The 282,185-nt window shown below is 45.6% G+C and overlaps 9 protein-coding genes and 1 long non-coding RNA gene across 15 annotated transcripts in view; 7 read left to right on the top strand and 3 right to left on the bottom strand.

Annotated features, from left to right (window-relative positions):
- The window catches only part of MFAP5 (microfibril associated protein 5), a 14,434-nt gene extending 12,237 nt beyond the window's left edge, over positions 1 to 2,197 (bottom strand). For all 5 annotated transcript variants that reach the window (XR_012633375.1, XM_074901878.1, XM_074901879.1 and 2 more), the window contains exons 1-2: positions 1,809 to 2,197; positions 1,350 to 1,412 (exon numbers count right to left, since the gene is read on the bottom strand). Coding sequence is in view for 4 of the 5 variants with exons in the window: in XM_074901878.1 (XP_074757979.1) it covers positions 1,350 to 1,410 (61 nt within the window). In the remaining variant the exon portion in view is untranslated. The remainder of the gene's footprint in view (positions 1 to 1,349; positions 1,413 to 1,808) is intronic.
- A 13,525-nt stretch (positions 2,198 to 15,722) lies between these two features.
- RIMKLB (ribosomal modification protein rimK like family member B) lies at positions 15,723 to 62,032 on the top strand. Its single transcript, XM_074901877.1, has 7 exons — positions 15,723 to 15,842; positions 16,813 to 17,325; positions 23,571 to 23,791; positions 54,751 to 54,981; positions 56,877 to 56,963; positions 59,911 to 60,114; positions 61,541 to 62,032. Exons 3-7 carry the CDS (start codon positions 23,617 to 23,619, stop codon positions 62,002 to 62,004), a joined length of 1,161 nt encoding a protein of 386 aa, XP_074757978.1. The 5' UTR covers positions 15,723 to 15,842; positions 16,813 to 17,325; positions 23,571 to 23,616; the 3' UTR covers positions 62,005 to 62,032.
- A 5,138-nt stretch (positions 62,033 to 67,170) lies between these two features.
- Positions 67,171 to 74,652, top strand: LOC141958888 (uncharacterized). The gene is made up of 4 exons (XR_012633374.1): positions 67,171 to 68,607; positions 73,382 to 73,572; positions 74,161 to 74,229; positions 74,485 to 74,652. It is a non-coding gene; the product is annotated as an uncharacterized LOC141958888 (long non-coding RNA).
- Positions 74,653 to 111,815: 37,163 nt separating this feature from the next.
- LOC141958883 (alpha-2-macroglobulin-like protein 1) lies at positions 111,816 to 136,762 on the top strand. The gene is made up of 36 exons (XM_074901873.1): positions 111,816 to 111,874; positions 112,447 to 112,630; positions 113,630 to 113,792; positions 114,141 to 114,193; positions 115,085 to 115,102; positions 115,609 to 115,768; positions 116,362 to 116,446; positions 117,248 to 117,362; positions 117,698 to 117,812; positions 118,220 to 118,329; positions 118,820 to 118,987; positions 119,305 to 119,535; positions 119,940 to 120,003; positions 120,793 to 120,938; positions 121,905 to 122,051; positions 122,477 to 122,593; positions 123,155 to 123,302; positions 123,752 to 123,869; positions 125,481 to 125,706; positions 125,827 to 125,953; positions 126,241 to 126,362; positions 126,848 to 126,902; positions 127,995 to 128,078; positions 128,468 to 128,644; positions 128,814 to 128,895; positions 129,270 to 129,426; positions 129,623 to 129,697; positions 132,506 to 132,668; positions 133,316 to 133,533; positions 133,715 to 133,930; positions 134,428 to 134,552; positions 134,936 to 135,026; positions 135,469 to 135,537; positions 135,756 to 135,858; positions 135,930 to 135,992; positions 136,608 to 136,762. Exons 1-35 carry the CDS (start codon positions 111,816 to 111,818, stop codon positions 135,989 to 135,991), a joined length of 4,353 nt encoding a protein of 1,450 aa, XP_074757974.1. The 3' UTR covers position 135,992; positions 136,608 to 136,762.
- A 4,168-nt stretch (positions 136,763 to 140,930) lies between these two features.
- On the top strand, positions 140,931 to 164,945 carry LOC141958885 (alpha-2-macroglobulin-like protein 1). Its single transcript, XM_074901875.1, has 35 exons — positions 140,931 to 140,989; positions 141,764 to 141,947; positions 143,068 to 143,230; positions 143,743 to 143,795; positions 145,812 to 145,832; positions 146,325 to 146,484; positions 146,892 to 146,976; positions 148,802 to 148,913; positions 149,929 to 150,043; positions 150,440 to 150,549; positions 151,020 to 151,187; positions 151,412 to 151,642; positions 152,128 to 152,191; positions 152,572 to 152,717; positions 152,992 to 153,141; positions 153,383 to 153,535; positions 154,497 to 154,581; positions 155,380 to 155,494; positions 156,157 to 156,382; positions 156,511 to 156,637; positions 157,228 to 157,349; positions 157,854 to 157,908; positions 158,529 to 158,612; positions 159,679 to 159,855; positions 159,995 to 160,076; positions 160,886 to 161,042; positions 161,280 to 161,354; positions 161,747 to 161,909; positions 162,321 to 162,535; positions 162,674 to 162,889; positions 163,002 to 163,126; positions 163,448 to 163,538; positions 164,290 to 164,358; positions 164,669 to 164,771; positions 164,905 to 164,945. Exons 1-35 carry the CDS (start codon positions 140,931 to 140,933, stop codon positions 164,943 to 164,945), a joined length of 4,302 nt encoding a protein of 1,433 aa, XP_074757976.1.
- Positions 164,946 to 166,700: 1,755 nt separating this feature from the next.
- LOC141958884 (alpha-2-macroglobulin-like protein 1) lies at positions 166,701 to 193,615 on the bottom strand. The gene is made up of 36 exons (XM_074901874.1): positions 193,545 to 193,615; positions 191,204 to 191,390; positions 190,715 to 190,877; positions 189,920 to 189,972; positions 189,588 to 189,608; positions 188,054 to 188,207; positions 187,575 to 187,659; positions 186,903 to 187,023; positions 185,968 to 186,085; positions 184,814 to 184,923; positions 184,291 to 184,461; positions 182,954 to 183,178; positions 182,760 to 182,823; positions 182,105 to 182,250; positions 181,800 to 181,949; positions 180,770 to 180,967; positions 180,046 to 180,133; positions 179,266 to 179,419; positions 177,306 to 177,534; positions 176,826 to 176,949; positions 176,524 to 176,645; positions 176,063 to 176,114; positions 175,594 to 175,677; positions 175,038 to 175,214; positions 174,645 to 174,726; positions 173,867 to 174,023; positions 172,831 to 172,905; positions 172,452 to 172,623; positions 171,798 to 172,012; positions 171,283 to 171,498; positions 170,757 to 170,872; positions 169,987 to 170,077; positions 169,632 to 169,700; positions 168,324 to 168,426; positions 167,591 to 167,632; positions 166,701 to 166,780 (listed from the first exon to the last, which is right to left on the bottom strand). Exons 1-35 carry the CDS (start codon positions 193,613 to 193,615, stop codon positions 167,592 to 167,594), a joined length of 4,404 nt encoding a protein of 1,467 aa, XP_074757975.1. The 3' UTR covers positions 166,701 to 166,780; position 167,591.
- A 1,871-nt stretch (positions 193,616 to 195,486) lies between these two features.
- LOC141958886 (alpha-2-macroglobulin-like protein 1) lies at positions 195,487 to 225,172 on the top strand. Its single transcript, XM_074901876.1, has 36 exons — positions 195,487 to 195,554; positions 196,145 to 196,328; positions 197,581 to 197,625; positions 197,962 to 198,106; positions 198,795 to 198,847; positions 199,171 to 199,191; positions 199,741 to 199,900; positions 200,515 to 200,599; positions 200,975 to 201,089; positions 202,389 to 202,497; positions 203,318 to 203,427; positions 204,230 to 204,394; positions 205,617 to 205,850; positions 206,719 to 206,782; positions 207,294 to 207,439; positions 207,975 to 208,121; positions 209,288 to 209,461; positions 210,997 to 211,117; positions 211,632 to 211,743; positions 211,838 to 212,063; positions 212,270 to 212,396; positions 212,544 to 212,665; positions 212,837 to 212,888; positions 213,194 to 213,277; positions 213,863 to 214,039; positions 215,260 to 215,341; positions 215,439 to 215,595; positions 216,737 to 216,811; positions 217,578 to 217,731; positions 219,993 to 220,171; positions 220,584 to 220,799; positions 222,031 to 222,152; positions 222,926 to 223,016; positions 223,532 to 223,600; positions 223,850 to 223,952; positions 225,126 to 225,172. The coding sequence occupies exons 1-36, from the start codon at positions 195,487 to 195,489 to the stop codon at positions 225,170 to 225,172; spliced, it is 4,341 nt and encodes a 1,446-aa protein (XP_074757977.1).
- Positions 225,173 to 237,637: 12,465 nt separating this feature from the next.
- On the top strand, positions 237,638 to 256,772 carry PHC1 (polyhomeotic homolog 1). Its single transcript, XM_074901870.1, has 15 exons — positions 237,638 to 237,812; positions 241,708 to 241,864; positions 242,478 to 242,588; positions 243,966 to 244,043; positions 244,813 to 244,962; positions 245,914 to 246,069; positions 247,095 to 247,593; positions 247,909 to 248,669; positions 250,759 to 250,906; positions 251,016 to 251,224; positions 251,825 to 251,939; positions 252,522 to 252,630; positions 253,259 to 253,409; positions 253,964 to 254,195; positions 254,501 to 256,772. Exons 2-15 carry the CDS (start codon positions 241,751 to 241,753, stop codon positions 254,653 to 254,655), a joined length of 2,988 nt encoding a protein of 995 aa, XP_074757971.1. The 5' UTR covers positions 237,638 to 237,812; positions 241,708 to 241,750; the 3' UTR covers positions 254,656 to 256,772.
- Positions 256,773 to 257,049: 277 nt separating this feature from the next.
- On the bottom strand, positions 257,050 to 262,565 carry M6PR (mannose-6-phosphate receptor, cation dependent). The gene is made up of 7 exons (XM_074901871.1): positions 262,439 to 262,565; positions 260,952 to 261,125; positions 260,573 to 260,745; positions 260,373 to 260,482; positions 260,054 to 260,184; positions 259,386 to 259,512; positions 257,050 to 258,774 (listed from the first exon to the last, which is right to left on the bottom strand). Exons 2-7 carry the CDS (start codon positions 261,122 to 261,124, stop codon positions 258,652 to 258,654), a joined length of 837 nt encoding a protein of 278 aa, XP_074757972.1. The 5' UTR covers position 261,125; positions 262,439 to 262,565; the 3' UTR covers positions 257,050 to 258,651.
- A 498-nt stretch (positions 262,566 to 263,063) lies between these two features.
- On the top strand, positions 263,064 to 277,024 carry LOC141958450 (killer cell lectin-like receptor subfamily G member 1). 2 transcript variants are annotated; one of them, XM_074901233.1, is made up of 5 exons: positions 266,379 to 266,494; positions 272,093 to 272,187; positions 272,954 to 273,105; positions 274,997 to 275,100; positions 275,922 to 277,024. In XM_074901233.1, the coding sequence occupies exons 1-5, from the start codon at positions 266,379 to 266,381 to the stop codon at positions 276,031 to 276,033; spliced, it is 579 nt and encodes a 192-aa protein (XP_074757334.1). In that variant the 3' UTR covers positions 276,034 to 277,024. The 2 variants fall into 2 exon arrangements, 1 of the variants encoding a protein (XP_074757334.1); XR_012633280.1 differs by lacking the exons at positions 266,379 to 266,494; positions 272,093 to 272,187; positions 274,997 to 275,100; positions 275,922 to 277,024 and adding an exon at positions 263,064 to 263,408 and having other exon boundaries at positions 272,954 to 273,048.
- Positions 277,025 to 282,185: the final 5,161 nt, after the last annotated feature.

Here is a 282,185-nt window from a genome sequence, read left to right as displayed (position 1 = left end):
GTCCAATTCTAAAGCAACAGGACACAAGTGAAGTGAAACCTCGGTCTATGAGGAGACAAAAGAGGTGACTTTCTTATCAGAATTTCAATCACTTCAATTTATATTTGCTATGGTACCCAATTCATATGCTTTATCAATAGACTTTATTGTCCAAGTCGCAATAAATTCATCCTTGAGGTCTGAGAAAACTGCAACCCTAATTCACCGAATCTGTAGCTCACCCAAAACCAGAGACAATGAGAGACCAGCTAGCAATTGCTGTTGTTTTCCATGTTAAAACAACAAAATAAATCAGAAATGCTAAAACAAAATACTCAAAAATAAGAAATCATCTTTTCAGGCCTCTTCCATGCATGATAAAAACTACTGCCTTTTTTTTCCTCCTCTAACTTTATAGGCCACCTACAAGCTCATCTCTTGGCTGCCTCACCTTGCTGCTTTACAGTCACATACATGACAACCACTACTGTGCACCTTTACAGGAAAAAGTGCTATTGGGAGCAGAATCAGGTTTCAGCATGAGGGGAGGACCGAGGAGAGTAGATTGGAATAACCTGACTTGAATGTGATAGGTGCAGTTGTTTGTCTACTACATACAGTCCTTCCTGGGTGAAGCTTTTTCCATTCACTGGAATTAATCTTCTTTTGCTGTCCGTCCTGAGTCTTCTGACTATAATGTCTGATGCCGCCCTTGTTTTGGGCTTTTTGTGGGTTTTTTTTAACAAATTTCATCCCACCTGAATTTTTGCCAAAGTAACTCCAAGCAAACAAAGACGTGATGCCACAAAACAGAATGACAGGAACAAAAGCAGACAGTGGTTTCAACTACGGAGGTTAGGTTTCTCAGAAGAGCTATACAAAAATCTACAAAACCTCCCAGCAGCTGAGTGGCCTGGAATGGGGCCATTCCAGCAGGAACTGCTAGTGACAGCAAATGTTTCACAACTGTAACAGACAAGTTTTGTGGAGCACTGGGAAATGCTCTGCAGATCATGCAAACACAGGTGGTACAGCAGTCTACAGCAAGCACAAAGCACTGCTAACCCTCCTTCTCAACGCGACCTGGCTGTTTTCCTTATCCACACATCCCTCCAGTGGAGACTGTGGACCTGTGTCTTTTGTGACTTACAGTACTTAACGGAGAGTGGATACATATGGGAACCAGTCCCCAGTTCCTAAATCCTTCCTTACAACCCCACATCCACCTTGCCTTTCCTGTTCGGTCCTCCCCCCTTCACTGCTCATCTCCATCTCTGTCTTTCTCCGTAAGTCATGGCACTCTAGCCTGTGCAGGAAACTCCACGGGGCCAGGGTGGAGAAGAAATCCTCCCCCTGGCATAAGCACTCACCAGCTGGGGACAAGGAGAGGGCTAAGAAACACAACAGTATACAGGCTCCAGAGGTCTTCATCCCTGTGGAGTGGAGGACAGAGGAGTCAGAAGCAAGCTATGGCAGGAACAGGGATACTCTCCCCTACAGCACAGAAAATCTTCACTTGCTGCCTCTGTTTCCCTCTCAAGACCATTTGGTCTTCCTAGAGTCCCTCCCACCTGTCTCCTAATCTGGCCAGTTTTCCAGGTGTTTCCGAAACATTTTGGACTGAACATACAACTCCATCTGCTTTCTTTCTCTTTCTACCTCCTTTCTCCGGTCTCCATCTCTTTTCTCATCCAGGTGGCCAAGCACTCCTACACACACACCCCCAGCATGCAAAGAAAAGTTTCTCCTTGTTATCTCCCTCCACTCTCTTCTACTTCTAAATTGTCTTGAGGAGCACTGAGAGAATAGATAGGGTCCCCATCACTTACTGCAGCCCTTGGTCTCCGCTCCCTTCAGCAGCAGACGCTTTGTCTTTCCCCTTCAGCGGTCCCCCCCACTTTGGCTATTGGGTAAATTACATGCAGCCACACCCAGAACACGTTCTACTTTTGGTTGTCTTCAAAATACGATTTTTTGGGAAAAAAAAAAAAAAAGAAAAAAAGAAAAAAAGGGAGAAGCCAGCGAGATGGCAGGACGTGGTGTCATCATGCATCTGGAATGAGGGGGGGAGAGAGGCGCAAGGAGCCCACACCCTCATTCCAGAGTTTATTATCCTCCGAAGGGAGCCCGCTCCTCCCATTCCCTCAGGACGGCCCAGCACCAGGGACGGCCCAGCACCAGGGAAGGATTCTTGCCGTCTCCATTACACATCCTCTCGTTCAGGCAGTCCCTCTCCTCCCGAGGCCGCTACATCTTGCCGTGTTTCTCCACCCAGCTGCTGCCTCTTCCCCCCCCCCGCCCCACACCCAGTCTCTTGCTCATCTTTCTTTACTGTTTCCCTGTCTCGCACACGGACACCGCAGGGCCCCCGCACCCCTATTTTTGGCCTAAACGACGTGTTCAGCTTTTGCCACAGTGCTGCGAGGGGCTCCCCCCCCGGTGCCCTCCCCGGGGCTGCCACGCTCCGGCAAGTGATGCCCCTCCGGCCGCACCGCGGGGACGGGCAGCGGCTGGGGGGGGCGGATGGCGGGCTGGCAGGCAGCCAATCGGCTGGCAGAAACTGTGATGACATCACTCTGGGGCGGGGGGGGAGGATGGGGAGGGGGGGTCACCCCAGGACCAGGCTTGTGTGCGGGGGGGGGGGTGTGGGGGGACGGGGAACCGGCACCGGGGCACGGGGGTCAGTTCTGCAACGCCGTTGTGGCCAGTCTGAGAAAGGTGGGGAACAGGGAAAACGTGTACAAAAAAAAGAAAGGGCGTTTTGTAAAAAAAAAAAAAAAAAAAAAAGTAAAAAAAAAAGGGTTAAAAAAGTTAAAAAAATATTAAAAGTAAAAAAGACAATAAAAAAGTAGGAAATTAAGCTGAGAAAGGAAGAGGAAGGATGAGATCTGACCCTGACTGCCATCCTTCAGGCTCTCTTGTGCCTCCAAACACTCTGCGTTTTATGAGGGAGGGAGGGACAAGCCCATAAGCCCCCTGGAAAGCCGCTCTCCCCTAATCACCCCCCCCCCCCAGCCCCGGGATCCCCCATCTCCAGTTGCTTTCTCTGAGACTTCTTTTCCCGTTGCTGCTTCTGGAGTTATTCCGCGGGGTTTGAAGAGGCACAATGTATGAGCTCTAAGGCACCATCTCAGTCCTGAAGCCAAGGAGAAAGCTGGGAATTGACCTGAGCTCCCTCCATTCTACAGAAAAGCAGAAACTCTGTAGGGGAAAGCTGTGAACTCTAAGGCTTATCCTGGTAGCTCGGTAACCCTCGTTGGTTCTCAACAAACTGCACACTAGGAATAAAGTCTTACAGTGCCTCGTACACAGTTACTAAGGAAATCCTTGCTATGTCGGTGCTGCCACAAGAGACCCAGAAGAGTGCTGCCCACAGGTGACATAACCAAAGCCACCACTTCTTACTTAGTAGTGGCTGAGCATCAGTTGTGGCAGCGCTCAAGAGATAACGGAATGACCGCTGCTTCTTATTTCTGGTTTTCCTAAGACTCGTGTTGGGTGGGAAGCACCAGTGGTGGGCATACCAGCAGAGGGGTGGAGGGGATGGGGAGAGCTCACCAGGGCAGCCCTCTGGACCCAAGCACCATCACCGTTTCACTGGAGCCAGACGCCACCATTCCCACTTTCAGGGACTGGCTTATACTCAGTCCACTGGAGATGCTCAAAAAAGTGATCAAACAGCCAAAAGAAAGTGATGGCAATTATAACTGCACCCTGGTTTGAGGAATCCTCTCAGATCCTCAGCTTTTTCTGGAAGTCCACGTAGCACGTGTTTGGGTTACACCTTTCCACACATCTTGGTCTGATTTCTGGTTTCCTCTGTGCCCCTGTGCTGTCATTCAAGCCTCTGTTACTGCTTAACTGGATAACTAAAATATCATGAAGACCTTGCGCGTTCTGAACATGTTTATTTGGAAACTTTCAATGATGCTGAATGTTTTTGGTCTAGTAATGTGCTGATGTACCACAATCACCCACAGAGCACAGCATTCACCTCTAGTCCTGGATGAGGCTTCTTCTGATTGCTTTTGAGCTTTAAATCCTTTTTTTCAAACTGGAAGGCAGGCTGTGTCCTCCCTCAGCTGCTCAGTGCGGGCAGACCACTTGTGCTAGCCGCACCCTCCATTCGGAGAGCTTGGTGCGGATCGGGGGGCGGGATGCTCCTGGAGATGAACTTGCTGACTGGGAAGCGGTTTGGTGTTTTATACACCAGACAAACCGCAGCGAAATAACTGGAGGTAGGTGTCCTGCTGCTCTTGCTCGCTGCGGACACCGGAGGGAGCTGCAGCCCACCGGCATGCGAAGCCCCGTTTTTCCTTTTGCAGTCCAAGCACATTCCTCGAGAGATCTGACTCTGTCTGCAGGCCCTGATCTAGTATGAAGGCTTTCCTCTTAGCTCTCCTGTTTGTCATCAGTCCACTAGATCCACAGCTGTTTAACTGGTTTGGTTTTTGGGACAGAAAATAATCTTGTTATTTTTTCCCCCATCCTTGCCCCATGACATTGTCAAAGGTAGCTGGACAGCCCTCAACGGCTGGGAGATAGCAATAATTAACATCCTTCTGCACCTTCCCTTCTCATTCACATTTCTGTGCTGTCTTTCTCTAGCCCAGGGTATTCTGGGGACATCTACAGCAGATGACTCAAGGCAAAGCACTCTTGCCTCTTAAAAATTCAGGTTATCAGTGCCACAGTATGGTGTGAAGGAGAACTGTGCCTCCATAAATAGCATGGGTGACTCATAAAGGAGACACTTTCATACCCATATTTCCTTAAGCTGTGCTGACCACAAGGACCTGTAGGTGCTTAGCTAAGATCAGAAGCAGTGACAGTGATTCAGCAAAAAGTTATCTTCTTTCCAAGTTGGTACTGATGCCATTATGTTACCAGGGATATTATAGCGATGGTGGAGTGGTATTTTGGATGAAACACAAAATCAGTCTCCTTGGAAATTAAAATCTCCTGGTGCATTTCACCCCAGAGATTACTGCATCTCAGCAGATAGGTAAGTGACCCTGGTGCATACTATTTTTAAAGGTCTTGGAGAGGCATTTAAATGCCTGCTGATTTCTTTCCCTCTCTTTGTCTCCCTGGCCTTCACATATCCTCACGGTAACTGGGCATTAAGTTACATCTGAGTGATAAGAAATTAATGAACTGCTGTGAGATGTTTGAATGTATCATGTCAATAATGCAGCACTACTGGTCAGGTGAACTGGGGCCGAAATTAATTTTCTTGGGACCCACACTGCTGATGGGCTCCATTAATATCCGAGTTCTGGCACTCTCCTGCAGTTGTTCCACTGGTGTTGCTGAGGTCAGCAGTGGGAAGGGACATGAGATCAAGGCCCATCCATCTATCCCCACTTTTGGGCAGTTCACATCTGACTTTGTATCCAACTCATTGTAGAAGTATGAACACTGCAATGTACAGGAGCCTGGACACGATCCACCTCTTTTTTTGACTCACGGTCATGCTTTCTGTTTTCCATCTACAAGGATAAGGAAATCTTCACCCCTTTATTTCCAAATCAACAAGCCAGTGCTTAGGGGTCAGGCAGTCTTTCAGTCACAAAATACCCTAAGGGAGTCCATGAAACTCTTAATTAATATGTGCTCATCCTCTTCAAATCAGTTCAACATTTGTGAAGAATTGAGCATGAAAAGGGGCAGTGGGTGAGCTCTTTGCTCTTTGGTGGGTGAGTTGGACATGTGCTTCAGGCTTCTCATGGCCAAGGCGGCTACGGTGAGAAGTTGTCAGGAGTTTCCTTCTCTGCTTTTTTCTGCAGTTCTTAAAGATCCTTCCTTTCTGGTCCTTTGTACTGTCTCAGGGCTGATTCTTCCTGGCTGTTTCACATGTTCCTCAGCACCCCCTGTTCTCCAAGCAGCTGACCTCAAATACTGCTTCTCTCAGGGCGCTTTTTCCAAGAGCACTCTCTCAGGGAGACAGGTAGCACTTTAAGCTTAACAAATGTATGAATCCCTCCTGTAAGCAGTTGTATGTGTCCACATAGACTTTGGACCACATAGAAACACCAGCTTTAATTCAGCTGGTGCAAGTTTTCCATCCGGACAAGGCTGCAGTCATGAGTTAAATGCCAGTAAAGACATGATGGATTCCTCCTCCCTTTCTCCTAACTCTTCCGGACATCACAAACCCCGGACCAAAGTCAGCAGGATTAATCCTCCCATCGCAGCACAGTGATCGTGCACCGGAGCAGTAACCAGAGCTGGCTGAAGAAGTCACTGCTAGGAAGCAGAGGGGTGTTTTACACCTGTGCAGAGAGGTTCAGCAGAGCTGGTCTGGTGCAGATCAAGTCACAGCTGAGCTTTCCAGACAACACAGCACCTGCCTCACTTGAGGTCCAGCCTTTTGTACCATGTTATTGTCTTCTAGTAGTTCTCCAAGGTGGAACAGATTTTGGTAGTTTTGCCTACCCTAACAGTCCAAAACCAGGAGTGGTGCCCCCCCCCAGGCCTCCCCTTAAGTAGACCAGCTTCAAAAGTGACACCCTGAAGGGGCTACTCTGACGTTCAGCATCGCAGTGCTGAGGTCTACATGCTCGCAGGTCCTCACACAACCTTTGGAGTCCAGTAGTAAGGCTATGGAGAGAACTGGATATTACAAGATGTGATGAAATTGGGACAGCTCACAGTGCCTGAATTGGATATGCCCTTTCAGTTAGAAGTGGCATCAGAGGGAGGTAGGTGTGCAGGTGCATGCATAGAGAGGATGCTTCATGTGCCCATAGACTGGGAGCAGGAACAGCAATTTAAAATATTTATATCATATCATATATTAATATTATAGGATACCTTGTAAGCTTTTAAATATATTCAAGGAAGGGGGCAAAAGTGGCAACTTTAAAAGTGATTTGCTTTAAATTCTGTAACATTTAGAAAAAAATCTGTTGTCAAGGCCTTTTTTTTAAACTGGCCACACCCAAAATCTGCAAACTGTTGAAGTCCTTCTCAGTGTCAGCACTGACTCCACTTACCCTGCTTCTGAAAGGGTGTAAGAAAGGAGAACACCAATTGCACTGAGTAGAAGAAATATAAATGATGCCACATGTTAGCAAACAAACTGATAAGAGTTTATATTGTGGGGAAAATTAGGTAGCACCGACTTACAGGTTTTTATCCCTCCATTTCCTATATCTTCACAGGGATTGTAAAGGCTGACTTACCTTTTATATAGTTGTTATTCTACAGTTGACATTAGAGGAATTTGAACAAAGATGTTGGGCATTACTGCAACTGCATTGATATGAATCGCTGTCTCTCCTGTAGGTACAGCTGACTTCAGCCAGGTCACTTGAATTTTCTTCTGACCTTCCCCAGGTATAGTCCCTATTCTGCCCCGATGGCAGACTGAAGCCCAGGCACACGCTTTTAATGAAAACCTGTCCTAATGTGGTATGTACACACGTAAAGGGCCTGCGCTGAGTTAGCTCACCTCAGTTTTAAAGAGGTGAAAACAGCACCAAATGTAGATCCATTCTGCATCAGCATAAACCACCTTCACAAAATGCCTGTAAAAGAGCAACAATGGTAGCTGAAAAACCTAGTTTGATACTACCCTAATCATTTCTTGCCTCTGTCCATCAATGCAGCTGCCCTGATATGCATCTTTTTATGAAAAAAGACTTCAACTATTCACCCGTTATTGCCTCATTCGTAATTGTTCTTAGAATAAAACCATGCTGGAATTTCATTTGCATGCAGCTGTATAGAATATTTGCATTCAAATCAAAGCACGCTGGGTTTGCTTGTTAAAATATCTAGATTTTATTTCATCGTATCAACACAGCCTCTTTAGCAAGGCTCCTTTGGCTATTTATTGTGTCCCCCTTGAGTTCTCTTGCCATGCCTGCCATCTCGGGTTTCTCTCTAACTCTTGGGGGGTTTGCTATGTTTTCTTTTTCCCGCATCTCATCTTTTTTCCCTCTCTTCTTTATGTCTGTATTTCTTTCTCTATTTCTCTCCTCTTCTGTATATATATATATTTTTCTTTCTTTTTTCCTTTCTTTCTCCCCCCTCCCCCCAGTGCTCTTTCTCCCTCTGCACACGCTTTTCTGACTCTGGCTTTCTCTCTGTCTCCCTGGTTTCCTTTCAGTCACCTTCACTGGAATGTTGGCAGAAACGGGGTTTTTTTCTTCTTTGAAAACAAAGAGACTAAATAAGTAAATGAATAAATAAAATAGCTGGGAGCAGACGGGAGCTTTCAATTCCAGAAGGCTCTGTATTCTGAGAGCTCCTCTCACTTCTTAGCAAGGGAGGAGAGAGTTGCGGTCCCTGCCCACCCCCGGGAGCCGGGCTGCCCCCTCCCCTGGCGTGAGGCCCTTGGCTGGGAGTGATGGATTGCACTGCAGTGAGGGCTGGGAGCACTGCGGGAGCGGCGGGGGAGGGCTGGGGAAGGGCGGGCAGGGAGGGAGGAGACGCGCTGCCAGCGTCAGGACGGGAAGGATGTCGTGGGGCTGATGAGAAGGGCGGGGGGGGAGTGCGAAATGGGGACGGGGAGGGCGAGCGTCTGGGCAGAGTGCGCCGTCCCGGGGGGAGTGGGGACCCCAGGGCTCGGGGGTGGGGTGGGGGGGGTGGGCAGCGGGGGAGGCAGGCAGGGCAAAGGGGAAAGGGAGGAGGGAGAGAAAGTCAAGCGAGAGAAAGTAACGCTTAGGTTGTGCGGCCGCGACAATAGACCGCAACTCCGGCCATCTGAATTTCGTTGGAGCTGCGAGAGAGGCGCCGACGCCGGCGATGCACAAGGCTGCAAAGGTCAAACGAGGCGTGCTGCAAAGCGTAGGGAAGGGCGCGCTCCCGGCAGGCCCGAGGGCCACGGCAGCCTGTGTGACCTCTGGGCAGTGGCGAGGCACGGCCGGGCCACGGAACCTGCCGGGGAGGGCAGCGGGCTGTGGCAGCGCCACTGCCCACGGGCTCTGCAGGGGACGTGTCCTTGTGCCCGGGCACTGGGAGGGATGCAGATGACCTCCCCCCACTGCACCAACTACAAGTGCTGAAACATCACTCGTCATTGTTGCCTTTCATGCTGCTTTTTTTTTTTTTCTTTTAAATATATATTTCTCCATCTGTTCCTTATCCATTGCCCAGATTTTTCTCCCATTTCTCAGTTTCCATCCAGCCTCCTTCCTCCATTATTAACATCTTTTTCTCTCAGCCCAACTTCCAGCAGTACCTTCCGTCCTTGCTCTCTCATTTTGCAGAGCTCCTCCTGCCCCCCCTCAATGGCCACTCGCCATGCCACGCGCAGCGCTCCGCTCGCCCGGGCCCAGGACGGGCAGGGCAGAGCAGGCAGGGTGGGTGCAGGGGGTGGACACGGAGCGGGTGTGCCGGCAGCCATGCTGCCATCAGTCTCCAACTTCTCAGACACCCCCCCCCGCCGTCCAGCACGGCCCCTCTCCCTCCAACCCCCCCCCCCCCCCCCTCCTGGCTATCGCTGCCCCCCCCCATCGCGCTGCACCAGCTGCAGTTTCCAGCTACACTGACCTAGTTCTGCCCTGCACATCACCCCCACTCCCCTCCTCCCTCAGCACCTGGCCGCAGCAGGAGGGGAGGGGAGGGGGGGGTGAAGGGTCCCCTGGCACTGCAGGGAGCCCCCTGAGCGCGGCTCCTGAAATAGCGCCAGACCCTGCAAAGTGGGGGGAGACCTGAGCTGGGGGTGCAGGGCCCACCCCTTCATCTGCTCTGTGGGTTCCAGACGGGCAAGCGGGCGCTGGGGGTGCGTACCCACACTTGCAGAGTTCAATGAAGAAACCGCTTCCCACGAATGAGAGAAGTCTAAAAAAACAAGATTCCCCACAACACCGTCTCAACGGCTCTGGGTGCAGAATTGCCGGACACAGGAGGAAAACACCGACCCGACTGGGAGAAACTCGGGGACATTTAACCTGCCGTCTGCAGCTCCCCAGCTCGCAGGGCAGATGTTTATCAATCTTAATGCAGCAAAGTGCCGGCGAGGTTTAGCCACCCTGTGGTTGCATCAGATCCTTCCCAACAGGCACTGAAATCCTAAGTCATCATCACTGCAACAGCATTCATCAAAGGACAATGGAGAAACGGACAGAAAAGGGCAGAACAGAGTCAAAAAGAGGGAAAGGAACAGGAAACAAAAGCAGGCAGACAGAAAAGACAATGGAACTTTCTCAAGATGGTAAAGGAAAAATGTAGAGTGAGAAAAACAGCTGGAGAAGGGGCCAGGCAAACGAAAAGGTGAGGGAGAAGGGAGAGAAAGAAGCGTTTTCCTTCCAAATTAAAAAGCACATTTTTTCCTTTTGTCCAGCTCGTCAGCACTGTTCCATTTTCCCGCAGCGTTAACTACATCTTAGCCGGGAGAAATGCACTCCTGTCCCCTGGAGCTGGGAGCCGCTGGTTATATACCAGCCTTTGAAGCCTACCAGCTGCTGTTCAGCCATCCCTTTGTTTCTGTTTGTAACTCTGCCCGCCTGAGCTTCTTTGTGTCTCTCAGCTCTCAAACTGTGCCTGGAATAAGGATAGCAGAAGCCTCTGACCTTCTCCAGAGTTACCTATTCAATGAGACGCCAGCTCTCCTCCCTTATGTCCCCAAACGGTTGCCGTCTGGCAGGAAAAGCCCCACTGCCCCTTCCTTCTGGCAGGATTGTGCCATCGGCCTTTGCAGTCCTCGTTTCAAGCGCTGGCAACGAGGGGGCTCCCACTCCTCCCGTTCAACCACCTGCACAGACCTCCCTTATTTTATAGTCCCCGTATTTACACCAGAACAATTATTGTCTGCCCTAGCAGCCTGCTCGCTCCCTTCCCACCGCACGGCACAGCACACGGGACAGTCGTGCCCTCCTTCGGCACGGCCCGCACGCCCCCAGCGGGATCGCACCCCCCCAGCGGGGCCGCTCTCGGCCCCAGGGCGGGGCGCGGGCCCGCTGGCCCGCTGGCCCCGAGCTACAGCAGCAGCAGCAGCCGCAGCAGCAGCAGCCGCCGCAGCGCCCCCGCCATGCCCTCCGCCCGCCGCGGGGCAGCGCCACCGCCGCCTGAGGGGACGCCGCCGAGCGCCGCCGCCGGTTCCATCCGGCTGCCGCTGGGCGCGGGCGGCCGCGAGCAGGGCCTCGCGCCACGGCCTCGCCCCCGCCCCGCCCCGCCGCGCCCCCGCCCGCCTGCGGCCGAGGATGCGCATGCGCACACCGCCCCCCCCTACACACACACACCCCCCCGCCCCCCCCCGCCCCGGGTGCGGGGCTGGCGCTGCCCGCGCCGCACGTGCGGGTGGGCCGCGGGGCGAGGCCGGGGCTGCGGCCTCCCGCACCGCACCCCCCCCCAGCCTCGCCGCCCTCGCCCCGCTGCCGTCTGCCCCTCGGTCTGACCGTGCCGGCGGCCGGAGCTGTGCGTGGGGAGCGGGGTGGTGCCACGCACGGGGAGCCCCGGCGTGGGGGGCAGCCGTGGATGGGGGGGCTCATTCGGGAGGCAGCGGGGGGGTCGGTGCGACGCACCGGCATTCTGGAGAGGGGGCGTGCTGTGCCCGGTCCGTGATGGCCTCCGAGCGGTGAGGCCGGAGCAGCTGGCTGGTGCGATGGGAGACGTGCCCAGTGCTGGGCCGAAATACTTTTGGGGTTGAGTCAGTGAAACCTGGAACCTCCTGCAGACCCCCGTAGCTGGGAGTCCTTTGTGTTGGCAGTAATCTCTCCATTTTCTGCTGTTTTGCGGTAGTTTGCTCAGAACAGGAATTAGTCTAACAGTCAGCACCAATGAGAAACTGAGGTGGTACGAAATTAAAGATGATTTTGCAGCATTTTGCATAGTCTTCATTTTGCATAGTGTGAAACATGAATGATACGGCCATTTTCTCATTGAAACACAATCCAGAAATTGTTTCCCTCCACAGGACCATCTGTGTTCATATGTGAACCCGAGCATTCATGTGTGAACACAGGCATTTACCTTGCCTTGTATTTTTTTATTTATTACTCACTCATCCAAGTAGGAAGCAGAAACATCACTATAAGACTTAGCTGACCAAATGAGTAGCTACTGCAGACGCAGGCAAATTGGGATAAATAATTACGCTTAGCAACATTTGCAGACTGGACTTTTCCACCATCTTTCCATTGCAAGCTCATACACCCAACCAGACACGGTATATGAAACTTTCTGATGTGAATAACGGAATAATGTCCTGCAGACTTTGGCTTCGGGACTAAACGGCTGGTTTGCATTTTTAGTGAACTCAGCGACAAAAGATGTTTCATGGAATCAACCGTGAAATCAGATTTTGCATGCATTAAGGCTTTGGACCAGTCCTTACATTATGCATTTCAGAGTGCATGGGAAAAATCTCAAAAGAAAGGTGCCAGGAATGTTTAGCGTTCAGAGGCATCCATTCTTCGCTGACACTACAATTATATTTCTTTCCTAAAGTGTGAAACTTAGTACTCTGGACCATTGACACTGAGGACACTTGCCAATATTCTTCCTCTATCAAATAGTGAGAATTTTGTCCTGAGAAAAGGTTTATAGGTGACAGGAGAGACCTCACCTTCATTGGCAAAAAAGAATAGGAAGAAAAAAGAGGGAAAACAAAGTCTTGCCTAATTCTGGGGAAGTATAACATCTACATCCAACGCAGCTGCAGTGACAACACTTTTAAGAAGAACTCAAAAGCTTCTTCAGCAGTGGGCACGTCCTGAATGAGCACATCCTGGGCAATAAATCAACGCTTTCTCCTGTCCCACCTCTCTAAGAAATGGCAAAAGACTCGTGACTCTCTCAAAACTGACCTGCATTTCTAGATGATGGGAAATTGTTCTAGAGATACAGGTTATCCAACCTGCTCTTTCAGCTGACTTCCATTGTTGCACTCACTTGAATATTCAAAGTTTGTTTGTGCCAAAATTCAACATACTACAACTCTGACAGCTCAACAAACAGTATTGAAAGGGATACAAGGCTGCGTTTTGCGTGCAAGAGAGCTAGGAAGGCAAATGGTAGTTGGTGGAATAAATTGTTGCTGATAATCATAAGACCCAGCTGAAATATCCCAACCGGTTTGAGATACAGATCAGATGTCTTACTGTCACCGTGCTGTCTCTCCCGTACTTGTAGAATAACCTCCTCTCAGATGTCTTATAGCCAAACACATATGCATTGCTGAATTTCCCAGCTGTGCAGTCCTTTCTTTTCCACAAACTGCTATCCATGCTGGGGAAATAGAGGCACCTGCCTTACAGCTTGTCTGCTTATGGGAATAGAAAAGAAAAAAATCTATTATTATATTACTGTTGTACTAGCGATATAAATCCTGATGTGGACATTTTCTCTCCTCTTTGTTTTATACTATCTTAAACATAGCATACGCAAATCCGGAAGAATTCTTACCCTGAAATACGCGTGCATGCTAGATGATGTGCAGTGCTTGCACCCATCTTCAGCAGAGCAGTGACAACGCAGGAGCTTTCTGTTAGTAAATTCCCTGTGTAAACAAACCCATGCACCTCACACCCTGAAATTACAGCTTTCAGAAGTGTGAGCTTGATGCACGTGGGAGCTCTATTCCAGAAGGCTTAGAATGTAGTAATTCTGTCAAAGAAGGTATTATTTTGTTACTTAGTAACAAAAATACCGTCCAGCATTTTGGTGTCATTTATTTATTTATTTGTCCACCCTGCTAGGACTTGCCTACAGTTGCCTCCTGCTCTCAAGTTGTACTTTCCGTTGGCATTTAAGCAAGTGATAGTGTATTTTTCCCTGTTGTACAGAGTTGGGCAGATGGGAACCTGGAATCCAGAAGCGGGCGCTGGCTTGCGGCCATGAGAAGCCAGAAGTCTTGGCGAGCCACCCAAGCAGAAACGAGAGCATCAGATGATGTCTGGGTAAACGAGAATCTTGGCCACTGACATAATCTGTGAGGTAGCCTTGCCTCGTACTCATGAGGCAGATAGTTGTCAGAAGAGCTGTCTGAATCACACCTGAGGTTTGGGGCGTAGGACCCGGCTGTTTGCAGAAGCAAATGAACAAACGTACATACCCTTCAGTAAATTCAGTCTGAGAAATGCTCAGATATTGGCATCGTATTTTAACTATTGGCTATAATTTTGCAGAAGGTAGAGCATATGATATTATGGTCCATCATACTGCAGTATGCATGAACAAACATTACAGGAGGTTTTAGGGCGTTCTGGCTTGTAATTTACCACTGTGGAAATCTGTCCCTTTGTGTCAGTGAAGTATGTGTGAAAGGTTTGGGTGGCACACCTTTATCATGCAACCACCGGTTTGAAAGCCTGTCTGAAACACTTCTGGGTATGCCGGGAGGCAAGGGGTGCGTGAAGCATCTGTCCTCCAGGCAGGAGAATGAAGATGGTTTAGGATGGAACCAGAACGGGTGTTTGGGGGTGTGAGACATGACCAAGAAGCTATGTCCTGTGGGACAGACATGTTGTTCCCCGGGTGCAGATGGTGTATCTAGATGTCACAACGGTTGGTGAAGCTCACACGGGAATATACAGCTGATAATTGATGGATTATACAGCTGATACGATGTAGTGAATGAAACGGGCGTGGTACGGAGGAGACAGAGCAGGTCTGCCACAGAAACCCATACACCAGGTGTGTTGGTTAACAGGCAGGGTGCGTCACATTCGTTCGTTGCCAACAGTTATTATTCGGGGGAAACGATGGCAGCGAGGGATCCAGCACGCTGGGGACGTCAGGCACGTGATGCGGTACGGCAGGCGGCGCGTGGGACATGTCACACTTCTATGTGTCCCACGAAGGGCGAAGCCTCTGGCCTTGCGTGACACGTACCGGCAGCAGCAGCGAGTACGACAGGCACCCGGTGTTTGGCGCGGACGGTGGCCACCTGTGCTGTGCTGCAGCCCGTCACCCGTGGCAGTGGGATGGGCTCTGCACCCACCAGCGGGCAGCCGGCGGTGGAAAGCGGGGCGCAGGCCGCAGGAGCAGCCGGGTGGGCACACCAGGGCCCTGCGGCCGGGCTCGCCGCCACCTCGGGTCTGGGGCCGGGGTCAGGCCGGGGGGTCCCCACGGTGGGGAGCTGGACCCAACCCCTCCCTGGGGCAGGCGGAGGAGGGCGGGAGCGCGCAGGGGTCTCGGCCTTTAGGGGCGGCCTGTCGGGTGCGGGTGGTGCCGCGGCCCCGGAGGGTGGGCCGGGCAGCGCAGCGCTTCGCTTCAGTTCGATTGGATTCGGTTCGGTTCGATTCGGTTTGGTTTGGTTCGGTCGCCTTCGCGCCCCCGGAGCGGCGGCGCGCGGAGCGTCAGGCGCCGTTACCGCCGCCGCGTCAGTCAGGCGGCGGGAGCGAGCGCGGGAGGCGGCGGCGGGGGGCGGGGGTCTCGGTGAGGGAACAGCCGGCCTCCGCCGCGGGGAGGAGGGACACCGAGGAGGAGGCGGCGGCGGGGGGACGGGGCTGAGCGGAGCGTCGTGTCGCGCCGCCCGCTCCCCTTTAGGACCGCGCCGCCGGCGGGGAGGAAGGGGCGAGTCTCCCCGGAGCCTTCATCGCCCCGCGGCCTCCCTTCCTGGGCCCGGTGCCGGAGGGGCGGGGAGGGGGCTCTGTGCGTGTGTCTGTGCGTGTGGGGCCGCCGTCGGGGCGCGCGGGCCCCCGCGGGTTCCCTCAGGCTCGGCGGTGCCCGGGGGCGGGTGAGATGTCGGGCTGAGCGGGTGCGAGCCCGGGGGTGGGGTCCGCCGTGCCCAGGGAGGAGGAGGAGGAGGAGGAGGAGGAGGAGGGTGGAAGGAGGGGAGGCGGGGGGTTGGGACCGTCCCCTCAGCCGTCCCGCCCCGCCGCCGCGCTGCGCCCATGGTGATTGTGCGTCCCCGAGCTGCCGGCGCCTTCCCGCCGCGCCCGCGCGGGCCGGCCAGCCGGGGCGCCCAGGTGGGTGGCGGCCGCGGCCGCTCGGTGACGGGGGGGGGGACCGGGGAGGCTCCGCGCCGCTTCTGCCGGGCGGCGGCGGCCTCGCAGCCGCGGGGTCCGCGGGCGGGTCGCGCTCCCGCCGCCTCCCGCCTTGCTTGCTTGGCGCCGGCGTGGTCACACGCGTTCGTGGGTGCAGGCGGCCCTGAGAAACGAGAGGGGGGGAACCGCTCCCGTGCGCGCCTGTGTGAAAAATCCGCCGCTTGTGGGGGGCAGTTTTTCACGTGATGTAGGGGGGGGGTGTGCCTGCCGTTGAGTCTTCCACAAGGAAATCTTTCAGTTAGGTTTCTTCTCCTCTTTTGTTTTCTGATGTTTAAAGAGCTAATTGGTGACTTCACCGCCTAGGCTCTACCGGGGGCTCCGTTTTCAAAGTGTGCGACTGTTTTAACTCCATCATCTAAGCAGGCACCCTCTAGACATGTTGTTTTGGGGCTTTTCTGGTCACCGTTTATAAATGGCTGGTTATTTTCTGTGGCAGAGCGGGGTCTAACGCATAGCGATCTATACCTCTGACCTGAGACATACTTTTCTTCAGTCTCCTCATCTGAATTCTAAATGTTATTCTGGGGGAGGGGTTTAAAGACTCGCACAAATAAATAGGAATAGTTTTTGTAGGTTTTAAAACTCCGTTTCTTCCTACGTTCATGTGTGGACACAGATTCATCTTTCATTTGAATTCACATTGTTCATTAAAGGAGCAAACTGCTGCTTTTTTTATTTTTCACCCCTTAAAATGGGTTGCTGTGGTAGTGGATTCCTGTAAATTATTTAAGGTTGCACATTTACCCTAACTGTGTTTACCCCTTCTTTTTCTTTCGGCTTTACTTACTGTCTTGTACAGTTCCTTTTCTTCCGTTGGGATTTAGTTTATTAGATACCTTTATATGTTTGTTTATGGCTAATAGGGATGTTTCTCCTTTTTTTTTCTCCCTAGGTGTTGGTGACTTCAGAGTCGTTTAGGGGTTTAGTTCTGAGGAAGTAGAGACCCGAGGATTGAGCTTATTTTACATAGAAAGCTACAGCTCTTCACCAGTACTCTTTTTCCTCCTTCCCATCCCTCCTCCCCCGTAGGGGAGGACAATTTGGGAATTATTTTAACAGTCATTTACTCCCCCTTTCCCCCCTCAGAAATCTACCTTAGTCCCTGAGGCATCCGCTAGACATTGCCCGTTATAGGACCAGGAGAACGTTATCCTCACCATCATCCCTTGCTTGTTTGGGGAGCTTCAGTAGTACCCTTCCCTCCTTTGGAGCGCAGTGCCTAGAGGCATCCAGAAGACTTCCTTGCCACCCTTTTTGGTTAGTAGAGAATCCAGGAAAAGGGGTACCTAGCGAGACACGTGACCTCCTTAAGGGAGCCAGAACTGAAGCAGCACTTGGCAAGCTGAAGGAAGCACCCATCTTTGGTGTCTTTTTCGTCTTCCACTCCTTCCTCCCCAAATTTCTGGTAAGTCCCTTCAGCCCATTCATTCATTCATCCAGTGCATGTTTCCCTTCCCCCACGCCAGGCGCTGGGAGAGGCACGCACGGAGACAGCGAGTGGGGTGGGGGAAGGGAGGAGGGAAAACTGGCTGTGTACACACGGATCGGGGGCGAGAGGGGGGTGTCGGACCACGCTGCGGGGGGCCTGGGCAGAGGTGCAAGGACCTCTCTTCGGGAAAGTGGCTGGTGTGGGAGGAAAGGGGTGTTCTGTTTGCACGGGCGTGCGTGCACACACAGGCTGGGGGTGAAAAAGCTTGTTGTAGGAAAAAAAGACGAAGGCCAAAGTAAGAAAGCTAGCTGCTGCTGACCAGTATCGGGCTAGTGTTGCAGGGAGGGAAGAGAATGGATTATTCACTGGAGATCAGGAGCTGGGGTGTGTGAATGAGGAATGTTACCACCTACTTGCAAGCCTGAACGCAGCGGAGGAAAGACGGGGGAGGGGGGGTGTGGATGTCAGCCTTTTAGAGGCAATTGTGCCTGGAAGGATTGCTGCTAGCGTCTTTTAACATCACTCAGTGCAAAGGTGGGGACCGACAGTTGAAAGCCATCGCAGGGAGTGCACTTGCCCGTCTGCGGGGGTGGGGGGTTGTACTGGGAATGAATGGGAACGATTAATGTATTCCCATATCCTTTGAGTGTTGCAGTCTACAAATCTCACAGGCAGAAAGAGGTGAATACCGTGAGAGGCTTTGAGAGGTGTGCTTGGGGTTCACCTGTCTGCAGTGACTTTAAATTCTGTGATGCATGTGTAGAGGGCGGATGGTAATGCAGCAGCACTGGACAGATTGCGCTGCAGCTGCTCAATATATCATATAAAATGCATTTAAAGAAATACTTTATTTTTTCAGATTCTTCAATTTTTAAAAATGTGTTCTTTCCAGAGATTCTCAAACAGTTACGTGACAGTCGTAGGAAAACTAGTCTCTGGTAGGTAAGGGAGGAATTTTTCTTGAGGTTGTCCTTAAGCATCACCATGAAGCAGCAGTGTCAGGAATGAGTTGGTTTACCTTGGATTTATTTTTTCTAAAGCAATTTTAAAAAGTGGTTCAAGACGACGGTTTTTATCTCTGTATATATCGCCATGGGTTATATCAATCATCCATACATATTTCCTAAAGATTTTCTTTAGATGAGCATCATTCTGGTATCTTTGTGTGGTAAAGAATTATTTGTGCTTTATACTTGAAACAGCTGTGAACTGTTTTCAGACCTGCTCTCCCTGTGATACAGAAAGATGTGCTGTTCCAAATATTGCTCTTCTCATTCAGATGAGACGGACTTGCATGACAGCATGTGATAGATCATATGCCGGGTCATAACGCTGGATGACCCTTCCTTTGCTGTTTAACCGGTCTGCTACCTAAGATTGACTTTCTAATTCAGATCTGCCTGGAGGTATCTCCAGCAGGAGATAACTTACAAGCATCCGCCAACTGTTCTCAGGTCTTCAGTGTCTTGAGGTGTGTCCTCCAAAATAGCATTCTAGAAACTGCTGTAATGATAGAGACAATTGGTTTATTGGAAGTGTCTACTCAGTTTCAAGCCTTCGCTAATTTACTATAAAAAGGAAAGCAAAATACTGTTTTCAACTTGAATAACAAGCACTGTTCTGGAAACAAGAATTAAGGGATATTCATTAATGATAAACGTGGAGGTGCACTGTTACTCACACTGAGGTGAGTGCTTGGAGCTACATTTTTCCTTAGTTTTCCATTTCCCATGGCAGTCATGGCTGCCAGTCTCTTTGCTCTTTCCTGCTCACCTCCATGAGATTTTTATTATTATCTAAGCTGTAGGGATTAAACATGTCTAGAGGTGTGCTAAAAGTAGGATTAGGTTTTACCTCTCTATTAACTGTTGAAATCCGTGGAGTTGTGTTAGCTGCTGTAACTGAGGCCGAGTCTGAGCCAAGGTCTAAAAAAGAGGTGATTCTGGGAGGGGCTCATGGTAATAATTGTCCATTAACTTGTTTCCCAGATCCCACTACAGTCAGTGGGAGTGTGCTACAATATCAGATCACAAGTCGAGCAGCTGAGATAGCTAGATCCCATTGATTCCTAATGCTACAAATCATCTGGGATTCCATTTGTCATTCACATAGGGAAGAAACAACCTAGTCTTTGTAATTTACAAAGACATTAAGTAGTTGCTTTCTGAATAGAAGGGATATGGAATGATCTTCTTGCGTACTTGCTAGCTTTTATGTTACACATTTATCAATACTACGTAAATGAATTAGTATCTCCTAGTAGCTGGTTTCTTGTTTCAGCTTAGGGAAAAATAGATCACAATTAAAAAAAAAAAAAAAAAAGACTAGCCTGTTTTTCTCCTGGTTTTGGGTGTTTGAGACAGGACAAGGAGTAAGTGGATGGATGGAGACCTGGAGGCAGTTCTTTAAGGCCCTCTCTGTGAAGAGAAGACCCCTTCAAGGGAGAAAGAGCTGTCTTCAGAGAAGGTGACAGATCTCTCTAGACAGATGATCTGATTGGCTGAATTCCCTGTTACGTTAATAAAACATACTCGCATATGATGTAAAGCAGAAAAGTAGCCCAGTGAATGCTTTTGTCAGAAGAGCTACTGAAGGCGTATTGCAGATTCAAGGAATGCAGGAGGAAATATCATTGCATGTGATGGGGAGGAAGCTGCCATGTGAATGCCAGAATAAAGCCTGGCTTAAGCAGTACAAGGATGCCACAGCTCAAAGTTGAGGTGAACGTTCCGTTCCCTCTATAAATTGCTAAGAATCTGTTCCACACAGCGTCTTTCTGAAGCAGATGCAGTAGTGTCTGCTTGGCTGGTGTGACACAGTTTGATTTTTATCATAGAACTTTGATGCCACCCTCTTACCTCTCCCAGTCTGTTTTATGCAGTCAAGTTTATGATGATTTTTTCCTTTTCATAAATCTATTAAATAGTTATTGAATGATTGCACTTACATTGACCACAGTAGCTTTGAGTGAAAACTGCGTTTCAGCTGGTCATCTTGAAGACATTTAAACATCTGCTTTTCCCCTTATCTATACTTATTTCGCAATAGATTGTCTCGTGGATTAGGAAGTATTCCATGCACACCCAGCATTGTCTTTTAGATTGAAATGGGTGGAGTTGGTTTTCAGGGAATACTTCTGGAAATCCATATCCAACTTGAGAGTTTAAGGCTCTTGTGCATCTGACTGCAAGACAAGCTTTCCTCCTACAGACCATTTTCTTGAGGATGTGGGAGGGATTGTTAAGATGTTTGGGTTAATGGGGTAAATTGCAGGTTTTGTGTTCTGTGAGACTTCTTACACAATCAAAATAGAGATTATAAGGAGAGGCTGAAACTGATAAGTAGATTCTGTTTTTAGGAGCAGAATGTTAGTGTGAAAAGGATATTTCTCCACCTGGAAAAAAAAATGTGGTATTGGCATAGAGGCCAAGGAACTGATAGTTAGGGTTACTAGTTTCTGCCTCTGACGCTGGCTTGCAGCTTGATCTAAAGTGAGTTTCTTAATTTTGACCTCCAGATTTGAGGTTGTTAACTGCTTGCCTGGTGATGAGATGTGAGCCTTTGTATATATATTTATAAAACTTCTAGGATTTAGAGGAAATGAAACACAATATTAGTACCCATACGCAAGGCATTTTGATATGCCTGCTAGTTTAATGGGCTAATTGAAATATCTGGATGGCTCTTCTTGGTGATGCTGTAGCTCCTTTCAAAAATAGAAGAAAGATGGAGGAAAGAAAAGGATATATACTTTTTTTCCTTTCTTCTTCAACCCTTTGCTGATTTTAAGAAAGAAAGTGCTGAAATGGCAGTTGGGGAGAGATGATGGCACAGCCTCTGCAGATTTAAGGGGGTGGAGGTGGGGCCATGTAGAAAAGAGATTTGAGAAAAATGGGAGTAGATCCCTCTTGGCAAAGAAATCAAGGGTTAGTAGCAAGCAAAAATGGGGAGAAGGCTGCTGGAGAGAAAATACTTGTTTCTTTGTACCAGTGTTAGAGCCGGTACTGAGGGGAGGGGGACCTAACCCCCCAAAAAAAGAAAACAAGAAGAACCCCACCAAAACCCCATCCCACACAGGATGAACATCTGTAAATCTGTAATGGCTTCTATTTGTTTTTAAATTAGTGTATTGTTTAATGTACTCGATGTTCTATAGCTGTTTTTTAAAATGAGATAGGCTCGCCTTTTGGTAGAGCTGCTTTTCACAAGAGAGGCGGTAGGTGGGGCTGTTTGGTCTCCCCGGTCATTTGTGCAAATAGCAGAAATAAAGGTAAATTGACAAGAAAAGCCTTCTGAACTATGCCGAAGCAGTGCCATTTCTGAAAAATATAGCTTGTCCCAATTCTTAGCTGAGGAGTTTGTCCCAGGAAGTTTTCTGTAAACTATCGTGTAAATAAATCCATTTTTGAGAGAGCCGAAAGTGGGTCAGGATCTGACGGTTGTCGGCCGTTGCAAGCCCAAGCCTCATCTTGCCCTTTTCACTTCCACCTGCTCTAAAGAAAAAAGGGCTTCTTTGACACATCAAAAGATATTCTTTACAACTTCCCATACCCATTTTCCTGCAGGGAGCAAACACTCCTTTTCCTTCTTTACCTTGAGCATCTTGACTGCTCTCAAGGGCAGGTCTGCATCTGTGACTGCCTTTCCCTGGCTTCTGCTTTCTTTCAGTCTGTTAGTATGAAGGAATTTAATCCTTGGCTTTATTGTTGCTCTTCATTTACCGAAGCAACAGGGGGAAAAAAAAAGTCACAGTCTTTGCTTGTTGTCATTATGCTTCTCAGTATCAGGAATAAAAATGGTCACTTAAAGTTTTATCTTGTTAAGAAAAAGCCATACTAGTAGAAAAAACTCTTTTAAAATTTAAATAAAATCAGCTTTTTCTTATACTTGTTCAAACCTTTTGTCCCCAAACCTACTGCATAAACTAAAATTCTTTGTAATATTAAATGCAAGCAGTTGTATACATACGGCCTTTCTGCATTTACATTTTCTGCTGACACCAGGTCCTGTCATTAGGACTACCAGGCAACAGTCCTGTTTCTATCCCAGAGTTCAATTCTGTTTGAAACTCATGTAAGCTATATTGGTGAAAACAATGGTTTCTACCTCTTTATTTTAATAAGAAAGTTTAAAATGTGTCACAGAAAACAGCTCTGTTTTTCTCCGGAATTCTTTTTCCCTACACCATGCTGCTGCTTGTTTTTCTTGAGTGTAAATGAGTAGTCCCTTAACGTACCTGTAATTGTTTCACAGCTTTTAAAATATTTTAGTATATAGTCAAAAATAGTCCCAGGTCCTCTGAAATGGAGCAGTACCTTGCTGTTATGACTTCTAAACATTGAAATTCCTTGTTTTGAAACGTGTTTTTTTTTTTTTTTTTCTGGTTTTGGTGCTCAATTCATTAGTGTTGTTTATGAGCAAAAGTGTGGGTTTTTTTGTTTTTTTTGTTTCTTTTTTTTTAAATGTGGTGCAAGAAGGGGCTAGCACTGAGATTCAAACCTTGATTTTGCTTTAGGTTGTATGTACTCGTGTTTGGTATTCTTAACCTTTTGTGACTGCTTCTTGTTCCATTGGTTTTTCCATTAATATGTTCTTGATAATACTGAATATATTTCACAGTAGATGTGAAGTATTTGTAAGAACAAATTAGTCTTGAAATACTTATGTGAAAAGTTCTGTTTTAATGGATTTCTTGCTTTCTGCTGGACTGCTTTTTTAACATAAAGAATTTGGCACACACTGTTGTCTTCCATATATGGTGGAAAGGGATGCATCAAGTCTGTCACCAGTGTTTTAGCAGTACCTATGAGGGGGTCTGAGTTATTTCCCATTGTAAAGAATTAATCATGATGTTGAAATTCTAGCCTGCAGGGATGGCCATTCAAAATGTTTTCAGTCCTCAGCATGCCTCCTAAGTACTGTCAAGAAAGAGGGATGCTACTACCAGTACTAGTAGTTATGTCAAGTGTGTGCTTCTTGTGAATGAAACTAGGATGAGGACCAAGACCTGATTTTTCACATTTACATTCCATTGAATGTAAAGGGATTTGTTTCTGTTGTTACTTCAGTTGCAGATTAGGTGTAGACATTGTTTTCCCACTTGGAATTTGCACTCCATTGGAAAGGACTGACTTGCGCAAAGGGAGTAGACTTGGTACAGTGGGGAACATGAAGATAGGAGCCTATGTACTCTAACAAGTGTCATCTTCTCCACCATCTAGAAGTTCCATTGAAGGGAAACCTTGAAGGTTGCGAGACAAGCCCAAGATGTGCAGTTCAGTTGCTCCCAGGCTGTGGTTCTTAACAGACCGTCGCATCAGAGAAGATTACCCTCAGCAGGAGATCCTGAGAGCGCTGAAGGCCAAGTGCTGCGAAGAGGAGCTAGATTTCCGGGCCTTGGTGATGGATGAAGTGGTGCTGACCATTGAGGATGGAAACCTTGGTGAGAATGAGCTAAGCCTGGGAATGTGCTGAAAGGGTACTTGGAAAAAGATTGTAAAATGGAGCATCTGTACTCTTAAATAATGAATTCCATGTGTGCCAGACAACCATACATCATCTAAATAATATAGATGTATGTGATAACACATTCTTTAGCATTTATTGTGATAATAAAATATAATTGTTAACTTTGCTAATTCATATTAGAACTATCTTTGCCTTCCCTGTAGAAGAGAGAGGAGGATGGTTTTAGTTTGTTGATTCCAGGATAAGGACTATAGAATCTCTGAGTTAAGAAATTAGAGTTTAATTTTTGCATAGGCACTTGAAGTTTATGGGTCACATTTAAGAGTTTCAGGGGGACTTTTTTCTTCTGTTTGTGTTCTGACTCCAAGACAGCAAGCACATTTTAAGTAAACTAAAAGGAATTTTCAGGAGTTTGGACCATAGAAATTGTCATGGAGCTAGAGGTAATAATGTGACATAACTAAAGCATGTTGCTGTATGGATATGAAGTTATGTATATGCCAAAAAAGAACGGCGCTGAAAAGCTAAGTGTGTGCATCAGAATAACTTGAACTGTTACTACGACTTGCAGTGTTTAAATTGTAAGATTCTTGTTACGTTTTCCTATTAGCTGTTTTTTTTCCTGTGGCAATTAAAAAGGAAAAGCAGGTTGTTAAGGTATGTTAGAAATGTTAAGTAAAAGTATTCTTTAGCTAGTAAGTTTATATTATAGGAAGAATGTTAATACCACCAATGTCAAGATGTGTAACACTTACTGTTATAATATTTTAAAAACTTTTTAATTTGAATTTCCTAAAGGAAGGAGTCTGCAGTCTTGTTTTGTACCTTTACCTCTTCTGTTTCTCTTCCCCATATATCAGTCAAAAAAAAAAAAAAAAAGCACTGGATATCCAGGGAAGAATTACATTTCTGAAAGTTGTATTAGAATATTTCTGTGTGAGAAGAGAATATAAAAGTATCCTCAGCCCTGAAAAAGAGGCTGCCATGTGATCTTACACCTTGTTCCTTATGGAGGAATCTCTGTAGGAGGGAAATCTGAAAACTGACTCTGGGGAAGAACTTTGGTCAGAATTTGTACCTTACTGTAGCATAAATCAAGCATAAAACAAATGCATGGGAAAACAGAATTTTTGATTCTGCTTTTACTAAACTTTGATTTAGATATTTTTGTCTTTATTTTGAGGTGTCTGATTTTTATCAGAGACGTGAAATTCTGTAGGATGTCTTCAAATCAAGGCACTTTGTCAGAAAGTCTGGACATCTTACTTCTCTGAGCATGCTGTCCTTCGGACAGTGTGTTCTGCAAAGGCAGCCATCCTGGACTGCAGCTGCAGCCTCTAAGATGCATAATTGGCCCTTCAGCATATCAGCATTGTTTTTATGTTTTGGTGATGTTTTCTTCTTTCCTGTCTTCTGCCTGTTTTTAGGGAATTAAATATGGCAAGCATGAATTGTGGCCTTTCTGCTCTCTTCCATTTAATGTCTCCTAATGCTGCATCTATCACAAGAAGAAAAGATAAAGTATGCAAGTTGGAAAACTAATACTGAAGAATGTGTGGTAGAAGAATGAGAAAAATTAAGGAAATGACTAGAAAGAATGCAAAAAAAATTTATTTTTATACAAAGTGTTCATTCAAAACTATGTAAATAACTGACCTTTGAAAAGGGGTGAAGTAAAAATGCTGAAAGATTGCAGATAGAAAATTCCTTATAAATAATCTGGACTGGCTAATTGTGATTATTTATTTATTTATTTATTTATTGAGGGAGGTGTGTGTGTGTGTGACAGTTGTCTTATACCAAACAATTCTTCCCCTTGGAGAAAGATGCAAAATCTTCCCTCTTAATTTTCCAGTTTTCTTTTTCCTAGTGCTTTGCCACATTTTGATATAGATTTCTGGTGGAGGATACAAGCAAAACTTTAGTTTCATTTTTCTTGTTAAAGTCCTCGGCCTAGCAAAAGGTGCCCTGGAACAAAATCCAGGAGGTAATGCATTCTGTACGTTTTTTGTTATCTACTGTTGTGTGATGGGTTCAGGTTAAGCAAAATTTTGTACAGCATAGAGGAGTTGATGAAGAGAATGTGGATAATAACCTGGTTTTGCTTCCAGTTCTCCTGTTACTTGTGTTGAAAGCTTAGCAATACAGGGCTGAGACAGTGATAGGTGGTATCAGAGGAAGTAATAGTTAGGGTTTCACGTACTCACTGTTATGATTAGACCTCTTTTTTTCTCCTTTAAAGCCTAGACAATTTCTTAAGTAAATGGTTAAAAGAATGTTAACTTTACAAAGACAAGTTGGAAATTACAGGGTGCTATTTAAACCTTCATATCACCTTCAGAAATGCCACATACGTAATCATAATACTTAACTTTGTGGACTTGCTGACTGTCAGGAGCATGGCTGAAGACTTCAGAGACCAAAAATTCAGCATAAGATGTTAAAAAAACTTGAAATTAATTTACCTCACAGAGGTAGAGTGGAAAAGACACTTTTAAATTTAGGAAAATTGAGCAGAACAATGGGACACAGGCCCATTTTCAGTTTTGATACTTCCACCAATTGTGTGGTGTGTACCTTGACAGTAAAGCACATCGAAAATATCACTGAAGCCCAGAGCCAAAGGCAGACGTGGAAAACTTTGGTGTTGCTGAGACTCTTAGAAAATCTGTGTATGTCAGAGAATATTAAGATTTGTTGCATACCTGACATGGCCAAAGGGAGAGGGAGGGGTAGGGTTGTTGCACTCCGTGGACACAATAGTAGTGACTCTTTGGGGCATTACTGTGCTGTACTGGAGGGCTGGATGGGAAGTGTGGCTGGATTCCCAGGCAAGCCAACAGTGTGGCCCCAGCAGTTCCCTGCTGGTGACTTCTATTCTGCAGCTGGAACTTGAGGTGACCCAGCATCCCAAGCACCCCTCCTTGCCCTAGTATTACTGGCCACACGATGAACTGCATGCAGTTAGGTGCTTCAACACAGCATGAGTCCAAAAATGATTGTGAATACAGGTTAAGAAATGTAGAATTAAAGCTTTTCCTTTAAGTTTAGAAGGAAACTCTTAACCTGATTTGTGCTTAAACTGTTTTGGAAGTCGTTTAAGTTCAACACATAGTTTTTGAAAATAAGTATGGTTTATGCCTTATTTGAATAAGTGGCTGCTTACCCGAGCTGTGCATTCCTGTTTCCTTTGCACTTTGGCAGTAGTACTCTGTAGATCTCCAAGGCAAAAGCTGAGTTAAAATAGGTGGAAAAGTCCAACTGCATAGATCAGGGAATATTTTTGAGCTTCTTTGGTGGGCTGAAATGGTTACTGAATCAGACATGCACAACATTGGTGCTCAGGAATGGACAGAAATGCATGTATGGAAAAAAGCGGAGGGTAATATTGCAGCTGTTCTGATTTAAACTGGCTCAGACTATGGTGTGGCTGTAGTCTAAGTTTCTTAAGAGCTAAATTCTTGGAGCTAAACCAGTCTAGTTGTGTGGAATGGAGCAGCCGTGTTCCTCTTGTCCCTCTCCAGCCTTACTGTTGCTGCTTGCCTTGTACAAGGACTTCATGTCTCTCTTGGCTTGCTATCACGCTAATCTAATTCAAAAAAAGGTTAACCAAATTCTCTGCTTGTTTGCAGGATCTGGCGTTTGTGTGAGTTGAGTTGGCTAATCCAGTGGAACATTAACTCCACCCAAATAATTAACGATTTTCTGTTGGAATAGCATTCTGCATCAACCCACTTTGTGGTCATGCGTTTGCCAGCTCTGGTACAGGAGAGCAGGGGAGAATGGGGTTGCTCTTTTAGGGTACGGCTCCTATTTATGTTGATTTAGTTGTACCTTCAAGGCATATTTTAAAACAGGAATTCTCTTATGGTTGGGGTGCTTGATAGTGTCAGCTTTGGGATTTTTTTGTGTGTGGCTGTTTCTTTGAAGAATCTGGTATTTACTGCTGTAAGGAAAGCACTGGGTTATGAAATGAAATGGCTAGTTGCCTAAATTAGTTTGGCAAGTCCTATATTCATTTGAAATATATAGCAGGTAATTTAACAAAACTCTGCATGATGTTTTCAATTGCACATCTGAAGTCTTAACAGTGAGTCCTGTTAAAACGTGTAATTTTAAACTATTTATCTAAGTTTTCTAGTGCAGTGATAAAATGGGGTGGGGGAATTTGAAACTAGGCAAATTAAAGCTTGTGAGCAGGAGTGTTGGGGGTGGGATGTGGGTATAGGTGGAGGAAGCATAAGCATGGTATGAGACCTAGTGGACAGAAGGCAAAAGGTAATTCATTGGTTGTCTCCTCTTTCTAAGCAGAGCACTCCGTTTCTTCTCACCCATGTCTAGGACTTGGCAGTAATCATCCCCACAGACTACACACCATAGCTGTAGGGAAACACAGTTCAAAAACTGCTTGTTGGTGAAGAAAGTGCTAGGGAAATTTGGATCCTTCCTTTGTTAAAGTTACATACAAGATTATCTTCATTCAAATCCTTTGCTACCAGGATAGCAGAAGTTGGAGAATACTGAGCCAGCAACTTACCAATTCCTTTACTGTAGGTTTTTGGAGTCTCTGTATTTTCTGATACTGTCCTGTGAAGGAAAATAGTTTTAAGGAAAGTTGCTTTTGTGAACTTTCAACTACTAGAGATGCTGCAGTGAGTTGGAGTGTCCTAAAGCATAAAACATAAAGCAGAGGGTGAACTTTTCCTAACACTTTCTCAACTTTTCCTTTGGGAATGTAAAAGCCAGTGATTAGCCTAGGTAAGGAATAAAAAGGACAAAATAGTAATCTGTTCTTGGACAACAATATTTTGCGCATGGTCAGCTGCTTTTTCTCGAATCCGATGACCTCTGGGAACCAATCTCTTCATTTGTTCTGCAGAGGAAGTATTTAGAAGACAGATTCTTTTAACTTGGTAAAGGTTGCTTGTGTGCTAGTTTAGGCGTCGAGGTTTCCTGTGTGGACCTGAAATTTGCAATATTAGTCACTATTTTATTTAAGTCTTTAATCTCGTAAAATCTGATTTTGTTTCATTGTGATCTGTCCTTCATTTCTAATTTGGTCTGAACTACTAACAAATAGCTGTAATACTTGATTACAGTAAAAGTAAAAGTAAAAATACTTTTTTTTCTTCCTCACACTGGGGTAGATAGCATTGGAAATAAACATGGAAGAATTGGGACAGTTGAAAAAATTCTGTAAAGTATAGAAAGCTGGGGAAGAAAGGGTTAGGTTGGATAAAAAATTCCTGTGTTTTCAGTGTAATGGTAAGAAAAGCACTTTATCAGCTAGATCTGTCATGAGAGGGTTTTCTGCATCTACAAAACAGTTGCAATACCAAAATACCAAAACGTTAATATTTTAAAATCATCTTTGTCACCTAAAGACTGCCTTCTATCACGCGGTAGGGAACATTATCACTTCTTTTTCTTGCTTTTCAGCAGTCCCCTGTCATTTGTTAGTCCAGCAGTGCACCTTCCTGTAAGAGTGTGTCCTGCAGTGTGCAGCAGTGGCTCTGGGAGTGGTGGAGCAGAGGCAAGTGGCCTTGGCAAGGTGCCTTGTTGAGCACTGCAGAGTTGGCCTGTTTCCTGCTACTAACAACAGTCAGAGCAGCCATTGCTTCCTCTGCAGAGTTGGGAAATTGGTTTGTAACTCAGTAGTGAGAACTGGAGAACAAACTGCATTGTGTGCAAAGGACTGGAAAGTGGTAAGACATGAAGTGGATTTTGTGGTGTTGAAAGTGCTGGGCTCAGAACCACTTGAAACTGTTTGGGATGTTCTTTAACTGGAGAAGCTGATCACTTGCCAGTCTGATTGGTGTTAGACCTTCCTGAGCTATAGGTGTTAGTAGTAGGCAGTTACGAACTTCGTAGAGGGGATTCTAGAATGCTGGCTGTGTTTAGGGGTGAGTGACTATGTGACCACCCCAACATTAGATACTTCAGACAAATAACATCTCTAGTAGAAAAAACAGCAATTCAAACATTTGTTTTAGTTATCATAGAAACATATTTTAATAACATTGCATTTCAACAGCTGCCACATGTTTTAGGAAGAATTGTTTTCTTTCAGAACAGTGACACCAAACACAACTTTCTCTGTGATGCACATAGGAAGAAAAGCTTTATAATCTGTGACCCTGGGTGTCCTTTTAGTTTTCTTCCTTACTATCAGAGATTGCTATTCTTACATTAATGATTTCCTGTTATCTCAAGCTGATGCTAAATAACAAAGACTAACAATGTATTTGATCTTCTCAAAATTACTCTGTGTCTGAGCAGTTGCATGGTGAACCAGGTCTGCATACTGGTGTAGTTTTAAACTAAATCAGCCACTCTGTGGTGGAGGGTGCTTTTTGATGCTGTATCAGTCCTCGGAGGTAGGTAACAATGTGACTGCCCAACAGTAGTGTGCTGCAGTGCTTAAATCAGGCGGGCAAAGTGTGTGTGTTGGGGTGTGAGAGATTAGGAGATAAAACAAATACTGATGTGAAAAATTTAAGAAACTTAACAGCTATGCTTGGTTTACTAGATTTGTGATCTGAGAAGTACTCTTTACCTGTTCTTTAAACAATGGCAGTAGCTTTGGTTTTCTCCACCTTTTCTCCAAGTCTAGTTGTTACTCATTTGTGAATGATAGGCAGCTGATTGATCCTCAGTGACTGAATATGAGAGGAACTGGTACTGCTGAAATTTGTTCAGTGTTGAGATGGGTCTTCCAGTGTGCAGACCTGTGCTTTAACTGATAATGGACTTCTACGAGTCCAGTGGCCATGGACCAAATCATTTTATTTTCTTATTTTTATAAACTCTGTCTATAAAATGTGGTGAAATACCAGTTTCAAGAATTATGCTTATCTTTTATATCTGCTCTTTGCTGCATGGAAAGACTGGAATGAAAAGGAGAACAAAAAAAAAAGGGGGGGTGGTGTCACCAATGAAACTATCACTCATATTTTATTGCCTTATATTGTAAATAATTAACATTTATAATGTCACAAAAATATGTGATGGTTTCCTTCTAATGCTTGCTCTTTGAATAAAAGAGCTAACATGATTTCTATATATGTTTAAAGGTCCAGTCCATTTTAGGATTAAAAGTGTGATACAGAGTTTTAAAATGCCCTTGGAATTGTCAAAAGTTTAAGCAAGCTTTGGTAAGCAGGATGTGTTGTTATATGTACTCTGACAATATAAGCAGAATACCTGAAAACAAAGGTATTCTGCTTATGTTGTCAGAGAAACCCTGCTAGAATTACACTAATTTAACTGTTTAGCTGCTTTAATAGAAGGCTTTTCCTATCATACAGAAAGGTATTCTTGCTCTGTACTTCCATATAGTACAAGTATTGAACTGGGGACTGTCTTGCAGTGCTTATTGCTCATCTCAACACATCTGTGAGTAAACCGTGGAATTTATTGGGTTTTTTTCTCCTGAGAAGGCATGCTTCTCTTTTATTTTTTTTTTCCTTTCAGTGAAATTGTACCAGTGAAGAATTTGGCTTCCAAACCGTAGGAATATATTCTCAGGAAAGAGAGGGGAGAGGAATGTGCTCCTTACTAAGCTAAAGTGAAAACTAATCCAGTTAAATACTTGCACTGTGTGCTTAACATGAAGACAGTTCTCCGTTTCAGACACATGATGTTGTGTGATATAGGTAGAAATATTGAAGAATTGAACATGCCCAGTACTAGCATAGTGGAAGAACAGATATTGGAAGAGACAGACTAGTGATTTGATCCATTTTGGCAAGGGGTGAGGAAAATCCATGCTGTCAAATCCTGTTTCTTGGAGGTTTCTGTCTAAAGAAGAATTAGATCTGGTAGGGAAACATAGCAGTTAGAAGATCAATAAATACCTCCCTTGAGTCTGAAGAACTGGATTTGAAAGTATCCTCTAGGTATCTAGCCTGTTGTCTTGTTGCGTTGGTACAATGGTACTTCTGTGGGGGATTTCCTTTAAGTTTTTGCAAGGACAGAAGAGGGAGTGTTTGTAAAAAATGGTGTAAGTGTTCCCTTTAGTTGTTCAAAATATAAAACTATTTATTGTTTGAGAAGTAGTTCAGGAATAGAAATAAGTAATTTACATAGGCAGAGCTGTTGGGTTGCAATACAAACGTGATTCTTGTTACTGGTCTCTCCAGTATGCTCACTGCCACAGTGCTGTGCATCCCCAGTCACTGGGAAGGCATAAAGGGTTTTAAATCGGCTCAAACCCATTGCTCTCTTCGCAGCTCTTTTGAGTTGTCATTCAGGTTTTATACTCTAGGTTGGGCTGAGCCCTCTATATGCTCTCCTGTGCTGGTCTAGTTACCTCAGGAAAACTTTCATGCTCTTGCTGCTCTCCAGGACAAACATTTACACTACCAGTTGATACACTCAACTGAGAGTCAGCCAGTCCCCATAAGTTATAACCCTTTATCTTAACACCCACTTTCCAGTACCCTTTGTCATAGTCTAAGGTTGGCTTTCTGTGCCTCAGGTGTGGTCAGTCACTTCCCAAATTTTTCCCAGAACTTCACAAGCACATTGCCCTTGCCCATCTCCATTGAGCCTTCTCAGGAGTTTATTGATCCATCACGTGCAGAGAACTGGCACCGTATAGAATCTGGAGGTTGGGGCATTTGCCTAGGTGTAAGAGATTTCTCTTACAGCTTTGGTGGCAGGTTGGGGAACTAATGGAATACAAGTGTATTTTTTTTCAGGTTCATGCCCTGACCTTAGAGATGTAATATTTTCATCTTTGACCTGGTAGATATTTGCTTTATGTAACACAAAACAGGTTGATGTGAACAGAGAGAGACCAACTTAGGAAGACTGTGCAGCCTAATGAGTGTGTCAATATTTGGATTCCATATCCACGTAACTGTCCTTGAATGATGAGGGAAAAGTATACCTCCACCACCACCAAATGCTTACTATGAAAAGTGCCAAAATCCCTTTGTGAACCTACTGTGAAAAGTCAAGCTGCTTCTTCCAAGTTTCTTTTTATGCTCCAAATAGTACTGTGAAGGTCTTGAATTAATGAATTGATTCTCTTGCTTTCCCTCACCCCCAATAAAAATTACTGACTTCATTTTTCAATTAGCTCTTGAGGCTGCTTAGATCACCCAATTGAGAATCATCTGAGGATTTAATTTTTGGTAGAAACGTTACTTAAATAGATTAGAACGAATTAAATTTGGCACTCAAGGGAATTTTGGCCTTTAGTGTTTTTGTTAGTTTGTTTTTGCTATATTGGGACCATCTGTTCAAACAGTATTTTATGAAGTGAGAGTACCATATATCATGATGGAATATAAATGTATATGTTGTTTCAGTACAGAAACGTCTGATCTACCAGTAGTAGACAGTTTTTGGAGATTGGGAGCACAGACTTTTTTCAGTTGTATAACTGTTTACTCAGTAGGCCCCAAATAACATTAATCTGAAAATTTTAGGGCTTTTTGACAACACAGATTAAATCCTCAGTAATATTCTCGTATGAGTACAGTGGTTTGCCATGTTTACCAGTGCAGAAACAATATATAGGAAAGCTAAGAGATTTGTCTAAGGCACCACAGTGAGTAGAAGGCTTGATTTATGCCTGTGATTAGATTGCTAGCTGCTTGCACTAAGACCAGTGTTTCTGACTTAATTTGCTCGTTTTATACTTTGACATCTGAATGGGTGACCTAACTGCTGAAACTGCTGATGTACTGACATTATGTTTACTTCCTGTAAAAGTCAAGATTTATTTAAAAGTATAATTTCAGGCACTCAAAATGGTAAATGGATGAGATGTCCTAATTTGTAATGCCTTCTTCCCTGCTTTCCAGTAAAGTAAGAAGAGTGTATTGCTTGCTTTCTCTCTTATGCCTGAAATAAAACAGGGCAACGGAGCTGGTGCAGGGTCTGGAGCACAGGTCTGATGGGGAGCGGCTGAGGGAACTGGGGGGGTTTAGTCTGGAGAAGAGGAGGCTGAGGGGAGACCTCATCGCCCCCTACAGCTACCTGAAAGGAGATTGCAGAGAGCTGGGGATGAGACTCTTGAAACAAGTAATAAGCAATAGGACAAGACAGAATGGCCTCAAGTTGTGCCAGGGCAGGGTTAGACTGGCTCTTAGAAAGTATTTATTTCCAGAAGGGGTTGTTTGGCGTTGGAATAGGCTGCCCAGGGCAAGGGGGGAATCCCCATCCCTGGAGGGGTTAAGAGTCAGGTTGACACAGTGCTGAGGGATCTGGTGTGGTTGAGAACGGTCAGTGTGAGGTTAATGGTTGGACTGGATGATCGACTGGATGATCTTCAAGGTCTTTTCCAACTTAGATGATTCTTTGACTCTGTGAAAACAAAACCCATGGTTTTATCTGTTGGCCAGGCAGGTGGCACTAGCACAAAACTGTTACTTTGCTTAGCTTGTGCAAGGAAATCTTGGGTTTTAGTACTGATTCTGTTCTTAAGCTGTATCACAACAACCCCCAGCAGCGCTACAGGCTTGGGGAGGAGTGGCTGGAGAACTGCCAGTCAGAGAGGGACCTGGGGGTATTGATTGACAGCTGGCTGAATATGAGCCAGCAGTGTGCCCAGGTGGCCAAGAAGGCCAATGGCATCCTGGCTTGTGCCAGCAATAGCGTGGCCAGCAGGGACAGGGAAGGGATCTCACCCCTGTACTTGGCACTGGTGAGGCCGCACCTTGATAACTGTGTTCAGTTTTGGGCCCCTCACTACAAAAAGGACATTGAATGACTCGAGCGTGTCCAGAGAAGGGCTACAAAGCTGGTGCAGGGTCTGGAACACATGTCCTGTGAGGAGTGGCTGAGGGAACTGGGATTGTTTAGTCTGGAGAAGAGGAGGCTGAGGGGAGACCTCATCACCTTCTACAACAACCTGAAAGGAAGCTGCAGACAGCTGGGTATGAGCCTCTTTAGCCTAGTAGAAAGCGACAGGACAAGAGGGAATGGCCTCAAGTTGCGCCAGGGAAAGTTCAGGCTAGATATTAGGAAGCATTTCTTTACAGAACGGGTTGTTAGGCGTTGGGATGGGCTGCCCAGGGAGGTGGTGGGGTTCAACCTAGAGGGGTTGAAGAGTAGGGTCGATTTGGAGCTTAAGGATATGCTGTAGGTAGGAACTGTGCTAGGAGAACGGTTGGACTAGATGATCTCCAGGGTCCTTTCCAACCTAGGTGATTCTGTGATTCTGATGAAACATTGTATGAGGTGTTTTTTGACATTGTGGAAGGGTATCTTAAATTACAATGGACAAAAACTTTCCATTGTAAACCATATTTTTATTGCTTATAATTTGTCCTTCCTTATTAATATCCCCCTGCCCCTTAAGTCTTAAATGTCTTTTTGAGGGAGTCTGGAAAACTTTCAGTTGAAGCAGGGCACTTCAAGGAAAATCGAGTATGTTTTTCTATTTTCCCCTAAATTTGTAAGGGTGTTTTTGGAAGAACTAACTTGGAACAGGAGCTCAATGTGGCTGAAGTGACATTTGCTTGTAATACCTGTGAAAGTAGACATGTATTTGTCCCAAATTATTACCCTTTCAAAAAATAGTCTGATAAGCGTCTTAGAGGGTTATTTAAACTTCACAGTTAAAACATTTGAAACATACCCCTGTATTATGCAAAAAAAGGACTTACGATGTTGTGGCCTTATCTGCTGTGGGATGGGCTGCAGTTTGGTCCGAGAGCACAATTTTAAATGGAAATTTGTGTTGGTTATACCTCCTTTCAGTGATACAGAGACCTGAATGGAGTAAATCACTCCAGTCAGATGTAGCGGAGACAAGAAGAGTGAAATTGGTTTGGGACAGGGGCCTCAAGGTATCAGTGGGGGAAAATCTGGTGTGAAGGCAGAGTCCTTAGCAAACATGCTGGATCGGGAGATGGTAACAGGCAGTGAATGTAGTGAAACTCGTGCTAGATAAGAACTTGCTTCCCTCAGGAAGAAATTTGGAGCTGGAAACCAGTGGGAACATGGGTTGAGTGTGGAAACTTCCCTGGGAGGAGATGCAGACTGAACAAGGAGCCTCAAATGGAAAACAAATTTGGAGGCAAGGCAGGAAATGGAGTGGTTAGAGTGGTATTCGGAATTGCTGGCAAAGCAGCTACTTTGACAGTAGGAGAAATCCGTAGCTTGGAAATTAACTGGAAATGTAAGAATAGAATGAAGGTGGACAGAAAGGAAGTGGAAACACGGGTCTTACATGTAGGGGGATGAATCCTGTGGGGAGTGAGAAGGTGGGGCAAATCAAGCTGCATGCAGGAGTTGCTGATTCCTAATACCTGGAGTGGAATCAAACCTTCCAGAGATTTTTCTCTCCTGCTGAGGAACATTCCTCTGCCAGTTGGTTACACAAGTATTTGGTGGCAGTGGAGGCCATTTGCCTCAAGTGCAGGTCCATGTAGAGGCTGCTGACGCAGTGCTGCTGACACTCAGCTGTCAGCTCAAGTGTCAGAGGTCTCTATGGTAGATAAAACTGTTCTAACCCTCATGCACTATTCCACCAGTGTCATGTATGTGTTACTTAGATGCCAAGTGATGAAGTTTGGTTTTGATTATCTGCAAATGTGAAGATAAAATACTGTTATGAGTAGCAAATACCCAAAAATTAGAAATCGGAAAACCCAAATTTGTATTTTTTTTTTACTCCTTTGGTTCATACTTGTTTTCAGATACTACATTTTAAATTACTTGATCACATGCTACTTTTTCATCAGCCTTCTTAAAGTAGAGGGTGTTTTGCTCTGGAAATATAACCTGTAGCTTAGCACAGGAGAGGACAGTTTGTGGGATGCCTTCTTTGTTGTTACAGGACTATGTAACAATTGAAGCAGAACACTGCTGGAAGAAAAGTGTTAGTCTGGTGATTTAAATGTGACTGTTCAGAAATTGCCTTTAACTGCATGTTTTTGCATTTTCTGAATGCCCAAACTTTGGATACTAGGATCAGCTTTGTGGAAGTGCTGCGTACTTGCATCCACAAATAAAATGGAGCAGCATCAGCAACTGAGAAATCATGGTCTCCCAAATGTGGTGTCTAGAATTCTTTCTTTAACACTTATCTCTGGGCTTCCTTCCCCATAAGGGAAATGAGTAGAATACTTACCAGTTCCTTGTGGTGTTGACAAAATAAATTAAGATTGTGAAGCACGAAGATGTTACTGTGGTAAGTGCAGTAAATAAAGCTCAAGAAGAAATTAGTAAGGGTGTGTTTCAAGCAAGGATTTCAGTACACCAGCCCATGGACTACACACTGAACAGTATAGAAGAAAATACAGTGCTAAGTAGCTGCTTAGTGAGTGCTGTAGTTTCTATGCACATTTGATAAATGCTGTGGGGAAAAATAATGTTTGTGTAATTGAAGACAGTATGTGGGTGGGGTGCTATAGACAGATTTTTAGTTGTGGCTTCTTCTAACCTTTATGTGCTTGACTGTGGCTTCAATAGTTTTAATGTAGCTTTTTAATGTAATATTGTATACACACATTCTTTGTAAATAATGTATGTGCAGTCATTTAGGGACTATTTACTAGCCAGGTTTTGGGAAACGTAAATGTAGGGAAAAACAGGAGCAATGCAATGATAACCAATTACTGGGGTAAGACAATACTCTGAATAGTAGTCCATGGATGTATATACCTTCAAGGTACATGTGTATCCAGTCAGTGAAGCTAGGGGATTATTTTACCTGTCTAAATACCTAGAGGTGTTGCTCTTGTGCGTTGTTCTCCCTCATATTTGTTTCATGAATATGTAAATTGGCCTATCCCCATTGTTATTGTACTTCTCAACTGCTTTGGAAAATAGCTTATTCCATTCCTGGAATTCTTTTTGTTTGGGTTCTTTTGACAGCGCTGCTTTCAGTGTTCATATTTCATATTTTGAGAGGTGCCTTGCAGGCTGTTTTTCATGGTTAAGAACATCATCATCTATCTATCTGTATATATATAAAAGTAATGTATTACTTTTGGATATCAACATTATTAATATTAGACCTTCTATTTCTGGATGAGGAACAGACCCACAGGATGAGCTATGTTCTTAGTTCTGTGGCCAGGCAGAACGTTGTGCTTTGAGTTTTTTCTTAATATAAAGCAAGAAGGGAGCACTAGTGAACCTGACTGAGCCTGCCATAGTAGAGGCAGTCAGTTGTTATTATCTTGACATTATTTTTTAGGAGTTGCAGGATTTTCTGCACTAACCACATGTTTCTTTTAGCTCACTGTTCCAGAAAGCAGAGCCATCCAAATCTTAGCTCTTCATGTTGTTGAGGGGTGGCTTTCATTCCTATATCATGCCTTTTCCTTCTCAGTAAAGAAAGTTTTTATTAATAACAGAAGAGCCCCTATCAAGTTCTCCTGCTAGTGTTACTGTGTGTCCCTGACTCAGATGATACTTGTGAATATCCTGTAGACTAAGATAAACATTTAGCTCTCCTTCGCCTGGGTTGCAATCCATCTGTGCTTATTCCCAGTGAGACAAGTTGTACCTTAAAAGTCCTTTAAAGATTTGGAATAGCTCTTACTTGTTCCACAAAACTAGATTCAAACTCAACTCAGGACCTAAAAGGGACTATCCTCTGTGCCCCTGACAACTTTCTGCACCTGCATCTTTCTGTGAAGGACTATATTGTTAGATGACGGCTTCCACCAGGAGAACGGAATGGTGGTGAGCAAGACCTGTTTTCAGATGTTTATAGCTTAAAAATAAAAGCTTCACAACTTTTTTTTTTCCCCTTCGTTACTTTGTTTTCTAGACGGGATTTGCCTTTACCATATACTAAATTTCTTCTTAAATCTCTTTCCAGTTTTCATTGTGGTCAGGGAATCAGTCTGTGGTTCCACTCCCAATTGTCAAACCTGTGGAGGCACTTTCCACTTCTAGCATGAAGAACTTTATTTTTTATTTTTTATTAATGACTGTTAAAACTTGCCTGATGATACTGATGGGGCAAAAGAAAGAAAGGATGTTTCCCAGTGAACCCACAAATCTAGTTAGAGCTGTGAAAAAGTGCATTGTGGAGCATGCATCCTATTCTTGCAGCCACATAAGAGGCCAGGTGTATTGCAGGAGAATGCCACAGAGAATCATAGAATAATTGAGATGGGAGGAGACCTTTAAAAGTCATCTAGACCAACCTTCTGCTCAAAGCAGCCAGCTTGAAAGCTAGAGCCAGCTCTGAAGTTAGATGAGATTGCTTGGGGCATATCTAGTCAGGTTTTGAATATCTCCAAGGATGAAGTCTCCGCAACCCCTCAGGGCACTCTCTCACAAAGTTTGACACCCTCACGGGGTGGGGGGGTGGGGGGAATCCAAATCCATGGTCACAACTGTGTTTGCAAGTTGCATCTGTTGCTGGTCTCTTTGACTAGCTCTATGCGCTCCAAAGCAAAGCTGCGTGTATGTGATCTGCTCCTTTGTGTGGAGCACAAACCCTCCTCCTCGCTTTCACAGCCTGTCTGTCCTTCTGTCCATGCACCACAGTACTCCAGGCACGCGAGCTATCCAGCTGACAGTGAGGAGAGGTTACGGGTTGGAGTCATGGTGTGAGTGTAGGCAGAAAGGTGGAGAGAAGTTACTTAATAATGACTGGAAGTTTTTGAGATGTGCATGTTCATTTCCTGCTTCCTTTTTTTTTTTTTTTTTTTTTCTGTCAATCTTCCCAGGATCATTCTGGCCTAAGACTGAAATGGTTCTTTGTGCACTCCTCCTTACATGCTTGGGACTAAAGGTGAGGCAGGATTCTGAAAGTGCATGCCCTTTGTGGATGCTTTGAGGTGAATAAGGTCTGTGGCTGCAGGCGAAAGGGATGCCATATGTGTAATCTGCATGTCTTAATGCTTGTAATTGTTTGTCGTGCTCAAACAAGGCTGGCAGCTGGGCATTTATAGCAACTTTTCTGCAAAGTTTTCTTATCTGGCAGAGTGGGAACCGCTGGAGAATGTACTGTCTGCATAGGACAGGAGAACAAGAGTTGGAGAAAGAAATCAGTCTTGACAGGCTTGTTAGTTGGAAGCTAGGTTAGTGTAGCGACCATAGAGTTGTAAATATAGGAAGCAAAAAAAAAAAAAATCTAACTTTAGACAATTCTGCAGTCTCCAAATGGCACTATCTTGACAATTTAAGCTCTTCAGACCATTGCTGTCACTGCTATGATCCAGCCTCCTCGGTTGCAGTTGACACCTGAATTGATGAGATCCTACAGTGAGTTGGTTCAGCTTACAATACCTGCTGAAATCGAATTCCACAAAAGAACAGCAGTTTCCTGCTGGTGTAGGAGGCTTACCCGCTCACCCCAGTGGGTCTGACGAGCACCAGTACTAAGTGATAGGGAGGGGGTGGTACTACGTGCTGCTGCAGGATTGCATGGGGCTGGAGAGTAAAACTGTTGCAGCAATGGAATGGCTTGAATTGTTTTAGAGCCACAACCTTATGTGTTTTGTCCAACACAGGGATTTCTAAAGAGGTGCTCGTTTCTCCCCCTTTCTTGCTTGGGTCTTCCAAGGTGCATAGCATGCAGGTAAACTTTTTGCTCTAAGAATTTTTAATCTTTTTAAGTTGCTAGAGGCATAGTCTAGGAGTAAATGTAAATTACAATTCTGTTGCTGAGCACAGATCAAAGGTGGCATTTGGTAATGAGATTTTGATGATTGTGTTGCTGTAAAATGGAAGGACATGAGGAAAAATGTGATCTGGAAATACTTAAAGGAGATTTTTAGAGGAATCTATCGAGGAGTGAGACAAATGAGCTAAGGAGACTTGTCATACCTGATGCTGGTAAAATAGCTTTTGTTTCCCATCTCTGCCATTGATTTGTGATGAGATCAGTAGCCCCTCAGTGCTTTTTGTTTCTTTGTAAATGGACAGATGCTTATTTCAGAAAAGACAAGACAAAGAGAGCTTTAGAGCTTGTCATACACTGTAAATGCATATAAAGACATTTAGCAATTTGTAGGAATTGGTAAACTCAGGACTACATTTACAATCTAGAGATTAGTGGCAAAATAGCTAATCACTTAAATGTGTTGCCTTCGAAGGTCAAAACAAGCTGACAGTGGGGGATGTCCCTTCTGCTTGCTTTAGTCTGCTGTCTGTGAGTACAATACTACCACTGCATGATTTTTTTTTATTTGACTGGTATGGTTGGAAGGACTGTATACCCGTATAATTCTGAGGAGCATTTTCTTTTAAGATGATAGTTACAGATCATGTGGAGTGTCTTCATTGGGGAACATACTAAGCAAATGTCTTGATTAGTTAACATCTTTTTGGCACTAGGTGGAAGCTTCTGCATCCAGAACAGGTGAGAAATAACATTGTGGTGTTATACTTGTATTTTCATTACATTATGGGCATGGAGCACACGTGCTGCTACTGCAGTGTAGTTTTAACCCTCTAAAGCTGTGAAGAGGAAATAAGCCCAGTGAGTGAGTTTACAGAGGTGTGGGGAAAAACAGAATTCTTCCTTTTCTAGCTTTGCTTTGTGTATGGTTTAACATTAATGTCTGTCAAAACTAAGAAATTTGGGGTTATGTCTGTCTAGAACATTTTTTTTGTCGTATAGGAAAATACTGTACTCATGAAGAGACCCGAAACTGTTGTATAGTGTGTATCTGAGTTAATCAAGATTTTCTCTGACACACCAAGAAAAAAAAAAGACAGAGGATCTCCCTGGAGATGGGAGTTGATGCAAATTGATGCAAGCTTTAGAGTCAATTTTAAGCCAAAACTTTCCTGAAATATCAGAGTTAAATTCCCACCTTTAAGAAGGATACATTTGTCACCAAAATAAGTGCCTCCAATTCATAAATGTAATGCAATTTTGACTAGACAGTCCATAGACTGCAATGACCGGTCAAAGTAGTAAACTGGGGATTTTTCCACTCCCCAGAATTCAGGCTCAGTTAAGCATGTTTAGGAAGACTTGGATAGGACAGGTAGTTGGGTATTATTTATTATAAGTTTCTGACAGTGTCGAAGTGCTTCTAGATGTCTTTACTGTTATGGGAGACGGATATGAAGTACCCATGTCTTTGTTACAAATTGAAAGTTCACAGGGGATGCTTCTCCGTTCAGCAGTTTGCTTAAGTAATAAAAGGGTGAATTACTGAGATGAAAGAAGGTATTGTTTGGTAGCAGAGAGAGATGAAATGCATAAGTTATATATTTTAAAGGTATTTAGCAGATTTTTTTGGCATTGCAGAGAAAATTCTAGGTTAATCTCAGATGGAAGGAGAACCCTCTGCCATTCTGGGCTGCTTGAATTCTTCCTCTGTGTTTCTTTGTGCTTTTTGGAAGTACCTTTCCAGTTGTCCTTTTTTTTCAGATGTCCTTAATTTTTTTTCTTCACCTGCTATTTAAAATGAACATAAATTGGACATTTAAAACACGAGAGACACTGACTGACTATTAAGAATGGAGTGAGTTTGCAGTAAGGTTAGTTTACATATATTTAGTCTCTTTGTGTTCTGTAACATTTAAGACTTGCGTTTTAGGATGGGATTGTTCAATGCTTATGACTTTCAGCATTTGAGGTGGGGCGATTCTGGAACTTGCCTCTGGATAGATTATATAAAAGGACAGGTATGTGCCACGAGTGGGTGTTCTGTCAGTTGAGGACGCTTTAGACTTTTAAAACTGTAAAGCATCCTTATTTGACCCAGGAATGTTCTGAGATCTCCTAGTGGGAACTGTTGTACAAAAATCCTAACAAGATGCAAGAGGTCTTGCCTACAGCTATGTAGAAACTAAAGGATCACATCTGGATTATAAACTGATGTCTCATTTTTGCTTTTGAAATGTGGTCTGTGTTGAGAAGTGGTTTAGGTGAAGGTTTCATTATAAGGCCTTGCTAAATTTACAGCTCCAGGCTTCCAAAATTGGGGGGGGAGGGGCATGTTTTCTCTCTGTCACCTCTGTTCCCAGTTATGCCATCATTTCTTCCTTATGTAGGCATTTCCACTCATCTGCTAATCACGAACTAATTAAGTTTGCTAGAAAACCCCATCTGTGTCCACCTGTCAGTTCTCTGACGTTCAGATTTGTTGAAGTGGCCTGGGGTGCAAGCATGTGGGTACCAAAGCTGGCTCTTAAGTGCAAGCAGTAGAGAGATGGATATTGGAATATATTCTTTTGATGACAGCCTGTTCCTCTTGTTTTGTTTCCTGTGTATCACTTTTATCTTAGCTCTGGCAGCTGCTGAGTGTCTGACTCCTGGGGGTTCGGTTGGGTTAGGACCATACTGTTTTTGTCAACTAAACACGAGAGAGGTAAATAGGGAGGAAGAGGACAGTTTTTAATTCAGATCTCAAGTAACCATTCTCTAAGTTTCAGTTCTTCATGACTTGCTAAGCTTTGTGTAGTCTATTCCAGTCACATCTCTGTTTTCTAGATAGATAACTTTTCCTTTCTTTTTCATCTCTACTTTTTTCTTTGACCTGGTTCATGCTGCCTTTGACATATTAATATGATACTGACTTTTCATTTGGGAATGCTAATCTGTGTTTTCAGCGTACTAATAGATTGTTAAAACATTGAGTTTCTAAGACCATTACAATTGCGTACAAAGTGTTTATCATAAATATTAACTTTTGAGATAGTTTTGGTACCGTTATGAAATGGTCTGGTTTTCAGTATGCGTTTAGGGTTTTTCCTGCTGGCCAGTACTAGATATGAGAGACATATCAACACATCTTTAGTTCACACAATGTTCAGTTGTCAGGATATTGTATTAATTTGACATTCACATTCACTCAGATTATCTGAATATCTTTATAAATTGATTATCTTATTTAAAAACCATATGCAAAACCCAAAACATAATATAAAGGAAGTAGTACAGAGTCCTCTGTAAATAAAAAATTAAATAAAATCCTTAGTCGTAGGACTGTATTCCTGACCGTCCTCACTGCTTTCTGTTATTTTTTCTGACAAGTCTTGTTCAGCGATATCCTGCTCTGCAGGATATGTATTCTCAGCAAATATAGACGGGTGTCTGCTCAGTTCTTGCACTAATTCCACACTTGGCTCAAACCTTTTTATGGCTGTGTAACAAACTAAGAACTTGCTCTGGGGTAAAAAAAAAAAAAAAAGTGTTTCAGGTTTGGTGTTTAATTCAGAGTAATTGCCTCACCTGATTCTCCTTACATGAATGTTGCTTCTAGCACAAAAGAAGGAGCAGTGTGAAGAGGCTGAATGTAAGTACCAGGAGCAGAATAGGATCACTTTTTGTGAATGCCAGTGCAAATTCTGGTCTTATGACTCTGCAACTATAGTATTAAGTGGAAAAATATCATAAAATGCTTCCTAACATAAATGCAGACCATTGCTGAAAGAAACAGCCCTGCTGTACCCTCACACATCAAGCGTTCCTAGTGCTTCCCTTGCAGTCTAATGATTTCAGGACTACTGGGTCAGCTCAGTTAGCTAGTTATCAAATGCAAAAATAACTGGGTTTCTTTTTTTCTCTCTCTTTTTTTTTTTTTTTTTTTTTAAACCCCTCCTCTCAGAACAACAAGCTGATCTGGCTTCCTGTATGGTTGTATGATCACTAGGTCTGATGCAAGGTGAGAGTTAAGAGTACAGGAGATGAGATGCCTTCTTTTTGCTGCAGCACGTAGGTTAAACATAACATGAAACTGCATATTTTATTTGAACACGTTTTTTTGTTCTGGAGTCATATCCATATTTTATGAGGTCTGCCTACATAGAAAGGTTTTCATGTTATCTTCAGGGAAGACCAACACTTTACGGTGTGTTCTAGACATTTCTGGAGAAACTCCATTAATCCCGTGCATTAATTAATGAGCATTCCTTCTTACTGTTACCGAAGCTATGGCACAGCATTTTTACTCCCATGGTCTACATAGTCAGACTTTGAATCAGTATGTTAGCGCTGAAACAGTCTTGCTGTTGATACTACTGATGTGCAAGCTTTTCCTGATTGTGGATACTATTAATAATCCATGTTGCTGTCAGACTTGGGAGCTGTAATCATGCATCAAAAAGGCATTCCTTGTTTTAATAAATGTACAGCCTTACTACATTAAGGGTATGACACCAACTCTTTTTCCTAGCAAACTTTTGAGCATAAAATTTGGAATTACTTTGCAGCCTTTAAGACCGTTGATCACTGAGGAGAACATGAGAAGTTGATAAAGCAAACAGGAAAAGTGCTATGTTAGAACCTCTTTTAAATTCCTTTTGAGAGCTTCCTTTCATATAGAGTTTCTTAAATGTGCTTTTCCCCTGTTACCTTTTTGTATTTTGCGTTTGTAGTTCTCTTTTCTTCTGGCCAGTTTTTTTTTTCCTTCTTTTTGAGAAGAAGCCAATAGCTAAAAGATAATAAAAGATATTAAATGCTTTGGGATTTTGTTTTTTTTTTTCTTACTAAGGTTAGCCTGTCTTGGTTTTTTCTGTTTTTGACTGAGTTTCCTTCAAGAAAACTAAAGTTGCTTTAAGCATGCTTCAACAAGCTTGGTAGTAGCAATGGCTGATGCACCAGTTGTTGCTAATTCAAATAATGATCTCTCAAATCCTGGTCTACTTCAGAAGTCACCTGAAAGATTTTAAGAGGACACTGACACTGAAAGAAGTAGAGGAAAGCCTTCCATTTTATTCTTACCTGCATGTTTTTGCTTCTGTGCTGCCTCCTCTTTCCTGTGGATTCAGGTCATCATGTAATAGGTGTGCAAATGCTCTTGCAGGTAATGTGGAGAGGCATTGTGGAATTTGGAAGCAAATTGCCCAGGACTGTTTTCTTTTGGTGGCAGTGCTGACGTGCTGATTTTTACTACCACGTCTGAGTGTGGTAGTTTTTTTGTCAGATGTTAGAACTGACTGGACATTAACTGCCCAAAAGGCAGTTCTGTCTTACTCCTCACCTCTCCTTGTCTGTGCATACCCACCCTTTGGTCTTGCAGGATGGGGTCTGGTTAACTGAAGTCTTGCCTCACAAGTGCCTGGGGTAAGTAACTGAGCACAGAAAACCCTGAATGGTGCTCTGCTGTCTGACCTAATCCACTGAGAGGATGAGACAAGTGCCAGAAATGGAGCAAAGTAAGAGTGGAACTGTACAGTCAGAACAGGGCTGACCCAAGGTTTTGGTGATGAGTTTGTTCTCTCAGCTAGCTTAACCTCACCTCGAAGTAGGTGTCATTTTTGTTTTGCTTATGCTGATTTAATATTTAATATTTCTGTTACTCAAAGTAGAAGTGTTGTTCACCCTCGCATCATATCTTACTTGTTTTTTTCACAATGGTGATACTACTAACTGTGAAACTATGGTAAGCTAAAAAGTTAATACTTTCCCTGTCATCCCCCTTGCCCCAGTTGGCTGCTTCTTCGTCATTAACACCTAGACAAAGGAGAGATGATGAGAGCACATAGCTGGTAGTGTGGTAAGATAGGATTTTCCCCATGTATGTCAGCTCTGGCTTAGATCAGATCAGTTTAAATTGATCATAAAACCCAAGGTGTTTTGTTTTTTACAGGTGAAAACAAGAAAGAATTTGTAGTACAGTTGCTAGAAATACATTTTAAAGGCACATAGTGAGTGAGGGCAGGATACATAAATCCCGTTTGTGAGCCTGAGCTTTCTCTTAATATGAAAAATTCTTAGTCATTCAGAGCTTTGATGGGAAGTCTAATAGACAATGTAATCACTGCTTATGCAGGGTCTGTATAGCATATGTGCATGAATATACTTATATAAGAATTGGGGGACCTTTTTTGAAACATTCAAGTCGAAACTATCTCCTTTGCACTCAGTGTCATTAAAGTGAGGTGTGAGAGACTTTGCTTTGTTGTAATTCAAATAATTTAAGACTTTAATCAACAGCTACACTTCCATTTTTAATTTCAGTAAATTTAAATCGATCTTATCTTGAATGTATTTTCTTTGAGTTTATGCCGTGGAAAATATTTTAAATTCTTCTAACTCTGCCCGGGAGCAAATTAAAAAAGCAGATGTATGGTGAGAACTTTATTTAAACTCTGTGTGAAAAGCAGAAAATGACTCTTCAAGGTGTTTGAAATCACATCTTTTCCAATACTGTTTTATTTAATGAATCTTTTGATTCCCCTTTTGTGGCATTTTTTTACAACACTCCATTTAAAATACATCTTAACAGTACATCACCAAAGCCATCCATATTTGGGGATAGGGCTAAAATACTGGATATTTCTTTCTGTACTTGTTTGAATGTCTTTCAAGTATTGTCTGGAAATGGATTTTTTTGGTTTGTGATGCAAAGTTTCTTAATTGTTTGTTTATATACATATAATAATGGTAGCTGAGGCTTTAACACCATTTCAATATAGTTTCCATGTTTACCTACCATAAAATCAATTCCCAGAGCAAGATGATGGTCTAGAATTAATTTGTGTTTGTAATATACCTTTTACATATGTTTTTATATTTGGATCCATTGACTTCAGATTTATGCGTGACTCTGAAGAAGTGCTTGTGGTTTGGGATTATAAGCAAACAATGTATTGTGACTACAAATGTAGCTCAGAAACACAGATCTAGCCATAATCAGTCTCCTTAGTGTTGATTTAGTGAGGTAGGCATATAGGCATTTGTTCTGTTACCCCTTGTGCCTGAAAAGAACCCTGACCCAGAATGGCCATAATCAGTTTGAGCATTGTTGTCCTTCCCAAGTTTTTCACCCTTTTCAATAGCCTGTGCATTTTTCAGAGTGGTTCCATGTTCTTCCTGGGAAAGAGGCCCATTGTGTCCAGGAAGGGACATGAAGTAGAGCTGGTTTAGCTCAGGTACCTGCTTGCTTTGTGTTTGAAATGGCAGCAGTGGCCTTTTGTGACACAGTGCTTGCGTTAGGAATTTACGAATTGAAGCTGAAGCTGCTGCTCTTTATTTCTCTGTTTCAGAATAGAATGGCATAGTACAGTTCTAGAGAGATCAGTTTTGTCTCTGCTACGTGTGACTTCATTTGAACTGCTGAGCTGTGGAAGTGTATCTTAGCGGGAAAGCCTTTTGGTTAAGTTTGTGTGGAGAAGGAGATTGAGGTCATACGAAACCCATAGGGTTGAATGCCAGCACTTGCTAATTTGGTTTGAAAACCTAAGTCGGATAGCAAGGGAGAGAATATGAATTTAAAACACCCAGCACAGAACTGCTGTAGGGATCTGTTTCTGTGTACACTAGAGTGAGAAATACCTTGGTAATATTAGATGTTAAAGGAGCTTTTGCATGACAGTGAAATTTTAGAGAAATTATTACAACTTAGTTTTCAAACTAATAAACAGTGCCAGTCAGATGGTAAGTGATGCAGAGGAGAAAATGCCGGTCCAGCTCCCAGTGAGGAAGTTTAGTTTGGTGTTAATAAGTGGGTGAATTTCTAAAAATTCAGTGTGTTAGCTTCTCTTCAAAGGTTAAATTCTAGTTTAAATAAAATTGCATTTAAAGTGCTATACTTTACGTGTCACCCAATTTGTGGGCATTGATGTTGCTTACATTTGTTTTATAGATAGGTAAGTATGTAACGTTAAATCAGCATTTTGCAGCAGGCTTTTGAGGTATACAATAGTATTTTGTTAATGTTAATGCTGCTTTTGTTAGTTATTTTTAAATTCACTCTCTTGGCAGAATGTATATTCAAACTATGCTGAGTTTTAAAAAATTTAGAGATCTAGCTCTGTTGAGGGAACATGTCTTGTTATTGCCAGTAATCTGCTGTTAAAGTTTGGGGCATTTCCCTTTTGAGCTTTAAGCTTGCTTTTATATAGCAATCAGGATGAAACACATTTAATTCTCTGCAAGTAAACTGTAAGTAATTATTAAACACTTTAGAACTTTAACACAAATATTACGCGGTGTCTTGTGGCTGACATATTGGGAGAATGAATGAACCAGAAATAGTAATGCACAGTTTTGAGAACAGGAGTGAGTCTAGGTTTGTGGAAAAAAAATCAGTGATTGTTGTTAGAACTACTGATTAATTGGAAAAAGTAGGTAGCAGGGTGTGATGTCCTCAAAATACGAGGAAAGGTATGTATGATGGAAAGCTAACCTGTTTTTCCCAGCTGAATAAGTTGAATTCATTATAGCCTTGCTTGCTGAGTGTTCATTTGGGAAACGTTAGCAACTCCATGGATGGATGGATGAATAAATTGGTATAACGAAGTTGAGAGATCTGGAGACTTTCAGGATAGCATACTGATCTCTGGGGAAAAATCTGGGTAATATTTTTAGAAGTTCTTGGTCCCTGCTAGCTCCTGTTGGGAACGTGATGAGAGCTAGTGTATGTTTAGTGCTTTTGAACATTTGATTCAAAAATATTTTTTTTTTTTGAATGCTGTATGCATGATGACCATGCATTATTCCACTTGTATTTTATGCCAGTTAGAAATGTATTCCATATACTGGATATCTCTGAATACTGAAACACCTTTTCCCTGCTTAGTTTTAGTTATATATTCCAGAGCAGTTAGCATTTATTAGGGGTTTTGCCAAAGACACATGTGGTCACTGAAGTTAGATTCTTCTTCTGAGAAGTGGTTGCTTGTGGCAGCTGTGGCTGCAGAGGTGAGGATTCTTTTCATAGCTATCCATGCTCTACAGGGAATAATTTAACTTTGTTGTCATGTCTGGGCACTTGTCATGGTCACACAGTTCTCAGATAAATTCAGTGAAATGTATACATTTGGAAGTCAGTTTGAAAGAAGAAGGGTTAATAACGAGAATGCTTCATGTTGCTGGATTTATGGCAGATCTGAATAGGGGGGAACTTCTGCAAACCTACCTTTTGTGCATCATTCCTGCTCTTTTGATCCATTTGGTCAGAAACCTGATAGGATAGGTCCTGAACTTCCATGGGTAGCAAGGCAGTTATCAGTCTTCAGGCACAGATTGAAAGGCTTGGTGTTTTTCATCACGGAAACCTGTTTACTGATGTAGGTTTTTCTAACATACCTGTAGAAGTAAACATAAATGTAGTATTTCTCCCTGAGAAAGTTTCTTTATTACTCTTATGTCAATGTCCTTTGGGTTTCTTCACCAGGCTATAGCTTCTGACATTGCCAGTCTTTTCATCTATCATAGTCTTATCAGTTTATACTGATGATTCACATTGTATAAAAATAGAAACTTGATTTGAGTAATTTGATTTACATGTAAGCCTATCCAGATCTCCTTCTGCTTGTGTGTTAAATACTGTAAGCATTTAGCTTTGTAGTGTATCATTTTATTGAAGAAGTTAGCTATGGTTCTCATGGTCACATATCCTATTTGAAGACCTGAATTTGAGTCCTAAGTACTTCATGGTCTTGGTGACTCAGTTTGCTCTTTTTGGCTGTTTTCCAAAATTATAATTTGGAACAAAAATACTCTTATAAATTTATTTTCTATAACTGAGATGTATTTTTAAAAAATGTCTGATGTTTGCTGTAATGAGAACTATAAAAGTAATTATTTTTTATGTCCTTGCAAATCTTTGAGATTTTAGATCTATCTCCTGAAACTGTGTTTATTCTGTTTCAGTTGAGAGTACAATTGTTTGTAACATGCAGACTGGACATAAGATACTGCTTTGCAGTAGCTATGAATCTGCTGATGAACTGATTTTTTGTAGAGATTGGAATGATTCAACAGAATGAGTTTCAAAAATGTCTAGCAATTTAAAATGCTGCTTGGGTGTGAATTAAGATGTTCAGAAGCCGCACACAGTTTCTTGAAATCTTGATTGTTTCTACCCATCCATAATGCCATCCATGCAGAAGTGCTTCTTGGAGTTTCTGAAGCACAAGAAAGTGGGATAACTGGGTAGATGAGGCACCAATGCTTATGGATTGTAAAAGGTGTGAGGCTGCAGTTTAAGAATTTACATACTCTGGCTGTGGTTGTGATTGACTTGCAGAAGTGTGTTTGGCTTGCAGGCTTTATGGGGTATTGTTACAGTGCCTGTATTTGGGCACTTAGCTTGTCCTAGTTGTGCAGTGAGATTCATTGTTATAAAATCCCTTCGCTAAGGCTTAAGGTCAAGCATTTTGCTTTGTGTTTTGCTCTAGGGTGGGAACAAGCACACAGTCAGCTTAGGAGCCTTAGCTGATGGGCAGCAATTTGTTAAGTCAGGATAAATCAGTTTTGTATGTCTGTATTTTGAGGCATTTAATTTTGAATGTGTGCCACCTAAATGATAACCCTCTGGAGAGTGAGGCTTTTTAATTGAGAAATTGTGATTGTGAGATAAATTAGACAGAAGGTACTAATAAAAGGCTGTGTGCATGAATGAGGGTTGGGAAGTTCCAGAATTCTGTGTTTTCTCCAAAGTATGTGCATCTACCCTAAAATTGTACTAAATCAGGTTATTTAGAGGCTACTGTCATCCTTAGTATCTTGGTCTGCAAATAAGCTCTACTATGTTAGATGTTACTGTCTCAAGTAACATCTTAGGGCATAGGTACCAGTTTTTTTGATCTCACTGGTAACAGCAGAGAAGTTTCTGACTCTTTCTTCTGTCTTCACTAGAGTTTAATGCTGTGTACATTTTCTGTGGACTTCACCGGTTCATGTGATGGTTTCTAATCTGTTTGGGTCAAAATAAGCCTTTTTATCAGAGACCAGTTACTTTGCACTTCCAGCCTACCTGCTGTTCTTTGGGAATGAAATGCAGCAGGACCACTTGGGCCAGCTGATGAGGAATCATGTGTTTACCCACTCAGTTCTATCATGTGCTGCTTTGACCTGTCTTTGAGAGAAGCTTGAAGCTTTTCAGCTTTATTTGAGGGTTGTAGTGTAACTGGTCAAGTTCATTGCCAAGTGATTACAGTTCACATTGCAAATATTTGTTTTGCACTTCCATCTGAATGCTGTGATGTTTGGTGTGTAATGTTAAATGTCTATCATATTCCACTTTGTAGAGTTTAATCTTGCAGAGGAAAAATAAAGAAAGCTGGTAGTAAGTGCAAGAACAGGTCATGTTCAGGTGCAGGATTTGCATCAGATATTGTAGTGTGATGTTCTAACTCAGGAGTCTTTATCTCACAGGGACAAAGAATACCCAGATGTTTATCATGACCTAAGAAATTGTTCCCCCTGGACTGGTAAAATGGTTGTTATATATATGTTGGTAAAGTTTGTAGTATTAGATAAGCCTGAAACCTCCCTCTCCTGGCTCTCTGTACTTCAAAGGACTGTACAGCTGTCTGTTTGCTGTGTCTGCAATGGCTTTCTCAGTGGATGCCCGTGACAGAAAATGGCCCAACTTGTTATTTGTCAGGGTACTTCTGTATGATCTGAACATCTGCCTTCTGTATGTTTGTGAGATCAGTTCACTGTCCATAGGCAACTGTGAATATAACTTACTACTGCTGGTCTGGGTCTAAGATGGTACTATTACTGCAAAGGAAAGAGAGTTCATCTCTGTTTTTAAAAAAAGTTTTGATTGCTTCTTAACCACTCTTTAAGTAATATCTTTGTAACATATCTTTTCTCCTTTCTCCCTCTTTGCATTCATTAATTGGTTCTTTGGAAAAGAAATTAATTGTATGCATTAATATCTTCTGTGTTACTGCTTCCAGCACATCATAGTGAATAAATATTATCAACCCACTTGGCAATAATGACAGTTAACCTGATTGTTAACTGCTGGTTTTCAGATGGAACGCTGAATACAAGCTTGTTCCAAAATGGCAGAATCTGGCTCTCCTTTTTACTGTAATAAAGCTGCTTCTGTTTGCAGCACTGTGTTGCTGGGAGACTGCAGCTAATTTTTATGGCGCATGTCAGTAGTAGTGATTCAAATTATACATTTCATTGAGTAGCTCTTCTCTTTGTTTGTAAACTCTTCTATGAGGGGAGAGAAATTTTTTTTGTTCTATGGAGAACAGTATCCAGACCAGAGAAAATGATTGAATCTGGAACAAAAGCTCAGATTGTTCTGTTGATATCATCATTGTACTTCCAAAGTCACTCCAGGGGGAATGGTGGCCTGGCTGAATTTACACTAGGCTGATAGTCAAATCTAACGCAGGTATTCAGGAGAATTCCAGGTGAGGCATATACGTCTCCCTAAACTGCTGTTTTTCAGATTCCATGGTGCAAAACTTCAGTGTGTGATGTGACTTTAAAGCAAAACAACAAAATAGACTTTGAAAGATTATGAATTAGAAAACTGTAGTTTTAATTCACAACAAAGATGCAGTGGCAATTTTGGGGCTCTGTAGAAAATGCAGTCCTTTTTAAAATGATTGTTACACAGCTTGCATGTGGATCAGGACACACATGCAATTACAGTGGCGAACAGTGGGTGTAATTGGGCATGCATCTAAATGAAAATACATGTGTAAGATTAGAATCTGACCAATAAGTTAAAAATCTTTTGCTTTCTGAGTGTGTACTCCTTTACCAGCTAAAGGAGATGGTAGTCCATTTCCTGATGTTCTCATTCTGCTTAGGTTTTTAGCAGTGTCTTGTTTCTAATCTTGCTTGAGATGCCTCTATAAAATGGTGTGTGTGTGTGTCTGAAGCCTGCTTGCTTAAACACGCAAGTCATGTCAGCTGCAATGCGGCAGTGCTTGGTGCTAATGAGGTGAGCAGCCAGAGCACCCGTCTGCTTATGTTTTCTCATCTCTTTGCAATTATGGCAATGGGGATTGAAAAAAGGGATTTGTATTGGCTATGGCTCTGTTTTGGCCTTTCCAGAGTGTGGTTCTGTGTCCTTAGGACTGGGCAGCATATTTCTCCTTCCATTTTGGGAGTTAGGTGGCTGTTTCATTGTATTTAAGACAAGCTCTTAACATAACCTGGTTGGGAGAAGAAAAGAAAACGGGAAGTACAGAGTGGGGGCCACCCTCTCTTCTCTTTGCCCCCTGCTCCCCCCCATTAATTCAAATGCACCTTGACATTAAATACATTGCCTGGCAGTGTGTGTCTGCAGGTTGGGTTATTGCAAGTCTGTATTTGAAAAGTAACATCTTTGTAATAGAGCTTATCAGGTAATTAATTTGGGTTAGACCTGAATAGTTACAGCTGGCCTTCCATAGGCACAGAAATGCAGATGCACTGGGATTTCTCAGCTGACTTCTCTTTCTCTTTTTTTTTGTTAACCTTTAATGTGACAGCAGTGTGAGCTGTGTATTTTATGCTGGTCAGAAAGTTTTACTTTGAGGCAAATAAATGTGAATATCAAATCCTATTTGTCTTTTCCCATCCTCAGATGCTACCAGACTGCCTTCACTGACCTTGATGCCTTCCTGTCCCATCCTTTTGTATTCCCATTCCTGCAGCCTGTCTTTCAGTGTTTCTTTTTCAGAGACGTAGTCTGTCATGATTAGTCATGACATAGGTCTTGATTAAGTAATACGTTGGTCTTGGTGGCAAAGCTGGCTTTCCTTCTAGTTCCTGCCTTAATAACATAGGGTGCTGCCCTGTTAGCTGATAATCTGATTTATATTAAATATTTAGAAATAATTTTGTTGAAATTATCTGTGTTAAGAATACCGTTGTTTTGGGGGATTTATTGAGGGTCATATCTAATCTCTGGCAATATGTTGTGTAACGTGATGCCACAAACGGAGGGATCAGTACAGCTGGGACTGGGAAAGGTGTGAACTGTATCATGTAGGCAAGATTGAGTGGTGGGAGGCAGGAACCTCCTGAGATATTGATACTGCTGATGTGAATGTAGTGTGCAGCTAGCACCCATAGAAAGGATGACGTGCCCACCTATAAAAAAAGTCCTTAACCCAGGAATGTGTGCCCTAATACTGTCTGTCTTTGCCTAGTCCTAGTTTTAAGTGGGTTAAGAGTGACATGTACAAAACAGCATAACTGACAAGATGCATTTTAGGGAGAGTTGTACTGTTTTAATGCTCACTGTCGAAGTCTGGTACCGCTGGTGTCATCACATATAGTGTGGTTATTTCTTTTCCTGTTTACCTTCTGAAGACCTTGTAGTTGACTGGGTTGTTTTTCTCTTCCTTCTTTAGGTCTCCGTGTGAATGGGGAGCTCATTACTGCTTACCCACAAGTGGTGGTTGTGCGTGTACCAACACCTTGGGTCCAGAGTGACAGTGATATCACAGTCCTTCGCCACCTAGAGAAGATGGGCTGTCGATTGATGAATCGTCCGCAAGCCATCCTCAACTGTGTCAACAAGTTCTGGACGTTTCAAGAACTTGCTGGTCATGGTGTGCCTCTTCCAGACACATTTTCATATGGTAAGGCTTTTGGCTCAAAAGGATAGTATGGTTGCCTACCACAATTTATGCTTTTACAGTGCAAAAGTTATGAGTCAGGTTTTGGAGATCCATAGAATTAAGTAGCATGAGGCTAGTTCCACAGATATAAGTATTCAGTAACCAGAAAAGGAAATTAAAGTCACAACACAAAAGTTCTGGTTTTGGCTTTGTTGATTAGCTCTGATGCTTTGGGAAGAGAACTTTTAATTGTCACTCAGCGTCCCAAGCAACTAACTTTGGCTGTTATTACTAAAACACTTTGAGCTCTTTTCCAGCTGCCTGAAACAACAGACAAGAACTTGGGGAACTAATTGTTGTAGAATTCTATAAAGATCTAGACTTTAGTAAAACCTGAAAGTAGATTAAGCTTCTATATGAATAAAAATATCTGCAAATGTATTAGTTATTGTGAAAGGACATAAAGAGTACAGGCCCTGATGTTCAACTTCTAACAACGGTTTGGGGTTTGTTTCCCCACCAGAACAGTTAATACTTCTTGTGCCTGCTGCTGGAGTCTGTGGTTCCTGACAGAGTGCTAGATTAGAGGAAACATTTGTCTGCGCTACCCTGATGCTATTTCTGTTTTTAATTACAATATATTAAAGAATTAAAGATACCTCAGCCTTCCTTTCCTTCTCGGGAAATATCAGTGCTTTCCTCCCCTTTGTATGGTTGCACCAGTAGGCTTTTGTAATGGGAACTTGACAAAAACAAAAACATGGGTTTCCATCAATTACTTTGAAAACACATTTGAGGAGAAACATGCCATTTCTTTATAGATGTGGTTGCTCTAACTCTTTGAGAAAGGAATGAGGTTTTAATTTTTTTTGGGGGGGGGGGGGAAGACACCACAAATGATGGGGTAACTGCAAAACATCTCTGTTCATAACTCCCTGCCACTTCTTTTAATGCCTGCCTCTGGAATTTGACAGAAGCATGACCTTTTTGTTTCTTTTTTCTTTCTTTCTTTCTTTTTTTTTTTTTTTTTAAACCCAAGTATCAAGTTATCAGTGAAAGCTGGCTTTGCCAAGAGGTACAGGATGTACTGAATGACACGTTATTCCATGACATGCATTAAAATCCATGGCAGGGTGGTGATGGCTGCTGGTGGCTTTGTGACCAGTGTCTTGGCTTGATTTCTGTGCTTTACTGCACATGCTGTTAAGAGGAGTCTCATCCCTTTGCTGACTTTCTCTTCTGTATTTCTTGTACCATGGTCAGCCTTCTGTGAATTGAACAGAACTCAAATAACCTTGAAGTATCAACCATAATCATGTGAATGGTCATTAAAAGCTATTCTTTAAGGTCTTTACAGGTGCAATGAGACGAAAAGGTTGAAGTACTACTTCAGGAAATAGGGAGAATGAGGTGCAGGCCTTAAGTCTTGGAAAGGGGGGAGGTGGAGTGACAAGGTTTGGGTTCTTGCTGTTTTCTGGATTATGCCTTGTCTTTGTATTCCATGTTGCTTTTCTGGTTAGTAGTTTGGATGGAACTGCTGCTGGTGTTAACGTCTGTGCTATTTTCCTGATAGAAATTTGAAAAGGTGGGAGTTGATAAAGTAAAAGGGATAAACTGGAACAAGATGGTAGAATCGGGGCATTCAGATTTGGAAGATTGGATTGAGCCTTTTGGGGTTGTGATCAAGAGGCCTTTGTCAACTTGTCTTCCATTTCAAAGCTAGTAGGAGTTAGTATCCCACGGATCACAAACACCTTCAAAGTCTGATCACGCTCCATGACCAAGTTCTATCTTAACCGATAGTTTTTTCTGCATTATCTAAGCTGTAAGGGTGGGAGGAATGTGTGGCAATTACATCCCCAATTTGGCCACACCAGATTGGTGGCACATAATGTTGTTGGTTTTCTTTTTGCCAGGTGGTCATGAGAATTTTGCCAAAATGATTGATGAGGCGGAAGTGCTGGAGTTCCCTATGGTGGTGAAGAACACGCGGGGTCACCGAGGTGGGTGTGAGGTCAGGGGTGAGGGCAAGGAGTATTCTGAGCAGCACTCTTTAAGATTGTGTCTCGTCAAGGGATGATAGTTAAGAAGGTCGTCTATTAGGTGTTGGACTTTTTTGTGGTACATCTAAATTCTACCTCCTTTCGACTTCTGAATGTTGAGTAGGCTTCAACACTGGGAAGCAGTTTTAGTAGAACCTAGTCTTGCAATAGCAGGGGGGATAGGGCTTCAAAATTTTGGTGCATTGGTGACTTCTGTGAGGAAAGCTTTGAACTGGAATAATGGAAGGTCTGGCCTTGGGGAAGTAGAGAGAAGCCTACATGGATTTCAGGGATGTTTCTAAATAGACGTAAGAAATGAAATCTGCTTGTTCAGTCTTAATTTGTCTTTTTTCTACTTTGTCTATAATTAGGATTCCAATTTGAATGAAATCTCATGTATCGTTTGTCAAACTGGATCTCTGTTTTTCAGAAAAATATCTTTAACAGTGCTGGTGATAATACAGCAGGTTCAAATTAAATTGTTCTGTTACCAGTCTTGTTTTAAGTGTTGAATATGAAACAATCCATCACTTTCATTTAATGTTAGATAGTGATCTACTAAAGGAAACAGGGTTTAAAATCAGTTTCAGAGGTGTTTTGCACAGGAGAATTCACTGGGTTTAATTTATTTTAAAACCAGTTTAATAAATACTAGAAGTAAAAGGAGACTGAAACCAAAGTTTAAGCACATAAACCAGCAGTTACCTTAAACAAAAGCATAATTAAAAGACGTCAGTTCTTACTGTCTGTCAGTTTGTTCCCACTCTGTGCTGCTCTGGTGCATCTCATCTGCTGCCATGAGTGTTTTTGTAGTCATGTGGTAAATGGATTAAGGAACTGATGCTGGATGAATATAGATGAGTTATTTTTACTTGGATTAATTCCTTACATTAATTAGCATTTACTTGCACAAATTCTTATGTTGATGTAATGAAAGAGTGAGAGCAAAAGACTGGGGCAGAGAAAGATCAGACCTGCTTCTGTTGGCAGTAATACCTGTTCATATGGTTTTAAAGTGCTTGTGGAGCTAGGAAGCCAAGTTGGAGTTTGACTTTGCAGCCAGCTGAATTTGACAACTGTGGAAGTGTCTGAGACAGTGGATTTGACTTGACACTGCCTTTTGTTAAGATTTACTGAATAACTGCAGAGTTTGCAGCTATTGACCACCTTCTCCCCTTTTTTAGCCAGAATTCATGTAAATCTCTGTTTTCCTTTGGAGCACTTTAAATTCCAGATATTTTAATGCAAATTTATGCACAGTACATGTCATTTCACATTAAGAGAGTTGGGGAAACTTTTTCAAATTAATGGAAGAGCAGCCATTTGCAAATCGTATTTAAAAAATCCAAACAAATGGTCATAGGTACTGGCTGATGAATGAAAGTCATACTCTTCTAGGCCCAGTTTCTGCATAGTTTGCTGCAGCAGCAAACGTGCCAATCTTATTTTTGCCAAGATGTCATGATGCTGCATAATTCCCAAGAACTAAGTAGTTCCCCTCCAAGACATCATTCTTCCTATCCCATTTGAGGAATACAGTGGGATTATTAAATGGCTGTAGGAGAGCTAAATTTGGAAATGGGAGAAAGTGCATGGAGGCTTTCGCTTTCTTGTCATGATTTTTAAGTCTACATTCTGATACTCTTGTTCGTGATGAGGAATTCCATGTTCCTCAAGCAGTGTTCTGTGTTAGGGAGACCTTAAATCCTTACGAAGCAGAGGCTGCTCCAGTTGCGCTTTGGAGCACATTACTTTTCCTAGTTCTACTACTACCACATTTCTGTTTCCTTAGTTAAGATAGCCAGTTTATCAATTGATTTTTGTACTCTGTTAACATTGTAGCATAACTGAGTGACAATTCTACCCACCCACCCCACCCCACCCCCCCCCCAAAAAAATGTGCAGCCTTATTGCAAAACATAAATTTAATATGACACATAACAGTCCTTAAGAAAGGGGAGGAGGAGTTGGGAAATGTGTCTAAAGATGGAAAGGGATGTCATCTTATGAGACTAGAAATGAGATGAAAAGTGGTAGAGTCTGTTTCAGGAGTGACTTTCATCAGTATTAGTTAAAGTTGGAACAGAACAAAAAAGTCTTTGGTGTGGTCTAGAACTGAAGGGGAACGAAATAACATGTTTTAGGTTAAAAAAACCCGAAGTCCTTGAGCTTGCAGAAAAGCTAGTCATTTCTAAAGAGTTTTTTTCAGAATTTTAGTACATTCCATCCATTTTATGTCCTGTGGAATCTTCTGCTAAATTATCTTGGATACTGTGGAGCCTAGTGTTTTCCTCTGAAGGTAGTTGTTCCACTGCGAAGCCTTGTTCTGGAGTTGTGAGCTCTTTTAAGTATTGGGAAGAGCAGCTCTCAGCAACTTCCCAGAAGAGAAGTGGTTGGTTCTGCAGTCGCACAGTAGCGACTTCAGAGTTTTTAGCTGCCTGGTGTTTCACAGTTCCATGTCATTGGTTCCCATGTGTCAAAGCTGTAGGCTGCTGGTCCAGTCCTCTTGGATGAACAAAACTGCGTTATTAATTAAATATTTGCTGCTCTCTATTTCTTCCTTTTTTTCATCTTGTTAAGGACTTTTACCAAAAGGAGTTGAAATTACAATACCACATTCTTTATCTAAGGCTGCTTTCTTTTCTTTTTCTTTTATGGGGTTTGGGTTTTTTTTTTTTTACTCCTCATATGGCTTCTCATCTCTGTCAGTACTTGAACTCTTAGAGGCACTGAAGCAGTGGAACACTGATGTCCACAGAAGAATTTGTAAATTGGTATAAGCCACAGATGGGACCTGTGAGAACGAGTAGCATACTAGTCAGAGGTTTTACTTTTATGCGCTGAATCATTGAGACAGCTCAAATCTGGTAGCTTCTTCCAATCTTCCAATGTTCTTTTCTTCATACAGGTAAAGCTGTGTTCCTGGCGCGAGACAAGCACCATTTGGCAGACCTAAGCCATTTGATTCGTCACGATGCCCCTTACTTATTTCAAAAATACGTTAAAGAGTCCCATGGAAAGGATGTACGTGTCATCGTAGTAGGAGGCCGTGTGGTGGGCACCATGCTCCGCTGCTCAACAGATGGGAGGATGCAGAGTAACTGCTCACTTGGTAGGAAAAACATTGTTCATAGTTTTGATCAGAATTTTTCAATCCAGTTGAAAAATCACAAACCCAACTGAAAGAAGCTGCAGGTTTTATTTTGTTTTAATTGTGCTTACTGTTGGGGGTTTACAGAGGAAGCACGGGAGTGAGGATTAAGTGAGATGTGTGTGAGGGAGAGACAATCTCTGCCCAAGGTATTAGGTAGATAGGATGGATGACAAGGAGGGGAAAATTCTAGGAACACAGACAGGGCTACTGATGTGGTAGTGACAGTGTCATGCTAAAGCCATGTTAATCATTCATTTCATCCTGTTAAGAGGAACAGATAAAGAAGGAAGACAGAAAACTAGACTGAGGAAGGTGGAGGAGACAGCCAGTTGGCAAGAGGATAGAAGAGAGTGTTAAGGAAGGAAACTGTTGAAGGCAATAAACAGTAGGATCGCATTGTGCAGCTGCTATGCTGCCTTAAGTCTGTCAGGTTCCACACGGGAACCTTTTCCCAAAATATCATGCCTGGGAGGAAGAGGAAGGTTACTGCATCGATTGCAGCATACTCGGAACTGAGTTTCTGCATCACTCTCAGTGTAAGACAGGGGAGTTTCTGGGGGTAGAAGGAAGAAGCAGGGTTTAGGTAGCCTAGCTGAAACTGTACTGAACCTGAGCAGGAGTGGGATAAAATGTGTTCATGTGTAGTACAGTTTTGGTTAGTCAAAATGCCCAAAATGTGTGACAGGTTTTAGGTACTACTTGATGCTGAGGAAATACAGCCTGAAAGAATCTTCTGCTAAATTTTTTGGGGTTATTGTTTGGGTTTTTTTTCAACTTATGTGTTGTGATAGATGAAGTCTGAGTTGGTTAATACTTAGATGATGGGCTGTAAACTGGACCAGCTGAGGTTCAGACACAAATGTTCGGACATTCTTGTTTTAGAGACAGTAACCTATGATAGCAAGCTGAGAGGGACATGATAATGTCTTAACTGTCCCCCCCAATTACGTCTGTTGGAGGTGTAGTCTTATCAGGAACACTTGGTTTAATTTTGCTGAAATATTTCTTGTGATAACCTACAAATATATATGGAAAACCTTTACCTTAGAAGGAACAAGTGTGTTTTGTTAGGCCATCTTTTTAATATCCCAGGATCATAAAAATGTATGATAACCTTCTTGACTGAAAAGTCAGCACTTAACGGTTTGGGTTTTTTTTTTTTTTTTTAAACAATTCAGAATCTTTTGAAGTCTTGCTGTGGCTTCAGGTTCATTAGTAGTCACTGTGGAATGGAGGTTGTTTTCTGAGTTGTCAGCAGTATCCTTGCAGGCTGGCTTTGGGCCTTCCCAACTAAAAAGCACCAACCACTTGAGAAAGGATGTCAGTCACCTGTGACCAGACTACAGACAGCAGGTTTTTGGTTTTTTTTTTTCACTCTTTCCAGGTGGCGTAGGGATGATGTGCTCACTGAGTGAACAAGGCAAGCAGTTGGCAGTCCAAGTGTCAAACATCCTGGGGATGGACGTGTGCGGCATTGACCTACTGATGAAGGACGACGGTTCATTCTACGTCTGCGAGGCCAATGCAAATGTAGGTTTCATTGCCTTTGACAAGGCTTGTAATCTAGATGTAGCTGGTATCATAGCGGACTATGCCGCTTCTCTCCTTACCCCCGGTCGCTTGACGCGGCGCATGTCCTTGCTCTCTGTGGTGTCCACGGCAAGCGAGACTAGCGAGCCAGAGCTGGGCCCTCCAGCTAGTGCCGCTGTCGACAATATGAGTGCTAGCTCCAGCTCTGTCGACAGCGACCCTGAGACCACGGAGAGAGAGTTGCTCACCAAGCTCCCGGGGGCTCTATTCAACATGAACCAGCTATTAGCCAATGAGATCAAACTTCTTGTGGAGTGATGCCACGTGTAAATAGATGACCAACAGAACTCTCTCTTGTAAATTTTTTTTTTTTTTTTTAAACCAACTTGCAATGCTGTTTATCAGAGAAGCTCAGAGGAATGAGGAAACGGCAGGGGTGGGGAGGGGGGTGGGGGGTCAATCAAGAGAGCAAAAGGCACATGTGCTGTGATTGCTGCCCCTACTTTTTTGCAGAACATAAAATTGTTTTCATTCTTCAGCATCAGTTTTCTAATGAAGATGCTCAGTTCGCAACCTAAATGGGAATTTTATTTGGATGCCGCTTTGTTCCACAGATATATTTCAGTTCATGTGTGTTCACAGGCAAGCACTGAAGCATGATTCACACTTGAAGATTTTCAGAAAGCTGTCTGTCAGCTCTCTAGAAACTTCTGTGAATTACTGCACCAGTTAAGTCTCTTCTACCTCTGTAAGGCTTGATCCTGTAAATTGCTGAGTGCCTCAAATCCTCAATGTGAGTTGAAGGTGTTAAATACCAGGTATATCAAAGTTCCTGGACACCTGCTGTTCCTACTGTTGTAGATGGAAGCTGTAAGTTCAGGACCCTTTTAAAGTCATCACTTTGTGACATTGCAGGATATGGCCTTTCAAATGATGAGGCTGAGAGAAGTGTCAGTTGACTTAATGTGAGCTTTCTGTATAAATCTGTAATTTGTGCCATCTTGGTATTAATTGGCAGCTTTGTATCTATAAATCTTTATAAAGCTTTTGAAGGAGGATTTTAGTACTTGTGTTTTTCTCATTTCAAATCCTGATTTTGGAAGGTATGTAGGGGAATTGGTCATACTCTATTTGTGGCAGAAGTGGCACGTTTTAGCTATTTTTTGCATGATTGAAGGAGATAAACAGCACTGTAGTGTTTGGTATACAAAATGTTTAATCCAATGTGAAAAAGAATTACACTAGTTTAAAGCAAACGTGCATCGACTTGTATTTGTTAGTGTTTTAGTCTTTTTGAGAGAGATCTGCAATGTTAATGTTCCTTTTTCTTTAATACATGCTAGTCCAACACTCCCTTCTCTATGCCTGCATCTTTAACAGTGGCCAAAGTGAAAACACCGCAGACTATTTGTTAAGAAAACACTGAGTTACAAGCCTGTATATTGGTGGGGTGGGTTTTTTCTGTTTTGTTTTTATTTTTTGCCTTTTTTGAGGGGGGAAACGTGGTAAGGTGTGGAGGAGGGAAGAGTTGGTTAAAAGTGATTAGACATCTAGAGGTACTTTAGAATAAAGCTGCAGTTCATACAATACTTACCAGGCTTACTTTTTCCCCACTGATCATAAAAGCTGATGTTGGCAGAAATCCAAAGAGTATATAACTGGGGAGAAATAATCGATTCTTAGCTTTGGGAAACATGCAGCAGATTTAAAAAAGAAAAATTAAAAAAAAAAAAAAAAAGAAAAAAAAAGAAAAAAGGACAAAAAAAAGAAGAGAGCTCAGTCAGAATTAAGGAAAAAATAAAATATATAACCTAGGTCCACAAACAATTAACAGATTGATCCTGGACCCTTACGTGTGTGTGGTGTGAGTGCACACACTTGTGTGTGTTTGTGTGTGTGCATTTGCTTTGCTTTATTTCCTTTTGGGTTTTGGCTGTTTAGCTCCTAATTTTTTTCCAGGCTGCCTGATTTTCCTTAGTCCTTCTGGCTGTGCATTTTCTCATTAGCCTTGAGCTGTTTTGGAAAACAGATAACCAAAATAGCTACCCATTTTTCAGTCCCTACCTTTTCCCTCCTTTTCCTCCTTCTTCTCCCTTTTCATTCCTTTCTCATTCTCTGGGTTCATAAAGCCCTGGAACTATAGATATATATATATATATAAAAAGATAAGCCTCTTTTTTTAAAAACAAAAAGTAAAACGTTTACAATTGAAAAATAATCTTGTGAAAATAGGGTTTGTTTGGAGGGGGGTTGTGTGTGTGCAATGCTGCTGTTTTCTGGATACTTTAATGGAGCATGTCCCATGTACCCTCTGAGGCTCTGCACTGCCCACCTCTGTGGCCCTTCTTCACCTCTCTGCTGCTCTGCTGTTTTATCTTCACTTGGACCTTAAACGCAACTCACGGACACTATGCAGAGGAGTCTTCAAGAGGCAATAAACAGAACAGTATTAACCTGCTTTATGGAGGTTTGATCATGCTTCTTTGTACAGTTTGGTTTTTTTATTTTAAAAGGAATGTAATAAAATGGCTTTTTTTTGTAGAATTAAATATTATTATTAAAATCAAGTGAAAGGTTGACTGTTGGTGTTAAGCAGCAGAGTGGACCAGCTGGTCCAGCAAGAAAAGGAACTTCAGCAGTAAAGGTATTTTCAAATCGTTCCTCCTGAGCCTTCAAGTGCACAGGTTATACCTGAAGAATATAAAGGTCTTTAACTTCCATGAAGAGCCACAGAACCACAGAACATGAAAGAAACCTAATTTTCTAGTCACTGAGCATTAAAGCCTCTCTTCCAGGGGCTCTTCTCCCCTTGCTTGTTTATCTAAGGGGAATTTGGGTGGTGGTGTGGGGTTTTTTTGTGGGTTTTTTTTTTTGTTTGTTTGTTGTTTTGTTTTGTTTTGTTTTGTTTTGTTTTTTTTTACTGGTAGGTGCCTGCACTTCTGGAGAAGCTGATAGGGTCAGTTCTTCTCTTTTCAGCTGTGGCACACATTGACCACATGGAATAACAGCAGGGAGTAAATGTGTTAGTTGGTATAGTGGGACCTCTGCATTGCTATCACAGGAAGCATCTGTTAAAGGAAAGAGCTGGTAACTGAACATTCTGGACTATTTTTTGAGTCTCCATAGTATTTTGTGGCTCACAAGAACTTTACATTGCTATCACCCTTTCAGAATGTCCAGGTTACACCTCACAGTAGTAAAATTTGTGAAGTAAACATTAAGATTTTTTTGAAAGACAAACAGATTTGAGAGATTTACAGTTTGGCTCCTTTGGGATAAGATGCTCTTCTGTGGCTGGTGCTTCCGTTGCTGGTTTGAGATACGTCTGTGCATAGTGGTCAGGGAGGGACACAGGATTTAAAACATCATGTACATTTGTTTGGACACTGGGTGTTGATATGGCATGAAAACCTTGCTTGAGGGTTCACTGGTACAAAGAGGCACACTTGTCTCGTGTATTTACTCCTCACTTACCCATTGCTCCTGAAATAGTGACATGTATAGAATGGGCTGGGGGTGCGAGGGGGTGTCTTGTTTTTACTTAAAGGGAAAAAAACCACCAACAAATCTAGCCTGTGATAACCAGGTAGGGTTTCCCATTGAAGGTGAACTTCACAGATGTCAGCTTTATACACTGTATATCCTTCAGTTCTATATGCTGAAAAACACATGCTAAACTTTCATACAGTTGCACTAACACTATCTCCGTATGTTGGTTTAGAAGCATGTGCTGAAAAAATGGTCAACATAGTGCTGGATCACAATAGTGCTAATACAGCTGATGGTGATACAACTATTTTATGTATATTTTAATGTTTGAAAGAGCCAGTTAGAAACTCTTGTTTGCAAGGATAAGTTCCTTAAACTACATCTGATGAAATTTTGTTCTTTGTAACCCTGGAGATTTTCTTCTGTTCAACTTACCGTGTTTATAATTGATGTCTTCCTATGTCAATGTATGGATTGTATCTTAAGCCTTGTATTTAATACTTTAATGTTGTTTTATAAAATCTTTTCTTGGAATGTTCCAACACCTCATCCGTAACACATTGTCAATGCTTGATGCATATCTGGACTGCTAATGTTTTTGTTCTGAGCTTATGGTTGCTCTTGGAGTGTTTTCTCCCACTTCATGTGCTATCTCTCATGTGTGATACTTGCTCAGGAAATAACCTCTGGAACATCTGTGTATGTCAGACGCAAAGGAGATGCTTCTTCAGCTGTTATACTGGACTTCAAAATCCAACAAATGAAACCAGTGACGTTTGCTAAATATTTTCTCCCCCTTATTGCAAAAATCTGTCAGTTAAATACATAAGGGACCTTAAGGGCTTAGAGAGACTTTGAAAACAAATCGCCTGTACAGTATCTTTCTCATGGCTCACTCTTTTTGAGAAGGTTTATGGGCTTTATGGCTGGTGTGAGACACACGACCCACTCCTGTTCTCTCTATGGAATAGTAGGTGCTCGGACAGGTAACTTCCGTTGCTACTGTCTTTTTTTCATTTTTAATTTTTTCACTGTTCTAGGAATTGTTTTAAACTGAACACTGCAGGATTTGTAACCAGATGTTTGCTGCCTTTTTCTTTGTTTTATTTCTTTAAGTCTTTCTTAACCTTTGAGGGTGACTTTTGGAGCATTCTGATGGTGGATCTTGGCCTGCTGTTGGATGTCTCCAAGCCTCATATACTTCCAATTTGAGTTGAAAAGTTTTTGGTTTTTTTATTTGTTTAAACCAATGACACAAATTAAATGCTTGAATTTCGGGTGGGATTTGTTGCTCTATTTTGTGTGACTTATTCTCCCTTTTTTTACAGAAATGTGTTCTAACAGTTCACACTTTGTTACTGTTCTTTGCAAAACTTTTCAGGAGCCAAAAAAGTCAAACAATCCAGAGAAAACCTTCCCTTCTCCCCTTTCCGATGGCAAGAGTGAGAACTTATGAAAAGTCCTTGAGAATGTTCCTTCCTAAACTTTTCCCCCCAGTAATGCAAGCGGGTAAAATGGTAAATGCAGCAATTTGGTGACATCCAAAACCGACCTGTTGTCAGGTAAATTGACTTTTTTCTGCTCTTACTGTAACCTTCATAAGTTTGCTAACTTGTCTGCTTTCCTTTCTTCCCATCAGTTCATTTTGATGAAACTTCTTGAATGATTTCTTTAACAGTGATCCTTAGAGAAAATCGTACTTCCTTATTTCCCCTCCTTATACACGTTGACCTTTAAGAAAACTGTCATTGTCCTTTGCTTTACTCAGATGAGACAAAAGTGAGTCCCCTCATGTAAGTATATGAGGGATAGTTTTGTAATACGTTAATTCCACCTCCTCTATCACATCAAGGTAGTTTGCTTCAAGTGTACTCTTTTAGCTTAGGTTTTTGAAAGGTATAATGCTTTTCATTTGCCAGATGAACATAAAATATAACTGCATCAATTAGGAGTTGATAGGTATGAAAAACTAGTACTAAGAATGTTAAATTAAATCTGTTAAAATTCAATAGAGCAGGATCCTATAAAGAGGACAGATGGGAGAGTGTGTGCTAAAGTAAAAGAATGTGGGGCTGATTATTTCTGTTTGTGGATGATGGGGTGACACATTTATGTTGCCCTTACAGCTATATCTAAGTATTTGTACATTTTATCCTTCTCTGGTAATTCCCTCCCTTAATCTCAAACCACTTAAAAGTGCTTGGAACTCAATATTTTTTTTACTTCATCTGTGGAGGAGAATCTGTATTTTACTCAGAGGTAAATATCAGACAATTGGAATGCCATTCAGAGTGGAAGAATATGAGCCTTCAGACAGGCTTCCAAGTTTCCTGATGCAGTATTTTATTTCCCATGACATCTGTAAAGAATTAGCACTTGTTTCAGACTACTTCTTTCTGTGTACATTAATAACTCTTCTGTATCATCATAAAATAGTCTACTTTTCATGTTCTCAATTTATATTTTCCTGAAACACAGCAAGTTTCTCAGCAATATCATAAACTGCAGCTTCAAATTAAGGTGGGAGGGAATAATTTTAGAGCCAAATTTTGCTCTCAATTACACTGAGATAAAGCTGGAATCGCTCTGTGAAAGTCAGTGGAGTGATATCCAATTTCACTGGTATAATTGAGTGTATAATTTGTGTCTTTAATTTTACTTGCAAGATAATTTTACAGACCTGTTATACTTATGTTTCCAATGCTTTTTCCTTTCAGACACACCCACTTGTTGCGTCTCAGCACTGGGCAGGCCTATTCCTTTATTTGTGTATATTTTTGTGCATCAGCTGCTATAGGACACGGGTGTAACACTTTCAGGCATGTGGTTGGGTGTCTTTTTGGTGGAGAGATTTGTGGGTTTGTAATAATGTCTAAAAAAATTTCTTTTCCTCAAATTTGTTGAACAAATTCATGTTGGCTCACAGTTTTGCATCTCTAACCTGATTTTACATACATTATGTGAAGATTTTCTTGAAAGACAGACGGTACTAGTTCTTTGCAGTGTCTACAAGTGATCTTTGGTGGGAAGAGCTGGTCAAAATTTACTGCATTCTCCAGAAGTTTAACATTGCTTGAAAGGTGGTTTTACAGATCATGCTCTTTATGGAATGGCTTTCAGATCCTTATATTGGTCTTGGTTGTGCCCAGTGCTTTGCCTAGTGTATGGGGAAATGTTGTAGAACTTGAATAAGCCATGACATCTTAGACAAAGGATGATGATTATGTCCATGCTGAACAAGAACTTCTTCTGTATGCCCTTCTGCTGCAACAGAGTAATAAAACTGGTAGGTGGCAGCAGCAGCAGCAGAAGAAACTCATGTGACTGTGACCTGAGAAACCTCCAGTACTGGGAGAAATGGATTGCAAAATATTAACTGAAGTAAGGGGGACGGAGGAGAGAGGCAGAGTCCCTGAACTGTCCCTTTGAATGGTGAGTCTAATTTACAGAATTCTAACCATCAAAAGACTAGCTGTAGTACAGTAGACACATTGATCTATGTGATTTGGTGTTTGGTTACCTGATGTCCTAATTCTGATTCAACATTCCACTTTCTCCACTGCCTCTATAATGCACAGTATGTGCCTTTAAAAAAATAATCAAACTTCACCAAAATTGCCACATCTTAAAGAGTACTGGAAAATAAGGCTGGAAGGAATTTATCTAGTCCATCCATTTCTCTGCTCCACAGTAAGATCAGTTATGCCATTGGTGACATGTTTGTTTTAACCTCGTTTAAAAACCAAGGAATAGATGAGGAAGATTCTGCAGTCTTTACCTATAGGATTTTATTTTATGAGGGTAAAAAACATTCTTACTGTCAGCCAGTGGTCAACTTCATGGGCTGAGAGCCCATTGGCTTTTTTTCGCTACTTCCTTTTTTGCCCATCTGCTATCTAATGCTACTTTTGGGGTGATTCTCCTATGTACTTCTCGTACATATAGGTCTCTTCTTGAAATGTTCTTGAGTATTTTACCACAGTGCTACTTGGTGGTAACTGAAATTACATGTGGACATACATATATTTTACCATTTCACATCAAATATTGGTTCCCTTGAATCTGAAGCCTGGTACCCCTTTGAGTGTGAAGAACTTCTGGTATTGCTGACATGCATTGTTTTTGTGCAAGAAGCGTAGTTTACAAATGCATATAATAAGCAACCAGCTTCATGCTGTAATTATGCTTTAAAAAACTCAGAAGTTTCATGTGGTGCATGATGATTACTCGAGATTTAGGGACAACAGCAGGGATTCACCTATAACAAATAAAAAGGTTTGACATTGGTCTAAATCGTATCCTTAAATCAGTCTAATTTTCTATGGTAGGGTGCCATGGTGCACATTTGTTCAAATGAATCTAGGTGAATTTTTCAAAATTCTGGTATGAAGTTTTCTAGATATGAAAAGCCTCTTTGAGACTTTCTCCTCTGTTTCTGAATCCTGGCCTCTTTTTGATTAGTTTAACCAGTCATATCAGTAAATTCAAACTGATATGTATAGAAGATAAATTGCTTTTTGGGTTTGTACCAGTCACTAGCCCATTACAATATAACGAAAAGTATTTAAGGCCTTCTTATTAATTGAGATACTCATATGTCTTTACATAACACTTAAGAAAAATTTTTTTCTACGTAACATTAAAAGATTTTTATGTAAGGGGAAGATAAGAAAAGGAATACAGGAAAAAAAAAAAGTGCAAAATGTTCTCAGACACCCAAATGCTATCAGTCCCAACTTGGAAGTATTAAGTAAAAGCTCTGAACCAGGAAGAGCCAAAAACCAGGTCCATTATTCTCTTCTGTGACTCTTACGTGGGTATTAATTACTGTGTAATGGTACTTACAAAGTACTATTTAGATTACATGATAGATGCCTTAGAAACATCATGATAGTAAAGGACAGTATTCTTCATGGAGACTTCATACATCACCAGATAGAAAAAATATTCAAAATAGCAAGTTAAAATCCTTTTTGAAAGTGGGACATGCAAGGTATGTAGTGTTTCTGACTTAATATCCAACAACTAGTAACTTCAACCATGTCTTCAGTTATCTAGACCAGAGGTGTCTCCAACTTTTTGATTGCACAGACCTATCAGTAAAAAACATTTTGAGTATGCACCCCAGTATATGTTTATTTAAAGTTATATACATATACTACTATGTACATCATAAAACATACACAGGAACAGAAGTTAAAAAAGGATGAAATAAAGATGAAATTAACCCTGTTTTGAAACATTTATTTAATTGTATTTATTAATGGTGCAAAAGAGATATTCTTCCTGCAGCCTTACGGATTGTCTTGTGTACCCCCTGCAGAATGTGCCCTCGCTTTGGAGAACACTGATGTAGACATCATCAAAGAATTATAGTTGTACACATCATTAGTATGTTCCATCATAACAATACCTCCATTTTATTAAGTCTCCTAATATTATTATATTAATTAAGTCTCCTACCAGAGATTAAAACGCTGACCTCTAGTAGGATGACTTCTCTTTCTGAAAAGTAAGTAAAAGAGAAGAGAACAGCAAGATGTGGAAGCACTAGTCTGGCATAGAGGAGATTTGAATCTGAATCAGTTGGAAGTGGGGAGAAATGTGTCCAAGTGGGTTGGGGGGGGGGAAATGTGGTCAGAATATGTACCAATATGCAGAACACAGCAGTAGCTTTTATACTTTCATAAATGTTCTTAGCTCACTTACAGCTAAGTATTAGTTGATAAATTCCGAATTCTGTTTCCTGTCATTACCTGGAGTAGTCACACTAAAATTGGGAACGTTTACATATGGGAACTAAGCTGGATCTGAGTTTCTGATACTCAGGCAACTAGTCTCCAGTGCACATCAGGCACCATTTAGGATTCTGAATGACTGGTGTGCTTTTCTCAGTAGCTTCTCACTTTTCATACAGCCTTTGAAAGTATTGTGTGGACCACAGGCTGAAAATCCCAGGAACTGAGTTGCTGCAAAGTGAAAGGAGATCAAACGTGCAAAGTGAAAAATACTTTGGATGGAGATTTGGAAAGAGCTTTGTTAAATATAGCGATGATCAAAGTCAATGTCCGAGATGAAGCTCATGGAGAAGGTTTTTTTAATCCAGTCAGACTGGAGATGTGAAATAGAGAAAGTGAATTCTGTTAGTGGAGGCAAAGGAATCTGAAGCATGTGTCAGTTCGTCAGCAGAGAGGGAGGTGAGGCAGTAAAACAGCTTTTGCTGATCATGAGCACTCCCAGCTTTTTCTTGTATGGAGGAATCTCACCAGCCTTTCTGTATGTAATATATGCTAGGCATGCTAGCCTTTGGGGACTGTATTTCAAGGAAGAGGGCTGTTGATAAGGAAACTAGCTGTAGTACTTGCCTGGTTATATGGATTAAAAGTGTCACTGTACTGAGTTTAGATGACTAACACTTGGGAAGAACAGTGGTCATCTGGCCCTGAACATGAGCCTATTCACTCAGATACACCTGTAACCTTTTGTTTCTCAGTGTAGTAAGGGATAGAAGAATAGAAATGTGTGTGAGGCTTTTTAATGAACAAGGGGACTATTCCAGGTGATTTAGTCAACTGTTCAGGAAAAATTTTTTGGGTGTAAAACAAGCAGGACTTTAGAGTACACTCCCAGATCCTCCACATTTTCACACTTGGCTGTCAATATAAAAGGTTATTTTTTTTTCTTACTAGATATGACATAACAAAGTGTCCTCTGCCACTTCGATGTGGTAGAGTTTTTAGGAAGGCAGAATATCTTCCATTCTTAGCCTAGACTTCCATGGGCAGGGAAGGTGTGGTATGTATGTGAAAGGAAGAATGGGTAGGTTCCTCACACTGACTGAAAAGCGGATGATGGATTAGGCTGATAGAAAAGTCAACATTTACATGGTACTTAGACAAGACATCTTCAAGGTATTTCTGCATCTCCCCTTTGTTTCATTTAGAAAGAGTACAAGTGTTACTAGAATATACAGAGTCTGCATAGTAATATGTCAGCGTGTTATGCTCTGCCAAGTGTGTGAGGGGGAAGGGCTCATAAAAGATTATGTGCATTTTTGTGTGTCTGCTAAGTCTACTTATTTGGAGGCAATTTGCTATCTGTAACTGCATATAGTACTGTGTCTTGGTGTAATACATTTTTGTCTGCTTGGAAGGAAATGTGTTTGGGGAGTTAAATATGTCATTCTTTTGTCCACTTCCATAGGAAGCAGAATGGTTCAGGGAAGCAGTTGAAATGCATAGGAACTACACAACTAGTTTTATCCAAAATCTGGTGTCAGTTGAGTGCTCATTGATGTTGCTGAGGTGAAGGCTTTTTGGTCTATCTTTTAATAAGAGAAGACAAATACCTGAGAAAGGACTTTGAAGGTGTTATGTACATTGAATTACATTTTCTGTTGCCATTTCTTTTTTGCTTTCAGAACTCTTTGATGTGCTTCTATACATGTATCTTATTAAAAAAGCATTGGCTGCTGAAATGTCTCTGGTGCATAGGGCTGAGGTCAGTTGAATAGGAGGAATAGTCATGGAATGTGCTCTACCTGAGAAGGGTCAGCTGTGCTAATCTGGGCCTTGACAAGATGAGGACAGAGAGTCAAAGTCTAACATGGATTTTTGCTGGGGTGTATAGTTTTATAGTCATCTATCTATCTATCTATCTATCTATCTATCTATCTATCTATCTATCTTTCTATCTATCTATCTCTATCTAGAGTAGTAGCAGAAGTCTGTTAATAATATCCTGTGGGGCTGTCACTAGAAGTGCAGTTGCTTTTGATCATCAGTGAACTTTTAAATTTCCATTATCCATGTAATGCTTTGCATTTTCCTGAGTATAGGTACTGTATTATGTTTATCTGTGGTTTAATGTAATATGATCTGTACAGTTTTTCAAATCAGGACTGAATTTTTGTCGTAGACAAATTGCAATATAATTGAGGTATTGTAATAGAGGAATGGAAAAGAAACGAAGTTTTAGTAAAGATCATTGGAATTTTTTCAATAAAGTATTGTCATCAGAAAAAGTAACTAATTTACCACATTCATGCATTTTCAGAGATATGTGTTAATTTCCACAATTTATTGGGATGATCCTTCTTGGACGAAATAGCATTTGTTGTTAGAGAGAGAGGCAAAATCCATATTATATTAGCCAGTAACGCAGTTGTTGCTACCTCTTTGGCCAGTCACGCATTTTTTCTATGCAGATTTCCTGTTTATGGTGGAAGCAGTGATACTACTGCGCTTCCTTGATGCTTAGTTTATCTGTGTCGTAAAATACTTACATTTTGAGGAGAAAGGAGCTGGAGAGGTGACAACTGTACACAGTGTTACGTGGACTAAACAGGAAGGTGCCATGAAGCAGAGAGAGAAGACTAAGCAATAGCCGTATACACAGGTATCCTTTCAACTCTGTCTTGTCAATGGAGTGGGAGGCCAGGAGTCAAGATGACTGTTTCAGTTATACCATGATGAGGAATGGGAATGTTACATTGACTGTTTGTGCAACCGTAAATATGTCATATCTGCTGTTCACAAGAAGTGTAGTTTGCCCAAGGGTGCCTGTGCAGTTTCTCTTCCTCACTACTACTGTGCAAAGCACTGTGTGCTAGTATTTATTCTCTGGATTTTGTCTGTTGAGTGGTATTGTGTATTAAGCCTGAAACTTGTATAGTATTTTGTGAGTTTCAGGAGGAAATTTGGTATGCTTGTGTATCTATTTTCCCATCCATCTACCAAACACAAGGCCAACAGAACACAAATGTTATGGTTCCTCTCCTTACCCGTTTTTACAGCAGTGTATGGGAGGAGTAGAACAAATGTAATGTGATGTATGAATGCTTGTCAGTGCCCAAATGGAAATGTTTGTGTACCGGATGGCAAATACTGAAGCTTTGTCAGCAAGAGAACTAGGCAGAAAGAGGCTGCAGTTTAACTTTGCTTAAACTTTTACACCATTTTTCCTCCACATGAAATATTTCCACAGGAATGTAATGCTTGTGAAAGATGCTGGATCAGCAATTGCAGAGATTGAACTCCTCCACCCACAGGAAAGGTAACAGGAACTACGTTTTACCTTTAGAACACAGCCTTTACTGCATCTCACTCCTTGACCTGGAAAGGCCTTTTCCAAGGTCAGAAGAGGGGTTTGGTACCCATGGCTCAGTCCTTGGTGCATCTCTAATGCAGCTATCAAGGAAGCCAGGTTGATGCCGGTTACACAGATCTTTTTTTATGATGTCTGCTTGAATTTCTGACATTAATATTTTTTTGAGAAAAGACTAACTTCTTCAATGATTTGTTTTTCTAGGTTTTTCTACACCAGCAGGAGGTCTTCTCTTCCCTCTTACGGGGACACTTATCTCTTGACAGTGCCTCCTTCACAATGAAGGGAAGAAAGGATGGACCAACAGCAATGTGGAGTGGGGTGATACCTGCGCTTGGGGTTAACAGTCATAATGAACACTGTCCTACTCACATGAAGAAATGAATAAAAGACTTGAATTCTAAATCATGAGAGTGTGAGGTTGTTCTTGTTATCTGCACCAGCTTGCCTGTCTTGAAGTGCTGGTTAACTTCAGAAATCTGTTGATCTTGCAGCTTTGATACAGCTAAGCCAGAAAAGTAAAACCTGTTGGATATTCTTCATCGTATTACCTTTTTTCCCCTCCAGTAATTTCATTCCAAAGACTTCTAAAATGTTTCATATTGACATGAATAATCTTCTCGAATGCCTTGGAAACCTCGGTATCAGGCCTTTGGTTTTATCCGTTATGTTATGAATTCACCTAAGTCACTGGGCATACAAGTCTCTTGAGTTTTAAAAGGAAAATCATACTATACTGGTCATGCTATACTGATAGCTTTGGTGACTGCTAGGGAGAAACAGAACTGCAACTCTGTTAAACAGTCTATCAGATTCATTATTAGATAATGTGCCTTTGGATTCTGAGGTCACAGTGTTATAGAGATGGTCATGTAAATTCTTACTATATATTATTTCTGAAGAGAGAATCTTTAAAACCGTAAGTTATAGATCTTGCACATATCTCTTGGTTTGCTGTTAGTGAAACATTTAAAGAGTTAGACATATACTGATGCTATTTCTATAATATGCCTATTTGAAATATGTATTTAAAAAGTGAAGCAAAAAAGGGAAGCAAGATACAGAGTTGCTACATTATCAGTAAGCACCTCTTATTCTTGACAAGGTAGAATGTTCAGTTTCTTTGTAATCTTCTGTCCTTGAAATCCTGGCTAAATCTTTCAGAGATCTGTGATAATACATTATAAAGCTTGACCAAATTTAATTTGAAAAAACAAACAATTGGTGAAATTGAAGTGGAAAATGAAGTCAATTGTCAAACCTTTAGCCTTTAGGTAATTGCAAGAGGGAGCATAGGGAAATAAAAGGGTAGTGTCCCCTTGGATTTTAAATCTCAAACATATTTTTAAGTTAGATTGCATCACAGCAGGCTGAAAGCTAGCACAGTTTGAGTAAAATTAGTGTAATATACTTTGTGCAGAAAGTGCCCTTGATTAGACGATGAATGGAGGAATCGGTTTCAAAGTGCTTTTTAGGCCAAGAATTTAGCAAGGGTGAATCAATTGTTTTATTTTTATAAGCACTTACGTGACTGTCATCTATATGATGACTGAACCACCAATGTGTTTTATCAGTGAGAAAGGCAAAGAGCTTCATGTTCAAACGTTTCTGGAGAGGTATTCCAAAGAGGGAGAGATCCAGTGCTATTGTGCAAGGTTGAGCCATCACCTGTAAATCTGTAAACAGTTCTGATGGCTCAAGTTTGAAATGGAATTATTCTCACTGAGGCATGTCTTCTAGAATAATAGGTTCTACATTCTCTAATATTGTAACAAACAGTACAGGAACTTGCCTTGCGAAACCTGTCGAAGAGAGGGCTGCTACTAAGAGATTCCATGTGGTGGTATGGATATTTTCATTCCTGTTTTCTGTATGCTTGTTATAGTTATTTACATGCTGGTGGAAACTAGGAGTGAGGCTGGTGCTCTGCAACTATGCCTTTCCTCCAGTAGCTGCAATTTGTGGTTCACTGGTTTGCAAACGTGTATGTCAAACCAGGCCTCTGGTATCGCTCTGATACCTCTGTCAGCAGGTAAAATGGCTGCCTCTGCAGGCTTGTGGCCATTTTCTCTCTTGTGGCTCAGTGCTTGGGAGTATGCCAATGTGTACGCTAGTGCTTCCATAAGTGATTTTCTGTTGTTTTCCTTAATATTTAATGATAGAAAAGTAGAATAGCTGAGAACCTTTTAAATTCCTTCTTAGTTTCGTATATCCCATCTTGCTAAGCTAGTCCCAGGTCCTTATCTGTATTTCAGTTCTCTTCTATTTTCTTTGCAGATGTTCAGCAATGTTCTCCCTGTTCTACAGCCTAAAGTTCACAGATTTGCTCCTCCTGCCCTTGTAGTCCAGAATGCCTTTTTCATTTTTTTTTTTCTTCTTCCAAATGTTCCTGCTTTCTTGTCATAAGAAAAGATCTGCTGTTGTTTCTACTTTTAACGACTGGCCCTACTTGTTCTTGTCCTTGTCCCAGGCACCCTCTTATTAGCTTAAAGGTATTTCTTACTCAGTGTCTATTATAACTGTTCTTTGATGTTTGTGTTAATTACCCTACAAGTGTGTTTTCCTTTTTTAGGGGGAGAAAGGCAGGTTTTGTTACTATGCATTTTTTTTTTTTTCATATTTCACAGCCCAAAATTCATTAGAAGTGAAATAGAAATTAAAAGAAGTTCATGAAAATAGAGATGCCTAGTTTCACTGTAATGTCTCGGTGAGTGAGAGTCAGCAAATTGCAATATTGAGAAGATCAGTAGGTCCCGGTCTGTTGCACTCTTTAGCTATCTTTGATGAAAGGGATTGGTCTCCTTGCAATCCATCTCTTCAGGTACTTCACTTAAAAGCTCTAATTCAAGAGCTGTGGTCAAGAACGCGTTAGAAACATGTTAAGTTTTAGTTTCCTTTTCCTTTTGTTCCTTTGAATTTTCCCTTTGAATATGAATACTACCAATAAATAGTAATTAGATATTCATAATACAAATGTTTTTGGTATTACTATTTGTACAGTGAAAGCAGAATAATAATAGGTCTGTAGTGATAATGCTGACCTGTTCTGTAATGGTTAGGGAGACCTGGTATAAACAATTTCTTTTGCACTTCGTTTCCTCTTAATTGGAATTGTGGGTTTGTGCTGGTTACAGAAATGGAGTACTTGTAAAACTCTGGTTTGCTTTGTATAATGAAATCTTGGGGTGGAGTATATTTGTACTGAGGCCAAACTGGGAGAGAGGTTGTGATTTTGTTTAGTTTAAGATCTGGAAAACCTCTGACTTGGCTGGCCTGCATTCCCAGTTGCCTATGATGTAAGCAGACAGCTGTGTTTGACCACTGCCTTTTTTATTTTTCTGGGTCACTTTCCTTATTTTTTGCCTTATCACCTTGGCTGCTTCTCCAAGCCTCTCTCCCTGTCCAAACAACTTTGGTTTTTCACTATTCATTTACCTCTAGGTGTTCTGCAAGATCTAGGTATCAGCTTGGAACTAGACATCGCATCATCTTCTCTGTGACTCTCTCATCCCATGCTGTCATCACTTCAACATTTTTCCAGACATGCTACTTTGGACAGCTTCCTCTGCTGAGATGGTAATGTTGTTGAGAAGGGAGAGCATACAATGCAATGACGAAGTTGCCTCAGAAGCCTCAAGGGCGGAATCCATGGGAGAGAGGCTGCTGTGCTGTCCTCCCCCCATAATTTAGCTGTTGGTGCATAGGCTAGTAAGCAAAGCACAGGCTAGCAAGCTAAGCCCTACACTGTTTATTGGCTTAGGCACTTTATCTTCGACACTGGCATGCTTCAGTGATTGGGATAAACAGCACTTGTCCCTGCCAGTTGGTGAGATCAGTGATTACTGTGTCAGTACTGCTGTGCTCTTTCTTGCTTTGCAAACGCCTGGTACCGAGATGCAGGCAAGTTCCTTGGTTGTTCCTTGCTCTCCTGCATGTTTGCCCTCATCTACTATGGATCTGTCTCAGTTTATGGAAGGGAGATGAGTAATACTGGGCTCCAAAATCATGTGAAACACACTAGGAATAGTTTTTGTCAGAGATGGAGTTACAACTGCTCCATATTTTTGTTCAGCTTTTTAATTAAAAAATTCTTTGATATTTTTGTGGCAGTGTTTCTGAAGATTGCTAATGAAGGAAAAAATCCTAGTTCTGCCCATCTTCCTCCTAGAGAGAGCATACAGCAGCTGTCAGAGCTGTCTAGTATTACTTGCTGTTTCTTCCCTAGAGCCCTTAAGATCCAGGACAAAGAGAAACAGAAGAATACAGTGATAAGCTTCCAAAAGAAAAGAATGGGATGTTGCTTTCTAGCATCTCTGATAGCCATCCATGTTCAGCTGATTAGTGGTGACAGTGCTTGTATCTCGAAGAAGGTGAATTTGAGACGGGAGAAAGCAGGGAAGGAAGGGGCAGAATTCCTTCCAGCTGATGGGGAGAGGCAGAGTGGAGAGCTTGGGCTTATTGAGAAATAAAGGAGCAACCGCCACAGTTGTAGCTCCTTTTTTCCAGCCTTGTGGCCAGTGCTGTGTTACAGGGAAGAACATCTCCTTAGTCTTCCCTGTAACATCACACCATACAGCTTTCTGTGGTCCTGTTTGCAAGGTGAAACTCCAAGGGAAGAACTCCACAAAATCAAAGCTTTCTCTGCAGCGTCAATCCTTTCATGGCTTGAACTGGTGATCTTTTGGCTTAACCCAATCTTAGTAGTAGCTCACATATTTTGAAAACAGCTGAATTTGTGAGCAGGGAATGAATGAAAAATTGCAGCCCAGTTACGAGACTTCACTCTGGAACAAGCAAACCCTGCAATGGGAGAAGAGGCCCAGTAAAGGGAAGGAAAGAAAGAGTAGTTCAGTATCTTAAGTTTCCAGATTTTGTTAGGGGTGTGTGTGTAACTTTCTGTTATAATACTCCTGGTTCTGATTTCATCAGCTGTCACATTAAGTCAGTTTGCTTGGATGGGAAGCATTAAAGGAGTATGGCCTTGGTTAGATGCAGCTGACGCTGCTTGGTGTAGTGGTGACAGTAGCAGAAGGCTAAGAGAGGTTCCTAAAGATGCTTCTTCAAACTCCCATTGCTCTACTGAGAGACCGGTTTGCAGAGCGATTTGGTAGGTGGCTTTTTTGCTTTAGTTTCGAAGGTCAATAGTTCTTAACTGTTGCAGGTTCCTTTTTTTGCAACTGAGCTAAGGTCTTGTGGCACTTCTTACAAGCCTGGCTATTAATTTAAAAAATCTGTGTGTCTGTCACCTTGCCTAAAAGGTTTGTGGGGGGAGCACTGAATTATACTTTTCTCCTCAGTTTTAATGGACTGTGGTTAATGTCCCTTTGTGCAAGACTGTTTTGCATCATCACTGATACGGAGCTCCTGCTGATTTTACACCAGCTGAGTTAGCTGTGTTTCCTTGGAATTTTAGTTACTGATTGAGATGAAAGCAGCATTGAATGTATGCTATTCTAGACTGTATAAAAAGATATCCTACTCTGGAAGGCATAGAGTCAAAGGAGATGACAAGGTGGAAGGACACAGGGAAACAGCATGTTGGTAATTAGTAGGTGTAACACATCTGTGATGTGGTGACACGTACCCATTCTGCTGTAGGGTCCATTGGATGGAAAGAGATGAAAAACTACCAAGATTCTGTATGTTGACTGACTGCTATACTCTGCATGCATTCCGTTTTTCACCCTCATGTATGGAATTAGTGCCTGACTCATATTGGATTTGCAGATAGAAACTGTAGCCGTCTGTTCTTGAGCAGCTAATGTATTTCCTAGCCTGCATGCTGACAGGAAGGGCAGTGGTGTCCCACCTTCCCAGGCGCAGTTACCAGAGTTTTCTTTGTCACATAGAGAGCTCGTAGTGAGCTACATGCAGCTGAATACGCCAGCACAAAAGTGAGGTGCAGTCACAAGAATTTAACATTAAGGATGTTGTGCAGACCCACTTTTGATGACCAAAACTCACTGTCACGTAACACTGTGGCGGCACCAAGCGCTTCCGTGTGGTGTGGGCAGGAGTACAGTGAGAATCGGGGGAATGCATTTGTGATGCTTGGTGGGAAATGATTCAAAGTGCTTCGTTTTGTTAGTGCCTCCTGACTTCAGAGAAAAAAAACACAACCTTCTAGGATGAGGCTGTAGCTGACTGAACATGGGGGAGGGAAAGAAAAGAATGTGTTCTTAAGGCAGCCAAATCTTGCAAAATTACACGTCACAGCCATCAACTTTTAATTAAATTTCCCTTAGCCCAAATGACTGGTGTTAAATACAGTACATTCAATGTCCCTTGGAGTAGAGCACACTGTGGTGCATTGTTTTGTTTGTATAGAGTTGGTAAGCAGGTCATAGTATGTGTGTGTTTGCTTTGGTTGCCTGGAGGAGTTCAGTGTCTTTTAATTACATGTTTCCATAAGTGTCCTTTAACAGATGTAACCCTTAGGAGGTATAACAGCAAGTAGGAGAACCGGGCTGGTTTGGAGGGATTTGCAATCAGATGTTGTGAGCCCAGAGTGACAAAGAGCTTTCAGAGAGGTGAAATTCATGTTTGTATGCAGTCCCACTCCTGAAGCTTCTTCTACAATTCCTACCTTCCCTGTCAGTTTTGGAAGCCCTCCCAGTGTTTTGGACACATGCTGTCTGAACATACCTCCTTAAGGCAGCAATGTTCCCCTGCCGCTGAACTCCTGATAAAACCTAGCCTCATACAGCACTTCTCTTTTGTATAGCAAGGGGGTGTGGGTCATGTTTGGGACAGAGAAGCACTGAACTGGGGTGTGAAAAGTGCTCTTAGAGCTTGCCAGTTATGCTTGTTCATTCTGTTTCCTAGAAGTGGTTTTGTCATGAGCACCTAGTGCCGCAGACTGGTGTTTGAATGACATCTTCCAAGGTGAAAGATGTGAATTCCAACATCCAGAAGTCATTATTAACTGTGCTGGATTTGGATCATATTTTGCCAAGAGCACTTTGAACCCATTTGTGGAGAATAGGGAACACAACTCTTACAGGCCCAAGATGTCTGGCTCGTATAATAACACATACAACTGAAAACAAAGATCACTTTGACTTATTTTTGTCAGTGTACATAGTAGATACAAGACAACATGTCCTACCACATCTCAATGAGTTTAATTTATCCCTGGGTAAATCAGTCAGTTGCAATGGATGTGATGGGTAAAAAACATCTCCAAGAGGGTGAGCTATTTTTCTTGAGGCTCTGTTTCCCTCTGCTGGCATGTAGTTAATACTGCCGACTTTTTTTCTTCTCAAAACCAAGCTTCTGAAGCTACTGTGTCCTTGTAATCCCAAGAAACTTTTAAACTGTCTTCTTCAGTGACCAAATATAGCTTACTAATAAAAAAAAATTTAAGAAAGAAACAGCAACAGTACTAACGAGTGATCCTATCTAGATGTAAAGTTGGCTCTGCTTTGAGCAGAGCACTGGACTAGAATAACTTGTCAATATTCCTGTGTGAGATATGCTTGCTACCTTTTTTTGGAGGGGGGAGTTAGTCTGAAAAGGCAAAATGACAGTTTTTAGAGTCTCCTATTTTTATTAATCTGGGCTAATTAGTAATACTTTGATAACCCTCAAACTAATAATATTTTTGAAAATTCATACTGCTATCTGGCTTGATTATCTAATCTAAATTACATGGAAATTTATAAAGTTGATCTGAACATTTGTTGCACTGCATGTTAACATTTAAAAAAAAAAAATTACAAGTAACATTGGTTTTTAAGACCATTTTACCAGTTTCCATTTGTGAAACTGCTAGAGATTTAAAGAAAAAAAGATTGAAACTAAGGCCTTGGGTCATTTAGAAACTGAGGTGTGTAGATTTTCAAGTGAGTAATAGTACTGATTTCTGGAAACTCAGATGCAGTTTATGCATATGTGTACGTGAGTAGAAGCTAAAACCGTACTTCAGATCTTCCTTACAAGTAGCAATAGTTCATAACCGTGATGTCCCCATATAAAATTATTAGATTATATAGTCTGGATAGGCCACAAAATCTTTTTTCAAGTTGCTCATAAGGAGTTTAAAAATGTGCTTTTTCCTTACCTTGTTTTTATTATCTAGATTTTCATGCCTATAGTAGCAATATTTCTTAGAGCTACTTTGCACATGCAGATTTAAAAAGTGGTTGCTTTTCTTCACCTGTACTCAGCATAGGAAATGCTGTACTGTAGCTACAAGGAAATTTGTAGCTACAAAAATCTGTGCAAAGCTCTTTCAAAGCTTCTGGAATACTATAACAGTTTTAAGTATGGTCTTCAGGTTTAAGCCCTTACAGATTCCATGCTAAAAGATACATTCAATGCATGTGTATGACTTAGATGAAATTGTAGAGTCTAGATGTAGCAGAGGCTCTGCAGGAGTCATGCCTCATGTCTGAGATGTTCAGGGGGTGAAAGGCTATGCTTGTCACCTGAAGTTATGTTATGAACAGAACATGCTGTGTTGAGCATCATGGTATCTGTCTTAACAAGGCTAGAGTACAAGATCTGCTCACAGTTCCTTGTGTGGCCCAGCAACGCTAAACTCCGCATCAGGTGTGGTGGACATGGTCTCTCATTCCAAAATTACCTGATGGTGGAAGACAAATAGATGGTGTTACTTGTTTTCAAGGTGCTGAGAACCGTCTTGGCTATTTCTTACTCTTACAGTGCCCATACCATCAAGGTATAGGCAAGTGGGGTGGGGAGACTTGTGAAAGTCTTTCTGTTGAATCTACAACTGTATAGAGAGAGGAAATATAAGACTTGGAGCCAAAGCAGGAGGAAATAAGAGGAGTTATGACTGTATGTTAGGATGAGGATATTTTCATGGTGTGAGTAGTGAAATGAATTTTTCTGAAGTCCTCTTAGAATGTCCACCTTAACAGGTTAGAAAGTCAAGCGCTCTTCGGTGTAACAGATCTTGCATTTGTTGCTGCACGCTTGCTAATTATCTACATGGAGGTCAGCTCTTTGGGTTGATTGCCTGTGGGAGACTCCTTTTGCCTTTTCCATCAGAGGGTATTCTACAAGTCATCTGTTGCTAGTTAGCAGCCAAAACAGCCACAGAAGGCTTTCTAAATTAAGAACAAGGAGGTTATATCAGAAATGGTACATACTCACTGGATGAACCAGGGCCTTGAATGAGCAATGGCTGTATGACTTTTTTTTCTCTTGCACTATAAGGAGAAGAGATAGTCCCTTCAAAACCTTGGGGTCTCGGATTTCAGAATCATAAGGACCCTTCCTTCTCAGTCATCTGAAAGATTTCAGATAATAGGATTTGCAAGCTGATCCAGGTTCATCAAAAATTAAAATAGTGGTCCTTTAGGATATCTAGCAGCTTGCATATTTGTGACAGTTTACTTGGTCATGCTTCAGTTTTAGATGTCAGTGGATTCAGAATATTAACAGTGCTAGTCTGCTGATAAGAATCTGGAAATCTTTCTTACCCTTTCCATAGTGGAAAGAACAGAAAAATGTTTACCTACAAAATGCACTGGAGCCTACTAATCCCCCAGTCACGTAATTTTCTGATACATGGAGTATTATCAAAACCAGACTTCACATATAGGTGTTTGAGGACTGAAAGCTGTTTATGGCTGTTGTGTAAATCTTTCCTTGGTTTGGAAAAGAAACATTTTGTGTCAGAGCCTGGACTGTCTCAACAGCCTTAAGCAAACAAGTGGAATGAAACAATTTTTGTTAGGAAGCTAATGTGTTATGAGAACTGAACATCATAAATTGAGTCAATTCACTGGCCATGCATCTCTTCAGGGAGGGCAAGCAGTTGGCAGACAATCTGAGCAAGAGAGCCCATGTTTCCCACAAATGATCTCTGTGAGTACATGTTGATCATCAGTTTAAGGTTCTCTTAAGACCGTTCCCCTGTTGAAAAGATTGATTCTAATAAATTCAGCAATTTTACAGCCTGTGACTAGTTTAAGATCGTTTAGAGTGGGTCCTAAAACTTTATAGTACCCCGAGTATTCCATAGATATTTATCCCTAAGGTGGACCTCTTTGTGACCAAAGACAATGCAGATTGTTTTCCTTTTGTTCTCAGGAACAGAATAGCTCGGTATTGATAGCAAATACTTCAGAGGTTTCCTCACACTGTCTCTCAGAATTCATGGAGGTTCAGGGAAAGAGTAGATAAGACTGTGCTCAGATAGTGGTATTAATTTCAGCTTAACCCTGGTAGCTCCTTTTTTTATATTCTCTGTCCCACACACATTGCCAGAAGTCAGTACTGCTATCCCAAATGATGGTACGTTGCAGAATTTAGAATTACTGTTCCATCAAGATGGATATTCCTCAGCTCATAGTGTGGAGCATATCTGAACAACATCTACAGAAACAAGATTGCTTTACAGATACCTAGAGAATGCTACTGCAAAGCTTTTCTGTGCCACAACTTACACTGTTAAGTGAAATTATTTTTCAAAGCTGAAAAGAAAGCATCTTAGACAATCTTCACTTAGTTACTCTGGAGTGTTTGTCATTGTTAGAACCTATTTTACAGTAGGAGAGAGGTACAATTAACAGCAATATTTGCCTGCCACTTACCAATGCAGTATGAATTCAGTTTCTCAGACCAAATCTTTATTGTTTAGCCAGGAAGATTTCATCACTGTAGGACTTCAGATCTTTCAATACTTGACACAACCGTTTTTTGAACCACTATTTTCTTCTAAAGTCTATTATTTGCCTGTGAAGGTGACTTTTTAGTGGCTATTATTTCAGCTTACAAAGTCAAGCTATATGTCAGTCTTTCCAGTTGAAGTACTCCATTCAGAGCCATGAAGCATCATCTCACATTTATCTAAAAAAATGGTACTAGACTTTCACGATGATCAAGACTTAGGAATGCCTTGGCTTTTAAGGTGGGTTTGTTTATTTTCTTTTTTTTCCCTGATGAGCCTGATCATTCTGAAATGAAGCAAAACTGTCCCATAAATGTAAATAGATATTCTAAGCCCAAAGACTCAAACGGAATGAGATCCTTTAGCAGGTTCCTTGGTTTTACCTTCTTTTGACAGCACAGAAAATTTGGATCAGAGGCTAACAAAATGGATTGTGGTTGCACATCCAATTGGAACGGCCCATGCTATAAACAAGCTGAATCTTCCACAGAATGGCTCCCAGCAGTTAAAGAGCTGCTGCAAACTTCTACCAACTAGCTGTATGGAGGGTAGTATTCAGATGAACTCCCAGCTCAGTCCACTGGCAAGACTGGTCTGTTTAGCTCATTACCATAAGCAAGTTCTGCAGAAAAAAGGCTGTTACTGACTTCCAAGACTCATTGATCTCACTATTTTTCAGCAAGTGAAGATCTCATGACCCCATCTCCTTGTCCCCAGCCTGTTATTTTAGCATTAAGATTCTAGAGAAAGAAGAAGTGAAGATAGGAGGAGTTATTCTATTCCTCATTGCCTGGGAATAGTACACCAGAGTGTGTTGTGTGCAGACGGCTGCAGAAATCTTTCCAAACTACTATGTGTGGGACTCCATTGCATCTGCAGACTCTCAAGAAGTAGTAGTTGAACATTCAGGCAGTTCCTCTTAGAGTGATCATTTTCCTGTTCCCACATGTTTCTGGGCTGAGAGCTGTCCCACAACCTACCTTGTTACCCACCTTTGAATGGTTTTCCTTTTCTTGGATTTTGAATATATCTATACTTCCCAATAATTTCTTTCCCTGCTTTCCCTTTAATTTCAGTCCCACTGGTTCTGGTTCTTATAGTTCTTTGGCCTAGTCTGGCCATTTGCAGTGCTGGCTTTACAGACTGTCCTCCACTTTGTGTGCCTCAGGGTTGTGCTTTTGACCCTTCTGCAGCTGAGTATGACATTTGCCTTCCAGGTACTGTCTGCATAGTAATATAGAGGTGAGTAAGCATTCAGAGCAGACAAGGCCAACACCTTGCTCAGCACAAACATTTGCTTCTTGCTGTTGAAGCTACCCTCTATCCTCACTTTTGGAGCACTAAAAAGGAATTTCCTTGGGCATGGTACACATAGTCAGCACTAGCAGAGAGGCTTCAGCAAGCTGTTAAGATCTAGCACGTTCTGATTGAGCCCATGCTTGTTTCCAAGCTGCAGTTCCAATGTGAGTGAGTTATAAGGAAGGATCACCAGAGAATTTTTATGTTGAAGTTCAACATTACAGTTCCCTATCTTCATCCTTGGGAAAGTCTGCACCTTTTGGCAGAAGCTTTCAAAAAAACCTGTTGGGAGGAAGATGCATGCCCTGGAAATTATCATGCAGGACTGCTAACTGCAACTGAAACCAGTGTATTATAGTGAGAAGAACTAGCTTTAGTAAGAGGTACTACAGTTTTGCTTAGAGTTACCTGGATTTGCAAGTCAGTTCTGGCCTGCAGTATCCTATCTAAGGAACAGATTTTGCATGGTCTGCATGTGTGCAAGCACCCTATGGTTAGTACACATGCAGACTGAACCCCAAGTTTGCACAGAAGCAGAAACTTCAACCATGATTATTGGCTCACACTAGATAATCCCTTCTCAAACAAGAACTGCTCAGCCCTTTGTAAAGAGAGCATGTTTGCCTGTAGGGCACAACTATATTAGTCACATTCCTTCACTCCAGAAAGCAGATGTTTCTTGGGGAGCAAACTGCCCTGTGGTTCCTGGTTATCCATTTTTGAGAATTTTAGTGAAGCCAGCTCTGGGCAGAAGTCCCAAGTGCCAGGTATTTTGCTTGGGCTGTTGGCAAGGAGAAAGAGGATTATAAAAGCCCAGTAAAATCTTCTGTAAGTAGAATGCTCCCTTACTTTTTATTATCTGATGTGGTTCCCTGACTTCAAAACCATCTTTTGTTCTTGTTAATTGATTTAGCATCTCAACCCATTATTTGTCTGCAGCCAATCTCATTTTGCTTTGAGGCAGAGAAGTGCTTTGCCTTCAGATTTGTCTGTCTTCCAAGTCTGTTGTCTGCAATATCTGAGTATGCCCTTATAGTTACTAAGTTCTAACAAAAAATGAAACTGTAATATTAGCAATAGTTAGTTTCAGGCAAAGTCTTGAATGAAAAGCGATGAACTTAGATTCTCTGAATTAAGGAAAACTACTCAAAAAAATTACTTGTCCTTAGGAATAGTCAGCTTTTAGACATCAAAGGGATGACAGTGATACCAGTTACAAATGTCATGACAGTAATGGTACTCTGTCTTTTACCTATAGCTGATGGCAGGTATGTGTATATGAATCTCTGAGAAGGGTCTGTGTGTCCTTTTTCCTCCTCTTTTTGGGTGTCTTAGTTTGTGGAGACTTGTTAAACACGAGTAGACAATTTTTAGGTATCGAACATTTTCCACTCTCTTCTGTGGCCATTACAGTGGGTGTGAACAGTTTTAGAGCAAAGACCACCTACAGATGCTGTTGACTGAACAGGCAAGACAAGAGGTCTGTCACTGGGCCAGATATCTCTGCACGTTCTGGGAAAGCCCTGGGAAACTAACACCAAGTTCCCAGAACTTATTTGCAGTAGTTCTAGAACTCTTGCTTTTAAAAATGAGGTAAGCCCTCTGGGGAGGTTCTTGCATTCCCAGTTTGTCAGAAACTTTATTCCACCTTTTGCCTGTCAGGTTTGTCTGCTGGTTTGAGAATGTTGATACTCATAATTCAAATAATGTCAGTGTCTTGTCTTTCCTTACAGCTTCCTATAAGCCAGAAGTTGGGAAGATAAAAATCTTCAAGTCATCGACGACTTGGCTTCTGAAGTCTGTAGCCAGAGCTGAGAATTCCCCGGCTGACCCGTTATCATGGGGGGCAGGTTGCAGGGACAATGTGTGATGTTAGTCTGGCAAGGTACTGAGGCTGTGGCAGGGATGTGGGGAAAGAGGACTACTACCTTAGGGCTCTTACGAATCTTTCTTTGCATATCTCTGAAGTTAATTACCATATTCATCTAGACCATGTATGGGAAAATGCTTTGGAAGATTAAGAACAGATCAGGCTCTAACTCAGTCATCCTTTGGAGATAGTGAATTCTGCTTAATCAGAGTGATGCTCTATTGAAAGGCAGACTTACCATCAGGGATATCCATTCAGCTAATTAGGCTTAAATTCATCTCTGCTGATAACTTTGTCCATCTCAGTGCAGCTTCAGGGAGAGGCAAGAGTATGTACCATGGGGTGAAGGCAACAGCAATCGTCACCTGCTTGAAACCTCACTATTCCTTTTTGGTGGCATAGATCTAGTCTGTACTTGGTTTTGCATGCATCTTTGGCAAAAATGTGTCAAACCAGGAATGTGTATGGACTCCTGAGGGGTTTGAAACTGATCTCGCGCCATTCTGCTTGCATTCTGCTGAGGAGATCTGAAATGGAGGCAGAAGAGAAGGTAGGAAATACAGAGAAGGCCAAGGGTAAAACAGATTAGAGACTGAGAAAATGAGGATCAGGGACAAAGATTTGCAAAGACCAGATTTAATATAGCTTACACTGTAAGCAAAACATCCTGTTTAATTGCTCTAGGTGTGTGGGCTTGGTGACCTCTGTCAAGAAACACACGATTTCTTTGAGAAGAACAGACTTTGTTTTCACCCGTGTAATTGTATGAGAGATTAAATTGACTCAAATGTCTTTAAAAAGCTTCAGGCTAGTGTCTGCTTCTTGAAGAATGGGGTGTCAGTTTCTTAATGTCTTAATCTTTTATTGCACATACTAGTATAGCTAAGAAGTTCTATTAAATAGGATTTCTTGATATTCAGCCTGAATTTGCCATCATCCCTCAGCTTTACCTTCTCTACTTATTCAGCTTCACACTGCTGCCTTTTTCTTAACAACTTTCATATGGTTTCTAGGTTGTGATTCTGCTTCCATTCCTTGAAATTCATGCTCTTTTTATGAAGGTAAAATCATATCAAGGCAAATGAAAGTCAAGTGGATTGTAAATAGCTGTAAGGTATTTTTTCCCCTTTCTGACTTCCTTTTATCTGTGTTCCTCACTGTCCAGCCACACCTCAAACTGGGAATCCTCAGCAGATCTGCCAGAGCAGGTTGCATTGATAAAATAAATTACTGTGTAGAATGTGACTTCATAGCGGCTCTAACATCCTAGGAGTCTGAATGCCACATCTGTGTATGCAAGTTGAAAGGAGATCATTTGAGCTGGACAGACTTTCCAAGTATTTTACAGCAGAGCCAAGGAGGTTGTGAGACACACTGGGTGAGGGGCATAGAACAGCGTGCTGGTGAAGAGGGACTCCAGCCATTTTCAGACCATCAGTTTGTGTTTGGCTGAGAGGATCAGGTGGGAGTAGTTGATAAGAGAAAGTCTCATATAGCTGTTTGCAAGCTTTTTTTTTTTTTTTTTTAAAAAAAGTTTGTCTTTATGTTTTCCAGTAAGAATGAAGAATTTCATCTTGCGAAAGTGTGCGTGCACTAACAGCAGCCCTGCTTCAGTGACCTTTAGTAATGCCCACAGCAGAATGCACAGACCTCTAAGGGCCAGCGGGGACAGGCTGAAATTCACTTGTCTTGAGCGTGGAAAAGGAATTCTTCCCGTTTGGGATGCTGATTTAGAAGTAGAGTTCCCAAGCTCCACTTGGGTACCAGATTGATTCCCCACACAGTACATCTGGGTACTGGATAACTGGATTATAAACTTTGTGGCCATGTGGCACGGAGCAGAACAGGTACAGACTTGTCCTACAGGTTCAAGGTGCTATTGTTTTTTAAAGAGGAAACTTTCCTAGTGGGCTTCGTGCCTGATCAGGCATTATCTGCATTCCCACAGGTCAGGAAAGTGAAACAAAGAGCTTCATTCAACAGTCAGAATTCAGTATAACTGTTAAGCAGGGATTCTTTATTCACAGTGCTGGGCAGCACTGGGCTCCACCACAAGTGCCACACCTGCTAACAAAACTCTCTAATACACACAAAACGCATACATATGCATCAGATTTCTTAGAAAAGGCAGTCTTATGCTAATGATTCTTAGAATTCGTTTACATAGTCTGAGCATGCGTAGTAAAATAGAATGAGGGTCTTCTCCCCTCCTTAGGGGTCCACACAGCCTTTCTCACACTGTCTGTTAGTGAACTTTAGGTTTCTAGTGTCCACACATGGTCATAGAGTTACTTTATCCATCCTTCAGCTCCTGTTCCAGCTTTCAGCACTTATCTTGACACTGGCGTCTTCTTAGGCCCTTGTTTTCTTTAGGTTCCTGCTATTTGGGATGTACTCAGGGAGTTTTTCAGACTGTCCAAGGTCTGTCTTATCTTTACTAGGCAAGGAGTTCAAGGTTTCAAAACGTAAGTGGGTAACTGGGCAATGACTACAGAGGGTAATTAGGAAAAAGTATAAATGTAATTATATACATTACAGTAAAATACAGAAAAAAATGAAAGCTAGTAAAACATAAGTGATGTCTAACATTAAAACTAAATGTCTTATTTTACAGGTCCCTGTACATTAGCAATTTCAAGTATACTTGTAGCATCTTCCCTTCAGAAGAACCTAGATGTGTTCAGCAGAACTGCACTGCGTGCTCCCACTTCATCTGGATCACGTGCATGATTACAAGTGAACTGGCAGTGTCCCAAGCTCGATACTGTAGAACTATGGTTTTAGCTAAACTTTTCTCTATAGCAAAGCTAAACATCCTCTCAGCAAAGGAAACCTTGGATTTCTAGATCAAAAGAGGAGAGGAAGGAAACTTCTGGGCTTGCTATAGAAAGGGATGGGAGGAGGGAGGGTACGGAACATGCTAAGCTGGATGCTGGACCCTCACAATAATTACTGCTCTCCTTTAGAAATGTGCTAAGAGCAGCAGTGCTGTGCATATTATGAACAGCACCTATTTAACTCCTGTGGATCAGGGCCAGAAGCTGGGGGGGCTGCACTGAGTCTATGTTATGTGTGCGATGGCTCTGTGCACTTTTAGTGAAATCTGCAGCTTATATGGAGACATAACATAGCAGGGCAACAACTTTTCCCCTGGTTTTGGCAGCCAGTGCAGGAAAATGGTCATTTATTGCCCAGAGGAGTAAGGTTGGCAGAGCTGACCTGTTGTACTGTAGTGCTCTTCAGCAGCTCGTGTTGCCTGTGAGTTGGAGGCAGGCAGCCTTTACTTCTTCACCTGGGATGAGATTTGCAGTGTGGGCAGCATGTTATGTCACAAATTAGTAACTGATCTTAAGCATTTTTCCATATAGGCTTGTCTACAAGAAGAAGGACAAACAGATGATGGCGGGCTAGCATGTGTTTTCAAACACCCAGGGAGGGGAAATAATTCTTTCAAAGTGAGGGTATTGGCGTGATCACGTGTTACTTCCTTCAAGTGAGTGTGCCCATGCAGCGACTGGTGGGGACTTGTCTGTCAGCCTTGCAGGGGGGCTCAGAGCTTTCTGGAACTCTTCCCGTGGTGCTTGGGATACTTCCCAGAAATCACCCTCCCTATATGTAAGGGCAGGAAAAAGCAGAACTTGCTAGTATGGGCTGATCAAAACAGAAATAGATCTTATTTCTGAAAATTATGTTCCTTGGTTCATTAGCTGTGGGTAAAGTGTGTTGAAAGAGGAGCCTCCTGGTTATTAACTCCAACAACATCTTGATTTCCAAACATTTCTGACTAGAAAACTTCAGAAGTGACAGTTTATGGTTACAGTGCTGTGGAAACATGCGAGAAGTCTAAAAAAAAAAAAAATAAAATTGGAGGATGTCATAGGTCTAGGCATAAGGGTACATTCAGCATGCAAAACGAGGGACACAACTTTAGTTGGAATCCTGGAGCTTCCAGGGGACTATAGCACCTACCTTCCTGCAGATGAATTGCAATTAACCTGCATGTATCAATAAAACAGCATTTGACTTAATCTCAGCAAGCAGTACATGCTTCAAGATTGAACTCTGTAGATAATCTTCAGAAAAAGGTTACTCAGAGCAGTGGAGAATTGTTTCCATTGTTCTCTCTCAACTTGCTGCAAATTGTTTTGCAGTCTCCCCCTTGAACTGCCTTATTCCAGTAACTGCTTTCCTCTGGCTAAAAGAGTTGTTCTGCTGAACTACATACTGCTTACTCTTTGCCTTCTCTGTTACCTTGCTGCCTTTGCTGAAGTGATGAGCGTCTGAGAAGATTTCAGTCTGTCTCACACCTACCATGCAGGACACATCAGCTACTAACAAAAATGCAAACTGTCCCCTAACTTTTCCAGGGTCAAACTGACACACTTGAAAAGTTGCAGCTGTTCAGATCAAATTGATTTCCCTGTGACAATCTGATGTCCCTCAAATCAAGGTATCTGGGAAAGATCTCGGGGCATTCTGCTGTGTGTATCTTGTAACCGTGTGTTTCTCAGGTGAGGCCTGCAGTACCTTTGAGCTCTCTTAAATTTTGCACAAATGAGCCAGCAAACCTGGTAGCTGTTGTCCTCTGCTACAGTAGGCTCCTGGGAATAGCAGCGACAGCACAGAAGCTCTTTTACAGAGTTTGGGCTGGTGAGTTTTAGTCAGAGCTTTGGTCTGCTGTGAACACCTATGTAGTAAGATTCAGGAATTTTTCATACCTTTACTTCACAGCTTTGGACGGCCGTTGGACGAAGGGTCTGATCACGAAAGAGTAGCAGAGGCATGGGGAATACCACATGCAAGAGGCAGGGAAGGAGGCTAGCGGCTGTTTGAGTGTCTGTGCATTGTGTAAGGTTGGAGATGGGACAGGTGCCTAGTGGGTATAGAGAGATGGTTATAATGTGGTGAGGGCACCAGAAAGACCAGTTGTAAGGTTTTTTCCATGTATAGTGGAGCCAACGGGACTAAGGGAAGGAGAGACTGGACATTTTTGCAATTTAGTGTGACTTTTGGAGGGGGTGTAGCAGAGGTTTTGAAAAGCCAACAGTAGTGGTGTGCTCTGAGAACCTTTTGATGAAACTAGTTGAACAGCCACAATATTCCCTTCCAATTTCACCCTCTTTCCTGTTCTTTATATGGTAGAAATAGAGGAGAGCAACATTGAAAGCTGTTTCCTCTCAGTCCACTTGCCACTGGTTTTTCCCCTCAAGGGTTACATTGTCATGGTGTCACAGAAGGCCAAGGACCGTAGGGCATTGTAGACCGATGCCCTCTGGGGATGGCTCTTGCCCTCTCGTGGCTCCCTGGTGCCTCTGTGTTCTTCAGATTGTCACTGCTCAGAGGCACAGTAGTGTTGAAGGATGGTGGCACAGGCGGAAAGATGTCACCAGTGTGGTACCTCTGTGAAGACTTGTTTCCGCAGCATTGTTCTGGATGACAGAGAAACAATCCCGATGTCATGGGGAGTGGCTAAGGGCATCTTCTGACATTCAGAGGTAACAGCAGGACCCCTTCCCTTTGAGACATGGGGTACTTCAAATGCCTGTTCCTCTTCCCGGGTACTGGGCATACCTCTGTAGGGCAGGTTCCCCAGCACTTCTTGCCTCAGTATATGCAATTTCCTGGGCCACTTCCTTTGTGTTCCCAAGTACTAGTGCTGGAGTCTACAAACCTTGCTGGGTCCCTTTGGCACCCAGGAAATGATGAGGCAGGTCCAAGGTGAGAAGCCTGTGGGATGGGTTCAATAGGGCCGATGGCTGGGCAAGGCTGTCATAGCTGGAGAACAGTCCTGCTGTGGCATCACGGGGGCTGATGGACTTGGGGGGCTGACATGGGATCTTGGGCTGTGGGGAGGTGGGGGGGAGCCCCAGAGGGACTGGGCAGTGACAGGCAGAGCTGTGGGTGTCCTCCAGGCCCTGAAAGACTGCTGCGGTTACACTGGTGCCAGGCTACCACATAGTGAAGAACTCGGTTCACTTCTGAATTTTCTTTTTTTTAAACACAGATGCTTTACTTTTTAAAGTGTTAATGCTGTTAAACCTCCCTGTTCCACTTTTCACTTATCTTGCCAGGACCTGTGGGGTGGTGCCGCCAGCATGACCAAGCTACAGAGAAGGTCCATGTGGGCTTTCTGCCACTGTGGAGGAGCCTTACTGCTTACCCCCAGGGTGGAGACCGAGGTCAAGACCTGTATGCGGCTTGGCGCCTCAGAAGACTCTTCCTGTGCTTCACCTTTCCAGTGGGGAGCTCAAAGTTGAGGCTGGAGCTACTTCAACAGAGAAGGCAAACACCAGCTTTTAGTACCAGGGTGTTACGACTGGGGCTTTTCTCCATGGGGAGGTTTTTGAAGTGTCGCAGAGCTTCACGTGTTCCTTGGCCAAACAGGCTGGCAGTAGAAACGTCCTTGTGCCAGGCTCCCTGCAGGTGAGTGTAGAGATGCTTTAGTGCTGACTCTGTACTCCTGTATGAAAGAGACTCTTCACAGATGTTCATGTTAGCAGGCTGCAGTGTTGCCTTTTGAAAGAGCAGCAGTTCTGCAGAGCAATTGCAAGCACTGTCAGAAGCCTGCTTGCGGTCCTGTGTAAAGCCTTGTCATCAGCCTTGTGATGAGCAGAATTATAGGCGCTGATGTCCATTCTAGAAGACTGGGACTTGGAGCTGTGGAACGCTTGGTTTTGATGATGGCATCATGTATGTACCTACTGATGCCCTCTATGTGTGATTTGATGTTCAATCTACTACATGGTGATTCCTGTTAAGGATTAATAAGGATTAATCTAAGATGTTAACAGCTATGTTGCTGATATATTATTATTAATGGATTTGTTAATCTTAATTTATATTAGGGCTAGTGAGGCACCCCTTTAGGACCTTTTTCTGAGGTGGCAGCCAAAGTTGCCTTCTGCATGTAGGCTCAACTATATGCCCATGGACCCTTCCTTCTGTCCCACAAAGCGCTTGTTAATGCAAATTCTAGACAGTGAGAAGTAGTGGATTACAGTAGGGGAAAGTGAGTACCTCATCTTACATGTATGAAAAAAAAATGAAGTAATGCAAAGCACCCGTCAAATCAAGGCTGGGTAACAGCAGTGCTTGGCAGGAGTTGGGAACACAGCTCTGTGCTGTGCCAGTCACTGGTGAAAGAGGCTGATCTCCTATCTCATGCTTGTTCATCCTCTGATCTCCCAATCAGTAACACACCCTGAAGTGTCAGGGACTGTGGCGTTTGTGGACAGGGTGAAAGACAGCAGCTTATTTCCTGCGTCCATTACTAATGCTTAAGAATTCCCTATGTTTACATTTGTCTGTCCCCCGTCCCCCTTGGACTGCCTGGTTCCCAGCATTATCAAGCAGGAGGAATCCGTGAAGTCAAGCACTTCATCATTTTGATGTTAAAGGAAGCATCTGGGGACTGGGAATTCTTTCCGTATTCTGTCTAGAAAATGATCAGATCCACTTGCTTCTAGTTGCTCTGACTTGCTGAAGTCCAAACAGGGGTTCTCATTTTGTTAATAAATATTATTCAACCCATTCCAACATGGGGTACAGGTCTGGCCTCTACTGCTACCTACTTCTTAATGCTTCCTGTGTCCCTGTACCGTGGATCTCTCTATATATTTGTATATAAATCCCATAAGTATCATATGCAGTTATAAGAAAGTCAGTCTCTTCCATGTCAACTGTGGAGTAACTTGTTTAGCAGTAAGTAGAGCAGCAAACCTCTTCTTTCCTTCATAAACTAACCACTGATTACATGTGTGCTCAAGTGCAATGCCTAATTCTCCTACAAGAATTTCTCAGGTGTTACCCTGAGGTATTTTCCTGTAGTCCCCAAGTCCCTCCACCTGCAAAAGGCATCAAGGAAGTTTTCATCAGCTGCCTCCTTCTGGGCAGCGATGCAGAAACTGAGGTTTTAATCCAGAGCACTGTGAGCCGTACTTGTGGGCAAACTGACAAGCCCGTTTACATGCCAGGACAACAAGGGAAGCCTGAGGACCGTACAGGTAAGCTGTGGGGAGGCTGAGGGGGTGTTCCTTGCAGTATGTCCCCACTAGAACAACATAGTCTTTGATGTAGGTTGCCCAGTAGATATAATAATTACCTTGGCCCTGGATTTTAGTAAAGAAATCGCACTTGATCTGCAGTTCATGCTTCTCCTGTTACTTCAGGCTTGTTTCTAAACCAGCTGTACCACCCTACTCAAGTTAACCTGATGCAGACTTGTTAGGTTTATAAGCACCAGTCTTAAGTGGTCTCCAGGAAACATCATCCTAGCTATCTCCACATGAAGACCAGCAAGGACTGGTCAGGAACATTTTACTGAGCATTGTTTGCTCTGGATTCCAAATGCTGTGGTGCACTTCTGCCTGTTTTAGAAGGTGGAAACTCACCTGGCACCTGTCTGTCATCTATCAGAGACCATCATCATACATTGTTAGTTGTATCTAAGCTGTTCATGTAACCTCTGCCTGAAAGACATCTTCCTTGTTTCATCAAACCCAGAAAAACACGTTTTTCAGTTTGTAGTTGGTGTATCACTGGGGTTGGGATTTTTCTTTTTTTTTGGTATGTTTTTTTACATGGACTGGTGCTTCAGTAATGCCCGACCTATTCAGAATAGCTTCTCCAGTAACAAGCACTGTAAGTACACTGAAGGCATGGCTTACTTTTAATTGTTGTAAAATGACACACCCACATTCTTTCCCATGAGGGCTGAAAAATATAATTATTGAAATAAATATTTAACATCTTTTTGCAAGGCCCTGTGTCTTTTGTGCATTTTGTAAGACAAAACTTACTATTTGTTGAATCATTACCAAGATAAGGGTAGATTAATGGTAATTGAAGATAATGTGAAGTAAAGGATACTTCATCTGCTTCCTGCAAACAATCCAGTCTCATCTCTTTCAGACTGTTAATAAAAGTTCATGTCGTAGGGACTATATGCACCTCCTTTCCTCCTTCAGCATTTCTCTTAGGCTCATATTCTCATATTCTTTTTGTGGATTTCTTCTCAGTCTGTGTCCTCAGGGCCCTGTTAGGCCCTCAGATCTGAGAACCAAAGCGTGATGCCTACGTGAATGCCCTGAAAGGACACCTCCACTTTTGGAGTATGAGCTGGGTAGGGGTGGGCTGACTCTCTGCCTGAAGGTTATGCTCACAAGTATTTCATTTGCTTTTTTTCTATTGCAGTACAGTCTCAAAATGTCACTCTGAACAGCATTTTCATCCTTTTGAATGATGAGGTGAGGAATGTAAAGGAGAAAATGTAAACAGGAGACTTAGACAGGGCTTTCACAGGGGTGCAGTGCTCTGCTTTTGATCTTGCCCTTGAGCATTTTATTCTTTAGGAACTACAAATCCAGCATTCCTGAGCAGCAGCAGGAATTCATAATCAAACGCAGGTAAAGCCTCAGATCCTTGTAGACCTACCCCTGGAGATAAGCCAGCTCAGACCCCGTTCTAACCTGGAGCTGGATGACTTTGAAGGACTGCCAGCTCCTGTCCTTATGCTACTGCACTCCAGCTCAGCTCCTTCCTTTCGACCCAAAGAACCACTCCAGGAAATCAAGTGAGTCTCTAGTAAATAGTTTGAGATCTGCACAGAAATCCATGGAGTCCTTGCCAGCAAAATGAAAGCAAGCTGTTTGAGCTGACCTTCCGGTATGGATGTTGGGTATCTTCTGCATGCTGAGGGAATGTAAACAACAGTGGCAGCAAATCTCGGGGAAACAGTCCTTAACTGGCTGTTTTTAATCCTCCTGAGATTTGTGAATGGTGAGCTGAATCCTCATGACTGTTCCTGAGATCTTACGCCACCATATTACAAAGCACTAATAAGAAATCTGTTTTGTTTTTTCTGCTAGTACTCACTGGTGGAGCTGAAGGTGAGGAACTATGAGATGACTTTGTTTTCCATTATTCCTATTCTAAACTAGAGGATGAAGTAGAGGGTTTTTTTGTGTGTCTTGAGTGGGCAGTGGCTGACCTATCCAGGCTGGCAAGCTGTCTGCTGCACAGTAGGATTTTTTTGAATTGTGTAGTAGTAATCTACTGGAGGGTCACCCAGAGTTCTCTCTTATCCTGTAGAGAGACAAAGACATGAGAGAACTAACTAGACGTGGAAAGTCTCCTTCATCTCACTGGAGGTGCTTTTTGCATTTTTGGAACCTTGTCCCAGTTTCTAGGTGGGCAGGAAAGACAAATTGCTCAGCTCTGAGAGTAGTTGTCTGCTTTTAGGTTCATCTTAAGATTTTCTGTGTTGAACTTGTGCACGGTATTCTTAGGCTTTTTTCTGCAGATCCACAGACTGCTGAATTTTTATCACACAAGAATTGGCTCTGTGTAGTTGAAAAAGCAAGCTAGTCTTGCTGGATTCAAGCCACATCTATGGGTAAATCCAGAGTCTGTTTCTCAGGCTGCCAGTATTTAGAAAGAAATGGCTTATTTGAAGACTTCCAGTAATGGATACTCATGAATTTGTTGATATCTTTGTTTTATGTGTCCCATAATCCATCCTGCTGAATTTTAATATTGGTATATTAGTAGCTTATGTAGCTGAACACAGAGTGTAGGACTTTCCAGATCTTGCTGGTATGTAACAATGGCAGTATGCTGCCTCTGAAAATGGGTAATAACACAAGCTGTGGAAGAAATTGAAAAGAAAATGTAAATAAATAGGGGACATCTAGGCATGAATCCCCTCAGGAGCCGTTTCTTCCTAGTTCAAAGCAGCTGACTGTGTCAGCATGAAAACAGTTTATACCTATGTGCTGCAGATATTTGTCTGTTGCTGTATATGCAATAACATTTTATAACATGTAACATAATTAATATTAGATATTAAGGGAGGAAAGATCTAACCTATTTTAGAAGCAGATAATATATGCACTTACATCTGGGCTAGTCTCTTTGTGTTCTCTGTAGAGCTAATGGTGAAAGACAAACCACCACTGGATGCTGTGTGTCTGAATGGATCTGGAGGGTTACCTTCAGACTTGAATCATCTCACCCTAGAAATGTTCTGTGTGTGCCCCTCCCCACTAATTTTAAAGGGAACCTAAAAGATTATCTCAGGTGAATATGCTTGAAGATGGCCAAAATGAATCTTACTCTTAATGTCAGGTTTTGATATGCTTTGGTAGTGTGATCTAACTGCTTTGGGATCTGTGTTGTACTGGAGTCTCATAGTGATCTGGGGTCTTTCGGGAGTAGCCAGTCTATGTACATCCCAGCACAGGACTGCCACTTAAAGGCAGCCTCTGCAGAATCAGAGGTGCTGTGTTATGCCCGAGCCACGCCAGTGTTACTCAACAAAGGTCTGAAGGCACGCTGACACCATGGAGCTCTGTCTGAATAACACCCTGCCTGTCTGTATTTCATTTTCAGGAGAAATTTGCAAATGAAGATCCTGTGTGTGAGTTGGGGACCATTAGTCCATACTACCAGGGCAGCTATTTGCACCTGCAGCTGTAGTACAGCACCACCGAGTTACCTCAAAGCCAGGGCTCTGTATTGGGTGGTGGCCTGTGCCCAATAGCGGGAGGCTTGGGTGAGTTATGATATTGACCCTGTGGACCTTTCCTTCTTTGTGAGCACCCTGTGGTCATAGTGGGTGGGGGACCTCTGTGTGTTGGAGCAGGGCAGTGGTGGATGAAGCCAAGATGCTGTGGGTAATGGCAAAGCTGGTCTTGACTGCAGCTTCCATGGGCTGTGCTTAGCCCAGACAGCCCTGGAGATGAACATTAGATAGAGTCAACTGTTCTATTTTGCAGCATCACTCCACCCTTTCCCATTGTTTGTTCTCCTTTCTTCCAGGCATAGTAACCAGCTGTGACCTTTGAACTTATTTTTAAAGTATTTCAAGGTGCTTTTCTCTGCTGCTTCACTTCTTGCTGTCTGATCTTACTCTATCTTACCTGGCACTAGCAGAGTATGAAGGAATGGGGAAGAGTTTCAGAGAGGGGAGTTTTCAACTGAACATGTGCTGTGCTTCTTTTCCAGGTGATGGGAGAGACAGGCTTGTTGTGGATGGTCAGAAACTCGACCTCAAGAAGGATGTTGCAAGTATGGAAAGTCACTTCTGAAGTAATGGAGGCTGTGCCCTGTTGAATGCAGGGATACCTCAAAATTAGAGGGGGTCACTGAGAAAGGCATGTCTTGGTGGGCTGGGGAAGGGCTCTATCTGTAGGAGGGAACAGCATTAGATGTGGTTGATTAGATTCTCACTTCCTCCTCTTTTTTTTTTCCTAGGTCTGAAGGTCTCTTTCTCGATCCTTCTCTCCTCATCCTCCTCTGCTCCCAGCCCCTCACTGGTGGCTCACACCATGTTCCCTGGTTGGAGGCCTTATTGTTGACAGCAGAATTCAAGTTTTCCCTGTAGTTCAGTAAATTAGTGAGGCTTATGCTGAAGCAGACTGGAGGAGTAAGAGAGGTGCAGAAAGGGGAGAAAAGAATAAGACAGACATTATCTAGCGAGCTCTGCTGAAGTAGTGGAAGAACTACAGCCAGGCCGCTAACTGTGTCCTCTGCCTGGTTTCTCTTTCCAATGACTTCTTTTTTTGGCTGTGTTTGCTCCCAGGCTGCTTTCTCCCTGTTGGAGCCTGCTGCTGTAGGTCACGTCAGGGTTTCACAACATCAACAAGACCTGTCAGGGGCAACAGTGAGTGTCCAGCTGAGGGCAGCTCCCAGCTGGCTGTGTGCTGTGCCCGGAGCTGCAGATCAGAGCGTGCTGCTCCTGGGACTAGAGCACGAGCTCTGTAACAGCAGCCCAAGTGGCTTGCTGCGACAGGCAGTGAAGCAGCAAAATAAGGAAGGAAAGGCATAAAAACTGTGTGGAGTTGTAGAAGGAGCTGAGCTGATGAATGGACAGCAGGTCCCGGTGCTGGGAAAAGAGCTGGGGTCAGAACTGCAATGGTTCTGAGATGAACTGATGCAAATTGAAGTACTGTGAATTCTCTACTTAAATACATTTAAATGAACAAGTAAGAAGCCTTTATTGAAACTCTTTCATCTTCTTTTAGGCTGGCAACCAGTATATACTGAACAAATATTGTCTACGTTGCCTTTTAAACCTATTTTTGCTATCCAGAAATGTGTGCCATGGCTGTGTGTGTTTAATCAACACTGCCACATTAATGTTTTAGAGTCAGTTGTAGTTTATCAGTTTTTCACGGCAAGAATATAACGAGATAAGTATCAGGTTTTGTTTCTCAATTCATTCTAGTATAGCTTCATGGAAGCTGGAATTAAATTAATGCAGAAATCCCTCACCACTTAAAAGCTGTCATTAAATAAAGCTCCCTTAGATGTTTTGGATTCATGGAAAATAAGCTTGTCTAAACATATTTGACGTTTACATGGATTCAATTTAAACAAAGCAAGATTTATCTCTCAAAAAATAATTAACTGATTGATTTTTCTTTTTTTTCTTCTTCTGGTCACTGTGTTCCTCAGTGTTTCAGAAATCACAGAGCTTAGCTCCTCGCAGAGAGTTCCTATTTGCAGATATGGAAGGCAAAAGCAATTTCCATGCTTTTGCAGTCCCCAGAGGCTCTTTCAGTTTGAGTAAGCTAGCCATTACTTTGAACCAGGTGAATAAACAGAAAAAAAGGAAATAATCTGTGGAGACATGAACAGAGTGCTCTTGTCAAAAGCTGGCTGAACACCTTTGTAAACTGTTTTCTGGACATTTACTAATGACTTACACTTGCTCAGCAGTCTAATTTTAAAACACTGTAGAAAACACATCGGGCTTTATTAATTTTTTACTTTAATTACATGACTATATTCTAAAAGGATATTCAGAACTCAGCATGTCTGACTTTAAACTGACTTTTATAAAGGCTTATTTTTAAGCCAAGCTGTTAAATAAACAGCAAAATTTAAGAAAGCTTGACTTAGAGATTTGTATCCTATTTGTCTGCACCTTTCTCCTTTATTCTAACTTTCTCTGTTTATGTATTCCCAGCTTCCTAACCCTTATAACCCCATTTTCCTGTGTTTCTGCACTAATGGCTAAGGCAAGAGGCAACGCGTATTCTGGCTGGTTGAGAATTATATTTGCCCTCTGACTAACTGGTACCCATCTACTGCTGTATAGCACAGACCACTGGTGATCTCAAACAGCATACTCCTCTTCAGTGGGAGGTATGAAATCTAGTCTCTTTTTAATGGTTTAAAAAATTGTTTTCAAGGAAAAGATGCAAGCACTCTAGCTTTCCACGGAGGTTGAAACCTGTGGAACTGTGACTAGATGACACTAAAATTGTACCTGTTAAAAACAGATAATCTTGATTAAAGGATGACCTATTTGGGTTTTGGAGGATGGAGCACTATTTTGCTAATTATCAGGCCTAGCATAAAGGACACAGCCAGCATAAAGATCGACCAATAACCAAATTGTATTTGATACAAAAGGGTCAGTACATGGGTGAGCGCTGGGGGTACAAACAAGTCAGTCACATTATACATAATTGACATCAATCCCACTGACCCCAACAACAACACCCCACGACCAACAATGGGTGGAATAAATGGTGAAATGCATCTCCCATAGAAGGGACGGGAGACAACCGAGTCAACAAGCCAAACACATCAGACCAAGGAAGCCACACACTGAATCTCTACACAGCCCACGTTTACAAAAGCCAGACCTGAGTGGAGCCCAGTCCCAGGGAGGCAGGAGGTCCTTCCCCAACAGGGAACTCTGCACAGGGCACCCACCTCACACACAGACACTGCCCCTCCTGCAAGGGGTCCCAGCTTTGATCCCTCAGTGGGACACCTGACCTTGGGTTACTCACTGCAGACACCTGGGGCTCCTTTACCCAATGGCTCTGTCTGCCAGGCCGGAGCACCCTGGGGGGAAGCCTAAAGGGAAACTCACCCCCCTTTGGGAAGGGCTGTGGGAGTCACCCATATGTCAACCTTAACTTGGGGCTTGGGGTTGAAACCCCAGCATTTCAAGTACATGGTGGGTTGCTGGTATTTAAAAAGGTTAAGAATGGAGAGAGAAATATGTGTGTTGGTGGTTGAGCAACAGTCTATCATGTTTTGTCTGTAGTGTGAGCCTTTTGTTCAGTTTTCTTGGCCTTTTTGTGTGATTATGCAGGTGAATTCTGTTTTCCTCCCAAAATGGAGGCTATTATCCCTTTGAAGTCAATGAGGACATTGACTGCTCTGTACCAGCAGTAAGGTAATTTCCAGTATGTGTCATTGATCCTCTGCCTCTGGAATATAGAAGATACTTTTCTTTGTGGTTCAATCACCCCGGAAACTTCTTCAGCTTTCTGAAGGTAGGTTCCTACAAGCTCTTCACAGAATCACAGAATGGTTTGGGTTGGAAGGGACCTTAAAGCTCATCTAGTCCTAACCCCTGCCATGGGCAGGGACACCTTCCACTAGCCCAGGTTGCCCAAAGCCCCGTGCAGCCTGGCCTTGAACACTGCCAGGGAGGGGGCAGCCACAGCTTCTCTGGGAAACCTGGGCCAGTGTCTCATGACTGTCATCATAAAGAGTATAAAGAATTTATTCATTATTTCCAATCTAAATATGCCCTCTTTCAGTTTAAACCTTTTCTCCTTGTCCAGTCACTGCAGACCCTGGTAAAAAGTCTCTCTCTGTCTCTCTTACAAGTTCCCTTTATATACTAAAAGGCTGCAATAAGGTCTCCCTGGAGCCTTCTCCAGGCTGAACAACCCCAGCTCTCTCAGCCTGTCCTCAAGAGAGTTGTTCCAGCTTTCTGATCATTTTTGTGGCCCTCCTCTGGACACATTCTAACAGGTCAGTATCTTTCCTCTACTGGGGACCCTGGATCTTGGATGCAGTACTCCAGGTGGGGTCTTACGAGAGTAGAGTAGAGAGTCATGCAAGTGGACATAGCAGAATGGTCCTAAGGTTTGAATTTGAGCCTCTAAGTTTGCATGGGTTTTGTTTTTTTTTTTAGTCCTGCAGTTGCAAAAAGATCTGGGAATTGGTGGTTTTTTTTTCTAAATTAAAACCAAACAACTAACAGTAACAAGGATTCAGCTGGATCTTTACAAGGTAGATCTTTAGAAGCTCAGCTCTCATGTTATGGACTATAGCCTTGTGCCTATGGCTTGCTCTGTGCTGCTAATGCAAGGTGATGCTTAACCAGTCAGTCAGGCTGGTTCTTGGGCCCTCTGCTGCTGGCACTGATGATGACAGATGGGACAACCGGCCATTTTGTGGAGTTGTTGTTACACTCTTAGTTTCCTCGAGTTGTATGTAGAGAGCTCAGGAAAGACTGTAGAGAGAAGAAAAGAGATGGGGGGTGACAAAGAAAACAGGGAATGCCTGTAGTGACATACCAGGAAGAGAGATTGTGAGGAAGCACAGAATTCCTATTCTAATGTTATATTTGTTTTGGTTTTTAAATCTCTAATGCAAAGAGTACATGGGATTGATAATTCTGCCAAACAGCAAGATAAAGAAGCCAGTGAACTGCTTATGTAATCATGAGGAGCTCCTTATTTTCTTTCAGAGGAATGGCTGTTTCTGTCTGTGAAGTCTCTTTCCACTGTCTTAACAGCTGCAGTCCTCCTGATGTCTGCCTCCGACAGAGGGGCTGGCCTGCCATGCCCTCTTCTTTCCACCTCTGCATTTGTTCTAAGTGCTGAGCTGCCTTTGTGAATCCCATCTCTGGATATTCCTTGTGTTAGTTTCCTGAAGTACCAATGGCTTTCCCTGTCCACAGAGAATCCACAGGTAAAGCGAGTCACATGCCTGTCAGTTTTCCACTCAAGACCTGAATCTGGGACCTGTTCCCTGCTGGCTGAGTCCAGCTTAAATTATTAGGTGTGATGTGGGGGGATGCTTCTTTGGACCAGTACCCCAATCTATGAAAGGTTAATATACCTAGAGGAAACGTCTGCTTGGCTTTGAGCTCTGGGGATGTCTCCTTGGACCTGATTCTGAGTCACTGTGCATCCCTGAGCAAGTATCTTCCCTTTCTGTGCCTCAGTTTCTTAGAGGGTGAGGTAGTTGGTCTGTCTTCTCTTCAGCATTCCAAAGCTTGTAAAAACACAGATGGAAGTGCTACAGGTAATCTTAGTATTAGCATTGATCCTCAGAGATTTTTTAATTTATTATTTTTTTTAAATGAGCATCCTTTTTCCTTTATCCAGGGATCTGGTTTCTTTTCAGGAGCTCCGGAAAGAAGCAAGTTCAAGTCACCATCCCTAACATCATAACAGAATGGAAAGCCAACATGTTTTGTCTCTCAGGCAGTGATGACTTTGGGATCTCTCCCACAGTAGGACTGATGGCCTTTAAACCTTTCTTTGTGGGTCTGGCCTTACCATATTTCATGATTCGGGGAGAGTCATTTGTGCTGAAAGCTATTGTGTTCAACTGCTTGAGAAAGTGCATTTGGTTAAGGTCTCTCAGCTCGGGTTTTCCTCTTTCTTTTTATAAGCCACTCCCCAGACATGTGGTAAGTTTGAAACTGGTTTGAAAAAAGATGCCCAATGATACTTTAGCCCTGCCTAGCCCTGACAGAAGAGCTAAAGATTAAAGCTGTGGGATTCTTGCAGACAGGTTCATCAGATCTGTTACACTATTTTTTTTTTTTACCCTCAGTTCTGAGTGACCTTGTTCCATTATCAGGTGGTTCCTTGTTCAGGAGTAAAATATAATCATGGAAGACAGAAAGTAAATGTTGATTCTGGAAAAAATTTCACTCTCGTTTCTTTCCCACCCAGGCTACAAGAGGGAGCTCCTGTTCAAACACAGCAATGGATCCTCCACTGGATTTTGAGACGGTCATGTGAAAGGCAACTTCTGGTAAACAAATGCCCTCCTCTCCTCAGTACAGTAAAGAACAAATCTTCCTAAACTCCCTGTGACTACTGATGCAGGCCCAACTGTTGCTAGTCTGTTCTCCTGTCTCAGACTCTCTCTCCTAGGCTAACAGCATCCGTGACCAAATGCTTCCCGAGAGCCAGGCAGTACGTCATCACAGGTGACAAGATCATCCAGATGGCTGGGAAGCAGCAGGACAATGACTGCAAATGTGGGGCAGCTCTTCCCCATGGCCACAGACGTGCAGCCAGGAGGCCTGCCCTTGCTCACTAGTCGCTCTCCATGGCAGGTGCAAATTTTGGCAAGGGGCTTTGTTTGCTTATGTTTACATACTAAGAGAGGGAATAATAAATAGCAACGTAGGATACCTCTTGATGGGTATTTCTCTGAACACCCTAATCCTGCTGTTCCATGTGACAAGAAGGGTACGAGAAGCAACTGTATTCACTTCTCCTCAGAAGCAAGTTCAGGAACCGTTTAGAAGAAAGATCATTTAGGTTGGAAAAGACTCTTACGGTCATCAAGTCCAACTATAAACCTAACACTGCCAGTCCCCCACTAAACCATGTCCCTAAGCGCTACATCGACTGGTCTTTTAAATACCTCCAGGGGTGGTGACTCAACCACTTCCCTGGGAAGCCTGTTCCAATGCTTGATAACCCTTTCAGCGAAGAAATTTTTTCTAATATCCAGTCTAAATCTCCCCTGGTGCACCTGTGCTGTGGATGGGAACTCTGTGAGTCATGGCTTCACAGCAAGGGAGAGCTCAGCATAAGGCCAATGATGAACTCATTCAGGATATTGTTTTCTCTCCCACTTCTCCTTCCTTCTTCTGTCTCTTCCACAAGGAGAAGAAAAGTGATCTGGAATCACTAGGGTACAAGCAGCTGCTGGCAGAGTGCCTGCAAACACAAGAACTGGGAGATGCTCTGCTTGGCTGCCATACTGACATGTTACCCTCTAAATTCCTAGCAGGTAGAACCATGGTATGAGGTCCAGCCAGTGCCCAGCTTTCTGCACGTATGGCCCAAACAATGGATGTTACATCATCTCATTGCTTCCTACGGAATACAAATAGGCTTAGCTGCTGTAGTGTACCCCATAGCTATTTAAACAGCTAGGTAGGTACTTTACCTAACTCAGCCCCATAACTGTGTGTTGTAACATGTCCTCAGAGTGGGTACAGGGGCAGAAATTTTAACTAACTACCGTTAGTGCCCCTGAAGTCTTTCTGGTGTTTAGCAGATAGATCCACTGATAGCTATCACACCTTCCTTCAAGCTGTGCATTGTGAAGGAAACTCTGCTTGGGTCTGGGTGCTGGGTGCAATAGTTGGTGTCTCTGCTATAGGAAACAAATATTTTCACTTTCTCTTTGTGCAGTAAATCAAGGAGATAGAATCACAGCAGAACTGTGGAGTGGGACAATAATAAGCTCAGAGAGGAGAAAAGAGATTTGTTAAATAGAGTCTGTCCCCCTGACAGAGCACACCAGTGCCCAGGAAGGGAACTACCCTGTGTTGCAGGTCCTTGCCCTCCAAGTGCCCAGGGACTATAGCTCTGCTCATCTGTGACCTGGCCAACTGCTTACTGTGTCCTGTCCTCTACAGCCCAGCAAAGGAAGGCTACCCAAAGAAGATAGCAGAGGAAAGGGAGGGGAGCAAGAGAAGGGACCAGTGAGGTTGCCAGAGGAAGAAGAATCTCTGATACCTTTCCTCAAAAAGAAGAAATCTTCACTGTCCCTTTCTTCATGCAAACTCCAGAAAGGCGGTACCTGACGTGTGTATGTGTGTCATCAAAATAGTTGGTGCAGATAGAGCATCACTGTGAATTGTGTGTAACACTGAATATCTGTTTTACATTGATGCTGCTTCCAAATACCTTTTAATTTTAAACTTCTGAGCCTGTGTTCAGTAATCATGGGCAGGTGTCTGTCACTTGCTGCATGATTCCCCTCCAGTTGTAGGCTCAGTCCTACATTTATGTAAAAGGCACAGTCATAAGATTTTGAGGAGATATCCTGACTTTGAGTGTAGCCTCCTGCCCACACCTGGCAGTGTTCAAGGTATTCCACAAAGGTCAGCTCTTCCAAGCTACTGCAATGTCTCAGGTCAATTTACTAGAACTATTTCCACACAAAATGACTTTTGTTTGGTCCTTACAACAAGGAGGACGTCCCACATAATTGAGAAATTAAGTAAGTGGCTTTGCCAAAATTAAGAATCTTGCATAACACCTGACAAATGGATCCACAAATATATTACATGTAGTTGAAGCTTCACCACAGTTATTCTGGTGGAACTTGCTTTATCTAGGACCCCAAACTTTACCACTAGGTTCTGGCTGGGGTTTTAATTCTTTGTTGACACTGGAGATGATTCCTAAGCCACAGCATTCAGATCTAGAAGTCTTTGTAGTTTTGGTTGAGCTACTTCACCAAGTTATAAACAGCTTTCAACTTCCGTGAGTGCTTATCTACTTGATGGGTAGATTTGAATTTACAAGTCAGAATGTTGTGATTCAGAGAAGTCACTATGCCTGGAGTGCTGGTGAGACTTTCTCGGTTTGGCGGGGTGAGTAGAGAGATGAGTCAAGAACCAGAGCTTTGGTATTGGGGACAAGAAGGTTCGGAAGATAATAGGTGCTTTCAATGGGTTGTCTGGATTTTTGGAGCATTAGCTAGAAATTAGCTGCACTAATTCTTTGTGCCCTTTTGTGAAAAGTGTGCAAAGCTGCAGGTTTCAGGGTTCACACCTGTTCTTTGGATCATCCATGGTTTGGGAGCCTTCTTGTGAAGATTTCCAGTCTCCCTTGGGCATAGTTCTGTGATTCTCCAAAGCTCCACTCCAATTAACAAATTTAAAGCCTACAATCTAAAAGGTTGCACTAGACTTCTGGGCAAAAATTTCAGATTTGAAGTTCTTTGAATGATTTCAGTGTAGGAGCCAAGCATTGAGAGGCATAGAACAGTTTATACTGTTGCCTTCAAGCTTTCTGACCCAGTCAGTTCCTGGTCCTTCTGCTGTGTTTGTCCAGGTGTGTTCTCAATTCCTTGCTTGGCTTTGATGCAGTGGACAAATTCTGATGTCAAGGCAGCAGAAAGTGGGTGCAGCAGCCTACCTTGGCATTATGGAGAGATTCTTTTGAGGAGTTCCATTATGTTATGGGTGCTGGTCAGGTTGCAGAAACATTATGGACTTAAAGATTTTTTTTTTATGAATGCTGCATGGAAATATCCTTAATGCAAAGTATTCACTTCACTATTGGAACACAAAGATATCAGATCTCATTGTCTTTGAAGATGCTACACAGCAGTTATATTGTGTGTAAGAGGTGAGCTGGAAATATCAGTGATTAGGAGCATGAAGTTTGTGATTGGAAAGGAAAGAAGGCAACAACAGAGGAGGCTCTAGACCTGTATGAGGCTGATGATGAGTATCTAGAGGAGAATGAAGAGTGATTTGGTTGTTTTGATGAATTATTCTGCACTACAGGTTCTCTAAAAGATGTGATTCTTTAAAGAAACCGATGACTTCCTCCTCTCTGCAGCCTCCTGTCAAAGTGCTCTGCAGAGATCAGTGCTTTCCCAGTGCTCTTCTCATACAGAACATTGATACTATTGCCTCTTGGTTTTCTTCAAAGATACTAAAACGTTGGAATGATTTCCAAGGTGCCATTGCTCCTAGTCCTCACTCTGAATCATGGAAGATGTCTTCCATGATCATAGGTGTGACTTTTACTAAGTCTTCTCTTCTTCCTTTTCTTTTTTGATCCAAGTTACCTGTGGAGAACAGGTATCTGTATGGCTTTGCACTGTCAGTGTGTACCGTGTCCTTTGCTCCAGCTGAACAGTGTGTTTTCAGGAGGGGTAGATCCCTTGCTCCCCACAGGTCTCTTGGCTCAGCACTTCTATCACAAAGGCCTTCTCTGAGTCCATTTAGAGAAAGAAACTGCAAAACTAGAAACTCTGCGCAGCCTTGCTGTGCTTTCTCTATTTCAGAGACTTTGTTCGGGTTCATGACGCCTGTGCAGCTGTCAGTCACTGCCTCCAACGCAGATCCTTCAAATGTAGGTTTCTGTGACCAAGAACCAGGTTTGCCAAAGCCAAGCAAGGAATAGAGAACGCACCTGGGCAAACACAGTAGGAGGAGCACCATGGGCCAGGGTCAGAGAGATCTCCCCAGTGCTGGCCCCAGGGGGTACAGCTCCTGTCAGAAGTCTGCCAGCAGCTGGACCTCTCTGGCAGTGGTTTATTGATTTATGACAGATCCGGCTGGTGCCTTCTCTAAGAAAATATTACGTTTTAGACAAAAATGTTTAAGTTTGTCTGCCATTTGCCTGCCTTATGACCTTCCTTCACAAAGAGAGAAGAATGAGGAGAATGTGTCCCTTCACAATAAAAGGTGTCCAGTCTTCCTTGCCTAGGAGCCTAGCACTGATTTAGGCCAACTTGAAGCTGATTTCTGAAATCAGTTGGGGTATGTGGCCTCTGGCCAGTTGTGTCAGTCAGTCGAGCAGTGAAATATTTACTTGAGACAAAGGCAGTGCTACCACTAACAGCTCCTGTGCATAATGTACAGTCAGCATGATGCTTGTCTAGAGTGACCCAGTGATAGAGGTAAAATGGAGATCAGTTTTCCCAACCTCAGCTGGAAGAAGAGTATGGGGAACACTGGGAACAGGGATCCCAAGTTTGCTGGAAATTTCTAGGCATCCTAGAACCTGGTTTTGACAGAGATCTCAACGGCCTGCTTGAGTAACACCATGTTGGGACCCAGATATGGAAAGCTGAGACTGCATCAGCACTGTTAAAGAGCTCTAGGAAATATTTCCAGATGCAGGACTGTAGCTGTCTGTATTATCAGGACAGTCCCTGGAACATTTCAGCCTGGGCTAACTAACGCTGTCTCACACAAGTCTTAGATGTAGTTTGTGAGTTAATGCAATCTGTGTACCACTCACAACAGGCAGTTTATTTGGTGACTGTGCTTTTTTGGAGGCCAGGCTGGTTAAACAGCACAATTGTCTAGTCTTCCATACAGGTTGTGATCAATGCTAGAAAATGTCCTACATGTTTAATTTGTGAGTTTTAACCTGACCCTCAGGTTCAGAAACAGATTAAAAAGGTTGTGTCTCTGTACCCTCAACCCTTCAGACCCAGACATGAACAATGTGCAGCAGGAACCAGTTCCTGAGGCCCTTTTCCTTGCTAATGGGTGTTGCAGGGAGCTGGTGGAGACTTTTATTGGCCAGTATATATTTCCATTTCCACCATTGTATGCAGGAAAGGAAAAGGCAAAGTGATCAGCTCATTACTGATTGCTGGCTGGTGATAGTGTTGCTACAGTGCTTCCTTGTGCACATGCAAGGATTTTCTCCCATTCTCAAGTCAAACAGCCTGAGACATCTGCATAATCTGATCTAGAGCTATTGGGTCTCTTCCTGGATGACGACACTGCAGACTGAGTGCTGGGGTGAGCTCTTGCTGCTGGCTGCACAGCAGCAATCCATCTCCAGCTGAAACAAAGGGACACAAGTGACAAGTGATCAGGACCTGGCCTGGGTCACTGATCAGCAAAGTTCTCTCTGTTTTTTTTTTTCCATGAAAAGTCCATTTGGTCAGATGTCTCCATGGCAGCCTTGCAGGAGAGGATGTTCTGAACTGGTGGATGGCAGCCAGCATGGCTGCTATTGGCTAAGGGGCACTTAGCATAGTACACCCATCTCTACTACTGCCTGAGTATGATTTCAGGAGACAGGAAGAGGTGGGAAGAGGCTGGCTCCTCCCTCCATCCCGCCTCTTCATTTAGGGTGTTCTAGAAAGAAAGTACCCCTCTAAAAACAGCCTCAGTGATTTCCGAGGAAGAGGGCTATTGGAGACTGGGCAGCAAGAGCCCCCAGGATGAGGATAGCTGTCCTCCTGAGCCTTCTGTTCCACATCGCAGCTGCTTTTCACCAACTGTGAGTGATGCTGAACTGCTGTTTCACTCTCTTTCATGAAGGCATCAGTCTAGGTAGATGGACCACATTCCATGCCATCAGCTCTCCTGCTTCTTGCTCTATCAGATCACCCCAAAGGGTAGCTGAGTCATTTACCTTGCCTCCTGTGCATTAGATCAAATATTGTGAGTTAAATACAAGCCACCTTTTCAGGGGGCTTCCAAGTCAGACCTTAGGCCCAGGGATGTTTTCTTCTCCAGTTGCCGTGCCAGATCAAATCACTGGTGTCTAGACTGCAAAGTTATGAGGCCACTTCTGAAGACTGCAAGAAATGGTTTTGGGGAGTTCAGGAGGAGATGACTGGAGTAAGAGGTTTGTAAAAGATCATAGGGCTGTACTTAATCAAGCAGAAACTATTTCTCAAGTTATCAGTGAAGCAATCCACTGGGTTCACTGTTGGTTTTGAATATTGACTGCAGCCATGGCACATTGCTGATGAATTCTGCAGTAGTGGGCTGCTGCAAGGAAGCTCTTTTGCATCTCTGAGCCTTCAGATTGATGCCATCTCTGACGTCTTCTTTCCTCTGCCCCAGACATTACCTGGTGGTGATTCCTGCAGATCTCCGCTACCCATCCACCCAAGTTGCATGCCTCCATATCACCTGTTATGAAGCAAAGCTTCAGGTGAATCTGGTCCTGGAGCGCTCTGCAGGACATGATCTCTTATTGCAAGAAACCATCCAGAAGGAGAAGACCTTCATGTGCACTAAGTTCTGGGTGAGCCACCCTATGCAAATGCCATCACCAATTTTCCCTTCAGGAACTTGTAAATCCCTTGTGTTACTCCCTAACCAGTAATGACATGGACAGGGTCTACTACTTTGACTTGCAGTGAGCCTGCTAGGAAGTGGAGTGGCAGGTGCCTAGTGATGTGTAGCCCAGCACAGTATCTGTTGGCCATCACTAAATTGCCCTTCTGAATCTAATTTTTAATTTGAAGTTACATTTGTTGAAATCTACCACACTTCTGGATGCATAAGAAGAATTCACCTGTTTCCTTCTCTTTCATCCCAGACCAGATGAAGCAGCTTTAGCTCTTCTCTGAAGGACTTGTGCAGCTCCACAGCTAAAGGCCAGGGAAATGGTGGTTTGCCTGGCATACTGCAGTTTCTCTAGGACCTGAAGTCAGGCAGCAACACAGCTCTTAGGAGCTACTGAAGAGCGGTTGGATGGCAATGGATGTGCTTGTTATTTTTAAACAGCATCTTAGAGTTAATTCATTGTTGGTGAGACTTTAGCAAAGATCTGGGATAAGGCAGACATGCCAAATCAGTATCCCTTCATTATACAGTATATTCTGTGCTGGGGCCTTTGGTTGCTGGAGTCAGGAAGATCCTTTGGCTGTGTTTTCTAATCTGGCTTTCTTACTTGTACATGCTGGGTATTTCTGAAGGCCTAGCATTTCAGGTTGTGCTACAGCTCGATTTCTGTCTTTTGATTCTCTGCTACCATATCCCACCTTTCTGGCATCTGCCCATCTCGGGCACCTGCTTATCACCAGAGACAAAATTCCTTAACCACTGGAAGACTCCATGACATGCAGGGTATCCTGCTGTCATGTAGGACTGAGTGAGATCTGGATCTAGATATTGGAGGGGATGTCCTGGGACAGGTGGAGGGGAACTGATTAGTTCTTCCAGTTGACTCTCAATTCCTGCTTAGGGCCCCCAGAAGATTACCTGGGGGCTGTGTGCTCTCCTCTGTCTGTCTGTATAGGTTCCACCTCCAGCTGATGGCACAGAGGAGATTGCCACTGTCAAACTGATCATCACAGGTGAAGGGGTCAGCACTGAGGAGAAGAAAAGGGTCCTGATCCGCAAGGCCAGCAGTGGGACCTTCATCCAAACAGACAAGCCCGTCTATCAGCCAGGGCAGACAGGTGAGAGCTGCGGACAGGAGCGATTGTGGGCTCTAGGCTTTCTGCTGGTAGCACCCTATGGAAAGCCTGTGGTTGCCTGAAATTCATGGACAGCCCTAGCAGAAGGCTTTGAGACAATGTCTCTTGTTGACTGTGATGTTTTCAGTGGCTGTAATGTCCATCTTGTGGTGACTGTGAAGTTGCAGGAGGCAGTAGGTCATTGCCCATGGTATCTTACATGAGGGAATGCCTGTGTCATGTTATCACAAATGTGTATAGAATGGAGACAGGAACAGGGAAAGCAGAGCAGGAGTCTGTACGGAAGGGTGAAGATCTGATACATATATTCTCTGATTTCCTTGCCCTCAGTGAAATTTCGCATTGTGACTCTGGATGAGGAATTCATTGCTCTCAACGATTCGGTAAGCCATCCCTGGGGGGCTGTGGAAAAGGCTGCCTTGTTCCATGCATGGATCCTACTTCATTTCTACTCTGCTCATCTGCCAAAGCTCCAATGTTTCCACATTCATCCCTGGGCCAGGCTTGCTGAGCCTCCAGAGGAGAATAGTAACTCAAGTAAAAGCTGGTAACTCATGAAGATGGAGGAGGTGTACATGTCTCTGGCTCGTCTTGGTGAAGTCGTCATGCAAGCACAAGCATGGGACACACTGATTCTTGGTGTGATGGTGTCATGTGGGGAGTGAATAGTTTGCAAATGACGTTTTCCTTGGGGTGTGGTGGGGAGGGATGCTCTTAATCTGCCTGCTACAAGTTGGAACATAGGAAATTCTGATTAGACATTAGGAGAAACTTTTTCATTGCCACAATCAGATATTGAAATGGGTACCCAGAGTTGGAATTTTCATCCTTGGAGATGTTCAGAACTCGGCTGGAGAAGGCTATGAGCTATCTGCTCTAACAAGACATGCTTCAACAGGGTGTTGGACTAGATGACCTCCAGAAGTTCCTTCCAAACTCTGTGACCCTTTACCTCTGTAAGCTGATCCAGAGCTAGGTCTGTTAGGGTGGCAAGTTTTCCTGATGGAGGACTCTCCCAGGAAGTCATTAGCAAGTGCTGAGTGACCTCCAGATTATCTTTTCCTTTCCCTTTCTCCAGATTTTACTGGTAATGGACCCACCCAGTATTTCTCCTTTTTGGTGATGTTTGTTTTACATTATATTCTTGTTAGTGCTCTAAATTTCCAAGTTACTAGTTGCGGAGTCTTCAGAGAAGGCTCTGCCTTTGAAGTACCTTATGTGTGTTGCTGGCATGTGTTGCTGTCTTCTAATGTTTTTGCCTTTTTTTTCCCCAGGTTTCCCTGTTTCTCCAGGTGAGTGATGCCGAAATCTAGTGTTACAGTAATGTTGATAGCAGCCATTTCACTGGGCTATTCATATTCAGCTCCTGATAGATTTTTTGAGAGACCTGTGAGTGGAATGGTAGAACTTAAAAGTTCCTTAAACTAACATACTCCCTATGGCTTCTATTTTATGCACTTGAAGTTACGTTCCCAGTTACTTCAGCAGAAATCTGAGTTTTTCTAGACTTGCAAGAGTGTAGAAAGATCAACTTAGAGCTTTATGAAAAAGGTTAGAACTGTGAAGGATCTTTCCTTGAGATCAGAATTTAGAGAAGTGTGGAAGGAGAATCAGATGCTGGGAGCAGAATCTGAGCATTTTATTGTCTACAAAGTTTCTTAACTAGCCTATACCAAACCTCAGTCTGTACCTATAGAACCTGGTAGACTGCAGCACTGAAATCCTGAAGCTCAATTTCTATGGGGTGTGGATCAGTGAGATGCTGGGAAAACTGTTTCTTTTTCTCTTGTGGGTGTAGGACCCTAAGAACAACCGGTTAGAGCAGTGGCTGAATGTGGTCCCCCAAGACGGCATTGCAGATCTGTCTTTCCAGCTAAGTGATGACCCTCTGCTGGGGACATATGTCATCAACGTAACCAGTGCAAAAGCATATGGCAGCTTCTCCGTTGAGGATTATGGTATGAGCATGTGGGGGGTATCTCTGAGCTGCAAGGAGGAACTTGCATTCTTGATTCAGGAAGCTGGGTGTTTATTCCATGATAACCATCCTGGGGGCAAATGGTAAAAGTAACAGCATGTGGCATAGAAAAGAGTCTGAGGTGAGGCTCGGGAGAGAGACCACTTGGGGATCTTGGGCCAGTGTGTGGGAGGAATGGCCCCGGACCTTTGACAAAGCTGAATCCTGCAGATCTCTGCATCAGATGAAATGAGGTTATTTAGGTTGGGCTTTTCCAGAGGGTATGAAGTCCAGAGCCATCCCACTTCTCTTTCATCCCCTAGTTAACTGTCTTGGGAGGCTAGTCTTAGTGCAAATAGCTGTCAGAAGTGGAGGGACGTGGACACGCTTGGGTTTTAGTTTGGGTGGGAGCAATCAACCAAGGACTAAACACAAATGTGTTAAAGAAACAGTGGGAATCTTCCATTTCTCCTTCTTGCCAACTTTCTTCTCCATTTTCTGGCTGTTATTCCACCATAGCCTATCTTCATGTTGGTTCTCTGGAAAGGCTGTCCCTGGTCAGTGTTTCCTACAGTTCTGGTTTTTTCCTTTCAGTGATGCCAAAATTTGAAGTGATCTTTGAGGCGCCAAGTCAGATTTATGCACTAGATAAAACTTTCCCACTCCGAGTGTGTGGCAGGTAAGGATTTGTCTTGGAGGGATGACCCTGTGTTAATTTTTGGCCTGATGAGCACAAGATGGCCAGGTAATCATGAGGAGCTCAGGAGAAATTTAGAACCCCTCAGTTACAGGAGGCAAGAATCTTCTACGGCAGTTGTTTGCACCCTGATGCAACACAAAATATTCCTATAACTGTCCTTCTTGTACTCTAATGTCCCTTTTCTAAAAACACTCCACAATTCTCTACACACTGAGGGAGCAACCTAGCCATTGACAAGCAGCCATCTGTGGGGCAAAACATGGCAGGTGTTTGGTCTTCATCTCCCTGCAGAACAAACTCATGGGAAATGGAGGGAAACTTTTCCAGGTTACGCTCTACAAGGAATTGCCCCAGCTGCAGCCCGAGGCCAATGCTAGGGTTAGCAGCCCTATGTAAAGGTGTTTTCTTAAAGAAAGGCACTTTCTTAATCATCCATGTTTCTGCTTATGAAATGATGCCTACCTTCAGCGTATCAGGGGATTATTGCAGGTGATGCTGATGTGGAGTGCAGAGCTCTGTGCTGAGTCAGCACCTACAACATTGGTTTCCAAGAATAGATTAGTTTGGCACTAATTATATAACAGAGCTCCTGATTACCCATCACTGCAGTGCCCTAACTTGACTCTGCTTACTGCGTTAGGGCTTCTGGGCTTGCTGTGTGACTGCCACTCTTGTGCTATATTGTGAATATCTGTGAATAAGTGGTCTCTGGGGTGATGCAAAGCAGGTGTTCTCTCACTGTGTGTGACTGTCACTTCCTTTCTCTGCACCCCCATACAGATACAGGTATGGGAAAGGCGTCTCGGGGATGGTTCATGTGAGCCTTTGTCAGAAAATAGCCCCGTTCCTGCCCAGTGCTTCGAAACCTGACCTCTGTGAGGAATTCAGCAAACAGGTGAGATGCTTAGCAGGAGCTAAGCTGTATTCAGACACATTTGTGCTCAGTCCCAAGATGCAACAAGGCTGCTGGAGGCTTTAGCTGAAAAAATAGTGATATCACCCCACGGTTTTGGCTGCTTGGCCAGTGGTCTACTGATGCTGTATCTTAGTAACTGTGCCTGGTGGCTCTCACTGGGTATGCATCATGTGCCTGCTCCACCTCCTGGACTGCTACATCAAAAAGCAAGCTCCCTGAGAGCAGGGATTTTGCACTGCTGTTTCTGCCCCATTTGGGTAATTTCTAACATAAGTCCCTTGCTCTGACCTTGTTTCATCTCTCTGTACTTTCAGACAGATGAGACGGGTTGCTTCTTCACAAATGTGAGTCTGTCCTCCTTCAGTCGAGACTTTCGGTACTACCAGGACAGCATCGTTGCAGAGGCCTTGCTGGTGGAGGATGGCACAGGTAACTCTGGAAACATCTCTGGTGTCTGGGAAGAGGCATGTGAAGATGCACTAATCTTACCAAGAACACTGAAGTCTTTCAGGCTAGCAAGGGCTTAGCTTTCTGAGTCAGGGGCTGCCATCTAGCCTCACAGATACAGAGCCATCAGTTCCTGATGGCCTGACACACTTCACTCTGAGTGCCTGCGGTCTCAGGTGGTGAAGTTTAGGGACCTCTCTAAGGGCTAGAAGTGGGAGGGAGACAAGATCAACAGAGGCCCGGGCAGATCATCTCCCTGGTATGAAATGTGTTTGCAGCTGAGCATGTGCATCAGGATTACCAGTGGGTCACTCTGCAGGGAAATCGCTGAGGGGTGCTTGGCTTCCTTACTCCCTCCCTTATGTTTCTGTCTCGCTGCTTTCATTCAGAAATACATGTCAATGCTTCCCACAAATTACTCATCTCCAAGATTGGCGGGATGGCCCTGTTTGATGATGTGAATTCTTACTACCACACTGGAGAGAGGTACAGGGGGAAGGTAATTCTCAGTTACAGTCTTTTGGAGGGGAGTGCGTGAGCAGTGCCTTCACATCGACTGTTACCTAATGTCTTTTCCAACCTCACCTCCAGCCAGGGGCTTGGGAGGGCGCAAATGTCTCCCAGAGACAGAACTCTTGAGTTGTCAAAAGTGAGAGTAACACCCAAGACAGCCATTTGCTAAATAAGCCTTGAGTAGCAGCAGCTGTGGGGATCCACATGTGGGGTGCAAACCCAAACATTGGGAATTCCAGCAGCTGGGAGGCCTTCTGCTGTGAAGGAGTAGAGACCATAGGGGTGAACGAACACAGTAGTGCAAGTGATAATAGGAGGTGACCTATTAATAGTAGCACTGTTGATAATATTGTTAGTGACTGAAAGAGTGACCTTGCTGTCTTTGGAAATGCTACTCCTGACTTGGAGAAGTAGGAGATTCTCTCCACTGATTCTGTCCTCTTCTGCGCCTCTTTTGCTCACCACAATGTTCTCAGATTAAAGTCATCGACTACCAAGGCAAGGCACTGAAGCACAAAAATGTCCTCCTCGTAATAAGCTGCGACGAGCAGCAGTTTAAGCAGAAGTACATCACTGGGGACTCTGGGACAGCTTCATTTAGCCTGAACACAACTGCTTGGAACAGCACCTCAGTCTCCCTGGAGGTAAGTGAGGAAGGGTCTTTCTTGTTGGCAGGGGTACATGTGCATCTCAGAGCTATTTACTGCCCCATGGACATCTCCCTCGTTCCTTCTGGAAGGGCAGTAATTCAAACCTGAGAGACCACAGCATGTTCTGGATCTTGGCTCCATCTGAGAGCTTATTCTCTGGATCTCAGTTGCTTTCCTCATGAACTCACCACACAGAGACCTGTGCTATGGTGTTACTCAGGCCTGATCTGAGCTTCTTAACTAAGCCGGAGCTAGGATGATTTGCAGCTGACCTGAGAATTTAACTGTATATTTCTTTTTCATCTCACCAGGCAAGTGTTCTGCATGAAGATTTGGATAGAGACCCTGGGACAGTTGATTTGAGTTACCAGCGAGCCTCTCATTTCATACATCCTTTCTACAGCACCAGCAGAAGTTTTGTCTCTATTATCCGTGTGCCAGAACCAATGCCCTGTGGTAGAAAGCAGGCTGTCCAGGTGGACTTCAGAATTTACCAGGAGGACCTGGAACATGGGCCCAAGCGTGTCATTTTCTCCTACTTTGTGAGTTTTTGGGGAGGTGCTAGTGGGTGATGGCAAAAGGCACAAGATCAGCAACTACAGATTCAAGCCTGGTATTTGATAGATTTGTCTCATCCCAGGACAGGTAGCTCACCCAGCCATCGCAGGGCTGGATCCTCGTTTCAATCCTGGGGCTGCAGTAATAGCAAGACAGGCAACACCTTTGTTTTGGGCTCTGCACAGGTGCAGGGCAAGGTATTGGCCTTACCTGTTCTCTCCTCAGTCTCTAGACCCCCAGAGCTCTCCCTGATACCTGAGAGCGAGTAAAACTCACATCCCTCCCTCTGCCCCCATTTAATGTCCAATTTCAGGATTACTTTGATCTGCATAGTGATCTCAAAGACTGTGTGACTGGCATTCCCTATCCTTTCTATATTCTTCCCTAGGTCACAGGGAAAAGAGGGATAGTCCATGCAGGTCAGAAGACTGTTTGGGTTGGGCTACCAAGAAGTAAGTGCACTCCCCTGTTTCATGTCTAGCAAGCACACAGTGGTCTGCATCATCCCATTTTATTTGGATATGTATCATTAAGCCTCTTTGCAATCTAGTGCTCTCTCACTATTTTCTGTTGCATCAGAGCAGTGTGCCTTTCCAGATTTCATGTTTCCTTTACCCTCCTGCTTGGTATCAAGAGAACAATAGTCAGCATTTCCCAGCCTGTAGGTTCATCATCTGTTGTCTTAATTTTAAAAGTCTCCTTTTGCTGCCCCTGCAAGGGGCATGAAGCTGTAGCCTTATCCTCTATCAAAACTCTCCTGCTTTAATTTGCAGTTGTGTCTACAAATCATCTTGAGTAGTTAGGATGCCATGGCTTATCATTTTGATGGGTGTTGACTCGCTGTTGTCTACTTCTCCAGCTCTTTTTTTTTTTTTAAACCTAAATGATAGGTGCTTTGGGACAAAGGTCACTTCTTTGTGGGTGATGGGAAGGGATATGTTTGGTGATGGGAGGCTTTGAAAAATATCCGAGACTCTCACTCTTTGTGGAGCTAAGCTTGAACAACAAAGATCTGTTTCATCTCCTTGAGGCAATGGACAGAACGAGGAAGACTCTTTTGCTGGTCTTGAATACCAGATCCAGAGATGTGCTGATTGTTTCAGTGGTCTCCAGAAATCTCCTTGATCCTGAAAGACTCGAGGAAAGGAGTTAAACAAGCACATGCAGAATGGCGAAAGCTGATCGGAGTCCATTTTCACTACCAAATGTACTTTCTCTTCTTCCCTCTCTCCTCCATCTAGTGCTGAAAGGCTCCTTCTCCATCCCTCTTACCTTCAGCTCAGTCTATGCCCCAGCTCCAAGACTTGTTGTTTATGTTATCTTCCCTAATGGAAAAGTCATCGCTGATTCTGCCATCTTCAGTGTCTCCGTGTGTTTCAGAAATAAGGTAGGATTTGTGTCTGAGGCCGTGACTAAATGTGTGAGAGTGTGTGTGTGTGCTGCAGTGAAAGGAGAGACTGAGGAGTACGCGGTACGTGTAGCTGTGTGAAGCTGTCACATGAACTGCAGCGTGTGAGGGGTGAAGTGTGCTGTGGTGTATGGAGCAGGTGTGTGCTGAGCATTGTGGGGGCTGCTGCAGCGTTGGGGAAAGGCAGAGAATTGCTGTTGTCTGTCTCCATAGGCTTGTATAGCAACAGCAACCCAGCAGGATCACAGCCCAGCACAGGTGGGTGCTGGGATTCCTGGAGAGCTCAGGGCTGCTCTGCTGCTGCAGCAGACACTTAAGCTTGTTAGTATGTGGTGTTGGGAAGATTGCTGGAAGTGGCCAATGGAAGTGGATTTTACTGGCCATCCAGAAAGGGCTGAGTGCTTGTGGTCATTGTGACATCCTTAGGAATCTGCTTTCTTGGCTGTATTTTGCACTCCAAAGATGAATTTCTGAAGACTGGCATTACCTCTGCTCCACGGCTGTTCTATCTGTCACGGACAGTCAGATTCAAGTGAGAATGGGAGGTGCTGCAGGAAACTAAGACCAACCCCACAAAGAGCCTGGAGCTAAGGACTAGGCTTGTTTTTGATCTGGGGCTCCAAAAGGAGCAGAAAGACAGCTGTGTGAGGTATATGATCATGGCTGGCTGGTTTGCTGGATAGAGTGCTGTGTTCTGACACAGGAATGTCTCCGGTACTGAGCTGCGCACACTGATGGTTCCCCCTCTGCCATCTTTCCTGTTGGAACCTCAGTGTCATGGTTTTTTAAATACATTTTGGGGGTCCTTGGGAGATTCCTCATGTTTACATCCAAGGCAAGTCCTTGGAAACTCTCTTTGTGTAGGTCCCTTCCCTGCTCAGGAGGCAGTAGGGTGGCCAGCAGCAGCAATGTCACTCAGGTATTGCCTTCATTCTTCCCATCCAGGTGGAGCTGGGCTTCTCAACGCTGGAGGCTCTTCCAAATTCAGAGGTTGGTCTCCAGCTGTCGGCAGCTCCTGGGTCCACATGTGCCCTCTGGGCTGTTGATCAGAGTGTCCTGCCGAAGCCAGGAAAAGAGCTCAGCAGCAACTTGGTGAGTGAGCCTGCTCTGACTTCTTCCCTTCCCTTGTACCAACATGAAGAGGGAGGGAGGGGGACAGACAGGCTTTTGCATCTGTGCAGAGCTTATGTCCCAAGGAACTCAAAGCACTGCCCAGAGGGGTCAGCCACGCTCTCGGTGTGGCACGGGTAAGGACGAGGAAGCATGTGTTAAGAAAGAGATTGAATATCACTCAGTGCACCAGTGGTAAATCAGCTTCTGTTCTGTCTCGTGTTCAGTCAGCAGGTTGTGCTGGCCCTCTCGGAGGAGAGCCAGGGAAGAGTGACAGTGAGCCTGGGCTTTCTGGCATGCCTTCATGCATGGTAGCCAGGAGCAATTCAAACAGGCCTTGGATGTATGACAGGAAGGGAATGCCAGGTTTTATTTGTGCTGATTTTTTTTTTTTCTTGCTTTCTCAGATCTATGGGCTGTTCCCATCTGTTTATAGCTCCAGGTATCCTCACCAGGTGTCTGAAGATGATCATTCATGCGGGTTCCCAAATTCTGATGAGCCTGATGTGTTTACAGCATTCAGGGTAAAAATGGTTGATTTGGTGGGTTGGGATAATTCATGAACTGAGGGAAGTGTGGCCCCCTGACTTTACCAATATCCTAGGCATGCCGTTACAGACAGTACAAGGAACAGGTCCAGTTTAGGCCCTTGTATCTCACTTGTTATTTTAATAAGTGACTTGGAGCTTGGACCAGGAAGAAATTGTTGTGTGTTTACTGCACTTTGGCTGTGTGATTCAGGATGCCAAGGCTTACTGGTTACTTTAATTGGATTTCACATTGTGTGTTTAATCTCCATAGCATGAGCAATTGCACTGTGCAGGCTGAGAAGGCATAGTACCAAAATGACTGTGTTTTGAAAAATAATAAATTTGGCTGACAGGCCAGATGAATTAGCTCAGAAGACCTTGTTTGCATGTTGCTGAGGATCTGAATAATTCCCTCTTAAAGTGAAGTAAGAGAATGCTTTGCTAAGCCAAAGGATGGCCAAGTGCCCACTGTGTGAGGGGACAAGAAGGCACAGGGTGGAGGGAAAAGAGGAGAGGACAAGCTTCTGGTGCATTAGTTCTTTCTTTTTCTTACAGGAAATGGGGTTGAAAATTATGTCCAACACTAATATCAGGAAACCCAGAGTATGTCCAACCACTCCATCAACAACTATGCTGCAGGAAACAGGACTGGTTACATCCAAGCCCATGTTGATGTTTGGCCAGCCCCATAAAGCATATAACAGTAAGCATTTGCCAACTGTTTCTTCTTACATGGGATGCTTAGTCTTTCAGGTGAAAGCAGTCCTGGGTTTGAGCTAAGAGGCAGTACTTGTGGTAATTGCAAATCGAGGAGAAAGAGCTTCACTGGCCCTAAACCTGTTGTGCTAGTGTGAAGCTGCCTGGAGCTCACAGCTTCTGGCTCTGAGATGTTTAGTGGACTGTCTGGATCCCAGGTCTTACCTCTGAGGTGATGGAATGGTTGCCCTTCCCATGGTGCCTACAAATGCAGGTAAGGCCCAGAGCATTTGAAATGAGGCAAGAGTTTTTAAAATTTATGATAGCACCTTCTGTTCCAGTGCTGTGCTTCCCAAGAGATGACTGGATGACCTGCAGCCTGAGCTGGGCTGGAGCTCCTCTGCTCTAAACCAGGGCCTGAGGATCCTGTGGTGACTGGGTCTTTGTTATTTTCAGCAGAACATCTGACAACATCTACCTATCAGCCCACTGTGTTTTCACTTGCTTCTTCAGCTGAAGAGGAAGTACACAAGCATTTCCCCAAAACCTGGATATGGGATTTGTATTCTGTGGGGTGAGTAAACTGAGCAGTGGGGGTCTAGTCTGGGTGGCTTAGTGTGACCAAGAGTGGCAGCAGATACAACTTAGTTTAAATCATAAGCTGATGAGGAAGATGCTTAAGAATGTATGTACATATGTGAAGGGGCTCGTACCTGTCAGGCTGTTTCCCATTGGAGCTGATGTCTGCATCCAGTGCATTTTCCTTTACTAGATGATCATCCAACCCTATCCTGGGCTGCATGAAGAGAAGTGCGTCAAGCACATCGAGGGAGGGTGTTCTCCCCCTCTACTCTGCTCTCATGAGACCCCCTGCAGTGCTGTGTCCAGCTCTGGGGTCCCCAGTACATGAAAGACATGAACCTGCTCGAGCAGGTCCAGAGGAGGCCATGAAGATGATCAGGGGCTGGAGCACCTCTCCTGTGAGGACAGACTGAGAGAGTTGGGGGTGTTCAGCCTGGAGAAGAGAAGGCTCTGGGGAGACCTTATAGCCCCTTAAAGAGGTTACAGGAAAGCTGGAGAGGGGCGCTTTATCAGGGAGTGTAGGGATAGGACGAGGGTTAATGGTTTAAAACTGACAGGGGGTAGATTTAGATTAGATATAAGGAATAAATTCTTTACTGTGAGGGTGGTGAGACACAACTGCCCAGAGAAGTTGTGGCTGACCCCTCCCTGGAAGTGTGGAAGGCCAGGTTGGACGGGGCTTTGAGCCAGGAAGTCCTTCACTGGACTGTGAGTTCTGTGCTGTGAGAAAGGCTCAGTGAGTACACAGGGTCTGCTGAGTGAGCTTTTTAAAGACTTTTTATCTCTGACTTCAAGAATTTCTTGTCTGGTGTCTGGAGACCGGAGTCTGCTCAGGCCCAGATGCCCCTATATCTACACTCTTCCACCTCCACTGTCCTTCCAGCTACATCTGTCTCTTCATCTCTAGCAGCAGATAACTCCTATGTGATTTGTCCACTGGCCTCATCTTGAGCAGCTAAAGGTCTCTATGTTGTATGTATTGCCTTCCTTTAAGTGCCTGCCAGAAGTAAATGTCTCCAGTTCTTGAAGTCAAATAATATCATTAGGTTTAGCTAGGGCTGGTTTTATGTCTGCTTGGTAGCAGCCACAGAACAATCTGCTGCTCTCAGAAGCTGTGATGTGGGCACAAGGCAAGTCTCTGCCCTGTCTTCATGTTGGACTTCAAGCTGTCAGTGTCTCACAGGAAGGTGAATGTCTGGATCTGTCTCTTCTGCTATGTTCTACTGGTGCTGAACCAGTCCTGTTGCTCTTCTGTGTCTGGCTATCCATCCCTAGGCCAAGAATAAAAAAACCTGCTGGCATCTGTAAACCATTTTTAGATGCTCAAAGGCAAAGCACTGCCTGGGGAAAGCACTGAGTGTGATTGATGACATCTTGCAGCCATTGTCAAAAATGTTCTGTTGATATAAGCATCTGAGGCAGAGGTCCTTAGTTCTATGAGGCCCTAATTGTAACCCTACAAGGGCTACGAGTTAAGCAGAGGTTAGGGGTTAGACTGAAGTTAGGGGGTGGGGTGCACTGGAGAGAAGGGTGTAGACCAAGTCACCCGGTGCTGTGTACAGCATGACTCAGTTAAATGCTTCCGTGGCTGTCTGCTCCTCAGCCCCAGTGGGAACAAGAACATCACTGTCACTGTGCCTGACACCATCACAGAATGGAAAGCAGGGATGTTCTGCACAGGACGTAATGGCTTTGGACTTGCTCCAGCCTCCAGACTGCTTGTCTTCAAGCCCTTTCTTGTGGAGCTCACGCTGCCATCTTCTGTGATCCAGGGTGAGACCTTCATCTTGAAGGCCACAGTCTTCAACAGCATGCAGCGATGCATGAAGGTAGGTGATCCCTGGTAGGCCCTGCAAGAAAAGCAAGGTGTGGGCAGGTAGGAGATGGCTGAAATCTGTGGCCTGTGATGTTTATTGTGTTGCCACCTGCCATCCCTGCTGCCCCTTCAGATCCAAGTGACCCTGGAGGAGTTTGCACACTTCCAGCTGAAGCCATGCAAGGGCTGTGTCTACAGCAGCTGCTTATGTGCTGGTGAAGCGAAGACCTTTCAGTGGAGTGTCACGGCTGAGCAACTGGGTGAGAAGAAAAGGGAGGTGGGAATTCAGAATTGGGAAGGGATAGGACCAAGGTGGGGATGTTTTGTAAGAGCTGGCATGGAGTGAGGAGCTGTTTGCCTTGTTAATCAGAGAGTATTTGACTGCGTTCATCCTAAAGTCATGGTTACTCACAGGTCTGTGCTGGGAGGTACAGAACCACATAGAGCTCTGATCCAGCTTTTGTTGTCAACAGGTGACTTCTATTGTATTAATGGGAAGTGCTTTCTCAGCAGATGTTTTATGCACTTAAATGTGTGTTATTTTCAGGGCTCATGAACATCACCCTCAGCACAGAGGCTGTGGCCACTGAAGAGCTCTGTGGCAAGGAGATACCATTTGTCCCACAGCAAGGACAGAAAGACATGATCACCAAACTCCTTCCAGTCCGGGTCAGACAAGTTGTTCTGTTACCTAGACCTAAAAGTGATCTTTGTGCAATTCCCAGATTTTGTGCAGGTTAATTGTGGGAGTTACCCCTTGCTATTCAGAGTGTAATTAGAATCTCAGGGCTTGAGCTCGGCCCAACTGTGGGGGCTGATGGGTGTGGGAGGTAGACGGGTGTCCTCCACTTCATACCATGGCAGACTTTAAATATGTACACTCTTTTACGTCCTTTTTCCTGAGCTCTCTGCTAAATCTTACAGTGTCTGTTTCACAGACATTCAGAAGTTATGATATTCTGAAAATGCATGCTGTTTTGTTATCTGAAATGAAAACAATTGACAATAATTTACATTTTTACATCGTAATGATGTTGCTCCAGTTGACTCTCCAGCCTGAACCAGGATTTTGTCCATATCCATTTCTAATCCACTTGTAATCCTGTTTCTCTCCCATGTGCTCATTATAATGGTACTTTTATGTGCTCCAACAGCCAGAGGGAGTGTTGGTAGAAAAGGCTCACAGCTCTGTCCTTTGTCCCAAAAAAGGTAAAAGATTATTTTCTTCTTTCACCCTGCTTATCCTCTCCTTCCTGCCTAACGACCTCCTGGGTCTTTCCACTTGTTGAAATATTTTCTCTGTCAACATGACCAAGCTACAGAACCATACTCTAATTGCGGTGACAGCTAGAGCTTCCCCTGGGTAAGGATATGGGGAGGTCCAATCTTTTAGCATCAACATCCCTTATACTAATGTGACAGCTTGAGGCCTTTTTCACCTGTGGTAATAAAAACCAGATTATTGAACATGGTGAGGCTGGAGGACATGACTTAGGACTACTGTTCCTGTCTTCAACTTTATGGTGTATGACAGGACCATTAGCAGATTTTGAGAGCACGAGGTGCGTGGAGAAGACATGCCTGCAACTGAAATGAGATGGAGTAACTTATGTAGAGAAAAGCAGATGGCTTTGACCACAGAGGGTTTTCCAACATAAGAAGCACATGGACCTGCTCGAGTGGGCCCAGAGGAGGCCCCGAAGATGATCAGGGGCTAGAGCACCCCCCCTGTGAGGACAGGCTGAGAGAGTTGGGGGTGTTCAGCCTGGAGAAGAAAAAGCTCCAGGGAGGCCTTCCAGTACTTAAAGGGGATTACAGGAAGGATGATGAGGGACTTTTTATCAGGGAGTGTAGGGATAGGACGAGGGGTAATGGTTTTCAACTGAAAGAGGGTAGATTTAGATTAGATACAGGGAAGAAATTCTTTACTGTGAGTGTGTTGAGACACTGGCACAGGTTGCCCAGAGAGGCTGTGGCTGCCCCCTCCCTGGCAGTGTTCAAGGCCAGGTTGGACGGGGCTTTGGGCAACCTGGGCTAGTGGAAGGTGTCTTTGCTTGTGGCAGGGGGGTTGGAACTGGGTGATCTTTAAGGTCCCTTCCAACCCAAACCATTCTGTGGTGAGGTGGATGGAGGAAGTTGAGGATAGAATGGGACAGGATATTTGAGGTGATTTGTAACCTCTGTGACAGGAAAATGGGGTGTTAGCACAGAACAGTCTTGAGTCTGAGGATTTTGAAGGCTGTTTTCATCAGAATCTCTTTCTTTTTATTCTCCCCACACACCTTACTCCACTGGTTTCAGGGAATCCAGCACAGGAGTCTGTGTCCCTGATGTTGCCTCTAAACGTGGTTGAAGGTTCAGTCAGAGCAACTGTCTCTGTCACTGGTAAGGAATTCAGCTGTCATAGTACCTTTGCAAATCTCATTTCTCTGCATTTAGCCCTAGAAAACCCCACACCCTCCCTGAGGTTTCCAGGGCTCCACTGCCTTGTTCATCCCATGTGTGTGACTGCTTTTCCTGATTCCCCATAACCTAAAACACTCAGTGAAGGAGAGAGTGTTGTGTTTATGGGCTTCCCCTGCCAGGATTGGATATGTGCAGTCCATATGGAGAGCGCAGTGGAAGTGATAAACTGGCTGGACAGAGGAGCCCCCCCACTCCTGTGCTGGGACTGTCTTGCCTGTGCGCTGCTGGGAAGGGGTCACGGGTAGGAGGAGGTGGATCCCCAAGCCTCCTGCCCAGGAGGTGGTCAGGGTGCCTGTCCTCTGTTCCAGGTGACCTCATGGGGACGGCACTGCAGAACCTGGACCACCTGGTGCAGATGCCCCACGGCTGTGGGGAGCAGAACATGGTGCTGTTTGCCCCCATTGTCTATGTGCTGCAGTACCTGGAGAAGACGAGGCAGCTGACCCCTGAGATCAAGGAGAGGGCAACAGGATTCCTGCGCAACGGCAAGTACAACAGACCCACCCTGCCCCTCTGCCTTCCCCTGTGTCCAACCTACTACTAGTCTGGGTGCCTACTCCCCCTCCACCCAGAGCACTCAGCCACCCCATTCCCTTCACAGTGATTTCATTGCAAACACCATTCTGAGCACCAGTGTCCTATCCTGTTTCCCAGGGTACCAGATACAGCTGCAGTATCAGCACCCTGATGGTTCCTACAGTGAATTTGGTACCAAGGATGATTATGGTAATACTTGGTAAGCCCTGGGCTCACTCCTTGCTGCCTACCTGCTGTCTGACAGCCTGGGGTGGGCAGCTTTCTGCTTCCAGCATTGAATCCTTTCCATCCTATTGGACCCAAAGTGTTCCAGGTGCTTTGTGGGCTAGGGCACCTCAGGGGTATGCAGCTGTCCTTGGGATAAACTGTCCCTGGACCAGCAAATTAGGAATAGTGCAGTGATAGGTGAGGAGAGACCCACCAGTTTCAAACTCCCACTTTTTTTCTTTTTCCTCAACTTCTATTTAGATTCTTTCTTTCCACTCATTCTTCCCTTTCTCCTTCACTCCATCTCTTTCTGCTTCTCCCTTCCCTCTCTCATGCCTTTTTTTTTTCTGTTCTGTCCCCAACCAGGCTGACTGCCTTTGTGGTTAAATGCTTTGTCCAAGCCAAGCCATACATTTTCCTGGACAACAGGACGATCCAAGCTGCTCTCACCTGGCTGGAGTTCCACCAGCTTCCCAGTGGTTGCTTCAGAAATGTGGGCCAGCTTTTCCACACAGCCATGAAGGTAGGAGCCAGAGCACCTTGTAGGACAACTCAAAACAGTTATTGCCAAGTGTACTAGTAATTTTTAGTTCACTTTCCTGTCTTGTTTTGTTTTCTTGCATGTGAGCAAGCCAGGGATAGGTGGGACCTTTGCTGAAAAGCTTCAGGTCTTTGTGTCTTAACTTTCCCACATTCTTGGGTGTTTATGCTTTTTGTAGGGAGGTGTGGATGGAGAAGTCCCCTTGGCTGCCTACATCACTGCTGCATACTTGGAGGCAGGAGAGACACCAGAGGTAAATATTTGGATTCTTTGCCATGCTCTCACCTTAAGATCTGAATCCTGAAGAGCTTAGTGGTGTCCCTGAGGCAGGCAACAGAGCATTCTGGAGAGCCTTGTGGACAAAGTAACAGGATGGGGGAGGAAGAACTTACAACTTTTCAGGAAAAAGCCTCAACTATCCCTTGAGGAGAATGTCACTGCCAGGGGAGAAGGTACGGTTAGACTACTGGGAGCCACTGGAGTTCATGGCTAGATACTGTGCCCATTTTCCAGGCTTCAGCTCCTCATTCCTGCTTGCCTGCCTCATCCTCCCATCCCCTTGTGACCCCTACACAGCTGAGAGCTCATGGCAAGTTGTTAGGGAGGAAAGGTGGGTGTAGCTGCTCCTGCAGTCAAGTAAATAGACATAATGACATTTTTAATAAGTTTTAGCTTGACTTTTGTGGAGGAGGCTTTTGATGAAACTGAATGACAAATATTTGACATGTACGGTGCTCAGCAGCAGAATGAAACAAAAGGACAAGGATCTTCATCCTGGTAGAAAATTAATGAAGATTTTGTTGTAGGTCTTAAGGACCACAACATTTGGGAAGGAAAGCAAAGAGTTATTGAGAAGACACCAGACTGTGCTTCGAATCCAGGAGTGAAATCCTGAAAGGGAGACAAACAGGACCTCAAAGCAATTTGCCTGATGAGCTAGTGGAAGCCACTCTGTCCAAGTGAATCCACAGAGGGTGACTTAGTGCTCTGACAGGTGATAGAAAATCTAGGCTACCACAAGATGGGAAATCTCATGGAATTCCTCATGTTACAGAGAAGATGGCAACAGTATTGTTAGCTCAGAAGATTGTCCATGGAGTGAGGAATGATTTGTTGCAGCATCAGATTTGTTGATGTGAAAGTAACCACAGTTATTCAGTTGGACATGCATTCATGAACTATCGTTTTTACATCATGAAAGACATCCAAAAGTAACAATGAACAGGTAAAAATATAAGTCTTAAAGAGTTATCCTAGCCCAGGTGAAGGAATTTACTGAGTATGTCTGTGGGTAGATGAAGTAGGAAATACAAACCTCGCCACAGCACCCAGGAAAAGAGTGTCCTTGGGTGGGTTATAAATGATTTTACAAAGAATGGGGAGGTCAAAATTCTGAGGCATTTGAAGATGTCCTGCAAGGGCTAATGCACTCCAGATGTTCAGAACAGATCCTACTTTCCTTTACAGGCATACCTAAAAGGCTCAAGGTTAAAATGTAGGGAAAAAATTGGAGATATTTTACACTGTCCTGAATGAACCAATATTAAAGTGTGGTTTGCATGACAAAAAAAAAAAAATCTAGGCAGAGGCAAACAGCACTCTACCCCCACTCTGTGTTGGAAATTGATCTCTTGGAACAAACCAGGTGGTTTATGTTGACTGGAGAAACAAATGACATGTAGAGGAGCAGTTTCTTAGCTGGCACAGGACTGCTCCCACAGTGGCTAAATGCTTCTGTACAGTATGCACTTGGGAGTGCTGTTGTCAACACCAGGATGAGTGCAGTGAGTGTGAAAACACTTCCAGTAGAGTGGCACTCTCAGTTCTTGTGTTAGATGCACCAGAAGACACCAGAGCCAGATGGGTTATAATACATGTCAGACTGTCCCTAGACAAGGTATTAAGATGTATGATGACAGTCAGCACTTCACAGGTGGTACATCGGGTGTTGAAATTTGGTAGCTGTACAAACACTAGTGCTGTTACTTCCATTTTAATTGTTTAGGACAGTGTCAGATTTAAGAAGGAAAAGGAATAATAAAGGAGCCTCTGAAAAAATTAATGGATTTACTGTCATCCCTACTTAGCTCTATTCAGTTACAGAATACAAAGGTTACTGTGGTGCTTGCAGTTGTTATGTATAAGAGTAGCAAACAGAAAAGTAGGACTTGCTGAAATGATGGAAGTTTAGCTTAGTGCTTCTGCTGGGCTTTATCAAGAGACAGCAACCAAAAAGCAGCAGTTGGATCCTGGGACCTTTCGGTACTCCGTGAGTAGATACTATGAGCATTTCTGAGAATTGGTGGCTGCATCCAGAAATACTACTCCACCATCTAGAGAGAACAAAGATGACAGGCATTACCGTTTCTATTTCCTAGAAGGTAGAGAGGTGAGGAGCATGTCATGTGTCAGAATAATCTTAAATGTAGCCCTTGTGTGACCCTTACTGTACTTAACCAAGAGGCCACTGGAAGAGAGGAGACCAGGAGGTGCTGTAGATGCACACATGCAACCACTGCAAGCCTTTGGCTCGTGTCTGGAACAGCATAGCTGAGTTCTGGAATACAATGCTGCTGAGACCAGTAGGTTTGCTGTCTTCTGCCAACCGCCACCCAGCAGTACTGGTGTTCCAGGGGAAACTGGAGATCCCTTGTAAGGCACTGTAGAGATGAATTGAACATGGTGATCTTGGTCAGCAGGCTGTGTGTAGGCATTTGCAATTGTGTGGTTTTGCTCTTGTTGTGTTTGGACTTGGAAAGTAAGACATGGTGGTGTTATTCCAGCAGTAAGAGCATTCATTTCATTAAGAGAGCACTGCTGAAACCCGTGACCAGGTTGTGGGGGGTCTCTTAGGCACCTTGCACCAAGGGCTGGAGACACTCCTTACTGGTGCTGCACTGATACAAAGAGGAGTGCAGGCTCGAGCATGGAGACACCTGGATGCACGTATGGGGTGTTTTCTGTCCTGGCATATGCTGATGCATCCTTCTGCTTCTGTCTCAGTGTTTGCCTGCCTCGTGTGCTTGTCTGTGACCAACACCCGTGTAACTCTTCTCTGTAGAGTGCAGTGGTGCGCAAGGCTCTGGGCTGCATCGCTCCTTCCCTTCCCAAAGCTGCCAGCACTTACAGCCAGGCTTTGCTGGCCTACACCTTCGCCCTGGCTAAGGACTCTCAACGCACGCAAGAGCTGCTTGATATGCTTGATCAAAAGGCAATCAGAGCAGGTATGGGAACCTCAGTACCAGGTGAACATGAGAGAAGGGACAAGTGACCTTTCTGAGCCCTTGGTTACATGCAGCCGGGAAGGACCGTAGCCTCACCCTCCAGGTCCTTCACCAAAGAGAGTTTTTAGAGAGCCAGTCTGTGAACTCCAGGTATGTGCTGGTAATACTGTGGCGTGGGTGCTGATTTTCTCCAAATCTCTCCCCCTTTTCTGGTACCCAAAGTGGAGGCTGGGCTCCAAGAGAAGTGAGCTTTCTCACGCAGGACTGCAGCGTGTCAGACAGGGAGGCGAGGTGGCAAGCCACACCGGTTCTTGTTAGTCCCTGACCCCCAGAAGTGGCTTCTTGGTAGTTAGCTAGTATCAGGTGATTAGTGGACCTGGCAAACAGGACAATTGAGAATTTGGACATCTGGGAGGTAACGTGTATGCAGGTTATTGGCCTATTAGTTTTTGTATATCACCTTGGTGTGTAATATGGAGTATTGGGTACTGCAAAATACATGGAATTGTAGTTCACCCAGTGACGTGATGACCCAGTCAAGAGGTATATACTCCATGGTCTTTGCAGACACAAGCCACTGTGCCTCCTAGGCCTCAGGATTTCTTTCCTGACATCCCTCAGTCTCATCTGCTCCCTTCCTTTCCTAGGTGGGCAGATCCACTGGAGTCAAACCTCGTCCAAGCCCAGACCCAGCACCAGCCCTTGGTCACAGCCACTGTCAGTGGATGTGGAGTTGACAGCCTACGTCCTCCTGGCCGTGCTCTCCAAACCAAATGTCACAGAGTCTGATCTCACCACAGCCTCTGGCATTGTGGCCTGGCTCACCAGACAGCAGAATGCCTATGGAGGGTTTGCCTCAACACAGGTAACTTGTGGCCGGGGAAGAGGATGTTGCTTGAGAAGAAACTTCTCCCCAATATATGCACATATACACAAGTGTGGATGCTTTGGGGAGAGGAGCCCTTGTATGGGGAGGTCCTCAGGATGGTGAGTTCAAGTGTCTTGGGGTCTCAGAACTACAAATGTAATTGTTTCTTCCTTTTCAGGACACAGTTGTGGCCTTGCAGGCCTTGGCTAAGTATGCAGCGCTGACATACAGCACAAAAGGGATTGCAGAAGTGAGGGTGAGGTCCCAGAGAGGCTTTGGGAGGAAGTTCCAAGTCTCCTACCAGAACCGGCTTTTGGTGCAGGAGGCAGCATTGACAGAAGTCCCGGGCAAGTTCTCAGTGCAGGCCCACGGCAGCTGTTGTGTCTTTACCAGGGTAGGTTCCCACAGACCCTGCTGTGACAACCCTCTGCTCATCACCTTCTCAAACCCAAAACTCTCCATTGCTGCTCTGCGCAAGGAAATGCGCATTGGCTGTGCTTTAATCCCAGCTTGTTGCCAGTGCAAAAAACCTGTGTGCTGGAGGAGACTCTGTGACAGAATGTGTCCAGATGTGAGGACAGTTTCCATGGCTCTTGGAGTATTAGAGGATGGAAATTTTGTATAGCAGTTGCACTGCTGTGTGCCTGTCTTGCAGTCTCAGGGGGAAAGGTGAGGAGAAGGAGCCTCAGCTGAAAGTATCATGGAAGGTTTTGAATCTGAGTGACCTTTCTTTTGGGTACTGGGATGAGTGTGCTCGCTGTGTATGCCTTATCCAGTCACTGTCTGAGGTCCATATCTTGACGATTTGAGTATTCAGTGAAAAAAAGGTATGAGAGATGATATTGAACTAATTATCTATGTCTTATTCTGTCTTTTTATCTTTCCCTGCAGATGGTGCTGAGGTACAACACGCCCTCCCCACAGGTCTCCACATCCTTTGCCTTGCGAGTGAAAACTGAGCCAATCAATTGCACCAAGGATGATACACACTCTGTTACTGTCTATGTCAATGTCAGGTGACTCTAAAGACATTGTCCCACTTGGGAAGGGAAGCCAGGCACGGCTGGAGAGCTGAGGGGGTCTTCTTGGCTGCAATGGAGGGGGCAGGCAGTTTCAGCGGAAGGTTCTCATGGAGGATGGAGAGGAAAAGATACAAATGTCTCTGGGGATGGGGAAATGTTTCCGAGGGCTTTGGTTCTTGCTAGGAAGAGGAGTGCAAGTAGTCACCTCAGACTGGGGATGCTCAGAGCAGTGCAGCCATCATCTTCCCCCTGTGAGAGGGAGCAGTGGCTGCCTTGGCCCTGGTCTGGGCTGCCTGGCTCAGGGTCCTGCACAGAGGATATGGTGGTGGAGGGAAGAGGAAGCTGGAAAAGACTCTCTTTTTGATCTTCTCCCCAAGGTACACTGGGAAGAGATCCATTTCCAACATGGTGATCGTGGAGGTGTCCCTACTGTCTGGATTCATCCTAGCTCCAGGATCAGGGATGTCTGTAAGAAGCCTGGAATCAGGACGGTGATGTGGTGTCAGTGGGACCATTCATGCCCAAGGAGAGGGGGAGGTTGCATAGGAAGGTGTTGCCTGTCTCCCTCTTGAGCAATCTCACCATCCCTTCCTCTCTGCCACACGACAAACGTGAACACATATGGTCAGCTCTCTCTTTGTGCCTTGAGGATAGTGGATAGTGATCCTTCTGGCCCAATTCACTCAGCATATCCTTGACAGCTAAGTAGCCTAGCTTCCTGTCCTTGGGTGTTGCAGGCACTGACTGGCCCTGCAGGGAGATCAGCCTGACGGGTTAAGAGCCCAAAATAAGTTTGGAAGTGAGTAAATGAGAACCTTCCCACTCAAGCTTAGATAGACCTTGTTGGGATGCCTTATACTTGCTTTTCGGAAGACCCAAGTAAATCTCTTCCTCTGCTCTCGCGTCTTAGCTGCAGCACTGGCACTCTGTGAGAAGAACTGAGGAAACGCAAGGAGGTGTTGCTATCTACTTGGACAAGGTATGTGTGTGCTACTAGAGAAGCTGTAGGAGTGGAGGGCAGTGGAACAGTTGTGGAGAATCCAGGACTGGGCTAGCAGAGCAAGATATTCAAGATTCATCTTAAAGTCCTCCCACATTTGACTCCAGAGTTGTTGTTGCCTGTCAGTAGGATCAAATTAATGTGAGTTGTAAAAAGAACAGCTCAAGGGTGACCTGTGGTTTGCTTTTCTTCCCCAGCTGAGCCATAAGTCTGAGACATATGTCCTGCATCTGGAGCGGAAGATTGGGGTGACCAACCTGAAGCCACGCCATGTCAGGGTCTATGACTATTACCATCCAGGTCAGTGTGGAACCGTGGGGTGCCAGGGCTGTCTGGGTGTTTGCACATGGCTCTGTGCAAGGATAACTTAGATCTCTCCTGTCCTGTTGCAGAGGAACAGGCCCTGGCTGATTATAATGTCTTCTGCATCTGAGGTAGGTGTGAGTCCCTTCCTCAGCCCCTGTACAGACCTTCCAGCCTTGTGATGCTTCCTCTGCAGCCCAGCCGTCCCTCTCTGTCCCACAGGAGCCCCGATTCCGCATGTTCTTTTCATCTAGGACTATACCTGGAACTCCCTCAGCCTCCAGGGACTTTAGTCTCTGCCCTCTCGGACTTTGTAATGTAGTCTTTAGGCAGGATGTGAAGCGATTAACATGTGTCTGTGCCGTGAAGGATTAGTGTGTTTTCTGTGACTGTGCTGCTGTCTGAGCTGGTATGGGGCATGGATCTGCCCGCCAGCTGAGTGACAGTTCATAGATGGTTTGAGCTGTTCCAGAAGAACATTCAAGCAGAATTAATGGTATGACTTTCAGTTTAGTCTGGGTATGGAGAGTCCCTCTTTCTGGAGAGGGGCTGAGGTAAAACAAGGGCACTAGATCAAACCAAAGAAACACTTCCCCTTAGAGTCCCTACTGAGAGCCTGGGCTCCCTAGCTGTTAGCATCCCAGAGTTAATAATCTGGGTCATATTATTTGCTCTCTGGGTTACTCCCTCTTCTGCTCTCATTTCTCCAGGGACTTGGTCTGCTCCCTTACTGCCCACTATTTCAGCCCACAGGAATCCCACTAGTGCGAGAAGCCCTAGGACAGCAGGGCTGCTGCGGTACTGCTTTGGTACAAAGGGATATGCATCACCTGGAAAGTCGCATCTCGGTGGGCTTGGGATATTGTTGCTGGCACAGATCTCAAGTCGGTTTCAGGACTAAGTCCAGCCCATGCTGCTCATCCTGACAGCCATTTCCTGGTGAATTCTTTGGGGTGTCTGATTAATTCTGATTGTTTTAATCTAGGGATTTTCTTGCTTGTGAAAAGAATGAAAATAAAATATAAATCACAAATCTGGGTACTGTGGTGTGTATTTGGCCTCTGTGACAGAGGATTACCTTGGGGGAGAGTGGAAGCAAACTCATACAGAGAGTGTATCTGAACGTGTACCTGGCATTCATTTCTTCCAGCCCTGGATTTCTCTCCAGTAGTTTTGTGTAGCCACCAGTATGGGATGAGGACTCCTAGCCCTGCATGGAGACTGATCCCGCTGAGCATCATCCGCTGCACACAGATGTAGCTGAGCAATAAAGTCTTGGCTGATTCTGCACTTCACATGGATGTAAAGTAAATCTACCCTGCTGCGTATCTCACAGATTAGCCTCTGTCCTCCTAGCATAGAAAGAGGGCAGGGAGTAATTTTAGTTTCTGCACTTCCTGTGAAGCTGGTTCCAGCACAATTCAATCATGAGTTGTCAGGTAGGGATGGTGCCGCAGGATTGAGCTCTCCCCCGTAATGAGCTACTGGAGAGCAAACAGGGTCTTTGTTACATGACAAAGAAGTGCAAGGGCAATTCAACAACCAAAGCCTATGTGAAAATTCAACATCTATCACTGCTTTTTAAAATCAAACCTCATGCTTTAGGGAACTCCAGCTCGTGATCTGGGGTCTTCAAGCTTGGCAGTGCTATGTCCCTGTATAGACAGGTAGGACTCCACCGGCTCTTGCTAAAGCTGGCTGTGAGAGTGTGATGGCTAAGCCTAAAGTCAGGCTTAGGAGTGGAAGGTCTAGGCGGGGGATATGAGTTGAGGGTCTGGATTTAGCTACAGTCCTTCAGACCAGACCCTGCAGCAAGGCTGGGTTTTGTGGTGGTTTAAAGGGAGGGATTTGGAAAGGGTGTTTAAATTTCAACTTTGAAGTTCCAGAGTAAGCCAAGTCTCAGCAAGTCCCCTCTGTGAGGCAAAGACACAAGCACTGCAAATTTTTTTTGCTTAAGAACGATCACTCTCCATAACGCGCTGAGGAGATGTGCCAGCAAGGCAGGCTCCTGAAAGCCTGCCCTGTGCTTGGTGTGCAGGTTAACAGGACCAGAAGGAATGCATAAATTCACCACAGCAGTTAGGTGTTACCCGCGCCTTGTGCAGTGCCAGAAGTGGCTGCTCTGAGGTTGGCTTCATTCCAGGTGTCACGGTCTCCCTCCTTCTGCACCTTTGTTTAAACAGGTGTTTTTTTCCTTTTCTTTATTCAATTTCCTCAGCAGTCTGTGAGCAATGCAGACCCCACCGGGTTTTTGCCAGAATACTACTTTCTTTGAAACTTTTTTAAACCAACTTTTCAGGTAGTGTGGCTTTCTTTGCAAATGCTTCCTCTTCCCCTTGCCTTTACCCCTGGCAATGTTTGTCCTTGCTGATATCAAAAAGCAGAACTGGAGCTAGTCGGGCTTACACCCGGTATTGGTACTTGGAGAGCACCATTGGTTAGAGCTTGGGCTCTCGCAGAGCAGGAGGGACCCCGCTTATTGCTGCCAATGCCACCATGTTCTTATCATCCATTTTGCAGTGCTTAGCAAAGCACAGGCAGCAGGTCTGATAAAAGTCCCTGGAACAGAGATTTACTGATAAATCAACTACTGTAGTGGTCATACACACACACACGTATTCTACCTACTTCTTACTGACCACAGGAGGGGTAGCTCATGCGTAAGCCCATTATTGCAGGAGTTCACACAGAGAAAACCCCCATTCATGTGTGTATATGTGCACACTTCGTGTAAAAATTGCACATAGTGGCATTTTTGACTCAATACTCATTGCAATTTCTATGCTCACTTTCTTCATATCTCTTCTGGGTCCTTCAAAATATTCTTTCTTAGACTTAAACTGTAGTACCTGTGGTGTCTGGCTACTAGAGAGCATTTGGTGGAAGGAAGTGGCTGCCTTTCAGGATAATCTAAAGATGGGAAAAACACACTGATTTCTCTGTGGCTTAGACTTCCACCTCTGCTTAGAGCAGGAGGCATCAAACATCACACTCATTTGTGTATCCTTCCCAAAATTGAAGGGTTGTGGTGATTCAGCCTGGAGTCTTGGTGGTACGTGTGCTTCCATCTGGCTTGTAATCAGCTCCACTTCTGCACTGGGGCCTGCCAGCCTTCAGGGACGCAGCTCCAGCCTCAACTCCTTGTGCACCTCTTGTCTGTCCCAGGGCCAAGCCATCAATGGGTCTGTGGTCTGGGGAAGGATCTCAGCACAAGCCAGCAGCCAGGTACCATGTGCCCTGCCCCGAGGTGCGGTGGGTGCAGAGCCCTGCTAAGAGGCGCTCGCTTCCCGAGTGCCCCTGCCCACCGGCAGCTGGTCACCGTGCTGGTACTGGGAGGTGGAGATGGGGCTGGGCCAGATGAATCATGAACACCAAGCCTGTGGCTTTGTTTTTTGCTGCTCCAACATTTATTTCATTCTGCTTCATTGTCTGGGAGTTGGATGGGGCTGATTGTTCAGAATGTAGGTTTTCAATCACTGCTAAGTCCAAAACTTCAGAGGTGCTTATGTGTCCACTGTCATAAAACAGCTGCTGGAGGCAGTAGGAGCCAAGACTCTCGATACCTTTGCCACGTTGAGCCCCTGTGCTGTTACGAGGGATCTGGCTGTCCCCTAGAACTGCTGTGGATCTACAGTGAACAAACAAATGTTAGCTGGAACTGTTCAGCAGGCACTGCCTGTACTTTTTGAGACCCATGGAAAAAAACAAAGGACAGCCTAGTGTTGGAGAGTGATTCACGTTCTTGCTCCGGTTCCTGTTCACTTGTTTATCCAGGTGCACTTACACCTTTTTTCTTAGTCGTTGGCACCAGCAGCTCTGAGCTGAACAAAGCCTGGGGAGGTGGGGGGGGGGTGGGGTGGTGGGGTGGTGGAGAAAAAGGAGAGAGGGGATTTGTATCTGCCTGCTCTGTCTGTGTGGTGGGGACGTTAAAAAAAAAGCCCCAAACCCTAATTTCCTTGTTATGTATCAATCCTTCCTAAATAAAAGGAAAAATAGGCCCTATATGTTTAAGAGCTCTGTTTGGTACTGGAAGATAAATTAGTGGTGCATTTTGATGTGAAACGGCCATTTATGCTAAAATAGAACAACTACCTTATTTTAAGAATAAGTAGTTTCAAAAACCACATTTCCTTTTCAATTATGGTAAGATACTCAAGGCAAAGTTCAGTATAATCTGTAGACTGTAAAATTAGCACATGGAAAGAAGCTCCCAAACTGGATAATGTGTGTCCCCATCACCTGGAGCTAGAGCCACAGTCTCTTGGTAGCTAGAGAAAAACCCCGCAGGACCTGCCTGACTGATCAACCCTCATTTCCACCAGCGGGTACCTGTGTAAGTTGACCCTAACTGGACTGCAGAGGACTGTGTGATACCACTGGAGGGAACTGCAGTTGTTAGATTTCCTCTTCAAACCGAAATACCTGTAGGGCAGAGCTAAGGTGAAGGCTGCAGCTCTTCCTGCTCTCCGTGCTCTCCTCCTGCGTGAGGCAGCGCTCCGCGAAGGAGCAGAGCACTATGCATATATACTTATTCTATACAAAGCCTGATCTCCAGTTCAAGACTGAGACCTGCCTCAGGAGCTACAAACTCAGAAAGCTTGAGGACAGCATGACCATGAGAGTTCACTGCAAGCTCCAGCTGAGTGCACATGTCAAGGGGTTGTGGGACAATCCCGCTGGAGGCAAAACAATGGGATTGGGGCTGCAACTGGCACAAGGAGCAGGGTCAGTGCAGTGAACAGGAAACAGACTGGTTCTTAGCAAAATAAAAAGTAAATTTGTCTGAATGATGCTGGGCCATCCACAGGGGAGTAGGAGAAAGGCTGGAGTCCAAAAAGACTTGGATTGGCTGGGGAACATCCTGAATGGTACAACCCTGTGCCTGCAGCACTATAAACACAGGAATGAGGCAGAAGAAAGGAAACTTTGGGGCTTCTTGTCTGCTTCCTGGGAGAAACAACAACAATAGCAGGTGGCTTGGAGACCTTAGAAGGAGAGAAGCTGCACCCTACCTCCTCTCCTGACTGGCTCTCCAGAGGAATCCACCTCTCTGGGGGTCTCCCATGAAAATGTGGACTCCCTTCCTCCTGAGCTGCCTGCTCTACACCCTGAGGATAGTGGCACAACCGTAAGTGCCATTTAAAAATCTGGTGATTGATAGTTGTGATGCTGAGGGAGGGGTCAGGATAGCAGGGAGAGAGCATGGGACCCTGCGAGTCATCTCCTGGAAGGGATAAATATGGGTTGGTGCGCAGCATGCCACAAGCCTTCTTATGAACACAGGACCCTCCTGAAGGTGGAGACCTCTCCCATGGAGATCAGTGTAGTACAAGAACTGGGTGGGGACTGGTGGTGGGAACAAGAAGAGTGAGGAGCTGCGGTCTGAGGCAGGCTGAAGGGAAAGGTGTAGGGTAAAGTGAAGGGCAAACGAAAAGGGTTGCAGGGCTGGGGATGATTAAGCAGGAATGAGGCTGCTGCCAAGGTAGTAGAGGAGCCATCTCAAAGCAAGAAGGGTGAATCCTTCTCTGTGAGGGGCTGGGCTGTTGTGTTTTCCATGTCTACAGGGAACACCTATGAATGGCTCCCTTGGCAGAAGCAGAGATGGACTCTACCATATATGTTTCTCTATGCTACTGTAGCATCCTCCAAAGCCATGTACACACCAGTGTGACCTAATGTCACCTGAAAGCATTTCTCTTGTATTTATCTGAAATTAACCATATACCTTCCATCACCCCCCTGAGAGGTTCACACTCTCACTGTTAATCTGTCCCTCCTACTCCAGCACAGCAGCACCTCTTGGCCCCAGAGAGGTGGTAAACCCTCTTGCTGCTTCAGAGTATTAGTGTCAAGAGCAGATGAAACTGCTCCCAGAATCTGATGCCTTGTTTCCCCAATGCAGGAGGTACTTGATCATCGTTCCAGCTGCCCTGCCCTACCCGTCTTCCCAGAGGGTGTGCTTGGACCTCCGGGGGGTGGAGAAGCCTATTCGTGTGGCCTTAACTCTTGTGCATCCATCTGGCAACCTCAGCCTCTACCGCAAGGTCGTCCGGAACAACTGGATCTTTGAGTGCTCCAGATTTCAGGTCAGGACCATTCTTGGCAGGGAGCTCTAGCTGGCAGCTCCCAGCATGTTCTTTTGGCTCGTGACTTCTCTCACCAGAGAAATAGAGAAAGACAGGAGGAGAGAGGCATGGGAAGGAGTGAGTGCACAGTCAGGGAGAGTGTTTAGTTTGTGTCTGGTGTCTTTGCTCCCTGCCTTTGTCTGTCTGCATGATGTGCTCCTGCTGGGTATCTCACAATCCAGCCTGGGGCACACCAAGGAAAGGCTGCCTAGCCTGGCACCAAAGGACTAGAGAGGATGGAGATGTTTGGAAGCACCCAAGTGGCAGCTGTACAGCTTATCCTCTCTGAGCAGGACGCACAGTCACAGGGTGCTGTCTGTGAATCGTGATGCAGAAAAAGCCAGACCTTTCATTTTGGCCTCCCATCATGTCTGCTTCCCTCCAAACTTCTCTTTCAGGGCTGGAAAATGTGCTGGTGGACTAGGAAAGGCATGTGAGGGAGCGCACACAAGCTCAGCACAAGTCTTTCTGATCTGCCAGACTCATGAACTTTATTTTCTTGTTTTGCACTGATGAATGAATGGGTTGTTAGGCGTTGGAATAAGCTGCCCAGGGAGGTGGTGGAGTCCCCATCCCTGGAGGGGTTTAAGAGTCGGGTTGACCCAGTGCTGAGGGATCTGGTGGAGTTGGGAACTGTCAGTGCCAGGTTAACGGTTGGACTGGATGATCTTCATGGTCCTTTCCAACCTATTTGATTCTGTGATTCTGTGATTTCAGCCTCCATGACCAACTCTAGGACACAGATTTCTCATCGACATAGATCTTCCCTTACCTTGGGTTGTCGTCTCCATCTCACTCCATGCAGGCTCTAACAGTGTCCCTGTGAAGGGGCAGACACAATTCTGTGCCAGAACAGGCTCCCTTTTCCTCTTGGCCAAGATTTCTCCCAAGTGCAAAGGCATTGTCCCCTGTGTTTCCACAGACACAGCCCTCAGTCACTGGGCAGACACTCTGTGCTGGCCTTCAGAGTAAGATGGAGAAGGGGCTGGCCTCACAGTGCAGCAGGATCAAGGAGAAGAGCACCGGTGTCATGTCCTCTCCTCCTGCCTGCTAACCTGGTGGCTCCTCTTTTGTGTCCTAGGTCCCCCAACCTGCAGGCAGCCAGGAGGTGGGCACCGTCCACCTGCGCATCTCCAACGGCCACTACTTCAGTGCAAACGAAGAGAAGCAAGTTCTGATCCACAGGGCTGGCACAGGCACCTTCATCCAGATGGATAAACCTGTCTATAACCCAGGGCAGACAGGTGAGCGCTGCATGGAGCACCCTGACAGTTCCCCTGCCTTGACTTTATTCCCAACTTCTCGTGAGTGGCACGCTGAGTGCTTTGTGCCATGCAAACTCCATGGGGCTGGAGAGGGAAGCTGTCTGCTGCCTTCTGAAGTGAAGTAGCCATGCACCATGTTTTGGGAGCAGGAGGGGACTGGAAGGGTCAGTCTCACATGCTCTAGGAGCAGACCTGAACACCGGTCTTAGCCAGGGCCAGGTAGGACTGGTCTGCTCACACTGCAGACAAGGAAGCGTAAGGGTAACTCCGGGTGTAGCCCGTGGGAAAGACCCTAAATTGTGGGGCTGGCTGCTGTGCTGCTGCCATGCATTTGGGGGAAAGAGGCAGTGAGCAGGGCTGAGCGAGGGTTAAGGGCTGCAGGTAGGGCTGTGTGTGGAGCTGTGGTTTTGGGGTGAGACAAGTGCGGGGCAGGTCCATTCCTGGAAGCACTCCATCTCTATAATGTGCTCTTCTCCATTTTCTCCCTTCAGTGAAATTCCGGATCGTGACGTTGACCCAAGATTTTTCTCCTGTTAACAGCAAGGTAAAGCCCATCTGAGTGGAGGTGAGGAAGCCTCGGGGCTCCCTCTGGCAGTTCTGCCTCCTCTGTCAGCCCCACACTGCGGAGGCTGGGTCAGTCCCAGTTCCTGCAGCAACAGAGCGGCCAACACCAGCCCTCTACTGCACTGAATTGGAAGAGCAGTGCCCGTTTGCCAAGGGCTGTGCTGCCTCTCTCGCAGGATGGCTGCTGGCCAGTGGGAGGGTTGGCACTGCTGGCGGTATCTGGGAGCGTGCCCGCACTCCCAGCTAGATGAATCAGTACAGGGCAGCCTGGGTGCAGTGGTCACCTGCTCCCCTGCTGCTGGCCACGGGCACAGTTACAAGGCAAGTGGGGTACAGACTCAGCCAGACCCAAAGCTCCCCTCCCGCAGCTCTGGAAAGCTCAGCAATTTGTGGAGTGTGTTGCACCTAAGGGTGCTGGCAGGAGGGTCTGAAGCAAGCTGGGATGCATCTGCAAAGTTTCAAGAAAAATCAATTGATATGGGAAAGGATACACATGAAGTGATCATAAAAAAAGAAAAGAGAGAAAACAGTATAAGCAAATTATACTGACTTGCTGCTGGCAGCAGCTCATTCTCCCCATGTCAAGCGAGTGAGAAGTTGCCAGGGACTTGCATACGTGTTAGCCAGAAAACGGCAAGACTAGCATCTTTCTACAGTAAGCAATTATACCTGCAGGCAGCAGCTACAGCTATTTCACACTCCTCTGTCCTCAAGCAATTTAGGGAGAGCCAACAGGAATTTATGCCATGGCAGATAAATGCTGAAGGGCACACATGAGCAGAGAGTTGGATCAAATCCCTCCAGACTGAAATAAAGGGCGAGATCCTTCCAGATTTGTTATTGCTGACATCATTTCCTCTTTTCTGGGCTATTTGTAAGGGCCTAGGATCACACATTCCTTTCTCCTCCCAGCAGAGAAGTCATAGCTCTTATATTAGATAATAGAGTAAACAATACATTTGCTTCCATGACTACAATTGGTTCAGGAAGGTGTTTGTAAATGTTTGATGTCTATGTGTGAGTATAAGTAAATTAACATAACTGTTAATAATGCTGTGATGAAAACTCAAAAGAGGTCATGTTTAGCCAAAGCTATTATGAGGCTTGAGTACACTGCAGCATTAAAGCTATCATATAGAGTTTGTAAATTAGACGGGTTGGAGATAACACGGGTGCCATCCACCAGCATGTTTTGTTTTAGCTCTGACGTTAGATTCAAGTTATGAAAATAGTTAACCTGTACTTTTTTTTCCTCTTTCAGTGAAAACAGAGCTGCCTATGATAACTTGTATGAAAGCTTAGAATGATGAATAATGCAAATTACACGTGGCCTTCTGTTTACAGACCAGTTACTCTTCCAAGCGCCTCCTGCCTCCTTAGCCTCGCGCTTGCAAATCAATGTCCTTCACCACCTCCTGGCTGATAGCTGCAGTGATACAAGAGCAAATACAGAATTAATAGGCATAGAAGGGCTGAAGTATGTCCTTCGTTGTCCCTCCCTGTTACTGTCAGCTGCAGTCAGCAGTAATTCATATCTCCAAGCCTCACCTCCTAGGCCAGGGATTTTACAGGAAAATGTGGGGTGTATTCTTCCTATAGGTGACGTAGTCTTGCTAATTCTTGGGACTTATGTTACAAAACTGATGCCTTTTAATATTTGTGAACTTGGGATGATGGTATTTGTGAGTGTCTCTACTTTTCTCCTTTTTTTATATAGTAAATTCTAGCTTTCACAGTTGTAGAGTATCTGTCAAACTGTATCTTAAAAATTCAGGGATCAAAAAGCAAATCCAAAGAATAGCACAGATTTTTATGTTACATATTTTCATTACTATTTCAAAGCCATCCTCCCAGAATTTGGTAGGATCAAGCTCCTTGTATTGTAACGTTTGGGACTGGAGGTGTCACAGTACATGGGCTAGGCGGGTAAGATAAGTTTAAATGCGAATTGGTATATCATCCCAGTTTCTGACATTGCTGTCTGTTTGCTTTGCAGTATGCTGTGGTGGAACTCCAGGTGGGTGTTTCAGACTCCCCAGGTGTTATGGGGAAAGGTATTTCAGTATGGATAATGCCTAGGCTGTTGTCTTACTGAGTGAGGATTTCTTAGGGTCTGTGTATACACATGGACGTGTATACTCTGCCCACATGCTTCTTGTCAACAGGCACTGACCTTCCAAAGAGTTCAGCTTCCATCTATTTCTACATTCAGGAATGCCAGCCAGGCTTTAGCTAACTCTTTTAATTCATCTTTATGTAAGACATGTCAGGACCTTTCATACCTTCTTTTTCCATGTCGGTACAGAGTAGAGTAACCCTGGCTGGGTTGGGTTCTCCTCTGTCGATGCTCTAGCACTCAGGTCACTTCAGCACCGTCTGAGGAAAAAAACAGCAGGAACCTGTGAAAGCCTCTGAAATCTCTGGAATGCCTTTGCATCCAGTGGGCTCTGGGTAGAGAATAGCAGGTGTTGCTGATGACCGCCTCTTCTTTCCTTCCTTCGGACTGCAGGACCCAAGCCAAAACCGCATTGGCCAGTGGCTGGATGTGAGACCAAAACAGGGCATTGCAGATCTCTCTTTCCAACTAGCTGCTGAACTCTCTCTGGGGACTTACACCATCAGTGTGGTGAACCCAAAAGTGTCCAGTACTTTTAAGGTGGAGGAACGCGGTAAGATGGAGTATGGAGAACAAAGAACGGGATCAAAAAAATTGCTTGTTTCTCTCTGTGAAACAATATATAGGCAAATATTGTAAACTAAGATCGACTGTCTGAGAGCTAGGATTAATCTATAGGGTGGGTAATATCAGAAATCAACACGAGGGAGATTGTAGTGGAGATTCCTGGAGAAGGTGTCTGCTAACAAGTAGGCTGTCACAGAATGAGAATACACTAAATACCTCTGTGAGACTGTATGTTGGGGGAAAAGGGGATTCTTTCTTTGTTTTCCCTGTTTTTAATTAGTCCTTGCTTTTACCTCATGAACCTATTCCCTCATGGGTTTCCAACCTTACATGAACCCACTCTTCCCTTCTGTAATCCCATGTCTAGGAGTAACTTTGTGGTTTTTGTCCCAGTGTTGCAAAAGTTTGATGTTTTCTTCGAGGGACCAGCTCAGATTTACGCTTCAGATAAAACTTTCCCACTGCGTGTGTGTGGCAGGTAAGAAGGATGTTCAGGGGAAAGGAAAGAGCTCATCAAAACTGTGTCTCTCCTATATGTTTCCTGAATCCATCAAGGAGAAGTGGCTCAAGAAGGGCCAAACACAGTCATTCCTTTTGAAGAATCCCAACTAGTGGAAGAGTCAAACTGATGGGTTCTTCCCTGGGGAAGAGGTGCACAAGCCACACTTGGGAGAGACCATCCAGCTGTAGGGACACTTGTCCTCGGCAAGTGATACCCTGCTCTGGAAGCTGTGTGTGTCCAGCCTTAAAAGACCTTATGTAGGGAAAAAGCACATATCTAACATGGGACTGATCTGCTGAGGTAAAGGAGCAGGATCTGGTGTTTCTTTAGAAGGTTATGCTGTTTCTTCTCACATGCTGGTGAACTTACTACCTTCTTAGAAGCAGCAGGTGGGTCTCTCTAGTTATGTAGTCATTAGCAGAAAAACTGAGCAGATGAGGGTGTGAAGGAAGGCATGACCTCAGGTGATAGAAGCACAGAGGAGGAAGGAAAATGATCCAGCAAGCACTTTGTAGACAGATAAAGGTGAGCTCATTCATATTTGGAGCTGGGTTGTCCAGAGACTTTTGATATCTCTTCGCTGCTGGTCTGACATAATTTCTCATTAATTGGGACTTTTAAAATTAGACCATATGAAGCTCTAATAGAAAACAGGACAGCACTCCACAACCCCAGGATGGGGCGTAGACATCTTCCTGTTACTGACAGGAGCATTACTCCAAAGGGAAAGCCAGAGAGGAGTCAAAGCAGGGAAAGGGAGCAAGGCAGGCGGTGGAAATGTCTGCCCTCACAAGGGCACATGTCTGCTGTACCTTGCAAAATCAGCAGAGCAGGTCTGAAGATGGAAACAAGAGTCCAAATCATGAGATAAGCCCATAGTGAGGCAGGCATGAGGTCATTCTGTAACTCTATTACTGCCATACCATGCACTTGCTGTCGCTGTCTGCAGGGACGCAGGTTTCCGCTGCTTTCACACCTGAAAAAATGACATTAAATGACTTGAGTGTGTCCAGAGAAGGGCAACGGAGCTGGTGCAGGGTCTGGAGCACAGGTCGTATGGGGAGCGGCTGAGGGAACTGGGGGGGTTTAGTCTGGAGAAGAGGAGGCTGAGGGGAGACCTCATCGCCCTCTACAGCTCCCTGAAAGGAGGGTGCAGAGAGGGGGGATGAGCCTCTTTAATGAAGAAATAAGCAATAGAACAAGAGGGAATGGCCTCAAATTGCACCAGGGAAGGTTTAGACTGAGTATTAGGAAGCATTTCTTTGCAGAAGGGGTTGTTGAGTGTTGGAATGGGCTGCCCAGGGAGGTGATGGAGTCCCCATCCCCGGAGGTGTTTAAGAGTAGGGTCAACATAGCACTGAGGGATCTGGTGTAGTTGGGAACTGTCAGTGTGAGGTTAATGGTTGGACTGGATGATATTCAAGGTCTTTTCCAACCTAGATGATTCTGTGATCTGTGATTCTGAGCTCATATCTGCACTGGCTGTTGCTCTGAGCTGCAAGGACACATGGGCTCAGGTCAGCTCTCTGTGTTAGCAACTCCAGGACATCAAGCATCCAGAAGTGGGAGAGCTTCAGAGTGTGGGTCCTTTCCCACCTATGCTTTGTTTCTGCCTCTGTTGGCTGCAGTACTGTGCTCTTGCATTCCCCAAGTACAGAATGTGCTATATTTTCATTTATGCCTGCCTGCTTACCAGCTGCATTACGACCTTCATCGGGAAGGCCACTTGTGCGGAGCAACATGCTCAGCAAAACACACACAGTGCCTCTGCTCGACAGCTCCTCTGGTGCTCTCCCTGCAGGTACAGCTACGGGAAAGCAGTGCAAGGGACCATGCGGGTGACTTTGTGCCAGAAGGCAAGGAGGCATCCTCCAAATGCCAGCAAGGACATCTGTAGGGAATACAGTGGGCCGGTGAGTAAAATCCTGGAAGATTTTGGAGTAATGAAGCAACACCACACAGGACCGAGTGTCAAGGGCTGAGTGAACAGAATGAACTGTTTTGTAGGGAAGGTTTGTCAACCTCTGTAATGTAGACTGTGTTTATTTGTGTTTATTCAGTTAATGCAATTATTGTTGCCCAGACCAACTGAGAAGCCTTTGCCTCCAAAAGTTCTTCTTTGTAACTTTGCTTATTAATGATAGAGACTAGAAAAGAGGAATTTCACAGAAATATTTAGGTTTCTGAGAGAAGCATAACTGGCTAGAAATTGATGCAGTGTAAGAAACAACAATTAATAGAGCTTTCTCGGGTGCACAATTACCCTGTTAAGGTGAACCTGTCCTGGAGCTGCACAAGGACAGTAGCATATGGTGGAGATATGCTTAATTCCATAGCCAAATCACACAGTGGCTTTTATACTTAATTTTATATTTTTATATATTTATATATTGCATATTTTTATATTTTCCGTATTACATCTTCCTGTTCCTCACAACATATTTCATAGCTGGGCTCTTTCTTTCCTTGTACATACATGGTTGAAAACTTTTCATGCTTTATGATTTGTCATTATGACTTGTTATGGTAGTTGTAATCTTCCAGCTCTGGAAATGATTCGTTACTTTGAGTTTTCATTTGATTTTGCAGTTCTTCTAGCTAGATCTATTAAAATACTCATATATTTGCTCTGTGATCCAGCTGGTGCAATCTTCAGTTTTCTGCTAAAGCTGGAAAGTTGCCAACACTGTAACTTCAATAAAACTGTGACACGTGTTTTGTTTTATATTTCTAAAATATGAATTACATGTATTCATGCATATAAAATAGAAAATATGTAATTTAAAATGTGAACCATATCTATCTATATATGAGTCAGCAGTATGACTTGTTGCAGTCAGTAGTTATGACAGGATGACTAATACCTTGTACTTCTAACCCATTCCCTTCTCCCCAGCCCCAAATAACGTCTACCACTTCCCATTGCAGACCATGAGCAAGGGGTGCTTCACTCACTCTGTAAGCACGTCAGTCTTCAACCTGGCTCCCAGTGAGGAAGACAGCAAGCTCTCTGCAGAAGCCTCTCTCCTGGAGATGGGCACAGGTACGCAGGGGCTCATCAGGGAAGGCACAAGGACAAGAGGGACCATTCTGGGGGGTGAGGGTCAGGGTAGGCACACCTGCCCCTCTCTTCCACCTGGTGCTGGGACCATCACAGGACACGGAGAGTGGTCACGCCCAAGGAATTCACTGTGCCCACAGGCCATTACTCTGCCAGCAGTAGGGGGATGAGGTGTGGCTGGGAGCATGGTCCCTGAGGCCACAAAGGGGTTTGGAGACAGCTTAACTAATGAAGGAGCTGCCCCAGGAACAGCCTCCAAACCCCAAAGGGTGCTGGTGTTGGGAAGGAAAGGTGGGAATAACAAAGTGAGATTGAACGAGGGTGTGGTGGTCATCTCCGATACTGATCCTGCTTCCCTTGGACTCTGTGTTCCAACAGGGGTTCAGATCAACACCTCCAGACAAATCCTCATCTCCAGAACAGCTCCAAGGGCAGTGTTTGAGACACCAAACGTATACTACATTCCCGGAGTACCCTACAGGGGGAAGGTGATTTTTTTCCCTTACTTCTTCACTCCCCACTGGCTAGTAAATTTTGCTGACCCAAATAATTTTCTGTTCTTCAGACAGAGTACTTTACCTTGCAGTGTGACACATTACTTGACAGTGCAGCTCCAGTTCTACATTTCAGTTTCCCTGATGTGTTTACACCTCCAGCTGAGAGCAATGAGTGATATCTCAGCAGGGGTGCTGGGATGCAAGGATGTCTCAGCTGTTCACTAGGATATGAGCTCCTCATGCTCTAGCCACACACACCTTTTGGAGCAGACATGTTTTAATCGCTTTCGTCTTAAATTTAGAGATAAGGGAGTTTTATAGGTCTGTCTTCTTGGGGCCAGGCTGAAGTTAAGGCCACCTACACCAGAGGCTCTATGTTTGTCAGAGGAAGGAAAGTTTTGGGTATGACACTGGAAGAAATATCTGACTTTGACTTTTCTGTCTCACTGTGTTGTCACCAGATTAAGCTTCAGGATCACTATGGAAATGGTATGAAAAACAGAAAAGTTTACCTCATTATAAAGTTCATGAGGCGTCGGTTTATCAAAACATACATCACAGATGACAGCGGAATAGCATCGTTCAACCTGGACACAACTGCCTGGAACAGCTCATCAGTGTCATTGGAGGTAAATCCCACCTCTGAATAGAGGAAAGTGAGAATCCTTGAGCTCTGCCAGTGCTCCCCACCCCTGCCCTGCAGCCCAGGACTGGGCTCCCCACAAAGTTCTGCCTGTGCAGAGCCAGGGGGAAGGCTCCAAGCACAGCCTTTCCCAAACCAAGCTGATGATATCCTAACAAAGCACTGAAGCATGAAACTCCTGATTTCTGTGTGTCTCTGATCCCCTCTCAGGGAAGGTTCACGCTGGAGGATCTCACGCACACACCTCAAAAAAATGGCTTCAGTTACACAAACGCTTACCATTACCTGCAGCCCTTCCATGTCACCACCAAGAGCTTCCTGGACATACACCCACCCACAGAAACACTACCTTGTGGGCTGAAGCAGAATGTCCAGGTGACCTTCACTCTCAGTCGGGATGACCTGGGAGAAGACACCAGCCGTATAGGTTTTGCATATTATGTGAGTAAGGGAAGTGGAGAACCTGGGGGAAAGGCTGCACTGATGGGACCAGACACCAGTGAAATGCTGAGGGTGTAATTTAGATCATCCCTGGAAGGGTGACAGGAAAAACTTGTTCTTGGAGAACTGGGTGAAGTCTACATCCAGTAGAACTCAGCCTGGCCACAGTGTGATCCTGTTATCAGTTGTTCCAGTCACCTCCATGGATGGGAGGAGGCTTTTACTTTTGCAGCCCATCGTCCCCTTAGCCTCTGCCAAGGCTGCAGCGGATGGTGTCTTGTGCAGAGTCTGCTGTCAAACTTGTCTCTCTTTAAAGTTGTATCTCACATCTTGAAGCTTCTCTTCCCACACTGTGCTGCAAATCTGCAAATCTGAAGGTGGTTGGGGTTGAATTGGACCCACAGCTTATTTCTGAGGTTGCTTAGAAGAGCAAGATTCACACTGGTGAAGAGCAGTCTGCTCATCCTGAGTCCCTCCTCCCACAGGTCACTGGAAAGGCTGGAATTCTTGTCAGGGGACAGAGGAGTGTCCAGGTTGGGAAGCTGAACAGTAAGTATATGGCAGTTGGATAATGGGAAAAAGTTGCACCCAGTGGGTTTCTAGGTCAGACAGTGAGAGCTGCCAGAGTTTCTCCCAAATTCCCTGAATCTATAGGTCCTGGATAGCCAGTGAGCAGGACAGAGGGAGACAGGAATAAACTGCATCACCTGGAAGAAGCTGTAAAGACAGAACAAGGGAAACAGTGATGGCAAGAGAGACTGGGAGGACATGTGTGAAGATGGAGCACATGGTCAGAGAAAGGAGAGAGAGGCAGACAGAGCAGCAGCAGGAATTGTTTTGACATTGTGGGATTATAAAGCAGAAAAAAGGAGGGCAGAGGGAGATCTTGGTGTGGCTGTGATGAAAACACTTTGCCTTTCCTTCCTCAGTGTTGAAGGGCTCCTTCTCCATCCCCTTGACCTTCACTGCTGACTTCACCCCATCACCTTCCTTAGTGGTGTATGCCATCTTCCCCAATGGAGGGGTAACAGCTGACAGCATCCGTTTCGATGTTGCCTTGTGCTTTGAAAACCAGGTGAGACTCACTCCTAGGCTGGGGGAGTCAGCAAGCCTGAGGGAAAGAGACCCTCAGATCCTTCAGAAAGAGAACTGGGGAGAAGAGTGGAAGGGAGTGTCTGCAGCACAGTGCCCAGGGACCAGAAAAGCTTCAGCAGTCACTTGTGTTCACAGCCGTGGCTGAGCAGGGAAGACTCCAGCTCATCTCCCTCCTGTCTGTGCCGCCTATCTGTCAGCCTCCTCACCCCTTTTTCTGTCTTTTCCATATTTCCTTTCCTGGTGTTCTGCTCAAGGTCAAGGTAGGATTCACCGCTAAAGAAGCCCACCCAGGGTCAACAGTGCAGCTCCAGCTGCAGGCAGCCCCTGGATCTCTGTGTGCAGTACAAGCAGTGAATGAAAATATATTCTCCATGAGACCGGAGAGTGAGCTGACAAGCCAAATGGTGAGTGTCTGTGCAACCAGGCAAAAAACCAGGAGTGATGGATCAACTAGGAGAGGCAGGCAGGGGCTGCGGCAAGGGGAGCTGGAGGCTAATGAATGAGGAGACCTTTGTGTGGAGGAGAAAGCAGAATCTGCCTAGAGATACGGGCAGGAACAGATATGTATACTAGGGGATGGTGGAGTGAAGCATTTGGAGGTATCTGCTCCTTGCCCAGTTCTTCCCTGCCTGTGAGTTTCCCTAGGTCTACGGTTTGTTCCCTGCTGCCTACCGACACGGCTACCCTGCCCAAGTAGAAGAGCATTCCGATCACTGTGTTCAGCCCCAGTCCACGTCATCTCTGCTACAAGGGAGGCCACAGCATTCCTTTCAGCCTGACATCTTTAACCTTTTCTGGGTAATCACCTTGTAACTTTTCCCAAAGCTGTTGAAGTTATGAGCATCTTTCTCTCCAGGCAGCCTGAGAGGGCCTTGCCTTCTCCAGACAGGTCCTGCTGGTCTGTCCTGACCTAGCTGTGCTATCTCAAGAGATGTACAATCACATTATGAGTGTGAACACCTGTATTCCGCTCTACAGATGCAGAAAGCAAGATGATGAGATCCTGGACCAGTAAACCCCAGCTTTTGGGGCTTGGGAATGAGGTCCTGGGCTGTGTACTCTTTGTCTACAGTGTTAATGATCCCAAGCATTAGACCACAGACTATTGACATGGCTTAGTCTGCACCCTGCACTGCTTTGGGCTGTTCTCAGGCAGATCTCTTGTTGTCTTTAAGGCAGATCTCATCTAGAACAGACTAGCCTTAAGCTTCATGGATGTAAGACAGTCAGTGCCATTTGCCCTTGGACCTGGGGATCAGACCCTGTACTCTTTTATTTAGCAATAGAGACACATCCTCGGAGGCTCTTTCACAGAATAGGGACATCTCTTGTGCTTGTGGACAGGCCCATGTCACAGCCCCAGGGGCTGAATGTGTGCTCCCCATCACACCTCTGTATGACTTCAGAGGGCAGATTTCATCCAGCTATTCCCTCCAAAGTGCATGAGGGGATGGGGCAGGACACTAACACCTCTCCTCTGTGCCCTCGCCACTGGAAATGCATGGAGAGGAGCAGGACATCCCAGTGTCCCCCAGAAGAGAGGTGGTGGTTTAGTGACCTCCTGAGAAAAAAGGGACTGGGGAGGCTGTGCCATGCCTCCCTCAGCACTGTGTCTGCTTGGGGCCAGTGTTGTTCTGGGCTGCCTGGGGACTGGGCTGTCCTGGCCCTGGTGGTTTGCTGAGTAATTTTGAAGAGCAGTGGCCACTATTCCCCACTCACAGATGCTTTTCTGCCTCCCCTGCCCTCCTTTTCCTAACAGAACATGGGGCTGAAAATCTTCTCAAACCTTGTAATCAAGAAGTCGTCTCAGTGCTTTCATCGGGCAGATAGGAAGCTGACCATGGGTGAGCTGCACTTTCAGCCTACGTGGGACATGAGGTCACCCAGATGAGAGAGCCCTCTGATCTCTGGGGTTTACTGGAAGTGGATATTGGCATTCTGAGGAGTAACGGGTGCTGCTGCCACAGCCTACAGCCCAGCAGCCTCAGCAGGAATGACCCAGTCCCTGTAAAAAGGGCTCTGAAGAATGTCACGACTTGGCTATTCCCTGATATTAAAGGATGCCATTCCTTTTCCTGGCACAAACAAACCCAAGCATGGGCCAGGATCTGTTTCCCAGCGACTACCCCACAGGCTGTGCTGGGACCTGGCTTCAGTCCCCACCTGTGGCTGCAGGGACAGTCACTTCCTTCCTCTCTGTCTCAGTTTGCACTAGATAATCATACTAAGCTGGCTTCATGCCTGCTAATATTTAAATAATTCCTTGCAGGAGACTGAGAGTTTTCTACAGACAAGCACGCAGTATTGTTATTCACAGAATTACAGAAGTGCTGGTTAAAATGTCTCTCTGAAGGTCCCTCATCTCTTTAGCACCAACTCTGGGTCAGGTCAGCAAGGGTCTTTAACCTTGTCTTGGAAAACTTGCAACCAGCTCACTGCAAGATGGTTCTTATGTTACCACTTTTTTCCCTTCCTGTTTTCCCTCTTCTGACAAATCAACCCACCCCCTTGTTTTTCCTCTGCCAGTCTGTTCCCACATCTCTCTTACTGCTTGCTTTGCCTCTTGCCCCAGTGCTAAGCTGTCAATATTTGGCAGAGTTCACCTCTCCTACTCTGGTGGGACTCCTTATTCTTTCTTTCAGGGGGGCCTTCTCCAGAAGACCAGAGAATCACTAAGGAACACCCCCAATTTACCACCCAAGGGAGACTTCACCACTATTTCCCTGAAACTTGGATCTGGAATCTGTTCTCAGTTGGGTAAGTGATGCCAGATTTTACAAATGGACCGAAGGATGAACTCTCTGTTATTGGGTCTTGGCTGATTTGCATTTGTGCAAAAGTCCAGCCACAGGTGTAAAGAGAGGTCTGCATGTGAATTTTGTGGCTCTTCCCTGCATTTGTCGTGTGTCAGATTCACGAACTAGGAGACTTTGAGGTGCAGAACTTAAGTCTACACAGGTTTAGAGAAGAGCAATGCACTTCAAGACCAAACCACCAAGTATCCTCTCTTCACACATTGGGGTACATTCTACTAACTTCTCAATCTGGAGGGTGCACCAGCAGCTAAATTTGTAGTCCTTGTTGCCACAGTACTTAGATTAAGCCTGATGGTGCTGCTGCTTGCCAGAACATCATGTTGTTGACCGAGTGTACAGAGCTGGAATGCTCGGGCAGTGTCTTGCTCAGAAGAAGGGTATAAAGCCATTGCTGGTGGCATTTAGGCAGAGTTTATGGCTCTAGGGAACAAGCTGCTGGGAGCTGCCTTGCCGTGAGCCACTGTAAGAGAAGCCTTTGGTAATATAACAGAGGCTGAACTGAGCAAGAGGACCTGCATAACCTCCCTCACGCAGGGCCATGAGCCCTCCTCACTGCAGCGAAGTGGGATGTATTTCTTCATGCAAGTGCTCTCTTCCTCTCAGCTCCAACGGCAGCAGGAGTGTCCTGGTCACAGCTCCCACTGCTGCCACAGAGTGGAAAGTCAAGATGTTCTGCTTGTCTGGGAGGGGATTTGGCCTTGCTCCATCCACGAGCCTCAGAACAGTCCAGCCCTTCTTTGTGGATGCGACACTGCCGCATTCTGTCATTCGAGGAGAGACCTTCGTGCTGAAAGCTACTGTCTTCAGCTACCTGCAGCAGTGCGTACAGGTGTGTGCCTGTGCCACGGGTAACACTGTGGGGGACAGACCTACCATGCCCTCGTTTTAGAGTGCATCACGCCAAAGCCATCTCTCCTGAGTTTGCCGGTCACTTGCCTGCATCTGTCATTCCCCCAGATCCACGTGGCCTTGGTTAAATCCTCAGACTTCCAGGTGGAACCATGCCGGACCTGCAGGGACAAGGAGTGTCTGTGTGTGGAGGAGTCCAAGACCTTCACGTGGAATGTGACAGCAGTCCAGCTGGGTACAGAAGCAAAAATGGGAGTGGTGATGGGGAACCCTAAAACTGAAGTGAGAGGGAGTGGGAGGTCTAGAGAAGCTGGCAGAGCCTTGTCTCCTCTGGATCCCGAAGTTTGTTTTCAGTGGTTCAAACATGTGATCCATCGTGTCTGCTTTCTTTCTCTCTTCTTAGACAAGTTCATCACAGAGGGCAGGAACGGAATGGGTGGCGTGGAGAAGTCTTGGAGAGATGGCTGTGGGACCAGCTTGGGAGGAAGGGGCTGCATGGATGTGGGTGGGAGAACCTTGTGTTGCTGGTGCTGGGCTCCATATGCAATGGGAAGGGAACACTGGGTCCAAGGGGCTGTTGGATTTTCCGTTGATACAGTCATATTTAGTGCAATGAAGCCACTGTTGGTGAGACATTACTTAGTTCCCTCATGCTTACGGTGTCTGAACAAGCCATCGGTACTTGCTGGCTCACCTTTACCGACCAAACCACTGATCCTATAAAGATCAGCCACCCAAAGCATCTCAGACAACTATCAGTTAAAGCAAGTTGACTCCATTTGGCCACAAGTTAAATAAATAGGCTCTGTTCAATTTATTTGCTAGGGACTCTGAATATCACAGTGAGGATAGAGGTACTGGACACCACGTCACGGTGTGGAGGCAGGAAGCCCTTGCCAGCTACCATGAGGCGGAGGCATACGCTGGTCAAACACTTGCTGGTCCAGGTCAGTATGAGAGCAGGCTTACTTCTCTCTCTGAGTATCTCTGCCCCTGGGGGAAGGGAAGCTGAGCTGGGCTAAATGGTTTTCTCGAATCATTTTTTGGCCAGTATTAGCATACCAAGGCTGTGTCTCAGTTTGCTTTGTCCCCCCCAGGACCTAGCCAAGCCTATTCCCTTCTTGAGGTATACTTTCTTAAGCTGCATTCATAAACCATGTCTCTGTTTCTCCCTGTACCTTTCCCTGCTCAGTTACCCATTGTACATGAGCTTTTGTATATGTTCACTGACCAGAGAGCCCCATCCCTCAGGCTTGCTCTTGCTCTCTTGAGCAGTGAGGCAGGCAGCTTCAGCACAGACCTGCCAAAGGTGAGGAGGAAGGAGCCCCTGACAGCCTTGGGGCCAACCACTGAAATCAGACCAGAACTTGCTCTGAAATTTTGCTGCTGTTTGGGAATTTTGAGTGTATTCTTGTTTCTCCTGTCCCATGTTCATGTTCCTGCCCTGGCAGCCAGAAGGCGTGTTAGTGGAGAAGTCTTACAGCTCCCTTCTGTGCCCGAGAGGAGGTATGTGGACAGTCTGAGTGGGTTCTGCAGCCTGAAATAACTAGACCTGAGAGCAGGACTGAACTGTGGGAGGTCAGATGAAAGAATAGTTTCAAATGTTTTTTCACATAGGAAATTTCACTTCATATTAGACCGGAAAGAACAAATAATATTACTTCCACATGTGCTGACCTACTGAATTTGCCACTGAATATAGGTAGCAAAATCCTGCTTCGTAGTCTCCTTGCCACGCTGCAGCCCCTGGGTGTTCCTGTGGCTTGATAGTCACCAGTGAGAGCTGCTCCAACCCTCTCCCCTGTCCCTGCAACACTGCAAGTCTCTTCAGCACATCCCCCTGCTGAGTGATGACCAGCTGTGATTCTTGTGAAACTTGTGAAGCGTAGTGAATTGAGCTGTGAAGCTCGGTGAGCCCTCAGCCTGGCCAGCAGCTCTTGTGTCTCTTCTAACCTGAAAAGTTTGCAGGCGATGGAGCTTGGTGTGATTGCTGGGACAGACTGTAGGGAGCAGTCTGTGTGAACGGGGTGTAGACAATGTCCCGTTTATCTGGGCCAGTCTTGTCCCTCTGGTTAGATGCATTTGGCTTGATTTCTCATGCTACACCTTCATCCTCTCATTATCAGGAAACACGGCTGAAGAACCTGTGTCCCTTCGCCTCCCTGACAACGTAGTAAAGCGATCTGCCAGGGCTTCCATTTCCATCTCAGGTAAATAATTTCTAATGTGGGCTCACTGACTGCTGTTACACATGAGCAAGGCTTAACTTGGTGGTGGTTTCAGAGGATCCATCTGACATGAAACTGCTCAAAAGAGAGGATTCTGTGTTTCTATTCTCTGCAAGGTTTGCCAACACCAGGCTTTCAGATTTTTGGATTAGCACTTAGGCTTTCATGGGAAAAGTAATCTGCAGAGGAGAATAATTCTTATTTTTCTAGCTAGGACTTTGGAGCAGAGACTCTAGGCCATTATTTTTACTGGGATTTTGAGACCCTGGCTAATTCTGTGTAGCTACAATTAGCAAAGCTCATAACCATCCTGTGTCCCTGTTAAGCTTTGCCACTACAACAGAAGCTCCTGGAGAACAGATATCCTTCTCAGCATTACTAAGTTGCAAAAGAACACTTTGGAGAGGCTACTGGGACCATACATACCTACCATTCAAAACACTCTTTGCACTGGGCTCGTTTGCCCCAGTGCCAGAATTGGTATGAAGCCAGGCCTGGCATAAGTAACCATGGATATTATGCAACAGAGTCCCAGTGGAGGAGACTGAATACAAGGCTTTTCTGGCTGGCTGGAGGACATATGGACACCTTCACACCATCTGTCTAGCACCCCTGCTGTCTTACTGACATTTTGATGCCTGACACATGGCCAGGTAGAGCAGGCCTGGCTAAAGACCAAAAACATCTCAAGTTTTCCTTAAGTGCTTTTATATTTGTCAGTCTGTATGACACACACTGAGCAACTGCAGCTCTGCTCACAGCTTTTTACAAATGGTACTTGTTATGGTTAGAGCCCTTCAGACTGCGAAAGCTGATAAGGTGAAGTTCCTCAGGGACTCCATAGTTCAGTCACCCTGCATCACGATGCCAGGCTGGGAAGAGGCAAAGCGGTCACCACTCTCCATCCTGCACTCTTGCTTGCTCTTCTTTCCTCCTCTCTCCAGTGCTTTCCTCCTGCGCTGAGATAAAGCACTATTATCCACTGCCTGTCTGAGAAGCCCCTCAAATCATATTCATACTTGCTTTGTTTCTTTCTTCACTTGGGTAGGTGACCTCATGGGGACGGCACTGCAGAACCTGGACCGCCTGGTGCAGATGCCCCACGGCTGTGGGGAGCAGAACATGGTGCTGTTTGCCCCCATTGTCTATGTGCTGCAGTACCTGGAGAAGACGAGGCAGCTGACCCCTGAGATCAAGGAGAGGGCAACAGGATTCCTGCGCAACGGCAAGTACAACAGACCCACCCTGCCCCTCTGCCTTCCCCTGTGTTCAACCTACCAATGGTTCTTGCCCTTGCACTCATTCTGTCAGTGTTGGCCCCTCTGTGTTACTGTACTGATTAATCACTGTTTCCATCTCTCCAGGGTACCAGATGCAGCTGCTTTACAGGCACAGAGATGGGTCCTACAGTGTCTTTGGGCAGCAGGATGGGGAAGGGAACACTTGGTAAGAGCTGCAAATATCCCTCACTCCTGATTTTTCCTATTTGGGCCAGAGAAGCTAATGTGCCTGGGAAAGATGATAGGATGTGTCTTTCTTCTTTTGGATGGAGACCCCAGAAGCTCTCTCTCAGGGCGACAGATTGAGGGACTTGAGACACTTGAAAAAGCAGTGAGGCAGGGCAGCAGATTTTCTAGAAAAGTGAAACAATGAAGGTGTGGTGCTGGGGGGGGGGGGGGGGCAGGAGGTCCCATTTTGTCTCTGTGGCCCTGCTATTGCCCCACAGACAACACCAGGTACTGCTGGTGGTGTCCCAGCAGCCAAGAGGGGTACATGCTGACAGGTGGTAGATCAGGCAAGAGTAATAAAAAAATCATCTTCCCAGGGTGGATGTTGCTTGGGAGAGTTTGAAAGAGCTGCACTGGGCCAGCTTGACCCTGTGATGTCTGAGTTGGGAGAAATGAAGAAAGGAAGGTAGAAAGAAAAGGGAGAATGAAGGATTTTTTTTTAGGTATCTGGGGGAGATGAAGTGCAAGGGGTAAAAGTAGAAGGGATAAGAAGTTTTTCACCCATGAAATGACTGGGTAAAGCAGTAGTACATGAGTAGTACTGTTGTGGAGCCAGGCTGAGGGAGAGGAGTCACTTGGGTCCTGTGGACCATTTCCACTTTTAGCTTGCCTTTCTGTATGAAAATGACTCTTTTTTGGCACCCTGATATGTCAGTGTTAACTTCAGGGAGAAACACCAGGAGGCCTTCAATTTTCTCTTTGCCTTTTTTTTTTTTGTGTTTCTCTCACAACTCATCCTCTTCCTAGGCTGACAGCTTTTGTAGTCAAGAGTTTCAGCCAAGCGAGAAAATACATCTATGTAGATGACAAGAACATCCAGGATGCCCTACGCTGGCTAGAGCAAAACCAGCTTCCCAGTGGCTGCTTTGCCACCAAAGGGAACAACTTTCACTCCTCCCTAAAGGTAAATGAGGGCCAAGCCAGGAACACAGCTGGGAATGGCTGGACAGATGATGTGACAGCAGAAGATTGTGAGATCCCAGAGAATCCTGGAAAGTCACTCCTGCAACCCAGGCAACCAGCCTTAAAGAGAGCAGAGTATGGGGCGGGGAACACGAAAAGAATGCTTTTCCTTCTGGGGAGTCACTGCCTGCACCCTCCAAACGCCAGCTAGAGAGTGAAAGGTGCATTCCCTTGGCAGGGCAGCGCGGACGATGACATCTCGCTGGGGGCGTACGTTGCGGCAGCGCTGCTGGAGCTGGGTCAGCCGCTGAAGGTGAGTGCGCTACGCTCTGGCTCCCTCCAGCCCTCCTGTATGCTCCCACCCCTGGGCACCGCCGTGGCGACACAACAGCTCAAAATGCTGGTATTCTCCAGGCCAGGAATGTATAGCGAGCTGCTGACAGGGAGCCAAAGTTTGGCCAAACTGTGAAGTCATTCCTGAAAAGAGACAGTGTGGTAAACCTGTCATGGTGCAACAGTGTTTGGTGGCTATGGCTCCCAGTGCACACTGGGGCTGCACGGCATGGTTCCTCAAGAGAGCGTGCAATTTAACGGGTTTCTCTGGAGCTACATCAGGGAGACACAGTCTGGCTCCCTGGAATTAACTTCCCTGCCCCCTGTTTTGCCCCTGTCAGAGCCTGGCACGTGTCTCTTCTCCCCACACAGGGCAAACTGGTGCAAACTACCCTCCGCTGCCTGCAGCAGGTGGTTCACAACATCACTAACATCTACACAGAAGCCGTGCTGGCCTATGCCTTTGCTCTGGCTGGGGACTATGAGACGACCCAGGAGCTGCTGTACAAACTGGAGGAACAGGCCATCAAATCAGGTGCTGACTGCTGTTTGGGGTAATGCTTCTTGTTCACCTGCTGGGTTCTGGAGTGATGTATGCCCAGCTAGAGTGGTTAAAAATGGCATATGTATTTGTACATATTCCTTGTATTTGTGCAGTGACTGCACTGTGTGACTGAAAATACAGTGAGTTATTTCACAAGCTGTGAGGGTGACATCAGAAAGGGTTTCCTCAGCCTGGAGGATTTCAAGATCCTCTTGAGGGAGGAGATAGGAATCTGTGAGGTAATACCAGATGAAGCCCTGGAGAATAAATTGGAGAAAATGATCCTGGCCTGAACACAGAGAATGAGCTGAAGGAGCCCTGAAAGCACTCTGGGTTTTGTTTTCTGTGAACCCTCAATTACATCTTCTCCAGATAACCTACATCCTCCTTTTCCTTCTGCAGGAGGACAGATCCACTGGAGCCCCAAGCCAAGCTCTCTGGCTTCCACAGACATCTGGCCTGATACTCAGTCAGTGGACATAGAGCTGACAGCCTACGTGCTCCTGGCGTACCTCTCCAAGCCACGGGTGCACGCAGGTGACATGACAACCGCAGCTGGTATTGTGGCCTGGCTGACCCGGCAGCAGAATGCCTACGGGGGATTTGCCTCCACCCAGGTAACAAGTGGCTCCCTGTGGATTGATCTACTTTTGTACCCGATGCTGGCAGGGCAAGTCCTCTTGAGGTCTTCCTGCTCCAAGACAGCTTCATTAGAGCTGATGCTTTCAGAGGGGTGACTGTCTCTCCCTTTCTAGGACACAGTTGTTGCCTTGCAAGCTTTAGCAAAATACGCAGCAAGGACATTCAGCCCATCAGGCCAGGCGCTGGTGAGGGTGAAGTCCCAGAGGGGCTTCGGGAAGACTTTCCAAGTCCACCGCCAGAAGCGGCTGCTGGTGCAGCAGGCAGAACTGACAGAGGTCCCGGGGCAGCTCCTGGTGCAGGTCCATGGCAGCACCTGTGTCTTCACTCAGGTGAGGTGGTGGGATGAGCCTGGGAGAGAGGGGAGGTGGAGGACTCTGCCTCTTCCCCCTGCATGAGATGATGCCTGAGCTGTCTTTTTGCCTCCTGGCCCTCACCCTGCAGACAGTGCTGAGGTACCATGAGCCTCCCCCACGGGCTGCTGTAACCTTCACTCTGCGTGTCAACACAGAGCTGACCAACTGTAGCCAGGCCAACGCCCGTGTCCTCACCGTCCGCATCCTTGTCAGGTGACCCCAAGGGTTGTTCCCTCCTCCAGCGAGACCGACTGTTTTTGGGGGACAACATCTGGGAAAGCCTCAGGGCTGCGATGGAGGGACCCGGCACTTGGGGCAGACAGGACAGAGGAATTTAGTAGGTGGAAGGGGTGGGGGAAAGGAAGGTGCTGGATACCTCTTGTGACAGGGAGCAGTGACTGCTGTGTCCCCAGTCCCAGGTGGGCTGCCTGGCTCAGGGTCCTGCACACAGGGTAGGTGGTGGAGGTAAGAAGGGCTGGGAGGGCACTATTCTCACAGAATCAGACCCTCTGACTGTTTTTTCTTCTTTTTCAGCTACATTGGGAGCAGAGTCACGTCCAACATGGTGATTGTGGAAGTCTCCCTGCTGTCTGGATTTGTCCTGGCTCCCAGATCCAGGATATTGGTAAGGACTTTGGAATTTAAAAAAAAGCAGCTGTGGTGAATGGGTCCCACCTGCTTGGTCCTGTTGTGAACTGTTCATTTCAGGCCATGAGGTAACTAAATTAGCAGGGGTCCTTTGCTGTTGTAATTGAACCAAAACCTCTAATTTCCATACAGGGCCCACAAGGGTTGGCTACAGATCAGAGGTGGTTCAGCTTCTCCCACTAACACTATTCTGTCTTGGGCCAGGAATAAAATGTGCTGCAGGGTGTGCTAAACACCAAGACTTGTTTGCCAGCAATTCTAAGACAAGATTTCTTAGAGAGACTCTAGTTCTAGCCAAAAAGATACTTTTTTTTTTTTTTTTCAATTAAGCCATAAAAAGATTAATTATTTGCACAACCCCCAGGCAGTTCTTTAAAAGCAGTCTAGCAGTCAGTGAGATGGTATAAAAAGAATCTTTACTGATGCCTGCACCTCTTTGCTGACCAGTGCATCAGTCCTATGTATTATCCACACAGCCTTTTGTCCTCAGAGTGGGAGATTCCTCTAACTGAGCAGGGACAGCACAGTTCATCCCCGAGATGCTCACAAGGGATGGCCAGGAGGGACTACCAAGGATACAACCACTAAAACACTTATGTGTGAGAAAGACACTTCCACAGAGAGTCCAGCTACACACCATCCCTTCAATACAACAGTGGATCCTTCAGGTCAGGAAGCTCTAAGTAAAGAGCTTACAAATTTCCTTGTGTTATTGTTTCCTATCCCAGCTGGAGCGCAGAACCGTTGTTAAGAAAATAGAAGTGAAAATGGATGTGGTCTACATATATCTGGAGAAGGTAAGTGGAACGAAAGCATTGGGTTTGACACAGCAAGAGCAAAACGCCAGAGAAGGAGCTGTTTGAGAAGCCCAAGGCTGGGCTAAGCGTGGGGAAAGATCACTGGTAGAACTGTGGGCAGAGGAAACTTGCCCAGTTTCATTGCTGTTGGGTTAGTGTTTGCTATTCCTCACACATACCCCATTTCTAAAATCCAGAATCTCTAATGGATTAGAGAGATTTAGTGCATGAAAACATTCAGGCTAGGGAAGATGAAGATATAATGAGTTCTTTCTCCCCTTCCGTGCTAATTTTTTCCCACTTCCACAAGCTCAATGATGAATCTCAGACTTTCATTCTGCAAATGGAACAAGTAATTCAGATGAAGAACCTGAAACCAGCCAGCATCAAAGTCTATGATTACTACCAGCCAGGTGGGTTGAAGATTCCCTCCTACTCTGGGGTTGGGAGGTGGGTTCCTAGTTCTCTGGCTGGGAAAAGTTGTCATACACTCTTCTTTTTGTGTGTGCATTTGTGTGTAATCAACTTCCTCATTTCCTTTTGCAGAGGAGCGAGCCTTGGCTGACTACAGTGCTGTCTGTAGTTGAGGTAGGCAGCAAGTCCCTGAGTAATACAAACAGTGGCATCATGAAATGATGGGTCTTGTGTGGGAGAGAGAAAATGTAAGCAGTCAAAGATGGGAAGGAGGATGGTTATCAGTGGGAAGCATATATCCAGCTAGAAAGAGGAACTGGCAGTTATCTGTGGCTAGGTGTGTGGAGCTAGGATGGGGGCTCTTTTGCAGCCAAGAAGGCAGCTGGAAAGCTCTGGTGGAAGGCAGAGACAGCGACAGCATCCCTCAAAATGAGTGAGGAAGGGCGGGCTAAGCATCATGTAGAGCGAGTATGCAGAGCTATAGCAGCCTGTGCTAAGGGCCCTCAGACTTGGACACAGATCCATTTCCTCCACCCGCCTCTATATTCATTGCAGTGTAGGAAAGTGGGATTCAGGGAGCCAAAGGGGCAAGCTGAAGCTAGGAAGATGCATTATTTTTTCTTGTGGGGTGATGTACTTGGCTGCCAGAAGGTGCATAGCTTGTTAGTAGTAGCCTAAATCCATGACACGTCTGGACAATTCCCTTCTGGAAGGATAAGACAGAATCTTGACATGGTACTTGCTGCATCCTGACATCATCCCACAGAAAGAGTGATGACCAGGGACCTACTTAGAGAGCCACCCCCACTACTAGCCAAGACAAGGCACCTTCCACGGCCTGAGAGCCATGGAGGGACTGGATCATGCCCACCTTGTTTGTCTTACCTTCTGCCCCCACAATTGCATATGGTTCCTCAGAAAGAGGTGGAGGAGCTCCCAAATTTGTGGCAAAGGAAAGGATAAGAACTGCCATACCATGACTCCTGCCTTTGCTCAATATTTCAGGTTAGGCACTGAATGAAGTGCCCCAGCTAGGACACAGCCCGCATTAAAGTTGAGCCCATGTGGTTCTGCACCTGAGTGGATGGACTGAGGGATCACAACAGTCCAGCAGCTGTGCCTGCACTGTGAGGGCCTGGGCTGGGGCTGGGGGTGTCACATATCTGGTACACACCTGGGAAGAAGAATTAAAGTCAACATGAGCCCTGACCTTGCCATCTTTGTGCCAGTTGTTGATGAATGACAGGCTTAGCATATGAAGATACCACATCTGCCATTGCCAATGTACAAACCTTCCAGCTCCTTTATTGCTCTCTCCTCATGCTTTCCACGGTTTCTCCTAATACTTCCTGCAACTGGACTCAGGCAGCTTTGGAGTACAAGATGCAACTGAACATGCTGTGACAGCTGTATCTCCTGTGCCCTTCCTGCAAGCTCTGGTTCCATCAGCTCTTCTCTGAAGCTGTCTCCAGATAGAAATGCAGTGCATTGAGTCTCTAGCCCCTCACCCTGCCTCGGCAGTACAACCTTGCAAACTGCTCTTGATAAAGGTCTCTAAATGCAATTGTTGGCCAAAGAAACTCTTGAACATATCCCAGCCCTCCCTTGCCTTCACCTCCAGCTTGTATGATGGTCGCCTCCCCTCGGTAACCTCTGCCTTGGTGCATGCTCTACCTCCTCCTGTCCAGTCTGTTACTGGAGGGACAGAGTATTGCATGTGTACATGTACATGAGAGGTAAAGAAGTTATTTTTTCCCAGGTGCTCACAAATGCAGTTTTCCTGGTTTGAGAGAAAAACAGTAAACTTGAATAATCACTCAATCAGACAGTTCTAGTCTCCTGACTTTTAATAAGATGCCAGGCACAGTCTAAGCCTTTCAGAAACTAACTCCTTGACAGGCAATTTCAAGTATTTTCTCTTAGCTTCTTGTCTCCATGCGGTGGCTGTTAGCAAGGGTGACAAAGGACTGACAGACAGAGACTGCAGAGGATGGGTCTGTCCATGTTCCTGTGAAGACAACAAAAGACAAAAAAAAAAAATCTGTGTTCCCAAAGTACTAAAACTAACCACTGGGTACTCAGGGGGTTTTTTGCACCTCATGACCTAATGCGACTGCCAAGCCATCAAGGACAGGGCTCTCTCTGACTCTACCCATCCAAAGCCTAGGGCAGAATCTCCACTAAGAGTGTGGGGCTTTTGGCAGGCATCCCAGGGCAGGGCTGTGTGCCTCCCACAGGTGATTTATGAAGCAGGTCTTTTTCCTCATCTTGTGGGCTGTGGGCAAGGAAGCATGCAGATGCAAACGAAGTTTAGAACAGGATCAACCACTGGTCGAGTTCAAGCTTAGCCTTTGTCCAGCCTGGAAAGAGGACAGGCAGGTCCCTGTCCCCTAGCATGGATCAGAAGCCAGGCTGAGACTGTGAGAGGCCCTGAGGTAAAGGTGAACATGGCATGTTGCATGCTCAGGGCTGGAGGGCTGTGGAACTGCAGGGAAAGTTCCAGGAAAAGGAACTGTGTTGACTTGAGGAACGTATATTTGATGCAAAATGCCAAAACTGGTGGTAGGACTCAGGACAGGCAGCCCTTGTTTACTGTAACATACCTCCAACTCTGTCATGACCTGGGCACCTAAACCTTCCACTTGAGTTTTCCCTTTTTTAACCACTGGGATGCAGGAACTCAGCATCGCTAATCACTTCCTACCCTGAGAGTGCAGTCTGTCAAGTTTATTGACCAAGGGCCCTTGCCTGCATCTCCCTCCCTCTCCATACTCTTCAGGACCATGCCTGCGATGACAAAAGACATTTTGCGCCTCACCTCATTCGCATGGGGCACTGTAGCTCATCACTGTAGATTCTTCTGGAAGATGAGAAAAAAGAGTGCTGGTGAGATACATCTGCCAAAAACTCGCTAAAGCAACTCAGTATTGTGGCTCTGTTTCTAGGAGAGGCGTTCCCTCAGCTTACAGGCAATGACTCCCCTCTGCTGTGACACATGAAACCCCTGGTATGTGCCAAAGACTCTGCGTGCAGAGTCGGGATGACATGCAAGTCATGGGCTTGCAATCTTCTGAAGCTGTTAAGTCCCAAAGAGCTCCATTACAGTTACAGATTCCTCACTTTCTGAAACAATACCAATCCCTGACACATTTCTAGCTTTTCCTCCCACTAGGGACCCCAGATAACAGAGGACAATTTGTTTTCAGTGTCACTCTTCTAAGCCATCCCCTCACTATGGTCCCTCTGCCTTTGCTGCCTCCCACAAAATGAGCGTACAAAAGCACGGCTCTGAGCTCCCTGCTCCCCTCTTGGTGGGAGAGTTAGACCCTACGTGAATCTACATGCCAGCTTAAAGCTTGCAAATCCTGGGACCAGGGAAAGAAAGATCTACCGTTTTGAAACCCAAGAGGTTATGTCCATCACTAGAGAGATTCCAAGGGGCAGTTAGATAAACATATCAGGGTTGATATTGTCTTAGACTTGACAACTTTAGAAAATTTCTTTCCAGTGGTCCATTTGGGCGGTTGCTGCCGTACAGCATCTGAGCTCACCTGGCATGTAGTAATCGTAGACCTTGATATTAGCTGGCTTACGATCCTTCACATGCATGTCCTGCTGCAGCAGCAAAGTGTAGGTGTGAGGCTGTCTAGTCAGCTAAGACCAAGAGATGCAAGGATTACAGTCAGAACCAAAATCCTGTAAGACAATCCTTTCCACCTGCTCTCACTCAGGCTCCATGGAGGCCTCACCACTGTGACAGATCTGTTCTGCTTTCCAGTCCATCTCAGAAATATCTCTTACTTCACATTCTGTGGCCATCTTCCATTTTTGGTCACCAAATTTAAGTCAGCTCATGAGAGACATCAAACCCACGGCGTCAATGTGCATTAGGTATCTAAATGTAGCACTAGTGTTCCCAACCAATCCCAAATTCCTATCCAGCTCAGCTCGGAGCTCCTTCATGCATCTTGCCTCAGTGGCTTCTTTCTCATACACAGTCCCATTATATCAGCTTTTATTCTCCAGTCTCACACAACCCTCATCATTAAGCAGACAAAGGCAGGGTGTGGATGAACATCTGCCGGATGGTAGTAGTGACGTGACCTGTTCATTATATGTCACCTTGTGCTACCTGGCAGGCTGAAATCTTTCTCTGTGCTGCCTTTCTCTTCTGTGCTGTAGGTCTAACAAAAGCAGCATCTCTGCAAGTCTAATGCATCCACATGACAATAACCTGCTTACTGTGAAGCTAGCTTAGCTAAACTTATTGACAACTGGGAATGAAGAATCACAGAAACATAGAAGTGTTCCCTGGAAATTCTGAAGTTTTAAAATTTATGCCAGGTCTTGTTTCTGATGCTGTTTAGGTGTGCATGCAACTAGAGAAAGGCTGGTTGTTAACCTGGTGATTAATGAGGCTGTGGAGCAAGCACTCCTGCTCACACAACTATCTGGTTTAATTTGGAGTAATCTTGGCAAATTCCACGGGCAATCTTGGATGTTCCCTACTACGTTCAGGCTGCTTAAGAGCTTTCTAAGAAGCCAGCCTTGCTTAAATTTACTAGATGGATCTACTCCCCAACCCTGACCAGATACTGTATATGGACTTTCTCTAGTCTCTGAACAGTGCCAACCAATGTAGGCCTAACATCAGAGTTAGCCTCATTTCACTCAAGTTAAGCGTCCCTGTATGCAGGCTCTACAGCTGAACTACTGCAGGCTGACACAACACAGTTCTCCAGGTTAGCAAATATGGCTAATGTTAGTATTGCTAATAGAACCAAGATACAAGAGTAAGCTAAAAGTTATCTGCCCATCATAGTCCTTTTAATGATGGTGTTAGTCTAAATTCCACTCACTTCCTCCAGGTAGAGAATGACTCGGTCAGCTTCACTTTCAACTTTCTTCACTAAAGGCATTTTCTTTAGCTGAAAACAGGGGAAAAATTTGTCAGAAAGACTCTAACAGAAAATGAAATATTCAGGGATATTTGTCCTTATGAATGCGTGGGCAAAATGTTCACATGGCCAAGGAAGCCCTTGGGGTAGGGGAAGGAAAGAATGTGGCCTGAAAAAGACTTTAGGTATAAAGATTTCTTGGGAAAAGAACCGTGTTTCTCTACCCACAGGAATGATCACAGTTCTGCATACAGTCCTGCATGATGGACATCCATCACTGTTCCCATCCCAGCTGGACACAAACTCGCGGTCTCACCTCTTCCAGTGAACCTGCCACGGGGCTGTATCCAGAAAGCAGCTCCACTTGGATCAGGACCATGTTGGTGGACACACGGTTCCCTGTGTAGCTGCAGCAGGAACCCAGGGGACAGCACTAACGTTACTTTCTGAGACATGATCTCCAGATACTCCAGCCCAGCTTTGGTACTCAGGTGGAGGAATCTGCCTTTCCTTCCACTGTTTCTCCTGTAAGTGTAGCTTTCGTGTACTGTAATAAATCTTTGTGCTTCCCCTGATCTCTCTTTCAGTTGTGCTGAGCCAAGGAGAACAAATACCTTGGAAAGTTTCTGGAGTTACCTGCTCTAGCATGGTAGGGAATATCACATCCTCCTCCTGCTCTCTTGGCAGTTCTGTCCCAAGTCAGGGAGGGGTACAACAGAGGAGAGTGGTGTGACAGTCAACCAGGAGCAGGGGATGGAAGACTTAGGAATAAGTGTCAGCAGTCAGTCCCACAGGACTTCACATCACTAGTGTTTTGAGACCTAATCCTAGAAGGGGGTGAGACCTATAGACTTTGGGAGAACTTGTGGTGACTGGCATGAGATCCCAGAGATAGGACTATAGCCTGAGCCATCTCCCTGGAGCCTTGTACCTCGCACCTAGCTGAGGAAAGCATAGTTAAATGGGAACATCTTATCACTTGGACCTCATGAGTGAAGGGGAATCTTGGCCATCAAGAGACTGGTGTGGTGCCAGAAGCCTCTTAGCACAGGGGAGGCAAGGGGCAACTAACTGAGTGTCTCCTACCGAGCATGAACGGTGACAGGCAACTGGGTGATGTTGGGCGCGGTGCACTCTGTCTGCACAGATACGGCAAAGGTGACGTCGCTCCTCAGTGGAGGGATGTGATACCGCAGAATGGCCTGCCAGGACAGAAAGAAGCTAGTTGGTGGAGAATAGCAGAGGGGTTTTTTTGCTGTAGAGTATCCTTGTCTAGTGTTTGGCTGCTGTTTGCTGTCTTGCACTGGTGGAAGAGAAAACTTAAGTGGTGCAAGCGCAGGTTCTGCTAGAGCACAGCTCTAGGTGGTGTTCACTGGACTTCTTGGAGGAGAGGTGCAGCTCTGGTCAGGTGGAGATGATCCAGATTTCATATGGGGAATTGCTATTCCCTTTCTGTTGGATCCCAGCTACTCCTACCAGCCTTGAAGCCCAGAGTCTTGCAAGCCGCAGCAGCAGCCTGTTTTCAGTGTTGGCTAAGTAGCAAGGTGAGGAGAGGTACCCTGGCTTTCAAAGCTTTTCCCTGGCCTGACCTTTTCTCTCTGACTGGGCTTACCTGCAGGAAGAGGCACCCCTGGCCCTGCACATGCACAGAATAATCTTGGGGAATGGCTGGCAGCTCCACTGTCTGCAGCAGGAGGCGATTGGTGTTGTCTACTTGGATGTTTTGGTTGAAACCTTCAGAGGAGAGAGAAGCCTGAAGATCAGGGCCGTCCTTGCTGAAGGTCTTGGTTGCATACAGAGCTAGGGCTTCCAGAGCAACCACCGTGTCCTGAGGAAAGAGACACACATTGGGCAAAATAGAATCCCTGCTTCTTGTGCATGCCCAGTCCTTAGCCTTTCCCTCCCTCATACTACGTCTACAGCATAATAAGGGTTGAGCTTTCCCCTTGGACTTTTAGCATGGGATTAGCTCAGATGAATACAAATATTCACCTTTTCCCAAATTGCAGGAGCTGTAGATCCATACATATTTTTTTCTTTTTTACTATGGGCTCTGCTAGAACCCATTGCTCTCACAAACCATAGCTGACAGTAGGTTCTCTGATGATGATAGCTCAGGGGGTTTACCTGGGTTGAAGCAAAGCCTCCATAAGGGTTTTGCTGCTTGGTGAGCCAAGACACAATCTGGGATGCCTTTCTGATTTCATCTGAAGACAAACTTGACTTTGAAAGATGAGCCATGAGGATACTAGATGTCAATTCCACATCAACAGATGGAGCCCGATACCAATATAGAGAGTCTTCTTCCTGTTTGGACTGCTGGGTCCAGAATATTTGGTCATCTAGAGATGGAGTGGGAACACTTATGGAGTGTGTAGCTGTATCTAATGACCTTGGAGTCCTACTTCGTCCCTGTTCCTAGGTACTGAGTGAACACTGGGACAAGGTATGGGTGCATATCTCCCTATTTGCCCCCTGTACCCTGCTTTTCCCAGAAAAACCTGGGCCTGCAGGCTGGGAAGTTGCTCTGCAACATCCATGAAGCTCCCCTGGTTTGGATGACTGGGAGACCAGGACTCTGAGATCATCCATAGAGAAAGTCTCACAATATGGATATAGCCTGTGACAGCTTGGCAAGCAGAAGTTACCCAAGTCCTGGGCTCCCCACAGAGCTCTGCCAGTACCCCCCACTCCTGTCCTCCATTTCCTTGATCATTCAAGTCTGGGGTCTCCACACAATTCTGCCAGTGGCCCTCTCTTCTGCCCCACAGTCTTTGGTACCTGATATTATGGCGACCTTATCCAATCTTTTGAGGATTTTCTGCCTGAGGGCCTTATCACCTGCGACTGCAAAAGCATTTGCAGCTAGTGCCAGGCTGTAGAGATTGGAACTGCCAGTATCAGTATTGACCAGGTCCTTTATACATTTCAGAGCTTTCCCCACAACTGGGTCCTAGGATACAATTGAAAGCACACCGGTTGCTGACAGGGTGTATGGGGAGGGGACGCAGCCTGGATGTGTACAGAGGAGGGTGAAAACAGGGACAGGACACATGGGGACAAAACTGATAACGTACCCCTGTGTGCACAAAGGCAGAGTGCCAGTGCGCTGCCTGCCGAGAGGCCACACGCACAGCCCGTCCCTGCTGCCGATACTCACGGAGCGTGGCATCCCTGAGTGCAGGAGAGCTGTGACAATCGCAGAGCTCAGCCCCAGTCCTTCCTCCACTGCACCCTGCAGCCACCACAAAACAAAAGTGAGGAGGGCTGCTGTGAGAAGGGAGAGCAAAAGTCAGCACAGGCAACAGTGTTGGTCCTATTCCTTCTGCTACAGCAGTGCCAGGGCTGGTATCTACTCCTGCAGTCCTGCTGACCACAGCACTTCAGCCACAGTGACCCAAGATCCTCTGGGTGGCTGATTCCCTCCCTCTGCTGAACACATTCCCCTTTCCCCTCCCCTGCAGAAGATTTTCAGTAGCAGATTTCAGTGCCAGGGGAAAGAGATGCTCCCACAAGCCAGCTGCAAGGTGGCACGTCACTTGAGGGCCCTAACAGTGGCAAGGATATGGAGAAGCAAAAGAAAAATTATCTTTTGCAAGGGGAGATGAAAGGTACCGTTCTCTTTACTTAGAGGATGAATTATCTGAGGTCCTACCACCAAACTGCTGCTGGCTCCACTTTGGTGGTACTCTGTGTGTGTCTGTGCATGCACAAGCACTGTGTTTTTGAGCATATAGATCACATCCCTGGCAAGGTGAACCTCACATGAGTGGCTGCCATCAGTCTCCATCCACTCAAATTCTGACTGCCTCTGTACAGGGGGGGATCTCAGACTGAAGGAAGAAATGGCAGCTCAGTAATGGGGAAGGAAGCTAAACCAGTTTACCAAGGGAATAACACAGAGCTTGAAAACTACTTTTTTGTGATTTTTTTTGAGGCATGTGTTAGCTTTGAGACTGGGCTAGGGTAGGGCACTGGTTCAGTTCTCATGAGTATATAATCAAATGCAAACCTCCTTCATTCATAACTTGAAAAACTACCACCACGACTAAGAACCCTGAGTGTTAACCAAGCGTGGCCTTGGGCATATCAGAGTTGCCCTTCTGCAGTAGGATTCATTTGTTCTTGGCACTCAAATTGGACCAGAAAGTGAACGAGCTCTGCGGTACTTAATGAACAGTTAGGGCATGCCATACCATCAGACCATTGTTGAAGAGCTTCCCCACACTCTTGAAGCAGCCAGATGGAGTCTGACTTTTAATCAGGGCACTGGCAGCATCCTTTATATTCTGCTCATCTATGTGGATGTAGTCCCTGGCTTGGCTGAAGGTCTTGAGAACAAGGGCAGTAAGCCTAGAGCCAAGGAAGGGAGAGGAAAAATCAAATTGAACCAGTCACTCATGACCATCTCCAATAGGAGTCAGGAGTCTCTGTGTCTTCTACTGTCTCATTCCTGGAGCAATACAAGCAGGCCAGAGCCTCTGTGCAGATGGAGAATTGGAAGAAATGCACATGGGTTAGATGCTCCTGAAGCTTGAGCTCAGAACCATTTGCAGCATGAGAAAAAAAATTCACTGACAGTTCAGTGCTGCCCCCAGAACTCTGCCAGTCCCAACAGGGTGCACTTGTTCAATTTAAGGCCAGGAGGGTTGATATTTAGTGGGCTCACTCAGCCCCTTTTGCAATCCTATTGGGTCACCAAGCAGTCTGGAAAATCTGGATAGAAGGTGTCTTTACAGTCAGGTTTTCAGAATCAGCCTCAGTTGGAGTGCCCAAGGACAAACAATCAAACAGGTGTCCCTCAAGTCAGTTCATTGGCACAGTTCTCTTCCAAAAAGTCTCAGAAGCAGTTTCTGTTCAAAACTCCACACCGCCAGACTCCCTCTGTTTCCCCAGACCAAAATCCAAGCCAGCCTGAACCTGACCAGGTCAAGCTGTTGCTCATCAACTGTGTCTGGATAAATCTCTGCTTACCATGTGTTCCCTGGCTCGCTGCCTTCCCCAAAGGCACTGTATGAGCCGTCTGTGTGCTTGTACAGGAGCTGCCGCTGATATCCTGTGGGAAGAGGCTGGGGGTAGTGAAGATGCTCAGTGCTGTCGTGTTCTCAAGGTGACAACCTGCCCTGTCAATCCTGCTCATTATAGATCATTATAGAGAGCATTGTCTCTGACAAATTCAGCAAGGAGCTTTCAGAGGGGTGCCATGTACCCTTTGTTCAGCTGCTGATTTGCACTGCTATAATTCCTATGGTGTCAGGCAAGTGATGCTGCACAAATCCTGTTCAGCACCAAGCCTCTGCTGAGATCCCCATGATCCCCATGGACATCACCAGCATGAGCATCCAGCATGAGCAGAAATACACTCACCACTTTCCAGATATCCAATTGCCTTCTGTTTGATTTCTGGAGTCAGTTGTCCTGTTTCTTCAAGGTATCGTGTGATAAAGACGTTGGGGGCAAAATGAACCATGTTCTGCTCACCACAGCCACTGGACATCTGGAGGAGCTCATCGATGCTGTCCAGTGCTGTCCCCAAAATGTCACCTGTAAGTCAGAACCACAGCTTTGGAAGTTTTACATATTCTTGCATGTGAAAAATTTCTGGTCTCACTGATTCTCCAGATAACTTGCTAAGACTGGTCTCAGTTCACCTCTGCTCACACTAGCGTGACTTTAATGTCCACAGAGTCCTGTAAGAACAGTGATATGGTACCTGTCTATCTTCCCCTTGGCTGGGTGAAATTATACATCATCTGGCCCAGTGTCACTTGTATAAGGGACGTGGCGTGCTTCTCTGGAAGGCCCCAGTGTCACACCTCTCTGTACACATTGCCTCTTGTTATTCTGCTAAAGCAGACATGGTGGCACCAGAAGAACCCTGCAGAGAAAAATCTGACTTTCCAAGCCTCCCCCTAAATCTCACCTAAGAAAGAGATGCGGGCTCTCTCTGACCCAAGGACCACATTTTCCGGCATAGTGAAAGTGATTGTTTCTGAAGCTGAAGTTCCTGCAAACAGTAAAAGTGTCAAAACAATAACAGGCAGGAGGGAGATGGCAGACCCACAGGCAACCTTGGAAGATGGTATAAACAAGGCTGGGATCACCTCATCAGTCGGTGAAATCAGCATTCAAAAGAGAGGATGACGCAGGGATCAGGCCACTCACTGAGGAGTGACTGATGTGGTTTGGCAGTGGCTTGGTGCTGGGTAGAGCTGAATGGCTTTGACTCCCCATAAAGGCTCCAAAATCCCTGACTTTCCCCTTCCCATGCACCTTCAGATAGTCCTAGAGTTATACACACGCCACACTGCTTCTGGTCGGTCTCCTTGCTCTGTGCACGTGTACAGCTCCCGTGGTAAGACAGTTGCTGTCTCAGGGGTATCTGCACCTACCTTCAGGGCACAGGAGGGAGGTGTGGGTCTTTTCCTCCAGCAGCCCCTCTGCCTGGTGGGGAAAAGGCTGGTCAGCTCAGAAGGGAGAACAGTAAAATGAGATAGCAGCTGTGCAGCATCCCACCTTCCTGCCAGTGCCTTTTCCATCCTCACAGGCCGTGCAAAGACACCAGGGATATGGACACTGACAGAGAAGCTTCACTGGGAAGCAGGTTTCTTAGCTGCTATGTGGCCTTTGTCCCCATTGCCCTCCTAGCAAGCAGTTCTGACATCTCTGTCCATTGAGCAGAGGAGCTCAGCTCATGCCCTGACCAAACCTACCCTTAGAATCAGTCCTTGACCAGCCTCCCTGTGAAACGTGCCTACCTGCCTGGGCGACTCTCCCTTCCCAGAGTCACCCCCGAGGCTGTTTTGAGCCTGACACACTCCAGCCTCTCCAGGACCCTGAAGCACACTCTGACCTTCACCAAAAGGTGTTTAACCACTGTGTCCTTCCCTCCAGACTCTGGCACAACAGCTGTACTCTCAGTGCAAACTTCTTCCTGCTCCGTCACCTCAGCAGTGACAGTGAAATTCACCTTCCCTAAAGAACAAAACATCAAGAAGGCAGTTAGCACATCCATGCTTATGTTTTAGTTTGCTCAGCCTAAGGCTGCTCACTCATGCTTTGCATAATAGGCCACTCTCCCTTCCACCCCAGCTCTGATTTCCTCAAGCAGCTCTGCCAACGCCTCCCGCTCCTGACCCTCCCTTGTCCCCTTACCTAATTTTGTAGCCTTCACATCCCAGAAAAATGTTTTTGCTGAATCAGGACACAGACAAAGAGTGAACCTGACATTTGCATGCACAAACTCAAAATCCCCGGAGTCCATTAGGCTAAGCTGGAGCTAGAGGTGAAACAAAAGGGAGCTTGGGTTACAGAGCTGCTGCTGTATTTTTCCTTTCAGCTCCTTGATCCAAATGTCAGTCAAGCCCAGAAAAACAGGGTGAATATGATGATGATGGCCTTGTTGCAATATCTGTGGGACACCAACAGCCTGTGGATATTGCAGTCCTGTAGGGTTGAGCTTATGGGGAGGGATAAGCTGCACAGAGATGGCTTAGCATGGAGCTTTGTGGAGAGCTTCCTTAGTGTCTTTTGCCCAGCGCCTGAGGAGGCAGCCCCTTGTCTGGGTCTCTATCAGTGAAGTACTGTGACCATACGACCCCCTGCCCAAAAACCATCCTGGAGGGAGCCACTCACCACCATGCACTCCTTCAGGTAGCTGAAGACTTTGACTTTCAGGGGAAATGACTCTCCCCGGAAGACAGAGTAGGGCAAGGTGGGTTCCACGAAGAACGGTTTGAAGCTCCGCAGGCTAGTGGTCTCTGAGATTCCCAACCCATGGCTCTCTGATGTGCAAAAGGCCATGGCTTTCCAATCTGTGATACTGTCAGGTACTGTGACAGCCAGCTCAGCAGCCCCTGAATCACTGAGGAGAAAACAGAGTGGAAGGAGTTGTTCCCATCCCTGTAAAGATTTTGCTTGGGAAGACAAATGTAGAAGGACTATGAACTGGAAGTGCATGTGAAGGTGTGGGGATTCCTAGAAAGAACAGAAGTATGGAAGAATAGCAAATTGGTGGGCAAGGAAGGACGGAGAGCCTGTGCTAGGGAGCACCGTGTGACACTTCCATCACCCAAACTCCCAACCACAGCTCAGTGGTGATCATTATAAGCGTCACTTACAGATCTGCACACACAAAATGGGAGATGGTACCTGTTCTGAAGTGGACATAATCCAGCCAAATGGGATGGAGAGGTAGAGATCCTATTTTACAGATGGAGAATATTGGCATGTGGGTGAATTAAACAAGCTGAGATGTGTGAATAAGGGGAGAACAGCAGATGCTGCATAACTTGACTTTAGCAAGGCCTTTGACGCAGTCTCCCATAGTATCCTTGTAGCCACATTAGTGTGGACTGGACAAGGGGATGATAAGGTGAGCAGAAAATTCGCTGGACCACTGGGGACAAAGGATGGCTATTGGTGACACAAAGTCCAGCTGGTGGCTGTTTACCCATGGCATCCCTCAGGGACTGATACTTGGGCCAATACTGCTTAATGGCTTGATTAATTACCTGGATAATAGGAGAGAAGATACCCTCCACAAGATTAGCAGACTAATCTTGCTACGTATAAGAAGACTATGCCTTGTTGGGGAGGGGTTCCTGATATGCTGGAGGGAAAGGTTGCTGTTAGGAGAAACCTTGACAAGCTGAAGAAATGGGCTTTAAAAATGGGTAAATTCTGTATCTGGGATGAAATGATACCATGCAACAGTACAGGCTGGGCAGTGACTGGCTAGTTAGCAACTTTGCAGAAAAAGAGGTGGGAATGCTGGTAGATAGCAAGGTGAGCATGAGGCATCTCATGTGCCCTCACAGCAATGAAGGCCGTCTACTACTGGACTGTGTTAAGAAGACTGCAGCTACTGTCTTGAGAAAAATTATTTTTTTCCCTATATTCGTCTGTTGTGGGACCACATCTGGAGTACTGTGTCCCATTTTTGCCTTCCAGTATAAGAAAGATACTGACATACTTGAATGCATCCAGGAGAGGACTACCAAGATGGTCAGAGGGCTGGAACATTTGATGTACAAGGAATGGCTGAAAGAACTGAAGTTTTACTTAATAGGGGAAGGTTAGGGGAAGATCTTTCAGCTTTCTAAAGTTACCTATTGGGAAGGTGTAGAGACAATGAAACCAGCCTCTTCTGAGGTGCATAATGATAGGATGAAAGGTAATATATACAAGTTGGAACATTGAAAATTCTGACTTGAGGTAAGAAAAAAATAAATACCATGAAGATGGTCAAACACTGGAACAGGTGCCCAGATAGTTTGTGGAATCTCAGTCCTTGGATTACAACCTGATCTAACTGGACCTGCCTTGTGCAGGATGTTGAACTACAGACCTTTGGAGGCCTTTCCCATCGCATAGGAGTCTGTGATTTTAAATTCCCCAGGTTTGTTTTTAAAATCTCAAGCAGAGCCAGAAACTGAACCAAATGTCCATTGTCCTTATCCACTTCTTCATACCTCCCTTTTCTTTGTGGGCACAGAAGACAGTAATGCTCTGGCTCTGCTCCTGCCCATTCCCTCTCTGCTATGGCTGGTAGGAGGTCTGGATCGATATGGGGCCACAGCCCATAATTACTCACTTGATGGGAACCAGAGTCCAGATGAATGTCTCTGGAAACCAGGTACGTACTGGCCCTGCCTCACTACCCAGATCAACGTGCTCAGACTCAACACGTTCAACAGCAGCATCTGTTTCTGGGTCCAAGTTGTCCAAGTATTCCAGCTCGCCATAAGCTATTGGGAATACAAGCATTTGTTCAAAGGCAGAGCAACTGTGAAATCAGGATAGAGTTCAGCTGGGCAAAGCTCAGCATCCCTCTCACTCCCACTCCAATCCCCCTTGTCTTCTCCAAGATGCCCTCAACCTACTTCACTATTGTCTTTCACGAGACAACCCAGGAGACCATGTGGATTCCAGTATGTGTGTACATCCCCGTGAGGAACTCCACCTGCTCACACTTGTGCTCTCAGACCCTGCAGAAAGGCCTGGTTACTGCCCAGTGCCAATCTTGGCTCATTCTCTGGTTTCCAGCAAGACATTTCCTAGTCTTACAAACAGATGTTCCTTCCTGAGACAGCTGCCTCATTTTCCCCCTTGACCATATTATCTTCCTGCCTGCCAGCAGAAGCTCGCAAGCAGGTTCTTCTTACACAGCCACACCTCCCACCACCCCACTGCACTGGGCACACACACACATCAGGACCCTTTCCCTCTTCCTGTGGTGCATATCTCCTGTGTGACCTCCCACTCATCTCTGGAAGCCATCCCCAGTTCCTCAGCACACTGCATGTTCAGCTTTCCTTGTGCAGCCTGTATGTTACCCGTGATTTCCAAAGAAACAGCATAAATCAAGATGTACACATGTAGTCGTAGGAGAAAGTGGTCTGGGTGCGGCACTCAATTGGAGACTTGATTTTAAGGCTGGTTAAAAATGTTAGACCTGAATTCTGGGGGAAAGAAGGGGAAGAAAAGAAGGTAGATTTCAGTGGAAGGGGTGGTGTATCTGAGGGTCTGTCTCTGCCCCCTCCTCACAGCGTATCAGCCACCCTGTGTTGTTGCACCTCAGCCTGACCTGCAAATTTATACAGTGGGAGAACGCAGAACCCCCCCCGCTCCCAAAGCCTGGTCCTGAGGCCTCCTGCCAAAGGAGGCTCTCTGCGGGCATCACCACTCCCATGTTGCCCACAGACAGTGTCAGTTTGTTGCCCACCCTAACACAGACTTGTTCTCATCTTTCACCTGATATTCCTTTCTACTATACTCTCCCTCCTTTCCCCAGTCCCCTTTTTCTCTCAGGTGCTTTGCTTTTCTTCAGATTTTCTCTGACCCCCCGCTCCTTCCAACTCCTAGAAAATCTGAGGGTCTTGCATTTGGGGTAAGCAGGGAGCTGTGTTCTCGGGGTCTGCCTGACCGATGGGAGTTTATCAAGCTGGCAGCATGGAGTGTCAGAGATCTCTTAGTTCAGAAGCTTGGCAAATTCAGAGCCTGAAGTTGACAGTGTTTATGGGAAAGACAGTCTGTGAAGCTACCCAGCACTGACCTGGGATACAAAAGGGATCAGGTTTTCTGGAAATTAGATTTACCTTCAGAAGTTCATAAACATCTGGTTGGGACACTGCATAGGAGTATCTGTTGTACGTGAATGGTGACACTGTTCCTGGCGGAAGGGTAGTCTGAGGGGAACCAATGATTCCCGGGCTCTTGTGGATAGTACAGTAGTCACTGTAAGAGTCTGTGAGGGTGCTGGGGTGCTCCTGAGAATAGCTGAACATATTGTACACCTGTAGACAGAGAATGAAAACAGTACAGGTCAGTGTAAGACGTGGGAAGTTTATCATTTCTATCCAGAGATTTTCTGTGACTGCAGAGGCAGAGCTTGGATCCTGCCTACCACAAAAGCCCAGCCCCAAAAGGTTTTTGGGCTTCATGAGAACCTCCACAAGTTCTAGATGAATAGCACCAGAGATGAACACAAACCCCTCTGGGGTATGGATGTGTAGCTGTGGCCACTTCTAGCTCATAGATTGTACCTGTGAGCTCAGTGCATACAGTGAGGACTTCTTCCCTGTAGGAGTCATTAGATAGCTGCTTGTCTGACTGAAGACACATCCTGGACCCACCAAGACAGTGTCAAGAGGCAATTCAAGCGTCCTTAGACCCAATGCATCCCAGGTCTAGAGGAGAAATGGGACCCTTCCTCTGCCAAGGCACCACTTACTGTGAATGGAAAGACTGTCTGGTTCATGTGAGCTGGAACAGAGACATGGAACATATCACACATTGGGCATTTTTTTAAATATAACTCTTGTTTTCAGAGCACTGTCATGAATTGGTTCAGGAGATGGAAGTCTCTTGTCATCTGGTTGCCACTGTGTCAAAGCACTCTAACAAGAATGTGACTTTGGGTATGACTGGGTTATTCTATTCGATCTCTCCATAGAAATTTTGACTGGTGTTTGATGTTGGCTTTCATTTCTTCTCATTAAGCCATGTCCTGTCCCCATTCAAATACTTGTTGGTATATTCACCGTGTCTTATTAACCAGCGCCTGCAAACAGATACTCCAAAGGCATCTCTCCATTATTATCAAGGCTCAGCACTGAAGTGACTCACACTGTCCCTGGATAGCTCAGCCTCTTGCCTCAGGAGAAGGACGCTCTGGTCTACAGCACGGATGCTACACAGGGAGCCTGCTGCAGCCTGCAAACGGAGACGGACAGCTGATCCTGGGAGAGCCACTGCATCTGAGAAGCCAAGCTTCACCTGAAACAGCAGAAGAAAGAGGGATTGAAGACACCGACAGAGGAAGGAAAGGAGAGAGTGTGGCTACTGGATTCTGCTGGACAGCTATTGCTAATTTGCAGTTAATTACCTAGCCATCAGCCTACCTGCCCCCTTAAGTTTTGTGCACTACTTACATGATTCCTGAAGCACTTGGACACTTTCAGACTGAAGGTGTCAGCTGCCACTTGTCCCTCAGGCAAGGCAGTGTAAACGAAGAGGGTAGCCACAGGTGAAATAAGGTCAATGGGCAGAGTGACATTGAAAGCCCCACTATACTGACCTGAAGAAAGAAGGAGAAATAGAGAAAACACAGGAAGAGACAAGGAAGTCTGTCACCAAGGATTACAGCAGCAACATGCTCATCCTCTATACAGTTTCTTGGATAAAAATTATTCTGCCTTGCTTCTGGGGAGGCCACAGCTAGACCAGGGTGTAGGTTAGTGCCATTTTGTAGCAGTGGCCTTACATCATGAGGCAACAGCATGCACTTGGAAGAGAAATGACTTTCCACCTGAGTCCAGCAAAAAGATTCTGTGAGTTTTCTTGAAGGTTACTGATAATTCCTGATTGGCAGATAAACTCTGACAATTTCATCATTTGATCAGAAAAAAAAAAAAAAGGAAATTAAAAGACAAAATAAAGAGAATATTTGCCATTCCTTCTTGGTTTTTTGTGACAAGTCTGTTGTTTCCTGTTGGCCTCAGATCTCTTTTCTCTCCTTCCCCATTTAGGCTGGAAGGTTTTACCTGTTAGGTCCTTAATCTGTTCCTGTTATTTAGATGCTCTTACCTGATGGTGGATGAAGAAGTACTGTTGTTTGGCCATGATGCACAAGGGATCCTCTGGCCAAAACCTAAAGAGTAACGAAGAGAGCAAAGGGTGAATAGTGCCTCTTCTCCATGTCTCTGGGCCAGCAAAGGGCCCTGTGCTGACACAGACCCGACACAAAGCTGACCGTGTTGCTGGCACTGCCCTGCACTCACCAGGTGGTAGAAGTCTGCCCTGGCAGCCCGGTGCCCCAGCTCTGTGGCTAGGATGCGATAGTGCACAGTGACCCGCTGTACGTCCCCGCAGGGCAGCATCTCCTGCACTGGCTCGATCCTCACAGAGCTGCGGCTGGAGGAGTAGAAGGCCCTCAGTGTGAGGGACGCAGTGCCATAAGACACCCTCACATTTCGATCCCTTAAGTCCTCCGGCTCAGTCTTTGCCTGTGGCACAAAAAAAATGGCTTGGTGTCTGCAGATTTCTCTCTCAATCTGAAGATTGGGTCTCCTCATGCCAAAATCAAGACTGACTGGACAGTGGGCTCTGAACTCTCCCAGGGTAAGGTGTCTATTTCCACCTAAGCCGATCTCAGTCAGCCCCTTTCTGTGGAGGGTGGCATTGCCCACCCCATCACACTCTGGGATAACTACTGCCTAAACAGGAGGCAGGGAGCTGTATACTACCAGGGCTTGGCTAGAGGTAGAGGTGACAAGGGAGAACTGAAGATCAATAGCCTTGTTTATCTTTGACCTATTGACCTACCTGCATTGAGACTGATACTAACATCTTGTGGACTTTCAGCAAGGTGAAGATCCATCATCTAAGATACTGTATATGCTCTGATAAAGAGGCGGGGATTGCCTTGAAGTGCCTTGACCTTGAAGTTTAGGTAGGACAAGTATTAGAAACCTACCCCTACAATCAGACAAGAGAGCCTTCCTTGTTCATGGCAAAGCAAATGCAAACTTTTCTCTGTCAGCTCCATGTTGATGACATCCCTATTTAGCTCCTTACATCCTGAGTGGCTTGCAGCAACCGCTTCCTTACTACCCTTCCTTCCTTCTCTCCTAAGTTTTCTGCTTCTTATATACCAGGTTTCTCCTAATTCTTATGCTTTGAGGAAACAATGCAAACTGATCACTGATGTTTTCTTCTCCACGCGTATTTGCAGATGCTTTGTCACTAGATCCTTTCCTATCTTCTGGTTCCATACCATGTGGGACTTCTTCCTTTGCTCTCTGTTCTTGACCAGCCCCACAAAGCCCTTTCCATCTTAGGGAGAGGTGCTATGTAGGTAGACCTCAGTCACAACTTCATGGGGTTTCTGTCCACTGCCCCATCTTTCATCATGTCTTCTGACTGCTCAGGGACTGTGTGTGGCACCAGGGGCCAGAACATGGGCTCTGCTGTGGGCTCCTCCTCTTGCCCTAGATCTGTTATTTCACTGCTCCATGCCTTCATCTCCCTGGTTATACCGAGACAATGACACAGACTATAGGTCTGAGGGATGCATTGCTTAGTGCTAGCCAAATCCAGTGCAATTATTGGGCTTAACCTGTAGTAGAACTTTACTGCTGTTGCCCCATGCTGACGTCTCTAAGGTGAAAGAGGCCATTCCACTGTCGTCCGTGAGGTAGGTCTTGGTCTGCTTCTTGCTGCCATAGGATACTGTAAGAATCACCTCTTTGTTCTTCAGGTGTGTCCCATTGGCACTTTTGAGTTCCAGCTGTAATGATGCAGAGAACAGTCAGAGAATTGGAGGCCTCAGGATTGAAAATCTGTCTCCCAATAGAAGCCCCGTTTCCCCTCTCTGCAAAGGGACTCTCAGTGTGAGCTTTAACTACTCCAACCCCCCTCATTTATACAGTAGCCATCTCATCTGGCAAAGCCATGTGCCCATCCTGTGGTCACACCTTTGGATTACCTCTTGGTAGGGGTGTCAAAGGAGACACTGGAACAGAGGACTGTTAGCAGCTTTGGGCAGCTCAGAGCAAGGGGACCCCTCAGCACCCTTCTGTGCGCGCCATCCCCTTAGGCCCAGCTGATGGGCTTTCCATGTTTCTGCCCTGGTCACTTACATTTCCATAGTAGGGAGCTCCTTGCTGATAGTAGTAGCTTGATGCCCAGAATTGAAGAGTTGTGATATCAAAAGTGACCTTGCAGTTTTCAGTGGTGTTGAACTCCACTCCTAGGCAAGACAGGAGGTGCATGCAGGTGAGTCTGAGCAAAGGCAGCAAGATTGGATGGACTATCACTCATAAGGGATTGTAGTTTCTCCACATAACTTCAGGAGTCATCTAACACACACTCAGCAATAGCGTTTCCTACATTCTGACCTTCTAGAATGACAGCAGTCTACCAGAAGGCCTTTGCCAGACAGTTCTCAAATACTCTTTCTGACTTAAGATGGTTCTACTCATAATTGTCCTCTTCCATTATCCTCCCATTCTCACAGCAGTCACTAGAAGGCAACGTTCTTCCTTGCCTTCACCACATTAGTTTACATTCTGCTGTCTTGTCATGTGGTGCCCATCTGAAATCACTGCAGTTGTTCACGAGGGCTGTTTGCTAAGTGTGTCACTGCTTTCAGCAAGGGGCTGAAAAACATTTTCTTGTAAGGAAGGGTTTGTAAAATTTTGTAAGAAAGGAAACCTTACAGGCCAGGATATTTAACAGTAGCTCTGGACAAATAGCCTCATCTTCCTGCCTGGGATGTGGAGATAAATCTGAGGAGGAGCAGTCAGGGCCTTGGTTATCACTGGTTGCTCTGAGTATCTCTTCATTCCAATGGACTTTCCTGAAGTATGGTTTAAGAACAAAAGAACCTGGCCTGGCCCACCTCTGCACATTTCTACTGTGACTAGAAGATGAGAAAAAGTAGCTTTAGCCATGTCTGCCAAACCAAGGTGACTGTCGGGCTGGGCTGGCCACGGCACCTTGTGGAGGAGCAAGCATGCTGGTAAAGCCCGTCCTGCAAGTGTCACATGTCCTGTGTGAGTCAGACCTGGGTGGTATGGTACACAAGAACATCCGTGCTGCCACGGCGCTCCCAGGGAAGACACAACCCTCTGAACACTCAACCATGAGTGAGCTGGTGCAGAAAGCTCTGGTGGTTTGATGGGAAGACACGAGGATCCATAGGGAGTCTTACAGATGAAAACCCAAAGACAAGCATGTCATATGGCAGTAAAGTAAAAGATTTTCCACAAAGTGTAGAATCAGATTTTGCTACCTGTTCCACTTTCTCTCAGAAAAGCCACAGCTTCCAGGTTGAAGTCGTAATTGTCACCACGCTTCTGGTGGTAAATCTTAATATTCACCTCAGTGTCAAAGCAGCCGTCCTCATTTGTCTGGGGATGTGAAAGTGTATCTGTTAACCAGTCATGAATGCACTTAATCCTTTCTGCAGTGCAGATCACACCCAAGGCCCTGAAGTCTAAATGTACATTACTAAGACAATTGAGTTAAAGGAGCAACTTCCATACTGGCATGAAACGTATTTTTTTTCTGTGGAGCAGTCACTAATAGGAGATGCTGTTTCACATGTGTCTCGTCTTTGCATACTCACTTATGTGCCAGTAGCAAACATGAGTTGTCATTTCACCCTGACAACACGATTTCTTCTGCTAAGGTAGGATTTATCTTTAAGATACGTGCTGGGTTACTTAAAAATACGTAAACAAATACAGATACATTCATTCAACCCTAGAGGTGAATGAGTAAAGTCTGTGCTGAACTGAAATTACTTGTTTAGATGCAAGAGGCAATTTCTGTGTCTCAAAAACAGCTATTTCTGGGAAACGATGCATAGGTGTCTACACCAGATTAAAAGGTGGCGCTAAAAGACATCCAGTAGAAGTGAATTACTGTGGACAGTGTTTGTATTTTTATTGCCCTGTTGCAATACCTGTTTTGTAGGCAAATCTGCAGTACTTAGCTTGCCTACAGATGTTTTTTCCTTTGAGTGCTTCTAAGTGCAGTCAGAGAAATCACCGAGAGGGTCTAAGATTGCTGCACTGGGGAGTTAAGTACATATCAGTCATTCATCCCCAAGCAAAGAGCATGCTGCTTCAATAATTGATGTCCCACTCCTTTCCTTAGTATTCTTTCCTCTCTTTGCCCCTATTCCTCAGTTTTGCAAGAGGAGTAGATATACCACGTGCTCACCTCGCCAGTGTAATCCTTACAAATACTGTGCTTGGCTCTGGAAGATTTCCGATTATGGCGGATATGTTTACGGCACACCACAGCCTTCACACTACCTTGGACTGGTTTCCCATAGGTGTACCTGGCAAACATAGTAGGGGGGACTTACTTACACACACTCACATACAGAAACACTGGCTCACAGGCTTTAGCCTGTGGTTTGCAGCTATACAACCCCGCAGCCTGCAGTATCTCCATGGTTCATGAGCTCAACAGTGGCCAAGAGGTTAAATGACTTCATCAGACTGAGACAGAAGGCAGTGGTGGGTGACTTCTCTCCAAGTCAACACCAGTTCCACCAGGCAGTGCTAGGGGACATTGAACTGACCACAAGTTGAGTCATTATTCCTTTCACACTGGTACTAATCTATGCAGCAGAGGTACTGTATTGTAGGGCACATGCCCCGCTGAGGGCATCCACTGCTACACTTTCAAACTCACAGAGAAAGAAGTAGGGAGAGAGAATATGGAGAAAAGTGAGAGTCCAGGAGAATTCCTTAGCAAAGGGTGCCAGGGTACCAGACTCTGGGGTGAGGGTAGGGTTAGTAGAGACCATTTTAAGCTCAGTTATTGATAGCTGTGCAGGTTCCAAACCAGTAAGAATGCACGTTCTGCCACAACAAGTCAGCTCACATGCCACAGACGTGGAGACGGAAGTTCTCCTCCACGATGGTGACCACCTGAGGCATCTGGATGGAGACACTGAACTTGGGCAGAACTGTGTGACAGCAAGAGAAACATAATTCAGTAAGACCATAGAGATCTCATTTGTTCCAATCCTCCCCAAATGGTTGTTTGCAGAAAATAGATCTCTCATTCCCCGACTACCAGCACAGGGTCTGGTAGCAATGCACCAGCAGCCCAGCCAGGAGTGTGGTGGGAATAGACAGCCTTAGCCTCCTCCCTGGAGTGCAGCTGTGTGGCAGTGCCTCAGTCCATCCTCAGAAAGCCAGTGGGTTTCAGTGAAAGTCAGGGATCACACCTACTGGCAGGCAGTTGGCCATCTCAGGTTGTGCTGGTCACAGCTGCATGGCCCATTCAATCTAAGTGAGAGAGGGGGACCGGAGGCAATACATCTTTCTCTGCTGCCATCCATACCCTAAGACTCTTACCATACTCCTCTACCCTGAAGGTGTGCCTGCGGTCAGGCATTTTGATGGTGTACTCTCCAACTGATGCTTCTGCAGCCAGAGAGAAGGACAGATCCACAATGCCTCCCACAGGTGTAACATTCAGCCACTGTGCAATTCGGTTCCCTTTAGGGTCCTGCATAGGCAGTAGTAGACAGTAGTTATTTCCCAGTGCAAAGAGACTCCTTTGCAGGATGTCCAAGCTACCACAGCATGGTCTGAGCACATATCCTCTTGCCCTGAGAACCCAGGTGTCTCTGACACATCTACAGTGCCCAGGTCAGTCCAAGCTCAAAGAGGATAAGGTTTTTCTCTCATTGGAAAAGTCAATCTATTATAGCACTGCTCTCTGGTGGCAGTGACAGCTCACTGTCTGCTGCAAGACCCTGGTTTACTGCCCGCCTGTCTCATGAAGAGATAGAGGTAGTCCCTCTTAGACACCCCTGTGGTGATTTGAGCTGGCATAGCCCCCAAGTCACTGCAGAGAGGGTCAATCCTGACAGCACATGCTGCCTAAGGCATGAGTTATGTGGGACTGATTACTGGAGAGTCTGATGTCTTGAATCCCCAGGGAAGTCTGGGGATATGAGTCCACGACTTCATGCAGGGGACCATGTGGCCCAGTATAGACAGGAGGATGTAAAGACCTGGGATGCAAGGGCATTTGGAGGATTTGTTGACTGTCATGGTCAGTCCATGATGGAGAGTGTTCTCTTACTGCTGATTCTTGGGAAGCTGAGATGCCATACAGTCACACTGCCCAGCCAGGAGGGACTGAGTGATGAGTTGATGGGTGTTTTATAAACATATACAACAAGTGGGAACTGTTGTTTGAAAGGGCAGAGCTGGATCAGAGTACTAGGTTTGTATAAACTGGCATGAAGCATTGCATAGGTGTCTCAGAAATCCTGAGTCTATCCCTCGATTGCTTGGTGGGTATGGCATGCAAAGATGCACTAGCTACTGCCAACTGCTAGTTGGAACTGTGACCTCTCTGCATGGGTTATTAGAAACTCCCCACCACTTCCATATATCTTTGCTCAACCCAGGTGGCTGCAGTTCATATTTTACCTATAATATTGAAACTAAATTAACTGATTTTAAGAACAATATCCTGAAAGCTGCTTTAGCAAGTTTCTCTAGCTGTGTAGCCACAACACTTCAAACTTTTATTTTCTGTATGTTAAATGTAAAAGTCTCCTTAAAGAAACTTCAGGATTTTCACAAATCTTCAGTTCACAAGCCAGACGGACTAGAAGTCCTGTGACCACTCTAGAAAAGTTTTCAGTGGCACCCATAATTTACAGCAGGGGCCCCTGTGTGGTTGGTATTGTGACACTACACTGCCAAACTTGTGTGGATAATAAAGGAAGGAAGAGAAAGGAGTTGAGGACTGTTATGGTTCGTTCTGAGGTAACTGACTTTCTGCATCCATATTATCCCACCATCATCTCCAAACCTGCATCTTCCCCAAGGTGAGATGAGATCACCACTTTCAATAAAGTAGGTGCTTTACCTTCAGTTCCACCTTGTGGTGCTGTGGGGAGAAAATAGCAGTTACTGTTGGGATGCTTTCAGATGCTTTACCATCCACCTCCCTGGTAATTTTATCCCCCAACCATCTACGAGTCTTGACTAAGCAATTCCCAGGGACTGTCCGTGACCCAACACCACGAGCAGTTCCTGTGTGGCAGGTGGTGCCCCATGCTGCTTGTAAGCACAAAAAGGAACACTGAGACTAGCTATCCACAGATGGATCACCTAGCTGGGCCAAGCACTGATCCAGAAGTCATGAAGGCAGCCCATAGCATTTTCAGACTTATTAAGGATTCTCCTCTCTTGACTTACCGTTTTATTGCTGGCAATAAAGTTCTGGTCCAAGGTTACAATTCGCAACTTGACTATAGAGCAAAAGAAAAACAAAACTGACTGAAATGAAATCAAATCTGTTAATAATAATCAGAACGGATGGCTGAGACATGCCCATGTGCTTCACTGATAGGGTGTGGGCAGCAGCTAGAGCCATCCACTCCGGGGCCTATGCTCAAAGCCCTGCTACGAGCTGGCAGCCTGATAGAAAAAAAGTGGTAGGAGAGACAGTGTGGGCTTTCTGGGAAGACTGGCTCTACTGGTCAGAAACAGCATTTTGCTGGACACTGGACTTTTGGTGGGGCACTCCATCTTGTCTGCAGTGAAGGTCATGCCAGCAAAAAGGGTGGGGAGGCATGGGGCAAACAGCTGTACCCTGTGAGAGCTGAGCTGTGCTAGGGCAGTGATGGGACCTGCAGGACCACGATCTTCATCTGGGGAAGTCTGTGGGAGAGAGATGGATTTAGGGCACTGACAGACTATTGTGGCTTTGACTGGAGCAATGATGAACATAACACAGTGGCGTCTGAATCTTTGCTCATGCATCAGCCAAAACACATTGGCATGCTGGGTATGGCTAGTACTGGAGAAAACATGTGCCATGCTGACTTAGGAGTGAGGTATCCCCAAAACCCTCAAAGCCTAAAAGGGAGATGAAGCCTGTGACCCATCTTCCTTGCAGAAGAGGCCCTGCTCCAAGCACTAGAGGTTACCCCATATTTTGTGGCCCAAGGACTACTACTCCTCTCACAAGACATGGCATTCTGCTCATACCAATCTGTCCAGGTTTGTACACAGGTTTGTCTGTCTGGATAAAAGTCTTCTTGTCTGCATGCTTGATTAAGACTTTCTGTTTCTTCTCAAACTCTGAGTTGGCTTCTAGGACTGTGACAACAATAAAAGCCACTTCATCTGGGTTTCCAACAGGAGGAGGGACCTGCAGGCATAGTTGTAATCATCATTCAGGGTGGATTACACTATGGATCCCCAGGCTTTTGGAATAACAATTATGATACTGCTTTTGTATTGCTCCAGTTCTTCTTGCCCTGAAAGACCTCACAGTACTTTTTAGAAAAATAATCTATCAGTGGGACTACACAGTAGGAAGGACACTGGCAGACTCATACAGGCTGAAGCAGAGGATTCAGTACCTGATTAAGGTGTCCCCATGGGAAGACACAATTCTTTGACTTCTTGCCCAGCAAGAGCAGAACTTATGCACTATCCACCCTACTGACAACACTTGAAAATCATCTTCCTCACCTGGAAGCTTGTGCAGTGAAAGAAGGTGAGCTGAGAGATGGACTGAGTGATCAGAGTCTCATTCCCAGCTCTGCTTTGCAAGGTTACTGTCACATGGGTTGGGACTGCTTGTTTTTTGCTGAGCTGGAGGCACACTGTCTCTGAGAAGGGGTAGTAGAGCTGAGATGGTATTGCCACGGCATAATTTCTGTTAAAAAAGGAAAAAAAAAAAAAAGGTCAGGTGAAACTGATTTTCTAAGAGGCCAGTTTTTGACCATAGTATTGGGTACTTCTTAATATAACTTCTGATCTCTTCATTCCACTGTCATGATGCCAGTGGGACAAGATCACACCGTTCCCATCTGTAGGTATTGCAGCCATTAATACCGGGTCTGCACTACATGCTGCGTGCACATGTAAAAATATGAAGGCACTGCTTCCAAAACCGAAAGTCAAAATAATGTGAAGAGATCTCCCCATGTCACCCAAGGGATCAGCAGCAGAGCTTGGCTACATTGCATGTTTCCTGAGACTTCAGCCTTTTCCCTGAACCACACTATGCATCCCCATCAGTTTGCTTGGTTGGTTATCTCCTTTTTTCCTATCAGCTACTTTTGAGCTCAGAACTAACACCATGTGTACGGGACCCAGGGTTCTGGCTTCGAATCTCAGACACAGTCTCATGACCACCTTCTCTTCAGCTTCTGATGCTCCTGTTCTCTTTGTTCTCTTATGCCAGATCTCACACCTCTGTGGCTACTCTCATAGCTGTGCCTGTGAATAACACTGAGAAGCTGTTCATACTGTTCTGGGTTTGGGGTTTGGTGTTTGGGTTTTTGTGGTTGTTTTTTTTTTCATCTTATACTGCACTGCAGCAACTAAGACCAAAGAAAAGCCAACATTCAAGCAGATCTGAAAACTCTTATCACTGACTCCTCCTGCTTACTGCCTCTGGACAGGTTCAGGCAGTGTCATGTTTTGCAGCAGCAGGAGGGCAGAGCCTGGAAAGATCAGAACAGCAGCCAGCAGGGACGTGACCTGCTGGCAGTTCTTAGCTGGAGCTCAGCACCCTGGCAAGAGGGAGTCAAAGTCCTGCTGGCCAGGAGCGTTGAGTGCTTTCACACTTGAATGCTGTCAGGCTGCCTTGAGCAGCTTGTCTGCTGCTAACATTAGGGGATCTGGTAACAGATGCCAACGACATTTTGATTTTCCTGCCACTGGGCCAAAGGATGGGGTGAGCACTTAAGACTCACTGCTTGAACCTCCCATATCTCCCTTGCTCCTAATGACCCTTTACTCTGGAACATTTTCTTACAACCGTTTAACAATTCAGCCCTTGCCTTTGCCTTCTAAGCTATAAAAGTATGAGACAGCATCTCTGAGGCTGCCACTCAAGTATACAAAGAGCCAGGCTGGATTAATTTCTCATGAAAAAACATTGGCATACAGGTGGGAGAGCAGACAGCCTACTGAAGCAAGCAATACTTCCAATAAAGCAAAGCTCCATGCTGAAGGTAACAGTGAGAAACAGGTAGCAGTAAAGCATCATTTGAGAGGGAGATGTGTCAGCCCATGGAACATGTCTTAGAGGAAGAGTATACACTCCCACTGAAAATATTTTTAAAACCAGTGTATGCCACACCACACACAGCAGGAGGGAACCCAGCTATGACCTAGTGATTTATTTTCCACTAACTTTTACTGTTCAAGCACAACGATGTTTCTGTTTGCACTTACGCCTTGGCTGCAAAGGCCTTCATAAAGCAAGAGCAAGTTCACATGCCAGTCAATCACAGCAGTGCCTGCTGGAAACAGAAGCTGCATTCCTGATAAAGTATATGAAGAGAAGCAGTGCTGGGAATGTTCCTTGCCAGAGGTCTGAGAAAAGGCGTGGAGGGAATGAACACACTGCTTCACAAAGAGCACCCCTATTAGATACTCACGCTCATGCTTGCCCAGTTTGTAAAAACACTCAGCTTTGTTCACTAAAGATTTAAATGGTGACTCAGGGGAGAAGAGCATAGCCCAAAAGGAAACACATTCTGGAGCACACTAGGAGTCATGAGATGCTGGCAGGTCAGTACTGAAACACATGCAGAAGGCTGGTGGAGTTGCTCTGCCTGATCCTTGCAGAAATATGTGGTTTACATTGAAGGTAGTAAAGGGAGAGCCAAGTAGTAGGGGTAGTGAGGGAGGGGGAGGGCACACGAGAACCAAGTGAAACCTTGGGAATATGAGAAATTACACCTTTCTGGAAAAACACTTCTGGTCTTAGGATTCCTGTCCTGTTTCTGCCACACCACCACCCCCCCAAAATTCCCCACAGACCAGAGCACGTATGCAAAGCAGCTGAAGTTCTTACAGCATTGCAGGTGTTCCAACCGTGGTAGGCAGGAGAAGGATGCTGCCCCACAGGAAAGTGATGCTCCACATAGCTGACAAGAGGTCGAATCCTTCCATGGAAAGTTTAGCCTCTCCTCTGTCCCCGTTTCGCCCCTGCTTCTGCTGTCGTCCTTCTTCCCTCTCCCCCTCATCCAGAGCTGAAGGACTATACAGCTCCTGCCCTGACAGGGTACCTGTGTCTCTCTTGGCTTCGAAAGCAAGAAGATGGAAATCATCTGCGCATGGCTGGGGCTGGGATGTGGGCGGGTGGAAGGGGTGGAGACAATGTTTATTGCTTACACACCAAAGGCACTTGCCTCCAGGTTTTGTAAGGCTTGCTGATGGTTCTCTGGGAGATGTCTTGCTCTGCTTTACGCAGCACAGCTGATGACAGCAGGAGTGCTTTGTTACTGTATTTGGCACAGGGCCCCAATTTTTATAAAGGTGTCTTTACCAGGACGTCATCAGAAATATCCTGGGACAAATTTATTCTTTGTGATGTCAGTGGATTTTGCTTTATGGTTCTTCATCTGTAGGACTTTTTTCATGTATTATTTACTTCTTGCCAAAATTACACTCCTGCCCTGCAGACTCCAGCCAGACCTGCCCAGGGCTTCATACACAGCTCTACCAGTGCCCCCATTCATCCCTGGAAGAAGGGCAGAACATTAGCATGTTATTATCTTTTTGTCATTTCCATTTAACTTAAGAGGCAGCCAACTTGATGACCATTCAGAGATGCAGAGCCCTGGGGAGTGTTTCTGAAATCAGACAGAACTCAGATTGTTTTTTTGTCCTGCTAGTTTAGGCTTGAACTGAAAACCCTGTTGATTTTGGAGAATCAAATATGCTCCTAGATCAGTGACATACAGTGCTTTAAACCTGCAGATAATCTGCAATGTCAGCGCTAGGTTAAAGGCTCGTGCGCTCCTGTTACATCGGACTGGGCACTAAGAGGGGGGATGTTAAGCACACATATGGGGACTGTGCCAAAGTAAATTCAGGGATTGCTTCAGCTGGGATCAAAGAGTGGGTGGATGGTAAATTCACTCTATATTGTGTACTTTTGGTTATGCTCTGCAAAAACACAGCTGAGGCCAGGGCAGGATGAGGGCATTCACCTTCAAATGAGGTTGTTAATAGAGGGTAAATACATCCAAGCCCCATTCACTTCACTGCTGCCACCCAGGAAAAGAAAATACAAGGTTGCAGTACCTGAGAAGAGCCTGGAGGAGATGGGTGGGTGCATGTAGAACTACCTTATGGCTGGAGGAAGCTCGAAGAAGACCAGACATCTGGCCTGGGGGGATGTAAAGTGGGACTTAAAATGTCTGGCTTTATTTGGAAAGGCCTTACGGTGGAGCTACAAGGGGAGTTGGCAGCAGTTGGCAGGAGCAGCCCTGGGAAAGATTCTGTGCTCAGGGGGATCAGATATGTCTGTGATGGGTGGGCAGACAGAGGTAGATCACAAATGATGCACAGAGGGAGTACTGAGGATGCTTTTTACAAGCTGAGGACAGTAGCTAGCGTGCAGCTTTGGCTCTCATTTGGATGCTACAGCCAGGATCCAGACCAGCCATAGCTGAGATGAGGTTTTTTCCCAAGACCCCTTCAACTTGGGTTAGAGATCACCCACCCCACATCTCCCCACCAGTGCTCTGGGTCCCCATTGGCCTGGAATGCCATCTGAATGTAGGTGTGGGTGGAGGACTGTGCTATGTGGCCTTTACTCAGCTGTTGGTGGAAGCAAGTAAATATTAGCTAATGTTGTTAACCTGGAAGAGATACTCCATATATCAACTCCCCCACTCTTTGGACTTGGGAGCATCTGAGGGGGGTATTTAGGATTGCTCCAGCCCACCAGTACTGGCAGTTCTCTTCTCCTGTGTGGATCTTGACAGCTGCTTGTCCCAGTCCAAGCAATGGGAGCACCAGTGCTCCTCCTAGCACTGACCCTATTCCTAGTCACAGCTGCAGCAAGCCTGGAACCGTGAGATTATCTCCTTTTGATTTCGGGGGGCTTGGTGGAAGGGACTGTCACTGAAGGGTGGTCCTGAGGTGCTGCACTGTTTAGCATCACAGAGCTGAACGGTGGGGGCCTTGTTCTCAGGGAGGCTGAGCAGAAGCAGCTCCAGCTGAGTCCTGTGGGAGCTCTGGGCATCGAGCACCACTGCAGGCAAAGCCCCCGGTGTTTGCTGGTGCAGGCACTGAACTCCACACACCACAAAGCTACAGAAGCCATAAGTTTTGCCTCTGTTCATCCTGCACTGGTGAGGGTGAGGTGTGGTGTGAGGACTGAAGGCTTATCCCCCAGCCACTGAGCCTTCAGCTTCATTCCTCAGACAGCCTTGCTCTGTGGTGACAGGTGGTGACAGACAGGTATCAGGAGCTCTCTAGTTCCACACTGGGCATGTTGCTTCTTTCTGGTATGGAAAAGGAGCTGCTCTATAGTTCCTTCACTCCAGGCCTCCAGACATTTATGAGTCCTGGCCTACCTCTTCATGAAAGCAGCAGAGATGGATTCTTGTCTGTCCACCTCAGCCTCTGAATCATTTTTGAACATCTCCTGCTCTCTTCTAGTCACTACATGGTGGTGTTCCCTGCTGTCATTCACCATTCCCAAGAGGAGAAGCTCTGCATTCACTTCAGCTCCCTGACTGAGGACATCCACCTGGCTGCCACCTTGCAGGTATCATCCCAGAATCACACACTGGTGACACAAGATGTGGAGAAGCCAGGCACTTTTCAGTGCATCACCTTCCAGGTGAGTGTACCTGTGGCTGCTGATTTGGCAGTGGATGCTCTCATCTTCACTTCAGACAGGAGCCCAGCACTGTCTTTTGCCTTGCCGTGGGTTGCAGGCAGGTTAAGTGTATTTCCCTACCAGTACCAGGCAAAACACAACAGTGTCCTGGAGTTTAGCAAAGTGGGGATTCTTTCCTGTGTAGATAAAAGCCTGTTCTTTTGATCTGTACCAGTCCATTTCATCCTACTTAAAGCCTGTTGTAAAACACTGACTTTCAGTTTACTCAGTGTTTAGTCCTTAATAATGCTTATATATATCACAGTGCAAATCAATGCATTGAGTATACATTCTTTTCATCCTTACTTCCTCAGAAGCCTGTCCCTCCAGCTCCAAGAGGACTGTTCTGCTCTAAAGCTGCACCTATATTGCAAAGGTGTCGTTTCAGCTTGCATAGACACTGAGCTTGTTTTAATTTAGCTGTGATGGGTGGTGATGGCACTGAACCCACAATGAACTAAATTCCACCTAGGCAGTCTGGATACTTCTTGGGGGGCTTGAGTTCCTGTCATTGCAACTTTGCTGCTTTAGTTAGCTTAATTAGACAGACTGAGGCTGGGGCACAACTACAGGACCTTGACTTACATTTCTGGAAAGCCATGGAGATATGCCTGGTGCTGAGGCTTTCCGAGCTGCCCCTGTTTTTCTCAGCACCATACAAAGTTGCTGTGCCTGTGCCCTGATTGTCCTGCAGATTCAGCAGAACTCAAGGAGGGGCTGTAGTCCCTTCTGGTTCTTGCATCAACAAGACAATGATTAACTAGGTATTTGGTGCCAGCCCTTAGGAGAGAGCAAGTCCTGGCTCTGGAAAGCCAAGGAACTCTGCCGTTAGCAAAAAGACCTTTCTCCTGGTGAGCTTGGTCTTTCTGATAGTGAGATGTCCCGGTTTTGCCTGATCATCTCATCTCCCATTACTGTCTTGATCAGGTCCAGATCTGACTTCCCTATGGCTTTTCTTCGTTTCATAAAAATCTTACATTTATGTGAACTGGGAGAATGATATGTCAATTGGTTCACTCTTAGGTTCATGAACAAGAGACAGGCAGTGACTGCTGCTTCTCCCTATAATGCAAGCGGGTTAGAGACAGTCATACAGTGGAGTTTGGACTCGGAAGTTTGGGGATTTTTTCATCAGTGAGGTGATGTCTCACATCCCAGATAAGATGCAAAGTCTCTGATGAATTTTTCCTTTTCCTTGTATTAATCAACCTAGGTGCCAGAGTTCGTTCCCAGGAAAAGAGAGGATTCCGTGTCACACGTAAGACACCTCTTCTGGATGCTTCTCCTCTTACAAACTAGAGGGCTTCAGCCTCTCCTGTGTCTGAGCCATGTTAATGCTGGAGATGAAGGGTGGCAAAGATAGTAAAGGGGAGGAAGAAATGTGGAAAGAGGCAAATGGGACAAGGAGAAAGGCAGAGAAATGAGAATGAGGAAGCTGGGGAGCGCAGAGAAGACTATGACTAGGGAAAGGAGAGAGCTAAATCAAATGAGGGGAAGGGAGGAGAGGAAAGTTGGGGATCTTGGTAGGACAGGTACCTCTGTTTCTCAGTCGTTACTTGTAGCCTCAGGCAGTTTGGTTTTTTTAACCTGACAGCCAGACACGGTGGCTTTTCTGCATGTCCTGATCCACAGTGGGGACAATGTGCTCTTTGAGGGTCACAAGAAGGTTCTCATCAAACCCCAGAAGAATGTAATTCTGGTGGAGACAGACAAGACCTTATACAAACCTGGAGAAACAGGTAAGGCAAGAAGGTGGCATATGGAAGCAGGGAGGGAAAGGTCAAGGTAGCAGCCACATCTCAGGGTGTGTGTGTGTGGAGATTCCACCAAGTGCAGCAAGCTAAGCTTGTTGGATATGAAAGAAAGCAGATCTCTATTATCAGATGTTTCCAGGAACAGTATGAGTCAGGATGTTCCCCTCCAAGCTGTGCTGCACCAAATGCCCCCAGCCTGCTGCTCCTAGGTGTTGTTTTGGGGAAGTATCTCTAATGAGACCTAAGAAGAAAGTCAAGACTCTCCAGGACACTGGGAAATCTCTTGTTGTTTTGTGAGGAATGTGTTAATATCTGAGTAAAGCCTAAAGTGACAGTTCCAAGCTGTAGAAATATAGAGAGTCTTCAAAATAGAGAGACTCCACGGTCTTCACAATATGAACAGACTGCAGACAGACCAACCCCACTCTTTAATACATCATGGTAATCTGCTTAGGTAAAGACAGTGAGTTTCTACAGCTTGTAGCTGCATATAAACCTCCCAGACAAAGTGCTCTGGGATGGGAGATGCTGGGGAGGGCTGTTTGGGGAAAGACCTGAATACCTCTGGGGTCAGCAGAGACATGAATACTGAAGCACAGAAAAGGAGAAGCAGATTTGTGCAAGGACATGTTGCAGCCAGAATGCTTTACTATCCTTTTCTTTATATCTCCAGTGAAATTTCGAATTGTGAACCTTGATGAGGACCTTAAGGTCATTAAAAATGAGGTGAGTATCACTTTGTGGTTTTCTAGAATTGGGATCCTCAGTGTGAGACACATTGAGAGGCTCATGAAAGAGACATCTCCCTTCATGCCTGTTAAATTATAAGAATAAATGATCTTTGAAGCGAAACCACTCATCCACTGGGCCCTTGGAGAAAGACTGTAGTGCAGGCTAGCACAGAGGGAGGAGGAGACCTAGTGTGGGGTCTGGATGTGGCAGAACTTTCTGGTCAGGGGCCCATGTCAGGCAATGTTATTAATACTGGTTCACATGGATGCTGTTTTGCTCTGTACAAAACTGAGCTTGTGTTTCTCTTGTTTTTACAGTATTCCCAGATATGGCTGCAGGTAAGTGACAAAGAACTGACCAAAGGGACATGTTTGTCTCTTCTATTGTGCCCTTTCACTCCTGGACAAAGTTGCGTTGCAAATGCAACCTCATAAGGTTATGGTTATGGTTCAAGTCCAGCTGAAGTCTTTTCTACCTGGTCAGCCTGGGTTCTTCATTCAAACCAGCATATCTATACGTGATGCATATAGCTGAGCTAGAGGCAGGGCAGTAATGAACCTTTGCCCAATACCTTGTCTGCACAGAGCACAAAGCACAAGGCTAAGCACTCAGTAGATGCAGCACAGCTGCTTCTCCTTCCCACCATGTTATGGGAAGCTTTACTGTCCCAGTAGCTTTACTGCTCTTGGAAGCCTTTGCAATTCAAAAGTTCACTAACAGGAATACTGGAGGGAGGAGAAGGAATCTCGCCTGATGATCTGGCATCCTCTCTGTTGGGGCAAGTGTAAGCCCTTGTAGTGCCTTCTTGTGCCTGAGTATGGCTGGACCTGCCAGGTATCCATGCTCCCAGTGTGACTTGGTGGCTCTGCATGTCCTTTCCCAAATAGGATCCTGGATATAACCGTATTGCTGAGTGGCTGAATGTAAAGTCAAGACATGGCATTGTGGATCTGTCCTTCCCCCTGGCCTCTGAAGCACCACTTGGGAGATATGCCATATTAGTCCAACAATACATGGCTGGAAAAACCTTCAGGGTTGGCAAATATGGTGAGACTTGGACCACAGGGGTGAGGGGAAAAGCAGTGTGGGTAGCAGGAGAAGAAAGTAGGGCGATGTGGCCATGTTCATCAGACCTTTTGCCCCAGGACAGTAACGGACTGGGGACAGGGACAGATGGGTCTGTGTGTACCTCTCATGCTGGGCTGGAGATTCTGCAGCTGCACAGGGTACAAAGGAGAGGCTATGGTCTGACATCTTGTTCTAGCTGTGGCTGGGCCCCGTGATGAGCACTTTCTGCTGTTCATTGTCACACTCTTCTATGCCAGGTTTACTATCCACTCCAGTCAGCTGCTGTAATAGGAAGCAGCATCATGTCTTAGTCCCATTCAGTTGCAGTGAGGTAGGTAAGGACAAAACCCTGTGTCATTTAAAATGTTTATGCTTGACTGAGCTGGAGTAGAAAGCAGTCCCGTGTGTGATTGTAGCAGTAAATAGAGGGTGGTGTGGCTGAAGGGAGTAACCCCTATTGTACCATGGTGATGAATAACTGGGGACATTACTGTCTTACCCCCACCTGGACTTCAGCTATAACAGAACTTACAGTGTCCATACTCAGTATTCCCTGTTTTTCCTCCAACCTTATCTTCCTCTTTTCTATGCAGTGCTGGAAAAATTTGAAATGAAGATTGAGCACCCTCCATTTATCACTACAGCAGATGAGGAATTTCAGCTGAAGGTCTGTGGCAAGTGAGTACATGATACCATTGTGATTTCCAGCCTTCGACTCCACAGTCACCTCCAGGTTGCCCGTAGTTGAGAAGTGGCCTTCCAGTATGATGTTCTTGCATTACCCTGTGGTTGGGGGAGACAGAGTATTCTCTGGAATGGGCTCCTTCTCACACCTGGTCATTTACTGAGGGGCTGAAGGACACTAAGGGTGCTGGGTTTTGTGGGTGGAGAGGGATGCAAACTGATCTTAAGAGACAAGCTGAAGATCCTGAGCAAAAAAGGTACAAAGCTCTCCCAACCTCTGTTTCTCCCCGGTGAGGGTGGGTGTGCCTGGATCAATATTTCTGCTGAAGCAGCCAGTCTTCAGGTGAATGTTTCTCCCTTTTGATACAGGTATACCTATGGGAAGCCCATTCAAGGCGAAATACTTATTAATTTTGTCATATTATCCCAGTTATTGGAAGACCCTTCATCAAATTCTTCTATGATGAGGAAGCAGAACAGCTGGGTAGGTGAACAAATAGGAGAGTGGAAAGTATAACCTGTTAGAAATGTATGTCTGTCCCATTAACCTACCTTGATGCACCTCTGATGTGCACCAACCTGTTTATTCTGGTGTCTTCCCACGTGCTATACCTGATCAGGCCATTGATTCCTTTTCCTGTGACTCTATTGCTTGAATTACTGCTTTAGCTGCCCATATCTGACTCAGTGTTTCAGGAGAAGGTGTAAGCTCTGTGTAAGTAATGATGTCTGGGGCCTTTCCCAAAGGTCCATACCATATTGTATGCAATCAGGTCACTGCTCTAGTCAGTCCTGTGACTGCTCCCACCAATAAACAGATTACCAGAGCATCAGATGGTCTGTGGCTTAATGTCCTGTTTCTTGCTGTATCCACGGAGTTAATGGAGCATCTTAAGCTTGCCAGTGTCCTGTCTGAGATTATATCCAGTGCTGGTTACACTTTCCGCACATTTGTGTTCATTATATGTCTATGGTTAAGCTCCACACTTTTTTTTTCACCATGAGTTTCAGATGCAGCTCTTTCAGCTTGAAAGTCACAAGAAAATATTTCTAAATGTCAGGCCAGTCGGCCACAAACCGGAATATAAAAATGCAGCTGAATCTCTGCATCTTTTAAAATGCACCCCGTAGCAAAATATCTCCAGCTGGAATGCTGTACAGTCTTAGCTGTGCAAAACACCAACTGAATGCCAGCTCCCTCTCACATGGCATATAAGAGGCCCTGCAAGGTTCTGTGAAGAACTGAACAGGCATGACTAGAAACACTTTGTCCACCTCCCCTCTCTGGCTGTACCCAGTCTCTGTCTTAGTGCTTGGCAAAGCTCTTGCAAGCTGTAAGTGGTTGGATGCCCTTGTTTACCATGGCCATGTCACACAGATGGTCATGACTGGAAAGCCACACTGTCCATCTTTATTCATCAGGGCCACACAGTTTCAGGGAGGAGGTTACCTGTATCTCAGGTAAAGACACTTATGCTCTTTCAGCTGCAGGATCGGGGCTTAATCCAGTCTGGTGAGTTTGTCTGTGGCATAATTAACCCTTATGTAATTTGCCTGAAGCATGTTTTTCTGCCATTTTTTTTTGACTGTTTAATTCAAGCATGTTGATTTTCTTCTCTGGCTCGGGTATCAATGATGGGTTTCTGCAGTTATAGGTTTCTGAGCTTCCATCTGTTCCACAAATATTTGGAAGTACTTCTTTAGGATTGCCTAGCATCTATGGAACAATTTGTCTTCCTCCACACTATGCTCCTTCTCTCTGTTCGTATTTCTCTTTCTGCAGACAGACAAGAATGGTTGTGCTACTTTTACAGTGAAGAAAGAGAGTCTGAGGTTAAATGAAACTGATAACTACGTATTTGTGACAGGGGAAATGGTGGAAAATGGAACAGGTACTGAAAAATACGTCTTCTCTTCCTTGCAGGCAACTTCTTTGGTTTTGGCCTTTCTACAGCACTTGTATTCCTTTTGAAAAAGTAACTTGATGGTTCCCAAGTCTTCTAACAATCATTCTAGTCTCAATTCTAGTACCTCTTCCATCTATTATTACCAGATTTCCTAATCCTCTCCACCCTTCATCTCCACTAGCATGTATATAACCTTTTAATGATTATCTGGACACCAAGGTGTTCCTCAGCCAGTTGCAAAGCGCTAGCTAGCTGCGGAAACTCTTCAACAAGCCCCTTCTAATTGTAGTGCACCATCCTGACAGGTAGTTCCTACCCACAGACTCTTGCTCTCTCTTCCTAAGCCTGAGACAGGGCTGCTTAGTACACTCCTGCTGAGAGGAATGCTATTCTGCTCCGTTTTAGTCTGACACAATATTGACTACAAGGAGGTAGCTTTTTAGTATCAGGGTTAATGTGCACCTGCCTCTGGCAACTGAAGGTCTCCATTGTTTGAACTGTCACAGTGTGTGGGGGTTCTCCAGGCCACTTTTAGGCATCTACAGTGTAGCTGTCTATAACCAAAGTGTCATCTAGCTTCTCTTTATCTTCAATAAAGAGAAATAAGTACTTATACGGTACAACGCATCATGACATGAAGCATAGGGCCCAGAAAGGTTGAGGGAGTCATATCATAGAAGAATATATTTTCTTTCCTAAAATTAGAGATTGTATATATTGCATGCATGTAGTGTTGAAGTATCTTGTCTCCTGCTTCTCTAAGAGCACTGCTAGTGTTTAACAGATTTCTCTTCTCTCCACCCAGGAGCAAGTGCTACGGAAATGGCTAGAATTCCTATTTTGATGAAAATGAAGTCTATAGATTTTATCAACTTCCATTCATTCTACAAACGTGGACTACCATACACAGGGAAGGTAAAACCTGTGGATCCCTTATCTGCTGAGAATACGTGATAGATCTAATCTTCTGTAAGCAGAAAGCAATAATCTCCAAGAAAGTAAGAGCTGCTTTGTGGGTACCCATCAACTATGAGTGAAGCCTCCTGTAGAAGCAATTTCTTCTCCCCTTCCTAACCTAGTATATTCCCCAGACAGGAACATGAGGGCCAGCTGCAGCCTCTGGAGGCTTCCCCAGGAGTAGCTTCTGAAACTAGTCTGTGCAATAAAAGGCATATAGGATGCAGGTGGCATTGGCAGGGAAATAACATTCCCTTTGGTCAAATGCTCATGGTAACTTGGCAGAAATCACTAGAGCCTTGTATATCAGTTCACTGGCAGCCATTTCTGACTCAAGGCCCCTGGGTGATGCTAGGACAGCTGTCCCACTGGGGCTAGAAACACTTTCACCTGAGCCAGTACTAACTCCAGCATGAAGGAGAGCAAGGAACAGCAAGAGGTAAGTTGCTGGAGACAAGACTGTTTCTGATTGTTAAAGATCCTGCAGCATTGTCCAAGAAAAAGCTCAGGATCTGAGTAAATCACCTTTTTCCCCTAAAATAGGTGTCTCATTTGGCTACACTACTGTTTATTTCTAGTCCTGAACAGCTGCACATCGTTAGTTTTGTGTATTTATCACACTTTTATTAAGGATCCTTCCAACCTGTCTGAAAGCTGGAAGGGCTGAGGAAGCCCAATGACAGAAACAATTAATATTAAGCACTGGCTGTGCCTCAGAGTGTGGCACAATGGGGTATTAACTTCCTCCCCTTCTCTGCAGATATTCTGCCACAGTAACGAATCTCCCCTCAGAAATGAAACAGTCTACCTAATAGTTGATGTCAATGAGGAGGAGACACACTTGTCATTCCTCACGGATGAGAATGGAGAAGTCCACTTCTCACTGGATACCACCAGCTGGAACAGCACACTTGTTTCTCTGAAGGTGAGCATCAGCCTCAGAAAAAGGAGGAGAAAGTGAAGGCAGACTGAGAAAAGGGATAGAAAGAGGAAGAAATCTGAGGTTTTGGAGCACAGTCTTCTGGATCCTGATCTCATTTGACTGTATCTGTAGAAGCATCTTCAATTACTCTCCAGTACCATCTCCTCAGGGAAACTGGAGGCTGTGCTGCAACAGTTCAACCAAATGGTCACCAAAAGTGCTCTGCTGTCCTGAGCTGGAGCATGATCCTAGTCTTTTGTATCCCCCCCCCCCCCCCCCCACCTTACTTTACCTCCACTAAAAAATCTGTTAATCTGAATACTTCCTTGGAGGAAATCTCCCCTTTCTCCACACTGGGACATGTTGGAGGTGGCTCAGCAGAACTGGCAGCTGATGCCCGTCTCTGCTAAACTCCATTTCCAGTGGCTGCCCTGGCCCTGCAGAAGCTCATAACTTGTCCAGGTTTATCTCGGCCAGTAGCTGTTCTTGACCTCCCTCTCAATACCGTACCTTGAAGCAGTTGGCTTGTTCTCCTCACAGCTTCTGATCCTACACCTGGAGCTTGTTGTTACCAGCCTGGCAGTACCTCCTCTTCCCACTACCTGCATTCCTGCAGCTGATGTGGGATTTGTGCCCAAGCAGTACAATCTCCTATTGCCACCCATTTCTCTAAGACTGGAACTATTTTTCCAGATGTTTTTCCCCAAGACCCTAGTCTATCTGGAGTGAGGTTCCCTAATTTTGGTTGGGCAGGATTTGGTGATCAGAAGTTCTGTAAGGTAGGAGGTAGATTTATGTCCTCAGGGAGGCTGGGGACAGGCTCTAATTCTTGTTCCTAGGCCCACAGCTATTGTCCACAGAGCCCTAAATTATCTGCAGAGAAGTAGAGCTTCACCAAAAAGCTGTCTTGGTGTCTGTTGTGCATTAAGGCATCTGAAACACAAACTGAAAACAGTGGTGCTGTGCTTGGGTTAGTCTGGTGTGGGGTGGGTCCCCATGGAAAGATAAGGAGAAAAAATGTCATTGTGGGCAAAGCTACTAGACTTAAACAAAAGTCTCATAAGAGACTTTAAAATGATGTTTTAACAGAAGAATATTTTAAGCATACAGATGTGCGGTCTGGGTCTGCCAACAGCTCAGGTAGTAACTTAGTGTTTTAATAAGGTGTACAGGGTCCTTTGTATCACTTGATACTGATTGTCAACTCATGCTTTGTGCTCTGAAGGGCACCTACAACCTTAAAAATGATGATGAGCAAGATTCTTCTGAAAGCAACAGAGCAGTCAGGGATACCTTTCACTGGCTGAAACCTTTCTACTCTGAGAGCAACAGCTTCCTCGAGATCAAGGCCTGGAATGATGTGATGCCCTGTGATCAAGAACAAGAAGTGCAAGTGGATTATATCCTTGACCGTAATAAATTCAGCTCTGAAGCAGACCACATTGATTTCTACTACTTGGTAAGCACAGAAGACAGATGAATCTCACGGCAAGATTATGCTTACTGGCATTTTATCATTTTCATACAGCACATACATACATCATACATAGAAAGGGCAAAATACTCCCAGGCCAGTATGAGTCAGTTTGTGAGTTCTGTTGTGCCCAAATCTCCTCCTGTTCTCCAGTTCCTGGACCTGCTCCTAGCCCCCAGCCCAAGAGTACCTTGACCTAAGCTTAGGTGATAGATGACTGTCATCCACCCTACTTTCTACTATGTTCACAAGGGTGGCAGTGGAGGGCTAGCCTTCTGTCCAGCAGCTATGCCCCGGACTTCCACCTGTGTCTGGGGCAATCTGTCTGTAAACTGCTGCTCTTTGGGGCAGCTGACCTCCCCTTGTCTGTATATCTACAGGAAAAAGGCTTGAAAATGCACAGGGCCTTGGTGCACTCCAGGAGTATGTAATTGTGTTTTGATGAAGTCCCCGTTCAGGGAGTCCAAAGCAAGAGTGTGACTACAGCCTAGCTGAGAGGTTATGAGTATCTTGGTTACTGAACTGGGCTCATTTGTACGGTCAAAACGTACTGTATCCTAGGAATGTGAAGATCACAGTTCACTAGGGCTAAGGAGCAGCTGCTCTTAGCTTCAAACATACCTCTGGTTTTCCAAGCGGTCACATATTCTCCTTGCCTAACCAACACCTCTCAAGACCCTTCCCAGCTATGCTATCACCATCTCTGCTGCAGAGTTCTTTAGGTCATGTCCTGCCAGAGGAGCTTCTGTGACAGCATCTCTCAGGCTTCCTTCTCTCCTCTCTTGTTCTTTTCTTACTCTCCTCATGCTGTCAGAATTCAGGCCCTTGAATGGCTCTTTTCTTTGCTGTTCAGGTGATATCAAAAGGCAAGATCCTTTCCAGTGGAGAGAAGCAGGTGCCAATTATCCAGCCTGAGAGTGAGTAGAAACGTATGAAGTGTCTCGTAACACACCTCAGAAAACTGTGACAGCTCTCTAGTGACAATGTCTGCAGGTGTTATCCTTACCCACAGGTGGGAGCTATTGAACTGAGTTCTTAGTGGTGACCAACCTCGTTAGACCAACTCTCTTCTCATATCAGTTCGGTGCCCTTCTAGGTGACTGTCCTCCTGCCTTGTCTAATTGATCTAATATCCAACCTTATGACTTTGCTGCTAGCTTGTACCTTTGGAGAAGATGTAAATTTTTTGTAGCTTGCCTGTTTATCTAAGGTGCAGTAGGGAAGAGGCATATTTTTGCCAAACTTGAGCCAAAGGAGTGGCTAGTATCCTGGGTTTGTTGTTAATCTGTGACAGTGTCTGTGTGGGATATTCTTATCTGCAGGTAGAAATTATTAAATTCCCTCTTTTGATTTTTATTGTGTGTCCTATCCCAAGGAGCTCATTAATTTGAATGCTTTTCCTCTCTTCCTTGCTGCTGTCTTATACAGAGCTGCAGGGCTCCTTCTCCTTGACTTTGACTACTGGCAATGACTTCTTGCCTGACATTCAGCTTCTACTGTACGCAGTCTTCTTGGATGGAGAGGTGGTGGCTGATGTGGAAGAGTTTCAAGTAGAAAAGTGCTTTAGACACAAGGTGAGTAGAAACACAAGGAGTGTGACAGCATCATTGATGTGCTCTGTCCTACTGTGGTTCCTGGGCCTGTTTTATCCCCAGCCAAGTGGTGTAAGCTGGATACACGCCAAACCAGATGTCCAGCATTTTTGGCTGGGAAACAAAACAAGTAACCTCCTTCTTCCCTGAATTCCTAGTCCTGCCTTCCACAATACTGACTGGCAAGCCTTTCCCAAGGAGTAAACCAGGCCCCCTTGAACTCTGTTTTCTCCCCCCATTCTGTATGACCGACTTGGGAACACACTTGCCTGCTTATCTCCCTGGGGTAGCTCTGGATCAGAGGGTGGTGGATGTGCAGTGGCGGGGGAATTCTGGCTGGGCTGCACACACCGCAGCCCCTCTAATCTTCCCAGTGGGTTTTCAGGAGGGCCTGTCTCAGCATCTCAGCCTCCTTCCCTACCTCACTCTCTGTCTTTCACTCTGCTGCCCAGACATCTAAGAGTCACAGGGTCCCACTCTCCAAAGCTAAGCCCCCTGACCTCACCTTCTTTTGCAGGTGTCACTGGACTTCTCACGCAAGGAGGAAGTCCCCGGATCGACAGTCAGCCTGGACCTCAAGGCTGCTCCAGGGTCCTTGTGCTCTGTCCAAGCTGTTGACAAGAGCGTCCTCCTGAAGTACAACAATACCCTAACTGCAGACACAGTGAGTGCAGCCTGCTGTGACCAACCCCCTCATTTCTGCCTGCTTTCTGTCTCCATGCACGGGCGGGAGGAAGCCCATAGTCCCTCCCAGGACATGGCTGCAGTGTTAGGTGGCTGCCCTGGCATTCACCCTCCTCGGCCTCTTCTGAGCAATATGGTCATCATGTTCCTCATGCATCAGCCCTGCACTGTGGGCCTCTGCCTGGAGGGTGGTGGATGCTGCACAGCACTGCAGGGGTAGGCGGGGAAAGCAGCTTGGAAGAGATGCCGGTGCTTTCTGCTTGGAGGGAGAGTGTTTATCAGCTTTCCTTACATCCACCTGTCTCTCTGCTCTTCCATCTTCCACCAGGCAGTGAGGCTAAACCTTTGAAACAGAACTTTGCTTCGGTAGGGTCTTCCTATCCCTCTGCCCCAAATATTGCTGAACTATAACCATGGGACAGATCAGGCTGAGGACCTCGTCAGTTCTTTAGAAAACAGTAGCTAGGGGACAGCACCCAGTGGCTCGTGAATAGTGGTCAGGATTTTGTCAGCACCCAAGTGCGTTCTGAGAATCTGGAAGAGTTGAAAGAATTTACCTTAAAGCAGCTGTGTGTTTCAGAGGAATGAATTTAAGACTTAGAACAAAAATACTGCAAGAATTGAAAATCTTAGCATAATTCCACAATGTATACCAGACATAATACATATGTATATGCCTCATGCAAAGTTGTAAGTTAAGTTATAGAGGTCAGACTGTTACAAATAAGCATCTCCAAATCCAGGGGGACTTTCTGCACCTGTAGATAGGACCCGCAGTGTGATCCTGGTGTTCCATTTTACAGGAATATTGTTCTAGCGCAGAGCACTTACATCATCTACTAGCAGATATATAAAATAGTAATCATTAAATATGTAAGTCAGATGTGCCAATGCCTTGTGCTCAGATGGAATCGTGTGTTAATCTTGCACTTAGAGTTAAAAAGCTTGAACTCTCAGGTGGAAGTCTGCAGGCTAAAAGCTACTTGCCTACATCTGCTCCTTGGGCTTCATGTCCTTTAGTATAAGCTGGGCCAATGCAAGCTTCCTCAACTGCAAAGTATAATAGAGGGCTACAATCCAAATATTTAACACATGCACATGCTCATTGGCCAGTTCCTTATGAAGACCTCTGTTTTTCCATTGCAGCTGTATAATAAGGTCTTTGATGACATCTTTACAATTGGAGGCCGAGGGTTCCCTTATCACTTGGAAGACTTTGAGCCATACCCTTGTCTGCCTCAGCAGCCCAGCCTCCACAAAAAGACTCATATGGGAGCACCATGGTACCAAAGTGATGCTGATGTCTTTAATCTGTTTAAGGTGAGTGTCTACAGTTCTGCTAAACTTTTCCTGAGCCAGAGATTGCCAGTATGCTACCCTGAATGCCTACAAGAATTTACTCTTAGCAAACCTCAGCTGCCCTGACTTTCATTGCTACAAGCCATCTATGCCTTGTTCTTCCGTGCACTCACACTCATTTGGGGACTATGGGAAAAGATGAAACTTATGAGTAAGCACAATGCAAACCACATGATTAGAGAAAGACAGTGTAAAAATGAACAAACTTAGTTTAGGCTACCCTATCTACAAAGAGGGAGTGGCAAAAATATCCCAATAAGACCTGAGCACCTCATCATATTTTGACCAAACACCACTTGGTGATTGTTTTATTTGTGAACTTCTTTGTGTTTCACTGAGTCTCTTCTTCTCCTCAAAGTATTTTTAATAAAAAGAAGTCCTTCACAATTTGGCTTTATAACTAACTGTCAAGACAAATATCAAAATAAGCTAATCTGCTAACAAGCACAATAGCCTGGAAAAGATTAACCTGTCTGCTAACTGAAACCTAAGAAGTGCTGCTTCTGACAGAATGCTGTTTAAAGAAACATATGCAAGTAAAAGCACCTCAAAACAGGAGAAGAAGGTAACAACACACTGAAAACAACCCAAATTGAGTTGCATGGGCTTCTCAGGCTGACAGAACTCTACCTCACAGATACAGACCTGATTCCCCCCAAAGGCATGGTACTTGCTGCCTTCTAGCTGCCTACTATGTCAGATGCCAGGTAAAGGAGATCCCACTACACCTCAATTATTAGTGATCCTGTAACAGATGACTGTCCTGTGGCATATGACTAAGTCCACAGGCATGTACAGCCCTCGCAGAAAGGGTGAGGGCCCACGCTTTTCATTAAGGGTTTTGGCACTTCAAGAAAGTTCTCAGTGACTAGCAGACCATTAAATCAGAGCAATGATTGCTCACAGGATCAAATGCATTCTTCCAGTGTGATTGATGCCACCTTCTCAGTCCATGCACATGAGGGTACATTCAATCCAATATTTTCACCTTGTGAAGCACAGGCCCCGAGTAAGTCTCACTCAGACAAAAGCAGAATCCATACTAAGCTGTGACCAAGTCACCTATCAGTTTTCTAAGCCAGGACTGGTACTAACATGTAAGAACAGTTTTGTGTGAACAGCCAGTGAAATCTTTCCATTCCAAAATTATGAAAATATTTAAAGCTAAAAATTTACTTCTCTTAAGTTTTTTCATGGAGTATATGGCTTTTGGCTCATTGTTAGGGTCAGGCATATGAAGGACAGATCTAGTTGAAACTTACTTTTATGAGAAGTAATAATTGGCCCAAGTATTCCTCAGATGCTGGTTTCTGTTCCTCATGCACTGCCCAGAGTCTGAGCATGTATGCTTATGCATATGTATAGAAACAAGCAGCATTTTAAAGTGTTTCAGCTACCACCAGCCCCTTTTACGATACCTGCTATCGTGAGATATTTCTAACAGTCCTTATTCCTTTTTATTTATCATTCATTTACTGTCTTCACTGTTTTCCCAGAAATTGCGCATGAAAATATTAACCAATACTAGAATCAAGAAACCAGTTTCCTGTATGCTGCCGGACTTTGAGAAAAAGATGTATTCTAGAAAAGACAATGTTGTTGGTAAGGAACGAACATGTCCGTCTCCTTGACTGAAGGGGCTCTCCTCTCCCAGTTCTGGCCAGCCTGCAGCTGAGGTGGCTGACTCCCATCTTGCTGTGTTTCTTGTCTGTGTCCAGTTCAATGGACCTGATTTATAAATCACAGATAAAAGCTCAAATCTCTGTGCTTTTTTTGCTGTCTCTGTGTTCTGTGCTTTCCACAGAAAATGTAGTATGCTCTCCACCAGCACTTTTCACAGATTATTTAAAAGAGTGCGACTCCATTTGAGCATGCTGTCTTCCCCTGGATCCGGACCAAACTTTCTGGATCTGTCTGAGCCTCAGGCTAAACTTCATCCAACTCTGTCTCCCTAAAGCTGTGTGCCCCAAAGCTACACACACTGTGTCAGATACTCACTGAAATGCCAACCCAATCCACTCTTGTTGTGTGTCACAAGGCATTTATAGTTTGTGTTAGATTGCCTGTGAATGAAGAATAATTTCACCTGTAGCTATATGTCCTGTTTTCTAAGGTATCACTTGTTTTCCAGCATATGATCATGTTGTCCATGGTGATGCTGCACCTCTCCCTGATGACAAGGAGAAGCCAAAACCACGGACACTTTTCCCAGAGACCTGGATTTGGGATTTGGTCTCCGTCGGGTTGGTAACAGCTTCTACCTGACTTCCCCAGAGAGACCCCTCAAGACTTCTGCCTGCTTCTCAATAAGTTCTCCTCTCTCCCTTCCTATTCTAGGGACGATGGGCAAGTGTCTCTCCAAGTTGCTGTACCTGACACTATCACAGAATGGAATGCCAACACCTTCTGTGTTGCTGATACTGGCTTTGGGCTGTCACCTCTGACCAGTATTAGGGTCTTCCAGCCTTTCTTTGTGGATCTGTCACTGCCGTACTCTGTGATCCAAGGAGAGACTTTCAGTCTAAAAGGCACTGTCTTCAACTACCTCAAGGACTGTATCCAGGTGAGTATTCCCCCAACTACATGTCCTCTGTCAGAGCTAAAACTTGAGCCCAAAAGCAAGCTATGAGCTTCTCAGGAACCCTAGGTACTGGCACCTGAGCCACAAAGCAGAGCTTTGCACTTCATGACCCATGGTATTTGCTCCTTTGTTCACTGCCTATTACTAACTCTATGCCAACGTGTGCTTGTACACCCTACCACACTCAGGTACGTGCCACCCTCACAGAGACCCCAGAACTAAAGGTGGATGCCTGCCCAGGCTGCCAGTTCACCAGCTGCCTCTGTGCTAATGAAGCGAAAACCTTCGTGTGGAACGTGACAGCCACCAGGCTGGGTGAGGTTGAGCGGAGGGACGCGTGGCAGTTAGGGGGAGGAGGGGTGGAATTTGCCTGCCTCTGCATGTCTGGTCCGGATGCTCAATGCTCATACGTACAGCTGTCTGCTGCAAGTGCTCAGCAACGTGCCCCTGTGCTCCCTGCAGGTAAAGTGAACATCACTGTGAGCGGTGAGGCAGAAGATTCACACGACCTGTGCGATAACAGGATTGCTGTGACACCTTTGCAAGGACGGAGAGACACAGTGATAAAACCTCTGCTTGTGAAGGTTAGTCACACCTCAGGAACACGTGGGGACAGTAGGTGGTCCCATGAGGCAGATAGCAAGATGCCAAGAGGGAGTTTAGCACCTTCCTCTTGGAAGCAGACAGGCCTGCTGAGGCTTGGTGTCTGGCTTTCCTGTCTTCCCTACTCTGAACCACTCTTTCTCCATCGGCAGCCAGGAGGTGTCCTACAAGAGAAGACACAAAACGCCTTTCTCTGCGCTGCAGGTATGGGATAAATATCCCTGACTGCTATTGATTGTGGGAGCAGGATGGAAGGGACAGGGCTACTGCAAATACCCAGGGGTGGGGGGAATTTGTCAGAGAGCAAGCACTGGTGGCACCATCCTTGCCTGGGAGAACAACCACTATTTTTTGTCCATGTTTGCCTTCTATTTGGCAAAGTTTCCTGTATTGAGGCATTTGGTTGAGAGTCATTGTCACACTGAGCCTCACCTGGGTCTTCTTGGGATGTTACATTTGTGTGTGGTACTTCTTCCATGGGATAAATTTCTGGGTTCTGCCTTCCTCAGATAGCACTGTCTCTGAAGAGTTCTCCCTGACTCTGCCTGCGGAAGTGCTGGAGGGATCTGGCCGAGCCACTTTCTCTGTGATTGGTGAGAAAGGCTTTCCTTGCTCTTTGTCCCCAGTGGGGAGAACTTGCACAATGCTTTGGCCTTAAAGATGCATCAACCCAGTTCTTCATCAGATAAACTGTAAAGGGTGTGATGTTGGCCTCAGAAATGTCATCAAGTGATCTTTTTCAATATTTATTCCTCTCCTAAGGAATGATCCTGGGCGATCCCCAAGTGGCTGGAGGAGAAGGCACAAAACGGGTTATCTCCTCTGATGTCTGTCACTGCCATCCACCTAAGTGAACCAAACCATCCCTACAGATTTCCACCTAGTTTGCCTCTGTAATTCTTACCCTTCTTGATAACTACTGGGGAATGACAGTTGTCTTCAGACCCCCTCCAAACTTTGCATTCCCCCTCTCCTTCCAGAACCATGCTGTCTTCCCTTCCTGTGCTGGCCTAATCTAGGAAGGGTCAGCAGAAGTATTAACTGTCTCTGTTCACTGAGGGGCTGGCTCTTTTCCAGGATCCCAGTAGCGTTTAGAGAAGGCAGCAGTCCTTTCATTTCATACTGCTGAATGTCTGTGTTTTTTTTTCTTTCTCCTGCCCCTTCACCTCAAACTTAAGGGGACATCATGGGCCCAGCACTTCAAAATTTAGACAGGCTGCTAGCAATGCCCTTTGGCTGTGGTGAGCAGAACATGGTTCAGTTTGCACCAAACATCTTCGTACTCCAGTACTTGAACAAGACTAAACAACTGGACCCAGAAATTGAAGATAAAGCACTGAATTTCCTGAGAACAGGTAAAGATTGTCCTTCTTCCTTCTGCTGCTTCTGGGGCACTGGTCTGGTGGGGAGGTGCAGGGCAGGAGTGGGAGCACTGCCAGAGCTGTGACAAAGGAAGGTATCACAGAGAATGAGGGAAATGTCTCACGGAAGGAAAAGCATGTTTCTGAAGAAGCAGGACTTCTGTCTCTGCCTGTTATTGAGGTACCAAGCCTGCTTTTTTGAGAAAAGTGTGGGTAATTAATGATTTCCATCATTATGTGATGCCTGTGGGTTGTTCCCTTATCAGTCTGAGGCAGGTGGAAGTCCCTTGTGGAAACAGAACATCAGCTGCTATTAACTGGAATAAAGAGTGGCCTTTGGGGTTAGCTAGGAGTTTGGTACCTTAGTGCTTCCTCATGTTTTAGGACACATATTGTAGGGGTATGTCAGCTCTGTCCAATAGGATCTGAATTTAATATAGTGCCAGTATCTGTGTCTCATTTTGCAATGTGCCTGCCAGTCTCCTTATCCTGCTATGCTGCAAGCTCAGCAGCCTCCCATGGATAGGATTTTTCTCCCTTTCCTTCCCCCTTTCTCTCTGGTACTGCAAGTTGAGACAGACATCTGGGAGAGGGGGGTCTACCCAAGAGAATGGCGGCAGTAGAAAGGCAAGGTGGAGGGTAAACAATGAGGCTGGGTGGAGGGTGGAGGAAGAGCAAAAAGATGCAGACAGCATTCTGCTGTCAGAGCTTAAAGGCATGGCCTTGCCACTTTCTCTCCATCCCATAAAAACTGCTTTCTTGAGACCCAACAGGGCTAGGAGAAGTGCTGAAAAACAAACAGGATTTCATATTGGGTCCCCTCTAGGAAAAGTGTTCCTCCTCACTCCTACAGCTCTTTTTATTCACAGCAAGGTGCCCACGAGGGTTCCCTGGGGCATGGGACATGAGGCAGCTGAGCACGACACCGTACTGTGAACCATCAGGGCAGATACCCACAGTACTTGCTCCTCACAGCTCCAGTAATGTGGAGCAGCCACTTGGCGCCCTTCAGTGATGCTGTGCAACAGCTTCTTGCCATGGTGATGCTGTGGGATGCACGGGGAATTGTGGGGTGGTAGGTTTGCCTCAGTGTCTCTGACTGTAGTGCCTGGTGAGGTCTCTTGCTGTGAAGCCTTCTTCCCACAGCAAGGATACAGTCTGAGATGCTACAGGCCCTCGCGCTGAGAGTCATGTCCTGGCACCCATCTTCATAGGTTACCAGCGTCAGTTGTTCTTCAAACACGATGATGGTTCCTACAGCGCCTTTGGGAAAGCTGACAACGAGAGCAACACCTGGTGAGTGACCAGCGTTGGTACTGTCATCCCAAACCCATTGTCCTTGCTGGTTCAGCTCCCGGCTGTGACACGGGATTCCTTCATGCTCTGCTCGCAGGCTGACAGCTTTTGTAGCCAGGTCCTTCGGACAAGCCAGCTCTCACATTTACATCGATAAAAATCATGTGCACAGCGCTTTGCTCTGGCTGCAGAAGCACCAGCTGCCCAGTGGCTGCTTCCAGAGCGTGGGGAAACTCTTCAACAATGACTTAAAGGTATGGTTGCCAGACGTGGGAGTGTGAGCAGGAGGAACACAGTGTGGGGCATAGGGTTGCTTCCCCAGGCTCTTCGGCTCTGCACGATAGCGCAAAGCAATGTCCCCATGGCCTAGTGTGGCCAAGGCAGCTTCTCAGAACAGCATGAAAAAGCATGGCCTGAACCAGCAGGCATTTCCTCCATGTGAGGTTTTAATCATTGCTAGGTTTTCTTCATTTTCACTCTAGCCAAAAGGCACCATAGCTAATTGTGCCAACATATTTCAAGGGCACAGGGAGAAATATTTTTATATTTTAGTGCTTGCCTAGAATACCCTGGATTCTCCCTCTTTTCATGCCTTATGACACACAATACCCAGATAGGCCTGATTATGTGCTCTAATACAGGATTATCTGAAGACACAGTTGTCCCTCCACTGCCCCAACAGTATGACTTCTCCTGAAGTCTGGCATGCCCAGAATGATCCCTGCAGTGTAGCTGGAAATGTACTAAACTCTTGGTGAACATGCTCCAGTACTCAAGTACCAAACAGTGTGCATGCAGTATGGCAATACTTTTTTGAGTAGCTTTTGCCCCCCCACTCCCCTTACACTTCAAAGTTTCTGCTATTTAACATGAACACTGCTTTTCAGCATCTTAGCCCAAATTTCCCCGCTCATTTTAGATGTAGTCTGAGGGTGCAAGCAGAACTTCCCAAGAATGAATGTTCTATAATGAGAAAAGTGGCTCCCTGAGAGCCTGTTTACCCGTATTAACCTCTAGCTTCTCCACAGTTGGCTGAATTGTATGTAAACTTGCATTTCTTCTTGTGTGCAAAACCCGCATCATAAAAACTTTGTTCAAGTGTCCAATTATAACATATTTAATAAAATAAATAGCTTAATAGTTTGCTTCATGTCCTTCTATGAGAAGGCACGCCTAGGCTGTATGGCTCTGAGGCTGCTCTCAACACCAGATTTTCACGATATTCAGTAAGTGAACCTGGAGTGCTTTCCTTTGGTCCCCACATGTCCAAGAATACCCAGAGGCATGCTGCTGTACTCTCTCAGATATGCCATCCATAGGCAGTTTCAGTGGCTACACAATGACAGGCAAGCAGTGGTTGGATTTGTCTCTTTCTGATGTTTGTGTGATTTGCAGGGTGGTGTGGATGATACAATCTCACTAACAGCCTATATCACTGCTGCACTGGTAGAGCTCCATCTGGAGAAGAATGTAAGTTACAACCGAGGTCTTGCAGGGCTTGGGAATTGTTCCACCCTTCATTCCTCCTCAGGTCTGTGGTTTCAGGGAGTACCCAGCTTGAGCTGGTGAAAGCTTCTGTCATGTCCCACCTTCGTACACAATAAGCTCAATAGAAAATTTTTAACTTGGTAAAGAGTTCTTAATATAAATGGCCTGATTTGCAGCAAAGCAGACCATTTGCAATTCCCAGCTGATTTCAGGGGAAACAATTGTCTCTGAAAATGGCTCTGGACTTACAGAGAAAGGCAATAGTTTTTATTAAACTGACCAATATAGCTAAAGGAGAAAAAAACAAACTTTCAGGTATGCAACCCTCCGTCCTTCAGACCTGAAATAAAAGCAGTGATCTTCAAGCCAAGTTTCGAATGTTGTAGCCGCAATGGGCTGATATTCCAGCCTTACAGTTCTGAAAACAATGCTGTACCTCCTCGGGAGCTGAGATCCACAGAATGTAGGTCTGACAGTTCTGAGCCAGCACATTACCAGATACTTCTTACAGCTGTATTCTCCAGTGTATTAACAATCCCCCATCCTGGTGGTATGCCCAGTCACATCTTTGTTTTCAACCCACAGTGAGTAATGCTTTGTCCACTCTACTTCACGTTCCACGGTCCTGAAAGAGACGCTAGCACTGAAATACATTAAGGATGTAGCTGGGATACTTGAGGGTTGGGGATAGATTTTCACAACAGAAAGTGGTCAGAGGAAAATCACTGGGTTTGGATTCCTTTCTCAGGACACCATGCTGGATAATGCCTTACATTGCCTCAAGAATGTATCACTTGATAAGACAAACCTTTATGTCAAGGCCTTGATGGCTTATGTCTTCACACTGACCAAGGACATGGAGATGAGGGAGCAGCTCTTGGATATGCTAGAGAAGGAAACCGGTAGGTTGTTGCTCTTTAGAAGATTTCAAGTTCTAGAGATAATGACTGTGTTTAAGACCTGATATCTTCAGGATTTAATTGCAGTGGTTTGGGAAATTTAATTATTCTCAGATCAGCTTTTGTGTCAGAAAATGGTAATTTATTGAAGCTGTGAAAGTCTCTATTTTACTCAGACCCAGAAAACAATTTCTAAGGAAAAGCAGCAAAGGTGATCCATGCTTAATTTGTGTGGCCAAAGTACTCACTTGTGCTGTGGTGCTCCCATCATCCTTCAGCAATTCATACATAGTACAAGAGGTCTTGCAGAGGAAACTTGCCTCACCATGTCTATCCAGCTTCTGGTCAGGGCATTTACTTGCAGAATTCAAACATTTTGACTGCTTCCCCTTTGCTGCTCAGGGCCCTTGGTGGATGCACCTTTTTTTGTTGTGTTGCTGAACTTGGTTCTTCCTTTTGTCTCTTTAATGTGGAAAAAAAAATTATGGATTTCTATCCTGAATGAGGAGGCCAGGTGGGGATTTCAAAGCACCTAAAGCCTATGGTTGAACAGTTGGTAACAATATTACCTGATTTGACTTAAGTTTAAGTTCTTTTCCACATCTGTTCATCTGGCAGTATGGTGAACTACACTGGGGACTGAAAAATAACCCAGAGGAAAAAAAGGGAGAGAGGATTTTCCAGCCTGACCAGCTGCCAGTGCAGGTCACTGCACAGCCACTCAGCTGGCTTCACAGGGTGGCTAGTGGGCAATCTGGCAGAAGTAGAATTGCCACACTGAGTACAATACGTTTTCAGAGCTACCTCTGAGAAAGTACATATGGATCAAGTGACTGGAGAGCATCCTTAGTGAAATCCAGTCAGTCTGAGGCTTCAAAATTACCAGGCACTTTGGAAAATGTCTCCTTAAGGTCCTAGGGCATGGAGCACTACTAACGGTGATAGTGATAGTTTTCTTTGGCTCTTGTTTCCACTGATAGTAGTTAGCAATGACTTGGCAAGAGCAATGTGAGGGAAAAGTGTTGTCCTACATTTTAAAATGTGTCTGTGTTCTGCCAGCTGAGTCTAAGGATGTGAATGCCAGCTGCACCCAGTTTACCTGTTGGAGAATCTCTGCCCCAGAGGATTATTTTCTGCTGGCTAGAGACACTTTCCTTGGCCTGGTGGCTGGGATTCTGTTAGCCTCATTAACAGGATTACAGCTGGATCTCAAACAGGAGTTTGGTGCATTTTAAAGAATCAAGGTTGAACTGTAGGTCATTTGCAGATCCAGGACACCTTTCTACCACTTCATGAAAAAACTGTTCTGCTTATGTCACCTTGGAAGTAACAAATCACAAAACCCTCATGCAGAAATCTTCCATTGTGATAAAGATAATGAAGTAACACCAGACCATAGAATTCCTGAGCTAAATTCTAAAGTCTTTATGCTGGTTTTCTGCAAACGAGTGATTTTGTGATTCTTTTTTCGAAAGTGAAGGTTTATTCTGAAAACTGACTTGAATTTAAAAGCATTTCAGGTTTTCACATTTGTACCATTGCAGAAGATGTCTACACTGGCACAACTAAGCCAAATTCTTAGCTGAGTTTTGGTTTAGCCCCCTTCAGAAAAAACAGTCAACTAGACTCAGATGCATTCAGTGCCTGTGAGCTTGGACAATAGGTGGGAGCCCAGGACTAGCTTAAATTGTCCTTGCCTATATACTGCAGTGAGGATGCCAACAAAATAAGTTGGGTATTCTTGCTCCCCTAATAGCCTGCCATCATTTATCCCTCAAAGGGTGAACAATTCTTGTACAATAGATACAACTGACTTGAAACGAGTCCTAAAGATTTTCAGCACAGAGAGCTCTGTTAGACTATCCTAGGTAAATGAAGGGACAGCAAAAATCCTGTAGCTTGGGGACATAGCTTTGAATATACACAGAGCTGAATAAGACTGGGACTGTACTTTGAACAAAAAGCCTCTGTTCAAAGTCAGTCAGTTTCTAGGGGAACTGTTTTCTAGAGGAACTGGTTGAGAATTTGTGACCTGGAACTCTATGTGCTTTCCAAGGAAGAAATGGAACCTATCATAGGTGGCTGGCCCTTCAGAGTACAAAAACAACAGGAGGGACTGGTTTCTGTGCTTTGAGGTGCACCAGAAAGGCACATGCATTTCTGAGGGTCTACAGGAAACTGCCAGTCCTCAAAGGGTGCCAGGGCTGGAGAAGCTGATGTTCACAGAGATCTACTGTTCTCTTCCATGTTTCCTCCCCCATCAGCAGAGCTCCTGACATCCCGTTCCAGTAGGGGAGAATCTTCTTTGATCGAGACAGTAGCCTACATCCTCCTGGCTCACGTCTCCAAACCAGACTTGGCACCCAATGAAGCCTCAGTGAGCAAGCTCGTGCGCTGGCTCAGTAGCCAAAGAAATGCCTTTGGCGGATTTGCTTCCACACAGGTAACAAACCAAGGAAAGTCATGGGGGAAGGAGAGAGCTACTGTGCCTGGAGTGATGTGCACGTCTCTCCTGTGCATATCACTCTAGATCCATCCTCTGCAGACAGGCATACATGACCCCTGATGGTGGGAAGGGGAATGCTATGGGAAATTATTTTTCTGTGTGGTGTAACTGGGATTACCCAGGGCCTGGGACTGCTAACCCCAGGGCACAGAAGCCGCCCTTTCCAGGTAACAGAAGTCATCCTGCTACCTGTGGCATAGGCCTTACCTATGTACTTAGTGGCATGGAACCTGCTTGTGTCAGAGTGTGAATCAGGGCCGTGAGGAGTGTGGTTCTGCCTGCAGTGCCTGATCTAGTGTGCTGAATCTTGTACTGCATGGCTCCACAGTAAAGTGACTCTCATCTTTAGGACACAGTTGTCAGTCTGCAGGCCCTCGCTCAGTATGCAGCCCTGATTCCTCAGGAGATCGGAGACGTAAAGGTGACCGTGAAAAGCAAGGAGGCTTCTCCACTGGAGTTCCACGTGCACACGAAGAACAAGTTGGTCCTGCATCAGGCATCTCTCCTTGCAGTCCCAGGGATATACACTGTGCAGGCGACTGGCAGTGGCTGTGTTTATGTACAGGTGAGCTTATATAAGGAACAGAACTGTCAGATTTTGCCACTGACTATTCAAGTGAGGTTTGGCTCTAAGTAGGCACTATAGGCCCAAATTCTGAATAGGATTTGGCTTTCTACGCAGAATCCCGTCAAGCTTGAAGGAGCTCAGGTATACTCTGCTGACGTGGTTTTATTGCAGCCATCTATGGTATCTTTTCAGAAATGTCTCAGCTCTCAGTTAAGAGATCAGTAAATCCGAAGGCAGGAGTGATGAGACAGAGAACAGTACCTGCTTCTGTATTGAACATATGTTGCTGATATCACTGCTTCAGGACTCGAGCACTGTTTATCTTCTGATATAATATTTTTTGGGTTGTTATCACATTCAGAGATGAGGAGTGATGTAGGACCGAGGCCTACTTATTCCAGTACACCAGCACAACTGGTCCATCAGGAGAATACACCTTATTTTTCTAGCAGCTTTGAGAGTGGTCTGCTTATGAGCCATTCATGCAGCAAAGAAGTCAAGTCATTCCCTGCGAAAACTTCCTCCACTGGGTCACTTCTGTTCAGCCATCTCTTATGATGCTCACATAGAATCTACAAGCAGTGTATAGACAAGAGGACACAACAATTATTTATTGTTAATGCATGTAGGAGGTAACTAGGACTCATACTACTCGACTACACTTGAATATAGTCATTAAGCATAAGGCACCTGATGAGTACCTGCTGGCCAGACAGTCACCAGGCAGGTAGAGAAGACTGGCCTATGCTGCTCTTTGGAGGAGTGTGATCATCCCTCTCACTGAGTTGTCCTCTTCTGATTCTTTGCTCTTTCTTTCTTTCTTAAGAGTTTTATACTTATTTTGTCAGTATTTTCCTCTTGAGACCTAGAACTAGTAACTATTTTCATGTCAACAGCTAACAGTTTCTTTCTCCCTTGTGGGCAGGGATTTAGCTAATGTACTTTCTCACACCTTAACAATATTTTTTTTTTCAGTAAGACTGAGACAATGTTGTACTGGATGAGGCCCTGGATCACAGATAGCTGAGCCTCCATGCTGAGGGTTACATTTGGCAGAGGTATCTGACACTATGTGCTAAAGAGCACATGTATGAACAGAAAGCACAGCTGCAGCCAACTGTGTTAGCCACTGGTTACCAATCTATTAAAAGCTGGAGGCACAGGTAGTTCTTTAGCTCATATGGGGAACCTTCAGGGTACTTTACAGAAATGTTTTCTCCCCCATCAGGCCACTTTGTACTATAACACCCCACCACCAAAAGCAGAAGATGTTTTTGTCCTGGATGTGGAAACAGTACCAAGAGAATGTGACGGTGTCAGGAAAGAGCTTGACATCCATGTGTCTGTCAGGTATGAGATCCCTTGAGGCTCTTTCTTCAGTGGAAACAAGTTGGAGCCCCAGTAGTATGTCCTGAACCCCATAAAAACCTCCTGTCTGTGGAGACAAAAACACACGGGAAGACCCTTCTTCTCCATAGATCCCAAAGAGATTGTGAAATGAGAATTAAGGCCTAGAGAAGCATGGGAAGGCACTGGCACTGGCTTGCAGAACCACAGCAACTATCTCAGCCAGCATGGAGCAGCTCAGCAGCCCTCAGAGCAGTAGCAGTGAGATGGCAGCATTCCCCAGAGTCAGAGCTCCCCCCCATGGGAGACATTTGGCAGCCTGGGCTGAACCAGCCCTGAGGTGCATTCTCCTGCAGTGTGAAACTCTGCTGAAACCTGACAGCAGAAACTCCTGTCTGGAGTTATCCTTATCCTTATTACACTTGCCTGCATCTGTCTAGGATGAGCGTCTTGGTCCATATTCTCCATGCCCTACTGTCCTGAAAGAGAACAATGCCAGCATTGCATCTCTTAACCTGTAACATCAAAGATCACTTCCACCTGTTGGAGAGGGCAGCATGAAGGTTAATGATAACACATTTGCTGCACAATCTGGCTCCATATTAAGCAAGTAGATGGGGCGCCATTTTTTGTCCCTTTCTGCCATCAGTTAGACATGCTGTTGAGCTTTCACATCACTGTAGAACAGGCCAGAGTCTGGAACTGTTCATTAGTATCTCCTAGACATTCTGTGATGCCTTCCACATCTGATGTGCTTCTCTCCTGCCTTTTTTCAGTTACACAGGGGCCCGTGGGACCAGTAACATGGCTCTGGTGGAGGTGGAGATGCTGTCAGGGTTCATTCCTGTGAGGAGTTCTTTGGAAGAGGTAAGACATTTTCCTCTGGCCTTCCCTGAAGAGATTAAAATCTATTTTCCAGGGGTAGTTTAGCCAGAAATACCCGAACATCTAAGAACTGCTGGAGAATGGTAGGTACTCGTCTTGCTACAAATTAACTAAACTAAGCAAGTGCAGAGGTAGTGGGCTATTTCACAAGGCATCTTTCAACTTGCAGAACTGATTGTGCAGCTTTTTGTGTTCAGTAGTGAGGATCACATACACAGTAAGAGGTTGGAGAGGAGCTGAGAAGCACCGAGGTAGAATCATCTGGGGTGCACTGAGACACTTTGCCATTGCCCATCTGCAGGGATACTCCATAAAGTGATGCTGAACCCCATAGAGTTCAATGGGATGCTATAGCTGGGGAACATAGGCCTTCCCCTGACTAGGCTAAGCGCTTTAGTCAACAGCAGTTTACCAACAAATACCAAACTTGTTTTGAGACAACAGGGAAGGCCAACGAGATGATGCTAACCAGGCTCACCTCTTGCCTTTCTATACAGCTGGAGAAGATACCCCTGGTGAAAAAGACAGAGATAAAACCAGACAAAGTCACAGTCTACTTGGAAGAGGTAAGAGGAAGACCACAGGTAGCTGCCCATTCAAGTAGTAGCAACTGCAGTATTTTGCACTGGGACTCTCAGACATCAGGAATACAAATATGTAGGCTGGTCAAGCAGGCTAAAATTTTGGCAAAAAGAGGAAGAGGGTGGAAGAATCTGGAAAGACAGAGAAAGAAATCTCTGATGCAGAGGGAATGAAGTTGGTATGTAGGTGACTTTGAGATGGCCAGTGCATTTCTGCTCACTTTTTCTCTCCAGCTGGGTGAGACTTCTCTGAAGCTTAACATCTCAGTGGAACAAGATGTTGAAGTGCAGAACCTGAAAGCAGCAACAGTGCTTGTCTACGACTACTATAAGCCGGGTGAGATTTCACTGACATAGACAAACAGTAACAGAGTACCACCACTCAGACACAGTTCTATGCCTCTTATTCCCTTATCTCCCTTATTCTGGCGCGCTTTCTCCTGCAACTCCAAGCTTGGGTTTCCTCTGTACAAAACTTCCACATTCAGTTAGCAGAATCACTTGCTTTTCTGTTCTTGAGATGGGACTGCCTGGTACTATGATTATGTCGTGTTGTGCATGTGTTCAAAATGTCTGGGTTTTGACTTCCTCTAGCTTCAAGCTACGTCTCTGTGGAAAGAAAGTTTCTCTGTCAATTTACCATGTCTTCTCCAGCTCCTTAGCTTTCTTGAAAATACTAGACATTTATTTAAAATCAGTATTACATACTTCCACTCTGATCCACCAGAAGGCAGAATTTAGTTCTATGTTTTTCATGTATAGTGTAATAATCCTACCATCCATTGGGTGCTGCCATGTCTCAGAGGATAGTAGGAAAATAATTTCTTACCCTTTAAAGCCTGAAATGAACTATCAGCACACAGAAAAGAGATCTTGGATTCATTTTGAGTGACTCTGATTATTTTGTGATCAGTATGAGCCAAAAAAGCAGATGGAACATTAAGAATTATTTTTTAAAAAGAATTTGAGAACAAAATGGGAAAACTACTGCTGGAGCTTTAGAAAGCAGCACCACAGGCCTACATGTTGTATACTGAACTCTATTCTTGTTTTCCCTTCCACATGATGACAAGAAGAGGAGGACACTTCTTAATCCAGCCTTTACAGAGCTAAATATTGTCACCTAATATGGTCTTTCTTTGCTATTCCATCCCGTACAAGATTTTTTCTGCTTAGTACAATCTAAAAATTGTTATCTGGCATGAAAATACTAATTGTCAGTAAAAAAGCAAGGGTATCAGGACACGCTCCTGAACGGTTCTCTATTTACAAAAATATCTTTGCATTGGAAGGTATCACAACACATAAGAGGGTCTTTTACAGCTGTATGGGAGACATGCTGGGGAGACAGACTGCCTGACCTGCTGTAGACATTTTTCTGTTCCTGCAGTCACAGTGTGAAGAGTGAAAAATTAAGATAGTGACATGGTTGTGTTAAAGAGAAAGAAGCTTGGCATTACACTACCATGCAGTTCTGCAGCTCACCACCCTTTCTCTTTTGTTTCTACAGATGATCGTGCGGCAAGAGAGTATGTTTTCCCTTGCAGTTCAGGTTAGTGTTAACAGGCCTCCAAGGTGGTAACAGCTGAAACAGAACAGAGGACTGGTGGTAAGAAAGCAAACAGCCCACCTCTGCTCTGTATTTAATTCCATCATGTTCTTGGACTGCAGGTTGAATGGGGATCATAGAATCACAGAATAGTTTGGGTTGGATGGGACCTTAAATGTCATCCAGTCCAACCCCCCTGCCATGGGCAGGGACACCTTCCACTAGCCCAGGTTGCCCAAAGCCCCATCCAACCTGGCCTTGAACACTGCCAGGGAGGGGGCAGCCACAGCTTCTCTGGGCAACCTGTGCCAGGGCCTCACCACCCTCATAGTAAAGAATTTCTTCCTTATATCTAATCTATATCTACCCTCTTTCAGTTTAAAACCATTACCCCTCATCCTATCCCTACATGCCCTTGCAAAATGCCCCTCCCCAGGTTTCCTGTATCCCCTTTAAGTACTGGAAGGCCACTATAAGGTCTCCCTAGAGCTTTCTCTTCTCCAGGCTGAACACCCCCAACTCTCTCAGCCCGTTCTCACAAGGACCTCCGCTGGACCCACTCAAGCAGGTCCATGTCCTTCCTATGTTGGGGCCCCAAAGCTGAATATGGTAGTGTAGGTGGGGTGTCATGAGAGTGGAGTAGATGGGCAGAATCCCCTCCCTCGCCCTGCTGGCTACATTTCTCTTGATGCAGCCCAGGACACAGTTGGCTTTCTGGGCTGTGAGTGCACACTGCTGGCTCACAGTCAGTTTTCCATCCACTACTACCCCCAAGTCCTTCTCCGCGGGGCTGCTCTCAATCCACTCCTCACCCAGCCTGTGTTTGTGTTTGGGATTGCCCAGACCCATGGGCAGGACCTTGCCCTTGGCCTTGTTGAACTCCATGAGGTTTGCACGGTCCCACCTCTCCAGCCTGTCCAGGTCCCTCTGGATGGCACATCCCTTCCCTCCAGTGTACTGACCACACCACACAGCTTGGTGTCGCTGTCAGACTTGCAGAGGGTGCCTCGATCCCACTGTCCATGTCACCAACAAAGATGTTAAACAGTGCCGGTCCCAACCCCGACCCCTGAGGAACACCACTCCTCACTGCTCTCCACTGGGACATGGAGCCGTTGATCACAACTCTCTGAGTGTGATCATCCAGCCAATTTCTTGCCCACCGAGAGTTCCATCCATCAAATCCGTGTGTCTCCAATTTATAGGCAAGGAGGTTGTGTGGGACAGTGTCAGATGCTTTGCACAAGTCCAGATAGATGACATCAATTGCTTTTCCCTTATCCACTAGTGCTGTAACCCCCTTGTAGAAGTCCACCATATTTGTCAGGCACAATTTGCCCTTAGTGAAGCCATGTTGTCTGTAACCAATCACCTTCTTATTTTCCATGTGCCCTAGCATAGTTTCCAGAAGGATCTGCTCCATGGTCTAACTAGGCACAGAGGTTATGATTAACTGGCCTGTAGTTCCCCAGGTCCTCTTTGTTTCCCTTTTTAAAAATGGGGGTTATGTTACCCCTTTTCCAGTCAGTGAGAAATTTGCTGGACTGCCATGACTTTTCAAATATGATGGAGAGTGGCTTAGCCACTTCATCCACCAGTTCCCTCAGGACCTGTGAATGCATCTCATCAGGTTGCACGGACTTGTGCACCTTCAGGTTCCTTAAATGGTGTCAAACGATCTTCTCCTACAGTGGGCAGTTCTTCCTTCTCCCAGTCCCCGCCTTTACCTTCTGCATCTTAGATGGTGTGGCTGGAGCACTACTACTGGATCTACTGTAGTAGTTGTAGGCACAGTTTCTAGTCCAGGTATAATCTCAGTGCAGACCAAGGAAGGTTAAAAGGATCTATTTTAATCCCATTTCTATACACTCCTCACATATGCACTCCTTGCAGCATCCCAAATCTGAATGCAACTGGAAATGCCTATGTCAACGACAAAAAGATGTAACTCATCCCTTAAGATCTCTTAGTCCTTAGATAGATTCCTAAAAATTCATCAGCAATTTCTTTGTTTTTTCTTGCTCTTTCTTTCCACAGATGTCTCGAAGAAGGATTCCTACTAGAATGCCCTGGTCCTGCAACCAGTAATTGTATTTTTCTGCGTGCATAAGGAAAACTTCATTGCTCTGGTCTTCCTCTTCCCTGCTGTGTTGGATCCACCCTATTTCCTTTGATCAATGCCCTAAATTTCTATGTGAAACCTGACTTGATACACAGTAGTCTGGGATCAAGTGAAATAAAGTATGTGGAACTTGAAAAGAAAGCAGCTACTTGACAGCTGATGAAGTCCACACAGATTTGAATGCCTGAAGAAGAGAGAAACATTGCTTAGGTCATGGTTACATGCTTTGCATTTGGTCACCATAGTGGCCTCTCCTCCCCGAGACCCATCTCTGAGCTACCTTCTCAACTGAGTTAACACAACAGTTTGACTGCAACCAAACTCCAAGCAAAAAAAAAAAGCCATTTTTAACCCTGATCTGAACCCACTACATGGCCCTGTGAATCATCTTTCTGTCACAACTGAAAAGTAGGAACAGGCAAGGGGAGGCTAAGGGAGAACTACTTTACCAGCTCTTCCAGACAGAAAAGTACTGTATAACAGTGCCTTATGCAGGGAGGCCATGAGCCTGAAATAACATCCCCTCCACATTCACCACATTTTTTGTGTGGCCTCTTGTTTGCTTCCATTTCTTATGTCAAGCAGGAGTATTTTAGAAACCCAAAAAGGGCATGATCATGCAGATCTCACTTTCAGGTCCCAGTTCCATTAGATCAAGTGCTCCACAATTTTCTTTCAATGCCTAGTGCTTTAAAAGCAAGTCTGTCAAGCCATACAAAAGAAGGATTAGATCTGAATGTGTTTGTGGGGCTGTTTTTCTATGGCCTGTGCTTCCTTTTTTGGGAGCAAACATTTGTAATCTCTTTTTAGTGATTCAGCTACCTTTCATAAAAAGAAATAGCAATTACGAGTCAGTGATGGCCTCTGTGTGCTTGCAGGACATGCAAAGCTAAAGCTGCTGTAGAAATTTAATGCAAACAGAAGACATTAATAGATGTTATTATGTAGTGAACCATCCATGATTGTCCTGAGCTTGTGGCACTTTCACCTTCCTGATGACATGGCTAATAGCTATTGATGTCTTTACATCTTCCTCCATATACCTGCATAGTAGAAGGAGATCAAGCAGCTAGCTAAGAAATCCTGAGAAAGCCAGCAGATGAAGATCATGTGCGTATACTATGGATATAGGGTAGACTAACACTTGTGTAAATGACTGCTGCATGTCTCCTTCTTGTAGTGCCAGGACTGGGGTAGTACCTGAATGTGCAGCGGGCATGCTCCTGGAGCTGGGGCTAGAAAAGGATGATTTTCCCTCAAGACACAGACTGAGCAACAAACAGTGCCCAGGAAGATGAAGAAAAGGGCCTACATGTCTGAAAGAGACCAGGAGGTGCAGAAGAGCCCTTGGGGTTGACACAGTGGGGCTAGGATGAGTGGCAGAGCAGGCAGAGACCTTTCAATCCACATCCCACCTGTAGGGTTGCTCCAGCTGCGGACCTGAATTCAGCTGGAGACAGCAGAAAAAAGATACTGCGATTCTGTATGTAGTTGACCACTTGACTGTACCTGCGAATTCACCTCTTCTGCCTCGTAGGGGGCTTGCCCACCACCTTTACTGCTGGTGCCTGAAAATCGCAGTGTGCGTGAATTCTCTCTGCACACACCAGCTCCTGATTTACTGGGAAAATATCCTTGGAATCCAAAAAGGACAAAAACTCATTATGTACCCTGGCTGTGAAAGAGGGTGATCACAGGCTGAGAAAGAATAGGACATACCTTGATAATAGTTTTAGGGCTCTGAACAGCATTATTTAAACCAAACAACCCCCTCCAAAATTCAACAGTAGAAATTCCCCTTACCTGGCTAAAACTAACCAGCCCTGACCCAGGAAAAAAACCTCTTCTAACCATTCCTCTCCCTCTCTCCCTCCCTCTTGGAAGTGAGGAACCTGAAGCAGAGGGGAGAAATGAGAAGAAAGGAGGAGAGGGGGAGGTCAGGGACTTGGGTCTGGTGGGCTGTGTGAGGAAGGGAGACAGGGCACTCTTGGGTGAGTAGGGACATTGGGATGGAGCTCTAGGTGTTGGGAAACCCAGGGGCTTTCCCCACCCTCTGCCAGTGTGGTCAGCCTTCTCTTCTCACAGCCCTGGTTGCCAAGCTGCCTTAAGACCTCTGCCTGGTCTTAGTGTCTGGGCCTTCACCACCACTCTGCACCCTGACTTCCCCTAGTCCCTTCCCTCCTGTTCTCACATATCTCATTTTCTCCTTCCCTTTATTACCTGCACCAAGATCCTCTCTCTCTCAGGGTGTCTCTGAGACCCACGAACATTCCCACAAAGGCTCCAGTCCACCCCGTGCTCCTGGGACACTCCTCTGCCCAGTAGTGCTCTTTGTCAACCCCTACATGCAGCCGAGGGGCAATTATTCCTGGTTCTCCACTTCCCCTTCTCACTGCCCTGCTCCTCCACTGCCCACAGCATCACCCCAAGTCCCAGTCCCCACTGCACACGTGGTCTGCCTAAACTGCTGCCAGAGCTGCTTGTCCCAAGAACTTTCGTTCCCAAAAAGGTCCCTGTCCCTTCCAAAAGGTCCCTGTCCCTTCCTCTGCCTGCCCAAGCATTCTGTCCACGCCTGTATTTCTTCTCTTTTCACTTTAATGATTGGCAAATCTGTCTTTCCCTCATTATCTAACCCTCCTGTCCACTGTATATGCCTCTTCCCATCTGTGCAAGACCCCTTCTTACTCTTCCTCTTGTTTTCTGTTCTGCTTTTGTTTTCTGTTACTTCATCTGTTACTTTGTATTTCTCCATGTCCTCTTTAGACAAATTTTTCATGCATAGGGTACATTTCTGCAGTGGGTATCCCTTTCATTGTCAGCTCTCCCTCTGAATTGTAACGGTCCCCATTTTCGTTTGCTTTGTTTGTGTGCCCAGGCATCACACATTGAACAGTAAGTTCAGTCCTAACTGCACCTTCTTTACTATCATCTTTTCTATCGTCCACCACTACTCAATGTTCATCTTTTTCTGTAAACAATCAGAAATTACTGTCTCTATAGGTGTGATTTGTGGTATCACTTTCCTTTCCTAGCTCTCTTTGTTTTGAAAAAAATGCAGAGTGACTGTAACAGGCCCTTCCTGTTATCTTTGAAGATCATCTTCTCCCTGTCTTGGACTCTGACTCACATGGCCACTTTCCATAAAATTGAGTTCAGTTTTCCCATTTCAGCTACCCACGCCCAGGCCTTCTGGATCGGTCATTCAACAGCCTCAGTCACCGTGCTTGTTTAGACTCTGGCAACACCCAGTCCCAGCCTGTTAAGACATTAACCCAGATGGCTAATCCCTACCTGTGCCACTACAAAACAAAGATAACAGTCTGAGGAATTTCAGGATGCAACACATGCAACAGGAGAGTAGAGTGTATGCAGATGGCTCATCTCGATACCAGTGCCATTAGCAAGGTAGAACACATAAAAGGTGGGACGCAAGATAAGAAAAAGTGGGTACTAGTTTTATAGAGCTGATTTCTAAAGGAGAAATTACCAGGGCAGTCATGCCGTAAATATGAAATAAGGCTATTAAGTCAACAAGCTCAAGACCAACAGAGAAAAAGAGAACAAGGTGGGTTGTGTATCTGGGAGGTGATGATGCTTCTAAGGAGGAAGTACCTAGGAGAGAAAAAGGAGGTAAAAGGAATATAAAGTGAAGCAAATCATGTGACCAGGGTTGCTGGGGTGCATCCCTGTGTAGTAGACCTTTGCCTGATCAACACAGCTTGCAAGAGGACATTAAATCTATTTTTTCTCTGACTCGAATCTGTCCATAAAGTGGGCAGAGCCAGCCCTTCCTCCCCTACTCATCATTGTTCTTGGGGCTGTCTAGTAGGGACAGGAAAAAGGGAAAATAAAAGTCTCACAGCAATGCCTAACAAGCATTTAGGGGAGGTAGAAAACCTGAGGAACCAAGTGATTCTGTGGACACCTGATACCAAAAAAAGGACAGGGCTGAGTTCAAGCAAGCAAAAATATGAAGGAACTGGACAGGGCCTACAAGGAGTGTTCTCCTAGCATTGCCCCTTCCCAAGACATTGTGGGAGTCAATAAGCACTGTTTGATGGTGCTCTGCCAATGGACAGGAAAGGACAAGGGAGCACAGTGGGCCCTACAGTCCCCCAGTTGCCTTCCTGGAAAGTTTCTCCCTCTAGGTATTTGGGCTGGACTGAAGGAGCTTTGGGAGAAAGGTCCTCTAATCTGGTTGAACTTCAGATAGGGAGGTTATAAATAAAACTAAAGGCTGTAACCCAGTGTGCCCATGAGCCAGGGTCTCCTGCCTCTAAATTGACATGTGTCAAGGGTCTGTTTTACAGTTTATATCATCAGATGGCCACGAAATAGAAACAGGCCCACCAAGATTCCTCTTCTGATGATAAGAAGTCTTACCACCTTGTACCTGTGTGCGGTTGGTAAGAAAGGAAACTAAGTGTGTGAAATGTGAATACAAACAGATGTTTCCAGGCTGTGGTTTCAAATCAGATGATATTGTTTGTCTGGATATGAGACGGGCTGAGGAACCTGGCAAAGCATAGGGTTGAAAAAGAGCTGCTTTGCGGCAACCTTCCTTAAGATAGGAGTGTACAGTAGAAGTCAGTGAGGTCTTTGCCTCTTGGAGCAAACCTAAGGGAATGCAGTAAGTGGCTAGTCTGTGCTGGGCAGGCAATCTGATGCTTGCTCAGTTCTTCTGACTGTAAAAAGGTGCTCCCTGTCCTAGGTGACATCCATAGGAAACATCTTCCAGTGTAAGAAAGGCACCTTTGCTATGTGTAAGCAATGTGGGATACAAGTGGCTTGCCCAGATGGCCTGGAAGCAATTGGGAAATTTCCTTAAAAGTTTTGTAGCTTCAGTCTGCAAAAAAGAAGGTCCTGAAGAACATCATACAGGAGGAAGCTAACAGGCATTCTGGTAACTAGCATCTCAGATAGCAACGGACTTTTCTGCAAAGAAAAGCTCTTAAAAGGAGTGGGAGGTAGGTCCCTTAAAAGGAGGAGGACTGTAAGCACATGAGATGGCCCCAAATAAATTCTGATCTTGTTAGAGCACTATTATATAAAGTAAATAGCATACTTAGAATCTATAGGTGAAGAAGATAGTGTGTACAATGAACAGGTAGGAATCTGCTGAAGCACTGATAAATCATAAAGTTTTGATGCGTAGGGCTTATTTGGGCCTTTGTGGTTATCTGCCAGTACTATGCAAATAGGACTGAAAGACCACATTGCTTCTAGTGGGTGCAGAAGAGATGGGTCTCCCAGGCTTTTGCAGAGCCTCTGCAATGGTCATATGGAAAACTGAAAGGAGCCCTCATCCACAGGGAAGTCAGGACACAGGACAAATGAGTTGTCTGTTGTCACTCAGTTGCAAACTCTTCTGGCAGCTTGGACACATGTCTTCTTTCCCAACTCATGCATATTTGTGTCTGCTCAACTAATATGCTCCAGTTTGGAGACAGATCAATGGTCCTTATTACTCTGACTTTTTGCTCACAAAAAAGGAACGAAACACAGAGCTGCAGAGCTGTAGTTTGAAATCCCAAGGCTTGTTACTGGGGATTGTTGACAATATACAGAATCTAAGGTTTACCCCAAAGTCTTTTTCTCCTTTTTGAGATGAAAAACTACCTAGATTTTTCTCTTGTAGCTGTAGGACTGTAACAGACTTTTAAAATAGCTACTACTGGGAACCATGTGAGACTCCATGGATCCAGCTCATGATCTGTACTGTCTCTGTGCAAGGTAAGCATACCTGTAGACTCACATGTGATGACTTGCTAATTTTTAATCTTATCCTATAGGTTAGTTTTCTACCAAGCTCAGATAGCTGCGTCAAGGTGTTTGTATCAACCCACAGTCAAATCCAAGACATACAATAGATGAATAAGTAATTTTCTTTTGTTAACATGGTTCGTTTCAATTTAAGGATAGAAGCCCTGGAATGTGGCTTACCTTGACATTCAAAGAGGCTTCTTTCCTGAGAAAAGTCTAAAACTTGTGATTTCTTGTGTTGTAGTTTGCCGAACAGTGGGCTTACTCCTACACTCTCTCTTATGTTGATAAGCAATGTAGTTGATACTGTCTTGAAGGCCAGGCCCAGTAACATTTGAAAGTAGACTTAGATGTATCAGCTTTTGCTTGTTGACCCGGTTTTCCTTTCATATGATGTTCACATCTTAAAGGTGGTGGTGAGGAGGAGCGTGCCTTCAGGGTACTGCAGGTAACTGACCCTGGAGCTGGCTCCTCACAGGCAGATAAAGCATTCTGATCTTCCCTTTACATGTTCCAACTTTCCATTCCATGCAGGGAGCAGAAAGGTGGTTTGGCATGCACTGACCTGTTTTTCTGAGGGATGAGAAACAAAGATGAGGAGACATGTGGTTTCAGCCTCTCTATCAGCTTGCAGACTTGGAGAAGCCTTGTAATGGCAGGAAGCGCAGATTCACACTAGGTAGGATCAGTCACAGGGGAAATAATGTGTAGGGCAGGGATATAGGAGAGGTGGTGGTATATAAAGACTTGTCTGAAATGCAGAGCTTAGAAACTGGCACAGTCAGATGAGCTTTTGCTCAGAGACAGGACATAATGGCAGACTCTGGGGTTGCTATGATCCTCTCCTGTCCAGCTTCTTCCTTCTGTAGATGGTGATCAGCCAGACTGTCCAGGGCTAGCAGGAGGTGGTTGAAGAGATCCTGTGATGTGGTGAGGCTGTGGGTGGGCTGGTGTCTATGTGTGGGAAGGCGTGGGTACCAAAAGCAGAGATCTGGGCAGCCTGTAAGAAATATATTACAGTAACTGCAGTGTAGACTGCAGTAAACTGGGAATAATGTCAACCTCTTTGAGCAGGAAAACATCCCAGGCTTGGAGGTCAGTCTGCATCAGATTTCTGGCTCCCCTTGCATCTCCATGGTATAGATCTAAGGATTAGCTCTTGGTGGCTGAGGCTGAGTACGTTACCAGCTGCCATGTTCCCTGACAGTGTGTATGAAAACTCCAGTCTTCCCTGCCACAAAAGAAAGGGGTTTCCTTCTGAGATACCTGAAGGTGATGGTCTCAATTCCAGACTGAAGTGGGCAAATGAGTGTGGGAAAGGGGCAGAGGGCAAATGCAGATATGTAGGCTAGATAGCCATTTACATACTTATACTATATGAATCTGTATGGCAGAGTGTGCAGACTCATGCTAAGCAGTGCTGTTTACTCACCTGTCTGAGGTTCATTTGCTGCCACTGCCTTCCTAATAAAATGGAAAAAAACGTGAATTCAGAAGGTGCACTTTTCCTGCAGGGCCACTGAGTGTCACCATCGCTCCATGCCTTGCTCTGCAAGACGCCGTTTCTCCATCAAAACTCCTTTGCTAAAATGGGTTGGCAAGAAAAAAAAAAGTAATTGGAATGAAAATGGGCTGCTCCTTGCTGAGAAGCCCAGAGCTGGGAAGATCTGCACCTAAAATGTGAGCAAGTGATGCTGCCTATGAAACAACCTGGCTTACATTTTGGCATAGCACTTGACGGGTTTCCAGCCAGACCCTATAAACCAGTATCACAAATTGTAGCATGACCCTCAGTGACAGCAGTTATGAGATGGAGCAAGTGCTTCATCAGGAGGTGCTAAAAAGTCCAGGATTCCACCATTTGGTGAGCAGAATTTGGTGAGAAGTTGAGGGACTGAGATTTACAAAAATAATGAAGGTGGTGGATAAAGGGAGTAGAAAATTTGTTCTTCAGCAAATCTTTCCATGGTAGATAGGGGGCATGTGATAAAACTAGTTGGTTAGAAATTTAAAACAAACAAAAAAAGTACTTTACAGTATAAGAACGGGCTGCTACTGGAGTTATGGGAGCCAATACTATCAGCAGATTCGAAAAGCTCATAGACAAACTCATGGAAAACTAGTCTATACCAAAGGGAACAGGTTGTGATGTATCCCCCACCACCCCTACTACCATGTGTGGATGTGGGAGTAGAACAAGAGGAATGGACTGTAGATACTGGCCAGATGCACTTGCTCTCCCTGAAAAGCAGTGAGGGCAGTTTAATCCAGTGGACTGAAATATCCAGAGGCTTCCTTCCTTCCTGGGCCAACGGAGAGGAGCGTGAACTTCTTACTTCTGCTTCAGATCCCACCAGTAGCAGGGAGGTGTGCGAGTTCACAGACGTGCACACACAGCTTGGCACTGGCAGGAGACACCCGTATAAACACAGAGAACGGTCAGACGGCTGATCCCGTTCCTAAGGACCAGCGCTCAGAGAAACGCACCTTTATAGGTCTCTTGGGATTCTGGTCCCCCAAACCTTTCATCCTACCTGCTGGCTAGACAGACCTAACTTTGTTATTGGATCACACACACATGCACGCACAACAGTGAGCACAATCACACCGGAAATAATTCGAATAATTTAATATGAATATAGTACAGAATGTGGTGCAAATCTTGTCCAAACAAACATACTGATTGCATCTGACCATCTTAGTTTATCCCTCTCTTCGCTCCATTTCCCCGTGCTTGTTCATCTCTGATCCACCTTGATCCCTCCGTTTCCCTGCCTGTGATTTTTACCCCAAACATACCAGCGTAGCCTTGTAAATCCTCAAATTGTCTTTGATTACAACATCCCTCTCCCTCCAAAGCACTCCCCAGTAAACCCTAAGGCCTCTTTATTGCAGTAGTTTCCCTTCGTTTGCAAAGATTCCAGAGAGTTTCCTCCCTTGAATCGACTTCAGTGGGTTTTGCAACAGGGACAAATGGCTTAGTCGTTCAACCAGTCGTTGAGGGTTTTAGGAGAGGTTGATTCACAGGGATTAAGTCGGCTGGGTTCCCCGCCTTGTCATTGTTCCTTTGATCACTGTCTGACCTTTTATTCTGAATAGCCTTAAATATCTCCTATATCTTTTTTTTTTTTTTTTTTTTTTTTCCCCACAAGAGAATCAGACAGGCAGCTTTCCATCTGAATTAAAAAAGAATCCCGAGCATTTAGAGCAGGTGTGTTTGGTAACAGCCCAAACACCTCCTCTACAGTGTGTTTTGCTGCTTTTCAGGCAGCAGCAAACGTTATTCTGTGATTCCAAGTCAACGTGAACCGATAGCCCAGCACCTTCATTACTGAACCAGATGCAATGTTCTTGCAACACAAGGCTCAAACGTGTCATTTGCAGGAGCATTTATGATGCTCAGAGCCTCGGTGGTGCTCGAACTTCTGCACCTTGTACATGTAGATGGAGCATGATTCTTTTCTGCTTGTCTTTTGCTTCTTCCCACCCGTTCTTGGTGCATCCTTAAAGGAAACTCGCCAGATCTCATCAAGTTAAGCCACTGGTCTGACCAGATCGAGCATTTCTCGTTTTCTTGGAAACACTTATGCTGACTACAACGTTGTTAAAAATAAGTTTAGCATAACTGATCACTTTTACCCTAAGCCAGGCAACTGACAGAAGAACTGGTGCTCTCCAAGACTAGCCGAGGGAAGCAAGGCCCAGGTGCCTGCACAGCGCAGCTTCGCTCCTGAAAGTTGCCAGCGAGCTCTGGCACGGTGGCTTTTACCCTCTTTATGCAGGTTTTCACCTCTACACGTGACCTACATGACCTGGCCAGAAAACCGCTATTACTGCTGTGTCCTGTTTGTTCGTCAAAGGTTGTTCCGGGTACAAAGACAAACATTTTACAACCTACATGAAATTACTAATGTTTAACAAGGTTATCCAGCCTCCAGGAGGACCGATCGCAAAGTGCGTCCGGGCAGCCGGGCCGTCGGCGCTCCATGGCGGGGCGCACTCCGCGCCTGCTGCGCAGCCAGGCCGCGATGCTCAGCAACATGGGGATGCCTCGGTCCCCTGTCCCGGCAGCAGCCCGACACCGAGGCCCCGAGCCCCGCTCCCCGGCAGGGCCGGAGCGGGGCGGGCCCCGGCCCCCGGCGAGGCCCCGGCCCGGGCCTGAACCCGCGGGTCCCGCCAGGCCCCGGCTGCCGTCACCAAGGCAACGGCAAGCGGCGCCCGGGGAAGGGGTCACGTGCCCGGAAGCGCCTCGAGGGAGGAAGTGACGGAGCGGCGGGGAGCCCCGGAGGCCAAGATTTAAAAAAAAAAAAAAAAAAGAAAAAAAAGGGAAAAAAAAAAAAAAGGGAGGGGGTGAGGGGGCGGAACCGGCCGGGGCGCGGCGCGCGCGTGCGGGCCCCGCCCCCACGGCAGGCCCGGCCCCGTTCCCCCCCCCCGGGGCCGCCCTGCCAGGCCGCGGCCGGCCGGGCCCGCCGGGAGCCGCCGCGAGGTAACGCCCCCGGCCCCGCCCTCCCCAACAACGGGGCCCCCGGGCGCCGCCCCGCCCCGCCCGGCCGGGGCCCGGCCTGGCTGCCCGCGCGCGGGGGGCGTGCCAGGCGGCGGCGGCCCGGGGGCTCCGGTACCGCCGGCAGCGCGGGTGCCTCAGGCGGGCGCGGGAGCTCCCGGCAGGGCGGGCGGCGGCGCTGCCGCCACCACCGCTGTTGCTGCTGCTGCCGCCGCTGCTGCTGCTGCGGGAGCGGAGCGGGGCAGCGCCGTGGCGGCTGCAGGTGAGGCCGGGCCCGGGTGCGCGGGGCGGCCGCGGCGGGGAGAGTTTCCCGGGGCCGCGGCGGGCTGGAAGTTGACAGCGGCGGCGGAGCAGCCATTGTCTGCCCGGCCCGGCCCCGAGAGCAGCGGCCGGGCACAACTCCCCCTCGCAGCCCCGCTCCCGCCTCCCGGGCGGCCGCCGCTCCCCCCCCCCTCCCTACCTCCCTCCCTCCGCCGGTGGCCGGGCGTTAAACACGCGCCTTTCTTTAGCTCCCCGCGGCGGGCATCCTGCGGCGGATCCCCGCCTCCCGCCGCGGCGGGGCTGCGTGCACGGCACGTACGTGTTGCAGGGCGCCTGCACACTCTTTGTCGGCTTAACTTTGCTGCCGGAGTTACCGGCGGCCTGGGGGGCGGGGGGGGGAGCTGCCCGCCGCGCTGTGTCCGGAGTGTGTGTGTGTCGTTCCCCCCCGCCCCACTCCCCGGGCGCTGCGGCCCCGCTGAGCGGGCGGCGAGGCGCTTGGCGGGGAACGGCGGGCGGTGCCGGGTCCCGCCGTGCGCGGGAGTCGCACCTGCGGCTGCTCCGCGAGCATCCCCCGGCAGAGTTAATGGGTCCCGGCAGTTTCACGCCTCTGCTCGCTTCGCTTTGAGACTGTGTTGAGAAAAATACAGTAGCAGGGCGAGGAGTGTGGTGTAGTCCCGGCTGCTCATTTGTCCTCCCCAAAACCTCTGAGCAAACCTTGTGCAAGTCTTACTCATTCGCTAACTTAGTTTCTCGAAGCGACAGAACCAGTTGCAAGGTTAGAAAATGTTCTGCAGGCAGCAGTCACGTGTCAGGGGGACTGGATGGGGTGCGTAAAACTTTTCTACCTCCTACCTAGTGTTCAGTGGCTAGAGTAGATCTTTGGCCCGACTCTTCTGCTCTTGGACTTGAAAAAGGTCAGGGACTTGTAGACAGGCCACCTGTGGTGGTCGTGGTTTGTGCTGGCCCACGTCCTCATGCTTGCGCTGCTCTGTGAGCTAGTTTTCTCCTTTCTCCTTCCCTCCCTTTCTGCTGCCCTGTCGTTCCTGCCATGGTGTTAATAGGCCTTTGTATCCTTCCGTGTCTGCCTCTTAGGGTGCAGGTCTAGCTGTGGTTAATTTACAGTAATAGCCATGTTGTTACTCTTTTTTTTTTTTTCTTTTCCCCGCAAGGTTTGTTGATTAACTCAATCTTTCGGAAACCCATGGTTTAACCATTTTTATTGGGTTATCCATCTCATGGACCACCTGAGCCGATTGATCTGATAGCCCAGTGATCACTAGATTTTTGTAAGAGGAGGGTGCTGGGAGATGCGCTTGGAGGAGGGGAGAGGGTGTAATCCATGCTGTTTTGTGTGGGAATAGCCTGTTTTTGGATCAGATTTCACTAACACGGAGCTGCATCCTTAGATGAACTTGCCTGGGGAAATACTGTGCCTTTTCACTTTTGTATTTGGAAAGGGTTTTGCTGGATAATCCTCCTTGCTGTGTGTGACTTAAAATTCTTACCACCCTTCTGCCAAGGGAGGTATCTGTGGCCCCAAAAGGCCCTCTGCCTACACAGAGACCAATATTTTTTGATGCCTCTCATCCCAGAGGTGGGATTTCAAGTAGGATGCTGTTTGTGCTAGGACCTGATTTTAAGAAGATCTAGATCGATGTGAAACCCTCAAAAATGCTGGAAAACTTAAGAATCCATGGTGCTGTTTACTGAGGAAAGACAGGTTGGTGGAGCAGAGCACCAAGTCAGAAGCCAGGTTTCTCCTGGTGCGGCTGTTGGGTGTAAGGGTGTGTGCTACGGCTAAGCTGAAACTTACTTATCTCCTCTCTCTCATGCTTGTGGCATCACAGGTGAGCTAATTCAACTCACTGATCTGGCAGAAAATTATGTTTAGGGTAGCTTTTCTGCAAAGTTAACAAGTTGATCTAGGGAGCACCAAAAGTGAGGCAAATGCTGGGAAGAACCTGCACAAGGAGGCTGAGGGTGGGCACAGAATAGAAATAGTCTCCTGATAGTAGCTGAGCTACTAGATGACGTGGTGTGATATGTGTAGCTTCACTCTGACTTGCATTTTAACCCCATGCAAAATACTTCATTTATCTACCACAGTTTCTTTCTTTCAAGAATATTCTCTCCCTTCTCAATTTTATTTATTTTCAGGCTTCATTTACTTTTTGTGGTGCTGCCCCCTGGGGAATATCTTTAAGGCTATTGTCTTCTCCAGAGCTTTTGTGTTCTAGAAGGACTTACTGACCAACTGTTTCTAGCTGTAAGAATTGTGCGTGAAGACAGTAGGGACTAGTTAGGCGGGTGTATGTCTCAGCTGAGGAGAAGACGGCTGCAGAGTGGAATTATGACCCCACTGCTGAAGCAGTGCAGGAAGCCAGTGTTGGAATAGCAGGGAGATGCCTGAGCAGGACTTGAGGGCAGAGGTGAAGATGTGTGGGGAAGACAGGACTGGAGCAGCAGCTATCTGCTTGTCGATTATAGAATCTTCCAGATTTTGGGGACCTGGTTTGGAGCAGCAGTTCCCTGATTTAGCCAGCCATCCTCTGCAGTGTTCATGCTGTTACCCTACTTTAAAGTCATCTGTACCCTTACCACCATGAACAGAATTTAAAAAGTTGTCTGGTTGAGACTATAGTTGTGGCTCCTTTTCTGTTGCGCTGGTCTGTTTATTCACCTGGAAGAAGCTGTGTTTGGTGAAGGCTGTGAAGCTCACAGTCTCTGGATTTGTAAAGGTCTACACAGGGGCTGTGCTGGTGCTGTGGGGACCTTGAAGTCTAAGGGTCCCATTTATATTTTGCAGGGGAGCCAGCTGGTGGTTTGGAAACAAACAGGCTCTTGGTGATGTTGAGACTATCAGAATCTTTTTTTTTCTTTCTAATCTTAGGAAGAATGATATCCTTTTAAAAAATCAGCATTTTCAGAGGAGTTGTTGAATAATTATTTTCGCACTTTCCCTTTTCTGACTCTAAGCCCTCCTACTGTTACTCCTTGTGTAGCCCATGTTTCTCGTTGCACAAAACTTTCTGATCATCCCAGTACATTACTCTTCTGCTAAGCACTCTCTTCAGTCTCACTTCTCTTCTTGGCTGATGAAAGCCTTCTCCAGTCCTTCCTCAATCCTGTGGTTCACTGCAACTCATCATTCTGCTGCTGGAAGATCTCTCTGGCTCTGCAATGACCTCTTTAGCAGCTTTCCCCTTACAAGTGTTGCCAGTGAACCCTTCATCCACTCTGCTTCTGACTCCATCCCTCCTGAAAGCAACTTGCCACCACAGATACCACATTCCAGTCTAATATCAAAGTCATCATCTGTTGGGAGCAACAAGTAGCTGGAAAGTCCATGTGATCAGAGAAGGGAAGAAAGAGTTGAGGGCTGGGGGCTAAACTGGGAGAAGGAGGGACCAAGCTGGTATTTCCGCAGTAGGGCAGCAGAGTTGTGGGATAATTATACCTCTTATGGGCCGGGAGGAAGAGGGGATCAGAAGTTGCCAAAGTGCAGTGAGAGACTGTTACTTAAGTTCACTAGCCTCTCTTGAAGGAGAGGTGATCAGGTCTGGAGCCAAATGATTGTCTGAATGAGCTGCAGCTGCGCCTTCACTCTTGTGCCTTTTTAAGAGTTCAGGATGCTGTAGCTTCCAACTGTGGCACAGCAATAAAAATATGAGAATGTGGGCATTACATTTCTGACAGAGTTAATAAAAGATGGAAATCGTGAGTATAATTCCTGGGTGATTTCAGAGCCCTGGCATCCCTGGTCCTCTGTGATGTAGCAGAGCTGTGCAAGAAGCCTGGTACTGGGATATTCCAGTAAAAAAAGGTGTGTGTGATGCAGTGAAATACGGCTTGGTTCTTTCTCTAGCCTGACTTAGTTTCCAATTCTTTCGATGTAGATCTGGAGTCCGTCTCAGCCTGAGCTCCTGGGATCCTGTCACCATGGAGACTGAAAGTGAGCAGAACTCCAGCTCCACCAGCGGGAGCTCCAGTTCTGGAGGAAGCACCCGTCCTCAGATATCACAGATGTCCCTCTATGAGCGACAGGCAGTACAGGTGAGACGCTGTTATGTTCCGGGATGGCACGTGCATCAGTGGAAGGTGGTGGTGAGCCCTTTCTTGTTCCTCTGAGTTATCATGTGTCAAGGTGGGAGTGTGCTTGAAGGACCGTCATGTTTGCAGATTTAGAAATTCTTGTGCTGGGCCCAATGGTTAGTTCCTGTAGCCTGATACTGTGCTTCGTGTTTCATAGGTTACTCCACCAGTGTCCAGCCTCTTATATTTAATCCATACTGTGATCCAGTAGATTGATTTTAGCCTGCTGTTTTAGAGCAAATCATTCAGTTTATCATCCGAGTTCCTCTATACAGTGTATATCCTCTGTATACATCCTATACTGGAACGCTTGTCTGTCTGCTTGAGCACACACATCCCAGATACCTGGAAATTTCTTAAAGTCTTGCAAATGTGCTTCCCTCTGTCCTGGAATACACCTGTGATTGTTACCAAGTTTGTAGCTGTACTATGTATTTTGATGTGCTAATCTAGTGACTTTGCTTTTTTCATGGAGTCTAGGGATGGTCTCAGGGCTGTTATGTCTTCTTTGCTCTCTCTAATTGCATTTCAAGGGCACGCTATTTTTGACAATTGGGTTTTCCTCTTTCTCTAGGCCCTGCAGGCACTCCAAAGACAGCCCAATGCAGCCCAGTACTTTCATCAGTTCATGCTCCAGCAGCAGCTTAACAGTGCCCAGCTTCACAGCCTGGCTGCCGTGCAGCAGGTGAGTTGCCAAGGGGCAGAAGGAGAGCAATTGGATCGTTCTCTGGGGAAGATCCAGAGATTCTCTCCTTATGAAGTGACTTGTGCACCGAGGTCATCCTGATCCATGATGAGACAATGAGTCCCTAAACGCATTGTCTAAAGCTACTAAAACGAGCTAGTAAACTAGAATAGAAGCCTGATGCAAAGATTTGTTTGGTTTTCAGGTACAGAGCAGGGGAAGACAAAATTTGCCATCCCCATGGCAACGCCCCACTTCACTTCAGAGGCCTATGACTAGCCCCTGCACCTTCTTTAAATAAAAGAAGGGTGGTTAAATCAGCAGTGGATGCAGTAGTGTTTAAAACCTGTATTAAAGTAAACTGTGGATTGTTACCTCTCTGAGAATAAACATGGTCTTGTGTGCATGACATTTCAGGTGGTATCCTCTGAATTTTCTGTCTTGAAACTTAGTAGCCCATGTTTTCTTTACCAGTTACTAGCAAGAGGGATCTGGGGTAAATCTTGTCCGTCCAGGAGGGTGTTTCTTTAATTGAGATATGTTTATACATATTGGGATGTTTTTTTTCTATGTGTAATTGTTGAGTGGTGTTTTTTCAGCAATTTTGCTCACCTACCAGATTTTATCATCAGTTGAAGATGGATTATGTGTGATGTGACTACAGTTCTGTCTCTGTAACAATATCTCCACCAGCAGCTGTCCTCCTTGGCTGTTAGTCCAGCACTTAGTTGTTCTCAAAATCTCTACTTGCAGTTTCATAGCATAGAGGGAACAGAATCCTCTCACCAGTTTTGCACAAATCTTAGTTATAAAACTAACTAAACTTGTACAGTGGAATTCCCATGGGATCATGGGAGGGGGACGGAACCCAATAATTACATTCCTCCATGAACCATATGTGCTGTAATCTGAAATTTGTTACTTGGAGTGCTATCATTACATTGTTACTAAACTGCCTAACTAGCCCAGCTTAAATTGCTAATATTGCAGGGAACAATGGGGTGTTAACCGTGGATTTTCAGCATTGGGATGAGGGTTGCCGTGTGTAGCATGACAGGCTAGGGCAATGGTAGAGTGTATACCCACAGGTGGAAGGACTGGAGGTCCTTTGGTGGACATATAGAGGACGTAAGGGTCTGTTGTCCACTGCCTTGGGTAGTGTGTAGGACTGACCTGGCTGGGGAAGAGGAGGCACGTTGCTGCACCTGATTTGTAGGTCACAGCAGAGATTTGCAGTGGTTAGATTGTGCTCCTGTTCTCTAGAATGGAAGATGATGATAATGATGATGGGACTAGGTGTTCTGACAAAGTCAACTATTTGGGCTGGGTTGAAAAGTTTGTTCCAGGTACTCATTTCTCTGTCAATCTCTCCTGCAGGCTACAATCGCAGCCAGTAGACAGGCCAGCTCCCCCAACACCAGCACCTCGCAACAGACCACCACCACCCAGGCTTCTGTAAGTAACTGCTCCCTCACACACATATCAAAGCCTCCTTCCCACCCTCTGCCTTGTTCTTTCTCCTCTTTGTCTTTTAGGAAGGCAGTCAGACAGGGAAACGCAGCTTCTAAGAATGCTGGGAATCCACAAGATGCAGACAGCTTTGAGGATTTGGGGTGCTGTCATTATTGGTGGGGGTTGAGGAGACCAGAGAAGGTTTCTGAGTGGGAGAGGCCTCTCAGCTGGAAGGATGGACACTGATCTCTCTTTGCTGAGGCTTTGAGGATATGTTGTATGGATTTGAAAAGGATCAAGACTTTTAAGAAGGAGGAGTCATGAGCAACTTGAAAGGGAATACTCTTTATTTTTTTCTTGGTCACAGTAGTAGTTTGTTATATGAGGAGTCTGGTTTTGCAGTGAGTATTGAGGAACTGGGATTTGTTCAGAGAGTAGATGAGTTGGTAGGGTAGAGGTTACTTTGTGGGGTTTTTTTTCCTTTCCTTGAGAGGCTGGAAAAAAGTATGTACGTATTTTGGATCTCTTATTGCAGTTGCATGCTAAAAGGGATATTCAGGCTTAGCATACAAATGAGGTTAGCATCCAGAGCTTTGGCTAGTTTAGATTGTGTAGTCTCTAACACAAGTACTTTTTTCTTCTTGGTCCCCTGTGGGATACAGGAAAAAAACTGTAAAATGTCTGTTCTGGCTGTACCTCAGTAAGTGAATTTGTATTTGTTTCTTTGCCTCCATCTCTTCATACATGATTTGGGGCTTTTCTCTGTTTTAAGATCAACCTAGCCACCACATCAGCTGCTCAGCTGATCAGTCGGTCACAGAGCGTGAGCTCCCCCAGCGCCACAACCCTGACGCAGTCTGTGCTCCTTGGGAATACCACCTCACCACCCCTCAACCAGTCGCAGGCTCAGATGTATCTCCGGGTAAGAGATGTGTACGCAGAACGTGTGCTGACTGCGAATCCCACTTCCTAGCCACTTCACTGTTTCACTGCTTGGGATTACCAACACCTTTGGGCTACCTCTAGCTTTAAGGATGAGGCACTCTATTTTAAATTCAGATGGGGAAGCTCTTGTCTCTGAAACCCCAAGTTTAACTCTGGGCTCAGCTGAGGGTAGATGAGCTTTGTATTGTGTGGCTCAGGTGAGATTGTTTAAGAACTATGTTTGTCTCTGCATAGATGTTAAAGATCCCATGGCACTTCTTACTAGAGTGTAAATGTGAGAGAGATGTCCTAGACTTGAGTATAGCTCACAGAAATAAAGCTACTCTTCTAGTTCAGTGCTAGAACAGATATATGGTAAATTATTCTCCTACCATTGCTGACCTCAGTCAGAATTCAAGTAAGTCTAGAAACATAAATGAACATGAACAAATGTGTCATCCTTTTAATTGCTTTCAAGTGCCGCTAAATAGAAGACTTTAGGCTTGACTATATAGTCAGTCTGGGGTTTAGTTACCTACTTGAAAAATGTTTTCTGCGTCACTTTAGATACAGACTGTAATCCCCTTCTTTTCAAGCAAGCCTGGCCTTAGATGTATGTCTTTTATCACTGTTTCTCAACCAGTCCCAGATATACATCTGAAAAATCAGTGGTAGCCCAGACTTTTAGCCAGCACAGGGCAATCTGTGCGAGCTGGCCCAGGCCCATGTTTAATAGAAGAGTGCTTGTTTCTGTAAGGCAACTGTTCCCAGTTTTCTGCTCCTGAGGGTTATGTTCAGTGTTACAGTGCAGGGAGGGTTGGGGGTTTTGCAATGTGTCATATTGCAGCCCAGTGTTGCTTTGTAATCTATTTGCTTGTGGTTCGTTGTCTGTCTTTCTCTCTCCCTCTCTGTTCCTCTCATTTCACATCACCCGACCCTCCCTCAACAGCCACAGCTGGGGAACCTGTTGCAGGTAAACCGGACCTTGGGCCGTAATGTGCCTCTTGCCTCCCAACTCATCCTGATGCCCAACGGGGCTGTGGCCGCTGTGCAGCAGGAGGTACCACCCACTCAGTCTCCGGGGGTCCATGCAGACACAGACCAGGTCAGTGACACCCCCTTCCTCTGCTCTCCCTCACCCCACGCTCTGGTCTTGCTCTCCAGCCATCCCTGTGTAGCAGATTAGCTCTGTTTTATCCCCAACCTGTGTCCCTGTGCAGGCAGCAGATTCTCTTTTCTCTTGCCACCCTTTTTTGTGTGTTTGCCTCCAGAGATGGAATTAATTTCTGCTTAAAATTTCTGGGGTGAGCCACAGGCTGGATCAATCCCATCTTCACAGTTTCTCTATTGTCCTTGTGTGAAAAGAATTGTTGAGTTCTATGTCCAGTTTTCAGTCACTGTCAGTCACTGTTCAGTCACAAGCAATGAGGAGTCTTTGCTATAGGTAGTATTCCTTCACCCACTTGGTTTGTTGTTGTAAAGATGCCAAAAACCGTACAGGACACAAGGTCTTACCTCCTGTATTCATCTATATGTAAACACAGGGAGCTGCTGTAGCTTCCCATTTCCCTTGTCCTGTCCCAGACATTTTTGGGATTTCCAGTTACTTAATATTTTTTTTTCCTCTGGAGCATTTTCTTTGAAGGAAAGTCAGAGGATGGCAGCACCAAAATACAGAGGAACTGGTGAAATCTGAAGGGCTGCAGGCCACAAGTAGATCTGTGGGTCTGCTGAGTGGAAAACCCTGCACAGGGGGAGGAGGCAGCTGGCACAAAAGTTGAAAACTGGTCTTTAAAGGGGTAATTCAGTGCTTTTAGAGCTGTGCTAAACTAGGTCCTACCAATGCAAAGGCATGGCAGGCAGGTCTGAAGGCTGTCCCATGCCTCAGGGAATGGCAGTGTCCTCATGTGCCCGTTCAGAAAGTGCCACGAGGTCTTTAACTTCCATCAGAGATGGGGTGGGAGTTCAGGATAATGTTTCCTGGGGAGGGCTGTGCCTCAGCTTTGTCCTGCAGTGTTAGCCAGCTCCCCACATGCAGTTTAAACCATGTTGCTTATGTGTTCTCTGCCAAACTTCCAGCAAGTGAAGTATGTAAAGCAAACTGATTCTGTTCTGTATATGTGTTTTTAGGTGCAGAACTTGGCTGTGAGGAGCCAGCAGGCCTCAGCTGCTAACGCCCAGCTCCAAGGCTCCGCTCAGAAGGCAGCTCTGCCAGGAAACTCCCAGGCTTCGGGCTTACCGCAGGCCACCAGCACGGGCCAGACCTTGGCAGTGGCTCAGGCCTCCTCTGGCAGCGCAGGCCAGTCCCTCAACTTGAGCCAGGGGTCAGCGGGCAGTAACGGTGTCTCCGGGGGTGTGGTGGCAAGTGGTGGGAGCCAGACCTCAGCGGGATTGGGCCAGACCTCCTCAGCAGGAGCCACAGGCAGTTGCCAAAGGAAAGGCACGGGGGTGGTTCAGCCGTTACCGGTAGCAGCTGCCCAGGCCGTGACTGTCAGCCAGGGAAGCCAGACGGAGACAGAGAATGCAGCCACAAAGAAGGGCGAAACGGACAGCGGTGGACAGCAAACGGTGGGCATGAACCTGACCAGGACTGCTACACCAGCACCCAGCCAGACGTTGATCAGCTCAGGTAAGCGCAGACCTGTCCCTTCTCTGCGAGCCCACTGGGCTTTCACAAGAGTGCCACTTGAAAGCCCAATGGTGAGAGGTTTTCCAACATGCCTCCCAGCCTCTGGGCTCCTGGAGGTTTTTCTCTAGGTGTTACCCCTCTCTATTAGCCAGAAAAGTTGATTTAGTCCCTCGTGTCCTCTGCCAGTCAGCTGTTAGTCATTTTGGAGCTTAATGACTCAAACCAGTGCTGTGACTGCCTGCCGTTGTTGTTGTTCCCAGCTGCACTGTTGATAACTTTTGCTCTCTCCCCTTTTCCCACTCTGTGTTTGCACAGCCACATATACACAGATCCAGCCGCACTCGCTGATCCAGCAGCAGCAGCAGATCCACCTGCAGAAGCAGGTGGTGATCCAGCAGCAGATCGCCATTCATCACCAGCAGCAGTTCCAGCATCGCCAGTCCCAGCTCCTCCACACAGCCACCCATCTTCAGCTGGCCCAACAGCAGCAACAGCAGCAAGCACCATCTCTGACCCAACAGCAGCAGCAAGCTCAACCTCCACAGCAACAGGCTCCACCTCAAAACCAGCAGCAGGCTCAGACCCTCGTGGTACAACCTATGCTGCAGTCCCAACCGCAGCCTGTGCAGCTCCAGCAGGACAGTCCTTGCCAGCCAGCCACCAAGTCACCCGTTCCAATTCAGTCAAAATCTCTGGTCACCCCCATCAAACCACCTCAGCTTGGGCCTGCCAAAATGTCGGCAACGCAGCAGCCTCCGCCGCACATCCCCGTGCAGGTGGTGGGTACTCGGCAGCAGGGCTCAGGCCAAGCCCAAGCGCTGGGCTTGGCTCAGATTGCTGCAGCAGTGCCGACGTCCCGGGGAATGCCAGCCGTGGTCCAGCCTGTTTCCCAAGCCCATGCTGCTTCCCCGTCATCGTCTTCAGCTCCAGCATCCTCGCAGGAAGCTCCTCCTCTCACCACAGGGGTGAATTTGGCACAAGTTCAAGGCACAGCCCACATGGTGAAGAGCCCAGCCTCCTCTCCAGTTGTGGCTCAGATGCCAGCAGCATTCTACATGCAGTCTGTCCAGTTGCCAGTAAGTGATACCATTGAGAAGGAGAATAGCATATGGATTCTCTTTGTTCATTCCTAGGACACCAATCGCAGCCCAGGCCCAGGTCAGTGGGATGGGATGGGTAAGGGTTTGGGTAAAGGGATGTGGAGACTTTTTCCTCTCAAAAACACTAATTCTAGTCCAACCCTTTGGGTTACTGACTACAAGCATTTCTTTTCTACGTTATCATTCAAAGGCTTGCGTGAGGTAAATAGGTGAGACTCAGACCCTGCCCCAAATGGGGTAGGTGTCCACGTCACATACTAAAATATCACATTTAACAGTGTGGTGGGTTGACCTTGGCTGGCTGCTGGGTGACCACCAAGCTGCTCTATCACTCCTCCTTCACAATAGGACAGGGGGAGAAAAATAAAACAAAAAGTTTTTGGGTCAAGATAAGGACAGGGAGATCACTTACCAATTACTGTCATGGGCAAAACAAAGTCAGTTCAGGGGAATTAATTTAATTGATTGACAATCAGAGTAGGATAATGAGAAAGAAGAACAAATCTAAAAAACATGTCCCCCACCTTCTTCACAGGTTCAGCTTCATTCCAGACTCTCTACCTTCTCCCCTTGAGCAGTGCAGGAGGACGGGGAATGGGGGTTGTGGTCAGTTCATAATGTTTTGTCTCTGCTGCTCCTTTCTCCTCACACTTTTCCCTTGCTCCAGGGTGGGATCCCTCCTTTAGGAGACAGTCCTTCGTAAACTGCTCCATTGTGAGTCCCTCCCACGGGGTGCAGTCCTTCAGGAACAGACTGCTCCAGTGTAGGTCCCCCATGGGGTCACAAGCCCTGCCAGGAGCCTGCTCCAGCGTGGGCTGGCTCTCAGCAGGGTCACTGCTTCCTTCAGGGTACATCCACCTGCTCTGCTGTAGGGACCTCCATGGGTGCAGGCACAGCTGTCTCACCACGGGCTTCACCACAGGCTGCAGGGGAACCTCTGCTCTGGCACCTGGAGCACCTCCTCCCCCTTCTTCTGCACTGCCCTTGGTGTCTGCGGAGTTGTTTCTCTCACATATCCTCACTCCTTTCTCCCAGCTGCTGTTGTGCAGTATTTTTTACCCTTTCTTAAATATGTTATCACAGAGGCGTTACCAACATCACTGATGGGCTTGGCCTTGGCCGGTGGCGGGTCCGTCTTGGAGCCAGCTGGAACTGGCTCTATTGGACATGCGGAAGCTTCTGGCGTCTTCTCACGGAAGCCCCCCAGCTACTAAAACCTTGCCACATAAACCCAATGCAAACAGTAACTGCCTTCTTTGTTGTCTCTCTCAGGAGAGAGATGAGAGCCGAGTGGGCCATGAAGACTGAACTCCCCTCTTCTCGATGGGTGTGGATACCTCTGGGTCAGAGACCCCTTGCTGTGTGGTAACAGCCACTACTCGAGGCCTGAGGGTCCCCTATGCAGAGGCTATGCAGGGGAACACAAAGATGGCTCATATTCCACAGGCCTCATTCCGTGCTGCTTTAAATTGTCCAGCTAGAGCCGGCCTAACTCCCTTGGGATAACAGCACTTTGCCATCTCGGAGTCCCTTAGCCAGTTGCTGAGACTGTTTTCTAAGCTCTGGCTGCTGCTTCAGGGAGGTGTCACAGAATTTGTCTGTTTTTTTTTTTTTTTTTTTTTTTTTTTTAGTAGGGGGACAATTCTGCTGTCATCCAACATATGCCCTCTACTCTTTTTGACTCTCCTCCATCAAAACTGATCTGATTTAGCCAAAAGTCTGTTTGGAAACTGCTGGGTGACTGCCATTCCACTTCTTCCTGGAATAATCCTTTGAGGTTCACACAGTGTCTTGGTATTATATCAATGGATCAAAGTGAATTGGGACACCAGATCCTAGTCACAGTGGCATGGTAGTGAGTCTTCTGGAGTTTTGCTCCCTGCTAGGCACATGCTCCTAAGTAGAGATATGTACTGTGAGGGAGCTAGAGGAATTTTCCAGGAGAAGGAACCAGGCTGGAAATGATGTACAATGGAGCAAAATGCATCTTCCTTCTGCCTTTGATCTGTCTTGTTCTTTGCTTTGGAGCTTCTCTCTGCTTAAGTGTTCCTCTTTATTCACACAGGGCAAGTCTCAGACCTTATCAGTAAAGCGCAAGGCAGAGTCAGAGGAGGAGAAGGAGGAGTCACCTGGTGTCAGTGCACTCCTGCCTGCCAGGTCCTCTCCTGTGACAGACAGCCCCAAAAACATGGAGGAGAAGAGTGGCCTTGGAGGTGAGGTACAAAGAAGAGCTCTGCTTGTGTGTGCTGATGATCTGATCTTGTATTCCATTTGAAGTAGATGGAGCAAAGGTAACTGACTCTTGTGCTATTAACTTCCCAGATAAATCTGATCCTGCTGCTGTTGCAACCCCAAATACTGCCTCAAGTGAAGGAGGATCAGTCACCCCCACCTCTGCTCCCACCCCAAACCTGGCAATGGTGTCACGTCAGATGGGAGACTCCAAACCCCCACAAGCCATTGTCAAGCCCCAGATCCTGACACACATCATTGAAGGCTTTGTTATCCAGGAAGGAGCAGAGCCCTTTCCGGTAGGGATTCTCAGCTGTGGGGGAAGATGTAGTGCTCTCTTGGGAAGGTGGTGAGCTTCCAGCTTTGGACAGGAGTTTCTTTCCCCATATTCCAACTCAGCATTTTTAGCCTGAGACACAGACAGTGAAGAGGAAGGGAAAGGAGGGAGGTGCCACGCATGAAGCAAGGCATTAATAAGTGGTGGCATTAAAGAGAGTGGGTTGGAAGGAGTAAAACAGGTGTGATGGGAACTGTTTTCTCCAGTAGTCCTCAAAGTGATAATGTATGCAGGAGTTGTAAGAAGGTTCTTCCTTCTGATTTTTAGTGAGGAAAAGATGTGCTGCGTTTTGAACAAGCAGCAAGTGAAGTTAAAGCAAATAAGGGGAAATGCAGCTACATGGAATTGCAGGTTATTCGAGGCAGATAACACTTGGTGATCTTTGAATGAACCAAGCCTGTGAGTCAGGAAGGAGTAATAACTGCTCAGCATCTCTCCTTCCCTAGTAGGCAGAGGGTTTCTTCTGAGCGGTAATAAGGTGTGAGCAGCATCACACCTTGGAGAGGGTGGTGGACACAGCCAGTCCTTTACTGATGGCCCAACTCCTTCTCTTCCTGTCTAGGTGGGTTGTTCTCAGCTGCTGAAAGAATCTGAGAAGCCACTGCAGGGAGAGGCTCCTTCTGGCCAGAGTGAAAACCTGTCCAGCAATTCTCCAGGAGGGGACAGTGCTTCTATGGGTGAGTTACGGCACCAAGAGGCCTAACTAGTGTTACTGAAAGTTTCTGCTCTGTGATAACTGTATCTCACTTTATACATTGTGGGCTTGTATCTCTTCCTTCTAACTCCTTAAGAGACCCAAGCTGTGGACCTAGGATCTTCTTGTCTTGAGTGCCATAGGACACTATTTTTATGTTGTTAATATGATCTAACACACCCTGCGTCAGTAGTGAGCAGGAGAATTCAAACTGTACCTGTCTCTAATGACCCTGAAGGCTGCGAAGGATGCGTGGACACAACAGAGAGTGCAGTGATGGGACATTTCCCACACGGCCTTGTAGGATATGAGGGATATGCTATTTTTTTGCTTCTCAGTACTGTTTCAATGAACAAGGAGAAATAAACTGCTTTGTTCAATATCCTGGCATCCTAATTAGTGGAGCTTCTGCCTCTCTTTCCTCAGCTTCTTCCCCGAGCTAACTGCTTAGTAGATTCAGTAGAAAACAGTGCTTGGAATATGTCTGCTCAGAAGAGTAGTGGAATGGGGAATTGTGTGATCTGCTTCAGATCACCAACTGGTGTATATTTCTGTGTTTCACTAGAGCTTGATAAGAAGGCAAACTTGCTCAAGTGTGAATACTGTGGAAAGTATGCCCCAGCAACTCAGTTCCGTGGCTCCAAGAGGTTTTGTTCCATGACCTGTGCTAAAAGGTAATAGTAAGACATAATCTTTGTTTTCTCTGACTAAACATTCTCTAGAACTGGGCATGTGCCCTTTCTCCTGGTAGTGTAGAACACTTTAGAACATCTGATCCTCCCTCCATGGGATGCACTGGCCACAGAGATCCTTTAGGACTCTAAATGATTTGTGAATGCTTCTAAGTCTGGAGGGGTGGATGTGGTGTTTGAGTGTAAACAGGACTTCTGACTTGCTCAGAAAACGAAGTGGAAGTTCTGGGGCTCCAAAGAACTTGGCTGACTAAAAGAATTTGTTCTGGTGGCTGTCTGCTGCATTGGTACTAGACAAAGACACAATGGGAGCATTGGGGAGAAGTTAGACTAGTCATTGCTGCTTCCTATTGGTACAGAGTGCTTGTTATGGGTCTTCTTTCCCTCAGGGGAATGACTTAATTGACCCTTTAGATGTTACATCAAGACTCTGGTGTCCAAATATTGCTTGTGTCAGAAGTCTGGACCTGGTTCCTTCCAAGGGGAAGTCTTAGAAGGAGGAAGAACAGACTTGATGTTAAAGAGGAGTTTTATCCCCATCTAGAGGAAGAAGCAGTAGGTTTTGATAGTTGCCATTTCCTAACTGCTGCTCTGCTTCTACTTATTTAAGGTACAATGTTAGCTGCAGCCATCAGTTTCGGCTGCAGAGAAAGAAGATGAAGGAATTCCAGGAAGCTAATTACGCACGTGTGCGCCGACGGGGACCACGGCGCAGCAGCTCTGAAATTGCTCGAACAAAGATCCAGGGCAAGCGCCACAGGGTAAGGACATAGTCAAGGCGGGGGTCAAAGCTCTCACTGCTGGATGTGCCACTTTCTTGTGATGTGGTCGTACAGGGTACGTCAGGTGCACACTGACAGTTGTTACACCGGGCATGGGGAGCTGTTCTAATGGCTCATCAGCTGCAGAAAGCGGGTTCATGTTTGTATTTGTTCTGTTTGTTTGCTCTTGTGTGTCTTGGAGGTCTCAGTGAGTGAGATCAGCTGACACCCTTTGTAGAAAACTATTCACTTTTCCCATATGATTAGTGTTCTTCCACATGAATGATTCCAGTCAGATTATAGAAGCATCAAATGAGCTTCAGTGGTGATGTGAGGAGGAATGGACTGGGGGAGAAGGAAGAGGGAGGGTGAAGTCTCCACTTTCTGGCATCAGGGAGCTCTTGTGTCAGCTGCTTCTGGACCAACAGCCTGAGACAGTTGTCCCAGATCGTTGGGACAACTTCTGCTGTTCTTAGTGTCTTGTTTTGCATCTAGTAGATGTGAATTTCTGGCAAAACACCTTTTTGTTTCCTTTCTTTCTTACGGGCTTGTAGGGCCAGGAAGACTCAAGTCGAGGCTCTGATAACTCCAGCTATGATGAAGCTTTGTCCCCTACATCTCCAGGGCCCCTGTCAGTAAGGGCCAGTCATGGAGAGAGGGACCTGTCAAACTCTAGTATGGCCCCACCTACCCCAGATCTACACGGCATCAACCCAGTCTTCCTGTCCAGCAATCCCAGCCGCTGGAGTGTGGAGGAAGTGTACGAGTTCATTGCATCACTGCAAGGTGAAGTTAAGATCCTCTCCTGCACTCCTGTATTCCGGTAGCATGGGGGAATTTGTTGGTTCTCTTTCTGAGAAGAAAGTGGTGCCTAATGCTTTTATTGTACTTTTGTACATGTTTCTGAATTGGAGTGGGTGATACTGATGCTTTACTTCTCAAGCAGCCTGTGTCCTCAGGCAGACCGGGGACTAGAGTGGGGAGGGGGGTCTCCTAGCTTGCCTCCTGTACTTGCCAGAGGCCCGAAGAGTGGGAACAAGGGCAGTGCCCAGGGCACATCTGTTTCTCAGTGCTGGTTTTCGGTTTCACAGGATGCCAGGAAATTGCTGAGGAGTTTCGGTCACAGGAAATTGATGGCCAGGCCCTGTTGCTTCTGAAGGAGGAACACCTCATGAGTGCCATGAACATCAAGCTGGGACCAGCTCTCAAGATCTGTGCCAAGATCAATGTCCTCAAGGAGACCTAACAGCTCTGAAGCCAGAGGTCTCACTTTTGCTCTGACCCCAGGGTCGCAGGGCAGCTGCCAGCTTTGGAGCATCCTGCTGGGGCAGGGAAGAATGGGACAGTCCCCTGTGGTCTTGCATTCAAGAATGAGATAACTGATTGAAACTGCCATGCACAAGCCCATGTCTTGGTCTCTTAATGGTGCTACAAGGGGGAGGAAAACTCCTACCTGGGGCCTTGAAACATCTTTCCCTCTTCCTGATTTGAATATGCCTCTCCCGTATCCCACATAAAGACGTGAAAGGGACCTCCTTCTGTCTTAGCAGACTTCTGAAAGGGAACTGCTCTCACCCTTTTTTGCTACAGCAGGTCTGCTAGATCTTAGTTTTGAATCTCACTGTGCCAGAACTTGAGGCATAGGAAGAGTCAGCCCCACATGGACATTGGGAGCAGCTGTGCTTGGGGCATTTAGGAAGGGGAACTAGTAAATTCCAAGTGACAAAGGTGGACAAACAAGAGTTTGAGCAAAAGGGGCTGCTGCTGTTCCACTCTTAAATACCTAGGCTGCTCATGAACTGGGTTGAATAGCCATTCCAGCATGCATACCAAACCTGAAGGCCTGTGGCAATAGGAGCTGCCTTAGCTTTACTGTCTCCTGTAGAGAATGCAGACTGAAGACAAAGTGTTGCGGCAGCTATCCACTCCAGATACTCCTCTCTGAACCAGTCAGAGGAGGATTTATCCTGAGTACTTATGACAAGGTGATGGGAAAATTGATGGGGAGGGGGATTGTCTTACGTTAGGGAACCCTGCAGCACTAGGTTTGTCTCCCCATTGTGCTAGGGTGTAATTTACAGATCCAAAGCAGTCTCCAGAAGCGCCAAGGCTCTTTATAAAATGGGCTGGGGTTTTGGTTTTTGTTTTTTTTGGTTTTTTGTGTTCTCTTATCAGTTTGTATTATTTCTGTGTCTGTCTTCATTATCCTCAGGAGAGCTTACGGGACAAAGTTTAAGCTGGCAGGATTGTATTGCCTGCCTCAGTTGTTTTTTTTTTTGTTTTTTTTTTTGTTGGTGTTGTAAAACAAATATTTCTCTTCTTCAGTTGAAAAAAACAAAAAAAACAATCACACCCTCCAACAACTGAATACTGATCCTTTCATGTCACTTCTCCCTTCCAAGGGGTAGAATCATGTTAAAGTCCCTCCCTTGCAGCCCCTCCAGGTTGGTTGGTTTTTTTTAAGGACCAAATGTGGTATTCTGAAGTTTTGTAACCAGATTGCCAAAGGTGAAAAACCTGGTCAGAGTTCTCTTCCAGAAGCACCTCCGCTTCAAACAAACAGGCAAAAAACCCCTGAAGACATTGCATGAAGAGGTAAGTGCCCCCTAGAGCCGAAAAGCTGAAAGCAAGATGATTTTATAAACTGCGTGTCTCAGCTTTTCTGTTTTCAGAAGTTTCACTTCTGAAACATAAGACAGTTTTGTGTGGAAGGCACCTACTGTTGTAGGAGAGCTGTAGTGGTATGGGAGGAGGACTAATAAGACAGCTAGGAAAACATTGGAGATCTTTGGAAGGGGCTCTTTATTGACCCATGTTAGAAAAAGAGAGGAGCAAAGGTGCTTAGAAGGTGGATAAAATGTGGCAGCAGCTTCCTAGTCTGAACTGTGCTGTTGAGTCCCACTTTAATGACATCATTGGCCCTGAGGGAATTACAGGGCTTCAACAAAAATAGGCACAAAGGAAGCTGTCCATGCTTACACCCCAGTAACACTACTTGGTCTGATGTAATTTGGGGGCAGGGAGGGGGGAGGTTACTATCTCTAGCAGCAATCAGCAGAGGAAGGCTGCCCGTAAACCATTTTATCTGTAGCAGGCTGGGTGTGGTAAAACTCCTGTTTAGTTTGACCCATGGCAGGGTCAGCAGGCAGCTAGCCTGCCTATGGTACTAGCTACTTCTGAGGACCAGATTTTATTTCAAAGGGGAAGGCTTCACTTCTTCCTTTCATGTTCAGTGTTCTTAATAAAAAAATGCTTGTTCAGGCTTTGCAAGTCTGGCTACTTTTTAATCCCCCCTCCACAACCTGAACATTAATGTAGTGTTTGAGAACTACAACTGTCATCAAAAAGTTACTTCTGATTTTTATTGTTGCAGAAATACAGAGTATAGGAAACTTCTCATCCATAACTACCTGAGCTTTTAAAGCTCCAGTTTTGAAAGATATGTGTACCCCTCCATCTTAAGCCCTAAAGCCACTGGAGTTACACAAAGTGGCAGCAAAACCCATGTAGTAACAAGAAGAGATCTTGTTCCTGGCAAGAGTATTTCAGGCACAAGGCACCACACACTAAGCACCCTTCACCTTTGGGTAAATGAGATGGTCTGGCACCAAAGAAAGCTCCTGTTACATCAGCACACTGCTTTACCATGTTTTTTGGTCATTTTATTTTTGAAAGTTGTGTTTTATACAAAAAAAATTCCTTAAACACCACCATGAAAAACAGTAACAACAGACTCGGTGACTTCCTCTTTTTCCCCATGTTATGAGAAAAATTGAGACCATAACAAAAGTCAAAAAGCAGGAATTGTTTGCCCACTCTAAACCTGGCAAGAAAGCAGGGCCACCCCTTTTCCCTCTGTGTCACTGTTCAGATTCCTTTGGCAGTACTAAAAACACCCCAACCTTGTCTGTCCTCTGCTGTTAACAGTAGTGGCTTGCTTATTCACAGTCTCTGCCAGTCTACACTAGGGCAGAATGGGATTGCTTAGAGTCTAGCCCCTCAAATAAAAAGCAACTAAGAATCAAGGTGCCAAGTTTCTGAAGGTTCCCATCAAGCCTCACGACTCAGCTGTACCTGCTTTTCACCAGAGCCCCAAGAGAAGGTCGCTCTCACTCCCAGCCAGTAGCAGTATGCAAGTACCATCTGCACAGGGCAAATACCTTAAGACTGGCTTGTACCATGCTTAAGTGGACAGCTTATGAAAGTGGGAGTCCTTTACACAGGCTTCTGTGGTTCCTTTTTTATAAAAATAAATGTCAAGGGAAAAGCCTCTACCAAGCAAGGAACTTTTGGAGAGCATGAAATCACAATGCTGACAGTGACAGAGCTGTGTGGGCAGTCACCTCAGGAAGCTTGTAACAGAACTCATGGGGCAGCTACCTGTCTTGTTTTGCCTTGACATCAGTTCCAGTCTCAGCAGATGTTTCCTTTACTTAGCAGCACATAATTTCCTTTGGCTTCTCAATGATTGAGAAGACTTGAGACAATATCTTTACTGAACTGGAAAGTCACAAGACCGTATTTAACTCCTGTAGTTTTTTAGCATTGCTCCTCTCTAGTCTGAGAGGATAGCATGCATCCCTTTACATCTGTTGAAGGAAACTGGTGTGTACCTTCAACATATTGCCATTAGGAGAAGAAAAGACTGCAGAGGTGCTAATGCCTGTTCCACCCCCACGGAGTCTGGCATAGAGCACTCTGTGCAGGTTATGCTGGCAGAAACAGCGTGTAACAGTGCAGAAGCTAGAAAAGCTGAAAATGCATTCAAAGAAAAATAATTCCAGTGTCTTACAGATCCTGTAAACCCTAGGGGAAAGAAAAAAGACACAAAAGATCCCTCCTACAGTCTCAGCTGTTTTAACCCATGGCCTCCTTTTCCTTTCCCATTCTGCACCCATCCATGGCCCTTCTTTGCCTCTCAGTGATTCATCTCCCATTCCTCCTCAGTGCTGAATGCTGATATTGCTTGCTTTCTGTCTTCTGCTCGACTCTCAGCACTTCTCCTCCCCTCCAGCTCTGCTGCACTTTTAAAAACTTAAGACAGCATTATATTCACAAGACACACCATCAGGGACCAGTGCTGTTCACACCCAGAGGCATCCATGGGACTTGACACACCGGAGACAGCGAAAGCAAACAGCATAAAGAAAATCAGAAGTGAGAGAAGGAGAACTGGCTGGGAGGCACCTGGCTAAACAAGCACTGGGAGATGGGGAGAAAAGAACTCAGTGCTGAAAGCCTATCACATCGGTAGCAAGTGGTCATCCCGTTCTTCCGACTCCTCACCCAGCTGGTCATCGCCCACACCACGGTACGCAGCTGGTGCGTTTCGGGGCTTAGATCGGCAGACAAAGTCACAGCCATCCTGCAAGCACAGGATATTGCGCCAGAGTCAGACACTATGCAATTGACTCAGCATCCAAAGCAAAGCAGCTTCTGTCATTTCTCTTTTTGCTATGGGCTTATGGCTAGCTCTGTGCTAGCCATGTGGGACAGGTCCCCAAAACTTGTCTTGACAAGAGAAGCATGCATACAAACATTCTGCTCGGTCTTGAGAGTTCTGGGCATACTGATTAACAGCACGAAGCAACATCAGACTGAGACGAGCATGGAGGATAAACAGCACTGCCAACAGTGACCAAGAAAGGGTTCCAGGGAGTCGAACATTTCACAGTCCCTAGCTCAACATTCCTACCTGAAAAGTATCATCCACTAATGAGCACGTGTTTAGTTTGCTATGTAGCAGTTGCAGGATATTAGCAGGGTATCAGTCTCAGAAAGGATTCAAAAATACTCAAGGGGGGAAAAAAAAAAAAACAAAACAACAAAAACACAGCCTCTTCTTCTACCTCAAGGTACACTACCCTGGTGGTATGTCTACCCAGGATACATAGTCCACAAAGACAAGGCAGATGCCATTTTCTTCTGTCTTAATATATGGATCAGACTGCGAATATATAGGGACTTTTCACTCACCGCCACCAAATTGCCCAGATCTTGCCAGAAGGCAAAGTGAGGAAACTGCTCCATGCCTTTTGCTCCCACTACAAGGCGCTGGTAGAGGAACCCACCAATGATGTAGACTGCAATCAGTGAAGCAAACCTGAAGGGAAGAATTAAAAATCAAAAAGCTGAGGAAATCCTATAGACAACCTCTTCCGAGCCAGCTACCTGCCTCAGATTGGTACTGGAGCAAGTAGATGAACACCACTCATGAACAGAGCTATAAACAGAGACCAGACCAGAAAAGGTCCTCAAAATATTGATTTGCTAGTATAAATCTTTCAGCAGCATTACATGAAGTAGTGTCTCTAAGTACAAACACAAAAAAAAAAAGAGTCAAGACTTCTGGTCTGAATTCCCAGCTCTGGCCAAGAGTTGTACAATTTTAGGAAGTCGTATCTTCCATGTTTCAGTGCACTTGTCTGTAAACTGTGAAGGAAGATATCTACAGGCAATGAGCAGCTCTGCAGCATCAAGTCTTAAGCAAGAGCTTTAGCCCAAAAAGCTCAGAGGCCTGGTAACATCTAACAGTGGCTGTGGATAGGTACATACAATTATCTAATCTAGTATAGCATTTGCTGTGTTTCTAAATGGCACCAGAGATTATGGCCCAGACATGAACAGCTCTTCAAATGACTCACGTGATCAGCAGAATGGAGCCAACGCTGAGATGGGAATCCTCAGCTGGACAAGCCACACTGCTGTCCATCTCAAAGAGGTAGAAACAATCCTGCTCCTTTTCCCGCTCTTCTGAAATAATGCTGAATGAACTCTGCAATTTGGGAGAAGTCATGTGAAAATACACCCAGGCATGCTGAACTTCACCAGAAGACAGTTTTATCACCGTTGGTGCAGCTCAGCAACAGACACTGGAGGACAGAAGAAAATCTGCTGCCTCCTCAAAGCCCTTCTGCTTGTGTGGCAGCCTCCTGCTCCTCTCCCACCTCATGTGTCACTCACCGCTGTAACTCCCTGCTTGCAAGAAATCATTATCACAGCTCTTCTCTTCTCACCACTGCAGTGCCTGCCGTATGAATCACCCCCTTTATAAATCAGCATGATCCAGTCACCTGCCAAGAAAGAAACAATACAGGCTGCAAATCTAGATCAGGAGGTGAAAGGCAAATACTGAGTAAGAAAAGTACTGAGTGGAATCTTACTTCCATTGAAGACCTGGGTTTCATTGATTCTTCCTATCACTGTAGTCTTTCCATTCTGTCTATCTGTTTGCACCAGGCCGCCAAAATCATGCAAGGTGCTATTGACCTCCCTACACACCCTGAAACTGTAGACGTAGTTTTCTGTTTTGCCTTTCTCCACAGTCACGTTAAACCTGCAGCAGGGAGAGGACAGCACAGACAGACCATAAGATTACGAAGAACAAGGCTCAGAGCAGTGGACGCTTAAGACCCAGAAGCCAGTCACAGCCCATACTAATGGGGGAGCCCATTCTGGCTGTCTGGCCCCAAATCTCCCCCTCCCCTTGGCCTGTGGGTAGGCACCGCACAGCCCCGAGGCCTGCAGGGTGTTGTACTGTACCTCATTTCACTCAGGGGCTCTAGTTTCTTCAGCAGGGCTCTTTCCATTTGCGACTCGCTGCTTTCATCACCAATCACATCACAGCTCCTCTCTTTTGGCTGTTCAGCCCCCAGATGGACAGCGAGGGCCATAAAGACTAGCAGCACAGCATACGTATGGCAAGGTGATGACATCCTAGACACACACCACAGAGAACATGGAGGATTTACTGTTTCTGCCCCCTGTAAACTAACTTCAGCAATGACTGGACTCTTCCTCATCCTAACTGCAAAAAAGGAGAAGTCAAAAAATCTAGAAACATCTCAGAGTTTCCAAGAGAGACTTAAATCTGAATTTCCTGCACAGTCAAAGACAATTCACTGGGCTGATTTGGGATTCTTTTCCAAATTTTGCCTTGGGACCACAAAAAGTTTTGCTGCCAAGCACATTAATTAGCACTGATTCAGCCACAGCAGAGCCCAGCAGCCTGAACACTGGAGTAAGTTGCCATCGTTCATTATTGCATCGCACTGAGAAGCCAGTCAGCAGAAAATTATTTACCAGGCCTCTAATCAATCTTCTTCGCAGCTCTCTTGTGAAGAGCTTGCAGGGAAGAGCCACTGTGATTAGCCAGGCTCTGTTTGTTCAAGTGCCTTAATCTTAATAATTATAATTATGTTATCTTTCTAGTACTACTTCAGCTGAGAATCTGTAAGTGTTTAATAATGCTAAGCTGCAACTTCACAGAACGGTTTTTTCTCTTTACACAGGGGAAGAAAGAAACCGAGACATCCTTTGTAAGATCCAACTGAAGAGGTAATAATGAAGATAATACCAAAATCTAGAAGATTTGGCTTTCAGGTTCATGCTAAAAATCACATATGAAACACTCGATGATTGCACCAGCCAACCACAGTGGCGCAACAGATTCCCCTCTGCTTCCCCCATCGCAGATTTCGGAAAAGCCGGCACAAGGCGACCGAAAGACCCGCAATAAAACAAGAGCCTGCCAAGGGGACTGAACCTAACGATCACCCCCAGCCTCCGGGGCGTCCATCGTGGCAGTTTACAGCTGCCAAGGCAGCTCTGAGCCCCGCAGAGGTCAAATGCAAATGAGACGAGGTGCGATGTGCTGAAATGAGGAAGGGAGTGACACAAGAACTCGTGATTCCTCTCTCAGAGGGCCAAAAGCAGACCCCTGCCTTTCGCACCGGCCACGGCTTCTCTGGGAAACTCGCCGGCAGGCGCTTCGCTCACACAAAGTAAAAAGCGATGCGGCTCTTCCCTTCCGCGCGGCCGATTACCGCCCCGGCTGGCCGACTCGGCGGCCGCCTGCCGCTGCCCAGCGCTGGGACAGAGCCGCCTGCCCAGGGCAGGCGCAGCTTCACCCCCGCGGCAGCCTCAGGGGCCTCGGTGCCGCCTCGGTGCCACCCCGCTCCCCCGCCTCCGCTCTCCACCCCCCCGCCCGAGCGCCACCTCCCTCGCCAGCCCCGGGCCGCCGCACCCACCTGCTGCCGCACCGGCCCCGCCCGCCGCGCCGCCCGGCCTCCCCCCGCCGGGCACGGGCACCCCTACGGAAGAGCGATCGCCGCTCACGGGCAGCCCATGCTGCGCGCTCGGCGGTGACGGGGCGGCCCGGGGGCCGCAGGCGCGGACGGCACCGGCCTCCTCCGCGGTCCCGGCCGGCGCCCCTCGCCCGCCCCGTGAGCCGGAAGCAGGAAGGGCGTGGCGGAACTGGCGCTCTCCGCCAATGGGAACCTGGGAGCCGCCGGAATCGCCTCGCCCACTAACGACTCCTCAGCGAATGAGGAGCGGCGGTGGAAAGGGGCGGCTCCTAAAGCCCGCCTCTGCCTATAGCGGGAGCTGTTCCAGAGCCCGCCTCCTTCCTCTTCTCCCTCCAGTAGGAGATGAAAAAAGGCGTGAAAATCCCGCCTCCCCTCGCTTCTCATCCAATAAACGATGAGGATCCCGTGGCGCCCGTCGGCTAACCCCGCCCACCCGGCAGCCACTACGGTTCGAGGCGGGAACCGCTTGCCCAATGGCGGAGGAGCGCTCCCCGGCGGGCCGCCCTTAGCCCCGCCCCTAGCCCCGCCCCTCCGGAGCCGGAAGCGCTGGGCGCCGCGGGGCTGGAGCCCGCCGGGGCCGGGGGGGTTGTGCCCTTTCCCCCGGGAGCCGAGCGCCCACCCCGGCCCTCACACAGGTTCGGTCACCTGCCTTTCCCCTCGTGCGCTCTGTCGAAGGCAGTAGTAGACCATCCCCCTCCTCGGACCTTGCCACCCCCGCCATGTACCCCCACAGAGTGTTCAACACGCCAGGGAGGCCGTCGGTCATAAAACTCTGCTCTGTGGCCTTGGTCCCTCTGCTTTCGTCCCCTCCTGACACGCTGTTTTGTTACACTTTGGGATAAAGGTGTCTTCGCCAGCTTCTGCAAGCTTTGACACTGCGGAGGAATTCCAGGTCTGGCAGCTTATGCATGAGGTTTGTGGACTTGCACACCCCGGGTGTGATTAATAAAGCTGTAAATTATTTGAGACTGGCCTATTCAAAGGACATTTCTGTTAAGTCACGCCCTTGCTGTGATGGTAAGAGAGGCCACTTTCCACGGCTCTGTTACTGGAAGGAATGGATGTGCTTTGCCAGAGCTCCGAGGCTTTTGCATCTTTTAGTTAAGGAAGAAATGCTGAATTTAGTGAGTTTGTCAACATGCTAGAGAGGCCACTTTGTTGAGGGGAGTTGGGGAGGCTTCCCTAAGGTATGTTGCTTCGGCAGTGAAGAACTGGGAAGGACCATCGTTGACCCCTGGAACACTGATCAGTTTTAGTCCCGCTGTGCTGTGTGTCCTACTGCTGATTCCACTGGGAGTATGGCATGGACGTCTCAGCTGCAGAAGTCAGATTTATTTATATTCATACTTGGCTATTAACTGTGTGTTGCCCGCATACCTCCTACTGTGCGATCGCTTCCTCTCTATTTCCTGTCCAAACTGAACTTATTGCTGATACTTGAGAGAAAATGGTAAAACGCATCAAAACAGAGCTCTTAATTCTTCCTTGCCAGTCTTTATTTCTTCACTTGGTCACAAATGACACTGTCTTTGTGATCATGCTGGCCCTGCAGGCAGCCCGTAGTGCCTTTGGCCACAGCCTTTTCCCCTTGGTCTGGGCACTTAAGCTGTGTCTGAACCTTGTTGTTTTGTTTCCAGCCACACAAATTACATTCCCAGCTAAGCTCTGATCATGACTATAGCGAATTCTCCCTCTCTGGGCTTGACAGGTCTCTTTAGACTTCCCCAATATCCATTCAGAGCATTCAGGGCAGACTTTCCCCCTCTTGTGTTGCTCTGCTGTCTTCTGCCTTCCCCTTCCTTTCAAGTATAGACTCCCTGTCTTGCTGTCTACAGGCCCTGCCCAGGATTGGAAGGAATCTTGTGGGTACAATATGCCACCTTTAGAGGCAAGTGTGTGATGGAGAAATTTGCAGAAATATCTAATCCATGCCTTCCCAGACATGCACATTGTAACAAATCAGCCACAACACTGTATCAAACTAAACATCCTCCCAGGCAATCACTTCTCAAGTTTACAGCATGTCACCAGGATGGGGAGAAATCATCCCTGTCCTAGAACTGAAAACCGTGGCAAACTCCTTTGTTGAGAATGCCCAAACAGTTCTTGCAAATGATCTGTACCTGTGATGACACCCCAAGCCTGGCAAACATCTCCAATCTGAGCATGAAATGGAAGGGATCAGAATCTGTATCAAAACAAAAATAGGCCAGCCATGTAGCTAACAGGTTTCTCAGGATGCTAGAACATCAGTATTCCCCACCATAGAATCATAGAGTCATTTAGATTGGAAAAGACCCTTAAGATCATTGAGTCCAACTGTTAAACTAGCATTGCCAGGGTCACCACTAGAAACCATGCCCCTAAGCACCCCGTCTTGTAAATATCTTCAGGGATGGTGACTCCACCACCTCCCTGGGCAAACTGTTCCAGAGCTTGACAACCCTTCTGGTGAACAAATTTTTCCTCATATCTAATCTAAACCTCCCCTGGCACAAGTTGAACCATTCTCACCAATGGGGAGTCCTCACTACTTCAGAAGAGAACTATCCTTTCCTGTTATTGCTGACCACAGAGTCACAGAATAAGGTTGGAAGGGACCTCTCAAGGTCATTGGTCCAAGCCAGGCCACCTACAGCCACTTGCCCAGGACTGTGTCCAGACGACTCTCCGTAGAGGGACACACCACAACCCCTCTGGCCAACCTGTGCCAGGGTTTGGTCACCCTCACAGTAAAAAAGAGTTTCCTGATGTTCAGATGGAACTTCCTGTGTTTCCATTTGTGCCCATTGCTTCTAGTCCTGTCACTGGGCTCCACTGGAAAGAGCCTGGCTCTTCTTGTACCCCCTCTTCAGGTATTTATGTACATTAATAAGATCTTCCCCAATACCTCTCTTCTCCAGGCTGAACAGTCCCAGATTTCTCAGCCTTTCCTCACAGGACAGATGCTCCAGTCCTGTCACCATCTTTGTGGCCCTTTACTAGACTGTATCCAGTCTGTCCATGTCTCTTTTGTACTGATGCTGTTGAGATCTTGACTCAGAGAGTGTTGAGGGATGCCAGCTCTCAATGCCTGCCTGTGTCCCAAGCACATTCACGCTGGGTGTTGAGTGTAGACAGAGTTCCCAGTAAAATTGTCCAAAGCTCACAAGGCTTCCTTCTCAAACCCATGCTGTCCACCTCTACTTCCCTTTGGACAGCAGTTGGGCTGCCAGTTTGCTGCAGCCATTGCTTATCCCACTTCACCTTGTACTCTTGCTATTCACCTTTTTCATCTTGTGTTCTTGCTATCCACCTGCTTCTGTCCTGAGAGGGAGCTCTTCAGAGCTGCACACATTCTCACAATTACTGCCTCACTGTAATCACAGCCTCTCACACTGGCAACAGTTACAATACCCACAAACTCTGTGATTAATCACCACTTCCACTAGCAGCTGTTCTTAAGACATCCCTCATGAGGTTATGAAACGGAAGTTGTTGCACTTCCACTGCTCTCCATTCTGTTGTAAATGTGGTTATTTTGAGCAGCTGGAGATAGAGGTTGCAACTTCACATTTCTTGTCTTCTGAATGTAGCCTCAGGTTTCCTGTTTCACAGGCATGGAGTCACAGAATCACAGAATCATCTGGGTTGGAAAAGCCCTCGAAGATCATCCAGTCCAACCATTAACCTCACATTGACTGTTCTCAACTCCACTAGATCCCTCAGCGCTGGGTCAAGCTGACTCCAGGGAGGGGGACTGCCCCCCCTGCTCTGGGCAGCCCATTCCACAGAATCACACAGAATCGTCTAGGTTGGAAAAGACCTTGAAGATCATCATGTTGAGTCCTGTCACTCAACGGCCTGATTGAAACATCTTGTCATATGCACTCTTTGCTTTGGCATGGAGGGAAGCAGATCAGAAACTTCTGCAGCCAAAGCGAGTGAGGAAATAATTGATACTTCTGTCAGATTCTCTCAGAGTCCTCCGCTGAGGGCCAAAGCTGCATGGGGAAAAAAGAGGTAAGGAAGCTAGATGAGGTAGGTACAAAAGATTTTATTTTGAGAGAAAGCAGGATCTAACAAAAACTCTTGAGCTGGCCACTGATTTTGAGTGCCAGCTCACTGAGCTGTTTCTTTGGTTCTAAAATTACTATGAGTATTTTAATGTGATAAAAGCTGATGGGTTAGAGACCCAGCATTGTTCCCTTCCCTCTCTTCATCAGACCCCTTTTGTGTCTACTGGGCATTCAACCCAGGTATCCTTTTCTCTGAAAGAGATTTGCAGTTTTAAAGTTGCCTGCTTGTCAGCTATAAGAGATTGTCAGCAATAGTTCTTTGAAGGGCAGGTGAGACATGAGTACAGATAAATTAGGGGCGTGTGCTAATCAGAGATCAGATACAGAGGAGGTGTATGAGATCATACAGTCTCTCTCCCCTGCGGGGCTCTGCAGGATTCTTTTGTGATACATTTTTTCCTGTGTTTTCTCTGTTCTAGTTTTACGTGCCTCCCAGTGAGCAAATAAATTTTCAGCTTTTGCCCTGAGACAGTTCCGCAAGGCATTTTACTATCAGGAAGATTTCTTAGAGCTTTCCTTAAATTCTCTCTTTCCTTATTTCCAGGCCTTGCAGATGTCACACTGAACAATTTCTTTCACTGCTTAGTTGAGAAATACCTCCTTAGAAGAGTGAGATTTTGCATTGGTGATCATTCTTTTCAAGTGTCTCCTTCTCATGAGCTGATTACTTTTCCTCTAAATGCCCCTGTGCTTTAGACAAGTTGTGTTGCATTTGCTGCAACACTAATGGTTGACCTTTTTTCAGAGCTGTTACAGCAAAAGGGGCTCTGTGGGATACGAGATTTCTATGCCCTGATCAGAATAACTGCATATATCTGTGGTTGTTACTGCTGCCTGGTCACTTGCTGCACTATGGAAACAAAGCCAGTCAGAAACCCCCAGTTCCTGTCTGGTAATCACAGCCCATCTGCTTGGAAGGCCACCAAAAGCAAGAAGCAGGTCTTGCTTTTACATGTGTTTTCATCAAAAATTATGTTTTCTGTTACATCAGAAAACATGGGGACATCCTTTCATTCCTTGCCATTTGCGTTCACTCCCACCCCGTTGGAGGTGGAGATTACCCGATTGAGATGTTTGCAGTTTTCTTTTTAATATTCCTCCTCTCCAAATTCCTTTATATACCCTCATCTTTTTGAGCTAAAGTCAGAGGACCTAAAATAAGGAAGCTGGTCTTTGAACACACGTTCTGTGCATATTATTTGATTATTTCCTAGCTCTCTTCTGCGTGCAAGGAGTCTCTAAGGAGCACAGATTAAGTACCTTCCTTTTCAGCTTTGTCCCTGCCTCCATCACTTTTGAGAGATGTGCTCTCAGGTATTTCATCAGTGTTTTCAAATGCACACCCTTGCTACCAAGTCATGACGCAGTATCACAGGTATATCACAGGGGTAGAGGTCAGTCCCCTGGTCAAACCAGCTGGGTTTGGCTCTCATGGACTCCTCGGCAACGTAGAGTTGCCCTGGCTGTCCTCTGGCTTCCAGACAGCTTTAGATAAGCCACAAAATGTCATTCCAACAGTCACTTAAGACAGCATTAGCCTGTGTGAGATGCTTGTAGTAACAGCAATAACCAGGTCGGTGCCGTAGCCAAGGACAGGATCCTCATTTCTCAAACCCTCCTCCCCAGCCCTAGGTAGTCATGCTGCTCCCATACTGACGTAGGCAGGAGCTGAGGGAAGCCATATGGGACGGTGCAATGACATTCTTCAGATTGTCCTAGAAGACTCGAATTACAAAATGCTAACAGCTTTCAGTGTTTGAACTGAGCCTGGACTCCCAAACCTAAAATATTGGGTCATGTTGCTCGCAGATGAATGCAGTGTATCAGTCATTTCTCCAGAGCACTGAGGGACCTAACAGGGTGTTTTGTATACTAGAAAATTACAACATTGGATATTTACGTTAAATGTCCACCAGTCCGCTTCTCCCTTCCCTTGGAGAGACTTCCACAGTTCCTCAGACAACTACATGGAAATATTTCTGATGCTCCATTGAAATTTCCCTCCTCTGTTTCGAACTCATCTCAGGTACTTCTCCCATCCTCTTCTACAAGAGCTTCATGTGTAGTCCAGGGGCTGAGGATCAAACACAAACACCTGAATCTCTTTTAAAAAGGGGGAACTGCAGGGACTCTCCTTTGCAAGGGGTAAAAATCCCAATTTATGAGATTCTTTATTCCACTTTCTTGGACTGCCGTTCAAGTGAGGCTTAAATTCACCTTGAATACTTCAAATATGACTTTCACACTTTCTTTTCTCCTCACAAAATTATCTAATGGCATAATTTTTCATTTTTAAGAACTAAAGTGAACTCTCCCACTGCTCTGGTTGTGGAGGTGTCCTGGGATTTTGTTTTGATGCTGAGTCGAGTCAGTTCCTTTTTTCTGCAATTGGTTTGAAACAATAGTGGGTGAACTGCTCTATTCATTGCCAGCGGGCACCAGCTTGGGTGCCGGTGCTGACATTTAAGGATTAACCATTTCCCTGACTGTCATCCCAGTTGCCTTGCCCTGGAAGTAGTTATCCTAAAATCAGGAACAGTGATCTGGTCGATGCAGGAGGTAGCTTCTTTGGGAGGCAAGAGAGGAAGGAAAACAGAAGTGCAAATCCTCAGAAAAGTGGTCTCAAGACAAAGAATTATGTTTCAACTGGTATTTATCTCCTTTTACTTAGTTTTCAGCTGTAATCCGCAGTGAAGAAGCTCCACCTTTAACCTCGGGCTGACTCCATTCTCCTGAGGTTTAATCTGAATGCAAAACCCACACCACCAGAGCTGCAAAAGCCACTTTACAAGAGGAACCGAGAGCAGGCAGAGAGACCAGCTACCCAGTACAAGTCCTTCAGTTCGCCCATTGTCCTCTTGCCTGAAGCTGAGGAGTAGGGTGTAACTGAAAAGTCTTTCCATATTTTGTAACTGAAAAGAGATGGGGTTTTGTTCTTTAATAATGATTAAAAAGATAAATAAATGTCGCGATTTTTTAACTACAAGTGGGACAGCTAGAAGATCCTTCACGCTTCAGGAAACACAACAAAACCTTTACCTTAGGAAAGATCTTTCTACTGGAAGAATGATGCTTACAGCAAAGCTCCCTCATGCTTTCATTTGTTACCTTAGAAACTTCTTTTAGGCAAAACCGCAGGTCTAAATATATTGCCATAAACCAGAAACTGGTCTTAAAACTGCTGAGCCTGCAAACTGCTCTAAGATAAAAATAAATGAATTTTTATGAATTTATTGACCTGGTATTTGGGCAAAGCTTCCAATGCTTAAAGGATGCATTCTTGTTTTCAGGTGAAGTCCCTTCCCCTTCTGTTTTATCGCTGGCTTTCTTTGTCCTTCCCACAATATTCTTGTTACATGATGTGCATTTGTTTCAGCCTCCACCAAGAGATCCTAAAAAAAGTCTCCCCTACTGCTTACAAATATTTTATTCTCTTAGCCATCCCTTTAAATTTCTCTCTGACAAATTTCTTCACTTTCCTGTAGTTTCCCATTTTGAAATTACTATACAACAGTGCTTTTTGGTGATGGTGTTGGTGGTTTCTGTCTCCGCTGAATCTCAGTGAGTTTGTGTTCACTGCAGCAGAGAAGCTGCTGGATGGAGCCACAGGGCGCCGGGTGGCCTGAGCACAGCTCAGGGTAGTCACGAGATGCTTTGTTTTCTGTGTTTCCTGGCTCTCCACTCCACAAGGTGCTTGTTGATGGTGTCTGAGCATTCAGTCTCAGCATCATACCTTGACATGGCATTTGCATAATTTAATGTGATTAATTGACACCCATCATAACCGTGCTTCCCTCACAGTTGCTCCGGTTTTGTTTTTTTGCTGATTCGTGAGTGCTGTCACCATCCTTGTCTGGCAGTCCATAATATAATTCCAGCTCTATGCATTTTGTAGTATTTGCCTGGTCTGTGGAGATGCTGTTACTGTTAGTTCTTGATGCAGTTAGTTATTTAACATAATTTGACTGTAATTTTACTTGAGCAGAGAACAGGTCCCTCCGTCTTCCCTGTGTATTTTGTATCCTCTTGCTCACAGCTCTTCCACCAAGTTTTCCATGTGCTTGCTGTGGTAGTGTCTTTGGTTAAAGCTGTCCTTCCCCTTCTGCCATCTTACTCCTTAGACTCTGAGCCTTTTTTGGGAGTACAAATCTGTTTGTTTGGGTCTTGTGACATGACCAAGAGAGAGGAGCACCTCAGAATTTATGAGCTTCACTGGGGACTTTGCTGCTGGATTTGCATAAAAGACTCTGGAGCACCACAAGAGCAGGATGTGGTACATAAGCTTAAGGGAAAAGCACAGGGAAATCCTGGGTTCCTCAACGTCATTAGCTGCACATTTAGTGCTTCTTAGAAAGTCCTGTTGTCTGTGCAGCTGTCAGCGTGAGATTAATAAAGCAAGAAAACCACCCCCCCTGGAGCTCTTCCATGGCAGTAAGTATCATCCTCTCCTTGGCTTGGGAGAGAGGAGATTTTAGTGCTGAGATTTCAAACGGCTTATGAAAAGTGAATGCCTCTTGGGTCAAACACAGCTCCAGGAGATAACAACAGGAAAGCAAGGTGTAGCCTGGTGGTTACCACGTTGTGCTGCTGTACACGAGTAGATCTCTACATAGCAGTCCTGCCCCAGCCTTTGAAGGGAAGCTGTGCTGTGCTATGGTGGAGGCTGCCCCAAGGACTCACCCTCTTCAGCTGGCAGCCACCGAACAGCCGATGGTGGTGGTGAAAGTGTGGAGGGGCATCCCAAGGGCTTCAAGGCTGGGCCTCCCATCCTGCCACCCCACCATGGGGGAGGCAGATGAGAGCCTAGGACTGACCTGGGAGCATCCTGGGAAGATGTAACACGACCATGCGTCTAAGCCTGTGAACAAGATGCTGAGGTTAAACCTGTCACTGCTGAGAGAGCTGGGGGAAAGGCCTTGGGCTTCTTTCTGCATGTAAGCTAGAACATGGTGGCTGTGGTAATGCAGCTCTGGGATTCCACCCTGAGCTTTGATGCTGAGGCAGGAGTGGGTTTGCTGGGAGGCTCCTGCCAGCACAAGGTGCCACATGGTGCCTGGGGAGCTCCAGCTGACTTGCTTCCTCACCCGGGGTCAGCCACTGCTGGAGCTAGACCAGCTGGCTCTGTGGCCAGGCAGAGACAGAGCTGTGGCAGACCTGACAGACCTCCTGTGAGGCTCAGGTACACCTCCTGGGAAGCTCAGGTACACCTGGGGAGCTCAGGTACACCTCCTGAAAGGCTCAGGTACACCTGGGGAGCTCAGGTACACCTCCTGTGAGGCTCAGGTACCCCTCCTGGGAAGCTCAGGCAAGGATTGACCACCTGAGCCCAGCTGAAATGGTGCTGGTGGGCAGGGACTTGGGGAGACCCCAGGGAGGGTGGGCAGGGACAGGGATGGCAGCAATGCGCAGTGTGTAGACAGGCAGGGATGCTCTAAATAGTTCAGCTCCTTCTGGAAATGCCCAGGACACAACAAACTATGTAAAACCACCATCAGTTTTCATGAAGCTTCTGTTCACAATGGATTCTCTTCTCTTTTATGGCTCCCTGTCTGTGGCCAGCAGTTGTGCTGGGCTTGTTTATAGGCTTTGGGATACTGAACATCTCCCTAAAGGTTGCTTTGATTTGCGAGATGAGTAAGATCACAAAAGGGTGCTGAGGATGAACAATGAACAGCAAAGGACCGGAGACTCATCTAAACTCAGGAGCTCAGAACCTGAACTCCATTACATGAGGTTAAACCAGAAGCTGTTCTAGGTTTCTACCAGCCTTGAGTACCCACTGCCCATCCAGAATATTCTGTAGAATATATTTCTTATACAGACTCCCGGCAACCCATTTCAGATTCTGTGGCAAAGAACAGTGAAACATATTATTGAAATTTTTTTGTAGACTTGTCTGCTGTAATGACAGTGATAAACTGTAGAACAAATATGCAATGTCTGTAACACTTTTGCATGCATGCAGAAGGTGCTAAACCATGTAGGAGAGCTTACTGTTTTGTTGCTTGAAGTCCGTTCACTTGATGTGTGAGATGATCACAGCGTACCCACAGAATGATGTAATTTTTTCCCTTACTTTTTGCACACCCAGAGTGTCATCTGTTTTCCAATGACCAGTTTTGGTTCTTAGGTATCCGAATAGCTCAGAGGAAACCCTGGGGGAGAGGGGGGTGTGTGTGGCACCAGCATCAGAGTGTATGTGACTCTTGCATGAATTTGGAAATTGCACAGAGGATATGAAGTTCAGTGTTCATGCATTGTTGTTTTTAGATGCTTATCCTGACTTGTGTTTTCTCCATTGCAACTATCCAGAAGTGTTGCTTTTCAGCAGCTCCTTGCTGACAAGTGTCTTTCTGTTGGTTAATGGTAGAGAAAAGCTGGTATTTTGATTCCTTTACAGGTGACTCCTACCCACGCTGCCCTGAGCAGTGGGTGGCCTACAGAGGGAGCTGCTACTCCTTCTCCAAGGAGAGGAAGGACTGGTATTCCAGCCAGGAATCCTGCTGGGCACAGGGAGCTCATCTCCTGATGATCAGCGATATCTGGGACACGGTAAATGGTTTTCATGTTCTTTGAGGATCTTCCACTTCCTTGCAGACACTTCAGTGATGGACATCCAAGCAGTGCTGTCACTCTGTCAATATTTTGACTTTAAAGAAGAGGAAAGATTTATGACTGTGATGTTACAGTGCACTTCCAATTTTAGTACACACATTAGAAGTTCCCAGGAGGGAAAGAAGCAAAGGGGAGAAGGTGGGGGTCACTGTCAGTTACTCAGAATCATCCTATGAAGGATGTTAGGAGACAACCTTCTTCTCTGCCCCTCTCCACCTCCCCTCCTATCACCAGGAAGGTTGATGTGAATGATTACAGGAAAAGACTGCAGCACTGTGCAGTCACTGTACTCGTTGCCTGCAAACCATTATGTCCCCACTCTCCAGAAATGCTTCCTTTGCAAAAGCGGTGCCTCCCCTCCCTGCAACTGCTCTAGCTCCTCCTGCCCAGTGACCCTTGCCACTCCCTGTGTTCATGCACGGGGATTTCTTTCTCTGTTTTCAGTGCTCACATCCTCTCTCTGCCAAAAACCCTCAGTTGTGCTGGTGAAATCAGAAACCATCTATTCCACTGCTTGTTTTCCAGCAGGTGCTCACTGGGGGCAGGAGCACGTATGACCACTGAAGAAATGGGTAGAACTGATCACTAAGGAGGTGAGGCATGTCTGCCTAAATAGAGCAGAAGTACTTGATCTGGTTTTACACAAGCCAGGGCTTATTAGCTCAGGTCCAATGAATGTGGACAGCTTCCAGTCCCTGGACAGAAGTTGCATTGTATGATGTTCTGTGGGGGCTTACAAAGCCAAGCCTCTTCTCGACTGGGAGTATGTACCAGGCTGTCACACTTGCTTAGGCAAATCCTGATTCCTCAGGAAATACCCATCTTCCCCAAATTACCCATTTCTCTGCGTGAAGAAAGCCTCCCTGTTCCATGTGCTTTCTTACCACTGTCTCTGCTACTAAAGTGTTACCCATTATCCCTGCTCAGACTTCCCCACGTAAGCAAAACTTTCCTAGCTACCCATGCCCTGTGCTGCAAAGGCTGTGATTGTTCAACCTCCCTTTGCCAGGGAAGCACAGCCACCTCCAAACCACCAGCAACGCTCAAGCATTCCTCGAGCTGCTATTCCCACCACTTTACTAAGCCAGCTTTGTTAACGGCAAGGATGGAGCCCAGCTGTACCACTGAAAGGTTTCTGTTGTTTGGTTTTATTGCAAATATGGACAAGACAGATTTCTCTCTCTCTCTCTTTTTTTTTTTTTTTTTTTTTTTTTTGGGGTGGGGGGAAGGGGCAGGGGGGAGGAATTTACTTCAGGGCTGAGTTTCTGTGCAGGCTTCACTTTTTAACAGTAAACAGGAGTTAAAGGTTAGGCAAGAGGAAATGAACATTGAAAACACGTAGGAGGAAAGTTTGTATAAAATTTAATGAGCTTTGGTCCTGGGCTCTTTACACAGATCTGTCAGTGCCTTTGCTTCCTGCCCTGACCTGATTTTACCTTTAATTGTTAATACTTTGTATTAGCTTTCTGGCTAGCTGTATGGTAGAGCATTAATATTAATACTAATAGCATACATTCCTACATAAAGCTCTGTGTAGGAAACTCCAGTAGAGTGGGGTGCATTGCTCTGAGAAATATCCTTTGAAGAATCTTCCCAGGACCCTTGAAAGCACGTTTACTTCCTTGTGAGTGTACACATAGTTGTTATTTCAGGCATGATCTGCAGGGCTGATCTTCCTGATTAGAAGATGCTGAGAAGGAGTATTGTCAGACTCTTAAGGAACAGTCAGTCCAGAGAATTATCTTGCTCTCTGTTCTCTTTACTTATCCTTACCTCCATTTTCTGGTTGACTTTCATTAGTCACTTCGTAATTTGTCACCATTTCTAGGACCTGTTCAAGAGTATTCAATCAGGATATTTCTGGATTGGATTGAGGAACAGCACAGGCTCTGGATGGATTTGGGAAGATGGCTCTATATTCAATGGCACTAAGTGAGTTTCATCCTGTTTTAAAAACAACAGTGCTAATTCAGAATGCCTGGTGTTCTGCAACACCCAGAGTTCCTGCATCAGATCTCAGGAGCTTTCTTGCTGGGCAGGTTTTCTTCTTACTGTCACCTACACTGTATGGCACTGAACTCAGAAGGGTCTGCTTTTTACTTCCCTGCACCTTGTAAAGGCATGTACCTATGAAAAGCAGGGCTAATGTTAGTATCTCACTCTCTACTTCCCTCCAGATCTGCTCAGACCAAGGATTATTTACCTGTGCTGCCCACACAGTGACTCAGCCAGAAAAGGACATGGTGCACCTTGCACTCGTTCTGCCAAGTGCTGGTGTCACTGGGTGCGAGGACCCAGCCCTTTGATGCTTCACTGGTGCCAACCCAAGTCAGAACCTTAATTTTGGTTCAGTCTTTACTTGGACAAAACTCAGCATTCTTCATGAGGGAAAACATTGTGATTTGGTCCAGTGACTTTGCCTGGCCCTTTCCTTTTTATGACAGTTAAGACAGAGAGTTAGCCTCTAACACTTCTCCAGCAAGGAAACTCGCCCATGATCTCACTGTCAGTAGGTCAGTACTCTAAGCACTTGGCTTAGTTTCTTCTTTAAACCCAGCTTTCTGTTCTTACAAACTCCTGGGAGGCAATCATCTTTTGATGAAACTCTCAGCACTGCTGTTTTCATGGAGAGGTTGAGTTCTTTCCCTTCCTCTGGCCCCACCCTTCAAAATCAGATATTTTTTCTTTTTTGCCTCCAGGAGACAATCTCAGCATTTTATTTCAGTCTCACTTTTGTTTCATGTCTCTTGCAGAGTCCTCTCCAACAGCCGGATGCAACATTGTGTTGTCCTGATGAAAGATCACTTTCAGGCCTCCAGCTGTGAATTTTCTGCTCCACGGATCTGTGAGAAATCTCATAGATAAATCCTATGTGCATTTTCATTTCATAGCCATCTCCTCAGTCCTACAAGTAGTCACTGTCCTGCAAACCAAAGCTCTACACAAGACCAAGGACTTGCCTGTTCCACCCCCTCACAAAGGTGTTTTGCAGGGACAGGCTTGTTGCCCGTAAGGGTGAGTTTATCCTCAGCAGTAGATCTGCTCTCAGTCCACATGTGTTGGATTAGTGCTGTCTGTGACCAGATGAGACCTGGGTTAGATTCTCTGGCCTAGTCTTTGCCTGATTTGTTCTATAAGAGCAAACAGAAAATTAGTCACAACAGATTGCTGGGTCTTCAAATCTCTGAGGGTGAGTTGGCCATTTTCCTCCATTCCTGAGCATCAGATTTCATTTCCATTTCCTGCATCTCCATTGTCTGGTGTCAGCAGGATCGGGAAAATGAAGCCTGCTGAACAGACTTCTCCCAGTAGCAGCATCTCCTTTTGCATTCCAGGCTATGAATGAAAGAGAAGAGGGGGAAATGAGACTACAAATTCTGTAAATCCATCAGTGAAAAGAAACCTCCAGTACTGCACTGGACCAAAAGTGTGTACCCATGTCAATGCTTCTCTCTGTTGGAAGGAACCAGCTGCATGCCATGCTTTACAGGACAGCTTCAACCAAACTAGTCAAGAGGCTGGACTTCTGGAGGCAAAGGAATACAGTTAATTTGCATTGTTGAATCCACCAAAAATGTGTTTCTGCCTCCATCTTTGCAGTTTCAGAGAGAGGAAGAAGTGGAAAAATCCTTACTACAAGGAGCTTTTAGTTCAAATAGAGCAGAGACAGGCTAAGAGTGTGAAAAGCGTAAAAACGGAGGAATATGGTGTAGTTGGGAATTGTCAGTGCTGGGTTAACGGTTGGACTAGATGATCTTCAAGGTCCTTTCCAACCCAGTTGATTCTGTGATTCTGTGAAACACAGTGAACTTTAAGGGTGGGACATTAGGTTGCACTTCCACTGACCTGAAGTCTCTTTTTCCACCCAGAGATTTTATTCCAGCGAAGGAAGATAAATTTTATTAATGTCCTGTTTATCCTAATATATTTATATTCTATTCCAATTTACTATTATCAATTTATCCTTGGTCCGGAATTGCAATTTACAGTCCGATGCAGTCAGAGCAGCAACTCTGACAGGACTGCCTGGTGATGGGTGGTGCTGATGCAAAGTGTCTGCTGCTATGGTCTGAGAGTTTGCCTGTACGTGTCCAGCACATCTGCTGTGTACTAGCGGGTGTACACTGCTGGGCCTCTATCAGCTGTGTCTGAAGCACACTCAGGAGCTGTGGCCTGCTCTGAAACACCCACCTCGCTGTGCCCACGGTGCACAGGAGTGTTTCCGTGGGGATGTCCCAGATAGGAAGCCACAAGCCTTGGCAAGCAGCAGGTTAGTGATAGATGTTCCAAGGTGTGTGTTTGTTCTGGGAGAGACGGGCTAGAGAAGTGGGCTGACAGGAACCTCATCAAGTTCAACAAGGAGAAGGTCGAAGTCCTGAAGCTGGGGAGGAACAGCCCATGCACCAATATATGCTGGCGGTGACGCGGCCGGAAAGAAGCTTTGCAGAAAAGGACCTGGTGAACACCCAGTTGAACATCAGCCAGCGATATGCCCTTACTACAAAGGAGGTGAATGGTATCTAGCCAGCTGGACAAGGGAGGTGATCCTTTCCCTCTGCTCAGCACTGTGGAGGCCACACACTGGAGTACTATGTCCACTTCTGTGCTTCTCAGTCCAAAAGAGACAGAGACATACTGGAGAGTCCAATGAAAGGCCATAAAGATGATGACAGGATTGGAGCATCTCTCCTGTGAGGAGAGGCTGAGACACCTGGACAGCTTCTAGAGAAGAGAAGGCTGAGGGGAGATCTTATTAATGTATGTATATTATACATACATTAATATGTATGTGTAGATTAATATGTATTTATAATGGATTAATAGATATATAATGCACCTGAAGAGAGGGTACAAAGAGGACAGAACCAGGCTCTGTTCAGTGGTGCCCCGTGACAGGACCAGAGGCAATGGGCACAAACTGGAACACAGGAGGTTCTCTCTGAACATCAGGAAACAACTTTTTTACTGGAATATTCCTTTGGCCAGTTTAAGTCAGCTGTCCTGGCTGTGTCCCCTCCCAGATTCTTGTGCCCCTCCAGCCTTCTTGCTGGCAGCGCATGAGAAGCTGAAAAATCCTTGACTTATAAACACTACTTAGCAACAACTAAAAACATCTGTGTGTTATCAACATTATTCTCATACTAAATCCAAAACAGCACTGTAGCAGCAACTAGGAAGAAAATTAACTCTATCCCAGCCAAAACTAGGACAGAGGGTGACTGAGCACTAGTGCAGGTTCCCCAGAGAGGTTGTGGGGGTCTCCATCCTTGGAGGTATTCAGAAGCTGTCTGGAGGTGGTCCTGGGCAACCGGTTGTAGGTGGCCCTGCTTGAGTAGGGGGCTTGAACCCAGATGACCTCGAGAGGTCCCTGCCAAACTCAACCACTCTGCGATTCTCTGAGAGACCTGCTAAAGGTAAGGACAAGGAAGGCACTTGGGGTAGAAGGAGGTGGGTGGGGAAGAAGGGCAGGTTTGGAGAGAGGAGGTTGAGGAGGCAAGCGTGGAGGAGAGACAGAAGTTAAGAGCTAATGAAAGTAAAGAACTAAAGAGCATGATGCATGGTGGGGAAGATCTAGGGAGAAACTAATTGTCCCAAGCACTGGAGGTTTCCTCTGCTAGATCAAGGATTCATGAGGAGGATTACAAATAAGTTGGAAGTGATTGTTATTGGGATTGATGCTGCTGTGCCACATGTAAATAAGCAATACAAACAACTGTGAAATCACAGAAAAAACAGAAACAAGATCTTGTTTCCAAAAAGAAAATTGCTGTTTCCCCCCAGCAATTTTCTTTTCGAATAACTGAAATTCTCCTTGCATCACCTGGTTGAAAGAAACAACTTAATGCAGTTTTGAGGAATCCAGCTGCAATGCAACAGCAGATTCCTCACCCTGCCATTTACAGAATGCCTTCAATTGCATATCCCTGGTATGTGGGGCTTGACATTCATAGAGGATGTAATACATGAAGGTATCAGGGCAGATGAAGACAAGATACAGAAAGTGGATGTCTGCTGAGTCTCATACAGAGTTCACTGAGCTGAGGGGGTTATGGTGGGAATGTCCCCAGCAAGGGCAGGTCTGCTTTTCAATAGCCATGCCTGCAACCATCGGACATGGGGAAACTGTGAGAAAACCACAGTGTTTATTTTAAGCAGTGTACTAGGAGCTAAAAACTTTGAGTTTTCATCTCAGATTGTCTGGGTTACTTTGGGTGAGTCATTTTGTCTGTGCCAGAGCCCATTCAACTATCAAAGGAAGATGTTGTCCCTGACTCCTAGAAAGTTGCCAGGCTCTATGAAATAATGCTGGAGACTTTTCCTGCTTTGTCAAAATGGTAACATCTACAGAAGAAAACCTAGATGTTACTTTACCAGAGAACCCCAGTGAAGAACAGCTTGTGATGTTATCATGATATGTGTAGGTGAGGTGAGCACGTCTTTGAGCTTGCTAGTTTACCTTGTGACTTGTGCAACAGTTTTGCCTCCCCTAGGATTTTACAGTGCAGTGCATACTAGACTATTTTTATTTTTAGTTCTTCTCAATCTCATCCAAAAGTTGATGTTCAGGAAATATAAGATAAATAAATACATTACATGACTCAAAAGTTGACTGTCATTTAAAGGGAAAGGATGTTCAGCTGTGGATTTTACTTTCAACAATGCACGTGGTGCCTTTCTGGGTTCGAGTTTTTACAATACTAGAGGGATTTGAAGCAAATATATCAATTTCCATGAAAAGCAATTGAATAAATGTATTTGCAGAGCTTTTAATCTTCTTCTAGAGCATGCTGATATATCTGATCGATATATACTAATTTTCTTGGAAGTAAGTTCTGTTTGGATGAACTTTCTAAGCAGCAATGAATGACTACTGGAGGAATATGGCTAGCAGATCAAAGGAAGTTACAGTCCTCATTCTCCATGGCATTTCTGAGGCTGCACTTGGACTGTGCCTTGTCTGCTGACCCCACCGTTCAAGGGGAACGTGGAGAAACTGGAGCTGGCCCAATGAAGGACTAACAAACTGGTCAGAGTATGGAGCACATGACCCACAGGGAGTGACAGGGGGAGCTGGGCTTGTTTAGTCTGACCAAGAGGAGGTTAGAGTGATTAGAGCTGCCTACAAATACTTGAAAGGCACTTACAAGGATGTTGGAACATGAACTTTCTCGGTAGAGGCAGAAGACACAACATGGGGCAATGGCTGCAGCTGCAGCATGGGGAGTTCAGATTGGACATGAGGAAAGGCATCTTCTCCAGAGATTAGTGCAACACTGGAACAGATCACTGGAGAAATGGTAGGTTCTCCATCCTTGGAAGTTTTCAAGATCTGATTTGACAAAGTCATGACTGACAGCATTGGCAGCAGTCCAGCTTTAAGTGAAAAGATGGACTAAATAACTTCTAGTTAACTTCTTGTTGCACAGCTGGGGCACCTGTTCTTTGAGCTATACCAAATGACAGATCATTTGACATTCACCAAGAGAAATCTGGGAAAGGTAATACTAAAACACACTCTCCTCCTTGCAGGAGTTTTCCTGAGGAGCTTAGTGTTAACCACTTAAAATCTAGCCCAAAAGTTCTAGGAAGCCTGTTGGCCTTCTCAGTTGTACTCACAGCAGGTGGAAATGACAGGAGAGAGAGGGAAAACTCATTGCCAGTGCCTCGTCGTGTGCCACCACCACCTACAAGCTGGATCACATGGGCCACGCAGAGACCCTTGAAATGAGGCTGCTGGGGCGCAAGTTGCTATTGGGAATGGGATGGAGGCCAAGCAGTTTGAGGGCAGATTTTAAAATTCAGTTCAATATCTGTGCATGTTCATTGGTACCTACTGGGGTTCTCAAGCCTTTAAAATCTTGCCCTGTTCAATGGACTGAAAATATTTCTCTTCAATTTTTGGCTACACAGCACATTTTTTGCCAAGGTCCTAATGATTGGGAGCTGACTTGTGAGTGGTGTGAGCTGTTTGGATATTTGCCAGAAAGGGCAGCCCTTGCTTCCTCTGCTGTGTGCAGATCTGCACCTCTTTCCTGTAAGGTCTGTGTTCAATCAGGCCAGCTCGCAACCTCTTCAATGTAAAGTGTCATCTTCAAAGAGGCTTTGCCCACCCCATGGACTCTTCTCTGCAGGTGAGGCAGATCCTCCTGGGTTACATTTCTTTTGGGCAGGCAGAGCAACCTTTAGACATCAGGTGGAGAAGGCAGAACACAAGCCTGAGCTGTCTTTTGGCAGTCCCCAAGGAAATTGGACATGCACTGTTATCCTCTCCTTTCCCGTGCAGGTCACTGCAGGGCACAATGAGGTCTGTAGTGAAGGTTGGTTATCTCATTGCACTTGCATTTCTTAACTCCAAAGTTCCTGAGCTTGCCAAAATTCTGATGATGATAGTAGGAGAGGAGAAGGACAGGCAGATAATAATTTTATCCTGCACCCTTTTTAATCTGAAAATTATGCTTTATATCCTATAACATAGATCTCCATTACTTGGAGTTAGGACTATAAGTAAGAAAGATATTCTACTGTCACTTGCAAGGGTAATAATTAGCAGAGCTATTGATCCTCCTGCTTCAGACCAAGGTAAAGACAGTAAAGACAGTGGTCAGAAAGAAATTTCCCTCATGAGACAACATTGTCCATCACAGCACATTATGTGGATTTTCACATGATGAAACCAGGAAGGACTCCATCAAACAGCAATAATTCGATCTAGATGTGCCAATAACTTGACCTGGAACAAGAACCAGTACAAGGAAAGCAAGACCCAGGCCACATCTGTTCTGCTGTGGGAGGGCAGCTGCTGCTCTGGGGAGCTGGTTAATGTGTTACATGCTGTTAATGGGTTGAACTTTTGGCAGCTTCCCATCATGTCACTGTCCCTGTTTCTGTCAGGGTGAAGGCCAGATTATCTTCGACGACTTGATTGTCTAGGCACTCTCTGGCCCCTTTTCCTGGCATTAGCCCTGGGTGGGACCAGGAATGGAGAGAACAAGAGAACAGAGTGGGTGGAGGGGTGA

The sequence above is a fragment of the Athene noctua genome, chromosome 3 (assembly GCF_965140245.1).
Source record: "Athene noctua chromosome 3, bAthNoc1.hap1.1, whole genome shotgun sequence".
Classification (NCBI taxonomy): domain Eukaryota; kingdom Metazoa; phylum Chordata; class Aves; order Strigiformes; family Strigidae; genus Athene; species Athene noctua.
Note: the sequence above shows the minus strand (reverse complement) of the source record. Positions and strands in the feature narration are given on the sequence as shown.

What these genes read in the sequence shown, in the direction of transcription:
- LOC141958884 (XM_074901874.1), bottom strand. Translation starts at nt 193,615, where the DNA reads ATGTGGAGCATCACTTTCCTGTGGGGCAGCATCCTTCTCCTGCCTACC. An exon ending in AATTGGATATCTGGAAAGTG is followed by an intron (nt 174,727 to 175,037) that starts GTGAGTGTATTT and finishes CTCTTCCCACAG; the next exon opens with GATATCAGCGGCAGCTCCTG. An exon ending in CCTGTCACCGTTCATGCTCG is followed by an intron (nt 170,078 to 170,756) that starts GTAGGAGACACT and finishes TTCCTGCTGCAG; the next exon opens with CTACACAGGGAACCGTGTGT.
- M6PR (XM_074901871.1), bottom strand. Translation starts at nt 261,124, where the DNA reads ATGTCATCACCTTGCCATACGTATGCTGTGCTGCTAGTCTTTATGGCC. An exon ending in AACCCAGGTCTTCAATGGAA is followed by an intron (nt 260,483 to 260,572) that starts GTAAGATTCCAC and finishes CTTTCTTGGCAG; the next exon opens with GTGACTGGATCATGCTGATT. An exon ending in GCAAGCAGGGAGTTACAGCG is followed by an intron (nt 260,185 to 260,372) that starts GTGAGTGACACA and finishes CCCAAATTGCAG; the next exon opens with AGTTCATTCAGCATTATTTC.
- LOC141958450 (XM_074901233.1), top strand. Translation starts at nt 266,379, where the DNA reads ATGGAGGGAAGCAGATCAGAAACTTCTGCAGCCAAAGCGAGTGAGGAA. An exon ending in TGCTTTGATTTGCGAGATGA is followed by an intron (nt 272,188 to 272,953) that starts GTAAGATCACAA and finishes ATTCCTTTACAG; the next exon opens with GTGACTCCTACCCACGCTGC. An exon ending in TCTATATTCAATGGCACTAA is followed by an intron (nt 275,101 to 275,921) that starts GTGAGTTTCATC and finishes TGTCTCTTGCAG; the next exon opens with AGTCCTCTCCAACAGCCGGA.
- LOC141958885 (XM_074901875.1), top strand. Translation starts at nt 140,931, where the DNA reads ATGTGGACTCCCTTCCTCCTGAGCTGCCTGCTCTACACCCTGAGGATA. An exon ending in GGCTTCCATTTCCATCTCAG is followed by an intron (nt 158,613 to 159,678) that starts GTAAATAATTTC and finishes TCACTTGGGTAG; the next exon opens with GTGACCTCATGGGGACGGCA. An exon ending in GCACCTGTGTCTTCACTCAG is followed by an intron (nt 162,890 to 163,001) that starts GTGAGGTGGTGG and finishes CTCACCCTGCAG; the next exon opens with ACAGTGCTGAGGTACCATGA.
- PHC1 (XM_074901870.1), top strand. Translation starts at nt 241,751, where the DNA reads ATGGAGACTGAAAGTGAGCAGAACTCCAGCTCCACCAGCGGGAGCTCC. An exon ending in CCAGACGTTGATCAGCTCAG is followed by an intron (nt 247,594 to 247,908) that starts GTAAGCGCAGAC and finishes GTGTTTGCACAG; the next exon opens with CCACATATACACAGATCCAG. An exon ending in TGCAGTCTGTCCAGTTGCCA is followed by an intron (nt 248,670 to 250,758) that starts GTAAGTGATACC and finishes TTATTCACACAG; the next exon opens with GGCAAGTCTCAGACCTTATC.
- LOC141958886 (XM_074901876.1), top strand. Translation starts at nt 195,487, where the DNA reads ATGGGAGCACCAGTGCTCCTCCTAGCACTGACCCTATTCCTAGTCACA. An exon ending in GAGAGGATTCCGTGTCACAC is followed by an intron (nt 197,626 to 197,961) that starts GTAAGACACCTC and finishes TTAACCTGACAG; the next exon opens with CCAGACACGGTGGCTTTTCT. An exon ending in ACATTGATTTCTACTACTTG is followed by an intron (nt 205,851 to 206,718) that starts GTAAGCACAGAA and finishes TTTGCTGTTCAG; the next exon opens with GTGATATCAAAAGGCAAGAT.
- LOC141958883 (XM_074901873.1), top strand. Translation starts at nt 111,816, where the DNA reads ATGAGGATAGCTGTCCTCCTGAGCCTTCTGTTCCACATCGCAGCTGCT. An exon ending in CTTCTCCGTTGAGGATTATG is followed by an intron (nt 115,769 to 116,361) that starts GTATGAGCATGT and finishes TTTTCCTTTCAG; the next exon opens with TGATGCCAAAATTTGAAGTG. An exon ending in TTTTCCACACAGCCATGAAG is followed by an intron (nt 129,427 to 129,622) that starts GTAGGAGCCAGA and finishes TGCTTTTTGTAG; the next exon opens with GGAGGTGTGGATGGAGAAGT.
- RIMKLB (XM_074901877.1), top strand. Translation starts at nt 23,617, where the DNA reads ATGTGCAGTTCAGTTGCTCCCAGGCTGTGGTTCTTAACAGACCGTCGC. An exon ending in CATTGAGGATGGAAACCTTG is followed by an intron (nt 23,792 to 54,750) that starts GTGAGAATGAGC and finishes TTCCTTCTTTAG; the next exon opens with GTCTCCGTGTGAATGGGGAG. An exon ending in TCCAGACACATTTTCATATG is followed by an intron (nt 54,982 to 56,876) that starts GTAAGGCTTTTG and finishes TCTTTTTGCCAG; the next exon opens with GTGGTCATGAGAATTTTGCC.